General features: G+C 37.2%; 3 protein-coding genes across 5 annotated transcripts; all 3 read right to left on the reverse strand.

The window, feature by feature from the left end:
• Window positions 1–3,409: 3,409 nt before the first annotated feature.
• tars2 (threonyl-tRNA synthetase 2, mitochondrial) lies at window positions 3,410–29,310 on the reverse strand. 2 transcript variants are annotated; one of them, XM_051130635.1, is made up of 18 exons: window positions 29,173–29,310; window positions 24,592–24,779; window positions 24,120–24,234; window positions 23,726–23,847; window positions 23,483–23,591; window positions 22,500–22,564; window positions 22,345–22,423; window positions 19,632–19,778; window positions 16,666–16,764; window positions 15,287–15,453; window positions 12,330–12,492; window positions 9,898–10,035; window positions 7,735–7,812; window positions 5,918–6,018; window positions 4,333–4,434; window positions 4,177–4,249; window positions 3,973–4,087; window positions 3,410–3,746 (listed from the first exon to the last, which is right to left on the reverse strand). In XM_051130635.1, the coding sequence occupies exons 1-18, from the start codon at window positions 29,194–29,196 to the stop codon at window positions 3,604–3,606; spliced, it is 2,028 nt and encodes a 675-aa protein (XP_050986592.1). In that variant the 5' UTR covers window positions 29,197–29,310; the 3' UTR covers window positions 3,410–3,603. The 2 variants fall into 2 exon arrangements, with proteins under 2 accessions (XP_050986592.1, XP_050986591.1); XM_051130634.1 differs by lacking the exon at window positions 29,173–29,310 and adding an exon at window positions 25,952–26,158.
• Window positions 27,436–55,419, reverse strand: rprd2b (regulation of nuclear pre-mRNA domain containing 2b). 2 transcript variants are annotated; one of them, XM_051130627.1, is made up of 10 exons: window positions 55,183–55,419; window positions 35,740–35,869; window positions 35,472–35,665; window positions 35,112–35,164; window positions 34,886–35,012; window positions 34,609–34,784; window positions 34,086–34,371; window positions 33,701–33,997; window positions 31,487–31,660; window positions 27,436–31,386 (listed from the first exon to the last, which is right to left on the reverse strand). In XM_051130627.1, the coding sequence occupies exons 1-10, from the start codon at window positions 55,382–55,384 to the stop codon at window positions 29,429–29,431; spliced, it is 3,597 nt and encodes a 1,198-aa protein (XP_050986584.1). In that variant the 5' UTR covers window positions 55,385–55,419; the 3' UTR covers window positions 27,436–29,428. The 2 variants fall into 2 exon arrangements, with proteins under 2 accessions (XP_050986584.1, XP_050986583.1); XM_051130626.1 differs by having other exon boundaries at window positions 31,487–31,690.
• Window positions 55,420–67,690: 12,271 nt separating this feature from the next.
• On the reverse strand, window positions 67,691–133,851 carry LOC127178014 (A disintegrin and metalloproteinase with thrombospondin motifs 16). The gene is made up of 23 exons (XM_051130625.1): window positions 133,453–133,851; window positions 133,281–133,371; window positions 130,453–130,781; window positions 115,435–115,744; window positions 114,746–114,948; window positions 112,467–112,550; window positions 111,613–111,772; window positions 107,915–108,020; window positions 107,690–107,827; window positions 102,844–102,997; window positions 96,655–96,750; window positions 93,086–93,234; window positions 91,553–91,725; window positions 90,191–90,321; window positions 87,857–87,980; window positions 87,492–87,736; window positions 85,005–85,143; window positions 83,919–84,045; window positions 73,458–73,662; window positions 70,988–71,182; window positions 70,102–70,311; window positions 69,867–70,014; window positions 67,691–68,952 (listed from the first exon to the last, which is right to left on the reverse strand). Exons 1-23 carry the CDS (start codon window positions 133,546–133,548, stop codon window positions 68,837–68,839), a joined length of 3,729 nt encoding a protein of 1,242 aa, XP_050986582.1. The 5' UTR covers window positions 133,549–133,851; the 3' UTR covers window positions 67,691–68,836.
• Between the last annotated feature and the right edge of the window lie 154,507 nt (window positions 133,852–288,358).

Genomic DNA, 288,358 nt, shown 5'->3' on the forward strand with positions numbered 1-288,358 from the left:
ATTACTCCTATGTCAGTCAAACACTCACACCACTCTCTATTGAAGCACATTGTTATTTTCATACTCTGATGATGCTGGTGCTATTTATGCATTAACACACATGGATAATGGAGTTTGGTGACCTTGTAATGGTGACATGGTGAAATAAGATGAATTATTAATAATACACACTATTAATGGAGCTTGATTGAGGGTGGGGCCTTGTTATAGCAACCTTGACAAAACTTGCAACAATCCAGGGGTGCAGTTCCCAGAGGCATGGGCGACATTAGGGGGGGGCAAGATGGTTAGTCATCCCCGTTGTCAGCCACACTGCAATTGGAGCGGTTTGCCATGCCCAGGCCCAGTTATACGGAGGTACTAGACGGTGCTAAATACCCTCAAACGAAAGCAAAAGCAACTGAATATCTGGCAAAATAGCCAGACTCATTGTGTAGTTTAGAGAGCTTCATTGATTATAACAGAACTTGTGAGATCGCGATGAACTGAAATGAGTGTCGCTTTTATACGTGATAATAAAGTGAGCGAGCTTTGCGCACTTTTTTAGGCTATAATCCGTTCAGATTTTACATATATATATATATATATATATATATATATATATATATTTGCAGAACATGGAGGCGCCAGCGCGATCATTTGCATTTTTTTTCAGTGGAAACCATTTTAAATATTCATTTTTGCTGAAAAAAGTAAGAATAATACGTCATTCCTAAATTTAAAGGGTCTACTTTTATTTGTGTGCACTCACAATATCAACAAAACGTTGCAAATGGTGCTTCTAACATAAAGAAAACAAACATGATGCGCTGTCTGTGGTCTCAACAGGAGCGCTTCACAAAAATGAACCGAAACTCAGCGAATACATACCTCACAAACATTATACATATATCTATAGAAAGCGTGAAATTATAACTTAACGAAATGAAGCAAATGTTGAAGAAAAAACAAAAACTATTTCATTATGTAATCTTTAAGGATGCATTTCTCTCTAAAGGCGCATCCAAAGAGGAGATGGCGAGTCCGGATCGGCAACTTCATCCTTCCCACACTGACTCAGAAAACACTAGTTTATTAATGAATAATTTAAAAATCTCCTTACTATTTCCCCCCCGACACATTCATGGCAATAACTTTTGCCGTGCTTTGCGGCAAGTTTTAGCCTATTGCGCGCGCTTGAACGCGGAACTGTTCCGCTCGCTCCTGCTGCTGACAGAGACACTAAACGCCTTCCGAGCCGGTCTCGAAAGTGAAAGCAAAAGTGAGGTCTCATGTTGTTTCCACTAGAGCGGATTTTTTTTCATCGCCATATTTGGTGGATGTCTAAAATATAAAAAACAATAAGAAGGCTAAAACAGGCCCGAAGCCTGTCCCGCGTTTGAACTATGACGTGAAAATTGGCCCGAAGCCCGGGGCGTAAAAAAGTCGGGGCCCGTCGGGCTCGGGCTGCAATGCAGGGCTCCACCGGGACATGTCAACCAGTAGCCTAATTTCATTGCCAGTAACGGACAGTAAAGTTCACGAATGAATAGTATGCGATTTATGACAAAATAGTCCCACAACTGATCGTTCATTTTTCTTAACGTGTTTCACCTTTAGTAACAACGAATCAAAACGGATACATTTCATGTGACCCGGGAAAAAGACACGGAAAATCAGAAAAGCAGCATGCACATCTGGTTAAAAATGAAAAGCTGTGAACTGACAGTTAAAACGGGAAGCTTTGCCAGATTCAAGAGTCAAAAGCTCGTCCACAGTTTTCGTAAACGTTGGCAACCTTTAAGTTATTCTTGACTGCGCTGTAATGACTGCTTTGGTGCGCTGCAGTATGGTAGGGGATTGTTTTGATGCTTATCCGATTTTTTTCTTGCCCCCCATAGTTGCAAGAATAGGCTAGTAAACAACCTAGCATCACAATGGTGGGTTTATTTCCAAAACCATTTAAATCTAATTCTATAAAAATCGTCTAACCATTTATTAGCACAAATAACTTATTTTTTGTGTATTTAAATTAAACTTTGAGATTTGATTTGAGTTCATTTTTTAATGTGAAATTATATATATATATATATACACTGTGTGCAGAATTATTAGGCATGTTGATAATCTTGTAATGCATTAGTATTGCATTCTTCTTATGGGCATTTAATAATTTGGACTTTTCAGTCTGGGTTAAATATCTTTTTTGGCTCATTTTATCTGTAAAGGAAAACATGCCTAATAATTATGCACACCTAAGGATAAGGAGTTTTTCACTTCCAGCCTTCACGGACAATTATATATCACATATAAATGATTAAATACAAAATTGACAGTAGTTATTAAGACTGATGTGGTTTGGAATTGGTAAAATGTGTTTGGAAAAAAAATATGACCAGAATATCAACATGCCTAATAATTCTGCACACAGTGTATATATATATATATATACTCTTTGCAAAAGACCTCACTTTCTGAAATATGAATGCAGCTATATAATTTAAGATTAATTTGTGTTCTGTGAGAAAAAATACTGATATTAAATAAAAAATAATAAAAAAAAAATAAATAAATAAATATTTAAATTAAATAACTGTCATGTTATTGTACTAAAGCCAAAATAAATAAATAAAAATTATTAATGAAAAATAATTATTAACAAAGTCCTTTTTACAATAAACACTGATCCATAGCATTAACCAAAAATAATAATAATAAAAAAATTAATGAAATTTTCCACAGACCCATTTGAAAACCTGCTTTAAACCATATGCATTTATGAATTACTGATCAGGTAAGCATTAATGCTTTTGACAGTTATTAGTATTAGTGAAGCTTTAAAATTATTAGTGTTTCCTAATTACTAAAAACAACCACAACACTTGATATGTTATACTGACAAAGAAACAGACTAATTTTAATTTGAATACAAAAATAAATAAATAAAATTTGAGCAGCTAACATAATGCTTAACCATTTATTAGTTAATGCACAAATAAACAGAATTTTTACCAGGGGTTTTTCACTTTTTTAATGTCAAGGACCCCAAATATGTCCTTACTTTATGAAATATAAATGCATATTTTTTCTATGAAAAAAAAAAAACAGTGTTATATTTAAAAATAAAATAATTGGCATTTATGTTATTATACAAAAGCACAATTAAATTACTAAAATTCTTATTAATTAAAAATAATATTTCAAATTTCTTTCCACACTAAATATTATTTTCTTTTCTTCACTTATTAGCTTTTTAAACTTTTTCTATGAAATTTTCCACAAACCCAATCTCCAGATAATCTCTCATTTTTGCACTTTAATATGTATTTATGAATTATTAAAAATAATGAGAGCATTCCCTAAATAATGAAAATGACCTACACAGCACAGACCTTCAATAATATGTATGTTGACAGAGAAACAGAAAGACTGAATGTTAAAAGTAATTTATTATTATAGTATAAATAACAAAGCAGTTGCAGCACATCAGGATCAAAGTCCACTGGTGAAATGAGTGTTTGTGTCTCTGTATAACTCAACAGGGATCTGATGAATCTGATATCAGCTCATATAAAGTTTGACCAGGGCTCTGGCTCTGTCGTGGTGCGTTCCTTACGCGGACGTTTAAAACTCCTCCTGATTGCTGCGTGTCTGTCTGAGTTCAACGAGCGAGCTCATCACTTCCTCCAAGGATTTCTGTCCGAGCTGCTTCCCTGCTCTCGTCCGCACACTGACAGTGCCACGTTCATGCTCTTTTTCTCCAACCACTGCATTAATATAAGGACAGGGAGGGTTTAGTTTATCTGACCTTTTCCTAACGGGCCCCAGAACGCTCATTCTGTACATGTGTACCAGCAGGGAACAATTAAACCATTAAAACATTTAAAGGTGAAGTTTGTCATTTCTGCCCCACATACAACTGCACAAACAAACTGGGACACAAGTATTTATGTCATTTTTAAAGTAGGAAAACATCTCAGAATGAGTCCTTACCGAATATATAATTGTACTGTGCGAGCTGCGCCGAGCGGATTTTCTTATTTAAGGTGTTTCCACGATCATCATCAATATCAGCCATAAATCCAGCTTCCCTCAGTCTGCAGACCACCTTAAATCACAGCAGAAAGCATCACATACCCATAAACTGCTTACAATGATACAAATTAAGTTTGTGCAGAGTGTTGCGTTTCCTCTGACCTCCTGTCCGTATGTTTCACTGCTGCCCCCTACAGGAACAACCATCACCTGCACTGGCGACAGCCAGAAAGGCCTGAGAAAGACAGAAAATTTTACTTTACTGATTCCAAAAAACATTGAACTCACACACACACACACACACACACACACACACACCATTTCCCTCCAAAGTTTTCAGCCAGGATAGCGATCATCCTCTCCAGGGACCCCAGCACGGCCCGGTGGATCATGATCGGCCTGTACATCTGTCCATCAGCCCTAAAACACACAGACGGCTCAATCACATCACACTGATTTACAGATGATAAAATGAAATGTTAAACAACTCGTTCTCACATATTATAGGCATCATAACCATTAATCATCCAGACAGCATTTGTTATGTTTACTGTATTTTTCCAGACGAAGTGTTGTTTTTTTATCGTCTAAAACATGCTGTGACATGTATTCCAAAACAACTTGTATTATGCAATTAACATCAAGCACACCAACATGCACAAAGTGCACACATCTGTACTGGTGCTGAATGAGAGCTGGACATGAGCCCAAGTTTATTTGTACAGCACATTTCCCACACGCCCATAGTTTCAGTTTTGCTTTAATTTGTTTAAATTTGGCATTTAGAATAAATATTGTTTATAATGAACACCACTATAATTTTTGTTTGTTTTATATGTATATTTTTCATCTTTGTTCCAAACGGGGTTAAAACTGAAATCATAAGAACCTTGCTACTTGAAATAAAATATAAACAAACATTCCTCATTTTTATTAACATGATAACTAAAATAACAAATTAAACAAATTAAAATTAGTACAAATTACATAGACATTTAAACTACACAGACACCATTAAAAGTGTCTAATAAAAATGACAAAAACTAAAACTTTGAAATTAAAATGAAAACAGAAAATACAAAAAATAAATAATTCAAAATATCAAAACTAATTTTATACAAATATTTATTTAGTTTATATTAGACATACTGTATTATTAAATATATTTACTGTATTTACTGTAAATATAATATTCAAATAAAGAAATAAAAAAAAAAAAAAAAAAAAAAAAAAAAAATCACCATTTCCAAAAATTGTTTAGAATGACAGGAACTAAAATACAGTTTTATGCAAATGTTTGGGAACCCCTTGCAGAATCTGTGAAAATGTGAATAATTTTAACAATATAAGAGAGATCATACAAAACGCATGCTATTTCTCATTTAGCACTGTCTACATAAAAGATACACGAAATATGTCTACATACAGTCCACAACACAAAAAAACAAAAAACAAATAAAAAATAACAAAATAAAACTTTTGCATAAAACTCTACATATTTTTTATAATGTTTGAAAAGTTGTCTTTTTTCAAAAGCTATTTTATGTTATTTTTTTAAATGTAATTATAATGTGACTTTTACACTGATGACTGAGATGTTTTTTTTTCTTCTGAACATTGCAATTTTAACAGTGCATCTTATACTCAGGTGCAACTTATTTCTGGCAAAATATAACATGCGGATTAAAAAAAACACAGTATTACTGTAATGTTACAGTAAATAATATCATCTTTAAGAACAATGGGAATTTTTTAGAACCTTTCAAGTAAAATGCCATGATGTATGAATGTAATGAGAACTGTGCCTAATTCATTAAAAATAATTGTTTTACTCAGATTTAGGGTAAAATGTGACCTAAACATGTCAGGCGCATCTATCTGTGACGCTCAGGAGAGATCTTACCCGACATACTGCAGGTTGAATCTGATGGGAAGCTGGAAGTCCAGCTGTATCGTGGCACACTGGTGCTGTCGGCCCAGAGCGTCACGGATCTGGATGTCGATCTGAAGAGATCGTAAAAGAATAAAATGAAACGCCAAATGAACACCAGACATCTCTTTAGTCACCTAACAAATGAAGTGATATTGAGATACAGGCTTTACTGTTCTGCAGAAACTAAACCTAACGGTGCCAAGAACATGAATATATAAGAGCTGCAGTAATATGAAGCCTCTCGGAGAGAGAATGAATCTGATCAGCTGCAATCACAGACAGTCTGTCTAGAAACCTCAAACCTCCAGCCAAGGAGAGGCTGTTCAGAGAGACAGAGAACCCCAAAAACTGTTCTAACTAAAAGTCATAGGTTAACGTAGGTTGTAGGGTTTTTCTTTTTTTAATTAATACTTTTATTCTGCACCGATGCATTCAATCGATCAAAAGTGGCAGTAAAGACATTTCTAATGTCAGAAGATTTTTTATGTCAAATAAATGCTGTTCTTTTGAACGTTCTATTCAAAGAATCCTGAAAAATAAAATGTATCAGTTTCCACAAAACATGTGAAGCAACACAGCTGGTTTTAACACTGATAATAATCAGAAATGTTTGTTGCACAACAAATCAGTATATTACAGGGTTTCTGCAGGTTTTAGGTAAATTTAAGACTTTAAGATCTTTTTAAGACCAACTAAAGAAAATTTAAGGGAAAAAAAAACAATACAGCAATATGTTCTCTAAGCAGTTCGAGTTTTTTCTTTCACTTTCAAATAAGCAGCAATTCTGAATCTAGCAATTGTTTGTTATTAGTTAGTTTGAGTTTTCCCTCTTTTCCTCCGGTAAAAGTGTTGTGCACATTTTACTTTCACTTTCAAATTACCGGTAATTCGGCCTCAAGCAGTTGTTTGTTTTTACATCGTTTGCATTTTCTTCTTTTCTTCACCTTCCTTCGGTTTTAAGTAGCTTGTAAAAATGTAGTGCACATTTTACTTTCACTTTCAAATTAGCGGCATTAACGTAACGTAACAAACTTTTATTAACAAAACGAATAATAATACACCATGTTATATGCCCAATATTAAATAATAACTTATGCAAAGTTTAAACAGGTATACAAAACTTAAAATCAGTAAACACTATGCAACCAAATAAGTAAGAAACGTATAACATTTATTAGCAAAATGAATAAGAATGCTTAGAAGCATGGCATACACTTTGATGTAATATATATACAAAAAAAAAAAAAAAACTATGGAACCAAATAAATATGAAACTTCCACTATCACCTTAGATAAATGGCAGAAATCAACATTTTGTTTTAAAACTCTTCCGCCATAAACTTGTCTTTCTCACCTCTCTCTGTTCTTATCAGTCAGCTCGACTTTTCACGTGATAAATGAAATCTGATCTGTGATGCGACTGTCGTTCGGTACACTGCATTGAGCAGCTGCGTTCAGTTTTAATTGTATTGTCTGTTCTCTAACTGAACTAAATGATTTTTATTACTATCAATGATCAAATAAATACACATTTTTTGAGCAGAAGAGTCTCAAAAGTATTTAAAAACATACTAACCTCAAATCTTAGTGTTTATGGGTAAATAAGAAACGGACTTATCAACATCAAGATTAAATATGACATAAATGCAGAAGGGAAAACGAATATCGTAAGTGTAAGGTTTCACCATTTTGCTGCACTAGTTCATTTTGAGCAGACATGTGGAGTGAGAAATGAATTTTTCATGCAGTGTCTGGGCAGAAAACATATTTCTTTCTGCCAGCCTCACCTTTGGTCCATAAAACGCCCCGTCTCCGGGATTCAACTCCCAGTGCTCCTCAAACTGCTTGAGACTGCTCTCCAACTGCTTCTCAGGGACAAACACAAGAGAGAGAGAGACACGTTACAGAAGAAAACCAGGAATGTGTCAGTGTATGGGTTTGGCCCAGGAAACACTAATAAAAGAATCTGCTGTAAACATCTAATTCAATAATCTCAAAACATGCGGAGCTGAAAGCAGTATTAGTTTGAGTGAGAGAGCGCTAGGAGAGAGATTACAGTTTCCTTGTGTAACCCAAAGATACCAGACAACCCCGCCTGGAAACCACAACCATCCTCATAAAGCAAAGGCCTTGTGCATGTTATATATTTAAGAGATAGTTCACCTAAAAAATTACGGTAGCTATTGTATTTTTTTCCATACTATGGCTACTGTCAGCTGCTTGGTTACTTATATTCCTCAAAATATCTTCTTCTGTGTTCAACAGCTGGAAGAAACTCATACAGGTTTTCATTTTTGGATGAATTATCACTGGGTGAAGAGCTCCTGTAGTGTGCAGTGCACTTTATATATTGCATACTCAGCTCTGACTGGCTGTTCGTTTCCCTCCTCTGATGCTCATGACCTTCTCATTACATTCCATACTGTGACCCTGATCAACATTAATGAATCTCTGACACGTTAGCCGTCTGTTTGGACCTGCCCTACACTTACGCTGTGTGTTTCATATATTGTCTCACAGCATATGTTGGTACTTGTACAGACAGGATCTTAAAATCCCCACACCACTGCTGGAACACAAACAGCCTTGGACACGCTCCGACATGTGTTATTTTTAACTAAAACTAATAAAAACTTTTGAGAAATGGAAATAAAATCTGAATAAAGAAAAAAAATTTTATTAAAAATTAACATAAAAAAAAAAAACTGAAATGCTGCCTTGAGAATGAAATAAAATAAACATTTATGTTGAAGTACTAAAATGATAAAAAAAAAAAAAAAAAAATAAAATAAAATAAAAAAAAAAATAAATAAATATAATATATATATATATATATATATATATATATATATATATAAAATTATAAGCATTAAGTATTAAATATTTAACAAAAATTTGAAATGAAACAAAAACTAAAATCAGGAATCACTAACTAAAATAAGCTTAAGTTACTAAAACTGAAATAAGAATATATTAAAGATAAATACAAATATAAAAACATAATAATAATAAAAAAAAATAAAAATAAAAAAAATAAAAATAAACTACCAAATATAAGAAAAAAGAATTATAAAAAAAAATAATACAAATAACAAACTATAAATAAAGATGATGCAAAACAAACTTAAAAAGCTAAAAATATATACATATACATATTTTTGGCAACTAACTGAAATAAATGTTTAAGTTACTAACACTAAAACTGAAATAAACATTATAAACTGTTGTATAAAAAGTTGTTAAATTGATTAATTTAAATTGATAAATTGATAGATTGATAAACTGGAATATAGATGAACAATTTACACACACACACACAAAACTAAAATGTTGCCTTATCACCTAATTGAAATAAAAATGTTTAAACTGAAATAAAAATTATTAACTGTCAATATTAGATAAAAAAATTTAAATGTTAAAAAAAAAAAAAAAAAGAAAAAAGAAAAAGAGAACTGAAAAAAATGTGTTTTGGTTATTAATAAACCTAAAATGGAATTGAAATGTTGCCTTAGCACCTAATTGTAATAAACATGTTTAAACAGAAATAAAAATGACAAACTGTAAATATTAAATAAAAAGATGTAAATATTAAAATAAAAATAAAAAGTTGCCTATTTGAAATAAAAATGTTTTGGTTGAAGTACTAAAACTACTAAGCCTAAAATGGAAATAAAAATAAATGAAAGCTAAACAAATATATAAAAAAAAAATTAACACACACACACAAAAATGTTGCCTTAGCACCTAATTAAAATAAATATGTTTAAACTGAAATAAAATTAAGCAGATTATTTCATAGTTATTTCATAGAAATGAATTAAACAAAAAAGATAATGTAAAAAAAATGTACAAACTTGAAAAACTTTAAAAAAGAAAAACCTTGATAAATTTTACAGTAGTATATAAATAATCCTAAAATAAAGCTGTCACACTGTGATTGACAGGTGTACCTGCTCGGCAGCATCCCAGAGGGCGGGTTCTCCCAGACAGGGCGTGGGGCGCGTGGAGAGGAGACAGTGAAAGGAGAAACCGAAGACACGATATACGCTCCTCATGAAGTCCAAACACGACGTGATCTCCTCCTCCAGCTAAAGAGACAAAAAAGAGAAGAAGCAGCGGATAAACAAATGAAGGGTGTGTATGAGAGACAGTATAAACACTGACATTATGACAGACAAATCATATATCAGTCCAAACAGTAAACGAGGGAGACGCATTCCTTTACACTGAAGACCAAAACAAGAGCAGCATAATCAGAATGACACAAAAACACTGTTTTATGACAAATAAAGAGCTTTTGTGTAAGAGAAAATGAACACACTTAATTTTTGGAAATACAAATGTAAACTAAAGCTAAACAGGGTCAGAAATTATGTTTCTGTTAATAGCAGTAGAAGACACACGGCTGTCACTCAGCCTTAATTTAGTAGTTTATATAAGTAGAGTTTGGTTCCAAAATGTAATAAACGCCTTTTTTTTTTTTTACAAAGCTGAGTTCCTGCCAAAATCAGTATTGTATCTGGTCGGTACTGAAAAGGCAGTTTTTAAATTTTACACAAAATGCAACATCTGCTGTGTTATTCTTTTCTCCCTATTTTTCCAAACTGTGACAAACGCCAGTCTCCCTTCTCTGCAAAATGTGATACATCCGCTCAGCCAATCACAGCGCAGCATTTCACGCATTGTAAACAGTAAAGGCGGCGCTTTGAATACACCCCGCGTCCTAGTTTTCAACGTTGAGTAATGCATCACAGACATATCTCATGAATCCTTTCATAAACAGAGTGTGTAGAGTGTAAATAAGAGATTGATTGTGCAGTGTAGAGAGTTTTGCTGATTATAATGGAACTTTATAGATGAGTGACAGCTTTTAATGATTTTTAAGGAAGTTTGTAAATGAGATACTGATTTAATACAACAGTTCAATAAACAAGAAGTTAATATTAAATGACCAACATTGTCTGACTATAACACTATTGCCTGATTTCGCTCTATTTCGTCAAAACAGTCACAACTGAGCTACTGCGCATCTCTATTCAAACACAGCTGTTTCCTTTATGAATGAACACGCGTTTTTAAACGGATCTAGTGAGTCAATGAATCAATTTCCCATTTATAAAGAGTCACTTGCTTTATTCCTGAATGAATCAGCCGTCAGAAGGAATCAAATGAATGAATGATTCAGTAATTAAAAGCACCACCTACTGGCAGTTTTAGTTTAATTTTTTAAGTATCTTTTCAGTTATTTAAATGATTTAATATTTCTATATTCAAAATTTGATACTTAAAACATTAATCTCAACATGAATTTATGAATTTGATTGCACACATGCCACCTCTGAGCCTCATTAAACATGAAAATACACCTACAGTTTTGTGTTCTTCTGTGCACCTCTGTAGTACAAATTAATTTTGTTATACTGATTTCATTTGATTGGTAACTTATTCTTATTCTGTTGTTTTAATTTTAATTAAAAATTTAAAAAAACGTCGTCAATTGTTAATAAAGTTAAAAAATGCCATTACAAAGGTAAAAACAAAATTCCCCACTAATTCACTTTAAGGAGTCAAACATCACCTCATAATGGGAAGGCTAATTTTTCAGATTTTTTGATTATTGATTAGAAGGTGCTCCTAAATTTCTTAAGTTAGAAGCATAAGTGCTCCTAAAAAGAAAAGTAAGTGTAGAGACCTGATGGATTTATTGCATTTTGGGGGGGAAATAATCAGTTTTTATAGTAAACCTCTGAAAATTTAAATCTGGATTAAAATTTTTAATGCTATTATAACCTAAATATGCTATGTGAAAGTCTGAAACAGAAAATAGTGGTTTTCATCTTGCCACTTTCTTGGTAAAGAAAACACATTTTTACTCGAATTAATCAAAATGGATTTATAGCATTTTGGAACCAAACTCTTCATATGCTTGATTAGATTGTGTCCGAGTCACAGTGGTAATCTTATTTTCCAAACTGAAGGAATCATCATGTTGAAATTCCTTAAAAAAAAAAAAAAAAAAAAAAAAAAAAAAAAAAAAAAACAGCACTCACACAGGACTTTGTGGTAATTAAGTTTAGCTAACTAGAACAGCTCCAACCGTAAGGAGGCCAATTATTACTGAACATCCGACGCTTAAAGTGCGCTGACACAAGAAACGAGGGACCGATTAGCTCTGTAATCAGAAGACAGATGCTTCCGCTTGGTCTGAAACTACTTGTTCTTTGCTGTGTGGCCAAGCAAAACAAACCTCTCAAATACAATAATTCTCTCCTAAAAAATGTAGATATACTTGGAAACTGTATAGTGGAGAGACAGGTTTTATTCTGACATTTTTTTTTTTTTGTGCTTTTGCAACAATAAATGAAACACTTTGAAGCTGTACCTGTTCAGGTGTGCAAAAGATGTGTGCGTCGTCCTGGCAGAAGCGCCGGACTCTGGTTAAACCCCCCAGCGCCCCCGAGTGTTCATTACGGTGCAACGCACCAAAATCTGCCCAGCGGATGGGAAGCTCTCGCCACGAACGCACCCGCTGCTCGTACATCACACTGCACAGAAGACAAAAGTGCAGGATTCATGACTCAATTCATATTAAAAAAATAGTGCTGTTCAAATGATTATTTGCAATTAATCACATCCAAAATAAAAGTTTTTGTTTATATATGTGTCTACTCTGTATATTTATTATGTACATATAAAGATGCATACATACAGTATATATATATATATATATATATATATATATATATATATATATATATATATATATATACACACACATACATATATACACATATACATACACACACACACATCTATATTTAATCTATAAAAATATATATTTTTTAAATACATACATGCATGTGTATTTATATATACATAATAAACACACACAGTACACACATATTTTATGTACACAAAAACTTTTTTATTATGATGTGATTAATTGCTATTAATTGTTGCTCAGCACTATTAAAAAAATAATCTGACATCTTTCTGATGTGAGAAAATTCATTGAAATTAAATGACATACTTTCTAATAAACACAATTCATATGTTTGGGTTGGTACCACATTTTAAATGTTTTTGAAAGAAGTCTCTGCTGCTTCCAAGTCTGAATTTATTTGGTCATAAATGCAGTAAAAACAGTAATATTGTGAAATATTATTACAATTTCAAATAGCTGTTTTCTACGTGGATAGCTGTTAATCTGTAATTTATTCCTGAGATGTAAAGCTGAATTTTCAGCATCACTACTCCAGTCTTTAGTGTCACATGATCCTTCAGAAAACATTCTAATATGCTGATTTGCTGCTCAAGAAACATTTCTGATTATTATCAATGTTGAAAACAGTTGTGCTGCACAATATTTTTGTGAAAACTGTGATGCATTTTATTATTGATAACTAGAAAGTTCAAAAGAACATCATTTATTTGGAATCTTTTGCAACATTATAAATGTCTTTAGTCACTTTTGATCAACTGAATGCATCCGTGATAAATAAAAGAGTTAATTTAAAAAAAAAGAAAAAAAAAAAAAAAATTCACAAAAATTAGTTCATTAAGCCCTCTTCTAGCAATCCCAATGCTCCAAATAGTAATTAAACATGTAAAAATATCTTTATTTGTACATTTTATGAGAGGAGTATCTTTTTCTCTGCTCACTTCTGGACGACTGCTGCTGCTTCTCATCACAAGTTGTAGGTCTGTTGTTGCAAAGTGCAGCATTCCAGCTTGGTGAATATTCATACTGAATTCTCCATGACATGAGTCCAAACCAGTGAAATATGATATTCAAACCCATGCTGATGAAAACAAAACGATCACGCTGACTGACGCGTGCATAAGACGCGCCTCTCCGGGAGCGTGTGATCAAGTACATTATTGCGAAATGTGTTTTGGCAAGATTCACACAAACATAGTTTGTTATGTCTTACATGAACGCTTAGTTAAAGGAGAAGTCCACTTCCAGAACAAAAATTCACATATAATGTAGTCACCCCCTTGTCATCCAAGATGTTCATGTCTTTCTTTCTTCAGTCGTAAAGAAATTATGTATTTTGAGGAAAACATTTCAGCATTTTTCTCCATATAATGGACTGATATGGTGCCCTGAGTTTGAACTTCCAAAATGCAGTTTAAATGCGGCTTCAAATGATCCCAAATGCAGTTGAAAACGATCCCAGCCGAGGAAGAAGGGTCTTATCTAGCGAAACGATCAGTTATTTTCATTAAAAAATACAATTCAAATACTTTTTAATCTCAAACACTAGTCTTGTCTTTCTCTCCCTGAACTCTGTGTATTCTAACTCAAGACAGTTAGTGTATGTCGAAAAACTCCAATCATATTTTCTCCCTCAACTTCTAAAATCATTTCAAAATCATCCTACGTCACTGCAGAAGTACCGACCCAGTCTTTGCAAAGTGAACATGCAAAGAAGATCAAACACCCTTAACAAAAAAAAATGGGACTTTTTCGACATACACTAACTGTCATGAACCGGAAAAAAACAGAGTTCAGGCAGAGAAAGACAAGGTGAGCATTTGACATTAAAAGTATATAAATTGTATTATTTTTATTAAAATAACCGATTGCTAGGTTATTTTTTTATATATATATATATATATATATATATATATATATATATATATATATATATAAAAAACTAGATAGTTCTTACCTAGTTTCACTAGATAAGACCCTTATTTCTCAGCTGGGATCATTTACAACCGCATTTGGGATGTTGGAAGTTCAAACTCGGGGCACTATATCAGTCCATTATATGGAAAAAATGCTGAAATGTTTTCCTCAAAAAACAATTTCTTTACGATTGAAGAAAGAAAGACATGAACTTCTTGGATGGCAAAGGGGTGACTACATTATCTGTAAATCTTTGTTCTGGAAGTGGACTTCTCCTTTAATGGTTGAGAAAAATCTGATGTGTAACATTATATTAGATCCATGCATTACAGTAGGTTCTAATATAGATCTGTCTCAATGTTAATCAAACATTAAAAGAAAAGATGGAATCACTTGCTGCTCTTGATTAAACTGCTGTTTATTTGCATCTTTGTTCTTGTTTTCAATAACAAAGATAAAATAAAAAATAGTTATATTGTGATTAATAATATAGTAACTACTAATAAGAAAAGACTTGGAAGAAAATATGCAGCGTTGCTTGGTGATTTTGCTTTGGAACCTTCGAAAAATACAAAACAACTTATTTTTGAAAATTTGCCCATTCCGACTAATTTTTCCGGCACGGGTCACATTTGGACGCTTTTCAGAAAATGATGAAAACAGTATGGATAGTTCAGGTGTTGGTGTTCAGTCGTACTGACCAGTGAGCGGGGCAGTTCATGGGTTTGAGAGCGAAGGTGTGCGGCTCACAGGTCACCGTGAACATGTTCTCACTGTAATGCTCCCAGTGACCCGATCGCTCCCACAGAGACGTGCTGTACAGCGTCGGGGTCACGACCTCGCTGAAGCCCCGCCTCCTGTATTCACTCTGACAGGAAGAGGAAGGGGTTACATTAGCATACAAGCGCATTCAAGATGTTGTTTGGAGTAAATGTATATAATAACATGAATTCAAATTTTTGTAACATGTGTGCATATGTAGGCAGAAACTTGAACTTTAAAAGTGAAGAATTCTTACACTGTGAAAGCCTAGAAATAGTCAAAAAAAAATCTTTATGGCTCATATAGTCTGATATTGTAAGAATATGGGAGAAATAACAGCTTAATTTTATTCAGAAACTCAAATTGAGAAAAACTTGCAATTTGGTGCAGATGCTGATATTTGTATGGACAAAAAGCGATCATTTTGATTGCTTGTAATATAAATCAATATCTTTATAACAGTGTAGCAGATACTTAAAGACAATGTTATAAATATCAGTCGCCACTCTGTATCTCCAATATTATGTCTTAGTAAGATGAGACTGAAATGATCCAACATATAATGCAGTGCAATCCAATGATGATTGAGAGATAAACAAATAACGTTCCTCAAAAGATGTGAGATGTTTTGGAGGCTTGGGAAGATCATTCCTCCACTGAGGAACAGTGAAAGTAAAGCTTCTGGGAACAAACGTTCCTCAAAAGATACTGATGATCAGATTTGAGACTCACTGCTTTTTCTACAAAATGATTAATGGAGAATCAAGTAAAGCCAAGCTGATTCAGTCCAGTAAGTGTTTATCTGGAAATATTACTACTGATGTTTACTTGATAAAAATCCATCGTGATTTGACAGCAAAAAGACACGTGAAGCACCAGCTGAAAGAGGACGTTTGTACAATTACACTAAAAGAGCTTTTACTGAATAAAAAACTCCAAACTATCAATCAGACAACAGAAGGCATGGAGTAGATTGTGTCTCACCAAAATGTTGATTGTTGATTATTTTAGAAATTCAGATATCAAATATGATAGCTTTATAGGGTTAAGATTATGTGAAACACAATTTAAGACAAGTATGTCCACATTTTTCAGTGCTGTAGTATATCTTTGGCCTCTGAAATGATCTACACCCTTCCGAGTGTTCAATTCAGCCGCCCTGAAGAGTGTGTAAGACACATTCTCTCAGTAATACAGAGTATGTGTGTGCTTATTCTCTTACATAGCAATGCACCATGACACACTATTGCTGAACGTGTGAAATAAACATTGCGAGAGTGTGAGGGTAAAACCGTGCTGACGTGAAACGAGTTTGTACCTTTATAAAGTCAGTGAGCGTGTTGTATATATGAGCTCCTTTAGGCATGAAGAAACAGCTGCCAGGACTGACATCATGAAAGAAGAAGAGCTCCTGCGCCTAAGACAAGAACAAAATCAGAGCCAGCTGGAAACATCGTACAAATGGACATCGTACAAGTGTTCGGGTTTATGATGCTCTGGGCTCATACTGACACACTTCAGCATGAACGAACAACATGCATGTCACTGTAAAAATGTAAGATGAAAACACACTTGTTTATGAATCAGGACTATTTTGACTCCTTATAGACCAATTTGGAGTAGACGTCACATTTACGTCACTTGCAGCTGCGCAAGCATAGCGGTTGCAGAAAGCCACTGATAACAAGGAGATAAACGGGTAAAATCAAAGGAATAAGAGAGAAAAAAAAAGTGAAAAAAAAAAGCTTGTCTTGCCTTGCTCTCGCTGAACTCTGTATTCTCTGTGTATTCTGACTCAAGACAGTTAGGGTATGTCGAAAAACTCCAATCGTATTTTCTCCCTCAACTTCAAAAATCATTTCAAAATCATCCTGCATCGCTGCAGAAGTACCGAACCAGTCTTTGCAACGTGAACATGCAAAGAAGATCAAACACCCTTAACAAAAAAGGTAAAACAGTGATATAGGACGATTTTGAAGTTGAGGGAGAACATGAGATGGGAGTTTTTCTACATACATATGTCTGGAAGTGCAAGACAAGATGAGCATTTGACATTAAAAAGTATATAAATTTTATTATTTTTATGAAAATAACTGATCGTTTCGCTAGATAAGACCCTCCTTCCTCGGCTGGGATTGTTTACAACCGCATTTGGGATCATTTGAAGCCGCATTTAAACTGCATTTTGGAAGTTCAAAAATCGGGGCACCATATCAGTCCATTATATGGAGAAAAATGCTGAAATGTTTTCCCTCAAAAAACTATTTCTTTATGACTGAAGAAGGATAGACATGAACATCTTGGATGACAAGGGGGTGAGTACATTATCTGTAAATTGTTGTTCTGGAAGTGGACTTCTCCTTTAAGCGAAAAAAGCTGTCCAAACCTGCCTGCCCCTGCGTGAAAAACATCACTGTGGAGGAATTTCGGCTCACTCCACTTTGCAGATTTTTTTAATTCAGCCGCATTGGAGGGTTTTTGAGCATGAATGGACTGTTTAAGGTCATGCCACAGCATCTCAACTGGATATAAGTCTGAACTTCCAAAACCTTAATCTTGTTTTTCTTGATCCATTCAGAGGTGGACTTGCTGGTGTGTTTTAGATCATTGTCCTGCTGCATAACCCAAGTGCGAATGAGGTCAACTGATGGCTGGACATTCTCCTTCTGGATTTCCCGATATAGTGCAGAATTCATGGTTTCATCAATTATGGCAAGTCATCCAGCCCCACCATCATGTTTGTCTGTTGGTATGAAATGCTGTGTTGGTTTTACACCAGATGCACACCTTCCAAAACTTTAACTTTTGTCTCATGAGTCCACAGAATATTTGCCCAGAGGTCTTGGGGATAATCAAGATATGTTTTTGGCTAATGTGAGACGAGTTCATTTTGGTCAGCAGTGGCTTTTGCCTTGGAACTCTCCCATGGATGTTATTTTTGCCCAGTCTCCTTCTTGTTGTTGAATCATGAACACTGACCTTAATTGGGGCAAGTGAGGCCTGCAGTTCTTTAGATGTTGTTCTGGGTTCTTTTATGACCCACTGGAGGAGTCGTTGTTGTGCTCTTGGAGCAATTTTGGTAGGCTGGCCACTCCTGGGAAGGTTCACCACTGTTCCAAGTTGTCTCCATTTTGAGGATAATGGCTCTCACTGTGGTTCCCTGGAGTCCCAAAGCCTTAGAAATGGCTTTGTAACCCTTTCCAGACTGATACATATCAAGTACTTTGTTTCTCATCTGTTCTTGAATTTCTTTAGATCACAGCAGGATGTGTTGCTTTTTGAGATCTTTTAGCATGCTTCACTTTGTCAGACAGGTTCTATTTAAGCAATTTCTTGATTCAACCGGTCTGGCAGTATGTGTAGCTAATGAAGTTTAACTCAGCTTTCTAAAGTAATGTGGTTAATCACAGTTTTTTCATGATTCAACAGAAGGGGGCAATTCATTTTTTACATAGGGCCAGGTAAGTTTGGACAGCTTTTTTCCCTTAATAAATGAAATCATCATTTAAAAACTGCATTTTGTATTTACTTGCATTATCTTTGTGTAATATTACAACTTGTTTGATGATCTGAATCTTTTGAGTGTGACAAATGTGCAAAAAATTAAAACAACAGGAAGGGGGCAAAAACTTTTTCACAGCACTGTACATTTGATTTAAACAATAGGTCTACAGAATATTCACATATGCTGTTAATAGGAGACGTATTGTATTGCCCTACAGTTACAGCATGAAATATTATTAAACCCATTACTATTAACATTTTTACATTACATTTATTTATTTTATCTCACAATTCTGACTTTTTTCCTTGCAAATGCAAGTTTATATCTCTTAATTCAGACTTTATAACTCGATTTAACTCAAGCCAGAAGTGTGGGATATAAACTCCTTTTCTGAACCAAGGGGAAAAGAGAGAATGACGAGTTGTCTTTCCTTATTAAAATTGTAAGATATAATCTCGGAAATGCAAGAATAAAGTCAGAATTTTAAAATATAAAATCAAATTTACCTTTTTTTAATTCTTTTATTCCATGAAAACTGTTATTTTCTGTCACCAGATAGGCTCCGCCCACAAAAAACATCTTCCCCGATCTGTAAGACTATCCCCACTTACGTCAATTTCATTGAATAACAGTGCTTGGGTAACAAGCTCTTGTATTATGCGGAGAATAACAGGTCTACATTCATGCTGTTGTGAGCCTCACACAGTGACGCAGTCACTCAGAGAGGATACTATAGTAGGAGGATGTGTGTGTTCAGCAGCTTGACTAACAGCACTCACCTTTCCGATTCTCCTGTGGTCTCTTTTTTTGGCCTCCTCCTGTTCTCTCTCCCATTCCTCTCGCTCTTTTTCTCCTGGAAACGTGACGCCGATCATCCTGAGGATACCTGACGCCTCTGTTGAACCGGACAGAGTTACAGGAGACACCTGAGAGAGGGAGAGAGTGATACAGTGCAAAATAAGCTTTATGAGTAAGAGCATATAAGACATGAGGAGACTAAAAGCATTTTTAAATCCGATGTGGCCACAATCTGAGCTATCCGGCAGAGAACGAGACCATTGCACGGCTTTTTAAAGGAATTAATACATTTATTCATCCAGGACACATTAAATCCATCAAAAGCGACAGTGAAGACATTTATAATGTTATTTCTGTTTCAAATAAATGCTGTTCTTTTTTGACTGTCTATTCATCTGAAAAATCCTGAAACTGTTTTAATGTTGATAATAGTTTGTTAAGCATTTGTAAAAATGTTTGTTGAGCAGCGAATCAGCACATTAGAATGATTTCTGAAGAAATAATTAAGGCTGGAGTAATGATGCTGAAAATTCAGCTTTGATCACAAAAATCAATTATATTTTATAAAATATTCACAGAGAAAACAGCCGTTTTAGATAAACTTTACCTAAATTAAAAAAACAAACAAAAAAAAAACACAATTACATACGCATGCATAAAAACTTTCAAATTAAAATAAATAAATAAATAGAAAATAAAAAAATAAAAAATAAAAACTAGAAATTACAAGCAATTTATATATATATATATATATATATATATATATATATATATATATATATATATATATATATATGACCTTGGACCACAAAACCAGTCATAAGTATAAATTTATCGAAACTGAGATTTATACATCATCTGAAAGCTGAATAAATAAGCTTTCCACTGATGTGTGGTTTGTTAGATTTGAAAATCTGGAATATGATGTTGGAAAAAATCTAAATATTGAGAAAATCGCCTTTAAAGTTGCCCAAATGAAGTTCATAGCTATGCATATTACTAAACAAAAATTAAGTTTTGATATATTTAGGGTAGGAAATTTACAAAATATGTTCATGGAACATGATCTTTACTTAACATCCTAATGATTTTTGGCATAAAAGTAAAATCGATAAATTTGACGCATCCGATGTATTGCTACAAATATAACTGTGCAACATAAGACTGGTTTTGTCATCCAGGGTCACATATACATACAGATATATATATATAAAATCCATAAAGATATAAAAAGATATAAAATTCAGGGTCCGTACAGATACTGCAAAATGAAATTCCAGGACTTTCATGGATTTTCAAGCACTACTTTTTTGATTTTCAAGGACTTCAATCAGAGATCTCACTTATCAATATATTCTTTCAAATTAAAACCATGGTTAATTTTCTTAAGGGATTTGTATTTGTGTATACTTTTTTTTTTTTCTTAGTTTTGTTTTTAGAACTCTACTGCTTTAAGGGCTTAATGTTTTCTACTGTTTAAGAATAATTAATAAATAAAAAAATTTGTGAAACCACTCCGAAATCCTGATCTGAAACAAAAGATTTATGATATGTGCTCTGAAGTCCCGAACTGAATACAATGACTCATGAACCTGCTCAGAAGTTCCAATCTAAATCAAATGATTCACGATCCAATTGGAGTGCTTTGAAACAGTGAATCACTTCACGATCCAATGGTTTTACTGATTCCGAGTTTCGAAAAACTCACCTATCACAACGCACGTTTTAAAGTCGTTACAAGCAATGTCAAAATTCAAAAATGATTGCCTCTTTTAATTTGATCAGATTTTTTTGCTAGTGACTTGCTTGAAATGAATGATTGAAATCACACGTTTGAATCAATCAGAGCAGTTCCAGCATTAATGTTCCTCTTTTCACATCTTCAGCCATGTTTACACGACATTGTCAGTACTACTACTGGCTTAGCTCACTAGTTTTGTTTTATTATAATTTTTTTTTTGTTTTACTAGTTTTATTAACTGAAAAAAAAAAAAAAAAAAAAAAAAAAAAAAACAAAACATTTTGTTGTTTGAATTGTGTAAAAAGACATTAAAAATTGAGAAAAATGAAACACTTATTTCATAGATACACTGTCTTTCAATAATTCAAGCACCACTTCAGGAATATTGCTATTTTCAAGGGTTTTCAAGTACTTTAAGCACCTTGTACAAACCCTGAAAGTTGTATAGAAAAAGTATATATCAGCTGTACTAAAACAGCACTGGTCGCAACAAAATGTCATTATGTAGAAAGAAGCAGCTTGAAGATTCTTCGCTGTAGTTTACGAACTACTGTGGCATATAAACAAAGGCATGACTTAATCACGTTAACATAAGAATACATCACTATCAAGAGCAGTCTGAACTCTCATTTAAACAAAATCAGAAACGCTGTGAACTGCTTAAAGAAACAGAGGACTACAAAAACAAAATGTTCCATAAATAAAGCTGAGCTTAGTCCCGTGTCATGACCCTAAAGAGAGAACAGTCAGTGGAAAGAGAAGGGAAAGTGTGAAACGGGAAGAGTGAGAGATATTAATGCTATCAACAGGAAGCTGCTAGGGAAACCAATGCAACACAATACAAGCACTGTTACTATGACAGCAGAACAGCAGGATTAAGTGACCTTTGTCACACTATTTAAGCTACAAACACAGTCGAACACACACTAACAGAGGAGAAGACTGAGAGCTACCTGAAGCATCTTGAAGGCTTTCAGGAAGCCTGTGTGCGGCAGAAGAACACCTGAACACACACCCACACTGTCTCCACACCTGACAGAGTGAAACACACACATCAGACACCAAACACACGCCATCTGCTCCAGCAGGACACTGAGAGACTTCAGACCTGTAGATACCGAGTGTGTTTCCCATCATCTGCTCTTCAGCCAGCTGCAGTCTGACAGCATCATCCTACAAACGCACACAAATCACTGTGAAACACTACGCTTTTGAATTAAACGCATATTTTTAAACACCTAGAATGCATCAAATTGATTGAAAAAAATTTACATTTTGTTTTGCAAACAACTACAGTTCCTCAACTGAATGTTTTAGCAACGTGACAGTTTATATTTACACACTAATGCAATTTTGCTTTTTTACATTTTTTTAAAGCAGTTTATGAATACATTCAGCTTTAGTTTCATCTCATGCTTTCAGAAGCACTTAGGTTCTCTGGGTAATAATACAAGGTCTTTGAATTAAATATATATTTTATTCAAAAAAGGCGCATGAAATTGATACAAATTAGCATTTCTATTTCAAATAAATGCTATTTTTAAACTTTGTCCTCATGTACTACATCAACAATATTTTTTTCACTATTTTCAATTAATTCACTGATAAACTGGTCAACAGAACAATCAAGTCTTCCAAAATGTCTTCAAATGAATGATAGCGTATGTACAGAATATAGCAGGGCTGCACAGTTAATCAAAATAAAACCAAAACTACGATACGGTTTAGCGCGATAACACACGAAATGCTGTGACAGTTGTATTGTAAAATAAAATGATAATTGCTATTATTATTATTATTAGTCCTAAAAAGTGTTTTTTTATTTTACAGTGAATTATTACAACAGTAATAATAATTTTGTTATTATGTAATAATTTTTATTCTGTAATAACAACAACAACAACAACAAAAAAAAAAAAAAAAAAAAAATTAAAATTACAATATTTTTGCTAATTGATATTTTCTCAAATTATGCATCTGTAGAATATAGATTTGGTCAATTGTTTTATATGCTTTATCTACATAATTAAGCTCAAGGAAACCATTGGTATAAGAACACTGTAAAGTTCAAAAACAGGACGAAAAGCTGACCTGGAAGAGCTCTTTCAGGTCCTGTACCGTGACCTCAAACTTGATGATGGGAATCTTCCCAGCTGCCATCTGCTTACACCTCTGCTCCACATCCAACAGAGAAAGTGCGCTACAACACATATAGCACTACAGTCATATTTCACTTCTTAGGTTTAGTTTAATGCATTTAAAATAAACAGCACGTACAGTACAGTAGACTACTGGCTTATATCAAGGGCTGTAAAGGGAACAGACAGTGTTTACTTGTTTTGGAGCTGGTAATCACAGTACAGGCCCGTGTCAGAGACTCCCTCGCGACACACGTGAGCGCTAAAGTGATTCTCCATCACACTCGCTAACACACACGCTCCTGTCCGCCACACCACCTGCAGCAGAGATACACACACAACCATTCACATATTCACCGTCAATCACACCAAAACATGCACAGGTCACATTTCATATCAATAAAACAAAAGGCATTGAATAAATAATAACAATTAAACAAACCTACAACACTACCCCAATTCAAAATAAACATCAAATATTAAAATCAATTGTTATTTTATTTTTTTGGTTTTAGGGTGAAATATTACTCAGACATGCTATTAAAAGTTAACCCTTCGAGACAAAACTCTTAAAGACAAAAAACTTGTACCTGTCTGCCCTCTAGCGAATCAAAACCCAGCAGCTGCAGTTCACAGTCCTCCACAAGAGGGTGACGTAGATCCCACAAATCTCCATTTACTCTGCCCACCACTGCACCTTTGACACTGCAAAAACACATAGATACACACATTATGGCATACATAGCAGTTAGTAACAACAGTCTAAATCAAAAGGTGTCAGATTGAATTATCTGCAACATTCTGAGATTAAAAAAAAAAGCTGAAAGACTGTTTTATTTACAATTTCGTAAACAATATATATTTTTCTCATCTGCAGGGCTCTGCGCTTACTTTTCTTTTTAGGAGCACCAGTGCTCCAAACCTAACTGACTCCTTAAAGTGATATACAATATAAAATTGTGCTACACAATGTAAGACCTTCAAGTTAAAACGCTGAGAACAACTGATCTGAAGCACCGTTCATAGCAAGTCAGAAGGCTTGAGTCTGTAGCTCATATTTACCGCTCATTCTTGGCGATCTGTAACGGTGAGGTCACACCAGCTGACCCTTTGATTGTCCTGCCGTCAGCCAATCGGATGGTCAGATCCTGTCCTGATGCTGTGAGATCCTCAGCAGCTCCGGTCACATGCCGTTCACGAAGAGACTCGAAAATCCGTAAGCGCTCGGTCTGACTGGTAGACGGATGCAGCTGCAACACAGAGGAAATGTGTGAGTCTGAGATTCACAGACAGCCCATCAGTCACTGTGCAGAAACGCTTTCACTGAATAACATTATAGAGACGGTTTGAACACTTCAGAAATAAAAATTAGTTAGAAAGGTTGAAGGTAAATTAAGGAAGAAAAAAAAAACAAAAAAAACACTGGAATTCTCTAATCTCTCAGACAAATTTAACAACTGTGTTAAACTGAGCTCCTGCAGGACCTTAAGCACACAGACTGTTACACCTGTAGGGAAAAATAATACAATAAAATGAAAATAATTTGTATGAAAGTAAATCTTCAAGGTCAGAGAATAAATTACTTATCAATTATTTTTAGCGTTATCAGAGAATTAAATTACTTATCAATTATTATTAGCATTATTAGATCAGACTGACCACATAAAGAATCACTACACTTCTAACAAAGTCCAAAAATAATAGCCCACTCATGAAAATGTGAGGCATTTATTTCATTACAAATTACAAACCAGAATTGTGTTTTTAGTGTAAAAAAAAAAAAATAATAATAAAAAAAAAAAATAAACTAAAAACTCATGAATATGAGAATGTTGCAGTATTTGGCACTGAAACTACATGATCTACTGTCATATTTTGTCTTATTTCTTTTTTATTTTCCATAATAACATTTCTTTGAATTAGAGGTTTTTTCTTCTAAAAATCCTACAATTAAAATGAATACTTTATTAAAATATGATGTTCAATATAGTCTTAGATTTTTAATCCCCTCTGTACTACTATTTATACTACAGTACATAGACCTTTTCATAGCTGTAGTAATGAACAAATGTTATAACAATAATAATAATAATAATAATAATAATAATAACAATAATAATAAAAAATACAACCAAAAACAATGCTTACATAAAATAAGAGCACACACATAATACAAGGTTATAATTCACAATGTACAAGTATCTATATCCAAAACTTTCATGATCACTTATATAAACACACATACATGCTAAGCTCGCCCGATTCTCACAGTTACACTAAAACGAGTCAGTTACATCGATAAGTGTAATATAATGACATGTCAGTGCGTCAGAGCATCACTGCAGCGCCGCACGTGTCAGATCCTCCTGCACACTGACATCAGTCACAACACACACAATCCCGCACTGAGAAGCGCGCGCACCTTCCCGTAGCATCTGCTGGCCCGGACCGCTGCCCTCACCGCCGCCCGACAGACGGGCCACCTCGAAAACACAGCTACGACCATTTTACAGTCCAAACTCAAAGCTACGGCTCCATTATTTCTCCTCCAAACAGCAAATGTTGCCCTCTCTCAGCGGGCCGCCATTTTACCGGAACTATTACATCGTCCCAGAGCAAGAAACCCGATTCGCCGACGGAATTCGAAGGAGGGCGGGCTCTGCGTGAGGAACAACCAATGAGAAGCAGAGCCAGACGTGCGTCACGAGCGTCCACTCAGTGCGCAAGATAATACATTCACTGACAGCTAAACGCTCCGGATTCTCCTGCATGTAAACACACCACATTCAGATAAACGGATTTTACGGAGGACTGAAAAATAGACAACAGCGAAGGCTTATGAGCGGGAAAACTACATGCGTTTCGAATCAAAGCAAAAAAAGAGTAGATTTAGAAAAACAAGCTGAAGTTAAACTCCTCTGCTCCATCACTTCTGCCTCTAACTGCCTGACCTGACGCGTCTTGTGCGGGTAAACAAAAAATCTACATGCACTCACATCAGCACCCTGTTATTTCTACAGAACCCTAGAGACGAAATGCAAAATGCCTCAAATATAAACACACCTTTATACGTGTATAATTAAAGTAGTGCGTGCTGTCTCCTGAGGGAATCTTTAAGGACATCGTTCCAGTGTTGATAAAAGCAGTTATACATAAGCAGACTTTGTTACTACAACTTAAGTAGAGCATGAAGTTAAGAAATAAGTTCACCATGAAAATGACTGTAAAATGCAACATTTGAATGTCATTAATCTGCTTGTAAACAGTCAAAGTACATTATAAGTGTGTTCAGACACAGCTCCATCTCAGTTTCAAGTAACTAAATGTGTAAATCTGATTTTTGTGTCTGTTTGCAAATGTAGCTTTCAACTACTTAAGTTAATTGCAAACACAGCATAAACTTGAATGTATAGAAAGTGTTTTATATTTGCATGATTGACTGGTCACTGAAAAGGCTAAGAGTGGGGAAAATGACTGACCCTTCACTGACATAGGATTGCCAAGTTTACAAAACTAAGCCAAATTCAACAAGTGCACAATGTTTTCAGACATGAACAACGCAATCAAGTAATCACTGATCATTAGTGACATTAAATATAGTATACAATACTCTGGCAAGCTTTGCTTGCACATACAATATCAGTGATCATTAGGGATGTCACAAAGTGAGAAATGAGGATCTTCTCTAATTGACACGACATCTAGTCTGATGATGTTTAGCTGGATGTGTGCAGATGTCAGACACATTCCCTTCGAATGAATCGGAGTTTACTATAAAAAAAACACTATATGTTGTTAAAGTCATGGTGTGGAGATCTAGATCAGTCTGTTCTCTGGAAGGACAAGAGTCAGGAATATAAATGCATATTAAACAAAAAAAAAAAAAAGAAGAACTTGATGTTTAAATTTGCTGTTTGTTCAGTTTCTTAATACAGAGCTTACAATCAATCAGCAATATCATTACTGTAGGGCCATAATACTCAAGTCTGCATTTACCTACTGAATAAACTCTATATTTGCAAAGAAAACTGACTAAACTTCTGAGAGACGTCAGTATGGCATCTGCTGTGAGGAATGGCTGAAGGTAGTTGCAGAACAATTAGGCATTTCAATGTTTTGGTTTCTGAGAAAAGTCCTGTCAATTAGTTTAAATAACTAGTCAACCCAGACAGTTATCTGTATCTTTGATATGACTGAATAAAACCAGATTTTACACCAAGATTGAGAAGTAAACCTGTGGTGCAACTTACAGAATGTACAGAAGTTGATTTAACTGAGTGACTCACAGTTTCACATTTCTGTCACAACTTTACACCTCCTGCAGATTCTTTCTGAATTTCATTGTTTGTGCATTGTTTGTGCACATCACAATATATTGTTAAATAAGTGTGTAGATTTTCTGAAATACTCCTTGCAATGAATGCAGATGTTGTCCAAATGAAGACACCAAACCACACTCCTCAAATATTCAACATTTCAGTACGTGAAAAAGATTTCAACTATTTTTTTTCCTTACACAATGCATGAGAACTACAACAAATTTACATGTTATATTCACATTTAAGTTGTCAAACATTTGTTGAATAGCAATGTATCAACGTTGTGAAAAGATGTACCACTTGCGTTCGTTTTAGGAACAATGCATGTGACATCACTTTCTGAAAATGCAAAGCATGGAAGAGTGGCTTGGGTAGAACAAAGACAAGAACTCACATTTCAATCATGTGTACATGATAAAGGATTGAACTCTCATAAATCCTAGAGACGAAGAACTGACTTAAAAGATGAACATTTCAGATGCAATGAAAAACTGAAAATAATTCAACTTATTCTTTCCTCAACTTTCGTTTGGACATAATACTCAGAGCTGTGTACTCAAGCTCTGCATGTTTCTGAAAACATGTTGGACATCATTAAGTTATAAGATTTACAGGAAAGAATAGAATTGCTGTTAAAGACAAAATGACAGAAAATAATCCAGGTACATTTGTTCTTAAAGCATGAGACGACCTGTAAAAAAAGTCTCCTTCCTTTCAATAATATTTCTTGTCACAATGCTTTTTATTAATCAGAATACATGTAAGAACTCTATCAAGGAAAGAAAAAAAAAAAAAAAAAAAAAAAAAAAAAAAAAAAATACGCACAGGAACTCTTGAAAAGCAATTGAAAACTACCGAGTAGTTATGCCTTGAACACTTTTTTAGCTTATATTGTACGCAATGTGAGCCGAAATCTTCACATCTTGGTGAAGGTTGATAGTGTGGCTATATTTTTGCTTTATGAAGCTTAAAGATCACTACAAGCCATTATGGTTGCCCAGCATTACATCTTTGTCAATAATTTAATCACTCAGGAATAAAACAAAGTTGAAATCCCATGGCTTTACGCTCAAAGTGAAAGAGTAACAGGTTAACAGACCAAAAAAACAAAAAAAAACAAACAGTAATCTGTAACCCGTCAAACAGCAGAAACAAGTATTTTACATAGAAAAAAAAGCAAGTGTTATAAGGTGGAGAAGTGAAGGAACGGTTACTGGAAGGAAAGAGATAGTCAGCGTATCTACTTACAAGTCATCCATAGACCACACACACTCATACACTCAACAACCGCTCTCACATTACACCAATTGAACAGGATAACCACCTTTTGCCTTCCTTCATATTCCATGGATGTTTCTGGATCTCCACATTCTCCTCCTCCTAGTTCATCTTTAGGGTATCTGAAAGCTTCTTTCTCTGAGAAGAGTAGTGCTGTAACATGTGGCTGCTCTGGGGCAGGGCGTTTTGGTGCATGTGTATTTACATGCAGTATAACTTTCACGCTGCGATTTGCAGGTGATGCAACTTGCTACACTTCCTATTTCAGCTTGTACAGAGCATTTAACACTCATTCTAAGACACTAATATCGAGGGGGCAGGAACGGCCTTTTGGGCTGGTTGAAAGGCCCACTGCCGAAACCAGCAGCAGGACGCTTTGTCCCAGGTAGAAGGGGGTCATGGTGGGGCGGCAGGGGCAGGGAACCTCTGGGAAACTGTGGGGAACGAAGCGTGTGATGCTGGTTTGGTAATTGGAGGAGGGGCAGAGGGGAGGAAGGGCGGCGGGGTCTCTGATTTGGGGTGTTCAGGGGTAGGCGGTTGGGGGCAGACAAATGAGGATGGGGTTCCCCAGCAGGGGATGGAGGAGTAGGTGTGGTTGGGGTAGAGGGTGATGGTGGTGTGGGACTGGGCCCCTCTCGAAGTCTGCCCAGGAGGGGTGGAGGAACTCCCGGGGTGCCAGGCCGGTGAAGAGGTGGGGTGTGGCGCAAGACAAACTGCTCTTTCACCGTGCCTGGGCGTGGGGGATCTCCTAACAAGGAAGGGAGTTGGGGTTTGCCACCTCTAGGAGGGGCACCACCACCGCTACCCCCATGCCCTGCTCCATCAGGATGGAGGTTGGCAGGTGGATAGGGTAGGACTCTGTCTATAGGGACAAGGACACCTCCAACCATAACGGTGGAGTTTGAGGAAAGGGGGAAGTCTCTGGAAGGAGGTGGGGTTTGAGGGATGGGAGGAAGTGGTGGTGGGACAGGCGGAATGGAAGAGGGGAAAAACGGAGGGGGAGGATGGTGCTGAGGAATGCCATGGGAAGGTCGTGCGGGGTCTTCGTTTGCATAGGGTGGAGGTGGATACTGCAAAGGGGGCGGAAGGTGAGCGGGAAGAGGAGGGGGAGGAGGAAGAGGTAGGGGAAGAGGAGGGACCAATCCCAACTCCTCAGAATTCTCATGGCTGTGGTGTGGAGGTGGGGCTTCCATAAACTCCTCCTCTTCATACCAGGCCCCACCCACTCTAGAACCAGCACTGCTCCCTCTTCTCAGGCCTCTCCCGACCACGCGGATGCTTTCCACCGTCTGGATGCGGTTGCCATAATCAAGGGTTTCAATTGGTGCTCCCTCATTGGTAGATGAAGAAACAAGAGTCTCAATGCGATGATAGTGGTCTTCGTTGTCAGCCGAAGGCTTCCTTTCCTTGTCTTTCGTCCCATCGTCAGATCCTACACTTGGCTTGCGGGAGGATGCACTTTTCTCTCCCTCTGCATCCATCTTTGCCTTCATCTTCGAATCTTGCATGACAGCAGAAGGACGGTTCAAACCCGGTAATTTTTTCTTCAGGCCTTCGTCCTCTTTGGTTTTACTCATGGCCTTGACTGGTTTAGTCACATTTGGGCTAAAGGCAGCAAGTCGTGAGGGTGGCGGTGTGCGGTAATCCCTGTCTTTCCTCTCATTTTCTCCCAGAGCCTCTCGAGGAGTGATCACGGCATCCCACGGGTCACTGTGATAGGCTGTAGGTGAAAGGTTATGACCTCCAGACAGGCCTGCACTCTGGGGGTCACTGAGCACATGGGGAGAGTCCATAATTTCATCTTGGGTGGGCGTGCTACCGCTCTCATCTCGGACAGGGGTGCCATCCAGGTTGTCACCACCGACGAGGAGAGGGCTATTGCTGCCCATGTCATCCAAGCCAAGTCCGAGAGCACTGAAACCAGGATTTCCCTGAAGGAAACTATTGATCTTCGACTCCAGGCTGGGCAGTACCACAGCCTCTTCCTCACTTTCTTTCTCTCGTTCTCGTTCTCGTTCTCTTTCTTTTTCTCTTTCCCTCTCTTTCACCTTCTCCCACTCTCTCCCTTTCTCTCGTTCAGACTCTCGCTTGAAATTGTTGCCTGTGGCCTTTTGGCCCTTCGGAGTTGTTGGGGTTGTTGTGGTGGAGGTTGCTCCCACTGTGGTGACAGCTGAAGATGAAGAAGAGGCCGATGTAGATGGAACAGGGTCTGGAGTTGTGAGAGTACCTGAACGAGCTGAAGAAAGGAGAGAGGACAAACCTGCAAGACAGAGATTTAATAAATACCAATTACTGGTTCCCCCATCTTCCATCGTGACAAACAGATTAGAAATCAGTAGTGTACAAGTAACATTTCCTACCCTGCAGGTTGGGGCTGTGAGTCTGTGTTTTTGTGAGAACATTCAGGATGTTCTCGGGGGAGAAATCCACTTTAGACAAGATGCTAGCCAGAGGATTTGAAGAGGGAATGCTGCCAGGGGTCAAAGGAGGGGCTTTGGAGGAGGATGCATGGCTGGATGGTCCGGTAGGTGTGCCTGGGGAAGGACGGGAAACAGGACTGACACCTGGTTGTTGACAAAGAAAACAAGGTCATGAGCTACAACTGTTCTCAAATTCTTTCAACGGCCTTGGCTTTTAGTATTTGCTTACTAGTACAGTAGGGAGAACTTGGGGAAGGAATGAGAAGGTTGTATTTTACAGGGTTCCCACACCTTGGTTAACTTCAAATTCAAGGACCTTTCAAGGACTTTCCAAGTCCAATACCATCAAATTCAAGGACTTAATGTGGGGACACATTTTCAAGTGAGAGCAAGGTTACATATGTAAGATACATTGTTACAGTTTTCATGTGTTAAACAACTATGCAAAACTATGCATTTATTTATGGCCATAAGACATGTGTCGTATTTCTGTTTTGCATAAAACTAGAGAATATTTGGCTCTGCACCTGACCAAGTGATGGTCCTTTGGATCCTTGGCAAGCCATTTGTGGTAATCTTAATTATTATAATTAAAAAACCCCCAAAGTAGCGCAGTTACCATATCCCATATCAAAACTCAAAATATTTCATTTCCATACCCAAAATGAATATTTTACCGTCACCCTTGTGTAGATTGATCATAAACACAGCTAAAAGGCTTCCAACCAGTGCCATCTCAAACTGTAACATCTTGCAGTTTTATCACAGGTAGAATGCAAAATGTTTTAATACAGGCATTTCAGTCAAATGCAAGTCATGCAATATTTTAAAAAATAATAATTAACCCATGGGAGAAAAATCAACCCTTCGCAACAGTTTAAAATCTACCCAATTCTATGCAAAAAATGCAGATTTGTTCCAGAAAACTTTTTGCGCAAAATAAATAAGCACTTTCAAGGTCCTGTATCTATGCATGTTTATTTTCACAAACTTTCAGGGATTTTAAGGACCCGTGAGAACCCTGATTTCTAACTAGGGATGCACGATATTGGATTTTTTCCAACTCATTTTGACCGATAGCCAATGCAGATACAGATATATTTCCTTTTGTTTGGAAACAACACCAAGTCTCTCCAGTGCGGAAATAGGCAAATTATTTTTAAGAAGAATTATTAGAATTAAATAATAATGAAGTTCTTTTATAATGACTGTACACTGAAACTTTGAAAATAACTATAAATAAACTATACATCAATCACTGCATTTTTTTCTTCAGAAACATGCAGTGGTAACCTTAAAGGTGCACTAAGCAATTTTTGAAAAATGCTTTTGACCACAGTGTCAAACCTAGTCCCAAAACACACTTGGAGTCAATCAGCAGTAAGGGGCGTGTCTTGTAAAGATCAATTTGAGTGTAGAGGACGGATATTAGCAGATACTAACGACTATAGATAGAAAGAAACGGAAGATAAAAAAATAAAAGAAGAAAATATCTGAGGAACAAAACATTAAAAAGAAGGGTTACGATCAGAAAAGAGGTAGTACACGCGAAAATACCGGCGCTTCTTTCCAGCGGTGGAGAGAACTCCAGCGGGAAGGCCTGTAATTGGACACAGAGGTTGCATTGTTTCTTTTTGATAGGTGAGTAATGTTGATTTTGCATTGTTTCACACAATTTATCTGTGGTGGCTTTTGTTTGAATATGCTTGTGTGTCATCTTTGCTTGTTTTTTTGATCATTGTTATGCCAGGGTTGTGTATGTACGTGTATTTTACGTTCATTTTATTAGAAGTAGGCCAACAGCACCCCCTACAGAATTAAAAATCTTTAACAAACAGGCATTAGGACCCAGGGGAGGCTACCGCTGCTGTTTACTCTATCACACACTGAACGAGTAATTCTGTACGTGCATTCTCAGATTAAATGCAGAGATCCAAAATTGCTGATAAGATTTCCTCTTCTCAGCAAGACATATCGGCATAATTTTTTAGATTGGGTTGATGCTGATATTTACATTTAAAGCCATTATTGGCCAATTCTAATATTGGTCTGATAGTATCGTGCATCCCTGTTTTAACATAAAAACAACATATATCTGAATGGTATTTTTACTTCCAGAACCTGTCTGTTGTGCTCTGCAAACGGAAAACTCACCGGTGGTTTTCATTGCATTGGAGAGAGAGCTCAGAATGGAGCTGATCTTGCCCAGATCTACATTGGCCAAGTTCACCTGCAGGGGGGAGGGGCTAACAACAGGGGCAGGTGTTGGTGTGGTCGTAATGGGTGTAGTGTTTGCAGGAGGTGTTTGATTGGTTGATGACCCAGACACCGTCTTTGTGGGAGTTGTCAAAACCTGGGATGGTTTAGAAGCGGTGATCTGGGAGCTTTTAGTTGCTGCATTTGTGTTCTTGGATACAGATGGAAGACTTGACTTCTCTTTCCTTTCGTCAACTACAGGACAAAGAACTATGTCAGTTAAATGTCAAATTTGTGACTGGTCTGAATTTTTAAATTAAATTTCCCCTTTGCTTTTTCTCACCAACGATTCCAGCATTTGCTGTCGTTTCCTCTTCCTCTGACATGTCCATGTCCTCTATGTCTCTGTTGTCCTTCTGTTGCTCCAAACCTCTCCCTCCGTTTCCATCCCCATTACCTGAACCACTCCTGGAACTCATGCCATGGAAGGGCGACTCTGAGCCGGTGGGGGACGGGGCGTCTTCAGAGGGGGAAGGGATGGGAGATTCATCCAGACTGGGCAATGTTGCTTTCAGAGCATCCAGCTTTCGTTTCAGGCTACTGACGCGATTGGCGAAAGCTTTATACGCCTACAGGAAGTGATAATGGGTTTGACAAAAGCACAATATGAGGATACATGATTAATGGTAGATCAAAAGGTCAATATTTGACTATGAAACTAGCATCAGCCATTCACCATGCCCACTTGGTTGATGTACAGAAGTCAAGTACTTTTAAGTAATTAAAAGTTTGTAAAGCAAACATGTTCACAAACCTTGTTAGAAAAAGTTAATAAATCTAACATTAAGACTTCAGAGTCAACTCACATTGGCAACAATTTTGACCTCTTTATATTGCATCTCGTAAAAGATGTCTGCATTTCCCAGTGCCTCCAGCAGTGGGGGTCCTGCTTTTATCTGGCCCTCCAGGAACGTCACAAATTCCTGCAGCTTTGTGCTTCCCTCCTCAAAGTCCTTTGAGAACTTATTACCTCCTGCTTTATCTATGGATGGAAGTAGAGATCGAGTTTGAAAAGCCTTTCTCTAAGCAGTTATATAGCTATATAGTATATGGTTATATAATTTTTGGGAAATATCTGATTACCTTTTAACCTTTTGAGGGCCTCAGTGCTGCAGACGTCCACTCTGAGAGCAGCTAACTGCTTTTCTCTTAAATCGCTCTCGTCCAGAGAGTTCTTGTAAGACATTAACCTCTCTACAAAATCATGCGGCTGACAAAGAGAACAACATTAATTATTAGTCTAATAGTAGTAATAATAATAATAATAGGGTAAAAGTTCAAGTAAACCTAAAAACAGATAATGACTTACTACAAATTCTGCAACAATTTTAGACTTCAGAGCAGTTTTGGGGTTGACTGGAGCTGCAGAAAGGTGAAAAAGAAAACACACGGTCAAGTTATTTTTAGAAATTATTTTTTTAACACTAGGTCCCTTAATGCATTACAATTTATTGGAAAGCTATTTGTTCAGTTATGCATTTGTCATTAATATTTGGCCACATAAGTGCGCCTCTTGAGATCAGGTGAGTGAGGTTTACCTGCACAGCACTTACTAGGCTGGCCTTCGTTACACATGGCAAACAATACAAGAGGGCATACAATACAAGAGCTACAATTTACAAAACTATATTATGAATATGTTAGAATTGAGTCCAGCTTAGAAACTGACCAGCAGAAGGCTGTTGCTCTTTAACTTTCTCCTTCTCCTTTTCCTTTTCTTTCTCCTTCTCCTTCTCTTTCTCCTTCTCCTTCTCCTTCTTGTGCAGACTGGCCTTCAGCTCAGAGATCAGCTCCTCAGGATAAACGTTCCTCTCCTGCCAAATACTGAAGATCCTGTCCACTGACTTACACACTTTAGCATCCCTAGAAACACACAGGGAGTCAGCACAGAATGTCACTACTAACCACACTCGTACACAAACATGTGATTCACTAACTTGACCAGCAGGGCGGCGTCTGGCAGCACGTCAGCAAAAGTGGTTCGGTAAATGATAGCGTTCTTCCTTTTGCAGTTCTGAATGACATCATTAGCGAGGTAGAAAAGATTCAGCCTGTGATTGGCATCCGCTGCACAAACAACAAAAGGAAAACAGAAAAAGATTAGACTGCTAATATGCCATAATACAAAGAGCTTACATACAGAACAAATGAGCACTAATTTCTCACAAGTTCTACTGAGAAACAATCAAACAAGATGACAAGATAAACTTGCTACTTATGCCTCATCAAAACAGATGTATGGGTTTATACAAGTTGATAAGTTATATACAGCCAGACAGAAAGTTAAATACAGCCTTGTAGAAATCTAGTTTGCATCTAGTGCATCAAACAAACCTCTTTCAAAGGTCTGATATCTGACAACAGTTCAACTGGTGCATCCCTGCAAGCCATTTAGCTTTTGATAACTCAGACAAACTATCCAGAGTGCACCACAGGAAGAAACCAGAGATACTGCTAGAAATTTTAGTAGAACAGATCAAATTATTTGATTGGATATTATTCTTATGCAACCTGAAATGAACTGACATGGCAAAGCTTGCCTTTCTTTCTTTATAGAAATATTCAAATTATTTGTCAGATTTAAGTAGCTTCAATTCTTTTTCTCAGTCACTGAAAAGAGAAAAGCCTAATATAAATTGATTACAGCTGATCACAGTGTAAATCAACAGAACTCCTAATCTTTCTACAGTACAATTAGGGATGCACAGGATACCGGTACTGAAAAAATACTGGTATATATTATATTTCATACATCGTAATTATTTTTTAACAGCATACCAGTTTGTGCTGTATCTTTTTTTTTTTTTTTTTTTAATTTACAACTGTACACATCAGGGCTGTAATCACTATAGATGGACAAGTCCCCCCAATAATTAGAAATGCCCATACTGTTGATGCTCTGGGCTTACTGTGCGTTTAAAGGGGACGTCAGATACACATTTTCCACAAGTTGGTATGATTCTTTAAGGTTTTCATGAACTGTCTGTAACATACTTTGGTTGAAATTCTCAATGATCATGTAAAACAACACCCTTTTTACCTTGTCAGTATCAGCTCTGTTCACAGCGACCCATTTTGGTGCATGTCTCTTTAAATGATAATGACACTATGATAATGACCCCACATGACATATGACACAAGACACGTGAATATATCTGTATATGGCTTGAAGGTGGTCTTATTCAGATAGCTAGCTATGTAGGTAGAAACCGGCTGCAAACTGAAACAGCATGCTTAATAACACAGTTTCAGAAGGTCGGAAGGTTGGAAGGTCGTTGGTGCCAGTGCAAAGGCAGTTGGCAACACAAGAACACAGCAGTGATGGAGGCTGTCAGGCAGAAGAAAGAGGCCTTTCGGGAGTGGTTGACTTGTGGGTCTCCTGATTCTACGGACAGGTATCGGCAGGCTAGAAGGACCACAGCAGTGGTCAAGGAAGCAACAATTCAGGAGTGGGAGGAGATTGGGGAAGCCATGGAGAAGGAGTTCTGGATGACCTCAAAGAGGTTCTGCCAAATAATAATATAGCTGAGGCAAGGAAAGCATGGACTTGGATGACTCTAGAAATTCTGGTTCATTTCCCTGTCAGAAGTCACTGAGGTAGTCAAAAAGCTCAGCAGTGGCAAGGTGCCAGGGGTGGATGAGATTTGCCTCAAGATGCTAAAGGCCCTGGATGAAGTCAGGCTGTCTTGGTTGACATGCTTGTTCAATATCGCTTGGGAATATGGGACAGTGCCTGGTGATTTACAGACAGGTGTGGTGGTTCCCATTTTTAAAACAGGAGGCTGTGTTCCAATTATAGAGTAATCACACTCCTTAAAACCTCCTGGGAAAGCCCATACCGGAGTATTGGAGATGAGAATTAGACCAATTGTCAAACCTCAGCTGGAAGAAAAACAATGCGGATTCCGTCCTGGACATGGAACAGTGGACCAGCTTTTTATCCAGGCAAAAATCCTGGAGGGGGACATGGGAGTTTGCTTAACCAGACTACATGCATTTTGTAGAACTGGAGAAGGCATATGACCATGTTCCCGGGGATGGCTTGTGGGTGGGCGCTCTAGAATTACTACTGCATGCTACCAGGGCTTTAGACAATTAGTGTGAAAGCTGCGTTTGCATCCTCGGCAGTAAGTCAAGCTTGTTCCCAGGGATTGCTGGACTCCACCAGGGCTGTCCCTCGTCACCAATCCTGTCTGTGATATTCATGGACAGAATCTTTCCTGATGGCTTCATTAGACTTTGACCTTCAGTGCTTACATGGGCAGTTTGTAACAGTGTATGAAGTGATGGGACCGAGGATCAACACCGCAAAATCTTAGGCCATGGTCATCAGCTTATAAAGGGTGGATTGCCTACTCCAGGTAGGGAGTGAGTTGTTTTCCTAAGTAGAGGAGTTTAAGTACCTTGGGGTCTTGTTCACAAGTGATGGTAGCAGTAATGCAGTCACTGTGACAAGAGCTAAGCATGAGGGCGAAGCTCTCAATTTACCAGTCGATTTATGTTCTAACTCTCACCTATAATCATGACTCTAAGTAATGACCAGAAAAATGAGATTGTGGGTATATGCAGCTAAAATGTATTTTCCCCACAGAGTGTCTGGGCTGACCATGAGAGACAAGGTGCAAAACTTGGACGACCCGGGAGAGACTCGGAGTAGTGCCACTGCTCCTTTGCGTTGAGGAGCGAAAAGGAGCCAGTTGAGTTGGTTCAGGCATCTGGTAAGGATGCCTCCCAGAGGATGCCTCCCAGAGGAAGTCTGCCTTCCAGTGGAGGTGTTCAGGACATTTCCACCTAGGAAGAGACCCCCGGGCAGTCCCAGGACAAACTGGAGAGATTATATCCCTCAGATGGCCTGGGAAAGCCTTGGGATCCCCCAGGATGAGCTGGAGGAAGTGGCCAGGGAAAAGGCTTTATTTGGTGTTCTTACTCAGCCTGCTGCCACAGCGACAAGTGGTGGAAAATGTGTGGATTAACATAGTATATAATGTAATTTAAATGTTGGACATATTCAATGGAAAAATGCTGAATTAGTTTCTCCTGTTAACGGTCCTACACTACAATCGTATGAATCACATTTTCAAACTGAAAGTTGGTAACATTATTTTTTGTTAATTACAAATGTGAAAAGTCTGGAGTGGAGTTATAAAGGTATGTGTGTCTGACATATAACCTATATACTGAAAAAAAAAAAAAAAAAAAAAAAAAATATCAGAAATGCCTGAATGGTTAACTAGATGCAAAATATCAAGCAAATCATCTGCAAACAAATTATGCTAGAGCATTTTTTAAGGATTTTTTTTAGGGTTATGTAAAATTTTACAGTTCAAATAAAAAGTTTGAAACAGTTTTATAAAGTAAAACACTTTTCAGTGGGTATTTTCAACCCCAAACATTTCAGCTTTTTGAGATGTAAAAAAATGGTCCCTGGTCCCCAACTTGAATACAAGTTTGGTACAACATGACAGTGAATAAATAATGACAGAATTAAAATTTTTGGGTAAACTATCCCTTTAATGACTATCGGCAGCATGTTTAGTACTGTCGCTTCTAGAGCTGCACACATCCGTTTTTCTCTCAACTGTTTACTTGCACTTTAGACATAACTAACTGTGTGTGTTTTTGACAGTGTTAGCACAATCAAATAACTAATATAAGTAATCAGGTGCTGTTTGACCGGCCTTTTAGTGTACGCATGCAAGTGTAATGTTACAGACTCAGAACAGCAAGCAAATCAAATATTTAACCAGCAAGGCTATAAAGCACATGCAATTATTGTACTTCTGTGATTGTGAATAAGTGCAGTGTCTCATGAGTGTAACTCTACCACTGAATTAATATTTGATGTGAATGTATGTCACGAGTTTAAGTTGGAGCTGGAGCCGGGAGACTTGGTTGAGATAGATGCGTTTTGTTAGTAAATGTTTCATTATATTACTAGTGTTGCCTGCTTTGTTCACTATTACACTACTGCGTATTGCATCTGACAATGGTGTCGCTTAGTTTTGTAACATGAGTCCACACTTTAGAACGTTTTACCCTTGTCGCCATAACTGAAGGTCTGCATGCACACCACACATGCACATGGATATCACACACACGAGCAAATGTCGGCACATCTTTCAGTTTATTATTTCTATACCACTTGATGTAACTTTGTAAGTTGTCTCTGTACAGTATGTTATTTTCAGCTTTTGGTTTGTGTTCTGTCCTCTTGTTTTGTTGTTACTAGTTTCTGTTTCTTAAACTTGACTTGTTCAGCAACCTTGGATGTGGAAAGGTGCTATATAAATAAAAAATTATTATTATTATTATTATTATTATTATTATTATTAAATACAGCGTGTGTTTTGGCTCATACCCTAAAAGTAGCAATTTCAATAAGCTATAAAAAAATATCTGTTCTCCCTCAACTTCCAAATCATCCTATATTGTTGTTTTACCTTTTTTGTTAAGGGTGTTTGATCTTCTTTGCATGTTTACTTTGCAAACACTGTGTCTGTACTTCTGCAGCGATGAAGGATGACTTTGAAATGATTTTTGAAGTTGAGGTAGAATATACAATTGGAGTTTTTCGACATACCCTGTCTTGAGGCAGAATACACAGAGTTCAAGGAGAGCAAGGCAAGACGAGCGTTTAAGAATAAAAAGTATTTAAACTGTATTTTTTTTAAAACGAAAATAACCGTTCGTTTCGCTAGATAAGACCCTTCTTCCTCAGCTGGGATCATTTACAACCGCATTTGTGATCGTTTGAAGTTGCATTTAAACTGTATTTTGGAAATTCAAACTCGGGGCACCATATCAGTCCATTATATGGAAAAAAATCCTGAAATGTTTTCCTCAAAAACCTATTTCTTTATGACTGAGGAAAGAAAGACATGAACATCTTGGATGACAAGGGGGGTGAGTACATTATATATGATTCTTTGTTTTGGAAGTGGACTTCTCCTTTAAATCCATTTGGGAAAAAAAAAAAAAAAAAAAAAACACTTCAACAGGCTGTACACAGGAGATCCATCTACAACATGATCAATCTGGAACTCTTAAACAAGACAAATTAGGATGGGCTAAGCTGACAGACACATATTTAAAAAGACTGGGAGCTGTATTAAAATCACAAGGTGATTCAATCAAGTATTAGTTGATAGAGGTACATATTTTTGCAACCAGGTTATTCCAAGTATTTTCTTAAAAGTTTATTACATTAATTTGGTTGGTTCCAATAATACATTAAACTACATCTATGCCACATAAAAATAAGTTCATATTCTCACATTGGTCTGAACAAAAATTGCAGATGGGCTGAATGAAAATTCACATTCACTCTCCGACAGCAGATGTTGCTTATGGAAGCAGAAATACAGTGGATACCCTGGTTACCCCCTACGGAAAGCACACCACACTCATAAACATGACTTTTAGGCATTATGCGCAGGTAGGACGAAAAAACGCCAATGACATTCCATTCAGAAATAAATTCACAAACTCCTCTGATATGCACAAATCACATTTCGATATCAATGGCAAAAGCTGAAAGGTGACAAAGTTATGAGAGATCTGAGATCTGTAGAGCTCTATGAAGTCTGTAAACTCATGCTGGCCTTTCGTTCTGACTATCAGCACTCATCGCGTCATGTGCCATGGGAAGCAAACGTGACAAACACATCTATAAAAAAAAAAAATAAATAAATAAATAATTCTAAACTCACATGCCCACAAACTTCACTCACTAATGCAACTTAGTAAAACCCTTGCTATGCAAGTCTTCTACAGCATTTGACATCAACCACCAAATTAAGAAAATGTTATGAAAGAGTCAAAATCTGTGGTAATGGAACAACAGTTCTAAACTTATTTTCCACTATTATTTACAACAGGATCTGCATTTTGCAAGGTTTTCAATAAAAGATTTTTGTTACAAGAGAAAATAAAGTCAACTTTTGTGCATCAAAACCACTACTTTCCAGGTAAAAAAATAATAAAGTATTAAAAAGTACACCAAACTATGCAAAAAAAGTCTCCAGAACAGTTTATAATTATCCCAAAATCAACCATGGCTCCCCCTGGACACGTTATTATGTCCATCAAAAACTTAGGCTGGCTGTCAGTTTGGAATATTACAACTAAAAACATCCACAAAGTTTAGAACACATATGGACCTCAATCCCCTTCCTCAATACTTGCCAGCACAGAAATAACCAAATTATTACCTTACGATCCATCTGTTTTCAAATCCGCATCATTTAAATATTATGACATTGATGTCTGTCAAAAAAAAAAAAAAAAAACACACAGTACACAGTAGTATTTACAAGAAACAGACATCCAGGGACTACACATTTCCTGGGATACTATGTACTATGGGATGTTTGACTAAGTCATCACTTTCCAAGGAGGAGGAGAAAATAGCGGCCTTCAACATGCTGTCTGACCATAACATACCTAATACACAACGGAAGCGAGTATAAATTTGTTCTTCACTCACTGAAATTAAATTGGAATGATCAGGGAACTGACTGAAATACTTTACACTGCATAGTAAAGGTGATAAATGCCATTTTTTTGATGCACAAACTAAGTATCACAGTCAGTGAGAGCATGAGAGCAGTCTGGCACTGGTCACTCTAAAGAGGTTCAGCCCATGTTATTTACTGGGTGTGTGCACTTAAAGCTAAGCAGTTAGAAAAGTCTGACACTTTATGATAAAGTGCAAACAGTTCACTGTGAAGGGTGGAGTCCTCTGATACCACAAAGCCTTTACTCAAAGACACTCCATTGTACATTACCATTTACACTGTGTGTAGTCTGATTCCTGAAAATATCATTTCACTGTCTCCAAAGATGGTGAGTTACTTCCTATTCAAAGAATCAGGCCTTTGTTTTATTTTCTTTTTTTTTGCATTTGTTTTCAAACTTTTTCCTCCCTTTAAGTTGCATGAACTAAAGCTGAAAAATGTCAGAGCACGTAACCAGTAGGGATGCGACAATACAGTTAGTCCACGGTTCAATACGTACCTCAGTTTTTAACCACGGTTTTCAGTTTGGTTCTGATATCTCGCCACTTCAGTGTGGGTTTTTTTTTTGGAATATATTAACAAAATACTCCCGTAAACCTCTGTACACTAGAAAAAGCATGGTTTAGTATATGTGCTTAATTTTTCTTTTGAGAGAGGTATTATTTTTTCAATTTTTACGCAAAATAGGCTGGGTTTCATTCATACTGGTCGCCAGAGGGCGCCCTCGTGCAAAAAACCCACATATGCGTCAAAGTAATAGCTGATGACGTTCTGTTCCAGCTTCTCTAATATGGATAAAGGCATCGCTTGCTGTAACTGATTAAAAACAAGATATAACGTTAAACGTTTTGAATGACGAAATGTAAGGACAATAAACACGTCTGAAATAATATATGGTTTATCTGCGTTCTTCAAGCCATCTCGGGTATTTTCATAAGCCATTGCTAATCGACATACATAGAATATGAGTATAGAATTTATTGTCTGCGTCATTCTGTGATAAGAATTTACATCATATCACACAAGGAAGTTATTTCAAACACTCAAAACAAGTTGTGTTTTTCATAACTTTCGTTTTTATAACTTTTGTTGGACAGCAGGTTTAGAAAGGCTTATCATTGCATTCCATTCATATTCATATTCATATTACGTTACTCCCCCAAAAAAGTAACTAATTGCGTTACTTTGTTAATTTTTTTGGAACATACCTTTTATGTGTTATGTTACTTTTGCTTGGGCTTGGATGGTTTGTTTTTAATTTAAAAAGTTTCTATTTCTGGCAAACACCAAAAGTGAAATGTAAACGTAGAAAATGTAAATTCATGTCTGTACAGTACAGGGCGCAGCATAACAAACCTTTCATCTGTGCTGCCATTCTCGATTGCATGAAGTACAGGACCCAACCATGCCATCATCAGTATGGCTGAAATGGATCATTGAAGGTCAGCAGCAAAGACATTGGTTAACAAACAAATTTAATTATTGCAGGTTTGTTTCATATTCCAAGTTTGCATTTCACTGTTTTTATTGTTTTTGAGGAATACTGAAGCAGTTTTCATTTCAGAATTTCATTCATCCCCACAGAGGACTTCAGATGATGCCAACCCTGAAACCATACAGCACTACCGTATTCTGCTACTAATTTATAGTGTTCTTTGTCTGTTTGATTACGTCATTAATTGATCTTTACCACACATCTCTACCATATGTACATCAAGCTACTACTACATATATTGTAAAAATGTCAAATTGGTGTAAAGCTGCTTTGCAACGATATGTATCGTGAAAAGCGCTATACAAATAAATTTGAATTGAATTGAACTGAATTGAATTTGGGCTGAAAAAAACGACTGTCAACAAAAAAACTGTCAACAAATATTTTTGTTGTTCTGTTTGATCTCAGGTGAGCTAATGTAATAATGTGGTTTGACCAGTGTGGCGCTGTAGCGCAAGACTAATTCAGCCCTCCAGGATGCAATTCAAGAGAAGAAGAGACACGCACAGCGTTTCGCTGAATATGTAAATATATGCTGCGTGCTTTGCTCTCAATAGTGAAATAAACAAAACTGACAGCAGCAGTTAAAAATGCATCTGATTACAGCGATGTGGATGTTTGCACGAGCTCTGCAGTTCAGTACTCCAGTAATGTCCAGTCACATCACGTTTATTTATATAGCATACTTCATGCATACAGATATCCTAAATCAAGCAGCTTTACAGTATGAAACATGGAAAACCAGAGTCTGTCCTGCTTTCACTCAGAATTACAAGTTGATTTTCCGTTATAAAGCAGCTCTCCAGCGTGGAGCTAGCGAAAGATTATATCTTTACCAGTGGGGGAAAAAAAATGAAAGTTATAACTGGGTTGGCAGAGATCAGAGCTTGATCTAGCTCAGGATTGTTTTGATTATCATAATCCTATAAGGTATTTTAAGAGAGATTATGTTGTGAATAATATCATTTATCCAAAAAGTAAAGTGTTTTATCACATGTTTTTGTTTCTTATCCATATGGCTTACAAAAGGATTATATATGATGAATGGGCCTAAACAATAAAAATTTTTACTGTGCAAAGCTAGTATGCAGAGTTTTGGTTCACTTCTGTGCTGCGCAAAAGGAAGAAGGCCGAAAGCGGCATCTTGTTTTTCTTTATTTTATAGAAGCACAAAGGTTAGTTTTTATTGTGAATGTACACAAAAGCCTAGCTTCTATTTTTCATTCCTGTTCTTTTCTAAATACTGTTAAATTGAAAGGATTTTTTGTGAAAACTAAAACAGCCTAGCCTATGTTTATAGCGATTGTTCAACATCTCGCATCGGCATCAGGTCTATTTCTAAATGTAATAATAAAATGCGACTTAACGTTAAATCGTGTATGCCTGTCTTTTTTTTCCTCTTAAAAATGCACTTTTATTTTAACCATTCAGCAAATGCTTTCAAATATTTTAATAAATTACTGAGAAAAAAAAAAAAAAAAAAAAAAAAAGACCCTTTAAACCATTTAACATTGTATTAATCGGTCAAAATTCTTTCTGTCGGTTAACGGTTAACCGGTTAAAATGAGCATCCCTAATTACTTGTAATGCGCTACCTCCGACCAAGACTGCAAAAAGGTGGAAAATTTCAGGTAAATTTCAGAAACTTTTTGGAATTTTTCTGGGATTTTTGGAAAGTTTCCAGAAATTTACCGGAAATTTTCCACCCCTTTGCAACCCTACCCCCGACACTGTGTAACTGACAGTGTGGATGCAATCTTTCCTTATTGCACTATAACACAGCCTACTAAACACAGAATTCACAACTTTCTATCACATTAGTGTTGGTGTTATAATTTCATGCATAACAGCTTGGCTATACATACACATCTACTGTCAAGTGTTTGCAGACATCCCTGCAAGATTTTGGAGCTGTGACAAGCAGCAATTTTAATGAAAACATATGCTCAGAAAAATAACACTGCTTTGAAAATAAATAAATAAATAAACAATAAAACAGTTTAAAAAAAAAAAAAAAAAAAAAAAAAAAAATCAAATAACAGTCAATAAATGGCATTTGTGGACATCATGCTTTATGCTGTGTGAGTGACTGAACGTTGGCAAACTGCAGTGTGGTTAATTCTATATGAGATTAATCATGCATAAACACAACTTGAATCTATACAAATGAACACCACTGCACAAATAAACTCAACTGCTCTAGTAAGAACGCATAACTTGCGCTGTGAATGCACTCTTCCAATTGTGTTCTCATTGTAATAGTATGTATATGGTAGACTGGCACTGCACATCTTGCACTTCACTGCATTTTCATTATTAAAGCCATTCCAGGCATCACTTAACACTTTCACTTTAGTACTCCAGTCTGAATGGCATATATGGTCCCAGTTCCAACCAATCAGATCTTAAGCTACCAGCCAAAATACCACCATAACAATCAAAAAAATAGACAAGTATATATTTTTAAAGTTGCATGAGCATCATTTTCCTGATTAATCAACACAAATCTTGCTAAAGATCTATTTATAATGACATCTCACAGCAGCAGAGTACTTGTGTGATGATGTCAGGGTATCTTTACCAAATTGTTGATGAGGTTGTTAATTACAGAAATTGAGAATTTCATGGAATAGATTTACCCACACTCATGTCATCCATCTTTAAGCATCGAAAAGCTACTCAACATAATGGGGTGCTTAATAACGTCAGAATAACTGATTAAACCCACATTTCCCTACCGAATACATCCATTCACATGTATCCAAATAAACTGAAGAGTCTGCCACAGTTCTCATGGATGTTCTTAATGACATTCAGGCACTTGATTCTAAATGGATCTTGTATATGATCTCGGTTTCTGTCTGTAAATCTCAGCCAGAGACTGGCATGGTACAACACTGCGCCAAACTATAACATAATATCACAACACCAGCAGCTTTCACTCAGAAGACTGACTGTTTCAACAAAAACAGAATTAAGGCCAAAAAAATGCAGCCAGTGTACACTGCATGGAATATGGTATCCCACAGTGCATTACTCTCTAACTGACCTTCTAACAGAGTGCAGAATGCACTGGAAGGAATATTGGCCTTATACAATTTTTCAGCTGTCATAGGCCACATACACACTGTTTCAGGAGTGACAACTGCATCTACAAATACCGGGGTGACCGATATTGGATTTTACCGATACCGATAACTAGGTTGGACCACACTGGCTGATACAGATTAATCGACTGATAGTTTTTAAAATGGATACTGAAAGGAAAATAAATAGTGCTCTAAAATTAAAAAAAAAAAACAGCCTACTGAACCATACTTTGTAAATGAATAAAAATATTAATATTAATTATATATTGATCATTACAGTTAGTTCATTGTTCAATGTTAACAAAAGCAACTAAAACTTTTAAAATATATCAGTAAATGCTGAAATTAACACACTCTAACAAGGAACAATACTTCTATTCTACAGCTTTTATCAATCTTAATGTTACAAATGGACTCATTGTAAAATGTTACCATTACATCAACAATCAAGCTAAAGTTGGCCATCTTTACATATCTACACAAAGGCCACAGTATTAAAATTGCATATATATGGATATTGTGTACTTTCACAATTTAACTGCTTCTATTCTAGAACATTTGTGGTTATCTAATTAAAATATAAAAATATGTTAGTCACACAACAGGCAAAAGTGCAGCGCCGCGTCTAAAAGAACTCGCAGCTCTCCGGTATCACACACACTGGACACGTCGCATTCAATTCAAGCAGCGTTCTACAAGACTTTATTTGATCACCAAACAGGCAAAAGTATACTGCTGTCCTTTCTCCACAATGCAGCATCTAGTCAACAAATTCATCACTTAGTAATGACATGAAAACATGCACTACAGTAGACTGTACACACCGTTTCAACGTCAATCAACTATCGGTGCCGATTAATCGGCAAAACCGATACATCAGTTGACCTCTAGTTTGATGTGTATGAAACAGAACTCACACTGTTGTAATCATAGTGACCAAAGACTTGTCATGTTTGGTGATTTTAACTAAGCCACCATCAACAGAGCAATCATGTTTTGTTTATGTTTGGAAGGCTGCTTCGCAGAGTGAACTCTTGAAGCGCTGCCATGTCCATTCATAAGTAACACTTTAAGCATCTTTGGGCTTAGTGTTTAGGCTTGACTCATAAAGCGATCCATTTTGAGTTAATCAATTAGGAAATTGCAGGTTGCTATATTTTGCCTTTCGATAATAGCAAGACCTGTTAACACCAATGAGTCAAACTGTACCTGGTTCACTGTAATTCCTTGCAGAAGACCTAACCCTAACCCTAACCCTGATAAACATTTAAATATATCATTAACAACTAGTTGTTCTGCTCAGTTCTATACACACTGTGTAGATTTTCTTGAGTTAATTTGACTGTAGAATGTGGTTGTCACTCCCATAATTTTTGTGGCCATAATCTATCATTTAAAATTATAACATGCTTAATAAGTGTTAGTATTGTTCTCTTCCACCTAAATTCCATCTATTGTGTTTAAGCACATCTATATGTGCTTAACACATATATGATTATATGATGACACATTTTTCCATTAGCATCCCTAAAATTCAGATGGTGATATTTTTAATTTTTTTTTTGTCTACAATTTATAGTAGTAAAAGTGCAGTAACCAATCAGTTTTACTACAAATACCACGAGTAATCATGGTTAATTAAAAAACAAAAATTTTAAATACAATTATTTGAACTAAATTATCATGTAAAACTGGCAGCCCTTGTACGCATGTAATTAAATTAAATAAAATTAAAAATTAAATAAAATTAAAAATTAATAAATAAGTTAATATTAAAAAAAAAAAAAAAAAAAAAAGTAATTGGTTAAGCACAAAATAATGCAGTTTTGTTAATTGTAATGGAAATTATTATATGTAGCTAATCTGGTGCCAAAGCTAATATTTTAGCAAACAAGCAATTTGCAAACTCTACTCTTAAACAAAATGCAAAGACAAAAGGCTGTTTAAAATAAAATGCAGAGTACTGTTTGTGCACCACAGGCTTAACAAACAAATGCACCGTTTTAAAAATATAAAAATGGGTTTCAAATAAGCCCACAACATTTCTGAAATAAATAATAAATCTATTACAAATCCCACATAAACCAAAATCAAACACAAAAAAAATGTGTGTGAACACAAACCACTCTTTTTGCAAGCCTTGTTTTTTATTATAAAGTGGTGTATTGTGAAGAAATGTATCAGTTTAATATTGAATACACTTTAATTTTATACAGTATTTAAATATGTTACACACGTAACATGTTTTTAAACACAAAGCAGTAAGAAACTCATAGGGGTTTGGAATGAGATGAGGACGGATAAATGATAGAAATGATGGAATTGACATTTATGGACAGGGTTTGTACAGAGTGACATTTAATTATATTTCCAGCACTTTCAAACAGGACTTTTCAAGAGCAAGAAAGCTATGATTACAAATGTTCTTCTGTAAAAATATATTCATATATACTGGACACTTTATGCAAAGTCCTGCCTATTTAAGACCTCGTCCAATCATCAAATAAACACCCCAGGCTTTCAGGCAGGGCAAAATACAGAGACTGAAAGCTCAGTGTCAATTTGTTTTATATAAAAATGTAAGTTACATAAAACTTTGACCAACTCAAGTTAAAGAATAAAAATGCTTCAAATCAGCAATAAAGTGTAAAACATCTACTAACAGTTTTCACCAGTGCAAACCTCATTGCTTATTACAAAATTGTACTGCTTATGCACTTTTAGGAGTTTTCCTTTCAGATGGAACATTTATAGCAGGAGAGTATTTAAATCATGCAAGGTGATTTACTAAGGTTTGAGATTGTCAGTTTACTAGGATTTACATCATTATTTAACACCCAAAAAAACATGTCTTAACCCATTTTGTGCTTGACATTGCTGTGATTTCTGCTGGGCTAGTATTTATAGTGTGTTCTAAACAGCAGGCTCACGTTGGCGGCAGTTTTCCCATTGTAAGCTTAAGTTGATCGTAGCTCCATTGGTTTCAATGGGTCTATGATGTACTTAAGCTTACAATGTTTTTTGGAAATGCAGCCCAGGTCAGTACGCAGGAATTAAAGCAAAAGGTTTGAAAGAGAGTCAAGACGGCACAGATGGAAGCCGTTCTAATGTTACCTTATCTCACCCCAGCATTACAATATGCAAATATTTACATAACAACATGAGCTGTTTAAAATGAAAAAAACGTATCAACATATAAAGCGCTGCTTTGTTTATATTTTGTATATCTGTATATATCTCGCATATCCTTGTTTTGGTTTCTTCTTTTGAATGACGAACACATTTCACACTCCTCGTAATTAACCTGTGGTTACCAATTAATCCTGGGTATTTATCAGCTGCTGTTTCAAACTGCACATCAATAGTTTGACCTGGGTTAACATTCTTTTTTTGCACATCTGTGACAATGACTGGCCGAACAATTTAATTTCTTCATGCCTGTTTTCTATTATCATTGTACTTTTTACTCCTACAATGAGCGTGTTGTATGAACAGTGTGTTTCTGTGACTGTCAAAAGCATGTGAAGATGAGGCACGCAATTGGCTGTTGGTTGCTAAGCATCAGGCTGTAACATTCTAACACTGTATCAATTCACACTGCACAAGTTTGACAATGCAAAGCCGATTTAAAGGGACAGTTGACCCAAATAAATTACTCACCTCCAGTTTCTTTAATTGGCTGCACATAAAAGATATTCTGAAGTATGTTGGTAATCAAACAGTTGATGGTAACCATCGACTTCCATACCAACTTCCATTCTTTCGATTCTTGGTTACCAACATTCTTCAAAATACCTTATTTTGTGTTCAACAGAAGGAAAAACTATGCAATATGATGATTTTTGATTGTGGACGATAAAAATGTCTCCACGATCTGCTTTTGGAGAAATATTGTAGTATCGTAATACTCTATCAGCTGCAGTTCTGACGCCTCCATCTCAATATACTGTACAACACGACATACTTTCACATCAGTGTTAACTCAGCGGTACAGTCATGGGACACAGCACTTATTCACCATCACAAAAACAGCACATTATTTGTTTTAAAGCTTTGCCGGTTAAACATTTAATATGCGTGCTGTTCCAGTGCGAGTACACCTGAAGTGCGTGCACTGTAAAAATAGCACCTAATTACTGATCTAATTTATGAATCGTGTCTGATTGCACTAATACTGTCAAAACACACAAGGCTTACATATAAAAACAGTTGCTTATGTCTAAAGTGAAAGTACAAAGTGAAATTGAGAGAAAAACAAATGTGTGCAGCTCTTAAAGGGACAGCACACTAATTGTACTAAACATGCTGCCATTTGTCCACTTCCAGAACAACAATTCACAAATAATGTACTCACCCCCTTGCCAAGATGTTCATGTCTTTCTGTTTTCAGGCGTGAAGAAATTATGGTTTTTGAGGAAAACATTTCAGGATTTTTCTCCATATAATGGACTTCACTGGTGCACCGATTTTGAACTTTCAAATGTAGTTTAAATGCAAATTTCAAAAGGCTCTAAACGATCCCAGCCGAGGAAGAAGGGTCTTATCTAGCAAAACGATCTGCCATTTTTTTTTGGAAAATAAAAGTTTGTATACTTTAAGCACAAAAGCTCATGTAGCACAGGCTCTGGGATGCGCGTCCACGTACTACTGAATCATGTCAAAAGGTCACGTGAACGTACGCGGAACTACAGACCCAGTGTTTACAAAGCGAGCGTGCAAAGACTAAGAAAGTTGTAGGAGAAAATAAGATGGAGTTTTTCGACATACTCTACCTTTTAGAGCCGGAGTATACAGACGATGAACTTAGACGTGATTCGTAGTAACATTAGTGATGGGAAGTGTGAGCCGGAAGAATTGAATAGTTCATCTCTCGAGTCTTTGGGTTTTTCGAGGCGTTCATCTTATGGAGCTGTCACGCGATGAACGAACGACTCGAAAAACCCGAAGACTCGAAACAGGTGAACTAATTCCAGCACAGAACTTAATAGGATGTTGCGCATGCGCGACTGAACGAATCACTTCCCGAGACGACTCGTTCTTCCCGAGTCACATTAAAGATTTGTTCAAAATAAACAATTTGTTCAATTTGTGCTTAAAAAGTATACACATTTTTATTTTTCGAAAAAAAAAAAAAATGAATGATCGTTTTCGCTAGATAAGACCCTTCTTCCTCGGCTGGGATCGTTCAGAGCCTTTGAAGCTGCATCTAAACTACATTTTGGAAGTTCAAAATTGGGGCACTAATCAAGTCCATTATATGAAGAAACATCCTTAAATGTTTTCCTCAAAAAACATAATTTCTTTACAACTGAAGAAAGAAAGACATGAACATCTTGGATGACAAGGAGGTGAATTATCTGTAAATTGTTGTTCTGAAAGTGGACTTCTCCTTTAAAGGGATAGTTCACCCAAAAATTATAATTCTGTCATTATTTACTCACTTTCATTTTGTCCCAAACCTGTATTAATTTCAATCTTGTGCTAAACACAAAATAAGATATTTTGAATAGTGTGGGTGACCAAACAGTAGCTGGTCCCCATTGAATTTAATGCTAGAAATGATCAAACAGATAACGTTCAACATAAAAAAGAAACCCATTCAGATTTAAAACAACCTGAGAATGAGCAAATGATGGTATAAAAATAATACACTATGAACGAGACAGATGACAGAATTTTCATTTTTGGGTAAACTATTCTTTTAATGTTAATAAAACAACAAAACACAAAGAGAAAAATCACTCACTACTCTTGACTGAAGAAATGTAATACAGTTGCTTTAATAAGAATCAATGTACAACTGATGTGTATAGCGTATAAGTATATAGTGTTTCACTTTTTATATTAGTTAATTCAGTTTCTGGAATGCTACTGCTAAATACAGCCTCTGTACCTGAAAAATAAAGCACTGTTTTATTTGTATTATGCTTATTTGTAACGTGTATCTTTGTTCTAATTTTTTAACAACAAAGATAAAATAACGACAACAGATTTTTATCTTCGCTCACTTTGGCCTAAATATCTGCCATTTGTTTTTGTCATCTTGAAAGGCTTTGTTTTTGAAAAAGGGAAATTAGTTTGGCTGTACCACTCAGTCAACTTGCAAAATAGTAAAACCAACATGAGTTCACAAAGAATCGTGATAAAATCGTGAAGCTCATACAGGTTTGGAACAATTTATTTGAGATTGTTATTTTTGTTATTGTTATTTAACCGATTTTTCATTTTTTGGTGAAAAACACTGCAAAAGTGCTGCTAGCCTTGAGCAAGGCTTCATAACCCCAGGTAAAAAGTAATTACAAGTGTGAAACATGCCTTCATCTGTGGTTAAAAGCAGGTTTAGAAAAATGAAAAACTGGGGTTAAGAGCCCTACTGATAAACCAAGTCAATAAAGTATTTTTCTGGTCTTCAACATATTTTTAAATTATCATAGATGTGTATACAATTTTGTGATTTTATTAGTCTTTGTGGAATACTGAATCTGTTTTCGTGCAAGTGAGCTAAGAGCTGTCTGGCATCTGTATTTTAGCAGGACATACATAAACATACATTCACAAATCTTATCTTCCGACTGTTTTTATTCAATAAATAGTTTTGAATAAACATTCAATAAATGCAAAGAGATTACAATGTAAAAACTTTTGCTTAAATGAAAGATTAAGTTGCTGTGAAAATGACAGGACCAGTTTCAGTCCAAATATGAGTGTTCTTGTGTGGATTCCAATGTATAGCCAACACATCAACACATCTGTCTGAAGTAAATGATCGGGGTTGAACTGAAGATCATACAGTTTCCACTAAACATGCTGCTTCACAGAACTGCCATTACTGTGCATTTTTGCACAGCCCTATGTTATTGGGGTCACTTCAATCTGCGACAACAACGACGGTAGCGCTTGCTAACTTGCTCGTGTACTCATCTCTGTACCAATCGCAACAGGTTTGGCAAGCTGACCAATCAGAGCAGAGCAGGCTTTTGAAGGGAGGCGTTTACAGACCTTACACTCACAACGGATTCGAACAAACCGTTTCGAAATCATTGACAAATGACTACGTATAAATGTATATTTTGAGAAAATTACAATGTTCTCTGACCTTTGATGCATTTAAACATTTTGTAAGGGACTCCAACACAATATAAGGACACTTTAAAATACCATGAGACCGGCTCTTTTAGGTCATACTTCACTGTCTGGAGATGAACTGACACCAGAATGAAGTCCAGATCTCCAGTCTGACCATCACAGATGACAGTGTGTGACAGCACCGCTCTCTCTTGGCTCAAACGACACATTTATTCAGACGTCAGATCAGCTACATAGCCATCAGAAGTCATGTAATCACATATCAGCATTATTTAATCAAGTCATCAAATAAAATTGATATTGATTTTGCCCATTTTTTGCAGATTTGCTGCGCTAACCAACAGAAAAATGCTTGTTTGGAGCAGACATTTGCCTTTACAAACTTTTGCTAAATTGACCAAAGCATCCTAGAACAGTGATGGCATGTTTACAAAAACAAGTTCAGCTTCCCTTCATGCACACTAGAATCAGACAGAATTAATATGAAGATTAAATCCAAAAGCTATGCTCAGCATCTAATGCACACAGCTCTGGGCCAAAGAATGGATAAACTTACACAACAAAACAATAACATTACTTAAACTGGAGTGCAATGTGCAAACACTGACTGCAGCACTGAGAGATATGGTGATTTATTGCAGACATAACCTCTTGTTATTTAAGAATATACGAATGAAATGTTGCAGTGTTTAGTTGAGTCAATCAAACAGCAGTAACAGGAACCAGCATGAAAAGCTTTGATACAACAAGACCTGACATTCATCACTTTCCCTGAATGACCACTAACACACTCCATACATCCCACTGACATCTCAGTGTCGTGATGATCACTGTATCACTATCTGAGCTCCACGCTGCTGTTTATCTTTGTGAGGCTCGTGCATAAGTTTGCATGATATCTGCTCATGCACACTGCTGGTAAACCTTCTTAAGAGCTGCTGGAGTCCGTCAAACTTTGTAACGTTTTAAATGCGCAGGCCTGCAGAACGATCCTGCACTGAGCTTTAATGTGAAATCAACACGCTGGAGCTCGAGGCGACATCTAACTCAGCGTGCACGCGCCACACACACAAACCCTGACATTTCTCAAACGCTCTGCATTAAACACACAATGCATTGTCATGGGGGCAAGGGGTGTGTTCAGATCCGACGGTTTGTGCGTGTTTGTATTCATTAGCAACGTTAGCAACTCACATTTCTTAAGCCACTTCATCCAGCAGCGCACGATGAGGCCGTGATGTTTCTTGTTCTCGATGCACCACGAGGATAATCCCTGTATGGACTCCATGGTATTGGTGACTCCCTGAAACCGCCGGTCCAGCGATGACTCCAAAGCGGCCGACGAGCCGCGGCCACCGCTGTGACCACTGCTGGCCGCTCCGGGTCCGGCCGCCATCTTCCCTTCACTCCCAGCAGCAGCGCCGCACTGGAGGATTTAACCGCGCTGCACCAGCAGAGGGCGCCGCTGCGCTACTGCAAACCACCGGCAGGAGGCGACGTGTTCGGAATCATACACTGCTACCTCTAGTACGGTACTACCTTGCCATCTATCTGTAGTATATACTGGGGACAGTACGCACTTATCCTGATGGCCCACACCATTTGCACAAAATAGGTAGAATACATAAAGTAGAATGTGCATTTCATGCAAAAGGAATTGTGGATACTTTCAAATGGCCCTTTAAATTTGATACAATCAGACCTGACATTCATCACTTTCCCTGAATAACACACTCCATACATTCATGGGGCAGCTGTGGCCTAATGGTTGGAGAGTCAGGCTTGTAACCGAAAGGTTGCGGGTTTGAGTCCCAGGTCTGGCAGGGATTGAAGGTGGTGGGAATGAATAACCAGCGCTCTCTCCACCCTCAATACCACAACTGAGGTGAGTCCCTTGAGCGAGGCACCGATCCCCCAACTGCTCCCCGGGTGCCGCAGCGATAGCAATGTGGCTGTCCACTGCTCCGGGTGTGTGTTCACGGTGTGTGTGCGTGTTTGTTCACTACTCACTGCTGTGTGTGTGCACTTGGATGGGTTAAATGCAGAGCTCAAATTCCAAGTATGGGTCACCATACTTGGCCACACGTCACGTCCTTTCCTTAAATGGTTTTATTTGAAAACTAATCAGCCTGTCCCATTCAAGTGGGCATGAAGACAAGAAGTCTGTAGAACTTTTGATTAAACAATGGGACAGATAGTGTTGTAAAAATGCAAAGGTTTTGAGGTTTTCAGAGCTTTATTTACCCATTTTGTACATGCAATACTTTGCACTTTAAAATAAACTTGAACATTTCTGTTTGGTAGTCCATGTCAATGACATTTAATTGTGAAGCTTTTAATTTAGTGATATAAAGCAGATGCAGTTGTTTTAGAAAATATGTATCTTTGTACCAATAAAATGTGAAACAATTTCAATTTCGTACTAAGTAGATGTAATATGTGATTGAATTAATTACACTGCAAAGTTTTCATCAACATCTTGCGATTTCAGGGCGTGTGAGCTCCTGAACATTATGGATAGTGGGATACGCTTTGCCTGAAATACTGCTCTGAAAGTGTTATTAGTTTCGTCTAAGTTTAGTCATTTTTCAGATATTACTCACACTTCCTGTCGTGTAGGTATTGAGGCAGACCTTTTGTTTATTTAAAAAATAAAATAGCCTGCTGCCATCTTGTTGGTTGTTCAAATCAAACCTTCACTGTGCCTCTGCAAAGGCATCACTTCTGCTGTTTGGAACACATTTACAGTTTACAGAGTTCAGAACAGAACTGAGTGAGTGTAGTGGCATATTAAAGTTTTGACAGGAATGAAACGGGGCTGTGAGGGACTGAAGTGTCACGTGTATGTACCCGTTTAGCTCCTGTGTTTCTTTATTTGGTTATGTTTCCTGTTCTTGTTTAGTTTGATTCCCTGCACCTGTGTCTGGTTAATTATCCTTATTAGACCCTTGTTTGGTTTCATATTTATAGCCCTGCATTTCCTTTTTCTTTGTCCTGTTTTTGTCGTATGTAGAGGTTGTTTTCTCTTGAATTTTCATTACAACTTTGCTTGTTTGGACATTCTGCCTCCTTTGAGTTTCTTACCCTAACAACCGGTGACATGAGGTACAGTATGTTCAATGGATTATGCTGTTGTTTGATAACAAGTCGTGAAAATGATGTGATTTGAGCCTTTATACAGTGTGTGCCGTTGTTAAGATTGTAAGTCTGTCCCTCACAGCCTTGTTTTCACCCATGACAGGTCAATATGGCATCCAACCTGATTAAGGTCTATACAAAACTAACTGACATTCCAGAAAATAAACTGCAAGTGATTTTCTTCACTCAGATTTGATCTGAATGTCAAATGCTATGGCATGTCACACAAAACATTACACTTGTAATTTAAAAAAAAAGCTATTATTTTTAAGATTGAACTGGATTCAGTATATTCTGTTTGAAATATTTATTGTGAAGTAATTCTTCTGTTTTAGTATATAGGCTAGTAGGAAGTATATAGTAGTAATGGAGTAAATCTAAACAATTTTAAATTACATACTTTTATTAATTGGAGCCATGAATAAGAATTATTATTATTATTACTAAAATATAACTACATTTTTCAAAAACTAAAATTTAAATTTATTTATTTATTTTTGTTTAGTGGAAAACCCTTTTTTATTAAAAAAAAAAAAAAAAACATTATTTAAAAATGTATTAAAAAAAAATAAAAAAAAATTATTTATATATATATATATATATATATATATATATATATACATTGTAATTGTGTATAATATATTAATATATTAATTGTAATGCCATAACAGTTCTCTTCTCAATTCAACACCAAGTTTAATACAATTTTACTGCATGTAAATGCAGAAAAAGCCATTATCTTTCTTTTTTTTTTTTGGTGGAAACATATTCAAACATTTTTTATTTAAAAACTCATACAATCTATGTTCTCCTCAATTTAACACCACGTTTAATATAATTAGTTAAAAAAAAAAAAAAAAGTTTGTATCCATCACATTACATATAACTAATGCATATTTTCCAAGAAAAAGACCCAGGAATAAAAGCATGTTATTATAAATTCAATAATTATTAGAACACTTGTTTCAATTAAAATGTGTATTCAGGCTTCAAAAATGTCATATGTAGCTTTAACATTAAATATATTTTATATATAACAACAAAATCTATCATGTCTTCAGTAATATCCTGGAAAGAGGAAAAAACTTGCCTTTGTCGGTCGGAATGCTAAAAAACCATTGACCAATAATAGATCTTTAAGCTATTAAAGATTAAAAGATTTTAAGAATTAAAATGCTTTCTATGCTGAATGAATGAATGAATGAATGAATGAATACAAATAAATAAATATTTGTAATGGTTTTACTGGTTATATTGGAAATTGTATTGGTTTTAATGTAAACTCTAATGGTTCCTGTGGGTCTCTGTCCCAAAACACACCATAGGAAACCATTTTTACTTGTTTTAAATGGTTACTTACTAGTCGATTGATAGAATTTCTGTGATGGTTCTGTTGTTTTTATTTTATTTTATGTTATTTTATTTATTTGTTTGTTTATTTTTTTCAGCAGGGTCAGATGTTTTAAAATCTGCTGTGGTGTGTGATGACAAACAGTCTTTACTCGTTGTCCGTTCATGTAGACTGGAGACTGACCTGACCTACAGTAAAGTGCGGCTGCGTTTCGTCTGGCAGTCACACGAGGGCAGCAGACGTCTGGTGTTACCAGTAAAATGAACAGTTGCCTGTGCCTGCACACTGAATTTTAAGTGTTAGCTATACTCTTTTTTTTTTTTTTTTTTTTTTTTTTAACACGTATTAACAAATACAGGGCGGTTTTCAATTCTAATTTGCATACAGTAACAATAACATTCTGTAATGGTGTGTTTACATGCCCTTTTGTTATATTGTGGCAAGTTCGATCCAATAAAAGTCGCCGGAATCCACAGGTGGCACTCTCTATTAGTATTCTGAGCATCTGAACATCTCAGTAGTGGACATTACCAACAACAATGATGTTCCATAAATCTTTGAAAAATGTAAAAAAGCTAATCATTTTTTTCATGTAGCCTCATTATTCATGTAAACAGCCTGAAGCAAAGAAATAAATTACCAGCACTGAGTGGTTTTCTCTTTTTGTTGTTAGTCTTTGATTAATATTAATGTCACCTTCACAGAACATGCACACAATGAACAGGTACATCTGTATACAGAGTAAATGAGTGTGTCCCACTTTTTGTGTGTCTGTGTCCTTAATAAAACAAGGTTATTATTTCAAAATATCACCAATTTAATCCCCCTTTTAAACATGAGGCCAGTGCATAACCGTGAGCGAGGATAACCACAAAAAGGCCAGCAGCATCATCAACCTGAATCGCAAAAATCACTAAAAAGGAAAATTCACTGGATGGTGGGAGTCTGAGAGGGTGTGAAGGTCGGTTTGGGTGCACTAACCCTGACCCTAACCACTCACTAACCCTAAAATCAGAGCGAAATGACAGGTTGATAAGAACTTAGTTCAAGCTTCAACCTCAACCCAATCTATTTGATAGAAATGTTGTTCCGAGATCAACAGAGGATATCAATCCCAAAACATTTCCCCTGCATGGACAAATCAGACATGGGAACTAATGTGCCGTCTGAGCCCGGGAGTTAGTTAATGGTTAGGGATGGTCACTATTATATAACAGGAATATTCTTCCAGATCCATATGTTGTTGTTTAGTTCCACGGTAACGTAATGCTCAGTGGAAACACATCCACTACTCTTTGGATTGAACTATTACCAAACATCCTCCGTGTCTGATGACAGATTCAGAAAGGTTGGTGAGATCATCTTCATGAGGACCAAGAACACATGCAGAACCAAATGAGCACATCACAGCTGACCAGCCATAAATCAGCTCTGCCTCATTCTTCCTCCTCATTGTCCACCCTCGAGGCAGCTTGACCTGTCCTTACGTCCAGTACTGTTGTGTGGTTATGTAAGCTCCTTCTTTTCTAGCTCCGGATCTGATTCCCAATGGATGGATACACTGTAAAAAACTATTTGTTGAGTCAACTTAAAATAATTTGTTACCTGGCTGCCTTAAAATTTTAAGTTCAGTTAACTCCAAAACAGTTTATTTAACTTAAAATGTTAAGTTGTGCTAAGTGACAACTTAGATATTTGAGTTGATTCAACTTATAATTTGAAGGCAGCTGGGTTACTTAACCAGCTTTTAAGTTTAACAAACACAAATATCTAAGTTCTTACTTAGTACAACTTAACATTTCAAGTTGACAAAAAATTATTTGAGTTGACTGAACTTAAAATTTTAAGGCAGCAGGGTAACAAAATATTCTAAGCTGACTCAACAAATTGTGTTTTTTGTTTTTTTTAGTGTGGTTCTCTGAGCTCATCTGTTCTGAGTACGTGCATATCAATGTACACAATTTAGGATCTGCTTTTGAAATATGTTTGCCTCCTGGTGCAGCATTAAACAAGACTCTCATTTGTCCTGCTTTTAAAATAATCAGTATGCAATACTTTATAAAATTGCATATAATTAATGAATAAACCAGTTAAATATGTTTATGTTGCTATGAAGAGACTTACATTTCAGACACAATATTGTCAATACCGAGTGTTTTTGCTCTCCAATAAACTCTGTAGTCTTTGGTTAATGAATAATTTAGCATTTTTGACCAAATCAGGTGAGCCAATGATTCAACTGCCCATTTATAAAGACAGTCACTTGCTTTATTGCTGAATTAATCAGCAATAAAGCAATAAATTAATCAACAAATTGGTTGGATGAATAATTCAATGACTCATTAGGACAGTGACTTTCCACCACCTACTGGCAGTTTTAATTTAATATTTTAAGTATAATTTCTTTTTTTTCCCCCAACATTGCATATTTCTATATTTCAAATGTTGTATATTTAAAACATTAATCACATAATGTAATGTATGCCATTGTGAGTGCAGTGTATGTCACACGCACCGAGTCACGTGAGGTCACGAGGTCCCGGAAGTAATCTCCGCGGGTATATAAACAGGAAGTAAGGTTCAGTCAGCACCGGACATTGAGTTCATGGTTTGTCTCTTTGTTGGTCGCCTCAACTTCATCAAATCAACTCACGTGAGTACCGCTCTGCGGACGTTTATATACCTTTCTGTGTGTGAATGAGATCGCGGGTTTCCTGGTGGAAATCTTTACTCCTTCGCTGGAGCGTTCTCAGACTAACTGCGTGGCTAACCTGCTCACTCGTGTGTATCCGCGTTTGAGTTCTCTGTCACGCTACACGGGGACCACTTCTCGATCGACCACTTCTCGTCTTGCCTCCGTGACAGAATGTCCGGTCCCGAGATGGTCCCGGCGGATTTGGGGCAGTTGGTTGAAGTGATCCGGCAGCAGGCTGGGGAGATTATGAATCTGCGGCAGGAGCTGGTGCATTTCCGGGCGGAGATGACCGCGCTGCGCGCCGAGACCGCGGGTCTTCGTGCGGAGTGCGAGGGACTCCGTTCGGATCTCACCGCCCTGCAGGCGGATCATGACGACCTGGCCGCTGCTACGGTTCCTCCCGCTGAACCGGTCCGCCAAAACCCCCCCGTCAGTCATCCCAAACTATCACTTCCGGACAAGTGGGATGGGTCCGGAAGCAAATGTGACGTTTTTCTCACCAACCTTAATTTGATTTTTGAGTTTTAGCCTTCCCGTTACCCCTCGGATCGCAGCAGGATTGCCCTACTCACCTCACTCCTCACCGGGCAGGCAGCCGAGTGGGCTACGGCGGTTCTGAAGGCCGACGGAGATGTGGCTCATTCATATCCTGCTTTTACCTCCGAGCTCAGAACCGTCTTCCAGCATCCTGAGAGCGAGGTGGAGGTTGACTCGCGGCTGTACCACCTCAAGCAAGGGAGTCGCAGCGTCAGCCGTTACACCACCGAATTCCGCACCCTTTCCGTTCAAACCACATGGTCCAACTCCGCTCTCCGCACAGCCTACTATGAAGGACTGTCCACCCGTCTTAAAGACGAACTGGCTGTGCGGGAGCTCCCTGACACCCTGGAGGGCATGATACAGCTGGCCCTCCGGGTGGATCAGCGGATGAGGCATAACACTAAAACTGTCTTCTGTTCATTTTCAGGTTCCACCGGCTACCAAAGGGCTCCTGACTCATCCACCTTCCAGGCTGTCGCTGCGTCTCCGTCACCTCCACCGATCGCCTCAGAGGCCCACTCAATCGGAGCTGGGGAACCCATGCAAATAGGGCGCACCTCCCTGTCAGCGGCTGAGAGGGCCAGACGCTACCGCGAGGGCCTGTGTGCCTATTGCGCCTCCCCGGACCACCATCGAGCTATCTGCCCTCTTCGTCCGGGAAACGGGCAGACCAGGTGAGGAGGGGGAGGTCCCCATCTGGTCCCAAGCCCGCGAAAACCTACCCCGAGCCCGTCTCTTCCCGGCTGCTGCTGCAGGTATCAATCCTCTTGGGCCACCAACGGATCGAGACCACCGCATTCGTTGATTCGGGTGCGGCTGGGAACTTCATCGATCAGGCTTATGCTGCCCAAATGGGGATTGTAACTGAGGCGTTATCCCAGCCCCTGAAAGTCACCGCCATTGACGGTCGCCCCCTAACTCTAAGTCCCATCACTCACCGCACTCAAGAGCTCACCCTCATCATTGACAATCACTCCGAGATCATCAAGTTCTACGTCACCAAGATTCCCTCACCAGCCATCATCCTCGGCCATCCCTGGCTCGTCACTCACGACCCCCTCATCTCCTGGACGTCACGCCGGATCATTCATTGGGGTGCGACCTGTCAGGAGCTCTGTCTCCGGGCCAGGGCTGGGACATGTTCAGGGGGAGTCCGAGGCCCTCGACGTCGACCGCGAAGCTATCCCCGTCCAGTATCGCGACCTGGCCGAGGTTTTTAGCAGGCGTAGCGCGGCTCGGCTGCCTCCTCATCGCCCCTACGACCTCGCCATTGACCTCGTGCCGGGCGCGGTACCGCCCCCGCGGCCACCTGTACTCTTTGTCGGTTAAAGAACAACTCGCCATGGAAGAGTACGTAGCGGAGGGTCTTCGCGCAGGGACCATCCGACCCTCCAGCTCCCCGGCGGCCGCGGGGTTCTTCTTCGTGAAAAAGAAGGACGGGGGTCTCCGACCGTGCGTCGACTACCGGGGGCTCAACCAGATCACGGTCAAGAACCGTCACCCACTCCCTCTCACTAACACCGCCCTGGACGCCCTCTCTGGTGCCCACTTCTTTACGAAGTTGGATCTACGGAGCGCCTACAATCTGGTACGCATCAGGGAGGGCGACGAGTGGAAGACGGCATTCATAACCCCCACCGGTCACTACGAGACCCTCGTCATGCCCTTTGGCCTTTGCAACAGTCCAGCCGCTTTCCAGCACCTCATCAATGACGTTCTCCGGGACATGCTGGGTAGATGGTGCTATGCCTACCTGGACGACATCCTCATCTATTCCAAGACCTTAGATGAGCATATCCAGCATGTCCGAGCAGTCCTGCAGAGGTTGCTGGCCCACCAGTTGTACTGTAAGCTGGAAAAATGTGCTTTCCACCAGCACTCCACCACGTTCCTGGGCTTCATCATCTCTGCTCAGGGTGTGGCCATGGATCCTCAGAAACTGGAGGCTGTGCGTTCGTGGCCCCTACCCACGTCGCTCAAACAGCTACAGCGTTTTTGGGGTTCGCCAATTTCTATCGGCGATTCATCCGGGGCTTCAGCTCAACTGCAGCACCTCTTACTGCTCTCACTAAGCCATCACGCGGAGAATTCCATCTCACCCCCGAGGCCATTCAAGCTTTCAAGACCCTCTGTCACCAGTTCACTACCGCTCCCATTCTCACCCATCCCGACCCCACAAAGGCCTTCGTTGTTGAGGTGGACGCCTCCGATGTGGGCGTAGGAGCCGTTCTCTCGCAACGTGGTCCAGACGAGAAGTTACACCCATGTAGCTTCTTCTCCAGAAAATTTAATTCCACTCAACAGCGCTACGGGGTAGGGGACCGGGAGCTGTTGGCCATCAAGTGGGCTCTGGAGGAATGGCGTCACTGGCTCCAGGGCGGCAGTGAACCATTCACCGTCTGGACCGATCACCAGAACCTCACTCTCATCAGGCAGACCAAGCAACTCAACCCCAGGCAGGCACGGTGGGCCCTTTTCTTCGAACATTTCGACTTTCACCTCTCTTACCGTCCCGGATCCAAAAACACCAAGGCCGATGCTCTCTCCCGTCAGCACCAAAAAGACACCACCACCTCCGATCCCGCGCCTGTCCTGCCGTCACAGATCATTCTGGCTCCTATCCGGTGGGGGTTAGAAGAGAGAGTACGCCAGAGTCACAGCCAAGAGCCTCCGCCACCTGAGACACCCGCTGGACGCCTCTTCGTTCCCAACCACCTGCGCCAGGAGGTGCTCCAGTGGGGACACGACTCCACGTTGGGCGGACATCAGGGAGTTCAGAGAACCATCAACTTCATCAGTCGAGCGTTTTGGTGGAGGACGCTGCGGAGGGACGTACAGGAGTACGTTCTGGCCTGTAACACCTGTGCCCGCTCTAAAAACCCCAACGCGCCCTCCACCGGGAGTTGCAGCCCCTCCCCATCCCCAAACGCCCCTGGACCCACATCTCCCTCGACTTCGTCTCTGGACTTCCCGAGTCCTTAGGAAAGAACACCATCCTCACCATCGTGGATCGTTTCTCCAAGGCTGTGCACCTGGTGGCTCTCTCCGGACTCCCTCTGCCAAGACCACCGCGGAGTTAATCCTTGAACATGTAGTCCGCCTGCATGGGTTCCCCCAGGACATCGTCTCGGACAGAGGGCCCCAGTTCACGGCAAAGTTCTGGCAGGCCTTCTGCCGTCTGGTCGGCACCACCTCCAGCTTATCCTCAGGGTTCCATCCTCAAACTAACGGCCAGACGGAGCGGGCCAACCAACAACTGGAGCGCTTCCTCCGATGCTTTGCTAGTGACCATCAGCGCTCCTGGGCTAGCTACCTCGTCTGGGCCGAACTTTCCAATAACCTCCACACCTCCACCGCCACCGGCCTGAGCCCATTCGAGGTATGCTACGGATTTCAACCTCCCATATTCGAACATCAGGAGCCGGAGGTTGAAGTTCCGTCTGCCCAACAGTTGGTCCGCCGGTGTCGGCGGCTTTGGAACCATGCCCGTGCTGCCATCCAAAAGGCCAACCGACGCTACGTCGTGCAGCACCGCCGCCGACACCCCCCGGGACGATTGTTCCATGTGGGTGACAGGGTTTACCTATCCACCAGAAATATCAACCTGAAGACGGACTCCAGAAAACTCACCCCCCGGTTTATCGGTCCCTTCAAGATCACCCATCGTCTGAACCCTGTCACCTTCCGGCTCCAGCTGCCTGCCTCTCTCCGGATCCATCCCGTATTTCACCAATCCCAACTAAGACCTGTTTTTTTCTCCCCTCTGTCTCCCCAGGCCCCCGCTCCCCCTCCACCCCGGATTGTGGACGGTGGTCCTGCGTACACCGTTCGGAGAATCCTTGACTCGCGACCCCGTGGCCGGGGCACCCAGTACCTCGTAGACTGGGAGGGCTACGGCCCGGAGGAGCGGTCATGGATTCCCGGACGGTTCATTCTGGACCCTGCTCTGATCCAGGACTACCGTCGTCGGGTATCCTCCGCCCCGGGTCCGTCTGGTGCCGGCCCTGGAGGGGGGGGTACTGTCACACGCACCGAGTCACGTGAGGTCACGAGGTCCCGGAAGTAATCTCCGCGGGTATATAAACAGGAAGTAAGGTTCAGTCAGCACCGGACATTGAGTTCATGGTTTGTCTCTTTGTTGGTCGCCTCAACTTCATCAAATCAACTCACGTGAGTACCGCTCTGCGGACGTTTATATTACCTTTCTGTGTGTGAATGAGATCGCGGGTTTCCTGGTGGAAATCTTTACTCCTTCGCTGGAGCGTTCTCAGACTAACTGCGTGGCTAACCTGCTCACTCGTGTGTATCCGCGTTTGAGTTCTCTGTCACGCTACACGGGGACCACTTCTCGATCGACCACTTCTCGTCTTGCCTCCGTGACAGTGTAAATGCATTCATGCCACCTCTGAGCTGCATTAAACACTGTGCAAATGCACCTTAATACCACTTTAGACAGCCCTGAGATCTCTTATTATTCTAATTGCATTCTCTCCAGTGAAATTCAGTCTCAGTGTTGTAGATGTAGATGAGTTTATTTCTTCATCAGATTTGGAGAAATGCATCATCTCATCACTTGCTCACCAATGGATCCTCTGCAGTGAATGGGTGCCGTCAGAACGAGAGGTCAAACAGCTGATAAAAACATCACAATAATCCACAAGCAATCCACGCCACTCCAGTCCATCAGTTAACATCTTGAGAAGACAAAAGCAGAAACAAATCAATCATTAAGACATTTTTAACTTCAAACCATTGCTTCTGGCCCACATATTAGTTTAGAGCTGTTTTGGTTATTATGGATTATGGACTATTTAAGCGGGAAGCAACGGTTTGATATTAAAAAAAGTGTTAATATTGGATTTGTTTCTTACATACACACAGCTTTTGTTTTCTCAAGATGTTAACTGATGGACTGGAGTGGTGTGGATTACTTGTGGATTACTGTGATGTTTTTATCATCTGTTTGGACTCACATTCTGACGGCACCCATTCACTGCAGAGGATCCACTGGTGAGCAACTGATGAGATGATGCATTTCTCCAAATCTGATGAAGAAACAAACCCATCTACATCTGGGATGGACCAAAGATGAGTACATTTTCAGCTAATTTAATTTTTTTAAGTTTTCTTTAAGGGTGTAAACATGGAGACTGTATATGTCACCCTGGACCACAAAACCAGTCTTAAGTGGCACGGGTTTATTTGTAGCAATAGCCAGCAATACATTGTATGGGTCAAAATTATCGATTTTTCTTTTTAAGTAAAGATCATGTTTCATGAAGATATTTTGTACATTCCCTACCGTAAATATATCAAAACCTAATTTTTGATTAGTAATATGCATTGCTAAGAACTTCATTTGAACAACTTTAAAGGCGATTTTCCCAATATTTAGATTTTTTGGCACCCTCAGATTCCAGATTTTCAAATAGTTGTATCTCGACCAAATATTGTTCTATCCTAACAAACAATACATCATGTATTCATTTAAATTTCAGTTCAGTTTCAAAAAATGGACACGTATGACTGGTTTTGTGGTCCATGGTCACATATTTATACTTTCCATCATTACTGCAGACAGAGCTGATGCTGAACTCGTTCAATACGGCATCGCTGCAACAACGAAGGCCATCGTGTATTCATTCAGTGCAAGTATCGGATTGTTTTCATCTGTTTTATTGCTTGCGATAGCAGCGGTTGTTCTTGCTTCATCAGCTCCACATACAGAACTGCTTCATGAATATTCTGACCATTCATCGAAACTTTCAAAAGACTCTAACAAAACATGGTTTAAGCCTTACCGAATGCCTTGAGACATTAATAACGTAAAGTGATGTATGTGTTTTCTGTTAAAGTCTTCACAGAGCTGTGCGTTAGAAGCCGGTGAAAAGCTCACAAGTCATATTAATTCCTGACTGCACTCCAGCGGCCTCGTCTGACTCCATCTGGAAACAATAGCGCATGAAGAACAAGAAAAAGCTCTGACTCAGCGTTAGCGAAGCCGGATCATGAGCAATCTGCATATCTGCTTCCTACGGCCAAGAGAGAAAGACGACACAGCCTGTAATGCGATGGCAATGTGACACGCATCACGTTTAATAAGAACTGCCATTTATAACAAATCCCGGGTCCACTCTTCAGAATAACACTCGCTGTGGATGAGCGATTACATTCATCTACTGCTGCTGTACAACAAATGCAAATACTGTAAATGATGGAAGTCATTTGTGCGACGCGGCTCTCTTCAAAACCCACATGTGCAGAGTCTCTCCGTCGGACCAAAGACAGATTTACAGCTCTTGGCAGTCGTGTGGTTGCTAAAAACGTCCCGCGAAGAGAGCTGACTTTGTTAAACGTGACACTTCTTACAGTTCATTAAACTAGTTTAATTGGCATTTTGTTTTCCTTGAAAATAATGAAACCCAAATACGTCACGGTACTGCTAAAACATACAATAATAACCAATCGTGAAACTATACCCAAAGTTTAACAGGAAAGCTGTATAACACAATAGTACAGCAGAATAGCATTCTGGTATATTGCAGTATTGTTAATAAATAAGAGAATTAATATCAATCATACAAAAGCGCTGATTCATTGTCATGTTAATTTAAAACCCCTGTAACGCAACAGCTTCTCAGCTGCCATTAATATCAACTTATAGCACCAAAAATAAATGTAGCTCTACTACATGACACCATATTCTCCCTGCTGCCACTATGAGACGCGTTAAGCCCGTTTATGTGATTCACATGAGATTATGAGGCACGTTCATGGAAAAACATAACACATGTCCATGCATTTGGCCACATGGATTCAGTCTAGTCTATAACCAGAGGCGGAGCACGTCCCGTCCGCTTGAAGCTCTGTGAAACACAATGAACTGACACACTGAAATGCTGTGACCTCCAGAGGGCTTTGTCGATGATGTCATTTCCTGCAGAGCGTGACACACTGACAGTCTCGCCGGTATCGGCCGTGTCATTCTCCAGACAAACGAGCCGCTCGGAGTCCTTAATAATGTCTTTGTGCTCGGTACGTGTTGAGCGCGGCACTAGAGTGGGCACCGCTCTGCTCCGTCCAGGGCTCAGAAGGTCACGGTCAAACATCTAGAGGAGAAGTTCTCACGGGTTCGTGTGCAGGCAGGACTTGCAGCATTGCTTCCCGTAGAACTTGTGGTTGCAAACGCCGTGCTGCGGCACCAGATAACACCAGCTGAAATGATCCTTACACATCACATCTGCACAGAGAAACACTGATGTTACACAGCAGCATGGGATACGTGTCTTATTGAACCTAATAATGATTCAGATATTTTAAAACACTACTAACATGAACAGAAAAGCCATTACAGCATGGGCCATGTATGTTCTGACTATTTCAATTTCTAAACCACAAACAAAAAAGTCTTAATATCCACAAAACAGGAAAACAAAAAGGAGCTTTGTTTTCTTTACTCATTATTCCTTTACAAGTAGGAAATGAAATTGTCATAATCTCCATCATAAAGGTTTTACTCTTTTGAGAACTATTAAATTCATTATTTAATATAATTGTAAACAAATAAGACACCTATACATGAAAACATGCCAGTTTTATTTTAGTATAATTGTTATTATATTATTTATTAATTATAATTATAATATAATATAATTAATAATAATTATAATAATTATTATTTTATTTGTATATTTTGTCATTTTTATTTTGTCATTTTTATTGTCTTTTTTACAAGAGTCCACCTCAAAAATCTACATCATAACTACATCGTTCTGACCTTTGTCACAAAAAGTCTTTTTCATTGCCTTTTTCCCTATCACGTTTTAGAAATCATCAAAGATTATAAATCATTTGAAAGCTAAAAACCTCAAAATTCATCCTTTGAAAGGCATTTTAAAATCAGACATTGCATTACCATGGAAATGGAACTTCAAAATCATATAACAAAATGTATTTGTTCATGAATTATGCACTGGGGGTGACCGTTAAAGGTTTAGGACTGGTTTTGTTGTCCAGGGTCACATATTTTAAAAAAAGAAGCTATAATAGTGTCTCTATACCAAATGAACTCTTTTCAAAATGTATTGGTTACATAACCCTGTTTACTGCAGCACATTAGTATGTGATGAAATCATATCACAGCTCGGGACAGACCTTTCTTGTCTGGTTGGGGACAGAATGCAGTGTTACAGGCCTGGGACATCACAGGCTTCATCTGCGGGACGCAGCCGGAGGAGGGACGTCCACGAACGAGACACTGCACGGAGCGCACCTGAACGCCTCCTCCACACGACACCGTACACTGCACACCAACACAAAACACAACATCAAGATCCTGCGCTTTCTGCTGAGCTCATCACAGACGGCTGTGGGACGAGAGAAGACCTGCCTGAGACCACGGTGATGAGTACCAGTCTGGTCTGCTGGGAGGAGAGGCCACGGGACAGTCTGAGAGGACGCAGGTTTGCTGGAGCTCCATGGAGGGTTTGGGCACATGCTGACACTTTTTGGCTGACAGCTCTCTGTACTTTCCTGCGACGTCCTTCTCTGCGCATTTCACGACACGCAGCTGGAGCCCCTTACCACACGACACTGAACACTGCAGAGAGAAAGACAGAATATTAAACACATGTCTACGCATTATTAAATGTGCTGAAGGTCATGCGTTCGATTTTCAGAAATGCAGGAACTAATAAATAAGTACTTGACTACTATGTCTGTGGGGAAACACGGTGTTCCGTGTGTAGTTACAGTAAATGGACTAAGCGAAGCCTTGAGGCAATTCATTTGCCTCGATGATTTTTTGTATTCGAGTTACTTGAGGAATCGTTTCAGCCCTACTTACAATAGAGAAGCATAAGCAATCTTTATTAGACCACTAGAGCAGGAAACAACCTAGAGCAGTTTTTTTGCAAATGCATTGTTTTAGTGTTACAGGGTGGTCATGTGCTGATGGAAAATGTGTCTTCTGCTGCTTTGGAAAGTTTAGATGGTTTCAGAACAGAGTTCTTTGTGTCTTGTTAAGAAGGAACAACAAGGTACCGCTTGTTTAAAAATGTAACACATAACTGTTAATGTAAAATATAAGAGGCCTGCGAAAGGAGAAAGCTGTCCTTCAGCAGATGCTTTTATTTAAAGTGACCTGAAGTGAACTTATTACAAGGACAATGCCTTTGGGGTAGCGTGGGGTTACAGCTCCAAATACTTAATTTCACCACACCCCACATCACCCCACTGTACACAATGCAGTGCAAGTGTTCTGCAGAGGGTTTTACCGGTTGCCAGGTGGAGACAAACCACTGGGCCTTGCGCTGTTTGTGGCAGCGTTTGATCATGCAGGTGTCTTGGCTGCTGGGTTTGGGCAGGGCAGCGCAGGAAGCGTCCGGCAGCACGCGGGAGTAAGAGCCGGGGTCACTGCTCACACATGCCACCGCTCTCTTCATCACTCCCTTCCCACATTTACGAGAACACTGGAGAAAAAATTCCATTATGTCAGACATGTCAATGATCTTCAGTGACGTTTTACCTGTAGAATTAGTAGAAGTAGTGCATTTCGTTTCACAGTATTGGTTGTGTGTTTACATTCTGCTGGTTGGTGGTGCTGCATCACACAAAACACACAAAGTCTTCTGCTACAGATGCGATTTTCAAAATGCACACTTCACAACAAACTGCAATTAGCTTATTTTGAGAGCACATTGACCCTTGAGAATGTACTGTAGAATGTAGTTCTGAAAATGTACTAATTTCTTCATGTGCAACACTTTTCAAATGAGGGAAAAATTCCACCTTGAAGTTGAACTGAACATACAAATGAAGCATGAAGAGCATCACCCAGAAATCTACGGTGAATTGAGTTAAATTCTGCCAACGATTACGTTCTTGTTCAAACTAGATTCATTTGGTAAGTTAAAGCAGTATAACTTTAACATCGATACTTCTCACATATTACAAAAAAGCAAACATGAATATATTTGTTTTTTAAAGACAACATTATTTTTCACAAAAAAAAAAGATAATTCTAATATCTGTAATATATTTTAAATAGATATAATCTATTTACATTTACATTTTTATTTTTAAATTGTTTAAATACTTGTACAATTCAAATATTTGTTTGAATGATTTGAATACAATTGTTTGTATGTTTCTTCATTTTATTCAAAGTGTCTGTTAAATGCGTAAATGTAAGGATCCTGAGAGGGTAGTTGAGAAACTGATGCAACAAAATACTTTTTTTTATTGTATTTTGGGTCCGTGCAGCTGCCTTTAACCATGTAATCTGCTAATATCACAATCGTAATAGAAATTTTGTACGCACATTCCACGACACTTAACACTGTCAAAATTTTGCAGGCATGTTCATGACCGTAAATTAGAAATCATTGCATAATTTCATAAAAAACATCCCAGGTTGACCAGTATTTTTGACAACTCAGAAATAACTCATAAAACAAGGGTTTTCCACCTTTGGCTGCTAAAGTTGGTGTAAAAAGTTTACATACAGCTTACAGAATCTGCAAAATGTTCATTATTTTACCAAAATAAGAGGGATCATACAAAATGCTTGTTATTGTTTTATTTAGTGCTGACCTGAATAAGATATTTTAAATAAAAGACGCTTACATATAGTCCACAAGAGAAAATAATAGTTGAATTTATAAAAATAACCCCGTTCAAAAGTTTACATACACTTGAATGATCCACAGCTGTGTTTTTTTGTTTAGTTATAGTTGTTTGTGAGTCCCTTGTTTGTCCTGAACAGTTAAACTGCTGCTGTTCTTCAGAAAAATCCTTCAAGGTCCATCACATTCTTTGGTTTTTCAGCATTTGAACCTGTATTTGAACCTTTTCCAGCAATGACTGTATGGTTTTGAGATCCATATTTTCACACAGAAGACAACTGAGGGACTCATGTGCAACTATTACAGAAGGTTCAAATACTCACTGATGCTCCAGAAGGAAACACGATGCATTAAAAGTCGGGGGATGAAAACTTTTGGAATTTGAAGATCAGGGTAACTTTAACTTATTTAGTCTTCTGGGAAACATGTAAGTATCTTCTGTAGCTGCTAAAGGGCAGTACTTAATGAAAACAAAGGTCTTCACATCTTCATTGTTTAAAAGTTTTCACCCCCACCTCCCCACCTCTCAATGCATTTTTTTCCCTTCTGGAGCATCAGTGAGTGTTTGAACCTTCTGTAATAGTTGCATATGAGTCCCTCAGTTGTCCTCAGTGTGAAAAGATGGATTGTTGGAAAGGGTTCAAATACACAAAAATGCTGAAAAACCAAATAATTTGTGGGACCTAAAGGATTTTTCTGAAGAACAGCGGGCAGTTTAACTGTTCAAGGGACTCATTCAGGTAACAACACAGTATTAAGAATCAAACTTTTGAACAGGGTTATTTTTTATAAATTCAACTACTATTTTCTCTTGTAGACTATATGTAAACCTCTTTTACGCAAATTATCGCATTCAGGTCAGTACTTAAGAAAAAATAACATGCATTTTGTATGATCCTTCTTATTTTGGTAAAATAATTAACATTTTGCAGATTCTGCAAGGTGTATGTAAACATTTGACCTCAACTGTATTTAAAGAAAGATTTTTACTGTTTCAGACATAATATTTTTGTGCACTTTGTATTTTATATGCTGTTGTATGTTGCTATATAGTGTTTTTGTCATTTGCACAGGTAGTTTCCTGTGTAGACATATGTTGATGCATTGACTGAGCACTAACCTGAGACCAGGGTCCGGCGCTCCAGACGGGCGGACAGGCGTGTGTGTTGCAGGCCTGTCTGCGGGATGGGGGTGGTTGTGCGCACTGGTCATCGGTCACTGTGTCTACCTGATCCGGGCCTGTTTTCTGGACACAGCGCACCTGTCTGATCTGTTCTCCTGATCCACAGCTGCGGCTGCACGCGCTCCAGTCCTCCACACGCCAGCTGTGGTGTACACAAACGCACACATCAGCGCCTGACATCCGGAGCTTTAAAGAATCACTAATATTTATCATATGTGCAGAGTTCAACCCCAGCTTTCCCAGAGCATTTCTTTGCATTGAGGTAAAGGCATTGAAATACTAGTGTCCTGCATATTACATAGTGCTCAGTATACTTAAACTATAGAAAGCACAATTGCTGTGCAACACAGAGTGATTGCTTATGTCCTCTTCATATACGTTTCAGTTTTTAAAAATGTACAGTAAATCATTTTAGACAGTTACTATGATTAAAATAGATGATGATGAATTTTGTGATGTTTTGTCTATCATATTTGATACAGTTACTTAAATCATTTTCATTTTTTAATAGGAAGTGTAAATAATTATGAATTGATCATTGTATTTATTTACATTTAATTTAAGTTTTATATTTTAAATTGCAACTTGTACTTCTGCGTCATCAAAATACATTTTGTTCAAATTTGTCTTCTCCGTTATTACATAATAATTTAAAAACATTGTTATTTTACAATTTTCATTTTATTTCACTTTTTAAATTAAGTTTTAGTAATTTTGTATGCTTTTGTTAGGTAATTTGACATTATATACAATATGGCTTTAATTTATTGATTTTGTAATTTTAGTATTTTTTGGTAATGTCACATTTAGTACCAATGTGACATTTCTAATTTTTATTTTCATTTCTAGTTTTCCTCTGATATTTATATTTTATTTCAATGAACAACAACAAAAACAACAACAACAACAACAATATATATATATATATATATATATATATATATTCATTTATTTATTTTTAATTTACAAGGACAACACTGGGCAAAAAGGTTATGTTACAAACTGTAGGATGGAGTTGAGTGCATTGCATTGTGGGTTACAGTATTCTAAACATATATTATTGGAGTATGCTACCCAAGGAATGTAGTTACAGTGTCCTTTCCCACAAGCCTCAGCTCCGGTGTGGGAAGGGTAAACACTGAGACACCTTGATTATCAAGGGCAGATGGTTTGTTGACTTTCAGCAAATCCCAGCAGTCAAAATATCAGCTCAAAAAGGCCATCAACTCACCCTAAAGTCCCCAAACAACCTGAAATGCCCCGTCAGCACATTCAAACATCCTACAGGTTATTTCTCATAGCAAAGCACATCACCGGACTGGAATGAGCAAAAGCTCTGACCAATGCCATCCACTGCTCTAGTGACCAGATCTGCTTTCATCTTAAAACAGCAGTGGAGACGTTTCACACCGACATCCTCTTTAAAATACATCCCATATTTATAGGGTGGAATCAGACATTTGATCTGCTTTAAAGGTACATTTGGCAATGTCTTGCCTGGACGGTAGTAGTATTTAAAAGAGCTTAATAACATATCATAAAGAATATTTGGTCTGTTGCAATAAATCTGTTTGTGTATATTTATTAATTATGAGCTGGATTATGCTACAATTTCACTAGGGTTCAGCTTTCATCATCTGTGATTTGAGCTGTAACACATACGGTACAGTTGGCACTCGTCTGGCCAGTCAGACTAAATAAATATGACTGAAGATGCACATTATATTCTGTTATGGCATTATGTATCTATCTGTTTCATATATATATATATATATATATATATATATATATTTGCTGTATAAACTCAAATGTTAAAAACAAACAAACATGTAAGTAGTATAAGAAGAATAAATACTCTGTGTGGAGGAAGCTGATCACACACACGTCCTCTGTTAACCTTTTACATGGCCGCAGTGATGTCAGGCTCTAAATGTGAATCCACACCTATTTCCATGATGTAATGGCTTCTCCATGATCTTTTCTGGCACTGAGGACTGAAGATCAAATAATGTGGCGCCCTAAAATACTGTGTCTGTGCATGCTGTCTGTATAAAGGAGATGACACACTACGGACTACTTATGTAATAGCAGTGTAAGTGTAAACATGTGAGCAGAGGCGAGTGCAGCAAACATTTATATCATGATATTCTCCACATTTTGGTTGATTATGATAAATCGTAATGATCATAAACCATGACCATAAAGATCTTTTGGACTCTTCAGTCACACTTAAGTGAGTGAATGTCATTCTTTAGATACATTTCAAAACATTCCTTTTTAATTTTATAACACAGTATAAAAACTTTTGGTTGATTATGATAATATTGCCATAAATGTTTTTTGGGCACTTAAATCACACTTCACAAATAATGTGAATGACATTCAATTAAAATAAAATTTCAAGGTTTGTAGGTAAAGTTCAAGTATATTTTTCAAGTACAATTTATGTAGCAAGTATGCTAAAATCAGTGTACTAACACTATACTGAATGTGCACTATCTTAGTACTTCTTAGGACTAAATTTAAGTTTATAAAAGTATACTTTTAAGTGCACTTTAAGTGCAAGAGTAGAAAACTTTGAGTACACAACTAGATTACATCTAAGTTTTTCTTTAGTATTTCAACTATATTGTAGTAAACCAATAGATGTATTGTTAGTTTACTAGATATATACTTCTAGCCAATTTAGTTTGTGAAATTAAAATATACTTTCGGTAAACTACTAGTGTACTAGTATTTATACTACAAGTATATTTTTGCACTTTTCTTAAGTATAGACCAAAATTTACTGTAAAACTGTACGTACTATACTTAGACAACTAAAACTATACTTTTCTGTATACTAGTTAGTATAAGCCAAGTATACTCACTTTAAAAAAAGTTATAAAGTAAGTGTTTGTGCTGCCTTAAAATTTTAATTTAGTCAACATGAAATGTTCAGGTGTGCTATGTGACAACTTGGATATTTAAGTTGAGTAAACCTAACATTTTTAAGGTAGCACACTTAGTTTTTTAGGTGTTTTTTTTTTTTACAGTATATAACTTTAAGTATATCTCCGACACATAAAAAAGAATACCCTCTTATATTTAGCTTTTAAAATATACTTTAATAACACAAATAAACGTCAGTTTTTTTGTAAAGGAAGTGTCACTTATTGGAAAGAAAGACAAAAAATACTCTTACAATAAAAACATTTGATAAAGTAGTTAGTTGGGTTTGTAATGCTAAAACAGCAGGTATAGTGCTGAAGATGAAGACAGTATTGTGTTTGTGATTAGTGGATGATGTTGGTAATTAATGTGATTCTGTGTGAACCTGAGCAGAACTGACTATATAAATTCACTAAATACACCAAAACACCTGATTCTGACACATTTGAGATTGGTTTAATGTTTTTATCTAATGCAGTGTGTCTATGTTTGTGTGTCCTTCACCTCAATAGAGTGACTGTGTGCTGAGTTTGGAAGGCTTTTATCCTTGGCCTCTCATAAACCCACACACAGTTCAAGCCAAACACACAGGACATCAGATAAATGTGATGCAATAAATGCGGTTTACAGAGGCCAGTTAATGAGTCAGAAAAACAGAGAGAGAGAGAGAGAGAGAGAGAGAGAGAGGGAGTTTGAGATGCAGACCCCCAGTAAAACAGCATTTTCACGGTACTGCTCACTGGCTGAGCTCTCGCCTGCAGCACCTGTTACAGTCGTGACATCATGATGCCATCATCAGGACACTGGAATAGACACCAGCACATGTTTGGCTGCTGTTACGGGAGGGAGACACGCAGAATGACTCACTGCTGTGTTCTTGGACACCAAAAAGTGTCTCGCAACCCCTGAACATGATGTATGAGTGTGAACGCAAATGTTTTTAGCTACACAAGCTTGACTTCACACACTGGGGCCTTCCAAAATGCACTCAATGCTGCAGTTTCAGTGTTGCCACAAGGGCCCCCCTTGGGAAAAACAAATGCATTTAAATGTACTGTATGTGCACTTGCAGTGTACTTCAAATCTTAAAAGTATATTTTTAAGTAAAAAAGATAATACGTTTACTTACATCGTTCGAGTCTTATTAATATAAAAATTATAATTATATTTTATTTGGTGTATTACTTGTGCACAAAGCACTTTTATATAAAGCCTAAAATGTTTTAATGCCACTACTGATGATGATTGAATAATATCAGTCTTTAAATGCAAAATATTTCAAGTGTACCTAAAGTACACTTGCAATAGTTCCACTTTAGCACAATCAAATATACCTAATATAACTTTAGTTGGACTTCAGCACTGCTTGCACACAATTAAAATGCATTAAGTACAAATGAGTTGTTCCAGTTTAGCAGACTATAAGTATAACAGCTTAGTACTTAAAGTACAACTGCAGGGTTTTTTATTTTGATTGAGTACATGAATATGTAAATGTGTCTGTAGTATACATAGCATGTAATAAATGTATTCCAAATACATTTTAGTATATGTACATTTCACTAGGGTGTACTTGCAGATAATACTAATGAAACAAAATGCCACTTAAGTGAACGTAAAGAGAAACACTTTCTGTTTCTTAACACACTTAAGCACACTTACGAAAAGTACACTTTGTAATGATGTCAAATAAAGTCATTTTAATTCATTATGTTTTAGCAACCTTTTGTCATGTTACATTTATGTTGATGTGCTAACTAACATACTAAAGCACTTGGTTATAATTTTATTTGTAGAGTGTTATTCTATATTACATTTAAAATGCATCTAAATTGCATCTTCATCATTCATCAGTTTCAGTAGAAATGCCATTAAAATATATTTTAGTTTATCATAAATGGTTGTCAGTACACTCAGCAGTAACACCTTAACTGCATTTCAAAGACAATAGAAGTAATTATGAAAATACATATAAAGATGTACTTAGGTTCTGCTTAAGTGGGTCAAAACAGTCTAAAGTTCAGCTAATTGCATTTCATATAAATTTAAATTGTAAGACATTTTTCATGTACTGTAATTGCAAATAACACGCAGTTCAGTGTCTGAAAACATTATATTAAGTTTGCACTTAAACATGTTTGTGTAAGTGCTCTTTTTAAAAGTATGCTAAAATGTACCTGTTTTTCACAAGTGTCTCTAAAAGCCTAATTTGGGAGATCAGACACTAGGACTGTGATGGTCTTTGCCAAAAACACTATACAACACATACTATACGTACTACAGTCATTATATATGTAGTTATTTATCTGTTTCCTTCTTAACTGTATTAGACATTCATGCTGGTTTTGGCGTCTTCACTTTCTCTCTCTCTCTCTCTCTCTCTCTCAGGGCAGGAAGCCCATGAAGGCTCAATGCTTGGACGGATCACTTTACAGAACCAAGTCAGCATTTTCTCGGAAGACTGACATAAGAGGACACAAGATCTCGGACTGGAAGATCATCTGAGCGCCAGGGAAACTGGTTTTATCAGACTAATCCAGAGATAGAGCAGTCGACTGAACTGGCTCAGGCACACGGGCGTCTATCTTACAAACACCTGACACTGAAGAAATGAGAGAGATGCAAGTCTCTGCCATGATGGGAGGGTGTCGTGTGTGGTTGCCAGGGTGTTGCTATGCAGTTTCATTGGTTTTTAGTGTGGCCTTCAGAGGATTTCTATTGCAGTTTCTAGGCTGTTCGCCAACTGGATATTATCATCCTTCTTTGTCAATGATTTCATGAGAAGCTGATGTAACGGTAATGACAGGCGTGTTTTTGGGATGGGAGCAGCGAGCTCTGTCTGTCTCTAAAGCCATCAACACTTGCTGATATGTTGTTTGATACTTTCGTTGACAGTGGAGTGGCGAGTCCCTCATCACCAGTGCGTTACGGAAAACACAGGCAAGACAGATCCGTTTTCCAGTGCATATGGATCTGTAATGTGTGGGTGCATGGGAATTATTATAATAATAAAAAAAATGTATGTATAAATTTATATAAAACTTTATATATATATTTATATATATAATAGTTTATAATTATGTTATTTTACAGTTTTAAATAATTTTGACTATTAATGTTTACTGCATGAGAATGGAAAATCACACAAGGTTTTACATTTTATATTCTAGGGTTGTCGATCATTAAAATTGCAATTAATCATTATTTATCACACCTAAAATTTAAATTTGCATTCATAAAAATATTTTTTTTTATGCTAAATCTCCAAATGTATTTATAAACGATATAAAGATAGTATAGATATTTGTTTAATGGCTTGTTACGATGGCCTTTATCACTGATATCAATACTGATGCCTCTATTACACTGACATTTTTCATTTCTGGGTATAAAATGAGTAATTATAGCTATTCATCATCACAACATAATTGAAACCAGGTGCAAACTAAAAATTGTCAGCTTGTTAATAATAAAAAAAAATATATACAACTTTTAATTTGTGAGACTATATACAACTTTTAATTGAAGCGAACTTAAAACAATATTCACATGAACTTATTGTAATAAATGTCAAATATAGCTGTGCCCTTTATATAGTGTGTTTGGTGATGTTTGCAAATCATATTTATAGAAATTAGTGTGTTATTTTTCCTACATTCAAGGATGTGTTACCACAACTTAAGTTCAGTATGCATGGCTGAAATTACAAATTTATTAATTTTAATTAATTTCCAAACATTATTTTGATGAGTTCTGTTAAATAACCTTAATATTGTGTGTAATAATTTAAAAAAAGTGTATGTTAATTTTTTTTTTTTAATAAGGTGTAGTAACTTGATCTTAATTAGTCAATTTCTGGTTCCCAGCATGTTTTGCAAAGAACTGGATAAGCAGAATAAATGTTGAAATTAAAAGCTATTTTACATGTTGTTTAGTCACTAATTTCATTAGAAGTTGTCATAACTAAAAATGCTCAATGCAAACTGATATATTTATTTATTGACAGATTGATTTTATTTTATTTTAATTAATAATTACTTGAAAAAAATAATAAATAAATAAATGTATTTATTTTTTTATTTATTGCTAAAACATTAGTTTTTTTAGTGTAGCACTAGTTTTCTTCACACAAATGTTCATAACAAGGTTGCAAAAACGTCATAAAAATGAATAGAAAAAAATATCTTATTGCATTTAGTTTGACTATAAAACATTTTCTGAAGGTTTGAAAACATTTCCTGAAATAGCTTTCACTAACCACTGGTAGAAAAACACCTATTCATGTGCTCACACCCGTGTGTCATGCCGTGATCGGGCAGCGATGTGTCCCGCATTAGCCTGTTTCCTCTGAGCTTTAACGTGTCACTCTTTCCCCGCCTTCAAGCCGGTCCTGTCTGGCTCTCCTCAGTCCCAGCCGACCAAAAACCCTCACGGTAATCCTGCAGAGCGTGCTCTCATCCCTCTAAAGCCCTCGTTTTTCAGCAGCAGGTTAAGCATGAACCTTCATCATGAGAGTGTTTCTCCAGCGTCTCCTGAAGACCCATGAGCTCACTGCGTATTCAATATCCTCCATCATAAATCAGCGCATTAGCCGTATTACTGCACATGCCGAGACAGAGATGGATATTTCTCGTTTGCATTGTCTCAGCTCAAATTATTCTGTCAGAACAGGTTGTTGCATGGAATAAATAATTATGCTTCTGACATCTGAAATCACAAAAACTGCCATCTAATTGTCAAACATTATGAAAAACCATAGAAGCAACAACAACAAACAACAACGAACCTACGAAACGCAGCACGGCCTCCTGTCACGCGTCTCTGGCGATCAACATCACACTCTCTTTTTCTCGGATCTGTCATATCCAATGCTGGTCTATGATTGTCCAGATTTGGTGCTGATCTGGGGTCAGGGTTGTGAGGTCACTCTTGTCACTGTCCCAGGAATGGATGAACGTGATGCCAACGTGTGAGTAATATGGGGTACACCCAAGACGTGCCAGTTGGCCAATGTGACCCTTCACCCCGCAGCTCAAACGTCCACCGCGCCCAAACCGAGCTGCCAGACACCCATCATTGGGCCTATTCATCTCAGCAGTGTTTACTGGGCAATGCCCTTTTTTGTCAGCCATCAAATCAGCTTTAAGTTCATGTAAACATGATGAATGAAGCATGTTCTCAAATGCACTGGAGAAATGACCTGTTTGTTTTAATCACAGTTAGTGTATGTCGAAAAACTCCCATCTCATGTTCTCCCTCAACTTCAAAATCGTCCTATATCGCTGTTTTACCTTTTTTGTTAAGGGTGTTTGATCTTCCTTGCATGTTCACTTTGCAAAAACTGGGTCGGTACTTCTGCAGCGATGTAGGTTGATTTTGAAATGATTTTTAAAGTTGAGGGAGAAAATACGATCAGAGTTTTTCGACATACCCTAACTGTCTTGAGTCAGAACACAGAGTTCAGGGAGAGCAAGACCAGACAAGCGTTTGAGATTAAAAAGTATTTAAATCATATTTTTTAAATGAAAATAACCGATCGTTTCACTAGATAAGACCCTTTTTGGGGTCGCATTTGGGATCGTTTGAAGCTGCATTTAAACTACATTTTGGAAGTTCAAAATCGGGGCACCATATCAGTCCATTATATGGAGAAAAATCCTGAAATGTTTTCCTCAAAAAACATAATTTCTTTACGACCTGAGAAAGAAAGACATGAACATCTTGGATGACAAGGGGGTGATACATTATCTGTCAATTATTGTTTTGGAAGTGGACTTTTGTTGTTATTTTTGATCAATTTAATGCATCATTGATGAATCAAAAGTATTCATTTCTTTCAAAGAACAAGCAAACAAAATCTTACTGATCACAAACTTTTGAATGGTAGTAAACATATATAATTGCTACTTTGTGCACTGTATGCCTTATTTTAAGTATAAATGCAACACAACTAAAATATATTAATATGGTAATTCTGATTATTACTACTGTTGCTAAGAGATGTTTAGGTCTTTAAGTGGATATGGAAAATGATAGAAGCAGCAGCACAGTGTTTTCCCATCAGTATCAACAGCTGTGTGTTTAGTGTGTTAATGATGGCACACAGATGCAGATGCTCAGCAGGATTATAGTGCGTGATCTGCCTCTTACGCTCAAGATATGTGAGAAACTGAGAGAAACGGAGAAACTGAGCAAGAATAAGAGACAGGGGAAAAAAGAGCTGGAGCTCACTGCCAAAGAAAACACAGCTACACTTGGGAAACAATCAGCTGAGTATCAGGCAGGTTTACGGGAGTTTTAGACACTTTAATGCTTCAAGAGCAGCTCTCAGAAACAAAACTCTGTTCAGCTGTAAAGACGCCTTTGCACTGGACCTCAGGGACGCACAAACCCAACTCTGTGATTTTGGCAATCCGAGTTTGAGCGTCATTCTGTGTCTACCATTCCAAGCCATGGGACATTATTGGGAATTACCCTGGACTAGGCTCGAAATGTGAGATAAAAATGTGCTCTGCATGACGCTGCCATGGAGACACGACTGAAACATCTGATGAGTGACACCACAAAACATGAACAGTGAGGTTTAAAACCACACACTGATCTGAGATCTGCTGCAGTGAAATACCCTCAGCCAATCATAATTATACGGTAACCAGCATGAGATTAAAAAACTTTGTAATTTAAATGATTGGTTTATGATTTTAAAGGCATTTGCTGAGCAAAATAAAACAAGCATGTGCAGCATGTTGATTATAAACTGTTAATAAACTGTATATTTAACAATATATTGTTAAATGTATTATATATATTTATTATTATATTTATTATATATATTTATTTTATATGGTTGATGTCCAGTGTGAGCACTGTGTGAAGATTGGAATAGGGTTGCCAGGTTTTCACAACAAAACCCAATCAATTGTTTGTCAAAACTAGCCCAATCACATTCGGGGGATAAAACATACATTTTTTGGTGAGGTTGCCCTGGTACAGTTCACATTCCTGGGGCTAAATATAATGCTTCAACCGCGGACATGAAAAACAACCGCCGGCAACAGTCTTAAAGATGCAGACTTGGCAACACTGGATTGGAAAAGTAATAACGGTAACATTTTATTTTACGGTTTCTTAACTAGTTGCTTATTAGCATGCATATTACTAGAATATAAGCCATTTATTAGTACTAATTAAGCACCTAAACTTAACAGCTACCCTACTAACTATTAATAAGCAGCAAATTAGGAATTTAGTTAAGTACAATAACCCTAAATTTACTAAAACTAAAATTAAAATAAATTATATAAATATATATATATATATATATATATAAAATATATCATTAATAAATAATACATAAGTATATTTCCAGGTAGCATTAAAACAACACTGGCTCCTTTTTCTAGAAATGTCTTCAAATCACAGCTCTGAGTGTGTAAACAGATGAAAGGAGGTCAGTGATGAGGTTACCTTGCGGGACAGGGCTGTGTGTTACAGGACGTCACACCGGTGGGCGGTCGAGATCGCGAGTTACAGTAAGACGTGTTCACCTGAAGCCTCAGATCCTTGTAGCAGACTGATTTACTGACCATCTGACCTGAGAGACAAACACGAATGACATATAAACATCTCAACTTCCCAGATGAACTGACATAAGCTGAAAATCATCATGAACTCAAGAAAAGTTCAAGGTATTTGAGCTGAAGAAGCAGCTTTCCAGAGGTTGCCTGTAGGGCGTTTGACCTCCAGGTTAAAGGACGGAGGTATTGTCCTTTTTAACTGGCCTCACCTCAGGCTCTCCACACACCATCACAGAGCGCTAATGTCAGGTCTGGTGTGAAAGACGAGCAGGGGTACGGCCCATGTCAGCACTACTGATGGGAACAGACCTTACAGACTCACCTGAGGCTCAGCTATAGAGTTACATCTGCACAGACCGCCAGATACGCTTGAGAAACACACAACAATGCTGTTGGGTTGCACTCAGATCATTTAGATTGATACAAAGATATGTAAAAAAAAAAAAAAAAAAAAAAACTTTTGTGAAAAAGAAGTACACTTTCTTTTACAAAGAGCACTGATGTATTATGAATAAATCATTTAGATTGATTTACTGAACTGGATTAAATTATTCGTTGAAAAGGACTGATCCAGAAGAAGGATTTGTTGACAAATCTGATATCACTGCTTCTCATATAAACACTCATGAATGTGCCATATAGAGCTAGGACGGATGTCTAGGTTTTTACTGAATAGTAGTTTAAAATAGTAGCGATGCACATGGGTTTGATTTCCATGGAATTCATGAACCAATCAAATGCAATACGTTGAATGCAATGCAAGATGCTTTGCTGATTCAGATTTAATGAACTTGTGTAAACGTAAAAATGGCATAGGAGATATTTGAGGTGTATTGCAAACTGGACATGACGAGCTTGAGCTGGACCAGATCTGTAACAGACTGATTTGGTTAAAGTGTTAACGTTTTAACATGTGACTGCAGTGTAATGTCTGGCCTACAGACTAGCAGCAGGTTGTGTTCAGACTGATCATTACCTCCTGCGCAGCTGGCTGAGCACTGTGAGCGAACGATGGCCCACGTGTAGTTGTGTTTGGGCTGGTTGCGTCGCTCTGTATGGTCTTTGTTCAGTGTGTATTCCCACTGAATGCCTGGATTCCAGCCCTGCATGAGAACCTGTGCAAGGACAAACACACAAGACATAATGAACACCATCAAACACACAGGAAATCACAAAAACATTCTTCTTTCATTAAAACTGAGGACAACGAGCACACTGACTCTGTTTTACAACTGAACACTGCCCACATGCTGCGTCCCTGAACAATGTCTCCTGCTATCAGAACATTCTGCTTTCAACTCATTCAAATGTGTTACATGCAGGGTGTTTTAATTATAATTCCATTTTGCAGAGTAACACAAACAGGGTAACACTTTACAATACGGGCGCACAAATATGCATTAATTCATGCTTAACTGATGCACAGATAATCACAATTATGTTATGACTTTTCTTGTTGAGGCACAGAACTATTAAAGGACAAGTCCACTTCCAGAACAACAATTTACAGATAATGTACTCACCCCCTTAAAAATTATGTTTTTTAAGGTAAACATTTCAGCATTTTTTCTCCATATAATGGACTGATATGGTGCCCCAAGTTTTGAACTTCCAAAATGAAGTTTAAATGCAGCTTTAAACGATCCCAAATGTGGTTGTAAAAATGGAAGAAGGGTCTTATCTAGCGAAATGATCGGTTATTTTCATAAAAATAATACAATTTACATATTTTTTAATGTCAAATGCTCATCTTGTCTTGCTCTTCCTGACTTCTGTTTTTTTTTTTTTCCAGTTCATGACAGTTAGGGTATGTCGAAAAGCTCCCATCTCATGTTCTCCCTCAACTTCAAAATCGTCCTATATCGCTGTTTTACCTTTTTTGTTAAGGATGTTTGATCTTCTTTGCATGTTCACTTTCCAAAGACTGTGTCAGTACTTCTGCAGTGATGTAGGATGATTTTGAAGTTGAGGGAGAAAATACAGTCAGAGTTTTTCACATACCCTAACTGTCTTGAACCAGAATACACAGAGTTCAGGGAGACCAGGGCAAGACGAGCGTTTCCCTGGTAAAAAAAACAGCTGGTAGGTATGTTTTGATGCTGGAATGCTGGTTAGGTAGGTTTCGATGCTGGTTTAAGCTGGTCCTTTGCTGGTTTTTGCTGGTCATGTTGCTGGTCATGTTGCTGGTCAAGGACCAGCATGAACCAGCAAAGGACCAGCTTAAACCAGCATCAAAACCTACCTAACCAGCATTCCAGCATCAAAACATACCTAACCAGCATATGCTTGTTTTTTTTTCACCAGGGTTGAGATTAAAAAGTATCGAGGCACCATATCAGTCCATTATATGGAGAAAAATTTCTTTACAACCGAAGAAAGAAAGACAATGAACATCTTTGGATGACAAGGGGGTTTGTTGTTCTGGAAGTGGACTTCTCCTTTAACTAATTGTTAAGTAATATGTCATTGTGGTTATATTCTGAATTGGTCATGTGCCTCACCAAGTCATAACATAGTGATATCTTTGCAAATCATTAGCTAATGATTAATTAAAGCACACAACTGGAAGTTGAAATGCATGGCTTCAACCCATTGTGGCAATTAACACATGAATTTACACTATTAGTTAATACAACTGATGATTATCTGTGCATTGGTTAAGCATGAATTAATGCATATTTGTGCACCTGTATTGTAAAGTGATTAATTTTCATATATGAATTTAATCAACTTTAACAATGTCATGTGATGCATATAAATGTGTACACATTTTAATTTTAAAGTCCCCCTGTAGTCAAAATTTTTTATCCCTTAAAACTGATATTTGATCATCAAAATGACATACTTAAATGGTTTTTCTTGTGAAAATTATTTTATCAGGCCTTAAAACAGCTTAAATGTAACTGTACTCCCCTTGCCTCATTTACTATATGCAGATTTATGAATATGCAAATTAGCCCCGCCCCCACGCAGTCGCAACAGCCAGAGCCACCTGATGCACAAATTGAACTGTAGTAAACGTGATATAATGGCTATTTTTACTGCTTAATTAACTGCAGAGGACCCACTGGTGAGGAAGTGATGGAATGACACATTTCTACAAATGTGATGAAGAAACAAACTCATCTACATCTCGGACGGCCTGAGGGTGAGCACATTTGCAGCAAATCTTCGTTTTTTGGTGAACTATTCCTTTAATAAGATTTTTCATAAATGTCATTTACTAGTGGTTTACTAACCGTTTACTAGCACATTTTGAGTTGAACAGGATTCAACTCAAGACTAAATATAAATCTATGTTAAATGCAATAGTGTAAATGAGATGCGCACTTTGCACTATAACAGCAGACTTTGGAAAGCAGCAATGTGACACACATGCCCAGCGCTCTTGTCAGACCCATTACAGAGCAGAGTAAATACAATTAATTGTGTAATGAAAAAAGTTACAGGCAACTACTACTACCTCAACCACCAGCGTCTCATTGGTGGGTCCAGTGGAGGTGAGGCTCTCGGGACGATTGTAGGGTCTCTTGTAGTCGAACACAGCCCCAGCGATGGAGTGTCGTCCGGGCCAGTCCACTGTCCAGCGTCCATTCAGGTAGTACTTCCTCTGCAGATTCCTTAAGGCCAAGTAAGAGCTAGAGGAGTTGAGCTCCATCACACGGATACTGCGCGCTCCAGCCGGTACGGTCACCACACGGTAGTACTCTACACGAGAGACATTGCAGAACATGAAGTTTTTTTTCAGCCCTATTTAGAATGCTGTTCATACAGACAGATGCCTACATAGATTGCACATGTGTTCAGAGAATAAAGACTTGCACGTACGGCTCATTTGATGTTGTTTGGTATACTGTCCTTTGTAAATCTTGCAGGTGGAGTTGTCGCCCTTGCAGACGCCACACAGATCCGGCACAGCACTGGATCCCAGCACCCTGTCACAGCCCACTCTCTGGAAAACACACATCAGGAGCTCTCAGCAAACACAGGAACACAACAGTTTTATGCTGTCAGAACGATAATACCCATGTCCACAAATTGCCATTAATGAGTCAAAATGGTGGAAATAAATGGGTAAATTATAAAGAAAACAACTGACCTGCTCATCTATCAAATTAAACTTAAAACAACGATCTGTGACTGAGCTTTTAGGGTTACGTTAGGGATGAGCATCATTAAACACTGAGAGTTTACCAAGGACTAAAAACCCAAAACCAGATGGGAATTAGCCTCACACCACTGCTACACAAGCTCACGTGTTGTACTAATAAAGAGGTACAAGATGCTCCAAAATGCAAAGATAATGTAGAGAAAGAAACATAAGAGCATAATGATTTCAATATGCATGTCCAAACACACAGATCAAATGCTCTCAGCTGAATAGTATGTTCATGTTCAGTGTATAAAATACTCTTTGTGTAATGTTTTTAGTGCGAGCTACTTATGTCATCGACTCGTGTGTAACGTAAAACATGAAATGACAAATGACTCCGATCATTCATCACTGCTTATTTAAACTAAATCTGCTGAACTACAATTGTTCTGGTCCACTGCACTTTGTCACTATTTCATGCTAACACAATTTCTCTTTTAATTTGATTTGAAATGTTGTCAGTGAAACGCAGCAGCTAAAGTCAAATTTAATGGAACAAAATAGCAGTTGGCTCTTAAGCCACAAACATCCAAACACACAATACAAAACGATGTGTGTTCTGAAGGAAAGTCTTCAGAAAGACGCTTTTTTTTTTTTTTTCAGATCTCGGAACCAAACTGAGATGAAATGCATTTGATCGCTCTGTCTCTCAACAGGGATTTCCACAGCAGAAGAAAACATAAAACCAATCAATGGGAGAATTCACTACAGATGAGTCCTCTTGAAAATCTCTGGCTTTGATGATAATACACACACTGTGTCAGTAGTCCATTACCAGATAAAACAAAACAAAACAACCAACAGAATCATGCTTTTATTAAATGTAGCCATGTATGACAGCTCAACAAACCACTGCAGTGACAATACAACAAGCATAAATAAAGAATATTTTGCATTCAACACATTTTCAGCTGCAAATTACTTACATTAATCAGTTACATGCAAGGAACTAGACTAAGGCAAAGCCAGAGAGTGTCTGCTAGTTTTAAGGGGAAACACATTACAAGTAACACAAGAGTTACATAATCAGATTATTTTTTTCAAGTAACTAGTAAAGTTAACATGCATTTACATAGGTATATATGTAGCAATAGCCAACATGGATCAAAATTATCGATGTTCCTTTTATGCCGCAAATCATTAGGATATTAAGTAAAGATTATGTTCCATGAAGATATTTTGTAAGTTTCCTACCGTAAATATATCAGAACTTAATTTTTGATTAGTAAAATGCATTGCTAAGAACTTCATTTGGATAACTTTAAAGGCAATTTTCTCAATATTTAGATTTTTTTTTTCACCCTCAGATTCCAGATTTTCAAATAGTTGTATTTCAGCCAAATACTGTCCTATCCTAACAAACCATACATCAATGGAAAGCTTATTTATTGATGTATAAATGTAAAAAATGGTTTTGTGGTCCTATTCAGTATTCCTCAAAATGAATGAATGAACAAATTAATGTCTCTGCTGACCATTGATGATCCAATTTAACCATACTAATAAGCAAAAATAACTTTAGATACACATAATATCTATGTTTACATTTTTTTTTTTTTTTTTTGTGATTGAGACAAAAGTGTTTAACTTTCTCTGCTTGCATTTTATTCTTCATGCAATCCAGAATTACCGCACAGCTGAAAGGATCGTTTGAGCTTTGTCCTTCAGCCTTATGCTTACTCATTTTACTTTTGGTGTGAAAGGGCTTTTATATGGCCAAAAATATAACAAAAAAATAAACATAAACAAGCAAGCCCAGGCCAGATGAGAAAAGGTAATGCAAAAGTAACGTAATGCATTACTTTCCATAAAAAGTAAACTAAATAATGCAGTTAGTTATTTTTTTTTCAGGGAGCAACGCAATATTGTAATGCATTACTTTTAAAAGTAACTTTCCCCAACACTGGTATGTACAGTTATAATATCTACAAACACAGAGTCTTAAGACCTCAGGTTATACAGTTTTTGCATGGTGGCAGAGTTAAAATCTTGCGAATATTGTACATTACCTCACAAATTCCGTCAATGCAGACATCGGAGCCGTCCTGTGTGCAGAGGGTCCCATCCTTGACTTTACTGGAGAGGGCGAAGAAGAAGTCATAACCTTCAGCAAAGCAGTAGAGCTTACACACGTCCTGATCTGGAACAACACACACAAGGAATATCAGCCATAGTTCCCTAAACACACACATCCTATAATCTGCGGACAGTAAATTCAAAAGTATTCACCCCCATGGATTAGTTCCTGCACTGTGACATTGTGAAATTAAAGCATAAGATATCTATCTTAATTGATTGGTTTGTAACTTGTGTAAACTCTTCAATCACACTAGGAACATAAACTCTGAAATCATGCAGAAATGTTAACCAGGTACAACTGTGTTGGTTTTAAATCCATCTGTGTTCAATCTTCTGAAAGCACACCAAATTTCACTGACTCAGTGAGTCTCACAACTAATGAAGCCCAAGGTACTTTCAGATCCATCTGCTAAGAGGAAAACAGCTGGAAGTGGTTACAGAAAGACTGACAAAGCTCTGAATCTTCCTAGAAGCACTGCAAACTCTGTCACAACTTAATCCCTTCATCTTAAAATCATAGGGAAAATAGCTGGTCGACAAGACTTTTGAAGAAGCCCCATCCCCATTCATTTTTTTACTTTGGTAATCTTAACCCAAAATCCTAAAATTTGAATTGTGGTTCCGAAACAATAAGAATGTGGAAGGATAATTCGGAAAGTGACCAGGAATGGAAGAGATGGCAGATTCATGCATTGGGATTGGGAACTAAAAGACTTGTTTCCACTAATGCAAACATGGAAGAAGCCAAATACGGAAAGACGCTTCATGAGAACTTGCTCAGTCATCCAAAGATATGCATGAAGTGTGAAGATCCAATGACGAAAGCACATGGTAATTTTGAAATACGTCAGATTTGTGATAGAACCTGATCCAACTTTCTCTGTCTAATTCATCAGATATCAAGACACTTTGTGCTGAAGAATAGAGATTCCACTCATACCTGCATGAAGATGCATGACTGCAGTCATTTCTAAAGGACCGTGTATAAACGAATGACTTCAGGGGGTGAGAAACGTCTTTCGCTTCAGAGACATTAATGTTCTTTTGGTGCGTAAATGTGTTGAATTTATTATGTGGTGGAAGGAAGACACATTTTCCATGTGTTACAATTTGGAGGAGTAACAGAAACAAAATGTGAAAAATTCAAGGGGGTGAATGTTATGTGAAGGCTGAACATACTTCATTTCAGCCTAACTTCATAAATAATGCTTTTATCCAGATTTTTGTCAAATGCACCGCTTCATTTCTTTCAAACATGCCCTCAACTGATAGAAATACTAGTTTAGACCAACCGTCCACGCGTGTGTAGGGTTTCCACTTGTAGTACCATCCGCGGAAGGGCTTGCTGTTGAACTCGGCGCACTGGGCAGCTCTGAAGTCCACGGCGTTTTGAGGACATTCGCCGGTGTTACACAGTTTATAAGAGCGAGACGAGCCCGTGCAAAACTTGCCGCCATACATCGGCCTGAGGGAGAAGAAAAGATGGGAAAAGAAACTGATCATGAGACACGTCCTGATTTACAGCAACAGCAACTTCATTCAATCACTCATGGTTGCCAAGCGGCTGTAATGTTTGTTGTAGTAATGAGATGCATTGCCAGTGAAATTAGGATGTCTTTCTATTTTGACAAGGAATCCATTTTCTTGACGCTTAAAATTAAATTTCTGCACAGGGAAGCGTTTGTATATAAAATGCAGCAGTGCATAAAGCATCATATGATGAACAAGACGAGTGATTATCAGCGCATCAATCAAACCCACTTACAATGCCAGCAATTTTCCATGCAGCAGTTTTTATTATATCCCTGCTTGTGGGAAATGAAAAATCTACAGTATTTCACAGGATCACATGTATCTCACTGTCTCCATTTCTGTTAGCTTTCCTCCTTCGATAGAGAGTTTCATGGCATCTAAGGCTCAGGTGATTGCCTGAAAATGTGTGTTTACATGAGCAACGATGATACAGAATTTAAAATCAGTACTTCTGAAGAGTTTTGTGCTTGCCTTGAGATGCAAAATTTGTGCCTTGCCTTGCCTCGAAGTCTGAAAATATTCAGCAACTGTTTGTTTGTAGCAAAACTCTTCAAATTTTTCTAATTTAACTCTAACTGCATTTATTTGATCAAGAACACAGTAAAAACAGTAATATTGTGGGATATTATTACTGTTTAAAGTAGCTGTTTTAAATATGAATATCTGTTAGACTGTGATCAAAGCTGAATTTATCATCATCATTACTCATTATTCTAATATGATTATTTGCTGCTCACCAAACATTTCTGATTATTAGCAATGTCACTATCAATGCACAGTTGTGCTGCCCAATATTTTTGTGGAAACTGTGATACATTTCATTTTTTTCAGGATTCTTGGATGAATAGAAAGTCCAAAAGATTAGCATGTGTCCTTGATGAATAAATGTGTAAATTAAACATCTACAAAAATGTTACTGAACAAACTTTTGAACAGTTTTCAGTGATTGCAGCAAGATAAAACAACATGAAATAATTTATAAAGATAAATAAAACAAATGAAGGATCTTGCACACTTTTTCATTTCACATGTTACAGGATTGCCAGTTAAAACTAAATTCTTCCAAAAAAGTTAAAACTCATTACTGTGCATCCAAGAACGGATTAATATCGGATCTAATCCTGTCTTGCATATGGAGCAAATTCATTAAAAATATTTCAAGTTTTACTCCTTTGGAAGAAATGATTGCATTTGTTTAAAATGTGCATGATTTGCATGTCAAAAACTTGAACATGTTGTGAACAGGCCTTTCGTGGAGACCTTCTCTTTTGGTTTTTGTTGACTGAATGTACCGGGGACTGCTGCAGTGTCTCTCTCTGTAGGTCACTCCACTCTCACAGGTTCTCGAACAGCTGGACCAGCCAGACCAGGATGACCACTGACCATGAACCGGCTTAGGACCTTCATCGCCCTGCTTTACACACTGCCCCCGACGACACCACTGCAAAAACACACAGAAACACACACATCAGCCTAAGCGATAACAATTAAAGCGACAGATTCTGACATCATTCTCCACCTTCCAAACCTGTCTGAAAACAACAAATAGTGATTTCTTAAAAAATATCCTGTGTTCGAATCCCGACTCGAGAACCGTTCCTTCTCCCACTTCACTTCCTGTCATATCTGATCTGTCCTATACAATAAAGGCAAAATGCCAAAAAATAAATCTTTAAAAAAAAAAAAAAGGACACAGAATGTTTTACGTACCATTTACACATAGGGAGCAGGCAGATGTATATTTCTTTCATACCAACTAACATTTTGAAAATACAAACATTTTCATGAATTCGAAAATTTACGTCAGAATGGCTTTACGAACGATTGACACAAAAATTCGTTTATCTCGTTCTTCATAAATGAGGCCCAATGAACGGAAATCTCCAAAATGACAAAACAAGCATCATAAAAGCATAATAAAAATGGTTAAATAGATGCATGCACAGTATTTAATGTCTGCTGGATTTGCATGATGAGGAACAGATTAAAATGTGGTCATTATTATCTGACAATTAACTATTAGATTGTTCAATTTGTTCACTAATGTCAAGCTATGGTGGAGACTTGGATTTTCAATGAGTAGTGACTTCAGTTTGGGCTTGTTGAATGAAATGAAGATGTTGAATTAGGGCTGCATGATTCACCAAAATAAAACTGTAGATGTGATATGACTTGTGTGATTATCAAATCACAAAGCCTGCAATTTAATTAAATACCGCATGCAGCACTGTGTTCATTTACACGTGAGCAGCTCATGATTCATGTTTTCAGCATCTCAGATCACCTCGGTTCACAGTAAACCGCTTCACATGACCTCCATCTGCATCTGCTCTGAGTTTGAGTCGATTTAACATGCATTTGGAAATGCGATACCCCAAACATCTTCACAAAAATCACAATTACATTTTCCCTATATTGTGCAGACTTGGAATATTGTGCATGAGCCACACATTATGATGCTATTTTGCCATAACAAAGCTGAGCAGATGCAATCATTCACTTTCAATACAAGGACATTTTTTCACAAATTCATCTTCTGTGCTCAACTGAAGTAAGGAAAGGTCTGGAATAACATGAGAGTGTGAAAATGACAGTTTGAATGGCCTAGCTTCACAGATTCATTTTAACTCCCATCAGGCAGCATTCCATCTGATTCAGCTCTTTGTGAGAGGTTAAAGAGTGAATGAGTGATAGTCCCAGTCCAGTCTACACCCTCTTTGTAACTGAATCCGAGTATCTGGCTCATGTGACGGAGCTGATATTTCATGAACGCAGATGGGCAGGATTCCTAGAAGAGACCGTCATCATTAGCGCTGCGTACCGTCACTGGCTCTCACTCGGATTAAACCATCGTGTCTAATATATCACAAAGCAAACACCTCCAAAGCCGCCCCTCGAGGAACACGTGTGAAAGACATCCAGACCACCAGCGCCGGCCTCCGTATCAGCCAGAGACGAGGAGAATGTGTTTGTAAGAGAAGCGCTCTTCCTCCCTGATCGGCAGACCTCAGGACGGGTCTGTTATTACCCTCGTGACCCAAACCTACTTCAGCAACGTGTGTTAGTAAAGAGGCGGCCCAGGAGGTCAGCCGAGGCCCGCATGAGCTCATTAAACCCAATCTGCTGTGAAGGGCCTGAATCAGTGGAAAGGCATCCTACGGGACGACAGGAGAGGGCGGAGAGCAATGACGAATACTGTATCTAACACAACACTGATCTGTCTGTCTGTCCGTTTGTGCAGCGCAAATTCTTTTTTGGTGTATCTGACACCATTTTTTGTTGTTCAACCAGCAAAAAATCCATTGCTCGGTAGCTCACTGCAGTGCCGTACACTTGTAAGGCGAAGGGCTCTTGTACGAATCCTGTGAAACTATGGTTCAACAAAACAGCTCAAACCCGCATATGAGGAAGTTAAAACAGCATGGTTGCATCAGCAAATGTGTTTTTATTTCACTTTTGGATTTGTTAACACTATCAGGTAGGTGTAGGGGTTTGTTATAGATAGAGCATCACTTTTAGCGACACTCGCCAGTCATTTGAGTTCTGAACCGCCACAAATACGTGTCTAAAGCAATGCAATAAAACCTGCCATAGTCAAGTATTGAACATGCATTTTTAGCACCACTCAATGAACATTTCACAAGGACGTATTTCCAATAAGCCTGGGTTGCACTAACTGTATGTTGCTAAAAATCTGATTAAAGTGTTAAATATTGGGATCTGAGATGACAGACACTAAGTAAGTAAACAGAAACATCTCCAGCAGTGTTTGTAACTGCATTTATTTTCATTTTTGCTAATTTTATCAAGAAATACACTTTCCAAAACAAAATTTGCTAAACCACTTTCAAGACTTTCCAAAACATCTGCTTTTCAAGATACACGTGCAAATTTGTCTGATCCTTGATGCAGCAGTTATTTATCTAAATAAACAGAAAATAGTACAAACTTTGCTAAAGTGATTGTTTTTAACAAGTATTATTAAACATTATTAAAAAAACATTATTATAGCTAAAGTATTTGTATCAATGCTGTGTGCCTTTTACCCCGTGTGTGGATGTGCATTTTATAAGATTTAAAAAAAACAACAACAACTATTATAAACGATTATCTTCTTTTATGTTCCATAGTTTATGTTAGGCCGTTGCAGCCTAAATGTTTATGTGCAATTAAGTGTATGTTGAATCAAATAAAATATTTCTTTCTAAAGCTACAATTTTTAATGTCTATTTGATATTTTCTCGTTTAACACAAAAATAGCTTTAAATAATCTTTTCTGGGTATTTTCACAGTCAAAATGATTAGATTCATTAATTTAGATTTTTAGATTAAAAATTTTAATCGACTGACAGCTCTAATAAATATACTTTTGAAAGATTTTTCTAGTACACTTCAAGTGCACAAGGATTTTTCACACTGTTTTCCCTGTCAAACTGAATCTTTTCTAGTATTCAGTACAGTGAATTCACATGTGAATCTCCTCAGCTTCTCTCATGAACGCCACTGTCATGTTCCGGATCGAGTTTTCGTGAATCTCAGCATGAATTGTTCACCCATTCAGTCCGCTGGCATTTACAGCAGCCTCTCTCTGCTCGGCCTCCCTGGAAACACTCATTGAAGACACTAAACATCTGTTAAAAGCCCATCTGAAAGAACAACAAAACCCCTGAAAGGCTTTCTCCCCCGCGGGGTTAATGTCACACGCTGAAGAACCATGAGAGCATGTTAATGATTAAACTTTTTCAGTGACAAGAAACAGAACGTTTGGCTTTTGTGCCACTTGTGCGATGAGTGCGATGCGATTTCTTTTTAAGATGAGATGCTTCTGAAGACATGAATGTGTCCTGTGAGCGTGACTCACCATCTCTGGACCGCAGGCAGAGCCCTCGGCGGCCGGCATGAACTTGGTCTCACATTTTCTTCCGACCCGGTGGCACCACAGGGCTTTACAGATGTCCTGCGTGACACACATCAGACAGACGTGTTGATACGGATGCATTAAAGAAGCTGTTGCTGTGATAAAAGACCAACCAGCAGAGCTCTGCCAAGAACTGTGACAGAAGCCTGAGCGATGGCTATACTGAACAAATTAAGGATTACAACACACTATATAACGGATAGATGTTCTTCATGTGCTGTACGACTTCTGTGCAGTCCAAAAAGCATTTCAACATTTCAACATGACATCCTGTTTAGGCTTTCTGGATATAATAATGACCTGTCCGCTTTGTTTTTGTCAAACACTTTGTGTGTGTGTGTGTATGTAGTTTAGATTACACATTTTGTGCATTTAATTTAGTTATTTTTTTTATAAGTAAGTAAATATTCCAGAATTTCCTCTACTTTTGGCTTTACTGCCATTTTTAACTTCTTTTTAATATAGTTATAAAAAGTGTAAAAAACTGTACAATTCCATAAAATAAAAGTTCTTAACATTAAAAAATGAAGAAATTCAGCAAGCCATAAATATTACTATTGTAATATTACAGCTAGAATGTAATATAATAACAATAATTATTATTATTAGTAGTAGTAGTAGTAGCAGTAGTAGTATTTTAAAGTGAAATATTACTAGTAAAGAGTATTATTTTGTTTCTATTTTGTTATTTTGTTTATTATTTACAGTTTTAATATTTGTATTTAGCAGCAGTATAATAATAATAATACAGTTTAAATGATTATCACAGTTGTGTGATTCTGCTACTAATGGACCTTTTTAGAGAACTTTTTTGTGCAGTTTTAACCAATATTTCATATTTTTAATAAGTTCTGGATTTCTGGATTTTTGGCTTCGCCATTACCACCCTTTTTAACTGTAGGGTAATAAAGCCTTCTGCTCGTTTTCAAACAATGAAAAATCGCGTTTTCAGTTCATTTGCTTTTTGTAATGTTTTTATAACAAAGAATTGCTGTGCTCAAGTGATTGTCCTCAATACTGTTGTCATTACTATTGCATCAAAAATTTAGAGAGAAATAGAGTTTATACTTGCTTATTATCATGGAGATTAGAAGTGACAGGCCAGCAGATCTCCGCCAGACGCTGAACTCTTCGAGCAGAAATGCTTTTAATTTAAAATCCTGATATTAGGGCAGCTTTATTAAAACTGGGGAGTATTAGAGAATATAAACCACTTTTGTTTTATTTTTACAAATTTTAAAATATCCAACTTAGCACATCATACCAAAATCAGCTTGAATGCTGATCATGCAGTCAATGCAGTAAATGCAGTATAGTTTGATTTTTCACGATTAAGACTCATTTTTCGAGATTAAGCAATCAAAACTGTCCTTCACTAAAGAAGGCCTTGTAAAACCTAGATCATAATTCATCAGATATCCTAAAAGTGTTTTACTGTCCTGTAAGGACGGCTCCCATATATCTACATCTTCAATGCAACGCTTCTCTCATTCACTCGCTCTGTGAGAAGAGCGAGGAACGGCTGCACGTTTTATGTGTTCGTATTACTCACATCTGGATTATTGTATCATATTCTGACAATGGGAGCACAGATGGGAGGAAAAGATGGCTGTTTGCCAGAGCGATCCCGGTCCAAATCCCAGCACAAGTTCTGCAGCTGTGTGTTAAAGCGAGACCTCCTCAAATCCGTCCCTGTTGCTCCTGCTGAGCATGAGGAGAGCGATCATAGAGCGCTCATCTCAGCCCATCTCAGTCCGGCTGCCAGAGAATATCAAGACGCTAATTCACAGTGAAAGCAGAGGGACCTCAGCGTGACTGAAGAACATCAACAGAGCCATTTCTGTCCCGTTCAATGACGTCTGGTGCTCTTATGAAATGAGAGCCCCTCCTTGTGCTTTGCTCTTATAGTCTAATATAAATTCATCTTCAGTTTCCACTTGATGTTTACACACATTATGAGTTAATGAAACACTTCACTATCCAACACTGTTATGTTTTTGTACGGCTATATGAATACTATTTATCATCACAAAATTATAAGTTTAAAGCCTCACCAAGGCTGCATTTATTTGATCAAAAATACAGTAAAAATGTTAAATATTATTACGATCTAAAATAGCTGTTTTCTATCTGAATATCTGTTGAAATGTAATTGATTGCTGTGATGCAAATCTGAATTTTCAGCATCATTACTCCAGTCTTCAGTGTCACATGATCCTTCAGAAATCATCTAATATGCTGATTTGCTGCTAAAGAAACATTTCTGATTTTTATTAGTTGTGCTGCCTAATATTTTTGTGGAATTTTTAGCTCTAAAGTAAATCAAATTAATTATACTTCTGAAAAAGATTCATTCTAATACAGTTCAAAATATGTTGACATTCATTCAAGTGAGATTAAAGGGATAGTTTGGTAACCAGTTGACGGTGCCACGCCAATAGGTGTCAGTATAATGTCTGTTGTTTCAGCCAGCACAACATAAAGAAAAATGACAAAATTACATTGTATGCTTACAGTACATACATATAATGAAATCTGCGTGCTAAAAGTAAAATGTGTCTCATTATCATAGCTTGCTTATGCTGTATAATTAACATATATATACATGTCATCATGTTGATTTATGCCAGTCAGTGGCATCAGTGCCCAGTATCACATCTCACATCTCAGTGCAGTACATATAGGTGAGATCAGGACAAAAGGAACGCAGTTACCAGAGCTTCCCACTGGCGTCTCTCCAAAGTATATTTAGCTCTGCGTCTGCTTCACGAGAGCGAGCGGGACTGGAGAGCGATCGGCCGGAGCCACACTCCAGCAGATTTCTCTACGGAGAGCTCCAATTTTAGATGTATAGACTAGACAGTGGAAAAATGATTTTAGCAAATCTCTGTTGAGTTCAGACAGCCTGAATTCTTGCACTTTACAACTGATTTGAGCAATAGAGAAGGCACAGTGATGTTATGAGCAATCAGACGTGAATATAACACCACACATCGGGGCGTTTGAGCATCAGACTCTCTGGACGCAGGTCAAACGTTCACAGAAAACACACATGCACCGCAGAGACAACGGTGGAAGAAGTGTGGAAAGAGTTGCATCCCTGACACTTCCGAACACCTCTTCTACTACTGATTGTATCTCTAAATGTTTATAATTGCCATTCATTGAATTTTAAAACTATTTATGCCTTCATTTTAAGAATATTTGGAAACCCCAGTTTTCTGGGGACTGTGCCACGAAGCCGGATTAGCTGGCTAGCCAGATAAGTTTCAGTTTAGTTTGCATCAATGCTGGGTTTTAGGTACCATGAAAGTGGCTTGGCTTTTAGCTGCGTTCATTGCCATAGTAATTTACACTCTACGGCTAACCTGGTTATATTCTGGTTTAGAGATCTCAAATTGAAATGGGACCAGTCAGATGTGAGCAAAATGACCAGTTTCTCTTGCTCCAAATTAAAGGTCACTAGTACTAAAAAAAAGATTTGGGGTTTATGGTAATTATTTAGAGTTATTTTATATGATGTATATAATTATATGATCTATATTAATCCATTACACACAAGCACATTTAGTTTAACAGTTGTTCTAAATAATTTATTTTAAATTAATTTTAATATATGCAGATGGTATGTAATATAAATAAGCTGTACAATCAATAGATACCGCTTTAAAAATCACTACGTGACCTTACATATGTTCGAGTCTCTATCGCTGCATATTTTCAACTATATACGCTAACTTAACAAGTTTCACTTGTGACTGCACTGATCGAGCAAAATAATTTCTTTTATTTGTCCTCTTTCATGAACAAGTGCTTTTTTCTTCAATCTCTTAACCTTTTGCAAAACCTTTAAACCTTAACCTTTAACCAAGGCTTTTGATTGGCTGTTCGCCAGTGATGTCACACATTCATGTGCCCGCGCTCCACCAACTCCGGATCAAAGCGTGAGTTGACAAAGATAGTTGATGATCAGCATCATGGTACCAACAAAGCCGGATTGGAGTGGTTTGGTTTTGTCAACTCGAAACTAATCCTGCACTGAATTTGTTCATCTACCATCATGGTACAGGCCCCTGATCTTGTGATCAAGGTAATTTTGGTGGCCAACATCATATGCACACATGTAAATAAAAGTGAATGTAAAAAAAATGTAAACCTAGCTTTACTTTATTACTTTATTTAAACAAAATCTAAGTAGAAAGACACTTAATAGCTAATATTTTAAGGCTTTAATGTGTTTTTTTTTTTTTTTTTTTTTTTGTTTCCTGTCTTTTGCTGTACATTTGTGCATCACATTTGTGTATAAACATCTGGCAAACATCTTTATTCACATACAATAACTATAAAAAGTCTACACACAATTGCACATTTTTAATATGTGAATATGAATCATGTGAAGACAAATGCAGTTTGTCCACCTTTAAGGTGCAGTCACATTTCAAAATCATGTCACAAGCAAAAAAAGCTCCATTGTCTCTTCACAATAGCATGCAAGAAGCATCGCTGACACAGAAGTCACTTTCAAACTAAGCAGGTTTTTGTTGCTCAATGCACTTAAAAAAGAGCGGAACTTGAATAGGAAAGTTTTCGTCCTCATGCAACACTCTTGGTTGCGTGGATTTTGCATGCAAAATTTCACAGAGGTAAAACAAAGTTAATGTAAGAAACAAATAGAAACTTCTGTAGATGTTTTACAGCCATTGATTGTACATTCTAAATCATGGCCACTGGAGCTCTCTGAACAGGCATTTTGGCCATGCATGTGTGATTATACAGAAAATGTGGCACATGTGTGTTGTGGTGCGACGTGACAGTTTCTGTTCAGTCTCAGGTAAGGCAGTACTTTCAATCACACTGTCATTCTTGATCCTGCTCTAGCGCTTAACCTGGACTGAATTCTCTTTCCAAATGATGACCTTAAACTCTAATGGATACTTATCGGACTACTTTAACTATAACACAGCTCAGACTGGATCAAAGATATCAGTCTAAAGCTCCTGTTAAAAGACCTGCGAGCTGTATACAGTGGGGTCATTGAGATTATTATTTATATTTATTTATTTTTATTTTTACGTTTTTTGTTTTTTTCTTTTATTGATCAAGGATGCATTAAATTCTTTAAAAATAACAGTGACGATATTTATAATGTTACAAAAGATTTCTATTTGAAATCAATTTTTGTCTTTTGAGCTTTCTATTCCATCCTATTTCAATCACAGTTTTCATAAAAATATTGGGCAGCACAACTGTTTTTTAACATTGCTAATAATCAGAAATGTTTCTTGAGCAGCAAATCAGCATATTAGAATGATTTCTGAAGGATCATGTGACACTGAAGACTGAAAATTCAGCTTGGATCACAGAAATAAATTACATTTTAACAGATATTCAGATAGAAAACAGCTATTTTAAATTGTAATAATATTTCATAATTTTACTGTATTTTTGATCAAATAATTGGTGAGAAGAAGAGACTCAAAACTATTAAAAAAGTCTTACCGACCCCAAACCTTTGGTAGTTTATGTTTGGAGGCAGATATGCATACTACAAGCAGTTTTGTTTTGTTTTTTTAACTAGCTTAACCAGTATAATCATTCTTGGTTGAGGAGAATGTTGTTTTGCACAGTACAGCTATACCATCCAACACTAACTTAGGACTAACCTAGTTAAGCATGCACCAGCAGGGAAACTCATGCTGTCTAATGCTGCCTTCAAGAGCTTTGAGGAAGCTCCAGTTTGTAAGTCTGGAAGTCATAACTAGGTGTGTTTTTCTCATTTTGGTCAAATTGCCTTGTATGTGTTAGGTGATTTCATAAGGCTTCCTCTCTTTTCACTTCCTGACAAAAGCAGAAAGCTCTTTACAACAGGATGAGAGCAAAATGAGCTGTGTAATGCTTTAATTACGTATTTTATCATCCTGGTGTGGTAGTTTTGTAGTGTAAACGTTCGCCTCATTAACAGGCTAAATGAGCAGCAATTCCTGCCAAGCCTAAATAGCTCATCTTCTACAGTACACAAATGATTCAGTCATGTGGTGCCGCTCATGTGCACTCAACTCAAAAGACATGATGAGTTTTCAGGAGGGATTTCATTTATAAAACAATGTGAAATACTGATAATAATGGACTTGCCTTCTTGAAGTCCAGAGTGCAGAGTTTAGCTTTCTCTCCAAACTGCCACTTGCACTGCGTGTCGGCGTCGTACAGCTCTCCGGGCAGTTTCTCCGGGTACTTGTACTCTTGGATGGCGCTGGGCTCGTCAGACAGACAGGTGGCCTGTGCGGTACTGAGACACAAACACTACTGTAAAACAGCTCGAGTCCCGTACAGTAGAGCAGGAACCATGACAACATAACAACTGGCGTTCCCTCGGCTACATTTAGACATCTTTCTTTTCAACACACTCTCTGACTTCATCATTACGTATGTTATCGTTATTATACGGGCCGACAGCGAGGCTCCGTGTGTAAGTGATATCAAGGATCATGAGAAAGCATTTAACGTTGTTTAATAGCGTGTGTTTCACACAATCAGACACACAGTGAAGGCCTGAATGAGCTCTGAGTAGTTTAGCAGGCGCTCCGGGCTGCTCGCCCGCTCCATGACGAGAGTGGGTCAGTATGTGAGTCTGTGTGGGATGTATGTTTGTAATAGGGGTCAGATCGACTAGTGTTGGTCTGAATATGTACAACATGCACATCTCAAAAAAATATACTAATACAGGTGCTCAACCAAAACAATGAAGGAATCTTAACAATAAAATCGGCACATAGCTGCACCCATGCAATACTTGAATTGAGAGGTGCGTGATTTGGGGGGGAAAATCTCATAGTATTCATAGGATTTATTTTTGGCATTTTTGCCTTTACTATGTTAGGACTTTATTATACAGGACAGGAAGCAAAGTGGGAGAGGGATCGGGAAAGGTCTTCGAGCCAGGATTCGAACTCGGAACACCCGTAACGCAACGGCGCTGTATGTTTATTTGATTAGAAAAAGAAAAAAAAAATCAAAGTTTGTTGTGCTTGTTTGTATGGCTACAAACTGTTGTATGCACAACAATCCACTGATAAGTTTGAGTCTTCAACATCCAACTATCCCAGAATCCTTCATTAATTCAGTTCATCCTGTGAAGGGAAACCCTGTTCTTCTGCAGTGCACATAAGTCCTGCTTCCAATTATCTGGAGACGGATCAACGCGGCAGCATCTGGCCTGCAGAGGCAGGAATGTCAGCATCAGATGAATCTGATTCAGTTCCTCATCACCACTCAGTTTTCCCAGTGTCACCTCTTTAAGTTTCCTCGTCAGATTAAGGCGAGCGACAGCTATAAGACAGACCGGCCCGGGCCAGACTCCTTTTCAAGCTCTGTTTTATTAGCGATAAAAGCGGAGGGTTATGGAGAGGAAGGACAGAAGATCTGAGAACAGCTACTTGAAGGTCCTGTGATCTGCAGGCTGTATGTCGACAGGCCCGCGGTGACGTAGGTGAGGCTGCTGATGAAGAATGGGAAACAGATGGGAGGACAGCTGACGGAGACCAAGTCGCTGTATTTATCTGCAGCGTGCTGCTGTTTTTGGGGTGTCTTGGGTGTGGAAAGAGAAACGAGGGATGACAGTCCTGGAAAAGCTGTGGTTTGCAGGCAGACTCTGGTGACACTAAAGCAGCTGTCACACTGCAAGTCTGGGTATGCGTCTTGACTGACTATGCAGTTTGCTTTGATTGGTTGGTTATAAATTCACACCTGTTCGCAACACTTACAACTCCAGGATGCAGAACTAAGTGAGGCGGTGGAATTCAAAACACAAACTCCTTTGGCTAAAGCCCCATTCACACTGCCAGCAACAAAGTGTCATGATCCCATTCATTTTCAATAGAAAGCTGGTAACAGAGAGCTGTTCCCCAGCAGGAGGAGTTGCTTAAGACCAACTCATGAGCAGCTAAGGACCAGCTTCAACCAGCAGCCATGCTTCAAAACATATCTAACCAGCATATGCTGGATTTTTCAACAGGGAAGGATCAGGATGCAGTTGTGTCCAGCCATTTGAGAAAACTGAGAAAAGTTTAGCATTAAGCAAATAAAGGGCCAGTGAGAGTGAAGTCTGAGGAGCTCAGTGAAGAATGTAATAATCAGTGAATCAGAGTGCTGCAGTGATGATGTATTTTCAAAGACCAACCTGGAAGGTAGAATCACTCCACAAAAACCAAATAAGGTTTGCCCTTGACTTTTTGGTAGATTTGGGGTGCATAAAGTCAGATTTGGACTTAGGCTGCAATTACGAACTCGGATGCACTTGGGTGGACTTGACTTGAACCTGACAGACTCTGACATTTTGTAAATAACAACTTAAAATTAACATGACAAGACATTAATAAATGTCTCCCACTCAAACACATTTGGTTAATTACTTGGACAAGGCTTTTCCATTGGCTTTTTGGTAGATTTGGGATACTTGGATTTAGACTCGAACTCCAGTTATGAATGAACTTGGACTTGGATGCATTGCGGTGGACTTGTACTCAAACTTTACATGGACTTTACATTTTGGACCCTTTTTTTTTAACAGAGAATCCATGTCATGTGTAACATAAAATATATAAAAAAATAACATTAAATTGAGTTGACAAGATGTCCCACACACAAACTCAATTAGTTAAGGACTTGGACTCAGTATGAACTCAGAACCAACGCTATCTTTAATTAATGCAGAAAATAAGCTCTGTGACAAAAAAAGTTTATGAACCTTATATGTTTTTTTTCATCATGATAATCTTCACAAATTGACAAAAAGCGTCAAAGTGAAATGTAGACTATATATGAACTACACCATGGTCCCATGACTTCAGTGTCACCACTGTTAAGTTTTGACAGCTCTTTCAGTCGTTATTTAAAAACATTTCACTGTACATTTAAGTTAGAATAGTTTGCAATTGTGCGATTATGAACATTAGCTATGTTTCCATCTAAAGTTGTGAATTTAACTTATCCGCAAAATAGGAATATTACAATTTATTAGTAAATCCATTGTTTCCATCGTAGTTTATTCAAAAGTAACCTTTGTGGATAAAAAATGTATCCAACTCAGTTAAGCACGTTCTTTTATGCATATTTTTTTAAATTTATGTGCATCTTGGCATTTCCATTCAGTGTTTTTTTAATGCAAAGTCATAAGTCAAGGCTAGTGCACTACCGCAACTCATAAAAGGAGCCAAAGAACCGGGGAAAATAAATCTACGCCAGATCTCCTCATACCGACTGCTGTACACCACCATTCAAAAGTATGGGGCTGGTAAGATTATTTGTACTGTTTTTGAAAAAAAAAAAAAGTCTCTTTTGCTCACTGAGGTTGCATTTATTTGATCGAAAAAATACAGTAAAGATTGTGAAATATTATGTTAAAATGTAATGTATTTCTGTGATCAAAGCTGAATTACTCCAGTTATCAGTGTCACAGTTTATTTAAATGTTTCCTTTGTGGATAAAAAATGTATCCAACTCAGCTGAGCTTGTTTTTTATGCCCATTTAAAAAATGTATGCACATCTTCACTCTTAAAAATAAAGGTTCCTTACTGGCATCAATGGTTCTGTGAAGAACCTTGAACATCCATGGAAACTTTCAATTGAAGAAAAGGTTCTTTACTGTCAAAAAAGGTTCTCTAGATTATTAAAATATTCTTCAAAACGGTTCTTTTATGAACTGATCACTGAAAGGTTCTTTGGGAAACCGAAAAATGGTTCTTCTATAGCATTACTGCAAAAACACCCTTATGGAACTTTTATTTTTAAGAGTGTTGGCATTTCCATTCAGTGTTTTTTTGAATGCAAAATCTCCAAATGTGCATAAAATAGATGGGCGTAAATACAGCTAATAAAGTTTACCTGTTCAGTCTGATGACATTTAATGTCCTTGCTCCATTTAGACACTTCATAGCAGCCGGCTTTTAGCAGGACAAGTAAACGCTTTATTAAAAATCATTAGGGGGGTATTACTGATGGATTTTATGCTTTGAAAAAAAAAAATACACGAAAATATCTTGAGCTGGTGGTCTGAATGAGACTGTACTGAACTTTAGCATTTTAAATTTACAGTCATGCATCTGGCAGATGCTTTTATCCATTATGACTTCTGTGGTACACACTGCATTCAAGGTATACATTTTATGCATTCTCTTGGAATCAAACCCATGACCTTAGCGTTACTTCCTTGAACTTAATTTTTAGATTACTGCACCATTGATTCTTGAGACTCACAGTAATCCAACTGCAACCTTGAACCACAACGGTGTGCGCATTTTGCTGTAGTGACCAGTTTTAAAATCCTGCAGATTGCTGCAAGCCCCATTTTCTTCAGTCTCCACATGAAGCGTCGCTGGAAGACGAGCTGTAGGAAACAGATGAAGCAGCTCGAGCATCTGACAAACGCCTGGCAGGGAAACCCTTCTTCCGCTGAGGCCTACAGTTACTGATCTGGGCTACAGTGAAGAGGATGAGCTCATCACGATAACTGAGCGCAAGGCCACTTCGTTTGACACGTCGGTTAATTTAAGGGCAACAGGTCAAACCGATCCACTTTCACGAGCACAGACGTGGCCCTCAGACAGAAACGGAAATATAAAACCCGCTGGAGCTGCTTGCTTTTAGATATCAGAACCAAAACAGCACTACAAATACTACTTTTAAAGATGAGGTTGGTGTCTAGACTCTCGCTGAACTCATGCTGGGCGATTCTGCATGGATGACTAATGGACAGGAGATGCTCAGTAAAGGGCACGGTTGTTAATATCTTTGCACTGTTTTTCTAATGGCGCTTCGGGCTGCCAATGAGTAGAGCATGTGATTCTGGGATAGTCTTTCCAAGTGACTCAAAGTTCATTACAAATATCAGCCACAACACTGTAACGGCTTTGATGCACTGTAGAAAATTCTATTAATATGATATGATGCTGGCACTCCACAAAATGTCAAAATAAAACTCACCTTAGAAATCGGTTCAGATATTGTCGGCTACAGGATGACCAGGAGAATAAACCATTGTGTCCCGCCAAGGTAGGAGACATAATATTTCCAACTGACTTCTTACACACATTGCCTTCTCCATCATGGACCATTCCAAAGCTGTGAAAAACAAGGCTGTCATTGATCCAGTACAGGCAACTGGGTTTAAGAAATCAAACAGAGGTTAAATTTAAATCGAACTCTTACTTGTGGCCAGATTCATGGGCGATGGTAAAGGCCAGACCGAGACCCGTGTCCTCATTGATCGTGCAGCTGCGGTACTTACTGCACATTCCACTGATTGGAGCAAAACCTGAAATCAAAACAATAAATGGATGGATGAATAGATGGATGATGAGGGGTACATAAGGCTAGTGCACTATCACAACTTGTTATGAAGTACAACTCATAAAAGGAGCCAGAGAGCCAGGAAAAATAAATCTACGCCAGATCTCCTCATGTCGACTGTACACCACCATTCAAAAGTATGGGGTTGGTAAGATTTTTATTTTTTTGCTGTTTTTGAAAAAAAAGTCTCTTTTGCTAACTGAGGTTGCATTTATTTGATCAAAATACAATAAACATTGTGAAATATTATTACAATTTAAAGTAGCTGTTTTCTATGTGAATGTTAAAATGTAATTTATTCCTGTGATCAAAGCTGAATTTTCAGCATTATTACTCCAGTCTTCACTGTCACATGATCTTTCAGAAATCATTCTAATATGCTGGTTTGCTGCTCAAGAAATATTTCTGATTGTTATCAATATTGAAAACAGAGAAATTTTGTGGAAACCGTGATACATTTTATTTTTCAGGATTCTTTGATGAATAGAAAGTTCAAAAGCACAGCATTTATTTGAAACAGAAATCTTTTATAGCATTATAAATGTCTTTACTGCCACGTTTGATCAATTTAATGCGTCCTTTTAGAATAAAAAAAAAATTTAATTTCTTTTAAAAATAAAAATTAAATAAAATCTTACTGACCCCAAACTATTGAACAGCAATGCACATATTTCATATTTCCCAGAAGAAAGGGCAGTAACGCAAGTTTTTTTTTCTGTGCGAGACTGCAACTGATGGACTGCTGTAATCAGATCAAGGTTTCGAGTGCTTTTGTTTCACCACTGCTAGTTCAAGAGCTAGAGATCAAATCCAGTTGTTTCGAGTCCACTGCAGGAAATCTAAACAGATATATGAGTTACTTCACCCAGTTTGAATCTGAAACGCATTATATGCTAGGCCATCTACAGCTAGGAGTAGTATATTAACTGTAGAAAGCATAAAAAAAAATAGAAATGCAAACTCACAAAACGCTTTGAACGATCCTATAAGTGTCGCTACACGGGTCTGAGATCTAAGAGCGCCGTATTTTATGACAAATTATGACTTTCTAACTCTTTCATACAAAACCTATGGCGATGAAGTGCAGTGTATGTTGGACCAAAGTCAAACCCCAGAAGGACCAGAGGAGTCTGATTTATTATCCTTTGATTTAATCACTTAACATATGTGCTGTTTTTTGACACATATGCACAAAATGATTAAATACTTGCATGTATTGCACAAATGTGTTGCACCAGAGCATGTTGTGATTTATTTGTGTCTCCCCGCCTTACTGAAAATCTCGACTGGGACAAAAAAAAGTCCTTGTCATTGCTCTTGATATATTGATTCTTGTGTAGTAAAATAAATGAAATAAAATAATTTGTTACTAAAACATGTTGCCATCTCATAAATGAGCTTATAACGCCATAACACAAATAATTAAGACACTGTCATGTGCGGAAATTATTCATGACGGTAATTCACAACATGCAGCGGTTTTCTCAGACTAGCTGTACTGTATGTAAATAGGGTACGGTGTTATTTAAGGTTCAGCTGAGCTCTTTAATCTTCCAGTCCGTGACCTGTGAGGGATGTGAAATCTCCCATAACCCTTGACCTTTTGACCTCTGAGCGTGAGTCTGCGCTCAAGTGTTAATCATTGACACTCCACAAATGTTGTGTTCCCAGCAGCCTTTGAACCACGGCCTTGCATTTGAGGGGCATGGCTAGCTTTGCTAATGGGGTTAGGGGTTAGCGGCGAGAGATTCTTTTATGTGGCACAGGGTGGAGACCGCAGCTTAAGCTCTCACAGGAAACGGGTTATTAGAGGAAAAGCGTCTTACTGTACCTCTAATAATTTAACAGTTTAACAGTAGCTGAGTGGAGCAGTTTAATGATAACTAAGTGCAGTCATCACCATGAAAACAGTATATATTAGGTCATTAATCTTAAATGTCAAACCACACCTATTATTTGTTACTCTTTAATGATTGCAGGATTACATAAAAACTTGGTATCATTAACACAGCCTTTTGTTTTTGTCTCGTACTGTCACATAGTGGCGTTAATGCATACAGTAAGTGAATAAGGTTTTCCATTTCTGATGCCATACACATATACATATACATTTTACATTCATGCATTTGGTGGACGCTTTAAACCAAAGCAACTTACATTGCATTCAAAGTACATGTTTACATTTTTATTTGCCATTTAATCAGTGAGTGTCCAATAATAGGCCGGTTACCAAGATAACGCAAGCAATATTTGTTGGGGCTGGGAATTGCAATTGCCCTCCCAGTTCAATATTGCAATGACATTTAGGGACTGTTTCAATATGTATTGTGTTTTTAAGTGTTTTTTAACCCTTGTGCTGTAATTAAAAATCCTTTACCTAATTTTGTATTCAACGTCAAAAATGGGGAGGGGGGGGTATTTATATTACATATATATATATATATATATATATTTTTTTTTTTTTTTCATTTATTTATTTTTTTTTTACTCTGTGTGTTTTTCTAATGCAATAATATTAACCATCATTTTCAGAAGAAAAACAATTTGTCAAGGTCAAAATGACTGCAATACAACAAAACGATTAAATAAAACAAAACAAAACAAAATAAAATAAAATAAAATTAAATTAAATTAAATTAAATAAAATAAAATTAAATTAAATTAAATTAAATTAAATTAAATTAAATTAAAAGTGTGTTGTGTACTCCAGTATTTTTCAACTAAATAGCTTTTTAAATCTAAATAGTTTTAGAAAGTACAAATAGTTAAAAACAAAGAAACACATTACAAGCAATAAAACAAAAAGTGCTTTCAAAGTGTAACTGCAACTAAAGTTTGCCAGACAAGAACTGAACAAGATCTCTTCTTCTTAACATTAATGCTGTTTGATTATTATTATTGTTTGATTACTATTTGATTATTATTATTATTATTATTAAAGGGTGCATTTTTGCTGACTTTTATTTTTACATTATTAGATTGTTAGATGTTTTGTCCCATTTGTTTACAATCCCTTAAAGGACAATTTTGAAGTTGGAGAAGAAAATGAGATAGCTAACTGTCTTGAACTGGAATACACAGAGTACACGCAGAGCTAGACAAGACGAGCATTTGAGGTTAAAAAGTATATACATTGTAATTTTTTTTCAGAAAACTGATTGTTTTGCTAGAAAAGATCATTTAGAGCCCTTTGAAGCTGCATTTAAACTTCATTTTGGAAGGTCAAACTCACGGGCACCATCGAAGTCCACTATATGGGGCCAAATCCTGAAATCTTTTCCTCAAAAAACATAATTGGACATCTTGGATGACAAGGGGGTGAATAAATTATCTGTACATTTTTGTTCTGGAAGTGAACTGCCTGTGTTTAAAACACATTTCACGTCATGCAAGCTTTTTTTTTTTTTAAACTAGAACGTGTCTCAAGACATGTTTAAAAGTTGTGTCTTCTTTAAACATGACACTGAATCTTAAAATGCACACGAGATGCTGCAAAGAAATATGACTGTCAAAGACATCCATCTAGTGCATGTGAGATGATCAGATGTTGTCCTTACCTAGAGTGTCACACGGTTCATTCTTCCAGGAGCAGATATCCAGACCAGTTAACAGGATGGCATGATCATGTCGGCGACCTTCGCGCCCGGACAATCCTGACTGCCACTGGCAGAAGCTGTTCAGAGTGTGATCTGCATGATGGTTAATCACTAGTCCATCCTGAGGGATTAGAGAGTTAACTAGAGTCAAGAGCAGACAGAAGTCAAAAGAACAAAACAATCACATGCCGCTGGTGACTAGCGCTGGCGGACTAAATCAAACTGCTTATCATGTGCTGAGCTGAGTAATTACCAGCTACCTCTGCTGACCCCACCTCAATAAATGAGTGTATGGGTAATTAGCCCCTCATCACTGATCCTGACTGACTGTGGCTAATTATTCCAATCAAAAGGGGGATAAGGGTAATTTTCTGCATTCCTCAGCCGGTGGCTAACGTGAACTTCATTAACATTAGCACAGGTGTATCGGTAACGGAGCCCTTCAGCCGTTTGCTGGCCCGCTTTCCCACAGACGCATCCCTCGTCTGGCTGGAATCCAAAGGAATGCTGTGTATCCAATTAAACTGTCATCATAAAAACGAGACCTGTTCAGATAGAGCGTCTCAAAGAGAATGAAGGAGACAAGCCTCTCAAGGACAATAAAATCCACCTTTTGAAGCAATGTTTCATTTGGTTTCAAAGACCTGGGTTATCTAAACCTCTCATGGTCCATGACGTCAATCGCCTCAAGAGGGCTTTAACTCTCATTCATTTTATAAATATACACTCAGTGTTGGTGCAACATAATTATTTGAACATGCATTATCAATGCAACTGATCTCCAGTGCAATAAAATCATGGCACCTTAAACTCACCTGGTCTTCATCCAGCAGTATTAGTCCAACAATTACAACATTGATGTCACCTCCAATTGTGCCATCTTTGAAAAGTGTTGAGACCTTTGTGGAGATAAGCAACAGTGCAGAAAAATCAGCATTAGGATGGTGCATTTACATGGAGGCATCTAAACTCAAATGACCTTCTTGAACAAATCAGTCAGAAGTCTCTTTGGAAAAATGAGAAGCGTATGGTTGGGATGTTTCTCTAAAGTTCTTTAAAACCTCGCCTCTCTGGAGGCATACCACATGTACTTAAGGGTATCCCTAATCCCACATTTCAATGGCCTTTGAAACGGAGCTGAACATAACATCCCTGAGACGGTTTAAAGTGCTCAGGTATCATAAATACAAACACTTAGTCACAATACAAGGTCTTTCATTCCTGCCATTTTGTCTTTGTTTTCACTGACACCAACACAAGAGGCAACTAGTTTGGCTTCAGGTGTCAGTATTTCACTAATCCTTTGTAAACCAGGATTTTTAAAACACCTTCAAAAAGTCTAAGTTTGATGGATATGTTCACAACATGTAACACAATCCTGTTTCCACTAGTCTAAAAGAGTGTTTTCATGTGTGCTTACATTTTTCACCAAGCTTACCCCAAACAGACTCTCTTTGACTTTTAGCAATCATTAACTAGTCCATTTGGTCAACCAGATATGCCACAATGAAATGGAAACACATGTTCTAACCTCAGCTTGACATCATTCTCCATGCATTCAGAGCACACTCAAACACAGAATACTGGGAAACGGACGGATGGATGAATGGATGCACAGATGAATGGACAGATAGGGACAAGGATAGATGCATGGGTAGATGAAGGGATGCATGGATGGATGGATGGATGGATGAATCGAGACAGGGATTGATGCATGTATGGATGGATGGATAGCCAGGTGGATGCATCAAGATCTGGATGGACGCATGGATAAATGGATGAATGCATGAATGGGCAGACAGATAGAAATGGACAGATGCATGGATGGATGGAAAATTGGATGAATAATTGGATGGTCACCTGAATGGATGGATGGATGGATAGATAGATGGATGGACTGATGAATGCATGGGTGCAAGGATGGATGGATGCATGCATGAATAACTGGATGGATACATGAATAGATGAATGCATGAATGGACAGATGGATAGACAGAGAGATGGACAGATGGATGGATGGACAGATGGATGCATGCATGAATGAATGGATGCATGGATGGACAAATGATGGATGAATGAATGAACAGACGGACAGGTAGAAAGATGGATAGATGCATGGATGGATGGAAAACTGATGAATTATTGGATAACTGAATGGTTACATAAATGGATGGATGGATGGAAAGATGGATGAATGGATGCATGGGTGGATGGATACATGAATGGACAGATGGACTGAATGGATGTATGCCCAGAGAGAAAGATGAGTGGATAGATAGATACATGCAAGAACAGATAGATGAATGGCCAAATAGATGAATGCATGCATAGGTGGATGGATGCATGAATGGATGGATGGGCAGATGGATGCATGGATGAATGGAAAGATGCACGAATGGACAGATGGACAGATGGATGTACGGACATAGAAAAGATAAAGAGATGAGTGGATGGATGATGGATGGATGGATGGATGCAAGAACAGATAGATGGATGGACAAACAGATGAATGCATGCATGGGTGGGTGGATAATTGGATGGATGCATGAATGAATGGAAAGATGCATGAATGGACAGGTAGATGTATGGACATAGAAAAGAAAAAAAATGTGTGGATGGATGATGGATGGATGGATGCAAGAATAGATGAATGGACAAACAGATGAATGCATGCATGGGTGGATGAATAATTGGATGGATGCATGAATGAATGGAAAGATGCATGAATGGACTGTTGGACAGATATATGTATGGACATAGAAAAGATAAAGAGATGCGTGGATGGATGGATGGATGGATGGATGGATGGATGGATGGATGGACAAACAAATGCTTGCATGGATGGATGGATAACTGGATGGATGCATGAATGGATGGATGGGCCGATGCATGCATTGATTCTGGATGGATGCATGGATGAATGGAAAGATGGACTGATGGATACATGGATGGGTGTATGGAAAGATCCATGGATGAAATAATCAATGGATGCATGCATGGATGAATGTATATAATGAATGGATGGATGGATTCATGGATGGATGGTTGGATGAGTGCATGTATGGATTAATGGACCAATGAATGGATGACTTACCATGTTAAGAACAGTAAGCACATACGTGGTTATATTTTCATGGCCGTGATTGTCCATCATCTTGCGGTCGACCACCACCAGGGTCTCCACATTTAGCCTCTGGTGCGTCTGAGGTTTGAACATAATGGCTCGCTTCCCTCTGGGCATTAACTTATACTCATCCGGAAAAATATAGATATCGTCCTCAGGAGGTTTAGGCATATCTGAAACACAGGACCAACACAATATCAACACAAGGTCACACAGTCAGTGCTGGTTCCCTAAAGAAAATGCATTATTAGTTCAGCAAAAATCTGAATCTGTGTCTGGAAAACTCTGGCCCATACGAGACATTAATGCACGCCATGTGTGTCAAAATGTATTAGCTGTTACCTCACATCCCACATAAGATTTGGTTACTCGGTTCATAAAATATTACTCAGGGTTCAAACGCAGTGTGAGGATGTGGTGTTTGTTTAGAATAGGTGAAGATAATTCATCCCTGACCAAACACAATACAGGTGTGATGATGTCATGAAAACATGTTCAAACTGACCCTTGCACAGCTGTGACCTCTCGACATACGAACATCATCTAAAATACCCCCCTCCCTCCCTAATGAGCGCCTTTAACAGTCCAGCATGTAATAGAAAGCAGCTCAGTGGTAGAGACTCTGAAGGTGCGGTTGGAGAGAGAATGTCCTTACATACATTTCTTCCGTCTTCCACAGAAGTGCTGTCTTTGTCTTGTGCCGTCATGACTGTGTGGCATACGGTGGTACTCCGTTGGATCCGTCTGTGTGCTTCTCCACAGATATGGGATAGCTGAATCTCTTCTGCTGACCGTCTTTGGCTCAGTTGACCTCCTGTTTCTGCCTCTGTTAGTCTGTGCTGGTGTGGATCTCTTGTACAGGATGTGCGGATGGTGGTCAGATGGTGCTGAGAAGTTCTCCAGAAGTGCCTGATGAGGTTGCAGCGGCTTCAGGAAGTAATCTGCATCCTGAGTTCTGATCAAACCTGACTAGAGGGAAAACACACTCGTCAGTGCCTTGCCATCTGATCAAGAAACCTTGCACTCTTCATGGTTTAAACTCACAACATGTGCATGTGCATTTACTCAAAAGAGAGACAGGACTGCAAACTTATCCAGAGAAATTACATCTAGGGCTACACATGTGGTCGAAGGCTGTAATTTAATTAAATAAATATATTGTATGCACTGCACAGTGTTTTTGTCTGAGATATTATGAGCTGCATGCATTTAAATAAATACAGCAGCGCTTCACAGTAAAATCATCAGCGCATACAGTTTTGTGCCAACAAACCATCAGAGTAAAAGCTAGATGTTATAACATTTGAAAATGATGAGATTCACATAGAAATATTAGAAATATATATTTTTATTTTATAGTACAATGGATTTTTGTTTAATTGTAATTGTATTCATTTATATTTGATATTCACAGCAAAAAAAAAAAAAAGTTAATATTTATATTCAAAATAAATTGGTCAAAATAGTGCAATATAAAAACTAAAGTGGCACATTGTTTTTTTTTTTATATATACAATTTGGTTCACTTTGGTTTTTGTAATTTAACAGAATGGTAATAATTCATTTTACAATAAAAATAATTTACCTTAAAAATTTCCTTAATCATTCTAGAATTATTAATTGGTTCAAGTCATCTATTAAAAATGATTATTTTTTTGTTTCATTTTTTCATATTAAAGAAAAACAATATACTGCAATGTCAGTTTCTTCCAATATCATGCAGCCCTAACATCTACTAGTACATAACAATAACAACAACAAAAAAGGTGAAATCTGACTTAAATAAAATAAAAAGACATTTGACCAAGAGAGGAATTAAGCATCACAGACTGACTCCTGATGCACAAATTTAAAGCTGCATGTTTTGCAGCAATTGAATTAATTTCATGAGCTCAAAGCCTATTGTGGCTGCAGTTAACAGTGGGTACCAATGATCAAACAGATGACAGAAATACCAGACCAATTACAACTCGGTATGCAAACAGATGCAAGACAGAAGATCAACTGAAATTCACTGAATGAATCTTAAATTCATGTTTAAATGAAATAAAATATAAACAGCACACCTAAGACTGAAATGATCTGAATGGAGTCCATCCATTAAGCAGTTCAGGCTAAATTACCCGCTGACGTTTAATACTTCGTGTAAGAAGCTAAGAACAGACGCCGAGCCGGATGATTGAGGAACACCAGCGCGGGGTTTTGCGAGCACTGTCATAATGCTAATGTGCTTTGGAACATAAAACAGACACTTTGTTAATGTTCTCAAGACGCCTTCAGATTCTCAAAAGCAAAAGCCATCTGGATTAAAGATGTAGTAGGAGTCTGATTTCCCAAGCGTGATTTCTGTTCAAGCAGCGGTGCAGATCACATTTGAGGTGCAGCACTCGCACATCGAGCCGACTCTGAGCTCAGTTTATGACATAAACGCCCAAATTACACTGTTTTGGAGAGCTGCGCTGTCATTAACACAAACAAGCTTCACGTCCCTCGCAATCTGGAGATCCCAAGGACTCTTCAAGCCCTCATCCAAATGTCACGCCGGGTCAGAGCGAGAACTCATTTGCGCCCCCGCTTCAGCGCGGTCTGATAATTATCCTCAATTGGGCTCCGAGAATAAGCTCCTCTCCAAACAAACAGAAAAGCCCTTCTGAGAACCTGTTTGAACCCAATGTGCGTCTGATTATCATTCGTCACTGCCAACAACACTTAAGTTCATTGCGAAGCAATCATACACACAATAGGCTGTAAAACATATGCTGAACTCTGGGAAGAGAAGACAGAGGCAAAGCGGGTCGCTTTGGAGTTGAGGATTTGTGCATGAAGGTGAATGAGAGACACACTCAGAGCTATCCAGAGGACGCAAGTACAATCAAGGACTGAAGTCTCTAATGTGTGCTTGAGGTCCATTATGTTGGATGTTTATGCGCACACGCCTTTTCACAATCGTCAACATCTCAAACGCTTACATCAGTGTAACTTTGAAGGGTGCATGTCCCGTCTACAAAGGTTTATACTGACCTACTCTGCCGAAAACACTGGTTTATGCTCTTTCTTTTCTCCAGACTCTGATGCCTACACAGTTGTGCAGAGTTCTGGTCTCACTCCACGCTTAAGTAATCAGCGGGCGAAGCCATACAGGTCTCGCCAGACTAAACAACCCCGATCCAAGATCACAGTGTGTGTAGAGGATACACATCTCGTCACGTAATTAACGCCTGTATAGGAGGTAACTGCTGACAGATTTCAACACTTTTCAAACAACGTTCGCGTGATTCTGGAGCCGCCCACGGTGTGCAATGATAATTAGACGTTTTAATTGACACAGCACACGTACTGTACGTTTACACGGAAGTATTGAAGAAAAAGGGGGTTTCCAACTCTCAAACATTTGCAGAACATCTCACGTCAAATAACAAGACAGTGCAAAATAAAAGGACACAACTTCAAAGGGACTTACATTTATAGATTTTAATTTGAGCTGCTTACCGCATCAGATGGCAACAGTATGCTTTACCATTTCATATGTTAATATGTTAAGTTACTATTATGCATATATTTCCGTTCTGCAACAGTTTGATATAATGTATAACCAAACTACAGGTATGTCAAAACACACATACATGCATGTCAGAGTGCAAATGAGAACATTATTTTAGATTAATATATGCTATTTCATGCATAATTAAAATGACACTAATGAATGATAATAAATGACAGTAACGTGTTTTCTCACAGAATATTCAACTTTCACCTGTTTACACTTTGATTGGCTTTGTTTTTTCTATAATATAGCCTTACATTTTGACACAAAAATTGTGTTGATTCACAAAAAATATGACCTAATATTACCTATATCAGCTTTAATGCAATTATCAAAATAATCAAAGCAAACAAATGTCAAATGTTTGTCGAAAGAATTATTCAAAATGTATCATTTAACTAACAGTCTGCAAACGAGTGGCAGAAAATAAAAGCATAACGCCTTCAGAATCGTTCATATGTGTAAAGATGGGCTGTGTATTGAAAAAATAGTCGTAATCTGGCTCAGAGGAAGACTTGAATCATGTCTTTCAGTTTCTCTATTGATAAGCGATAATACAAAACTTCTTCACCACACAAATGGTTGTTGAAAACAAAAATGCTACGAAATGCATCATATTTTGCGAGAAAAAGTGTGATGTGTTCAAGCAAAACAGACACTATTTTAGGAATCAGCACCCAAAAATTAGTTACAAACAACTGTTGGACTTCATTCAGCAAAGCTGATGCAGGGCTGTGTAATTTAGTTACACATGTTCTTTACAAACAAGCTTATAATTTACAGCATGCACTACTTTTTATATACTACAACAAGTACATCTATATACAACACCATTCTGCCACACAATGTAGCACATACAGAAATAAATGCAGACTTGGCTGGTACTATTAGCTAACAAACTGCTGGCAGATAAAGTAATTATGGACAGTTTCTAAAAAGTGCATCTGGTACAACATTAGCCTGAGGTATTTGGGTAATTTGCAATAATGAACTGTTGGATCCTTAAAACCTCAAACAGGTAATTCAGCTCATCTCATCAAAATCTCACTCCAGCCAGGCAGCCCTATGAAAAACAAAACTGTTCTGAATAACATAACTGATCCATTAATACAAAGCTATGAACATGGATGACTAACTGTAAAAAGAAGCTTTAATTTATGATCTAATTTATGATCTTGGATGGGAACTGATGTCACTCCATTCTGATGACAGTATTTTATAGAGCTGAAAAAGGCAGCAATAAAACTGAAGTGGATGCCTAAAAATATCAGAAGAAACAGATTTCAGGCCGAAAAAAGAAGAAAGTCACATGTCAAGCACCACTGGCTGTGGATCAGATCTAAGTTCGTTAGGCTAGTTCATATCATTAGCAGCTGTAAGCAGATTAATCCAGGCGTTTCCACAGCAGTGATTCGAGACTCCATCAGGGGAACAACACCTGGGACTTAATCTCACCCCAAGACCAAAGGTCCTACAGTCAAGCATTTGATCCTTTATTGGACGCTGAGGACTTCAAAGAGCAAAATTACCCAGTTGTTTTGGTGTCAGGGCAGCAATCCTCATGAGATACGCTCGTCTTCTGTCACCAGATCACAGGGTTTAGTCAACAGAAGCGACCTTTGCCTGGGCCGAGGCTTTCGGGGCTAGACGTAGGATGAAGTTCAGGCATGACTGGTCACTCCGCATGACTCCAGCCTGCTGCTCTCATGTTGGGAGTTTTAGCCATTGTCAAGACTAATTCCCAGAGTCGAGTGAATTTATGGCGATTGCGCTTTCATGCTGTTTACACACTTGCTGCACGTCTTCCAGTCAGTCCTCCTATCCATCCAAAGTTTAGTCAATAGAATCCCACAGGATTGCAATTATGGCTTCTAGTTAGTTGAGGAAGACAGTACGGGATCACAGTGACATAATTCAGACAGACAGTGAGCGACCTTGCAGTGACCCCTGTCGTGTTTTCCGTTCGATTAAATCCACATGGTGTCTTTCAGACATTATGCACTGTGCTTAGTGTTCATCCTCTGTGACACCACTTTCAGTTACTGAGCCCGGTTTACCCCAGACTGTCGAAGAACTTTTATTTGCTGATGACCTTCTCGTTGGAGACTCACTGGAAATCACTACATACAAATACTACAACAGAGAACCTGCTGATCCGTGATCAAAGTTTAAGTTTGTGTGACCACATTAAATACAGGCCACAGACATTTGCCATTTGAAAAAGAAAACAAAACTGGCAAGTGACATTTCTTTAAAATGTAATGCCAAATGGACAGTTCAACCAAAAATGAAAATTCTGTCATCACTTACTCACCCTCAGGTTCCATCCCTGTTGAGAAAAACAGCATATCCTGATTAGGTAGGTTCTGAAGTGTGGATGCTGGTTTGAGCTGGTTTAAGATTGTCCTTAGCTGGTTATGTGCTGGTCCTAAGCTGATCCTGAGCAGGAGGGACCAGCTTAGAACCAGCTAATGACCAGTTTAAACCAGCTTATGATCAGCTAAGGACCATCTTGGACCAGGTTAAACCAGCTCAAACAAACATCCATGCTTCAAAACCTACCTAACCGGCATATGCTGTCTTTTTTTCAACAGGGATTCCAAACATGTATGAGTTTCTTTCCTCTGTTGAACACAAAAGAAGATATTTTGAAGAAAGTTGAAAGTTATCTATCCCTTTAATATCCTAATATCTCTGAGACGGTGTAATTTGAGAGCAACCTTCTTCTTCATAAAATTGATCTTGAGAGGAAAAGTCCCCAGTAATCTCCCAATAATTTCTCAAACTCTGCACAGGTTGTCTTCTATACCAGGGGTTTTCAACTTTGGCCTTCGAGGTTCACTTACGTGCAAAGTTTACCTCCAACCTTGATCAAACTCACCTGCCAGTAACTTTCTAGTAATCCTAAAGACCTTGTCTAGCTTGTTCAGGTGTGTTTGATTAGGGCTGCAGCTAAACTCTGCAAAGTGGACCCCTGGGGCCAGAGTTGAGAAGCTATGTTCTATAATAATGCCAGTTTCAGTATACAATATCAAGTGCAACATAATTTGAGCTATTAAGAGCAACATACAAGTGATGAAATTATTTTTGGGACTGTTAGTTTTGCCATTCTGTGTTGGGAGAAAAAATTAATTCTACCGTTCTGAAAAGTGCAAGACATGTCAACAAAGATTTGCCGCACAGAAATGAAATTCACTGTTGTCATAACAATTATGCTGTTCTAGAACTGCTGGGTGATGTAATGGGTAGAATTCTAGCAAAGGTAATTCATTTAAGATAGTTAATTGTTGTAAACCTCCTTCTCAAATTGATCTTGAGAGACAGCAGTAAGATCCCAGTAATCTCACTCTAGAGTTTGAAGAGGTCTCAACAATGTCTCAAAACTCTGCTCAGGTTTTGTCAAGATCTCTCTATCTTCTATACACTTCAGTATATTCTTAAAAATAAAGGTGCTTCACAATGCCATAGAAAAACCTTTTTGTCTAAATGGTTCCATAAAGAACCCTTAACATCTGAAGAACCTTTCTGTTTCACAAAAGGTTCATTGTGGAAAAAGAAGGTTCTTCAGATTATAGAAAGGTAAGAAAGAGATGGTTCTTTAAAGACCATTTGACTGATAATTTCCCAGTCAGCTGTCCTTAATGAGAAATGGAAACAAACCAAATATCACTGAGATTGGACTACGTTTGGGGTATACTCAACAAAGTTGAAATTAATATCTTTTTTTCCCCGAAAACATTAGTAAACTGCGATTTAGGTTAAAAACGAAAACAGAACAGTTAGTCTTAAAATGTTAAATTACATTGCTGCTGTTGGCCTTGTGGGCAGTGCGCTGATATGTAGTGGCATTGTGCTTCAGATGCCCTGGCTGAAGAACCTTTACCAATCCTGTCCCCCTCACTTTCTCTCCTACTTGGCTTCCAGTCCACTCAATGTGTTATGGAAATAAAGGCATAAAACTCCAAAAATTATTAAAAAAAAAAAAAAGTAACATTACAACGCTGCTGATGAGAACTGATCTTTACAAAATTGCGATCTGATCTAGATCGTGATGACAATCCGACGTGTGTTTCAGCTGCAGAACTGAAAACAGATTTCATTGCATAATGAACTGCATTTGTTATGCAGTCTTTGAGAATAGTCAGTTGTACCACTGTATACACCTATTTGCAACATTTGCAATTTTACATTGTTTGTCCAGGTACAAGGTCTTCATTTGGGAAGAATAATAAATAAAGTTGCAAGTGTTCTGTCATTGTCTTAACACGTTGCCAAGTATGGTAACCCATACTCTGAATTTCTGCTCTACATTTATCCCATCCAAGTGCACACATACAGCAGTGAGTAGTGTACACTGCTCACACCCCCCCAAATCAGTGGGCAGCCATTTGCTCCAACGCCAACTGGAGCAACTGGAAACTGGGGTTTGGTGCCTTGTTCAAGGGCACCTCAGTCATGATATTGACGGTGGAAGACAGAGCGCTGTATCCTGCCGGTACTGAGACTTGAACCCACAACCTTCGGTCATCTGATATCAGAAACAGTCAAAAATTTATCAGTGAACAATAGGGTTGAGTATCCAGAACCGGTTCCAAATTTCCAAGAACCGGGTATTCGATAAGACACATGCATTTCGATTCCGCTTAAGGATTCCTGCGTTCACATTTTAGTGTGGTTTTAAAGGGGTCATCGGATGCCCATTTTCCACAAGCTGATATGATTAGTTAGGGTCTTCAGAAGTCTGTAAAATACTTTACTTCTATAGGGTCTATAGAAGTCTATAACATACCTTGGTCAAAATGTTACAATTTTAAAATTTTGGTCATAGTGTAAAAAAACACCCTTTTTAAATGTCAAAATCAGCCCTTTTCACAGCGATCTGTTTTGGTGCCTTTGGTGCCTTTGGTGCCTTTGGTGCCTTGGTGCTAAATGCAAATGAGCTCTACTCACCCCGCCCCCTCTTTTCTGTGGGGTGACGAGCAGTAATGTTTACTTTAGCTGCATTTAACCGTGAAACTTGCTAGCTAGCACATTAAGAAAGGCAATTTGGAAAGATGCATAAAAAACCCTTATACTAATTTCTTTTGTAGGTGAAGCTGGATCACGAATGATTCGCGTGAACATAGACGCATTTATGTAGATCACTGGGCACATTTCCTTCAAAAACTAAAGTAGTCCTCTGCGTCTTCAGCTGCTCAGATGTCAGAAGTAAATGATGACTGCTATGTTCATTATTACATCCAGCACCTTACCTAGGGTGGATGTGTACACACTGCCAACACACATTTATGTTCAAACAACATGTAAAAGTGAGTTTTGCATCCGATGACCCTTTTAATTTTTAAAATCAAATGTTTTAAGCACAGGACGGGAAATAACTTATCTGAAGCGCAAGCACAGTGAACAGCAGTCCCGGTGCCGGTTACCGGCCTGTGTCCGTTCTCAAACCGTTCTGTGCATTTCCACTGCAGAAACGGTCGTTCGGGGCCAGATCTGACTTCTCTTTCGCATTTACTGCCCAACATGCACAAAAATACGTCAGTATATCATCATAAACATGGCTGTTATTTGTTGAAAATGAAAGTGAAACTAAACAGATGAGAAAGAAAATTCTATTTTATTACTCACTGTTTACTTGTCTTTAAGAATTTAATGTTTGAAATTTATATTAGTCTAGTTGTTTTTGCTGCCGTATTTTTTGTTAAAACTATAGGCAGAAGTTCCTCTTAGGCCTAAGTATTCTGTAGGCTGCTGATTTTTGCTCATGCTATTCAGCTGCAACAGAATGCTTTGTAAAAAGACAGAATAAAAATGTTTCACTTAACCTTTTAGTAACTTTTTTATTGGAGTCTAGGAATCGTCAAGAATCGGAATCAATAAAATTCAAACAATACCCAACCCTACTGAACAGCTCTTTAAGTACTTGTTGATAAAAATATACATTCTTTGAGCATACCCTAAACAACCAATTATCTGGATGGTATTTTGGATACACTGCATACTTCTAGTGGAGAAACAAATGAGGTGGTGAGAGGTTAACATTTCCAAAAAAAATAAATAAATAAATAATAATAATAATGATACTAATAATAATTACCCCCCCAATGAGGGCCACCAAATGCATCATACCTTGAGCTATTAAGAGCAACATGCTAATGATGAAGTTCTCTTTGGGACTGTTATTTTTGCCATTCTCTGCTGGGAGAAGAAATTAATTCTACCCTTCTGAAAGATGTAGGATGTGTCAACAAAGATTTACAGCACAGAAATAAAATTCACTGTTGTCATAAGAGCTGGAATTATGCTGTTATAGAACTGCTTGGTGGTGTAATGGATAAACAAATCAAATTTCAGTCAAATTTATATCAGACACAATATAAATATCAAATTTGGTCTAAAGCAACTGCCAAAAGGGAAACGGGAGAATTTTGAAGGAAACCATAAATTTGTTAATTTATCCAGGGAAATCTTTACCATTTCCATTTCTGTCAGGAGGAGACTCGAAAATGTAAATCAATTTACACACATGACACTTAGCATGCAGTTTAGCGTAAGTAAACAGTGCAAATCCGTGTTGTCAAGCGGGAGTGGCGCTGTTGACCGCATTCCTGCACAAGTAACACGTAAGAATCATCCGCCACAAATCTGCGCCTCGCTCTCCCAGGTCCATGACAAGCTTAACTAAAAACAAATGTCTGCGCTGCCTCCTTAAATACCTCTCATGAAATTACACACTGAGAGCTACGAGGTGCAAATAGCAGTCATAAAGTGCCAGGAGACGGGCTGAGACGCTACCTGGGAGAAAAATAACAGCTGCGCTCCCGCACTCAGGGAAATGGGCAGATCCAGGCACGACCCTACAGCAACTCTAATCAAAGGAGCTGAGCGGATATGAGGACACTCTGAGCGATGCACCTGACGCTGTTCCTATTTCCATGAGAGAGAGGCTCGTACTTGCCTTGCTGCTTTTAGAAGCTGAAACCCAACCTCTACTCTCCTCCGAGCTGCTATGAAAGTTTATATGCCAGCTGAAACTATTTGAGAAGGGTGTCAATGATTCGTTTTTTAAATCCTCTTACATCATCGCAGTGACTAACTGTTGCTGTTCTTGTCGTGAAGAAGCTGATTCAGAGTCTTAACTCCTTCCTGGTGACTGCATCGCGTGAACACTGACTGTATATGTCAGGGTTCCTCAAATCTTGCCCTGGAGGGCCAGTGCACTGCAGAGTTTAGCTCCAACCCTGATCAAACTCTCCTACCTGTGATTTTCTAATGATCCTGAAGACATTGATTAGCATGCTCAGGTGTGTTTGATTAGGGTTAGAGCTAAACTCTGCAAGAAAGTGGATCTCGTGGGCCAGATTTGAGGATCGCTGGTATATATTGAGGCTAAACATCTCGAGCTCCTCAGAGACACCACTTCCAGCAGGACTGCATTTATCCCACACATTAACAATGACCTCCCGCCAACAATTAGTCATCCGTGGCGCCTCTTTCTGTTCTGTTTTTACAGGGCAAATCGTGCTACGCTCCATTTCTGCTCATTATAATTAAATATGTTAGTCTTTAATTCTGTCAGTCCATCAAAGCCACATTAAAAGCCTGTAGAGTGAAACACAGAATTGTTTTATGAGGGATAATAATGTATATATTTTGGACAGGAGATCTGAAGAATTGCTGGGGGTTGCGTGGCTTGGTTTTCAAAGCCTAACGATGAATGCTAAATCATAAGCATTATGGGAAATTTTTGATGAAAGACGATGAACCTATGCACCAGGTTCTGCTGCTTGGGATCTGAAATCAAACATGATTTCTTGGGGACTGAGAGTTTGTCCTTGGTTTTCCAATATGACAGGACCTGTACCAACAACAGCAGTTGTGACATGCTACAAAAGCTCTGGACTGTCCATGTTTTAATATCCCACTAAACAACTCTTAGATTTCATATCTTTACGTATTTCATTTATAAATCATTAAAATCAACATGAAACGACATTACCAACCCATTTAAATTCCATAATGTAACTTTACATGAATGTAGGGAAGGATTTTTTCATCAGAAACTAACTGGATTATGAAAAGAGGCCATTCCATGCCGGAATGGAGCTTCTTTTATTTCTTTTTTTAGTGACTCCATTGATTTTCATTCTATTGACAGCTGAAACATTTGTCAAATATCTTCTTTTCTGCAAAATAAAGAAAAGTTGAGTAAATAATTACAGGATCTGGGCTACAAAAGTCAATTTCGATTTTACACTGACTTTTAAAATCTTCCCTTTAATAAGTACTAATATTTTGCTTATTTAAGCTGTGTTATCCGTAGTATTTTGTCAGATGTGTTGGGGGTTGAGTGTCATGATTTACGGCTTTGGTTTATGGCTGACATCACTCACAATTAGCCTGTTATTGCAGACTGGCGACACTTCAGAAAGACTTTCAGCATGGAGTTTCCATGGCACGGCACCCGTCTCAACCCAGACTGCCATTTCCAATGACCCTCCTAATTGGCATCCCATGTGCCACCACTAAAGTCAGCTATTGTACCTTTTTGTACGAAGCCGTCAGCTTGAAATCATTGGGGCCTCAATCGTCCGGCCCTCATGCCTTTAAACTCACATTTGGGACCTTTTATGACAAACTCTGACTGTCATCAAAGCCCTGCCAACCTCCAGTGGTGATCTGCCAAGCCGGTCTGAGCCATTCAGAGTAAATTTATACACAGGCTTTACTAGACACGTAAGGAGAGACTGAGTTAACTAATGACTCTGCACCGCTGCTAATCACATCCAGCTGGGGACAGTGTGATAGTCTACAACATTACATTTCCAACATATATTTCAGCTGGTTATAGACCCAGTACATTTACAATGACAGTAAGATTTGAGCTGCCTCTGTTTAAAGGCTGACGCTCACATAGAGGTGAAAAGTCTTTGGGAAATGAACTGTAACAAGATTAACTCTGAGTAAAAAATCAGATACGGATCCTGAGAGTGAGTAGTTTCATCTTTCACTTTTTGTTAGGATTCTTTCACAGTGATTGTTGTACTTAGATTTAACACCAAATTCATTCACACCATGTGTGATGTAGTACTGTTAACACTGTAAATCTCCATTTGTTGTGACTTGGGCCAGTATTAACCAAGGGATCAAGGTTTGGACAGGGTTTTTTGCCCAGTAATCTCTGCCTGTACATGTTGTGGCTATAGAATTACATTAGCACCAATGCCTCACACAATTTGCACTAAAGATCAAAATTTGGTAAATGGAAATACAAAGGATAGCTTTCTCTGGGTGTTAAAACTTCTTTGGATTTAAAGCATCCAGACAACCAACGCTTGGTGAAAATCAATGAAAAATATTGATGCAGATTTAAAAGCCAACAGTCAGACGTGTCAAATACAGCTGTGTGTTTACGATGAACCACAGCTATACAGAACACTGATTCATCATCAGGTTAATATAATTGAGAAGTTGTGCATCAGGGACCAACATGTCCAACATCGGTTTTACACCAAGTACTACAAAGAAGTATACACCAAAATATCCCCAACTGAGAATATTCAGTTTTGGCTGAAATGGTTTTGGAGGCCCGAAATCATTGACTGAAACAGTTTTGTTTAAAGGAGAAGTCCACTTCCAGAACAACAATTCACAGATAATGTAGTCACCCCCTTGTCATCCAAGATGTTCATGTCTTTCTTTCTTCAGTTGTAAAGAAATTATGTTTTTTGAGGAAAACATTTCAGGATTTTTCTCCATATAATGGACTGATATGGTGCCTCGATTTTGAACCTCCAAAATGTAGTTTCAGTGCGACTTCAAATGATCCCAGATGAGGTTTTAAACGATCCCAGGCGAGGAAGAAGGGTCTTATCTAGCGAAATTATTAGTTATTTTCATTTAAAAAATGCAATTTAAATTCTTTTTAATCTCAAACGCTTGTCTTGTCTTACTCAAGACAGTTAGGGTATGTCAAAAAAGTCCCATCATTTTTTCTCCCTTCATCGCTGCAGAAGTACCGACACAGTCTTTCCAAAGTGAACATGCAAAGAAGATCAAACACCCTTAACAAAAAGGTAAAACAGTGATACAGGATGATTTTGAAGTTGAGGGAGAACATGAGATGGGAGTTTTTTGTATTATTATTATGAAAATAACCGATTGTTTCGCTAGATAAGACCCTTCTTCCTCGGCTGGGATCATTTACAACCGCATTTGTGATCGTTTGAAGCTGCATTTAAACTGCATTTTAGGAGTTCAAACTCAGGGCACCATATCAGTCCATTATATGGAGAAAATATGCAGAAACATAATTTCTTTACGACTGAAGAAAGAAAGACATAAACATCTTGGATGACAAGGGGGTGAATACATTATATGTGAATCTTTGTTCTGGAAGTGGACTTCTTTAATTAGTACTCCTCCAAGACTACAGATTTGACTATAAATATTCACCATAAATGATACTTGAGTAGCAGTATGTAAAACTAGTTTGGCTAAAATATCAAGAGTAGGCTCGTCGCTGAATAACTTTACTACGACTGGTAGTTCATTTACAATCTAAGAACACCATGAACAGCATAAAGAGTTCAGTTACCCAATTATCCACATTTAACTCCTAAAATGTTAGTTTTGGTTTTCAGATAGGAAATGAAAACATTAGTGTCTGTTAAAATTTCAGTGCATTGCTATTATGAAGTGCATTAAAAAACATTCATATATGGAGTCATAATGCATTGCAACTGATTGAAAATGGACCTCATACCAGAAAAAAAAATTCACCTGCCTTAAAGTACAGTATGCACTCTTTTTGTAAGTAAAAAAGACATATGTGTGAGTATGCAGCAGAGGAGTGGGCAAGCTTTGAGACACAATACTTTGTTATAATTGCCCTGTCAATCATCTTGTCATCATCCAAATTTTAATTTAAACATATAATTTAATTTCCTACTGTATTGGAAAGAAATTAAGAGAAAGAGCATGGGTTTAGATTCACAGGTCTTTCATGCCGATTACTCTCCTCATCCGTTTGCATAATGATACATTCAAAAGTTAATGACCAAACGTATGTGAAGTTGTTGCAGCTGAAATATAATGCTTAAAATATTATAACAAATTTCATCATGTTTGATATTGATTATTAATCACTCAGACAACTTTCTCTACCAGTCCATCAGCCTCACGTGTCTGCCGTGTTGTTTGTAGTTTTTAATTGAATCCCCTTTTAATGTGCAATAGGTTGTGTTCAATATTAGTAGTAAACATACTACGATTTGGGACATAGAATGAATAGTATGTGAATTGGGACAAAGCAGATCCTTGAAGAGCTCATTGTAATCATTCAGTGTTGCTGTGGATCTCTTTTTTTCAAAACAAACTGTTTACAAATAAAACATCATGTACTAAAGCTTAAGTGAGTACAGTATGTGTTTGTTTCCACTGAGGACGATTATAGATCGTCCAAATGTCGATTTGACTAATAAAAGGAGACTCTGTTCTCTTGTAAAACCTCCCCTGACCCAAATTTATGTGGGTTATTGAGTCACCGGTTTAAGGGGATTTGAATGCTGGGCTTTTAGACGGGCTCTATTGATGGGACGGGGCACTTTATGTCATTCCAGTCAGGATAAAGTCATGAGAACTGCAGCACAGTCACTTTCCTCCTCCAGCGCCTACTGGGAGCCGAATCTCGTGCGGCCTGGGAGCCAAAACAACAAAAGCACTCTGGAGGGTTGAGGTTTCTCTGCGCACCGAACATTAATCCATGGAGAAAACAAACAGATGGGATGATGAGTACACTAGACTCATGAAAGCCTACACGAATGATTCAACGCATTGATGATGGCACAGCTATTGCTCTACGGTTCATGCCAAAAATGCTTGGGGTTGTGGTCTTTTTCTCTCTAAGGAGAAGATAAATTCTTTCTGGTCTATTTTTATCGCCATCATTATCAACATATCTGAACAGCATAGCGTAAATCATTTGGGGTTAGTGCTGTATACATTTTCCACATTTCAGAGGGAGTACAATAGAGAAGGATAAACTCTTAAGACTTGTTTTGCTATTAAGACTTTCTGACAATGACTCCTACACAATCAGCTCTGTAACAGGATAAGCCATCAATCCACTCACCATCCCTGCACATGTCGACAAGGCCACGGATGAGTTGACCTCTGACTTCAGCACCCCGTGGTAGAAGCAGAGGTTGTCTTGAGGAAAAGGCTGCAGGCTCTTGGTGCCGCTCCTGCCCAGGGTTTGTACGGTAAACCTCGGGGCGATCAGGTCATGTGACGGCTGCAGGTCCAGTTGGAAGTCCTGTCCTAATCCACGCAGCCTAAAGTGAACAGTGCGGTCGTAATCTTGACCTTCTGTGGAGCGTTTCCTGCGGTGATGGTGGGCCACGGCATGGGAAACGTAACGTCCTTGATGGTCCACCTCATATGGAGCCACGATTTCATATTCTACACAGAGAAGGAAGTGAGGTAATTAAAAGTTGGAATTGAATGCATAATTTCTGTTCAGGTATGCAATCGAACAATCTAATATCACTTTGTGTAACAATGTTCATGCCATCGCATTTTATATTAGGTGGCCCTGACATTAAATACCTACACAACTATGGATTTACTACATGTTATTTTGGAAAATTCACAGATTTACTGCTAATGAGTTGAGTTATGGTATAGGAGTAAAGGTAAGGATAGGGTTAGGTTTATAAGGGTTATAATTGCAGGTTTTGGCGTAAGGGTTGAGTTACGGTCAGGGGTAAAGCTAATTGTGTAACTACAAATGTTAATTAAATGCAAGTACTCTAAAAATAAAATGCACCAACATGCATCTACATTAGCACATTTGATAAAGCCACCTAATATAAAGTCTGAGCTTTTTTTTCCCCAGACAACTTTAAAGATTAGTTTACTGAACACTACCCGTTAGTTTACTGAACACTACCACTGTTCAACAAACAGCACTCTCGTAATCTGTGGATGATTTTTCCCCCCTGAATGACAGAAATGCATAAGCGAGGTTAAATGCAAATAACTATAACAAATCATCTCTATTTTTTCAATGTGTTGTATTCATTTTGAAGGATTATACTAATGTAAATCCCATAATGGAATGTGCCAAGTGCATACTAAGTGGGTGATGCTGAAAGATTTAGTCTTGTCAAGTATGTTGGTCATGTTGGTCATCGTTTCTGATGTAAACAAACTAGAAGAATGACATTTGAAAAGCACCTTATGTGTTTTCGAATTGTCATTAACACGCTCCAGACTCACACTATTAGTCAATGTTGGTTAAGATGCTCAAAAAAACAGTCACAGTCTTACAGTTTTGTCATGTAGATCAACCTGCAGATTGTTTATTCTCCATTAATTGGGAAAGCAATATTGAAAAGTCCTTGTATAATATAAAAACTTTTTTGCTGAAGTTGTAAAAAGATTACTTGAGTATGTTTTACGAGAATGTACTTTTTCAGTCTTTCTACTTCAAAATTTTATATTTAAATAAATGTGTGACTTGCCATTTCTTTGTAATTATTTGTGAAATTTACTAGCAATTTCTGAGTGAAAATAGTATCTATACTAAGGTTTGTCATATATAAATGTCTGGCAGTTTCTATTGTCCAAATACAGATCTTAAAGGGAATGAACCGAGAGCATTAAAAAGTCATTTATCATTTAATGATTCATATCAGGATGAAAAAGATCATATCTAGCAAATGCACTGTTGTTACTGCATAAAATAAGTAACCGTATCCATACGAATACAAGCTGACGTGATTTATAGGAAGGTCCGTGGAGATGCTGCTCATGGGGTGGAGGTCAGAAGACGTGTTTTAATGTTGTGTGATTCTGACCTCCGCGTACACTCGCGCTCCTCTCATCCTCGCGGTGGTCTGGTGGCTCAAGTTATAAATGCTTTTACAGACATGAGCAGACAGATTTATGATCTCTGACCGTGGGGTGAGACACACACTGAGGACACACACTCTTAACACTCCGCCGTGATGCAGACACACATGCTCTCACTCTTCCTCATTCTCTTTCACACACACACACACACACACGCACACTATTATATCTGGCTACTCCAGTCTCTAAGCTCATGCCAAACAGTGCAGAGACTCCTCACAGGATAAAGGCAGTAAGTGCACACAGAGACTGTTTGTAAAGCTTGGCTGATTGATGGAGAGCTTCTTCAAGTGTCTGCCTTTGTTCATTGTTCACTAAGTCCCAGTGCATGCCAATCTTTATGCTACACACCCCCTCCTTCTGTGTGTGTGTGTGTGTGTGTGTGTGTGTGTGTGCGCGTACAAAATTGTCCGCAGAAGCAACAAACAAAACCTCCTTTTGGGGACATCTGGGGACACCCTCGGTTGGAACAAATGATTCATATGAAATAAAAATGCTACTATTTATAATTCAGTTTAGGAGATCTGTTAGCCTTTGGATTAATCTGTAACCAGCCCATTGTATTATTATAATTAGCTTTATATAAAAACACAAACTTGCTATTTTTATGGTATATCCTCATTTACAAAGCTAAATGTGTGTGCATGCATGTGTGTCAGGTTTTGCTCATGCTGTAGGCAATAACTGTCACAATAAGAAACCACTGAAGTGCTCTATTATTATTAATGCATTCATTATTGTTATTTTTAAATGGCCTAATCATCTCAACACAACAGTTTTGAGCTTGTATTTTAGGGTGCATTTGTCATAGGGATCAGATTAATTAGGATATCTAGCGCCCCCTGCCGACGGCATCGCATGTAGACTTTGCAACTGTAATAAAGTCATTCTCTTTCAAAAACATTTTTAAGTTTCTTTGTTTTAACTTTGAGAGAAATTCTAAATTAATGATGCAATATAGACAAATTGTTCATATCACCTATCTAATGCAAATACGACTGACAGCTGTCAATCACATCTGACAGGTAACTGTAACGCTCTCACCTGTGTTGTGAGGTAACCGCAGTGTTTCCAGCAGAGCTTTATGCTTTACATGAGGACCAGCATGAAGGGTTGCAGACGCCCAGTGAGATCTCTACATGGACAGACAGTGAATATGCATCATTTGCATTGCAATTCAAAACAATAATGACGAAACAGGCGCGTGTTTGCTCACCTGCGGGCATCCGAATATGAAAAAGAGAATGAACAGCACAGAGCAGATGGATGCGGTATAATTCCTCCTCGTTGGCACAGAGCGCAGGCAAGCCATGTCTCCTAGAGACTCTTATCCAGAATCTGCTGCGAACAGCCACTGCGCGTCTCCAAATGCGCGCCGCGCTCTCACTGAATCAATTCAGATCTATTCATACAGCATCAGTGAAGCGCAGTAAACGCGATCCCGAATCCATGATCTGTATCCTGACAGTGTATTTCCAGATCCGATAGCATGTTGGAGAACTTCTCTCAGCGGATTAGTGGAGTGTGGTTGAGGATAACTGTGCCATTGCTCATGCAGATGTTCTCAGAGTCTCCGCTCAGTGCGCTTTAGTGAATGTCTGGAGCAGCTCGGACGCCGGTGAGCTGCACACGCGCTCCCCAACAGCCAATCACAGCCCACACCTGTGCGTAAGAGCCCCGGGCCCCTGATGAGAGGAGGGTCCAAACATCTACCCTGTGAAAAGTTACTCATCTAAAAGTAACTGCTGCCCTACATTTTTTATTCAAATTAAGGTGGCGTAAAGCCTGTAGCGGTCAGCTGAATACGCAAGTTTTAAACCATTTTGTGTTTAAGTACAGATAAAAACTCATGAAACCCTAAAGAAAAACTTATTGTTAAAACATAATGCTGAAAATATTTTACACTGTACCTATGGTACAGTATACCCTGCTTCTACCCTGGTACAGAGTCTGTAAATCCTGGCCATTAAAAAAAAAAAATAACCAGCATGACACCTGAAATATAAATGTGCAAAAATGCTCTTCTTCATTTCAGATGAACAATGGCTAAGTAATGCATACATGCAGTATTCATTATCTTTATTATCTTTAGAGGGGTTACTGGATGCCCATTTTCCACAAGCTGATATGATTCTTTAGGGTCTTAATGTGAAGTTGATACTTGGTTTGGTTAAAAATTTTCAGTGGTAGTGTAAAAATACCCTTTTTACCTTGTCAAAATAGGCTCTGTTCAGAGCGAGCTATTTTATTGCATGTTCCCTTAAATGCTAATGAGCTCTGCTCTCCCCACTCCTCTCTTCTGTGGGGTGACAAGCCCTTTTTTTACTTTAGCCGCATTTAGCCACTAAACTTGCTAACTAGCACATTATTAAGAAAGGTGATTTGCAAAGATGCATAAAAACCTTTATACTTCTGCTGTAGGTGAAGCTGCATCACAAACGTTCTGCGCGAACATAGATGCATTTATGTAGGTCCCCGGGCACATTTCCTTCTAAAAAAAAAAAAAAAAGTAACGTTACACATTACATTTACATCCAACGTTACAATTACATTCAGCTACAGAACATCTCAATCGCTCAATACCACTGGGTGGATTTTTATCATTATAGGGTGGTTGTCTAAACACACTGCCAACACACATTTATGTTTAAACAACATGTAAAAGTGAGTTTTGCATCTGATGACCCTTTTAAAACTTTTATGTAAGATTATTGTAACGGTCACATATACATATGTATGTCTGAACGCTCATATTTAGCCTATTTTAAAGTAGGAGGGGATTTTGTATTTCTGTAATTTGACTGGGTGAGCTGAAAAAGGGTGTGTTCTTAGAAAAAAAAGTGCAGCTATATTTGGAAGGGTATTCTGCTGTGCTATCCACCTTTTTTTTCCGGTAAGAGCGAGCGGGGGCATTTGTAAATTTTATGGGACTGGCTTCCAGTCTCATCTGTGTCTGTTACGCGTTGTGCTGGACGAATGAGACGTGAAACGAGATACGATTCAAACAAATAACAATTTAATATAAATCTTCGTAGGAACAGGCAGGAACAGGCAGGAACACAACGATACATCCAAACACATCCAAATAACGTTAAGGACCGACAGCAAACTCAAAACACAAGCAGACTTATAAAGGGAGAGACTAATTACAAACACAGGTGTAGGGGATGACGGTAATGAGGGTAAAACCAAAACAGACAGATCGACAGGGGGAGACAAATGGGAGAAACCAAAAGACATAAACAGACATAAATGTGACATTACGCCCCCCTCCGAATAGGCGCGTCTCGCGCCGTACAACATACAAAAAACAAGAGCGTAGGTGGGCGGTTCAGGAGGCCATGGCCAGACAGACAGTTCAAATAAACATAACATAGTCCAGGGGGGTGACGAAGGTGGAAGGAGCCAAGGAGGAAACAGGAGGGACCCGGAGCAGGAGAAGCAGAGGAAGACCCAGACTGCAGCCATGATGACGACCCACGGTGGAGCCGACGGAGGGAGGAGCCATGGTGGAGGAAAGGCTGACGACTCCAGGGGGCCGACCGACGGAGGCGGAGCCGCTGGCGGAGGAGCCCGAGGCGGAGACGGAGAGCCGAAGATCCAGGGCGACACCGAGGATCCGGAGGGCCAAGGCGGAGCCCTAGGCTCTGGCGACCAAGGCGTAGGCGGAGATCCGGAGGTCCGCGGCGGAGCCGGAGCGACAGAGGATGGAGGCTGTGCCGGAGGGAGGGAGGAGTCCTTAGGAGCCGGTGGGACGGAGTGACGAGGCGCAGCCGGAGGAACCGACCAGGGTGGAGCCGAAGAGACGAGGGAGCCCGGTGGAGCTGGTGGACCGATGGGCGATGATGGAGACGAGGGCGCTGAGAACCGTGGTGGAGCCGCAGGGTCGGAGGGCCGAGGCGGAGTTCTGGACTCTGAGGCTGGAGGCGGAGATGAGGTATCCTCCAGCCCTGACGCCGATGGAAGCTGGCAGACCCGCAGTGAGCCCACTGCACAGGTGGAAGACTGAGGGTGAGCAGAGGGGCTGTCAGGGGACAGCGGTGAGCAGACAGACGTTGACGTTGGCAGAAGAGGGAGGGTGGGTGGGGATTCCATACAGGCAGGCATAACGTGGCAGGTAGATATTTCTGTAAAGAAGTCTATTAAATCCCCAGAGTCATTTTCTAGAACTTCCGTAGAAAAATCAATTAAGTCAAGAGTTATCTTCCAGCTCACCCCCAGCAGTGGTGCAGTGGACAGGGCTCTCCATAGCCCTCACTTGCTCCATGTTGCACTCCCCCGTCACGGTAGATGTAGCCGGCTCTCGCACCTGATCGGACGTGTAGGGCTCTGGCTTTGTGGCGATCTTTAGCTCTGTCGCTCGTGGCTCTGGCTCGTCATCCGCGGTGGGCTCGGGCTCAAACTCCGCATGTCGGGGTGCTGGTTGGCTGGGCTCTGGGTCTAGAGTGGGGCTGGTGTCATCCTCCGCGGTTAACAAAGATCTACAGGACACCAGCACCCACTCCATGTAGTCGGTGAAGCTCTCTCGTGGACCATCCCCGGACAGCTGCGCTTTCGTGGCGTTGTTAAGTTCTGCACGGTAGAAAGTGCAAAGGCTGCTGTCTGGGTAGTGTGTGAGTGGTACGAGGTGGACGAAATCTCTAGTGTGGTCCACGAGAGAGCGATTCCCCTGCTCCAGGAGAAGGAGGAGGACGGCGGGGTTGTCCATTACAAAAAACCAAAAACAAACACTGAGAAAAAAAAAACGGAAAAAAAAATAAAGCAGGGAAACGCCGGGGATAAACTGTTTCGGTCGGTCCTTCTGTTACGCATTGTACTGGACGAACAAGACGTGAAACGAGATACGATACAAACAAATAACAATTTAATATAAATCTTCGTAGAAACAGGCAGGAACAGGCAGGAACAGGCAGGAACAGGCAGGAACAGGCAGGAACAGGCAGGAACAGGCAGGAACAGGCAGGAACAGGCAGGAACAGGCAGGAACAGAACGATACATCCAAATAACGTTAAGGACCGACAGCAAACTCAAAACACAAGCAGACTTATAAAGGGAGAGACTAATTACAAACACAGGTGTAGGGGATGACGGTAATGAGGGTAAAACCAAAACAGACAGATCGACAGGGGGAGACAAATGGGAGAAACCAAAAGACATTAACAGACATAAATGTGACAGTGTCCAGCAATTTTTAGCTGTACAAAACAGCTTGTTTTGCTGCTTGATATTGCAAATTAGTGTGTCTTACCATATGTGACCCTGGAACGCAAAACCAGTCATATGTAGCACAAGTATATTTGTAGCAATAGCCAATTTAAAATTTTTAATTTATGCACAAATATCCTAACAAACATATGGAAAGCATATTGATTTCAGAAAGCTTTTCCGCTTTCAGATTATGTATAAATCTCAATTTCAAAAAGTTGACGCTTATGACTGGTTTTGTCGTCCTGGGTCACATATTATTTTTATCTTAATTAAGAACACACTGGTTTGTAGTGCAAACAGTTTTACCGTGTACTGCATGTTGTTCTTCTCATTATTTCTCTATAGCGGCTAATGAACCAGAAGTCCTACCAATAGGCTTACTACTGCAATAAAGAATACGGTCAAAGCCACTGTTAGGCACTATAAGACAAGCCTGCAACCTTTAGCCAACAAAGTGTAATGGGTAATGCTAACACTGTGGTGCAAGGAAAGAGACCAGATGCCCTTTTTTTTAATGAATGTCAAGGGTTTTGCTGAATAAACAGCTTTTGTGAGGAAATAATTTAATGAATCGACAACCTTTTTGCTAATCTTCAACATGTTTTACACCTTGATAAAAGTACCAAAAACCAGCCTGACCAGCCTAGCCAGGCTGGGAGAGCAGCTAAAACCAGCCTAAACTGCTTGGCTGGTCTTAGCTGATTTAAGCTGTGAGTAGCTGGTTTTAGCTGTTTTTTTTAGCAGGGTAGGGAATGTCGTGGCAGATAGGACTCATTTACAATCCAGGTATGTTTGTGTGTAATATATATTATGTTGTATATAATCAGCTGGATTATGCTCTGTGGAAGTTTGTAGACAAGTTGTAGACAATAAGGATTTTATACTGTAGCCATAGATTCTTAGCCACTACTGTGTATAACAGTTATTATATTCCCATGATGCCGAGGTGCTCCGTGCAATGTATACATTTACTGCTAACAGAATACATTTTCTACTAGCATACAGTAAGACCTCCCAGATGCAGACAGCACACTTTACAGCCATTTTATCGCCGTCTTATCTCACTGTCTCACATAAAAAAGAAAAAATACACTTGTTTCTGAAACTGCTCCTCACATTTCAAAAGTGATTTCTCGATGCTGTTCTTGTCCTGTAGAATAATGTCCGCTGCAGGCTGTAAACAATCTGTGTCTTGACCTGAACTTGCTGTGAAATACGGATACTTGCATATACAGTCAATGGCCACATATTGTGTGTATTCTGTATATGGCACTGTATGCATTTTCTGACATAAAGAAAAAAAATGTCTGGGTTGTCATAAACACTATGTAATAAAAAGAAAGTCTATCAAATACACATGGAGCACTGATCACACTAGTGAGGTAATATTTCTCAGATGGGCAATTATGTATATATTACTGATACGTATATGGTAGCAGAAAGCAGAATGTTATTTTATGAGTTAAAAACTCAACTGAAGAAACATTTTTGGCCATGAACCTGTGGATCTTATGGAAGAACATAATATGCCATTTCTTATTATTTCTTATTTATTTAATTTTTTATTGAGTAAGTCCTCAAAACTGTTGTATGTTGTTTGCTGTTTCCCTACAATTTATTTTATATTTATTTCATATGTAAACACTGATTGTTATAGGTAGGCCTGGCTGTTTTATTGTTTGTCATAAGTCTGATCTCCATCTCATCTCCATAAGCCATAAGAAGGAATCATTTAAGGGATAACTGATATCTATGGCATACATGAGCTTGTCGTATTAAGCTTTTAAAGGAATAGTTATTACAGATTAGCAATAGATTCTATATTAGATGAGCAATAGCAATCAGTGGTGTTTCTTGACTTGCAAACATCGCTAGTTAGTAAAATGTCATTTTAACGTGCACAACTTTGCAAGAGTTTTCTGTTTTGCTGCTGCAAGGTTTTTTCCCCCTCTGAGTCAAGCGCACACACACACATTTGCATCCGTGGGGAGTTTAATTCACTGGCCTAACTTAAACTCGCCCTTATACTCAGCCGTGGCACCGGGCCATCTGAACCACTCTGACCTCACTGGTAAATTTCCTCTAGGAATCCAGCAGCCACTATCGGCCGTGTCAACTGACTCCGCTGAGGAGAGGGAGAGACGTATGGAGAGGAAGCTTCAGCCGTTTGCACCTTTTGCTGAATGTGTGCTGCAGGAATTGCTCTAATTATTGCCTTTAATGTTTGTCTGCTCATCAGGGCAGAAAGAGCTCTCTAGCAGAGCGGATACAGCGGAGAACGTGATGTGTCCAGTCTCATGACGCACCGCAGGGATGCCGTTTCTGTGAAAAGGTCCGCACCCTCGTGTTTTGTCCACAGACCGCTAGAATAACAGCCTTTATGTCTCTCTGAGGAGGAGCGCGGCTGATTAAAACACAGATACGGCGTGAAAACTCAATTAATGTCCCTGCAGAAATGCTATTTGTACAGTAGGTTTACATGAGCATTGTGAGTGTTGTATGTTGCATTCAGAATCACATGCACTGAAAGTCACAGATGTGCAGTGAAATCCGATAGAGTCGATCACAGGCGGCCAGAGCAGCTTATCAGCTGAAGCCGTGACATTTGGAGTGCGTCTGGCCCACAGAATAAAGGATAGTGGCCTCATAGCTTGTGGGCCAGGGCCTGGCGTACAGCGCTGAATGAAAGACCCTTTGACAGTCGTCCTACAGTCCTTTTCCACAGGAAAAACCAGTGTGGAGAGCCAGAGCAAACTGACCAGCACATCTCCAGTTAGCCGAGAAAGAGAGTTGGGCTGTCTAGCCTCGTCTCAGACTCCCTCAGGGGTAGAAGCGAACACTGCAGACGAGCTCAGAGAGACCACCCAGACTCGCCAAACACATCCATATTTGACAGTATTGGTATTGCAGTTGCTTAAGGAAAATAAATAAATAAATAAATAAAAGATGCAGTTCACTTAACAAGCATTGAAACAATACCCTAAGTAGTATACAGAGTTTTACAACATAAATCCAAGTTGTGATTAAACAAAAATAGCACCAGATCTTTTCTTTTGTATTGTGGCATACATCCTTGTTTACCAGATAGTTGAAAAAGAAAAATATTGGGTGGGGACTTCTAATAATCAGGTGTTGACTGGATGTTGAGATTTTGTCGTGGGTTGCAAATAGTGGATGCACACAAATGTACGCTTTACAAGGAATAAAATGTTTGGAAAAGTCCTGTATACATCACCAGAGAAGATTTACTGCTGCACTACTGCAAACCTTAGTAAATCACGCTGAATGAATCATTTAAATACTCTCCTTCCATAAATGTGACATCTGAAAGGGAAACTCATACAAATGCATATGCAGTAAGGTCCGATGCAAAAATAACTCTGTCCATGCCTTTTCATTGCTATTTTCACTGCATGTCTTCAGTAAATCCTGACAGTAGTTTTCAGTGTGTAAAAAAGAGTTTGTGCTGTTGCAAGTTGTTAGTAAATCTGGCCGATAGATAGATAGACAGACAGACAGACGAACAAACGTACGAACGAACAAATGAACAAAACAAAATATATGCAAAGATAAATTCAGGGTGGAATTTCATTTCATGTTGACTACAGCAAACTATTGAACTTATATGAAATCAGGTTGACCTGCATAACATTACTCATGTAACAGGTTTCCGAAGGTCTCTGTGATTAAGTTAGCATGAGCATTAAGTTAGCATTGCTGGGGTCACCAACACATATGCCGCCGGTGACCATCGCTGCTTGCCTTATCAGCAGAGGGAACAGCAGAAATGTAAAATATGATAAAATATTAAACTTTTTTTTTTTTTTTTCTAATAGATATTGCAATCAGTGTTAGGTGTAACTAGTTACTAAATAATTAGTTACTGTAATTGAATTACTTTTCCCTTGAAAAAGTAAATTATTTTTTCTGTAATTTAATTACAGTTACTTACGTAATTGAATTGAATACTGTAAGACTATAGAACATTTCTATACAATACAATAGTGAATTTAACATCAAAATGTAAAGTCTAACCTTAAAATGCATGCTTTTTATGTACCCTTCTCACTTTAAATACTTTGGTGAGTCAATAAGAATACTGGTTACACTTCAGTATCCATTTCTCACTATTAACTAGTTGGTTATTAGCATGAATATTACTGGGATATTGGCTGTTTATTACTTAAAAAGCACATATTTAATGTCTTATTCTGCAAGACCTTATTCTAAATCCTTAATCCTTAAACTTAACTACTTTTCCAGATATTAATAAGCAGTAATTAGGAGTATACTGAGGCAAAAGTCATAGTTAATAGTTAGTTAACGAAGAGAATTTGACACTAATCTAATGTGTGACCAGAATAATTTTTGCAGTTATGTATTATTTAATTAAAAGAGTTAAAAGAACTGTTTCATGTCTATCCTTGTATCATTAACTTGTTGAGGTTGATATAGGATTTAGAAAGGAATTAGTAATAAGTAATTAAATGCTTTTTGGAGAGGGTAATTTGTACAGTAATCTAATTACACTGTTGAAAATGTAATTAGAAACTAGTAATGAATTACTTTTTTAGAGTAACTTACCCAACACTGATTGCAATAAATGAACTGTAACCATTAACAAATGTGTAGCATATTGCCATAATTATTCCTCTGGTTTCCAGAGGAATAATTATTCCTCTTATTAATCTCTGGTCTTTGATTTTCTTATACATGATATGTTTATATATTTAACCAGAGTGACATGATATCCATCAGCATGGCAGCAGACAGATTCTTGACCCACTTTCTTTGTATTCACACAGTGAGACTGTAAGTGAGAGTTCAGGATGGACGTGTAACCCTGTTGCTGATATAAGGCAGTGACATGCAGCATGTAATTGAACATATAACCTGACAGTATTGACCTGCCCGACATGGACACGAGATCTTCTGTGAAGGGTAAATGTGAAGCTTGAAGGAGGGAGATGAATCGTTGGTTAGCAAAACCCATAACTCATGCATCCATTCTCCTGTTACGAAGTGCAGCGGCAGCATTACTGTGCCATTGAGGTGGTTGTAAGTCTTTTTGGGTGTGAGATTATAAATGCTCAACAGGTGGAGGCCGCTGGATCTATGTTTGGGGTCAAATCTCTTGTTTCTGTTGTGACATGTCACACTGGACTGATCTCATCCTCTTCATGATATCTGCATCTTACCCTCTCACGCACACGTAGAGGAGAGCAGGGATCATTGTAACGCTCCATAAATGTTGCATTGCTAATTTAATGTTCAGTTCACTCAAAATAACGAACACTAACACTAGAACACTCTAATGCTGATTAGCTGCTTAAGAAATATTTCTATTTATCAATGTTGAAAACAGTTATGCTGCCCAGTATTTTTGTGTAAATCAGGATACCCTGGTGAAAAAACCAGCATATGCTGGTAGGTATGTTCTGAGCTGGTCCTTTGCTGGTCATGTTGCTTGTCAGGGACCAGCATAAACCAGCATCAAAACATACCTACCAGCATATGTTGTTTTTTTCAACAGATAGATAGATAGATAGATAGATAGATAGATAGATAGATAGACAGATAACCTACTGTCCCTATAGCTCTCTTTGCTCATCCGCTTTCCAGCTCTTTCTTTTTCTCAATGTGTTTATTCTGTTATTCCCTGATATGACTATGACTCATTTCCTGGGTTTATCGTACACTATCCCCTCATTTCTGCTGCCTCTGTCTGATGTCCATGCCCCATCATGCCATCCTCTTCCACTTATCAGCACTTACACGTCATATACTGCAGACATGATGCTGATCAGCATTAAATCCACCAACAGACTTTGGCCAGTCTTTTCACTTTGAGTTTGGAGCCAGTTTCCCAGGGGAAGATGAAAAGGGGACATGGAAAATGTAGGATTGGAAATCAAAGACAAAAGTGGGCCAGAGATATAATGCAGGGCATGACTGTCAGCTTCAGCAATGTTCAGCAGGTGCTGCAGATTTCATGGTGGACACGTTTCTGTCGAGAATTTGTCTCAAATGGTCCATCAGAACAGGCGGTTTTTTTTTATGTGTTCAGGTGCTGTACGTGATTAATAACAGCACCATAAACGTTAGAATTGTCTCCTTTTTATGATTCAACCATCTTTAGTGCAACTGTGCTAACTGTAAATAAATGAGAATTCAAAGTTCTATGAAAAGTGACAAAAGTTGAAATATATGCATCTGCAGTTTAATCAAATTGATGGTTTTGTCAGCAGGAATTTGTAGGTTTTTTTGTCTTACTTTTTGTGAAAATATTGCATTTTTTAAATCTATATTTTGTGTAGGTTTCTAATATATGGAAACTTAATTTTTTTTAAATATCTTATTTTTTATGTTTTAATCCACTACATTTTACGTAACATATATTTCCTCGTTATTTAGAACTGAAGAAATGACGCGATTCAAAAGAATCACTTTTTTGAACCGATTATTTTCCATTACCCAGTTGAATCGATTTAGAAATTGCATTGAGCAATTCATTAGCGAATTGTACAGCTACTTCCAGTTAACAACACACTTAGTTGACCATGGATGACTCAAAATGAGACAAGAAGAACCGGGAGTTTGAGTGATGGCGCGAAAAGTAAGTAACTAATAATGAACTTCACTGTTGTTTCTCGGACTAGCCCATATTTGTGTATCACCCTCGATAATAGCTGCAAACAAAGTTAATATAGCGCAAATCAGTTTCTTTTGCCCGCTACATTGTGCTGTTTTAAATGATACAATGTTTCTGTACATGTTTCTGTAAATGAAACATTGTTTCATAGAGTTCTTTTTCAAATGTTTTGATTTCCTACAAAGTAACGTTAGGCTTTTCGTCGCCACACATTTAGGCCTACAAACGCTTCGTTATTACCAGTTATTTAATACTGTAGCAGTCTACGTTTTAACTTGTTTGCACATACATTTTCATCAGTAACTTTAATTGATATTGAACATTTAATCGTTTGATTGTGTGTGAACATTTATGAAATGTTTGTTTATTTGACGATCATTACGTCTGCACCCACAAGCTTTCTTATAAAACAGGTGTTTAGCAACAATCTGAGCAATGGATATGTCATTAAACAACAGTACGATCCATTGAACACACTGTACTTCAGTCTCTCTCAGCCTCATTTAATTCCTGTCCAAAATTATATATGGTGCTAATTATATACGGTGGTAACATTCAGAGCACATTCATTACTATTCCATGTCATAAAACAATTACTCAATGATAAACGAGGAAATTAATTTCAAGAAACTACACATCAGATTGGCTCAGTCCACCCTGAGGTGATGATTACTGAACAGAACAGGCCTGTTGATGTTGACAGGCTGTTGTGGGTTAATGTCAGATGTCGTCTTTTGTTTCCAGGCCGGTTCTTCTCTCTACTATCCTGCTATTGTGGAATCACGGCCGGTCTCACATGCCAGAAGGTGGCAAGCTAAACAAACATGACCTTTTCCCAGTGGCGACCAAAGAGAGGTTCTACTTCCAGGTCAGTTCTCACATCACTGCAGGTCAGTGTCTTGGCAGAAGGCTGTTGAGAGGGAGGTTTTGTTTGTGGATCAAACCATTCATTTACAACGCAACAGTAATAGTGTGAATTTGGCTAGTTGATTGAATTATTTTTTTAAGTGTTTTCAGTGAAATGCTTCACATTGCACATTTATTCTTGGTGATAATAGGCTTTGTTGTGTTTAATATTGTTTTTTTTTTAATTGAATATTGAACATGCATTATAAAAATCTTTACAGAACAACATACTATAATAATGAAATAAAATAAACAGGTTTTAATTTCAGTTAACAGTTAAAATTGTAATCTAGGGGTTTGCAAAAAATGTAAATAAGTATTCATTTTAAGTTAACTTTAATGCTTTAACAAATATAATTGTACACAAGGGTTAAAAACAGTTTTACTTTGCATTATCTGTAATTGTTTTTGTCATTAATACATTTAAGAGATTTAAAACACAAAGAAAAATTAAACCACAAATACCTTAAAACATGGTTTAGATTTACACACTTTGCTTTTGTGCATATGAAATTTACCAAATAAAACCATATTCAGCTTAAAATTAACAGATAAACTTTTTTAAATTCAAAATATATTAAATCATCTCTGCTCGTTAAATCCACGTAACTGTTTCTGCAATGACATCTTACTGTCCTCATCTCCTATTGGTCAAAGCAGTCATTCAGCTTGTTTTCTGTGAAGTTGTTTTGCACAAAACCTACACAAGCCCGACGCAGGAAAGCGAGCACTCTGACGCTACTTGAGAATACTAATGAGCACAGTACTTACTAAATTCCACTCAGAAGCTTTTGTCGGATGAGTGTTGATCTCGTTGATTCATCGTGAAGTGTTAAAGTGTACGTTTCTGAATGGACTATGAATGAATGAAGCACAGATTTTGTGCATTGTCTGCAATTGTTAGAATGTGCGTTGGTTTGTGTACAGTAAGTACAATGCTGACTACGTTGTTTTGCATGTTTATCCAGCGTCTTGTAGTGTCCTGTGGCCTATTGCAGGCTGTCTAAGTGAAAGGCATTTTTGTGTGGGCAGTCCCATGCCACAGACACACTGTGGAAAAGGCTGCGGCAACTAAAACCCCATTATCTGGGATGGCAGAGAATTACTCAGTGGCATTAAAGCTCACTGGAGCTCCAAACAAAGGGCCCCTGCAGATTCAGCAATGCAAGAACGGGGGGGAAAAATGAGACCTTTCACATTGGAAACAACAGTCAGTAACAATCCCACCCAGTGTGGCGCTCACTGATTTGGGAATGATGAATTTCTCATTTGAGATGGAGACTGCAGCTCTGAGACACTGTCCTTAAAAATAGTCAGCCAATCAGAAGCTCATGATGATTTATTTCTCCAGGGAAAAAAACCACCACCAACAACAAAAAAAAACAAAACAAAAAAACCCCAATGAACTAGAAAGTACAGTACATGGTAGTGAAAGTATTCCATAAGATGTAATATTTCATATTTTAAGATATCATTTCAAGCATTTGACCACAACTTCCTTATATAATTTATTCATTTTATTTATTTATTGGAATTAAAACAGGAAATGTCCTGCTTGTCGAATGTTGCATTTTTGTTTTCATTATTTCGCAGTATAAGTGTGTTTACTGTTACTTTTGCATTTTTTATTTTATAAAAGTATTAATTTTTAAAATAAATAAATAAATCAGTCAGTCAAGTATCTTATTGACCCCAAACCTACATATAAATATAACTAATCTTGGGTAAATAAAAGTTTTAAAATTGAAATCAATCTGTTAGTCAATCAAATCGTACGGACCTCAGCAATATTTAAAATATCAAAGCAAGTGGCTTTTATTTGAAAGAAGGATAGCACAAGCATGCTTTTCAAGTGACAAAATACACTTTTCAGGGGTTCTGGGTATGAAGATATGAGGTATTGCCATATTTGACATTCTTAAAGTTCAAAAAATGGTGTGAAAATATCAGATTGTCTCTGTGGGCCGACAGCTCTTCATGTGCAGACTAAATACTCTAGACTTGAGCAAAGAAACACCCTTGCTGACATATCCAGATCAAGCATCATTGTTCTGACTCCTCTGAAGATGATCTGAGCGTTTGCTGTGGGGTCAGAGGTCATCTGTGTGGGTTAGAGACGGGAGCTGCCAGTGCTAATCCACCGCACAGCTCATGAAATCCGGACGGCAGCAGCTGCTCGCACTTCAATTGCGGAGCAGGGATACGTGGAAACAGTTTTTCTCACACTCACACACCCTCCATACGGTGCCATGCTCTGCTCCGTGCCAGCTTCAATCGTCCCCACGCCCAGCTACCCTCAAACAGAACAAAACTATCACTGATTCCCTGATGTCTCCTCCATTAGACTATTCCAAAGAGAAACGCGCACAGCCTGTCCCGCTAGAGACCGATAACTTGAGGGGCAGGGCAAGAAACCCGTGAGAAACTCCGTCATGACATCCTAACACGAGGGCTGCCGCCCAAATATCACCTCAGTTACACGGGAACAGCTTTCGTGGTTTCCACTTGTGGAAATTACCCTCTCAGCCACTGGTTCATATTCTACGTTAAGGAGTTTTCACACTGAACTTAATTCTGCATAAATGTCTTTTAGACCGTGACGCTAATATTAAATATGAAGCAGCACAACTGCTTTCAGCATTGATAATAATCATAAATGTTTGTTGAGCAGCAAATCAGCATATTAGATGATTTCTAAAGAATCATGTGACACTGAAGACTGGAGTAATGATGCTGAAAATTCAGCTTTAAACACAGAAATCAATTACATTGAAACCTATATTCTCAGAAAATACTGTAAATCGTAATATTCAAATATATATAAAAAATTCACAAGTTTTAATTAATTTTCTTTAGGTTTTTACTAAATTTTCTATCAAATAGACACAGCCTTTGTAAACAATTTGTAATTGTTTAGATGTCGCATTTTATTACAAAAAATGTTAATTAATATTTTTTGATTCCTCAAAAAGTGAAAAATCTTATGATCCCAAACTTTTAAATTGTAGTAGTAGCCAGACAACCAATCATAAACTGCCTCTCTGCATGCCTCATTAAATATTCATGAGTGTCACAGGTAGGGTTGCAAAGGGGCAGAACATTTCCGGAAATTTTCCATGGGAACTTCATCTGGGGAATTTTGGAAATATGCCAAGTTGAAAACTTGCCAGGAGCTTATGGGAATTTGCGGGAATTAATTGGAAATTTGGGGAAATTTCTAAAGCTGTACCATATCCAAACAGAAATATAACATTTTGTTTGATAAGCTGACATGCATGCTGTGATGCTTTTTTCAGGATTTATCAGTAAATATAAGCTTAAGAACATTGTTTATTCCAAATAGAAATCTTTTCTAACAATATAAATCTTGACTATTACTTTTTACTAATTTAACACATCCTTGTTGAATAAACGTATTAATTTCTTTCAAATAAAGAGAAAAATACTGACCCCAAACTTTTGAACGGTAGTGTATTTTTAAAAAAGGAATTCCATTTTAAACTCCTTATTCATCAAAGAATCCTGGAAAAAGAATCACAGTAATTAAAAATGATAATAAACCAGCATATTAGAATGATTTCTGAAGAATGATGTGGCACTGAAGACTGGAGTAAAAATGGAGTAATGATCAGCTTTGCATTACAGAAATACATTATAATTTAAAGTGTATTAAAACAGAAAACTGTTTAAAAACATTAAAAATAGTAATGTATCCAAACTTTTGACCAGTACTGTACTTCTGTATGATAACAGAAAACTGGCTAGCAGGAAAAGCATCACAGCTTGAGCTAGCTTGCACATGATACCTGCCATTATAAATTGTCAATGAAAATAGTGTTAACTCGCTTAGATTTTTCATATCTGAGTTAATGGCTAACTAGATACTGTATAAACACTTTTTGGTATTTATTAGTTAAACTAGGTGACTACTAGGGGGATTGTGTGTGCGGGAGGGGTCATCTTTAGACTTTATTTTATTGTCATCTCACCTAAATGTTTGTTTATTCAGTGCATGTGTTTTTACAATGGTATAATTTAGTTGAACAGTATATTGCACACAGCACAAGAAAGTTTTAAACTTTTTTTTTTTTTTGTAATATTCATGTAGGAATGAGCAGTGCATGTGGGGGTGTGGCCTGCACTAAACAGTGTGTTGTGTGCATGTGATTAAGCAATGTGAAGGGTAGAAATTCAACTGAAATTACATTAAATCTGGTTATTTTAGCCAAGATTATGCTGCAGGATTTTTTTCTCAACTACATTTAAGTTTCCAGTTCCTGCAATTTTGCTAATTCCCAGTTTATTTCCATTAATTCCTGTTAATTCCCATGGAAAGTTTCCAGTCTTGAAAATTCACAGAATTTTGCAACCCTAGTCACAGGCTTGTTTGTGTTTAATTTCAGCATCTGAATGCATTAGTTAATTAAAACGTCTAACAGTGCAAGGCAAATTCTGATTTGTTTTCTTTCTATTTTTTTTTGTTTCTGTAGTATCTTTCAGAAGACTGAAGACAGCCAGAGCGGATTTGTATTTTCATAGATGAACAAGCAGTTATTAAAACAGGTAAGGAGTTGTGCTTATCCAATCAATGTTATTATCCTCGCAAATATGAAGATAAACCCAGGATTTATGAATGTACAGTGCCGTGTGAAATCGTGACACCTAACTGTAAAGTGCAGTGTGAAACATGGTATCATACACGGCTCATAGTTAAAGGAGAATTATATTCACATATAATGTAGTCACCCCCTTGTCATCCAAGATGTTCATGTCTTTCTTTTTTCAGTCGTAAAGAAATTATGTTTTTTGAGGAAAACATTTCAGCATTTTTCTCCATATAATGGACTGATATGGTGCCCCAAGTTTGAACTTCCAAAATGAAGTTTAAATGCAGCTTCAAATGATCCCAAATGCGGTTGTAAACGATCCCAACCACGGAAGAAGGGTCTTACCCATCGAAACGAACGGTTATTTTCATGAAAAAAAAAAACAATCTATATACTTTTTAATCTCAAATGCTCGTCTTGTCTTTCCCTCCCTAAACTCTGTGTATTCTGGTTCAAGACAGTTAGGGTATGTCAAAAAACTACAATTGTATTTTCTCCCTCAACTTCAAAATCATCCTACATCCCTGCAGAAGTACCGACACAGTGTTTGCAAAGTAAACATGCAAAGAAGATCAAACACCCTTAACAAAAAATAGGATATAGGATGATTTCGAAGTTGAGGGAGAACATGAGATGGGAGTTTTTCGACATACACTAACTGTCATGAACCGGAAAAAAAAACAGGCAGAGTAAGACGAGACGAGCGTTTGAGATTAAAAAGTATATAAACGATTGTTTTGCTAGATAAGACCCTTCTTCCTCGGCTGGGATTGTTTACAACCGCATTTGGGATCATTTGAAGCCGCATTTAAGTTCAAATCAGTCCATTATATGGAGAAAAAATGCAGAAATGTTTTCCTCAAAAAACATAATTTCTTTACGACTGAAGAAAGAAAGACATGAATATCTTGGATGACAAGGGGGTGAGTACATTATATGTGAATCTTTGTTTTGGAAGTGGACTTCTCCTTTAATGATGCTATGAAGAAAAGTCAAGATTGCTGAAGTTGTTCGTTTAACCAAAGGACTCTGAAGCATGCTGTTTGACTGTAAATAGACGTGATGAGGATGAGATGGGGTATTGTGAAGTGAAACACTTGATGTGCTAAAGTCATGTCAGAAAGATTCTATTTACAAGTTGAACGCACATGAATGTCACCACAACGTCGTAGTTTTGAGTGACATTTTCTTTAAGCTTTAAGAGTTTTTTGTTTTCAGTGAAAATACAAGACAGAATAGATGCAGCATCTGTTGTAGTAGTGCATTTGTTATTAATGAATTAATAAATGATTATTTTCTAAGTTGCATATACAAATTACCACAGCATTTTACAGTTGTGTTAAAATGTATAAAAATTCCATTTGCAACAACTTCATAAATTTAATGAAACAAAAAGCAAACATACACCTGACGCACATTCTTTATTCAAAATTTTGAAGATGTAGAACATGTGTGTCGTTATCTTGCTTTGACCAATGTTATTTGAATGCACCTGATGTCCTAATTATGACTTCCCAAATACAATCTTCCCAGGAGGGCTTGAACACACCAACTGTCCACTTTATGTAGCACAGTTTGTCCTTTATTTATTAAATGATGGATGAGTGTAAAGAATAGATTAGTGGCTGCATTGTGGTATGCATGCATATATCCTGCCTGCCCAGATTGAAACTATATTATGTGTAATAAGTCTAGTATTGGTCGGCTCTAAATCAGAGTGTGTTGTGTGTATTAAATTGCGAGCATGCGTCTCTCACAAGGAAATGTTGTGCCTGACACGCTGGTGTTTTGCTTAGGGAATATGGGCTGAGTTTGTGACAACAGGTAGATGGATAGATTTTAACCCAGAAGTCACTGCAGAACTCATAATAGGTGAAATCGACACCGGAGAAAAACCAGGTCAAGGTGGATCCTCTGCCAGCTGCAATTTCTCATAGAGCTCAGTTTCCACATATTTAGCTGCGCAATAAATGTTCGCTTCACAATGCAAACAAGATTTCCCATACATCACTGCCACTGAGAGTAAGTTGTCCAGTATGAGACTTTAATGCTGAGTGAGCGTTTTCCCTCTCCGAGTCCAGGAAAAATCATTTGAGCCAGGGAAATCCCAGACGTTACCCGTGGCAGGGTCAGTCTCGGGGTCATGCCGTGAAAATCCTCTGGTGCGTGCTTTCCATTTCTCCGTACACCCACTCAACAGCTGATTCTGGGTCTGTTTACACGAAGAGTCTCTCAGGATTCCCAGAAGACCCGGAAAGCCAGCCGGACGGCATCAGCAGAAACGAGACTCTTTGTGGAAAACAGATTCTGCTGGCTGAGGCTCAGCACGGCTTTATATTATACGTCCAGGTCCGCGGAGCTATAATGCGTCACAGTAAAGACAGGGCGCGTTATTTATGCGCAGGAGCACCTGTAAATATTCCAGAGAAGTATATCTACGTAAATGTGGAACATTTGTCATGACGGTGGTGTGAACCCTTGATGTTTTAAGGGATCTGTATGAGGTTGTGTGAGTGTCCGGTGCACTCGCAGGTCGATCTGATAACCTCTCAGATTATCATGGTGATGAATTTCAGCCGAGGACAGGTGTTACACACAGATCAGTGATGGGAGAGTGAAGACGAGCTGTGTTCTCTGCCAGAATCTCATGACTCATTTCCTCAACATGGGCAACAAGAGAAGACTCATAAAATCACACATGGAGACAGTTGATCACAGTATGAAATAGCATAGTAGCTTATGTTGTATAGTAGTAAAAAGCGTAGTTTTTAGCAGTATAGTATTATTCCTCATTGGACTATAATTAGAACTGTAATGGCTTTGTTCTGAGAATCTTGATTTACAATAGTTGGAAACAACCATAAAAAGTGTAACATCATGACGCCCTCTGATGGTGAAAAAGGAGAACTGCTGTGCATGTGAGAGGTATTTGCTGTAGAAATCATTGTATGCTATAGTTCAAATTTATTTATTGGTTTATTTTATGTTTATATATATATATATATATACATAAATTTTTTTTTTAAAGATCTTAATGCATTTATTGATCAAGGACGTGAAATATTTCAACTTTTCTAACTTTTTCTACTTTGATAATAATTAGAAATGTTTCTTGAGCAGAATGATTTCTAAAGGATCATGTGACACTAAAGACTGGAGTAATCTACAGCTGAGGTCAAAAGTTTACATCCCCCTTTCAGCATATGCAAAATGTTATTTTACCAAAATAAAAGGGGTCATACAAAATGCATGTTATTTTTTTATTTAGTACTGACCTGAATAAGATATTTCACATACAAGATGTTTACATATAGTCCACAAGAGAAAATAATAGTTGAATTTATACAAACGACCCCGTTCAGAAGTCTGCACTTGATTCTTAATATTGTGTTGTTACCTGTATGATCCACAGCTGTGTGTGTGTGTTTTTTTTTTTTAAAGTGATAGTTGTTCATGAGTCCCTTGTTTGTCCTTAAGAGTTAAACTGCCTGCTGTTCTTCAGAAAAATCCTTCAGGTCCCACAAATTCTTTGGTTTTTCAGCATTTTTGTGTATTTGAACCCTTTCCAACAATGACTATGATTTTGAGATCCATCTTTTCACACTGAGGACAACTGAGGGACTCATATGCAACTATTACAGAAGGTTCAAATGGTCACTGATGCTCCAGAAGGGAAAACCTTCTGAATTAGTGGGACCTAAAGGATTTTTTTTTTGAAGAACAGCGGGCAGTTTAACTGATCAGGACAAACAAGAGACTCATGCACAACTATCACAAAACAAACAAAACAGCCATTGAATAATTCAGAAAACAACACACAGTTAAGATTCAAGGGAATGTAGACTTTTAAACGAGCTCATTTTTATAAATTCAGTTATTTTTTTCTTCTTGTGGATTATATATAAACATTGTGAAATAGCTAATTTAGGCCAGTACTAAATGAATAACATGCAAGTTTCGTGATATCTCTTATTTTGTTAAAATTCTTAACATATTTGCATAGTCTGCAAGGGGTATGTACACTTCTGAGCACAACTGTATACATGCATGTGTGTGTATTTATATATATGCATAGGACACACACATACACTACCGTTCAAAAGTTTGGGGTCAGTAAGACTTGTAATAGTCTTTAAAGAAGTCTCTTATGCTCATCAAGGCTGCATTTATTTGATTAAAAATATAGAAGAAAAACAGTAATATTGCAAAACGTTTTTACAATATAAAATAATGTTTTTTATTTTAACATACTTTAAAATAGAATTTATTCCTGTGATGAAAAGCTGAATTTTTATCAGCTGTTACTCCAGTCTTAAGTGTCACCTTCAGAAATCATTCTAATATGCGGATTTATTATTAGAATGATCAATGTTGGATAATATCAACAGTTGTGCTGCCAAATATTTTTTGGAACCTGTGATTTTTTTTTTTTTTTTTTTTTTTCAGGATTCTTTCATGAATAACAAGTTTAAAAAGTACAGTGTTTATTCAAAATATAAATATTTTTTTTTTTACTTTTAATAAACTTTTAATTATTAACTTAATACATCCTTGGTGAATAAAAAAAAAAAAGAAACAATAAAAATGTACTGACCCCAAACTTTTGAACGGTAGTGTATATTATGTAACTTAAAAACTTTTATTTTGGACGCAGTTAATTGCGATTAATAGTTTGACAGTACCAAGTTAGCTGTATGCAAAGTGACCCACATTTGGGTACAGTTTACTCCTGGAGCCACATTGAAATTCATATATCTCTGGAAATGAATAGGGCCGTAAAAAAGAGAGACCGAAGTAACAGTTTCTTAAGAACCATATTCTAAAAGGATTTTAAGATACCTTTAATACTTCTTGAGTTACAGGCATGCAAAAAAAAAAAAAAAGAAGTAAAAGAAGTGCTTTTCCAATTTTTGAACTCTCATCATTGGCATATAATGCAACAAAGATTGCTGAAGTAAACAGATTTTACTAATAGGCCTACCAGTCTCTGTGTAAATAAAAAACAAAATGATGCTGCTGACTTTCTAAACATATTTTTACTGCCCTGTATTTTGGCTCCAAACAAACAAAAATTAACATTTTGACTGCCATCTACAACATAGTGGATTACTCAGTAAATATAGATCTATCTATCTATCTATCTATCTATCTATCTATCTGGGGTCAGGTGAATATCTTGGTTTGGTTTATATGAGGTCTGACAGCAGTTTAGAGGCTCACGTCTCTTTGCTATGAAACAGGGCTGAATCAGACGCCCAAGGGCCCGTCACAGCGCTAGAGTTTCACCATCAATCCGTCCTGCGCTGATTGCCAGAGATCAATACAGACAGTGGCACTATGGGAAATATACAGTTACTGCGTCTGACAGTATACAGTGACACAGCTGAAGGAGAAACAGTCCTCTTTTACTCTTGTTGTGTGCTTTAGCTTTAATTTGCCAAAGGGGCGATGCTGGGATCAAACAAAAACGGCCCGTCTGTCAGCGGTCGTAGTGTAAATCACGAGCTCGCAAGTGACAAAATGCACGCGCTCGTCTGATTGTCCTCTAACAAGTCTGTCTCTCGCAATAAGAGAGACGCAGTCGTTAGCGTCGACCCAACAGACAGAGAGAGACCCCAAAAATGGGAAATTAGGAAGGAGAAAAGAAGGAAACCAGCGCCGCACAAAGCGCTTAAGCGCGCTCATTACCGCCGTCCCGATAGCAGCAGGCCATCGTGGGATTTTATAATTTCTGCCGGCATTATGCACCAGCGATCCTTTCATGTTCCGTCAGGGATCGGGGCTTGCAATTCTAATACGAGCGGCGATGAGGAAAATATGCACATACATTTAGCATTTAAAATCTCCACGGGCCGAACAGAAGAGAGACAGGCACATGTCATACGACATATTGTGTGAGGGAAGAGGCAGAGAGCCCCTCCATAAATGATTCAACCGTTTATTTATCAGCAGTTTATGTCTGCCCCGGGCGGCTGCCATGGCAATATTAATGACTTGGCCCCGCCACATTTGAAGTGAAAAGGTCACGGCTGTTAGACTCCCCAGTTAAATCTGAGGCCTACTGTTTATTTAACGCTCTAAAGTGCTTTGAGAGGCTGGGGATGGGAAGGGGAGTTTATCTCGCGCGCTGAGAGAGAGAGAGAGAGAGAGAGAGATGTGACTGTTTTCATGCTGTATTGATGGAGCTCCTAAACAACGCTGTCTTCTGGGCTCAAGCTGCGCCTCGCGTTTGACCCGTCAAGATGCTTTTTCTTACGGTTCTGGTCTACGGAGAAGCGACCAGTATATATATATGACCCCTGACCACAAAACCAGTCATAAGTCGCTGGGGTATATTTATAGCAATAGCCAAAAATACATTGTGTGGGTCGAAATTATTGCTTATTCTTTTATGCCAAAAATCATTAGGAAATTAAGTAACGGTCCATGAAGATATTTTGTACATTTCCTACCGTAAATATGTCAAAACGTAATTTTTGATTAGTAATATGCATTTTCAAGAACTTCATTTAGAGAACTTTAAAGGTGATTTTATCAATATTTAGATTTTTTTTTTGCACCCTCAGATTCCATATATTCAAATAGTTGTATGTCAGCCAAATATTGTCCTATCCATACATTAGTGGAAAGCTTATTTATTTAGCTTTCAGATGTAAAAATCTCAATTTCGAAAAATTAACCCTTATGACTGTTTTTTTGGTCCAGGGTCACATTTATGCATCATCTGAAAACTAAACAAATAAGCTTTCCATTGATGTATGGTTTATTAGGATAAGACAATACCACTGTCTGAGATACAACTATTTGAAAATGTGGGATCTGAGGGTGCAAAAAAAAAATATTGAGAAAAAGTTGTCCAAATGAAGTTCTTAGCAATGCACGTTACTAATCAAAAATTAAGTTTTTATATATTTATGGTAGGAAATTTACAAAGTATCTTCATGGAACATGATCTTTACTTAATTCCCTAATGATTTTTGGCATAAAAGAAAAATCGATAATTTTGACCCATACAATGTATTGTTGGCTGTTGCTACAAATATACCTGTGATACTTACAACTGGTTTTGTGGTCCAGGGTCTCACACACACACACACACACACACACACGTGTATATGTATGTGTGTATATATATATATATATATATATAATGTATGTATATGTATATGTATATGTATATGTGTGTGTGTGTGTGTGTGTGTATATATATATATATATATATATATAGTGCATATGTGTGTGTGTTTATATACATATAAAAAATTGGACATATAAAGTTGGACGTACTTTGGCAATAATGTAGTTTACATTTTGCAACAATATAAAGTATTAAAATGTAAACTATGTGTTAGAAGTTAAATATGACTGACTCAAAACTAACAAACCAAAACAATGCCCATTCTTGTCTTAGGACAACTTTGATTAACTTTTTTGATCCACTTCAAATGTTGACTATTGTAGAAACTGTATGATGTGAATTAGATATGTCAGTGTGTTAGTAATTCGAAGGAGTAGAATCAAGGGCTCAGCCAAATGTGTAAATGTCATCATTTTCAGCACATGCAAATATTCAGCAGCATGAATTGAGCTGATTTGTGTGGCCAGCAGAGGGCAGAGCTGGACTGTGTGAAGCTGCAGTGTTATCTGAGATAATTAAGAGAACATCTCTGTTTGCTCATGCACACAGAACATTCAAGATCCCTTTGTGTGGCCTTATTAATTACTTTACAAACACAACTAGAGCCTTCCCACTCCCTCAGTAATGACTACAGTGAGAACAGTACATTGTTCATGCACAAACACACGCTCCAGTTCATCATACAGCCTAAATAAATAGCTAACAAAGCAAAGAGATGGTTTAAAGCTGCATTAGACAGTGTGTTCATGGGAGCTAATTGTAATGATGCAATCAAACATTAAATGTAGCAACAAATATCTGCAATTATAATGCTGCTTGTCCCTTTGATTCACTGACATGCAGTTGCTATAAACTCTGAACAAAGGATTTGTGTGAACCAGTTTCATTTTGCGTAGATGACGTGCTTTCAGCCGCAGAGGCTCAAATGAAGCGCCCAGAACAGCGCGAACGATCAAAACACCTGAGTTTTCCCGCACAGCGTCACCGACGCTCCGTTCGCTGGCGTTCTAGCGGATTTTTTTCGAGGAAACGTGAATATTTCATATCCCTGGCAGATTTCTCCGTGTTTATTCTTGCTGCACTCTTCATAATTAATTTTGTCAAGCATAATTACATTTTCATGACAGAATTTTTAAGCGAGATGAGAAGGCAGATTATTTCCTTGATAACATTCCAATTAAAATGTTTGTGTCTCTGTTTGTTTACTTAATTAAATATTGACACGAGCAGCCCAAACTGATTAATGCCGAAAGCCCTCGTTCCGTTCGACGCTCCGAGATTCCGTTCAGACAGAAAACAAACATGTCAACAGATCTAAACGCGAGTCACAGACGACAAACGGATGCGTTCCTGTTTGTTCTGCGGCGTCTCGCGCCTCCCGTGTAGTTCTGCGGGAAATAAATATTGTTTAAACTCGTTTTGGGCTCGGCAAAAACAATCTCTCCTGAACAGAGAGATATTGCGGTCCAGGAAGTGTTGTTTGGTTCCTGCAGGCTCTCGGCTAGAGCAAAGCGTCTGTAATATTTCACGGCGCTCGGGGCTGTGCAATCCCGGCCTATTGATAAAGCATCCGTTCCCTCCGCTATGGGCTCAGACAAACTCCAAATAAAACCGAGCCGGCTTCACTACAAAGCATTTAGTGGAGGGTAACCGTATTGTGGGAGGAGAAGCCGATGTCAACATCCCTGTAAATTATTTTGGAGCAGTATGAAACACAGGGTGGAACAGCGGTCGGTCGGTCTGTGGGCGAGAAGCGGAGATCTAATGAGGAGAGATCAGGCCTGGAGGACAAACAGATACAGAGAGAGAGAGAGAGAGAACAGGAGCTTCAGATAGATGAGGCTGGAGAGACTCACAATCAGCACAGTCTCTGAACAAAAACTCTTTGATGAATAATTGTAGTCATTATTCTAAGGTATTGTGTTCAACGAGAAGAAATTTACTCTTGATTACAAAAGCTATCGGACATTTCCTCCTTTATTGGCCAGGAAAACGCATGCAGTCCATTTAACACACGCTGACCTTGTATACCAATAGCAGGCATGTTATGACTATAAGGGGCAAGTTGTCACACTGGAACCTGCCTTTAAGCTGTCCATCAAAGGCAAATCTTATTAAAAATAATAAGTGTCCTAATAACATAATAAGTGTTAAAATCTACTGTACCTTCACCATACAGTACGGTGAAACTTAATAGATAATATATAAGAAAATAAATACATAAATAAAAATGAAATAAAAGTGAAATATCAACAAAACTCTCTCAAAAGTCTCTCTCATTTTTTTTTTTTACACTTAAGACTCATTTTACTTAAGACAACTGTTCTGGATTAACTGGATAAAGGTGAAGGACAATAATATTACATTTTTTTTGGTAGGTAACACTTTCTATGAAGCCCATATTTATGATACATTATAAGGGTATTCGTAAGGCATTATAATGAATGCATAATGCATCATAAATAAAAAAACAAAACAAAACATAATATGTTGTATCATTTCATGAATATTCATGAGAACCATTTTACTGTATTATAATATTTACTTATAATTTATTTCTCATAGTTATAATGTATTGTAAGTCTCGTATCCTGCCATGCTACTTATTAAAGCAGACAAAGACCACTTATAATTAATAATAACAATAATAATATAATAATATATATTTTTTTCAAACAACCATAAGATCAGATATCAGATCATATCAACCTATTTTTATTGTAATATCAGTTTGATCATTTTTATGGTACCGTTTAGAGAGCTGTTGACAAGGAACTCTGCAACTACATGTCACCTATCAGTCATTAGAGTAATAGTAGTATGTCTGCTAAATATATGCTAATACTTTATTGTGATGGTTCCCCGAAAGACATGCTGACTATAAGTAACTTTGCAAGTATGTTTACATTCTACCTACCCTAACCTTAACCTAAGTCTACTAATACTCTAATAAGAGTTTGCTGACATGTAGTTGCATATAGTCAATAGACTAAAGGAACATAATATATAAACACTGCTTTTTTCAGTTGACAGTATTAACTAGCTCACATATAAGCTAGCTCAAAATAAACATTAGCCTAACAGGAAACACTCAAATAACATTCAACACCTAACCACTTACAAGATGTAGTAAGATACTGTGCAGATCTTAAATAAACAATGTCAAGATATGACATAGTCTATTATAAATTAAGCAAATTTAATATGGTGTTCAATGTGTGTTATAAATAATCATACTCTTAGAAGTAATTTATATATGTATATATATATATGAAGAGTTTGGTTCCAACATGCTATAAATCCATTTTGATTAATTTGAGTAAAAATGTGTTTTCTTTACCAAGAAAGTGGCAAGATGAAAACCACTATTTTATGTTTCAAACATTCACATAGCATCTTTAGGTTATAATAACATTATAACATTACATCCAGATTTAGATTTTCAAAGATTTATTATAAAAACTGATTATTTTTTTCCCTAAAATGCAATAAATCCATCAGGGCTCTACGCTTAAAGAAATTTAGGAGCACAGTTAAAATTTCAGGAGCACCTTCTAATCAGTAATCAAAAAATCTGATAAAAAATTAGCCTTCCCATTACGAGGTGATATTTGACTACTTAAAGTGAATTAAAAGGGGAATATAGAACAAAAAAGTGTCTTGTAGGTGTATTTTCATGTTTAATGAGGCTCAGAGGTGGCATGAGTGCAATCAAATATATAAATTCATTTTGAGATTAATGTTTTAAATATAAAAATTTGAATACAGAAATATTAAATCATTTAAATAACTGAAAAGATACTTTAAAAATGAAACTAAAACTGCCAGTAGGTGGTGGCAAGTCACTGATTTAATTACTGAATCATTCATTCATTTGATTAGTTCGAACGGCTGATTCGTTCAGGAATAAAGCAAGTCTTTATGAATGGGAAATTCACTAGATTCATTTAAAATGCATGTTCATTCATAAACGAAACACTGCTGTGTTTGAATGGAGATGTGCAGCAGCTCAGTTGTGACTTGTTTCAAACTATTTTTGATGTCGAAATAGAGCAAAATCAGGCAATAGTGTTATGGTTAGACAATGTAAGTCACTTAATATTAACTTGTTTATTTAACTGTTGTATTAAATCAATATCTCTTTTAAAAAATTCCTTAAAAATCATTAAAAGCTGTCACTCATCTTAGTTCATTGCGTTCTCACAAAGTTTCATTATAATGAACAAAGCTCTCTACACTGCACAATCAATCTCTTATTTACACTCTCTCTACACTCTGTTTATGAAGGAATTGGTGAGATATGTCTGTGATTCATTACTTAACGTTGCAAAAACACATAGAAACCTTTGAAGCTCCTCTCAGCGGAAACACAGATATGCTGATCGGATCAGTCGCAAAGATGCTCCTAAATATTTTTTTCATAGTCGCACGCAGTGTTTTGTGTGTTTGTTGATCACAAAGTACAAAGTAGATGAGGAAAACTAGAATGCGGGGTGTATTCAAAGCGCCGCCTTTACTGTTTACAATGTGTGGAATGGTGCGCTGTGATTGGCTGAGTGGATGTATCGCATTGTGCAGAGAAGTGAGACTGGCGTTTGTCACAGTTTGGAAAAAAAGGGAAAAAACATGGCACAATAACATTTTGCGTAAAAATTAAAAATGGACTTTTCAATACCGACCAGATACAATACTGATTTTGGCAGGAACTTAGTTTTCTTTAAAATGGCGTTTATCACATTTTGGAACCAAACTCTTCATATATATAAATTAAAATGTACATTTTTATTTGTTTTTTTATTTATTTTTTACTTCATTTGTTTGGAGCATAAGAAACATATGGCATTTTTTTTTTAATTAAATTATTTTTAATAATATTTTGTGACGTTTTTATTTTAGAAATAATATTTTTTTTTATTATTATCTTGCCTGACAGAAGTCCTAAGTTTGTAGATTAGACTACACTGGTTGCATTGTTTGTTTTTGCATGCATAGTTGTATTATTTTTGTAGTCTTTGTATTATTTTGCAGCATCTTTTCTGTAGCTTTAGCACTGAATGCTAGAAACACTCAGAGTATTTTATTAAGGTGTTGCGGTTTTTTCAAGAATCATTTACAATTATCAGTGTCGTGACGGTCATCATTTTTAATGCCAGCAGTTCTGAATAAAAACACTGTATTTAAGGGCTCATCCACACGAATCCAGAGCTTTCCCTATCCAGTCTTTTTTCCCTTATTCTAAAAAAAAATCCTGTAAACACAGCGTCATCAGCGTATCTGCGTACACAGAAAACCACTGAAACTGACTCAAAACGATGTAGTATACATGCCAGACCAGTATGTGGCCGCTGTAATTCTGTGACAGAGATACACTAAAAACAGAGAAGAAGACTTGGAGCATGTGCATAAACCTTTCACGCTGTATACAAAGACGAACATGGAATAATGCATTTATTAATGTGTGTCAATGTTAGTTAATAAAAAGATAATTGTTCAGTGTTTGTTCATGTTGTTTTTGTTGTTGCTGTTATGTGACATAGCGGTGTCTGACTAGGGATGAGACATGGCGTGATGACATCATTGTTTCACAAAATATATGGAAATGCAATGGTGTCATTTTCAGATTTATCCACTCTGGGACACGCTTTCAAAAAATATCAGTTTCAGGCTCCTAAAACGCCAGATCTGTCTAGACTAAACACCGGTAAGATACAGATTTTTTTTTTACGTATACAGCTAAATGCGTCTCCGTGTGGACGGGCCCTAAGATACATTTGATCTTTCTTCCTCACTAATTTTGCTCTCAAACTAAATGTGTGCTCCGGCCCCATCTGGACGGGAGGAGCTTCCCTATTTTTATTACCCTGTGATATTTCTCTCACAGTCCAGGTAGCTCATATTTATGTAGATGAATAATTAAGAAGCTATTAAAAGGGCCCATATTCATGCACTGATGGAAGTGACATTAATATTTTAATGTTCCTCTACCTGGCTTTGCATGTTCTCTCCACAGATCATTTAAAGTCCATTTTGGTGGCAGCATCCCCGCATATCAATTTTGGATATAGAGTTGGACGGGAAACCCCGCAAACCCTAATCCCGTCTCTTGTCCGTGTCACAGCGAATATCGGCCGACACGTATTGAACGCCTCCCAATTATTCGATAACCTAACAAATGATTGAAAGAGGCTGCCGCGATCAAAGCACATCACCTGTGTCTTTCTGGCTTGCTTCTGGTGTGTTGTGAAAAAGTTGAGCTCTCAAACGCACCTGTGATCTGATTCGCCTCACCGTGTCGCTCGTTTAGACCGAGCCGTCGTCCGATGTTAATTAGCGGCGATCGTGCACGTGTACGTGCGTGTTTTGAGCCCTGACGTCCCGTCGTGTCGTACGGCTCGGACGCTTGCTGCCAGAACGCGTGACAGTTGTTTCAGAATGGGAGCCCTTGCTGCTGTCAGTTCATTGAACAGTTTATTTTGCCCGGCGCTCTAATGAGGTTTATTTACTCGTCAGCCTCACGAGCGCCTGCCTGACATATTACGGGCCGCGCTCGCAAACACCCCCCGTCACGGCAGTAACACAGACGGCTAGAGAGAGAGGAAGCCTATCAAAGTGTCCCTTATTAAAAGCAGCCGCGGCACATTATTAGGCCTTACAAGGGCAATGTGAGGGTCCAACCTGAAAGCTGTCAGCTCGAGGAACAGTCGCCATCCCTGATTGCTTGTAGTCCCAGCAGGTGAGCTGACCCTCCCAGACCCGTTCAATTACCCCTCCCTCCCTCCGTCCGTCGGCCTCCGCCCCGTCACTATCTCACAAGACGTCCAGAGCAGGGTTATTAGCATTCACCACAACTATTATGACCTGCGCTTATTATTTTGCTATTTCCAAGTGATTTAACCCAGGAAACCGGTTTTGTTGTTCTACTGTAAATGTGTCAACTATAATTCGGTGATGTTAATATTTTTTTTTGACTTAGAAAAAACAAAGCAAAACAAATAGTTAACAATTAATGAAGTTAGTTTTTAGGCTTTTTTTTTCAGTGTAGTTGCCAAGGCAAGATTTCTTACATTTAAGTTAAAGCAGCAAAATCTGGAAATAAAATGTACACTGGTGGTCAAAGTTTTGCAATAATTTTTTTTTTTTTTTAAGTACTGCTTACCAAAGCTGCATTTATTTTTATCAAATACAGAAAAAATTGTGAAATATTTGTGCAATTTAAAATAACCTACAATAAAATATTTTCTATGTGAATATCTGTTAAAATGTAATTGATTGCTGTGATCAAAGCTGAATTTATCATCATCATTACTCCAGTCTTCAGTGTCACATGATTCTTCAGAAATCATTGATCATGCTTGACAACTAATAACTAATTCAAAATAATAATAATAAAACAATAATGGTATATAAACAACACTAAAATAACAAAATAAATGAACATTTGGCAAAAATTCTAATTTTATGTTAGTTCCAGTTAGCAATTTTAGTGCTGCAACTTAAAGTAAAATAAATAAAAACTACAAATAAACTAATAAAAATGATAAAAACAGACATTCAATTACTAATATATACATATATATATAAACTGATTTACAAATGCTTAATTAAAATGAGAGCTAAAAGAGAATTCAAAATAATAATAAACACTATAATAGTATAGAAATAATACAAAAATAACAATTTGGCAAAATTCTAAATTTTAGTCCTAGTTAAAAATTGTAGTGCTTCAATTTAAAGTAAAATAAATAAAAACTAAAACTAAGCTAATAAAAATGTCAAAAGAACATAGAATTACTTTAAAACAAACAAAAAACGAATATAACTGAATTGCTAGAAATGAAATGAAACATAATTAAAATGAAATCTAAAAGCTACTTCAAAATAATAGTAAAAACAATAATGGTACATAAACAATAGTAAAATAACACAATAAATGACCATTTGCCAAAAATTCAAATTTTTAAGTTTCAGATAGCAATTTTAGTGCTTCAACTTCTAGTAAAACCCAACTAATAAAAATAAACATACAATAAACATTACAATAAAAAGAACATACAAAAATACTAAAATGAATAAATAAAATGAAAATGAAAAGGGAAAGTATAAAACTAATTCAAAGCTAATTCAAAATAGTAATAAAAAGTATAATAGTATATAAATAATGCTAAAATGACGCCGCTGGAGAGAAGGTGCGACATTAATAAATGAGCAGAGCGCTGGCGAATGGAGATGAATAAATAAACGGGAAGATATAAGAAGGCGCCTTATTAGTATAGAGCGCTGCGTTAACCTCATTCTGGAGCTAATGCACGTAACCTCAGGCTGCTTGCTTCCTCTGATCGTACCCGAACGTCCCCGCAAAGTGTGCGTTCACCACCCGTGCACCTTTCACCGAGACCCCTTTTTCACTCTAGAGCGTCTCCCTCGATTAATCTTGCAAATCGGGAGTGATTTTCGACAGAGGAGCTCTACAATGTAACTATTTGTGAGCATGCGATATCCTCCTTACACGGAAATGAAATTTCCCAGCTGATGAATTATTTGGCAGGGCCGTATTTACCCGTCCGGTTCGGGCTGCCGCGCGAGACCTGGGCGGCGAGAGCGACGACTTCTACATTTAAATCGCCTTTTACATCCATATTTAAGCGGCTGCTCCGTGGTCTTTATTAGAGCGGCGGGCTGCGGCGTGTAGCTGCTTTCTTAACCGGCTGGCTGAGGGGATGTAAATGTGGAATAATGTAGCAGGACCAAATTTGCATGGTCAAATGTCAAAAAAATGAGCCCTTCCCCTGAGCCTTGTCAAGAGGAATAACATAAGTGGCCTCCTCCACTGCCAGCATGCCATTATCGGTTAGTTCAAGCTGTCATCAGTGACTGGGAAAAAGAAATGGCGGTCATTATCTCAAAAAAAAAAAAAAAAAAAAAAAAAAAAAGAAGAGAGAGTGGAGGGGAATATACGCTCTCTCCCACCCTCCCTCTCGCTTTCTCCTCTCTTAACCTCTCTGACAAGATTTCACTATGCACAGACGTGTTTTGTTGGGCGTCTCATGGCTGTGTGTGTATGTGCGCCGCAGGTCCGCTAATGCTAATAGCTACAGTCAGTGTCAGTCTCACCCGGGGCGTCGCTCATGCACAGGAAGTCGACACGATATTTGGAGTAATCGCTTTATTTCAGGCCTATAATGCCGTTAACGTGCCAGGAGGGCCAATTTACGACACGCGGCACGAATAATTAAATATGCAACTGGTAGGAGCGCAGGAAGCGAGCGCTGATGATGTGGGTCCCGCCAGGGGAAGCAGACACACTCAAGCAATTAGGTAATACGTTTAAAGAGCGGAAAATCTGCGGCTGCGGGGACAATTAGCCAGAACATCAACCGAACACATATTTACCTCTGTAGATAAAACTGAACGGGCTTTTGGCCTCCCCCTCCTGTAGAAACAAGTCTTCAGTCTCTGTTCGATGGTGCTTTCAATGAGCAGGGTACAATTTGTTTTGTACAACTGTTAAATAGATTATAAATTATTGTCTGACAAACTAATGTAACGTGATACATTGAATGTCTTTATTAAAATAGTGATTTTTGACCTGTATTCTTTCAAATAAATTGACTTTCTTGGCTGTATTTTAGACTTAAAATACATTAATTTTGACACAATCTTTGTACAAAAATATAATGATAGAATGTTCATTTTTTATATAATGGATTAGTGCTTGATTTGCTAAATAAATAAATGCGTACATAAATACCTACCTCCTTGGTTATATTTAAGAATTAAAATACAGTAATTTTGACGTAATTTTTTGAATTAATATTCAATGTATTGTTGTAACGCATTTGAATTACCAATAATTAATTAATTCATTCATTCATTCATTTAATAATTAATTTTGACATAATCTGTTGAATTAATCTTTAGTGTATTAATTTAATGTTTGACTAACCCTCATTGATTCAGTATTTTTTAAAGTAAATAAAATAAAATAAAATTACAAATAAATGCATTTGAATGACAATAAAATGCATTTGAATTACAAAACAAATTATGTTTGACTAACCCTCATTGATTCAATAATTCAAAAATTAATTTTGGCGTAATCTGTTGAATTAATATTCAGTTTATTAATTTAATGTTTGACTAACCCTTATTCATTTATTCAATAATTAAAAAAAAAAGTAAATAAAATAAAGAGAAGTAAAAAAAATAAATAAGTAAATAAAAAAATAAATAAAATTTAAAATAAATAAATACAAGCAAAGAAATAAAACAATTAAAAATAAATAAAAATATAAGATATAAGATATAACCAAATGCAAAACAACATTTGGTCTCCATCTGCATTATTTGTGTTATTTGCCAATATTATGTAAAGTGTCCTTAAAAGGCACTATATGTGTTTTGGTCAAGAAGTGGACAGTCAGTGTTATTGCCTCTTTTTTCCCCTGTGCATTTCTTCTTCTTCTTCTTCTTCTTCTTCTTCTTCTGATTATTATTATTTTTTAAATGTATTTAATTTTTTTGGTGGAAAGAAAAGAAACGCCAAAATATATTAAAAGCATTAACATATTCTCAACTACAGATGGATGCTAGATCATGGATATCATGGTGGTTCCTTTGCCCTTGAAACAATCCCTGGCTAATACACACAAAAACAAACATATTGATGCACAAGAATAAGATTTTAACTTGAGCAGTTGGTAACAAACAAAGGCTTTATGGGCCATCGGTGGAGGAAAACAAATCCATGAATTTTTAAGAATGTGGATGTTTGGGAAAGAAAACAAACAATGAAAAGCAAACCAGCTCCACTGGGGAGACAACAAATACCATGAATAATATTCTGTGAATAAACTGAAGCAATCAAGATGGCATGTCTTTTCACCGGCGAAGGAAATGAGTGTCCTTGACAGAAGGATGAAAGCATGAGAGTGTCCGGAGAGATTAGCATGTTAGCATCACCTTCAGAGCATTTCAGAACACCGGAATGTCACAGATTAGGCTTTGACACACTTAGCTATACCTGGACAACAAAACCATAATTATACAAGTGCAACTATTACGATGTCATACATTTTGGTTATATTAACTAAGGGGTTGATTTGTGCATTTACCATCCTGTTTAAATGCTACTGAAGACCGCTTATTATGCAAAAATACATTTATTACTTATTATACAGTATGTACTGTACTTTGACTGAGATGGCAACTCTGTGCGTCTGCTTTAGTGGTGCATTTTTTTAATTATTGCCATTGGCTGGAATGTTTTTTTGGCTGATATATGTTGGCAGCTCCAGGACTTTTATTTTGAAAATATTCACTTGGTGTTCATGCAATTACAGAATCAAGTTTCTGTGTAAATTATAAATCTTTACAGAATTTTGTCAAAATTTTAAATGTATTATTTTTTTAAATGTATTAATGTAAAAAAAAAATATTTATTTCTAATTATTTATCAAATAATATATTAATGCTTTTATTAATCATATGAGCAAAAGCCAGCACAGTTTTACAGTGCAAAGTAGGGTTATTATAATTAACTTAAAACAAACAAAGAAACAAACATTAAAAATGAAAAGAAAGAATTACATTAAAAAATGTGAATAAAATTACTACAATAATAATAATAATAAAAAATATATATATTTTTGTTATGTGAAAATGTTAACTGAAATAAAATGTTTAGAAAACAACGACAACAAAAGCCTATTCTAGCATTTAAATGATTGTAAAATAACACTGTGTAATGTAAATGTTTATGTTGCTGAAAATGAGTAAATCCAGTATATGTGGTGGTTGCTGCTGTACCTGCTTTACCTAATGGACTCTCAGCCGCGCTGCATGGGACCATATTCAGAGTGTCATCTAGACACACCGGCTGCACATTACCTTGACAAAATCAGCCTCTGTAAATTAGCCATGGTCTGCATTATTAAAATAACAAGGAATATTTCATTGGACTTGGCAAAAATATCTCCCTAATTGTCCACTTTATTCAGACTCCATCCAGTCAGCCGCTGCTATTGGCTCTTAGATTTCTCTTGTCCCATTAGAGGGAAGTGGCACCGCAGTCCAAAGCGTCCTCATTTATTTTAATAACCTGCCGAGGAAGACATGAAAATGTTAAAGTTAGACGACTCCGACATGACGGCCAAGTAGCTTGTCAGATCTGCGCCCGAGTCTCTTTTTACAGGCCTCTCTCCGTTCACACGTCTTTTGACTATGAGGATTTGATTGACTAATTATTACAGGACATTGTGTGCCGGCGTTGAGACTGATCTGCTTTTCAGACCTGCATCTGCAGTTTTTTTCACAAGATTAACAATGAACCATCAATTAAACTTTCACTAGAAAAACATCAGTGCTCAATGGATGATAAACCTTTTTACACTACTAAAAAAGATTTTTGCCTTGTTTTTTTTAATATAAATATCTAAACAATCTTAAATCAAAATGCATTTACTTGTGAAGCAAAATTATGTTTTGTTTTCTGAAAAACGCATCACAGTTTTGTTTGTTTTTGCTTAAAACAAAATCCAATATCCACCAATGGGGCAAGAAAAATAATCTTGTTTTGCCTTTAAATTAAGACTTTAAGAAAATTAAGAAGATTAAGAAATTTAAAAAATTAAGAAGATTTTTTCTTACCCCATTGGCAGACATTTTATTTTTAAGCTAAAACTAACAAAATTTTAATACGTTTTTCATGAAACAAGACATAATTTTGCTTCATAAGTAAATGCATCTTGATTTAAGAATGTTTGGATATTTAAAACTATTAAACAATACTAAGAAAATAATTACTTGCAGTGCATCTACAGCATTTTTGGGAATATTCCCAAACATCCTGTGATTCAGATCAATTTTTTCGCTGTATTACCAACTTTGTAGTGAGTTCAGCTAATGAGCAGGAGAAGGAATAAGGTTTATAATTAGCAATATAAATACCTAAACAATATTAAATCAAGATGCATTTACTTGTGAAGCAACATTATGTTTTGTTTTCTGAAAAACACATCGCAATTTTGTTAGTTTTTGCTTAAAACAAGAACAAATACCTACCAATGGGGCAAGAAAAATAATCTTGTTTTAAAGTAAATGTTAAATGTTTAAAGTTAAAGTCAATGCATCTTGATTGTTTAGATATTTAAAAACAATTTTATGAAATACTAAGAAAGAAAATAATTACTTGCAGTGCATCTACCGCATTTTGTGGGAATATTCCCAAACATCCTGTGATTCAGATCAATTTTTCCGCTGTATTACCGACTTTGTAGTGAGTTCAGCTAATGAGCGGGAGAAGGAATAAGGTTTATAATTAGCAGTTCCTAAATCCAGAGATTGTTATTTAAATAGCCTTGAAAAGCCCGATTTCATGGCAGCTTGATAATGCGACAAAGAGACATGTGGGTCTTTTTCAGAATCGGGAATGAGAGAAGATTCCCAAGCAGAGCGGATGCTTGTCGAGAGAAAACAAAGCGCGGCCTCTTGTTTGACGAAGTCTGACTTTCAGCCATCAGACGACCTGTCGACAAACGAAATGTCTAAATAACGTTGAGGGAGTGCTGAGGTGTAATTGTGTCATGGAAGACTTAGAAAACAAAGACACTTATTATCAGTGGAGGAGTCAACAAGGCCTAATCCCGCCTCAGATCTGAGCAAATAAACGTCGGCGCTAATTCACCCGTAACTCCTGCCTCCAGGTTAGCCTGCTTTCTTAACGGTGTCTGTCAGGAACTAATACCATGTAAATGAGACACTTGAAGGCTGGCAGAAGCTTCCCCTAAATCCTCAGCCATTCTTTTAACCGCTGCACTCTCCGAGACCAATATCTATTTTCATCTGGCCTGATAAGATCTCCTAAGGATTTAAAGATGGCTGCTCGTCCGCCGGCCCGGACTTTTCGCTGTGATCTAGGGCTTTAGGGAGTTCTCATTAGGCAGCGGGGCTCGGATCGAAGAACCTAGTTCTGGCTAGTGGATTTTTAATCCTCTGGTGGCCGGTGTTGGGAGCAGGAGTTATTTAGAGACTTTGATTAGCCACAGCGGTGCACTTTGATTAAGAGAACTTCAGACGCTTGAGCAGCGCTGCCATTCGGGGGGAGGAAGGCCGTCGACACAAGGCTGAACAGAGCTGGAGATGGTTGGAGTGGAAGGCTTTGTCCTCGAGCTATTCCCTCTTCTCCGACTGACCTTCCGTGCCTCTGAAAGTCGATGTAAACGGAGGGGGGCCTTTTTGTACACTATCAAAATATCAAACATATTATTAAATGTCAGTTTAGGTTGCTGATACTTAATGTTTGCAAACAACAAGTGAGAAAAAAAACTTCCCTGTTGAGCTCAGAGAAACCCCTGTTCTTGGCTCATTTTGAGTCAGAGTTGTGAATTCAGTGAATTGTTAACTGTAGACTCACTCGGACCAGATCATTTGAATCAGTGAGAGCAGCTGCAATCCAAACAGTCCAATTCCTGAATGAGTCACGTAGTGTGATTTGTGAACTGATCTAACAGGTTCACTGAAAAGAATTAGCTCATTCATGAATCAAATTGTCATGTTAAAAAAAAATCAAGATTCAGAATTAAATTGAACAAATCAGTTGAGTGAATGATTCAGTGATCCATTAATAAAGATGCTCACTAGCTTTGTTCATAATTGAATCAGCTGTTTAAAACAAATCACTTGAATGAAAATTCTATAAAAAATATTAATTATATACAGTACTGTGCAAAAGTTTTAGGCCACTAGTATTTTCACCAGCTAAAAAGTGGTTTAAAGTAAGTTATTTCTATCTTTTGCTGTAGTGTGTCAGTAAAAAATATCGGTTTACATTTCCAAACATTCTGTTTGCCATTAATTGTAATAATCTAGTGAGATTTTTGTTTTCACAAGGAGTTTGATAACAGCCAGTGCTCCACACTGATCTGATCTCATCATCATCCAGTCTTCCTGGAATGACATGAAGACACAGAACAAACTGAAACAGAGTAAATCCAGAAGAACTGTGGCAACGTCTCCGAGATGCTTCAAGAGACCTACCTGAAAAGTTACCTGAAAAATTTTGCGCAAGTGCACCTAGGGCAAAAGCTGCTGTAAACGCAAAGAATGGTCGCACCAAATGTTGATTTCATTTAGTTAATAGAAGGTAATTGATAAAGAAAATCTATTTATGACAGCATCCTCATTTTACAGCATTTTTACACAAGTGCCTAAAGCTTTTAACAGTGCTGCAGCTTTGCAGGTAGGTTTCTTGAAGCATCCTGGAGACTTTGTCACAGTTCTTCTGGATTTAGTCTGTCTGAGTTTGTTCTGTGTCTTCATGTCATTCCAGACAGGCTGGATGATGATGAGATCAGATCTCTGTGCAGAGCACTCGCTGTTGTCAGACTCCTTGTGCAAACAAAAATCTCACTGGATTATTACGGTTAATGGCAAAATGAATGTTTGGAAATGTAAACTGATATTTCCTACTGACACACAACAGGAAAAGACTGACTTTAACTGACTTTAAACCATTTTTTAGCTGATGATAATACTAGTGGCCTAAGACTTTTGCACAGTACTGTATAATTTTATTAGATTGAACCTCCTATAATGTCTTATTAATCTAATTTAATTTAACTAAATTTAAGAAAATAATATAAAACTTGACACATATAGTGTGTGTAATAAGGTTAGAAAAATAATTCTTGTATAAAGGTAAAAATGCCCCATGGAAATCAGTTTAAGGGGGAAAATACCACCCCTTAATGGGAAAATGAATCTTTCTCACTGGTTCCCTATATTTATATGCATATATTTCATTTCATTTCACTACAAAATTAAATACCAGGATAATGTAGAGGTGATCATACTTGAGGCAACTTTTTGAGCAATTTTGCTGGGCAATGTTGTCATAAATGGGCAACCAGGTGAGACATAGGGCCCACGACCAGTCTAAAGTGTACAGATAGAAATTTGTTGCTTATTCTTAATGAGAAACTGGCCTAGCAAAATAGCTCTATAACAAAGCTCAAAACGTTGCTCGTGCAGTGTATCATCACCTTAACAGTATGTAATAATATAAGTGTGCATTAAATATATACATGCATGAAGAAAGAATCAATAAGAAACGGCTAAAATAGATATCAGTAAATTACAAAAGCATTGTATATGTATACATTACATATGCACATACCTATATATTAGCAGACTTTCAAAAGATAGTAGTACCCAAGATTCATGCACTGCAACTGCAGTTTTCATGCTTAAACAGGGTTTAGACAAAGACAACATCTGTCTCACGCCCAATGCCAGTACAGTGGGTTGTGTGGCAGCAGTGGTTCAATAAATTTGATTAAAGCTTTGCTTTTGGAATGAACAAAAAACAAACAAACAAAAAAAAACCCATCACACTTTTATTTGTTTTAATTAAAAGGAAAATGTTGGATTGTCAACATGTGAATGTTCACATGCAGTATGAGTAGATCTAGAGGAACCCACAGTTTACATTCAACAGTTTCTTTGCTGTGAATATTCACGTTCAATTGCATTTGTGACATCTAGTATATTTATGGCCTAAAATATAGCGCTGGCTCGAGATGCTCAGGCTCTAGCCTGGCCCAAGTCCGACCCGAGTCTGTCTTTTTTCCCCACTTCTCCCAAAACAGCTTATACTACTGTTTCTGGTATTAAAATGGTTCAGTTTTGTATGTAATGGCAACGTGATTATATTTCGTTTAGTTTTTTTATTAAGTTAATTTTGAAAAATGTTTGACGCATTTTTGGTGAATGCCTAAAATATAAAATAAGGAGAAGCCTAAAACAGGCCCGAAGCCCGGCCCGCGTCTGAACTATGACGTGAGTATTGGCCCGAAGTCAGTGCCCATTGGGCTCGGGCTGAAATGCAGGGCTCAAAATTTGAGAACAAATATTTATTCATATTTATAAATTGAATAAGTCAATTGTTTGTGTTCAAATGATTGTTTACATACAGACCTGTGAGCAGTGTGAAAACATAACTGTTTTAATGTAGTTTATGGTTTTATAAATAAACTGCTTTATCTTTTACCTGATGGCATCCAGTTGTCTACATAGAATTAGTTCTATAAAACCAGATTGTTCAGAAGACGCTAAAATACTTTGTGGAATCATGTAGGTTGACTTAAGTTTGTACTTTTGTTTTGTTTAATCTTTACAGGACATGAAAGTGAATATCAATCAGTTAAATTGGCTGTTCTTAGCAGGTCTTTCAGTAGATGAAATAGTGTGAATATAATTGTGAGCAATCAAGCATTGAGCTCTGAGCGGAGACTCTGGGATACTGTAAGCATAACGTATGCAATGTGCTGGAAGTCCATGGGGATCACAGTGAGTAGATCGTCTATATCATCAAACTGTGTGTTTAATTACCATCAGCTCCCTTCTTCAAGCTTCAGCATTACCTCATGAAATCCTTATGAAGGCTAATGACACATAATAATGGCTCCAGAGAATTCGTAGTTAACTTAAAGAAAGTCATGTGTATGTGAACTGAGATGTTATGGAGCGCTCGTCTCTAAGGCAGAGATACAGCATATGGTAGGGAAGATGGGACATATATGATACATGTCTAAAAATAAATCAGTGTCCCAAACCAGAGTCATTTTACAACAGTTAGATCTCCACCCCATCAAATAAAGAGTTATTTTCCTCAAACCTTAAATTTGTACACAACATAATCAAAGAGGTTTCTTGCTCAGTGATGTTCCTTAAGAAAAAAAAAATAATAATAAAATAAAATATTTTTTTAGACATAAATGTTGCATATTTATGCATCATATTTATGTAGTGATTCACATCCCTGAATTCTTCACACTTATTTTGAGGCAAATGATCATGATATCAGTTTTGTCTACAGGTATTAAATCAAGTTTAAATAAGTGTCAAATAAGACTTAGATGTTGTTGTAATCATTTTATTTAATTGCAATCCATTTGGTGAATTTGTTGTTAAGGGAATGTCGTGGCAAAATATTTATCTCAGTATTGTAAATAATGTACCTGAAAAACAATTGAGTTCAATAAACAATTCAGTTTATTATTTAATATATAATTTTTTTTAGATTTTGCAACAGTCAGGTTGGAAACCATTGCTGAGATCTAGTGATATGCATTAACCAACATGAACATGAAAAATCGGTTAAGTGAGTGATTCAGTGACCCATTTATAAAGACCTTCACTTGCTTTGTTCCTGATTTAATTAACTGCTTTAAACAAATCAGTTAAATGGATGATTCAACTACAATGTAGTTTATATTTCAAAGTATCATTTAGTCTTTTCATATTTCATCAAGGACCAAGTACGAAGTATTGTATCCATTAGTTTTCTTCTTCTTCTTCATATTCTTCTGCTTCTTCTTCTTCTGCTTCTTCTTCATCCACTCTGGTAGTCTATGGCAGCCCATAGAACCACTTGCGGGGAAAAAAAACAAACAAACGAAAAAAAGAAGTTAGACAACAGTCTCATTATTAACCACAGTAAATTTGGTGTCTTTAACTCAAACTCTGTAGTGCCACCAATAGGCCAAATTTTATTTTATTTTTTTTTTTGTTGTTTAATTATTATTTTTATCTTAGATGGTTTGTCCAATTTTCACCAAAATTGTCTCAGATCATCTTTAGAGTATTCTGTCAATTTTTTTTTTCAAAAGCTTTTTGATACACCAAACCATTTTCCTAAAGCTTGTTAATAATTTTGACAAAGTTTGTGCAAATGCATATGAAGCATGATCTCCACAAAGCTTCAGCAGATTCTGACCAAACTTGATTTATGTGTTATAACAAGCATGACCCGAGGGCACGAGTATTATCGGCACAGCACCACCTACTGGTCAAAAGATATAAAAATAGACATTTCTGCTTGTAACTTCTGACCACTTTGACAAAAAATCATTAAATTGGTCTTGCTAGATTTGAAACAACATACAGAATTGAACAGAATCCATTTTTTCTATGTCGGATTTTTGGAAGTATTTTGAGTTTTGTAGTAAAATGTGTATCAACAAATGTTTTTAGCAGGGCTATCCTTGAGAGCTACCATACTGCAGAGTTCAGCTTCAACCCTAATCCATTACACCTGGACCAGCCAGGGCTACTTAATTATATACAGGCATGTTTAGATATAATATTGGTCTTGGGTGTCCCCAGAATGTATCTGTATTTTTGGGGCATGTCTGAAAAAAGCTGTCTTGGTATATATCACTTTAAATGCAAATTAGCTGCGTATTCCCGCCCTGCCTTCAGAAAAGGGTGTACCATATGAAATCTCTGATTTGCATACCTACTGCAGTAAATAGTCGGTAGAGGCAACATGACTTAGAGTGAGAGAACCGCTTGTTCAGCCGTACTTATGTGATGCGATCTGGGAAAACCCAACACATGGTGAAATTTTAGCTTTTTTAGGTTTTGATACCATATGAAAGCTAGGTTCAAGCCATTTCCAAAAACTGTTATTATGTTGTCCATAGCTTGAACGTAACCAAAGTTATGGCTATCTTAAGTTTGCTGATAGCAATGATTTTCAGGAATGTAATTTTGAGAAAAACGGCTTTAAACTTTCACTTTCAAGTCACAGGTTTAACGAGAGCTGTCTGTCAAGTCAGGGGCGCTATACTGCATCATTACACGTTGTTTGTCATGGGAATAGTCTCCAAACTTTTGATCACCCATTTTATGTTTAGATAGCACGAATAATGCAGCCTACCTCGTAGTAAAATCGAGCGCAGCGCAACTGTTCGCGCACTGTGCATAAAACAGACTGTCATCAGACTCCTCCTCTTTAGTAACTTCATCATCCGATCCTTCATCTCTGGATGTGAAATAGTCCGTTATAACATCGTTTAGGGCAATGGCATCACCAAGATTGAGCAGATTGAGACGAGTAAGTGAGTAAGTAAGTATCGGTTAAGTGAGCAGCTGCAGTACTTTACACGGCGTTGTTCTCTCGTGCTCCACCATCTCATGATACTAATAAATAAATAAATAAATAAATAACTTTGCGTGCCATAGTTTACATACGACTGGTGAAGAATGTGTATTGATACACCTTTATTACATATGTTGTGTGGTTTATTTTGATAGGTTAACTGTTTTTGTGGTATTGAGGGAAAGCACCCCAGCAGCGCCGCCTTAACATAAGAGAAAGACACAGTCATTTCTGCTTGCTGCAACAAATCTCTATTTTTCTGCACTAAACAAGTGAATTTTGCCAAGATATTTTCAGAGATGATAGACAAGATGTTGTAGAATAATAATTTAATGAAAACCTAATTTTGACAAAACATTTACATTCAACATTCACACAATAAGCACAAATAAGCACAACAGGAGTGTTTGAAAGCCACGTGTGTCAGCGGATCCCTTATACATCTGCGTATAGACGGATCCGCTGACAGACGCGGCTTTCAAACGCTCCCGTTGTGCTTGTTTGTGAGCGCTCGGTGAGGAGTGTTATCATTGTAGCCAATCACAGTCATGTCTGTTGAGCGCGTGAACACTATGGCCAATCAGCGATGTTTAAAAATCGGCTCAACAGCACTCAAATGTGAGCGGGAATGGACATTTTTAAAATTTCAGTACCGAATCCGGTTCCGTTTGACAGCCCTACTACAGATGTGTTCCTTTGCACACTCTTCATATCACAGTCTTGCAAAGATGACAGAAAATTTACCAGCGATTGTCGTTTGCGGCAAAACATGAGGGCAGTTGTGTTTTAGGTCAGACATACAGTCGGGAGTGAGTGCGACCTGGAAACGTCAGTGAATGGTGAGATATTTTCCTAAATAATATGATCCTGCCACAAGAATTGTATGAAAACATATCATGTCTGTTCTGTCTGTATCGTCCCAGTGAGCTTTTAAGGGCTGTAAGCCCTTCAGTGTTTTCTGACGTTTCAGTGTGGATGAAAAATGTTTGGAAAATGCTTGAAAACGCTAGTGTGGACAGAGCATTTTAAAATGAAAACGTTTTCAAATATACATATGGAACAATGTAGAAATAGCCTAACCCCCAGTTTCACAGATAAGGCTAAAGCCTAGCCCTAAACTAAAATGTAAGTCTGAACGGTTTCAACTGAAAGAAACTTGCACTGACTGGTCTTAAAGGGGTCATCGGATGCCCATTTTCCACATATTTATATGATTCCTTAGGATTTTATGAAAAGTCTATAACATATTTTGGTTAAAATTTCTCAATGGTAATGTAAAAAAAACCTTTTTACCTTGTCAAAATCAGCTCTGCAAAAATCAGCCCATTCTGTTGCATGTTCCTTTAAATGCAAATGAGCTCTGCTCGCCCCGCCCCTCTCTTCTCTCTGTGGAGTGAGGAGCCATGCTCTGTTTACTTTAGCCACGTTTAGCCACAAAACGTGCTAACTAGCATGTTATTAAGAAAGATTCATAAAAAAAAAAAAAAAAAAAACAAACAAACACCTTATACTCACTTCTGTTGTAAGTGAAGCTGGATCATGAATGATTCGCGCGAGCAAGGTAAGGTAAGATGGCTGTTTCAATCAATCTATCGTGGGAGCGGCCTGTTGGTGTGACAAGAAGCTAAGAATGGCTTGATTTGAAAAAGGGGAAGTTATTTTTACAGATTAATTAAAAACCACTGGGTGGATTTTTGTCATTATAGGGTAGATGAGTACACACACTGCCAACACACTTGTTCAATGTTCAAACAACATGTAATTGTGACCCTGGACCACAAAACCAGTCTTAAGTCGCTGGGGATTATTTGTAGCAATAGCCAAAAATACATTGTATGGGTCAAAATTGTTGATTTTTCTTTTATGGCAAAAATCATCAGGAAATTAAGTAAAGATCATGTTCCATTAAGATATTTTGTAAAATTCCTACTGTAAATGTATGAAAACTTAATTTTTGATTAGTAATATACATTGTTAAAAACATTATTTGAAGATCTTTAACCACCCTCAGATTCCTGATTTTTAAATAGTTGTATCTCAACCAAATATTGTCCTATCCTAACAAACTATACATCAATAAAAAGGCTTTTTTATTCAGCTTTCATATGATGTATAAATCTCAATTTTGAAGAAAATGACCCTTGCGACTGGTTTTGTGATCCAGGGTCACAGTTGTGAACTTTGCATCCGATGACCCCTTTAAAATATATCAGTACCTTTGTTTTGTCTCAAGATGCATATTAGTAATGTTTTTTTTCTAAGGCACATTTATAAAAAATTACTTAAATGTCCTAAATGATGACTTTATCCTGGCTTAGGCTAAGCCCTGTCTATGAAACCGGGCCAAAGTCTGCAGGAAGGAAGCTCTCCAGGAGCAGGGTTGGAGAATCCTGGTATTTACTGAGTAAAGACAGCTCCTCAGCTTTTCATATGACCTCTGTTGTGCTTGCAGCTATATTTATTTTTATGATTGTGATCTGACTGTGATCTGATGACATGCACTGACCAACATAAACAATTCTGCCATCAAAGCCAAAGAGCAGATGAACAGACAACATCTACAGCAAAGAATGATGTCATTTGGTTTTTCCATGTAAGATTTCATAAAGATACACAAAATGCACATAAATGCTTGAATGACACATTTACACGGGAACGGCCGTGAAACGGTTCATTCATTTGTGTGGAGTATCTCTGAATGTCCCAAAGTCACACGAGACTCGAGAACTAGTGCAAACATGAATTAAAGATCTGACGTTCAGAAATCTCACAACTTGTTTAGCTTAAAAAACGCAGATGATGATGATTGAAAGTGCACGGAAATGCCAGATCTTTTCAAACAGCGTCTAAGTTTTGAGTGTATAATCGTCCTGTTTACATCAGGAACACTGGTACCTTTAAACCCAGTTAAAAGCAGCCCGTCAGCATCAATTAATGGCTTCGTGAGCGCGAGCCGATCGGTAATGACACCCGACACGGCAGTAAACAAAAACCCGACAACAGCTTTCAAAGGCCAATGGCGCGAACGCTACTTGGTCCTGTCATCCTTCACATATGCTCTTTAAATCTACGGCCGTCCTCCCTCGGTGCGCCGCGCCTTTGATATCCGAGGGGTTACAAAATCATATCTCGCCTTTGAAAAGCAATTTTACGGGGAGAGGGATTTGTATAAATAGTCCCTCGTTATGCGTGCCACGGGCCAGCGGATTCTGATGCCGAAATTGCGACGGGCTTCTAAATAGCGATGCAAAATTGATGACTACGGGGCCGCTGCACTGGTGTCAGGCAGTCGGAGATGCAACGGCATGAGGACATCAAGGCCGAGGCGCGGCGGTCGGGGATTTTCTCGTCCCTCGTCTGAAGAGAGCGAAGTTCTCGACGAGTTCGCTCTCGCTCTGCTCAAAGGACTTAATAGACGAGAGCTTTAAGAGGCCAGAGAAAGAGGGTCAGACAAGAGCCCGGTGCTTATCTGCTCTTGACCACACCATCTTCTGGCTCTCTCTCGTCTTCTCCTCCTCTCCCCCATCTTGATGGGTAGACTCTTCAGATAAAGCTGTCTAATGAACATGCAGGAACTTTAGCGCGTTAAGCATCGAAACATCGAAGGCGGCTTGAACTTTGACTCTGCTGCATTAGTGCTGCGGCCTTATCAGCGCCGGAGACTGCAGAGATTAGAGACTTCCTAATGAAGTGGAGGGATCGGAAAGGTTTTAGCACTGCCAGAGTGGATTGCTTCCAACATTTTTCACTTGTTATCGCAGGTATCCAGATTGCTGTTGTGAGGGCAGGACTTCTCTTAGTTTCAGGTCAGGAGAAAAAATCCGCACTGGATCAGAGAGTGAGTAGTTTGAGCAGCTGACAGCGTTCAATGACTTTGAGTTTGCTGCCTTTTCATGTTTCGGACAGTTATTTGGGAAGGAGTTAAGGGGCTTCTTGTCTCTTATGTTTGATATAGTGGAGGACAACATAAAGTCGCAAGCCTGATACCTGGTTCTCCACATGAGCAACAAGACTCAATGTGTCCAGCATATGTGCTGATACTGCATCTTAACTTAGTATTGTAGTCTATTATAAATGATGAAGCTGGAAGAAATCTCATTTAAATTGCAAAGAGAAAACTCATTTAAACTCATAAAAAAAAAAAAAAATCTTTTTTGTATTTTCCACACACACTCGCTAGACTGACTGTGCTCATTTAGAGTGCGTTCGTTCACTGCATAATTCAGTCTAATAGAATGCGTTTTCCCAAAATTCAGGATATGGGGGCAGAAAATGTATGTATATGTATATCATTTCATATAGTTAATCAAGATCATGCGAAGAGTGCCTTTTTTTTTTTATACAACAATAAACTAGAGATTAATAAGAGGCTTACGTTGACACCATATTGCCTATTTTTGCTCTATTTGGCCAACAAAAATCATTCCAAACACAGCCACAGCAACGTCTTGCGTCTCTAAACAACATGACCATGTTTCGTTCCTGATTGAATCAACCGTTTAAATGATTTGGTTCAATCGCAATGACTCACTTATTAACAGTGACTTGCTGACACCTACTGGCGGTCGTAATTCCACATTCAAAGTACCTTTTTTCATTTTTTAAAATAGTTTCAAATATCAGCATTTAATGTTTTAGGATTAAAATATTAGAACATTATTCGTGCATTTGTAACTGCAGGTTAAATGCATTCATGTCCTGCATTAAACAGTGGGTAAATACATCTAAATGCCAATTCAGATGCAGTGTTTGTTTCCTCTATATTGAAAAGATTAATTTGGTTGATAATGATTTTATTTGTGTGGTTACAGCCTAAATGTCTTATTATTCTAAGTGACTTTATTTATTAAATATAAGAATTTGATGCAAAAGATAATGCACACATTAAGAAAAAAGAATGGCTTTATTAAGGTAAAAAAAATGCCCACAAAAGGTAAACATCGCTTTAAATATAAATTTCCTCAGCTAGATATTTGATTTGTTGCTTAGTGATTGTTTGCTACACCTAATTCACTGATTATCGTAAAATAAGTTTTTATCTTAGAATTAGGTTCTCTCAATGATAACAAGGACAAGACAAAAATGTGAATCATATTTATATAAGGTTTATTTATTTATTTATTTTTTGGAGGGGGGGTGGTCTGGTTTGGGGGACCCCCCAAGAGCTTTGACACAATTCGAACACTGCCCAAAATGCAACCAAATGACAGTATTATGAAACAGATACTTTTAAAATGCCTGTAAATTGTGATCTTTGTAAGCTGCAACCTAAACCACTGATTCTCAACCTGCGTGTTCTCCAATAAATACAATGTAAAGATGATTTTAGATTTTCAGTGTTATTTTAGTATTATTTATATACTGTTGTAGTATTTATTCATATTTTTAATTTGTTTATATTTTATTATTTTTTATTTTAGGTTAAGTTTTAGTAATCTTTATATTTTTGTCTTTTTTTTTAACAGTATGCCTATTTAGCTTTATTTTTATTTTGGTTTTAGCTTGAATAATTTTAATATTTCAGCTTGTAAATTTCATTTTGGTTACTTGCCAGGGTAAGATTTACATTTTTAATAAAACAATAAGCCCCAAGAAGCTGTAGTTTGCAGTGAATTTATAACACCCCTTAGTAAGGGGCGTTGTTAATCACGATGTGAAGCCCCCTTAACGGTTATAAATTCACTGTAAACCACGGCTTCATGGAGCTTATTGCTTTTATAAAACAGTTATTCCTAATACGTAGTAAGGTTTCACAAAATAAAAAAATTAGAAAATAATGTCTAACAAAAACATTATTCTTTCGCCAAACAACGTAGTTCCTCAGAAACAGTTGTGGTTGCCGAGAAACACACAGATGTTAACAAAGGTGTATGTTTGTAGAGTAATTTACAACAGCTTGTAACGTGGCTCAATCATCAGAATCAAGGACCTTTTTATCCGTTAGGTTCAATTTAATTTAATTTAATTTAATAATTTTATTTTATTTTTACTAATTTATTTTATTACAAGTTTTATTTCAAAGCTCTTACTGAAGATTTTTAGTCATTTTATTTAACAACAACCCTGTTTACATCTTGATTTTATGTGCATTCTGGTGTTTTAACTTAGATTAGAATTAGTATATCAACACTTGATATAGTTTTGATTCAGCTGAAATGTACAATTGTTGTTTTAATGTACAAAGTTAAACAGTGAGTATTTAGACTATTAAACTATTAGTTATATATTTAGTTTTGTTATCTTTAAAGTAGTTTTAGTCTGTAACGCCGTCTCTCATGGATTATTGCTTTATTTTATGGGACAGACTCATAAAGAGAGTCAACTCATAAAAACAATAGAAGTATATGTTTTACAAGAGCAACATGTTCTCAGTAAACCAGCCAAATGTGTCCCCTAACGAGTCTGATGGCTGGTGATGGTCAGAGTCATGAGAGTTAAAGCGTGCTGTCAGCTGTCTGGACATACATTCTGCTGCACAGCTTAATAATTCATTGTTAAGTGATAAATTTCTCTGAAGCATAAGAAATGGCAAGAGCTGTGATAAATATGAAAGCACATTATAATTCATAAGCATGTGTTGGATTAGTGTAAAGCTTCCACTCGAACGTACATTATTAATGCTGTGATCTGCAGCCTTTGGGCCTGAAGGACTGTGACAGGTCCAGATATCACCTGTGCATGATGATCATCACACCATCATGTGCACTCGCAAATTAAATATTCACAAAGATTTTTTTCTCTGACTGGGAACTTTTATGGTTATGTTACTTAGGAGTGTCCAGGTCATGTTGGAGCTGTGCGTTGCTTTAGTGCGTTGAGCTACGATGCTTATGTGAGTGACAAAGTTCGAATCTGGCTTGCAACAATTTTCCAGATTTCAGACAGCTATAATAATAATAGTAATAATAAATGCTTTAATCTGTTTTGAACCTGAAACATTACCATAAATAAGGAACATTAGAACAGTGAAAAGTACCTGCTTTAGTCAGCACATCATTTTATTATCATTCATGTCCACTCAATGTCCATTCATAATATATGTATTGAGTAGTCAGAGGAGAGGAGTTATGATGTAAAATCACACTCTATGTTTCAGATATGGAGGAGTTTTGAGCTCTGCTGTAGAGTTTGACGCTCGGCTCGATTCCAGCCTCAACAGATGCTCCTCGCGACGCTGTTTGAGCTCGTCCTCCGGAGATCTCCGAGTTTAATTTCTGGAGGTATGAGGAGAGGCTCTAATGAGACTCTCTCTGGATCATCATTAGGTTTTTATGAGCTGTAGATGCTGGTTGGAGCAGCGGGTCTCTCGTGAGAGTTTCTGCAGGCAAACCCTCTGAGACGCTCCTGATCTGCAGCCCCAGAGAGAAGCGGCATAAGTGCTGTATGAATTTAGCACGACTGCTAAAAAGACCTGGGGGAATATCGCCGCCGTAGATCCGTTTACGGCACACTTAATGTTAATAGATGGTAATATTTTATTTCTATCTCTCTCTCACAGTTGGCATTTAAGCCGAGTGGAGATTCATATTCACTGTGTACGACTCTGGGGTTTATTTAGAGCCTAGTTTAGTGTTTAGTAATAGAGGACAAGGCAGATTAATCGATTAATAATTATTTGGGTCAATTGGGAATAATGTGATCAGCTGATATCGTTGAGCGATTAACAGAAGTGGTAGTATTCCCCTTATTACGTCTCAGTGTTGTCTATTGAATGCAAATGGGTAACACTTTATTATACAGCATATTATATCATAATTACCAATTACATGTATTTACAATAGTAATAACAGTAAATTATGCATTATTGCATGCAACCAACACTAAACAAAGCCTAACTCCGTACTTATTTGTGTAGTCACACTGTAACAACGGTGTTGAAATAAGTGTTTTTTTCTCACTTTAGTCAAAGTAAATATTAAAATTAATGTTCATGTAATTTCAGAAGTTTTGTGCATCATTTAACATCATTAGCTAAATGCATTATTTGTATTATATATTGATATGTAAAGTTAAACTTTGTTTTCTCGATATTGATAATGCCATTGAAAAAAATTATATGGTTGATCACTAGTATTTAGTAATTTATTCATGTGGTAACCAAAAACACTAAAAATGTGCATTTGGAAAATTGGTTTATTATAGTTAACTAAAACCATTAAACTGAAAAATAACTGAAAACCATTAAAAAATTTAGTGGCTTAAAAATATAAAATAAAATAAACAGCTTTTTATTTAATCTGTGTTGTCATGCGATGTTGTCATTTTAATTGACTTTAACTTAAATAACTAAATGCTAAAAAAAAAAAAAAACTAAAACCGGAATAAAATGAAAAACTATGTAGACATTTAAAAAAAAAATAAGACTTCTAAAACTCACAAAAACACAACAAAATTACAAAAACTTTAACAAAAATGAAAATGGAAAATATAAAAATAAACACGGATTATAAATAATAATAAAAGCTAATAGTATCTCAGTAACAAATACTAAAATAACACTGGTGGCTAGAGATCTTGATATGTTCTCATTTATTGTTTGTTGTTTATGGCAAGTTTTGAATACCAGCATGATCCATTATAAGTTTAGCGAAGAATAAAAACTGCCATCATTTACTCTCCCTGATGGTTATTTTATGTTGAACACAGAAAATATAAAAATAAACATTAATGCAGTTGAATAAATTTTGTGTATAGCACATTTACATTATTAAATTGTATTGTTTACACTTTATATTGGTATATTAACGTCAGCTTTGTTTTTAGGATATTGCTGTATACTTAAAAAAAAAAAAAAAAAAAACGTCCATACTGGATGATTACCAGTGTTTAGTATCACAAACATTTATGCAATGAATTTTTGAAGAATCTTCACATAGCTCCTTTCCTTTATGGTTAGTTCATATGAGGCACTCATACAAGCTTTAAAAAGAACCAAGTATACACTATAAGAAAAAAAAAGCTGTGAAAAATCATTTCAGAAAATATTAGCACAGTACACCTAATTTTATGGATCTTTCTTAGAGTGCAGTCCATGTGCACTGTAATCTTAGTTATATGATGTATTGTCTAATAAATAGACTAAAACTCGACCGCAACCCCTCTGCCACAGAATCTCGTTCCGTATTCTTTAGATTCAAACCTGCATGTTGCGTTTGGTTACGACTCACAAAACGGGCCGACACCTCAACGCACCTTTCTAAATGGCGAGGGGAAGACGGTCTGATCCTCACGCAGCGATATTATATGACTTCATAAGACCTGCAATTTTGCATGCGAGCTCTGAACAAACAGAGCAGCGTTCAGCCTCTCGGAATGCTGGGAAAACTGTGGGGAATCTTCCTGGCATTCCTCCGCCATTGTCGGAGGCTCTCGGCGGAAGGGATAGGCTTTCAAACGCGCTCCCCGCGTACACACCGCCCCATTGTTCCTTTCATCAATTACATTAATTACTATTCAAATCCCCATTGTAGCAGCGATCCGCGCTATCAGCCGCAGCATCGCCGAGGAGGAATCTGACGACGTGTCACTCGCGGCCTCGTTTCTTCAGAAATCTCGGCAGACAATAAAGGAACACGGCGGGCTTCTGTTCCTGAGCTCAGCCTGGCCCGCCGCCAGCCGCACTTAAACCCATTACAGCTATCGCTGAAATTATTTTCCCTCTCTCTTCATGCACCGGCTGAATTTCACAGTTATCAGTGCAAATAGGCGGCGGCTGGAGCGCCGGGACGGGGGATTTGCTGTGCTTGCTGCTCTAAGGCTGTCTCTTAATTAAAGCTTCGCCCTGGGTTAACTAGTTCCACGTGCAACGGCCGCCACAGGCCAGACGGGGGCAGTGCCGCCTTACGAGACCCGCACGCTCGGGATAGAGCGCTCACGTTACAGGGTGGGCCCGGGCGCTTTTTGATGGATTGCAAATGATTGTCCCTGAAAACAATAGCTGCTGGAAGTAGCATGTGATATTGTCATTGGCCCGGCTCGCTTCAGAAACACATCTGCGCTGAAACACAAACCGCCTAAATGAGGGCAGGAGTTAGTCATAACTCAGTTAAGATGTCCTCCTCAATGCATCTGTGCCAGATCTGCTTCATTTATAAAGCTAATGACGGCGGGATCTTCCAGCGGATCTCTGAGGTAACCTGGCGGAGGGAAAGGTGCCTAAGACTGATGGCAGATGGCAGCTCCACCAACGTGTCCATTAGCCAGAGATGCTGGCCTGACGTCAGAGTAATGTGAAGGCTTTACAGCAGCTCCTCCACCTGTATCCGTAATCGAATCACACTGTGACCGATGCCATTATGATTTCATGAGTCCGCTTGAATGTGTCATTTAGGACTATAGAAAGTCTGTTTTCGTTTTAATTGAAATCATCAGAAAGCAATTCTAACTGATTGAATTGTTAAAACAATTCATAATTTGTAATAATAATAGGCTCTTATGTGTTTTATTATCCCCCCCAGATTTCATGCTTTTTTTTCTGGATTCTATTGAAATGGTTTAATTAAACAGTAATCACGCCTAATAAATTGAATTAATTAAACTTAGCAGTATATTAAAATTGTAACAAAAATAGGGCCCTAATAAACTGCCTTTTTTTTTCATAAATTCTGCTTTTTAAATATATTCAGCGTTTAAAGATTTAATACAAATTTATTTTGGGGAAAAAAACAAAACAAAAAAAAACCGTCTGATCAAATGAAAATACAGCTATTCCGTTACATCAAAATATTGTTGTTTTTTTTTGTTGTTGTTGTTGTCAAATTATAGTTTACTGTTACTAAATGAAAACATGAAGGAAAAATCTTTTGATTGCGTGATATTCCGGAAAATAATGCTTTGACGTACATTCTCCTGGGCAGAAGTAAAATATTACAATATGCTATACATGTAATTGTTCAGGTTAAATCTTAAACAATTATTTTGGCAGGTTGAGATAAAGAGGTTTGCTGCACAACTGAGGTTTACTTACAAAATGAAAAAATGTTTGTTTATTCCTTAAAAATATTCAATAAATTGTATTATTATTATTATTATTATTATTAGCGGAGCTTGGCTGGGTAGTAACTGATTACATGTAATCTGGATCATGTAATCAGATTCCAAAAATGAAACACTTGTAATTAAGTTAAAATTAAAGATAATCGTAATCAGACTACAGTTACTTTTTCATTGATTACATGATTACATATTATATTATATATGATATACATATTATACATATATTATTATATTATTGCACAATAGCAATACATTATTCAGCATTTATTGATTCTCTTTAATTTCTCTTTTTTATCTTTTAAATGTCCCTTTTTAAAATAGTATAACACTTGTATACACTCAGAAAGTCCAGTTTTGTGGACATTCACACATAGACTAGTCATTAGTCAGGTGGTGACACAGCATTTGATCAGTGCATTTACAAAAATCATTTCAGGTTTAAGAAGTGTTTCAACATTGCATCAACTACTGATGAACCAATTCATTTTTATTTGAATTATCACTCAGTATGTTATTTAACCATGTATTATTATGTATTATTGGAAGGCTTTTGTCTTTCAAACTCATTAAAATGCACAAATTCTCTTATTTCTTATTTGCAGACATTCTCAAACCCTTTTGTCATCCGGACATCTTTCACCTAATATATTTACTTTAAGGGGGTGATCAATCAGCAATTTTGTAGAAGACAATATCTCCTTTTACATTAAACTTTGAGCGTCGTAACTTTGCAGATGTTGTTTATGCTCAAGCAGCAACATTACACTCTAACTAAAGTTAAAAAAGTGAAATCGGAATCAATGACCTCTTTAAGTAGCCCTTAAAATAAATGTTCGAATGATGAAGTATCGCATTTGCATGTTCACAGTTCTCTGATTCTCTGGTTAATGGTCACGTGACGTGCAGATAAACATAAAATATTTCTTTTTTTTAGTAAGTGAATTATTTTGACTGTTGTTTTAAAATGATTTATTTCAGTTTTACATGTTTGTGATTTAATTACTTATTAGCCTTTTAATAAACTCACAAACCCCCTGCAGTTCCTTTACGAACCCCAGTTTGGGAAACTTGATGTAATATAATGTTTAATGCACTTCATGTTGTTAATTACAATGAAAGGAATATATACTTATACTTTGTATTTTTTGCATCATTTTGGTACAAGATTATTCTGTTTAAATCAATGTGATAAACAAGTTAGGTCAAAAGTAATCTGAAAGTAATCCAAAAGTAATCTGATTATATTACCTAAAATGTGTAATGTAGTGGATTACGTTACTGACTACAATTTTTGTCATGTAATTTGGAATCAGTAATGGATTACAATTTGTGAGTAATCCCAGCTCTGAGTATTAGTATAAGTATTACTTTGAGAAGCACATTGTTCTTTGCAGTAGTAGTATATTATAGTTATGTTGTAATTTATTCAAGTTAAACCAAACTTTTATGTTGGTGTGTTGTAGTGAAGATCTATGAGTATCTTATGTGTATCTGCTGATTGTTTTTCTCAAAAGCAAATGTAAAGTGTCCTCATATAGTGAGACGCAGACGTGCATCACACGTGCTTTGCAGACTGAAACGCAGACAACATGCAGACTTCATATTAAATAGTCTTTTGCGGTTTAATATTCACGGGCACTTGTCCATATATCCATTTGATTCAGTGTACAGCCCAACTTTTGATTTATTAATTTCAAATTTGCCAAATTCTGTGACATATTTTGTGTTATACAGTACATTCCGTTTTAATGATGGGATTCCGCAAAGGCCTCTAGTAATTCTAGCTAAAAACAGTGTGCGCTGTTGTATTGGAACAAGAACAAACGAGTGATGTGAACAGAAATGCAGAATGATCGATGGACGGATTGCGAGTCAGAACCCACGCAGTCATTTCCAGAACCCTCGTGTGATTGGTGACTAATGCACAGACACATAAACTGGTGTCAGAGCATGTGTACACGAGTCCCACCACACCCACAACTCTTGCCAAGTTATCCGGAGCGCACTCGCACTCATCAAGCGCCGCGACAAGCCGAGAGCGGGTACGTGGCGTTTCCCGGCAGTTTCGCGAGCGAACTGACACAACTCCTCTCCTCGCGGTTTCTTCCTCATCCTCTCCTCCGCGCACATCCGTTTTCTGTCTATCTCTCTGCCAAGCTCTTCCTCGGCGGTGGCACACATTCTCAACTAAAGCTTGACAATAGCTATTTCCTGTTTCAGCGCCAGTGCCGAGAGCCGGCGTACTGGCAGCTAGGGAAAGGTCGAAAGAGTTTTCAAGATGGTGTTTTCCTTTGTGCTAAGAGCAGCACTGTGTGTGTGTGTGTTGCTGCGTAAGCCATTCCTGCTGCTCCCCGATGTACAGAAAGGACCGTAATGAGATCAGGCCTGTCATTACTGTTATTGATGTTCGCTCTGACACAGGAAGATATACACAATAATTACGGTGCTGGGAAGTCCCCGTGATCGTGTGTGTGTATGTGTGTGGCAGATTAAGGGCTAAGCTGACAGACACGCATTCTGAAGGGCCTGCGTCTCGACCCGACGCGAGGGCGTGCTGCGGTTGAGTGCGTGTGCGCGCGCTGAGTGATCGTGAGCGAGTATGGAAAGGATCAGTAGATTTCGACATCAGTCAATGTCGGTGGCAGGGCCTTGGACTGGATATGTGAAAGCTCTCTCTCTCTCTCGCTGAGTGTTTCTTTTCGGCGAAGTGTCTGCCGTGACTGTATGGATGTGAGTCACTTAAAGCGAGCGTGCGGCTACGCCGTGTTGTCTTTGCGACGGGCCACTCGCGGGAGATGAGATTTACTGCAAATAAAAGTAAACTTGGTGGCATTTTTAACAAGGCCCTTCAGCTGCGTCACAACAGTCTGTCCACACGCTTTCTTTGAGATTCGCCGACGTGTGTGACTCAGTCTCACGCTGTTGTAGTCTCTCATACAGTCTTTCAAGTCTCAAATCTTGTGTCAGTGTTTTTAGTAATACAGTGCAACAGAAATGAGGCCTAACACCCAGAGTTTAGTATTTTTACACCTCAGGTCCCATCATCTTAAAGTCACTGGGTGTTTTGATTGGGTTTTTGGTTAAATGTCTGAAATGAGCTCAGGATGTTTTCACGCTATATTCTGCTACATAAAATTGATCAGTAATCCACTACTCTTGACCTTTTTTTAAAGGGGTCATATGATGCGATTTCATGTTTTCCTTTGTCTTTGGTGTGTTAACAAGCTGTTCATGCATATATAAGATCTGTAAAGTTGCAAAGATTAACATCTCAAACCCAAAGAGATATTCTTTTTATTAAAGTTAAGACTCAGCCACGCCTTCCTATAACGGCTCATTCAAACACACCCCCACAAATCTAGTGCGGGAAGATTTGCATAACATCGCCCAAATGTGTATGCAACACAAGCTAATTTCAGCCTGACGCAGTTATCATTTTCACGTCCTGTGCCACGTTGTTTAAATAGCAAATGCATTTGTGCCCATTTGTGCATCCGTGGGCGTGCTGGTCTGAAAACAAGGTGTGTTCAGGGTCGTTGTTGGCGCGTTGCTATTTTGAGGCAACTGAAATAGACTGCGCCATTGTCCAACTAAAACTTGGTCTAAAATCAATGGAGCAATATTTTTCTTGTTATTTGAAGAGCGCGTTAGTAATACGCACCTATAGGCAATGCGCAATGCGCATACACTCTGCCTATTACACACACAGGGACACGCAGCAGCACACAAACATGCCAAATAATAAAAATGAAAGTATTACAATGTAAAAGATTTCTTATGCGCGGTGTTTCTTTTTTTTTTTTTGTTTCGCTTTGCTTTCGCAAACGACCACATTCAGCAAGGATGGGAGAAAGGGGGTGCATAGTACCCTTTTAGACCATGCGCCGGGCGCACTGACCATTTTTCCCATTGTGAAACTAGCAAAAGTGGATTCGGACATGCCCTAAGTACACCTGCACCATGCGCTTTAGACCATGCGCTTAGATCGTTAAAATAGTACCCACTGTGCGTTTAGTTGAGAAAGTACTTTGCCTGGCCTTCCAAATGAGTACACAACTAGAAATCAGTGGTTAAGTTATATTTGCAACACTGTTCCACTGTGCACACTATAAAGTGGAGCAGTTCCAACTTTGTAAGGACAGTCTGGCGCTTCTGACTCACAGCCTGTAAGTACACTTTCATATTTAAAGAATTTGCTACTGACTATTCAAACACGAGTTTTGAGCAGTGTAAAGTAGTGCTTGTTGTTTGCCGTTTCTATGATCACAAATGCAGACATTGTGTTATGTTTCCGCGGCGTGAGCTGCGTGACACAACATGTAAAAAGACAGTATGAGTCTTTGTAATCAGTAATTATGTCCTCACTGGAAGCACCAAATGCCTTGTTTATAGTGGGTTTTATTGTTTTTGTCTTGTCGCGCCTGGTCACGGCATCACAACATGGTAAGGTGCGGAACATTTCTGTCACACGCTTGAGATATTTGGCTGATCACAACGTACTGAATAGCTGGCTAATCAGAGCAAATGGCACTTTTCAAAACAATGAGCTTTGTAAAAATCGACACGTTTCAGAAAGGCGGTGCAGAGAAGAGCAACAATAATGTACAGTAAAGTTCTCTTTCATATCTTATTGCGCTTAAACTGTCAAACACACACAAGTTTATGTTAAATACACACTTGAGTTACAAAAATAGGTGGTTATGTCTGTGAAAGTAAACAGCTGGGAAAGAAATGGCCCGTTTATATTAGATCTGTGTGGCAGCAGTGTAATATACAGTAAATAAATCAATAAATCCACTGCTCTCTTGTCTCCTCTGAGGCTGGGACTCTTAATAGTGTTCTGTGCTCATCTGTACAGCCAACCACAGAGCAGTTAGCATGCTTTGCTCAAACTTTTGCCGTGGCATTAGAACTGGTACACCATTGTCGCTTACGAAAACACAATGATAGTGCCGTGGGTGGAAATGTGTGGTAATATTATAATAAGGTCCCTTTGCCATGTCACAGGGCGAGCAAAATCTGAGTGGCTCATTGTTTTGTTATATGCTTGCAGAGAAAGGCTTACCAAAACGAGTTACTGGGTTGTCCTTTTCGCGTTTTCTGGGTTGGTAGATTTGGGGATCTGATTATAGCACTTGGAAAAAATCTGATTTTCATGGTAACCTTTAATGAGAGTTAGTTGACATGTAGTTGCAAAGTTACTTATAGTTAGTAGAATGTTTAAGTGAACTGTTGAAATAAAGTATAACCTTAATCAGTTTATAGAATTTTTCAGTTGTGTGTTCCTTTAGAGTTCTTGAAGACACATTTATCAAAAATACTTATTCTGTAAACTTTCATCAGAACTGTAGAAGCCAAATAAAACTTCTTGATAGCAAAGAAAAAAAAAATTAGATACAAAGAGATGCACATATAAACAGCTGGAATTAAAAATAATGCAACATGCACTCAAAAAAAAAAAAAAAAAAAAAAAAAAGGTGCTTCACGATGCCATAGAAGATGCCATTTTTTGTCTAAATGGTTCCATAAAGAATGGTTCCATTTTGTTTCACAAAAGGTTCTTTGTGGAGAAAAAAGGTTCTTCAGATTATAAAAAGGTAAGAAAGAGATGTTTCTTTAAAAAGTACCTTTGATTGAATGGTTATTTGTGGAACTAAAACTGGTTCTTCTGTGGCATCACGGTGAAGAACCTTTTAAAGCACCTTTATCTTTAAAAGTGTGGATACTTTTCCAAAAATGGTGGAGGGTAAATTCTCCACAATACGACAGAACAGGACAGTGGATCATAAAACATGTTTTTTGTTTTTGTTTTTGTTTTTTTTGTTTTTTAAATAAAGACTTGTCAAAAGAGTTGTCATGTGACCTTTTATTATAGCCAAACTGTAGCTTTTTATTCCTGGCTATTGTATTTAGGCTTCAAAATTCATAAAAGCTGTGTTCATTTGTGAAAACTGATAAATTAGATTAACAAAATGTGTAAGAATTGTAAACTATTGTTGGTCACAGAGTTTGTTTTCTGCAGCACTCTATAGTTTTCTTGTTCTAAGATTCTAAGATTGCACCCATTATGCAGCTTTTATGCAATTTGGGCTCCATAAACGCGAATCAATAGAAAAGGTATCTTTTTTTTCCATAGTAAGTAAATGGTTGAGTATGATAGCTTTGTTTTCCTCTGCACTAATCTTTGCCTTCAGTATTTGATGCACTGGTGATTGTTGTAGATTCCATCATGTTGAGATGCTGCCTTAGAAATCCACTGCTATTGCAAATAGAGTCAATTATTGCACTTTAACGTCCAAAGATCTGTAGTCTTTTAAAAAAACAAGCTTGAGGAAAGAAACAAAACAAAACACACACACACACATCTGAAAGCATGCGGAGCTGTGAAAGTGTTGGAGTAGCTTCAGCTCGCATGGCTTTGCCCCTGACTGCCCTCTGCAGCCGTGTGACAGCGGACATGGCAGCTAGGTGTTGACCTGCTGACCTCCTCGGCTCACCGGAGCGGACAGGAGCGTGTTCAGAGAGAGGGATCGAGGGACGGTGGGGATTTTGGGGTGGGTTTTAGGCTTTACAGTGAATGATGGGGGCGCCGCATGCAAAACTACATCCGGAAGAGTTGTGTGTTTGACCTTGAGCAGAGAGACGGACGCTCTGTGGAAGTCCTGACCTCACATGTCACGAGATGAACTGTCCTCATTGTGCTGTTTCAGAAATGAGACTTACTCTTTGCTTCACAGTTTGTGAAGTCACTGATGCTCAGTAGTGTAATGTTAACATAACAGCAGGACTAATTGTTTCCCATTTTCTCTTTACAACCATCTGCAGCCATTAACAACCATACATTCACTGCAATAACAGAGTTGTGTATCGTTCAGCATCAAATTATTGGAATGATATTCCTGAATTGGATTTCAAATTTGAATTTAGGTAAAATTTAGTGAAATTACATTTAAAAGTGTTATTTAAAAACATCCAGGGCTGAGTTTGGGCACCCCTGGTCTATATACTTTTATAATTTTAGTTATTTTAGTACATTAAGTTACACTAAAATAAAATGGAAAATGTTGGCAACTAGCTGAAATAAAAAAAAAAAAAAAGATTTTTTTGGAAAGAAGTCTCTTCTGCTCATTAGGGCTGCATTTATTTGACAAACAAAAAAAAACAGTAAACACTGTAAACATGTGAACTTCTAAAACAATTTAAAATAGCTGTTTTCTGTGTAAATGCATGTTAAAATGTAATTTATTTCTGTGATCAAAGCTGAATTTTTAGCATCAATACTTCAGTCTTCAGTGTATACAGTTGAGGTCAAAAGTTTACATACACCTTGCAGAATCTGCAACATTTTTATATAATAATTATTTTACCAAAATAGGAGGGATCATACAAAATGCATGTTACTTTTATTTAGTAGTGACCTGAATAAGATATTTCACATAAAGTAAATTTAATAGTTAAATTTATAAAAAATGACCCCATTCAGAAGTTTACATCCCATTGATTCTTAATACCATGTTCTTACCTGAATGATCCACAGCTGTGTTTTTTTGCTTAGTGATAGTTGTTCATGACTCCTGTTCTTCAGAAATATCCTTCAGGTCCCACACATTCTTTGGTTTTTCAGCATTTTTGTGTATTTGAACCCTTTCCAACGATGACCATATGATTTTTGGGATCCATCTTTTTACACTGATGACAACTGAGGGACTCATATGCAACTATTACAGAAGGTTCAAACACCCACTGATGCTCCAGAAGGAAACACAATGCATTAAGAGCTGGGGGGTGAAAACTTTTGAACAGCATGAAGTACATTTTTCTTATCTTGACTAAATATCATATTTTTTCATTTAGTACTGCCCTCCAGAAGCTACAGAAGAAACTTGTTTCCCAGAAGACAAAATAAGTTACATTTACCCTGATCTTCAAATTCAAAAATTGCTCTTAATGCATTGCATTTCTTTCTGGAGCATCAGTGAGTGTTTGAACCTTCTGAAATAGTTGCATATGAAAGTGTTCAAATACACGAAAATGCTGAAAAACCAAAGAATTTGTGGAACCTGAAGGATTTTTCTGAAGAACAGCGCAAACAAGGGACTCATGAACAACTATCACTAATTCAGGTAACAACACAGTATTAAGAATCAAGCATATGTAAACTTTTGAACAGGGTCATTTTTTAAAATTCAACTATTATTTTCTCTCTTGCACTATATGTAAACGTTTTTTTATGTGAAATATTATATTCGGTTTAGTACTAAGTAAAAAATAGCATATATCTCTGATTTTGGTAACATAATTAACATTTTGCAGATTCTGCAAGGTGTATGTAAACTTTTGACCTCAATGGTATATACTGAAGACTGGAGTAATGATGCTGAAAATTCAGCTTTGATCGCAGAAATAAATTACATTTTACAGAAATAAATTGCATTCACACAGAAAATAGCTGTTTTTTTTTTTTCTTAAAGAAGGCTACATATATTTGATCATTATTGTTTTTGAAGTAACAACAACAACAACAACAACAAATTTCTGTGCACGTATAAAAATATGATTTTATGGTTCGGTAATGGTAAACTCTGGCTTACTAATGGGTGTAAAGTCTCAAACCAATGCTAGATCCCATGGCGTGCTCATCTCCCAATCATCTCTACTGTAACTATTAATGGTCGTGGCAAACACCCAAAATATAAAAATTGCAATATTCAATTTTATGCTACAGTTTCTGCCAACCAAAAGAGAGAAATAAAGGTCTTTAGTGTTAATTGTAAAGTGCAGATCCTTATATCTCTGTTTTCAGGGTGTTTTTTATTCTTCCACAGCCATTCACCTGTCCGTTGTCACAGATAGCATGTGCTGCATCCGCCAGCAGCCTCTCATCAGCCTCTCTTCAGACTCGCAGAGAGAATTGAGCAGCTTGTGAGCTGTCAGATGGGCTGCTGCTCAATAGCAGATGCTACTGCATACTGGACAACGAGAGACTGATGTCCACTGTCTCATCAATACACCTCACTTTCACTAACTGTACTTACACGTCTTATAAGGGATGTCAGAATTATATATTACACATACTGCATTTTTTTTAAGAAATTAATATTTTTTTTTCAGCACAGATGCATTATATTGATGAAAAGTGGGAGTAAAAACGTATAATGTTACAGAAGATTTCAAATAAATGCTGATAAAATAAAACGTATCACAATTTCCACAGAAACATTGGGCAGCGCAACTGTTTTCAACATTAATAATAATCAGAAATGGTTGTTGAGCAGCAGATCAACATATCAGAATGATTTCTGAAGGATCATGTGACACTGAAGACTGGAGAAATGATGCTGCAAATTCAGATTTGATCACAGAAATAAATTACGTTTTAAAAGATATTCACACAGAAAACAGCTATTTTCAGTTGTAATAATATTTCACATTTTTAGTTGATCAAATAAATGGAGCTCTGATGAGCAAGAGAGGCTTCTTCGAAAAACATTAAAAAATTACCAGTGTTTGAATGCTAGTATGTGCATACAGTATTTTGACTGTGTAATGTTTAAACGTCATTACTTTTACGATATTTTATGGCTGTAAAAATTGAAAATATACATCGAATCATTCTGTATGCGCATTTCTTGGGCCCTCTGATCCCTTGTTGGGATCTTTGCTTGGAAAGAGATTTCAAAACCTCTTGAAGCATGATTTTTATTAACTAAAAACTCCTTCACCACGACCACAGCATCGATGAGCGGAACATTTTTACTAGACGAATAATATATCTGTCTGCATTATGTTTGTGGATATGGTAATAAAGTCAGTGCATCCGGTCACGGTTTTGCATGAACCCAGATGAGCGTGTCGCCCGTGTCGTCTTTTATTTTTAAGCTGTCAGTCGTGATGCTGCAAACCTCGGCCCCTCAAACGGCCCTAAACTGCCAAAAACCTACAAGCAGCGAGTTAAAAGAGAGCTGCTTCATTTCTCACTTTTACAATAACACATGGAGCTCCCCTGAGCTATAAATGACTGTATGTTATCTGATTTACTCCCGTTCATTCATGACCTGGTTAAATATGTATGTAGGCGCTCGGCGGTTGCGGTACGGTGGCCCGGAGGTGATTTATTATGTTAAAGCAGGCAGACGTTGACCTTCCTTTAATTAACACTGATGGAGATAAAGGTGAGCGCGGAGACGATGAAGATGGATTCGCGCACATAAATCATGGGCCGGCTGTTGAGAACGCTGAAGGTACAGGAATAACCTTGGGGTTCACAGGTTAAATGAGCATTCACAGAGGAGCACCGATCATCACTTATAGCGACAGCAGCCATTGTAATCCAGCGCTCTGTGTTTACCTCCCTTCGTTTATTAATTTAAAGCCTCCATTTGCTTACACTTTGCTTTCTCATAGTTCTTGGCGGGAGGCTTTGTTAATTAAACAATTGCATTGTTTTTGCCTTTCTACTGTCAAGCGGGATGAAGCATATGACCTCCTGTACCTCCCGAAAGACTTTAGCAGATATACAAATTTTATATTATAATTATATAAAATTAAATTATATATTTAAATTAAATAATATATTTATATATATATATATATTTTTTATTTTACAACTTATTGCATATGTATTTTTTTGTATATACATAGAATAGGTTGAAAAATTGTATATATATATATATATAAAAAAAAAAAACTATTGCATGTTTATTATTATTATTATTATTGTTATTATTGTTTTTATTATTATTTTACAGTTTATTACAGATTTATTTTTTGTAAATGCATAGAATAGGTTGAAAATTATGAAGATTTATATTATATTAAAACTATTATTATTATTATTATTATTATTATCATTATTATTATATTATTATTAGGATTTATTTATTTATTTTAGTTTATTGCAAATGTATTTTTGTATATACATAAGAGAGGTTGAAAATTGTAAAAAAGAAAAATAAAACTATTGCGTGTTGTTATTATTATTATATTATTATTTTTAAATTTATATTAGAATTTATTTATGTATTTTACAGTTTATTGCAGATGTATTTCTTGTAAATATATAGAATAGGTTGAAAATGATGAAGATCTATATTATATTAAAACATTATTATTATTTAATTTATGTTAGAATTTATTTTACAGTTTATCGCAGATGTATTTTGTATATACATAGGATAGGTTGAAAATTGTAAGAAAAAAACTATTTCATATTTATTATTTTTATTATTAATATAAGGATTTATTTATTTATTTTACAGTTTATTGCATATTTATTTTTATTTTTTTTTTGGAATTGATTTATTTATTTTACAGTTTATTGCAGGTGTATTTCTTGAAAATGCATAGAATAGGTTGAAAGTTACGAGGAGTTATATTATATTGTTTTTATTTATTTAACAGTTTATTGCACATGTATTTTTTTTGTAAATACATGGAATAGGTTGATATTATAGTAAAAAAAAAAATATATATTTATTTATTTATTTTTACGTTGGATTATTTTACAGACATTCATAGCAGTATGTTTATTCTGTGTTTAGGCCAGAGCCTGAGTCCTGCATCATAAGACATATTAATCTCCAGTAATTTTCCAGTCAGTTTTTTTGCTCTTGCTAAGTATTTAATTGTTATTGCACACAGTCTCATAAACCACCATTTGAAGTGTTTGCATGGAACATTTTAGACACACTTCATTGCCTAATATCGTCCATTTAACACTTTCCTTTAGAACTCAGTGTTTATGGTCTGGCCAGAGGCGAAGGGAAACTCATGATGTTAAACCAGAGTTTAAGATTAACATGGCTGTTAGGTTAATAAATTACACGCAATTTCAAATGAAAGGCGATAGCTTGTGAAGGGCAATGATGGAGTTACAAAAATCATGTGACGCGTAACATATTGAAACGTTCTAATAACGCTCTAATTTGCACTAACTTGACAGAAACGAATTGATGCACGTTGAGTGACTGACGTGCTGGAGTTTACATGTGTCAGTGCATTTAAAGACACTATAAATGATAATAATGACTTCTTTTGGTTCGAATGAATAATTGACACTTTTTATTCATGCACGGGGCTCACAAACAAGAGTGTAGGATATTATTCCGATTCAGTCCGTGTGTTCGCTAATGAGCTCAACATACGGCCCCGCGTGCTTCACCACGACCAGCCGATGTGTCGTTTTGCCTCTCTTGACATTTTCATGGCTTAAAATGATTCATGCATTTTGAGTGTTGTTTTCGCCCCCCCTCTTCCCCCCTCTCTCTATCAGCAATTCATAAATAATGTATTTATTTATCATGAAAATCTGTTTTGGAATTAAAGACTACCACACTTCAAAGACAGGAAACCTTTGATATGTTTGATTCTCTCCGAATATCGGCGTGATTTATTCAATTTATGCAAAACACCTCCGGGATTATAAAGGTGGCATTTGAATACATTTGAGTAAACTAAATGATATAATAAGAACGGCCGCTGTCCGTATCATTAAACCGGGTCTGATCCTCAGTTTTACCGGGATGTTTTGGTCGCACGCGTAAGTGACGTGAGATTTATGCGTATAGTTTGGAACGACTCTCTGGCTCGCCGTCTCCTCTTGATATGCGAGTTCAGAGGTGTCTGGAGGGAATAAGGCTGTTCTTTTAACTTCTCTGTTCAAAACATCCATAAATTAAAGATCGCCGCATGCCACACACATGCAGCAGCTGGGGGTGGGCTGGCAAATCATCATTCATTAGACACTGGGCTCTGACTAAAGGCTGAATATTATAAAAGGTGTGCGGTATATTTCATTTATCAGCGCTTGTAAATGGCTGTGCTAATATTGCTTTGTTACAGCCGTGAGATATTACAGGTTCAAGCGGGCTTCATGAATTTCTATTACAGTCACTTGACTGACATCACGAGCTGAATCAATGCCGTGTCTAGTGAGACATTCTGATATATTTACATGATGTGCAACTAAATCAAAACCAAATGGCTCTCGCGCTTGTAGCTTTTTTCATTTGCAGTCTGTATTGATTGCACATTTCAGTATATTGTGCAGGAGTTTGAGTAAATATTAGACAATAGACCTGTGCATGTGTTTTTTTTTTTTTCATTGCAGCTTTTGAGTGATAGAGTCGTATTAGAGTCAAAAAGATTGTGATGAATCTGAATTTTTGTAGTACAATAATTATTAGTAAGAATGGTTGCGTATTAAAATGGTTTAGCCATATTACAAAAAAACAAATGAAAATGGTTGATTTCTATTATTGTGTTTTATTAGTGTGAGATATTCTTGTATGTATGTATGTCTGCATGTGTAAAATATACAACTTGTTTATATATATATATATATATATATATATATATATATATATATAATTTTTTTTTTTTTTTTCTTTTTCTTTTTTTTACACAGTTAACACTGGACCTGACTTCAGACCTGTACATCATCTTATATTTCATATAGTTCTGTTGAAAAATACCGTAAATGCCCTAAAATTCAAGATATTGGTGCAAAAAATTCCCCTGTATGTGTTTTATCTCATACTTATATCACATTGCACAATATATCACACGGCACCAACAGCAATATGACACAAGTGCTGATCTTGTCCCGATCTATCATGAGCTTAAATGTGATTTTATACACCAGTTCAGTAAATTAGAAGTTGATACTGTGTTATATTTTAAACACTATATTATGTGTTTTTGCTTAATTTTGCAAAGAACGTATTACCTTTAAAACGAAGCAAAATTGTTGCGCTTCTTCGACCAACACAGCGGTTTTTAGTTCCTAAATGAATCCACGTTTTGAACGAATTGTGTGAATCAGTGATTCAAAGACCCATTCATAAAGAGAGCCGTTTACTTCCTTCCTGAATGAATCAGCCGTTTGAACGAATCGAATCGAATGAGTGAATGACTCAAAGACATTTACCGCCACCTGCTGGAAGATTTAGTTTCTTATTTGGAGTATAATTTCATAAAAAATAAATAAATAAATAAATAAAAATAAAAACATTCATGGGATAGATAGTTCACCAAAAATGTAAATTCTGTCATCATCTACTCACCCTCATTCATTTCAAAACTTTCTTCTGTGGAACATAATAGAAGGTATTTTGAAGACTGTTGGTAACAAAGCTGTTTTGGTTACCAGTGACTTTAATTATATGTACAAAACAATACTGAGATGTTTCTCAAATGATGTTCTTTTATATTCCATAGTTTACGTTAGGCTGTTGCAGCCTAAATGTTTATGTGTAATCAATTGTATGTGTAATCAAATACAGGATCTTCTTTCTAAAGCTACAATTTGTAATGTCGAAAACCAAAAATAAAAAGGAAAAGCTTTAAATAATCTCTATATACATTAATATCATCTAGATGAAATGAGATGCACGCTCAGTAACTAAAACCCTGGAGTTTACCACTAATAATGACCTTTTTTTTTTTTTTTCAAATGAATAATTGACACATTTTTATTCAGGCATGGGACACACAAACAAGAGTGTGTAATATTATTCTGATTCAGTCCTTCTGTTCGCTAATGAGCTCAACATACATTTTGCCCACACATACAATAAATAAATAAATAATAGGGCTGTCAAATGATAAAAGTTTAAGTTTGCCTAATGTAAGTGTGTGTACTGTGTGTAATTATGTATGTGTGTAATTCTGTGTGTGTGTGTGTGTCTGCGTGGATAGATAGATAGATTTACAATGGATAGATAGATAGATAGATAGATGTACAATTTAATTACTAATATACTTTTTTATAATACTAATATGTTGATGTAAGGTATTGATATGTACCATTTAGGGGTAAATAAGGTACAAATATGCTTTTGTACCTTAGAATACCACCTCAGTGACAGCTTTGTACCTTTTTTACTGTATATGCATGTGTTTATATGTGGAAAAAAAAAAAAACTATAGTTAAAACAGACTCACCAAACTATTAAAACTGACTCACGGAGACATACATTGTGCTCTTTCTTGTGCACACATTATTTGTCTTCTTCGCTTAAGAAGGAAGTAAAAGAGGCCTTTTTGGCAATCACAGATGCACTAATGAGCTTCAGGCCCACAACCATCACACGACGCACAAGCACCCAGACCAATGTCACGGCACTAATGTAAATGCGTGAGGAGTTTCCCCGTTAAAATGCGGTTGTAATCATTGGCGTGGGCGCATCAGCTGCGAGCGAGCCGAAGCCATTAAAAAGTCCCGCGTTGGAGCCTTTCCTCCTGTAATTCGGCCTCACTTCCTGTGTTTGAGCGCGGGGGTCTGGGGGAGGGAGCGGCGGCGCTGAATGCTTGTCCATCACCCCTCTCAGCAGTTACAGGTGGTCTCATTTTCCCTCCAGCAGATCGCTGCTGCCTTATGACAGCAGGCCAGCAATTTGCATGTTCGACAGACAACAAACGGCCTTGTGCATGTCAAAATAGGTGGCGGTGCGTGACAGTTCCTACACAATGCTGTCTCCTCTTGGCTTGACCCTCCGACCTCTCTGCATGTCTCCCTCGCAATCAGGAGGGAGATGGGGAAGAAATCGTGGCCGCCCCCTTCCTCTGAATAAATCTGATACCAATGCCATTATCTCTCTTCCTCTCAGCACTCCATCAACAGCTTCTTCCCCCAGCCCCGGCGCTGCCTCACTCTACCGCTCCTCTTCTCGGCTTTAAGAGGGGTTTGTTGAGGTCGTGGAGTCTTGGAGGGCACTCAGAAATAGCAGAGCGGGTTATTTACTGTGTGAGATAATGATGTGGAGGGGGTCATTGTCGCGAGATCCCTCCAGTTCTGTTGAGACAAATTGCGGCGTGAGATGTGCCGGCCGACGTGGGCGTCCCTGCGCATTTAGGGCCGGCGTTATCGATATTGGATTATAAATATCCAGCCCCGCTGGCTCTCGCGTATAGAAAAACCTATAGCTGAGGAAAATGTGACGGCCACCGACAGACCGCCACGCTTCTTACAAATAATGTGACGAGAGAATGTGATGGGAACAAAAGCCAACGCGTAATTGGAAAGCCAGATTTTTCAGCTTGCTACCTGGAAATGTGCAACAGGACGACACTTGAAGTCATGCTTCCAGCTCGGAAACTCGTGCAGAAATACGAGATACGGATGTATGATGTCATGCTAGCGCAAAGGCACTCAAATAAATAAAAGAAATGAAAAATCAACGTTCCTACATTATATCATAAAGCCTGTTTCATCATTTTTTGCAGAGGCACAATGTAAAAAAAAAAAAAAAAAAAAAGTTAAATTTACTGTAAAAAAAACTGTCAGCTGTGGTTGCCAGAATACAGTACCTTGTGTATATATATACCCTGCACTTTGTATATTATATGACAATAAAATAATGCACTAAACATGCTTTTTAACTGCATTTTAACAAAAAACACTTGATGTACATAACTGGTGTATATATATATATATATATATATATATATGAATGTGTTACATAAAAAAAACACATCTATTTCATCTATTCATTAGATCTATTTTGACAATAATTTTTACAGTGATATAAAATAAAACCCTAAGCACAGCTGCACTGCAGGACAAGTGTTGCATAATGTCATTTATTCTCCATATTTTTACAACATATTTTTTCAACATTCTTGCAACATATTTTTTCAAAGTTCTACACAAAGCAAATATTTTTGGAGTACATTTTACAAGGCAACACTATTTCAATTTTAAATTTGACGTTTAATTCAATGTGTTACTTGATGTTTCTTTGTAATTACCTGTGAAATTGATTTGCAATTTCTGAGTGAAAACGTTTTTTTTTTATGTGTAGGCTGCAGAAAAGTGGATTATTATACCAACAATCAAATATATCATCTAATTACAGGTTTATAATAATCGTGACATATTTACCGTCTGTGAGAGTCTAGAAATGTTTAATTTAATTTGATATGCCTGTAAATCACAGCAAATAAAGGACAAATAACCCTGTGTGCAGTCATATAATGCTGGATTATTTGTCCTGATTGTGTTCTTCTGTATGATTTGGCCCAAATCTTCAAATGAGTCATGCGACATCGCTGGAAGTTAAACCGAACGCGCTTTATCAGCGTGACTAAATGAGATCTGGCTGTCTAGAAGAGCAAAACAGACAAAAGAGATGATTCACGGGCCTATTCCCTCCTGCCTTATCACACCCTAAAAGAGTGCGTAAATGAACTTCCATTAGCAGATAATGATCCTCAAAGAATGCTGACCTTGATTCCAATAGACAGCTAATTGCCTGTTCACACCTGTAACTGTAGTGTTTCTCATCTTTTTAACTGCGAATTAACTACCGCGCCCCAGAAATTTCCAGTGTCACTGTGCCGAAATTAGGTGTTCGCTAAATTAACTGCCACTTTCCCTCAGCCGTCAGCGATATGAACTTTTGCTCGCTCGCCGCCGCTGATAAGACGCAGATTCAAATGAATATCCGTGTACAGCAAAATCTCGCTGAAAGTGGAACGTGAGATAAAAAAAAGAGCGTGTTATCGCGGCCCAGGTTTAAGCGTATACTTTACATATTTAAGGGGATTCTTACATCATGAGCTGCTGTTTTAAGAGGTGCTGGGAAAAGTCAGCCAACAGTCTGTGGAGGTGAGCTCAATGAGGACACCAATATTCATCAGGAGAATAATCCAGAGCGCTGTTAATCCAGCAGACTATCAGTCCTCGACACGGAGGGATTGTACCACCACAAAAGTCATTAGAGATGTTTCTATGAAACTGTGTTTTATGAGCTGAAACCCGAGTGTTTCTACAATTACAGCTCTTTTGTGTCCCACAGCTTGATTTTTATTAAAAAGGTTTTGACTGTTTTTGACTTCTTTAAGTCAATAAAACAATCTTTATGAGTTAAATCAAGTGGAAATAGCTCTTGAAGATAACAGTTGCCAGTTACCCGTTTTTACAGTGTGGAGAAAAAGCCTTTGCCATTTTAATCCAGAAAGTGATCATAGCACAGTATGCTATAAAGGTGTGTTTGAAAAGAGTCCACAGGGCTGAAAGTGAGCACATCTGATCAAAAATGAGGTTAGTTGTTGCTGTATTAACGATGACAGGTGCCAAGTGATTTTCATCTTTGGATCAGCGTGTAACCGCACTAGTCATCAACACTGACGTGTTATTAGTGTGAACTGTGAGAATGTAAACCTGCCCATCAGCAATTATTGCCAATTAAACTGGCCTTAAAGCAACAATTGACAAACCTGATGCCTCTGTTAATAAAACTTCTTTCATGATTCTACTCATTCTCATGTCACTTTAACCCTGTATGCTTTTATTATCCTGCTGAAGCCAAAAGGTGAAATTTGTTCTGTGTTAAATACAGATTGAAAGCTTAAATAGTTCACCCAGAATTATACATAATTTGGAGAAGTGTGTCGTTCCATCCCTTGCACATCAATGGATCCTCTGCAGTGAATGGGTGCTGTCAGAATGAGAGTCCAAACAGCTGATAAAAACATCACAATAATCCACAAGTAATCCACACCACTCCAGTCTATCAGTTGACATCTTCAGAAGACAAAAGATGCATTTTTGCAAGAAACAAATCCATCATTAAGATGTTTTTAACTAAAATAAGAGTCCATAATCCATAACAACGCTTCCAACAGTGAAGAAGTGGTCTGGTCTGAATCAGGAGAGAAATCTGCACAGATCCAGCACTGTTTACAAACCCAAACATCTTAAAAAAAAATATGTGGCTGGATTTTGGTGTGAGAGACAACAGGAGATGGACTTTTTCACTGGAGGAAGCGTTATTATGGATTTTATAGATTATGGACTATGGTATTTAAGTAAAAAATGTCTTTATGGATTTGTTTCAGCTTTTGTCTTCTCAAGATGTTAACTGATGGACAGGAGTGGTGTGGATTATTGTGATGTTTTTGTCAGCTGTTGGGACTCTCATTCTGACGGCACCCATTCACTGCAGAGGATCCATTGGTGAGCAAGTGATGGAATGACACATTTCTCCAAATCTGACGAAGAAACAAACTCATCTACATCTGGGATGGCCTGAGCATGATGATATTTAGTTGAACAGCTTGAATCTTTTTTCTCGTTCTAGCATTCTTATGTAAACTCTTATTAGAAACTGTCATGACCTCTCTTAACTTCCCGTCACCCACTCGAGCAACATCTTCATAAGATCACTTTCTAATGTCACCCCTGCATATCTTTTGTCGAGCGATAGACGTGCGAGTTTCAGCCAAGCGCGGTAACCTTTCTCCGTACCGAAACAAAGATGTAAATTTGCCTTTTGTTTCCATTGAGGCTGGGCGTCTGACACTTGAGATTACGGCCAGCGTAACCTTAATCCACTCCAGGATGGCTGTACGTTCTCCGATTTAAAGCAGCTCTTTCATATCATGCAAACCTCAAAGCCACATCTGAGACGCCTGTGAATCTTGTTGTCACAACACAGGTGGAATGTAAACCGCACAGCGATTCAACGTGAAACTCCCTCACTCGCTCTCATGCCTGCCAAACAAAGAGAAGAAGCCTTGAAAAGCTTCTACCTTTACCTGCGCGTGTGTGTGCGCGCAGTGGGTTAACAGAGACTTCCTGTGATTTAACGCAGTCTGAGGATGAAACCGGCTGAATGTCTGCACTCAGCAGAGAAACAGCGCTGGGGGCATTTTAAAGTCAAAAACCATTAAATTATCTGGCGTCTGGTGTCCGCCGTACAGTACGCCTTTAAAGAGCTGCAGAGGTGAACTCAAGACATCTCAGCCACATGACGCTTCATTGAGAATTTGATATTTTCACACTGAAGGCGCTGTTAACATCATCTGCACTCAGGAAGTGCTGTGAAAGAGAAGAAAGGAGGTGAAGAGAAAGAGAGAGAACGCACGGTTTAACCCTCGAATGAGGTCAGAAATACTACATCCTGAACATGGAGACGTTTTTACGTCACTTTACCACAAAATCCTGCTAGAGAAAATGCTGCTATTTGCTATTTTTTTTTTCTTTGTGAAGAGTAAGAGTGCTTATTAAAAAAACACTGTACAGATAATGTTAATGAAATTAAAAGCCACCTCAGTGCACTTGAAGAGAGACACTTTTCAGACTGTTTCTCAACACACTTAAGTGCACTTTTTAATAGGTACACTTTGCAATATGTCAAATTAAGAAGTTTGAATCATTGTTTCTTTAGTCTTTTGTCATGCTGTAATGAAGTACACTTATACTAAAGCATATGCACTGGATTTGATTCATTTGGTACATGTATTTGATTATCATTTTACCTGTAGTGTTATTTAACAGTGTTGGGTAACTTACCCCAAAAAAGTAATTCACTACAGATTACTAACTACTACTTTAAAATTACAATTTGAGTACTGATTACTGCATGTAAGAAGTATTAGATTACTAATTACTTTCAAATTACTTTCAAAACCTATCAAACTTAAAATCTAAAAATTGTATTTTTTTTTTAAAACTGTACTTTCAGATAATATAATATTTATGAAATGAAAGGCCACTTAAGTGCACTTAAAGAAAGACATTTACATGACTGTTTCTTAACACACCGATTAACATCCGATTAAAAGGTTTGAATTATTGTTCTTTTGTCATGGTGTAATGAAGTACACTTTTAGCAGTGTTAAAGTTACTTAAAGTAATCCACTAGAGATTATTAATTACTGCTTTAGAATTGGAATATAATTACATTACTGATTACTGCATGTAAAAAAGTAATCAGATTACTGATTACTTTCCAAGTTCCTTTCAAAACCTGCAAAAACACACTACAAAGTGACACTCATAGTTATTTCAGTAAACTGACGTTGACTGAATAATATTACAAAAATACGATAACATTCAATGCGTTTCTAGAACGACAACTGAAAATTCTCAACATAAACCTGCATAACAGTGAAAACTGTAGTATACTGTAAATGTGTCTGTGGTGGTGTTGCAGTGTTTTACTTGAGTGAGGTGTCCTTAATGTTTGTTGAGAATGTCCAGCTTTAATCCAGAAGACTTAAAGTACTGCATGACTTCTGATTCTGCAGAAAAACTTATGTGCCCATCTTCAAACACACACACACAATCATTTTCAGTGGAGTTAGACAGTTTCTACTCCACAGGTTTTATAGTGTGTCCATCAGAGTGCTGAGCTCGACATTCTGCAGTCAGCAGTGACTTAACATTGTTTCTTCTCTCCTCATCTTTAATCCCGCATATCTTGAACCAGGGTAAAGTTACAGCTGCCAAAAGAGCATTTTTACTGTCCAAGACAGCTGAATCACACTTTCATGGCCTGTAAGAATAAAATACCTTCTTTCAATCCAAAGAATTTTTCACTGTGAAAGACCAAGAACGGCAGTGTGTGCGTTACAACTCTTTCTTTGTTTGCATTGTTTCAGCATCTGAATTAATGAATCAAGTGGAGTCACAAATTTAATATGACTGAATCAACCCGATACATTAGGTTACACCAGCAATTTTCCCCCTCCTGTTGGTCATATAATGATTCAAAAATATGTTATTCACAATTTTTTATAATAAGCTAATCACTACATGTTTCTCAAGTAAATATCCTGTTTCGAAAATACCCCAAACTGCATTAAAAAAATAAAAATAAATAAATAATAATAATTGAAATTATGATTTTGTCTAAAGGAATATGAAGCAAACGTGTGATGTAATGTTGCATTCAATCCAGAGTTAGATGTTGAGTATTTATGTTGGCTTGATAAAGAAAAATGTAATAAAGTGTTAAAACATGCTAAAACATGTTACTGGTTCAGTGGTTGCCAAGTCCACAGTTTTCCCACTGAATTGTGCTACTTTCAAACTCTTGCTGTGGGTTGATTTTAGGTATGAGAATTGCATACATTGACTTTTGATATTTGGGATATAGACATTGGGCTACTTTTGTGCCTTTTCTCTGGATACCAACATAATCTTGCAGAAATACTGAGGAAAAGTGGAAACTAACAGGTGCTTTTTCTACACTATTGTTCAGATATGTGGGGTTGTTAATGTTTTTGAAAGAAGTTTCTTCTGCTCATCGGGGCTGCATTTATTTCATAAAAAATACATTAAAAACAGTAATTGTGAAATAATAATACAATTTAAAAGAACTGTTTTCTATGTGAATATCTGTTAAAATGTAATTGATTGCTGTGATCCAAGCTGTATTTTCAGCATCATTACTCCAGTCTTTAGCATCACATGATCCTTCAGAAATCATTCTAATATGCTGTTTTGAAATCTACACATTTATATCAGTAAATTTGTAAATAAATATTTGTGTTTATTACCTTCCCTAATATAAGCTTATGTATTTTGTATATGTTTTGTAATGTATGTTATTGTTAGTGTCAAACTTGTAAAGGCAGAAAGTTGCATGACATATCAGTTTTGAATCACACCAGTCTGTTAATCATCTCTAGTCATCCCATACAAAATGAACAATGTGTGATTAGCGGTTTAATGCTGTATGTCAGTCATGCACCCTTCATGTCTGAATGAATATTTCTTGGCTTCAGAACAAGCTACAAAGTGCAGCAGGTTTAATAGGCAATAGTTTGCACGGCTAGCAGTGTTTTTGTACTGAGAGCGACAGGTTTGTGTCTCACAGGGACAGAGAGAGTAGAGTCGGTTTATGAGAGCCGTCGGCACGCGGAATAATACCACCAGAACCGCTGGTACCGCCGAGTCCCGGCCCACGTCCGCTCCTGCGACCGTCCGGCCCATTCCACCAGCCGCGGGGAACACGCATGAATAATGCACCAGAAAGAGTGAAGATTTGATCCTAAGCTTTCATAACCTCTCTGTAATAATGAGCCTTTATGGAAGAAAAAATACAAAGACATGCAGAAGTGCCATACAAAAAGTTTTCTGACATATTTGCCATCATCCTCATATGATTACGAGTATTATGAGGTCTCACTGGGTCTAAAAAGGTTTACTGGAGACTGACCTGGTTTGATATAGTTGTTTGGGGGTCTAATAGGGTCTGTTTGAGATTTAGTTTTGCTGTCTTCATCTGATGTTTTTTCTGTCTGTCTGACAATTAAACCTTTAAACCTCAAACTTATAGAACAATTTCATACTTTCAGGCCAGACTTTGTCAAGCCAACATTAATGTTTGTCATCTAACTTTATCCAGTCCTACATAATATCACTTATGTTCAGTGCCTGGTTTTATGAAGATAATGTTAAAAGAATAAAATGACAACTCACCCTTCAGCTTTGCAGCTGTTTAGTATCAAGGCAAATGGCAAAAAAATAAATACAATAAATGAGATATAAAATGCTCCATGAGTGTTTGTTTTGAAATATGAATATCAACAGAGAGGATGATTTGCCTAGTTTTATACTTCTTGTGTTCAGTAAACCAGTTTTGGTATTATGTCATGTAAGAGCTTTGCCTTTTTGATGCATAGCTCCCTCTTTTCTGACCTTGAGACAGCTGAAATTAAATGTCATTTTGTTTCACTTATCTTGGTTCTTGGCCAAATTAAGTTGCAATGTGTATTTAAGTTAATAGATTTGAGGACACAAAGTGCAACAGTTCTCTGAGCCAGTTATAATGAAATGTAAACTCTTATATTTGTTTTTATACAGAGGGAAGAAGGTAGATTTCTAGTTTCAACACTGTAAAAAATTTACAGTAAAAAAAATGGCAGCTGTGGTTGCTGGAATTTTACCATAAAAAATACAGTAGCAATGTTTTTGGTTTTACGATTTTAACTTAGATTTTACATTTAAATACCGTAATTTTATTAACTGATGTAATGTTAATGTACCAACCTATTAAAGTACTGAAATCTGTTTTGTACCTTTGTAATACACTGATAATTACCAAAAGCAGGTGGTGATAAGAAAGTCATATGATGAACTAAAACCCATCACAAACAGCTTTTAAATATTAACACATAGAAGGTGCAAAGTGTCATTTACACAAACACTAAACACCATCATGATAGCAATCATGAAACTGACATAATGCAATAAACATTCATTTAACATAAGGTGTAACATACAACCATAATGTACAAAACTAATAAGAAAAACTAAGAAGAAACATCTTTATTTCAACAATAAAAACATCAAATTTGAAATGTAACACAGGGAATTCTGGGAATGTCAATTTACGGTTATTCACCGTAAATTATACGTTTTTTTCACTTCCAAAAACGGTTTGGAAATTTTTTTACCATATATAGTAGGGGAACTTACCATTAACCATTTAACAGTTTTTTTTTTTTTTTGTACTGTAGCATTTTACATTAAATTCACTGTCATTTTTTACAGTAAGTACTGTTTGTTCTTCACACATTCTTTTTTTAAATACAGTAAGTATCAGCTGTATGCAAAGTGACCCACATTTGGTTTTCAACCATTGAAAATGGGTAAAATTATTTTGACATGGAGTCATATTGGGATCCCCATATCTTTGGGACTGAACCATACAGGATCTTAAAAATAAAGATTACAAATGAAAAGTATCAGAGTTACAGGTATGCAAACTAAATATTGTTTATGGCACATTTGTTTTTGACCACTGAAAAATGTGTTCAATGTAATTTATTCATATATGAATGAATCATATCGCGTTTTGACAATTAACATAATGAATGAATGAATGAATGAATAAATAAATAAATAATTCTTGAGTTACAGGCAAACTTTGGAGGAAAAAGAATGCTTTTTCTCAACTGTCACCGTAGGCATTTAAAAAAATGATAAATTATACAAAGTAGTAGATTATCCAGTAAATATACATCTATGGCATTTGATATTTTGGCTTTCTTCTTGATTTCTGTATTACTTTCACTATAAATAAATAAATAAATAAATAAATTTGGTTGCACTGACATGGAATGAACCATTGCAGACAGGAGTTAAAATTTGATCCTAAGCTTTCATTAACTTGTTTTTTTTTTTTTTTTCTTCAGGATAACACAAACACGTGCAGCAGGGCCACACAAAAGCTCCTCTGCTGTACAGTATTTGCTGTCATCCTCTTATTAAGGTCCCCCGTTAGAAAAGACGCACATCAAAAGTAAGCAAAATACATAATTACCGGCATTAATATAATGAGCTCTTCAGATAAGCCGGCCGCCCCTCGGAGGCGAATGGAAATACTGCTGGCAATTAAGCGCGCTGCTTCTTCAGCACGAGCAAATGTACTTACTAGATAATTAGTCGATAATTTCCCAGGTATGTCTGGCAGTGTTTAGGCAGGTACGGGAGGATTTTGCGGGCTGCCCCGTGACAGCCTGGCCTGTTAACGTTAATTACATGAAGACTCAGAGAGCCTTCTTTATTCTCAGTTTAATTAAAAGCGAATTCTCCACGTGACCCTCTCACCCATCCGCCCCCTGGTTCTGTATTGTCGATAAAGCCCTGCAGAGGGTTTAAATCTGTCAGGTGCCTTTGCCTTTCACAGGAATGAAAGGTAAAAGGGTGAGGACTTCAGACCCGAGGCGATTCCTCGCATTGTGGGATTTACCTAACAGCCTCACAAGAGGTTTACATCTTCTTCAGAACACGGGCGAGATAATCACAGATCAAAACAAACCGACCCATCTGCAGTCAGGAGACGGCATGCCGTCAGAAGCCCGGGGTTATGTAAGATTCGGAGCGCACTAACTGGGCCGGGGTCTGAAAACCACCTCTCAGATCTCTGCAGCTTCTCTTGGATCACATGGCAAATGGCTGCATAACATACGGCTGCGCGAACCTCAGCGAGAACGCCGTGCCCACATATTACGAGGTGTTAATTGGCCGAGCCTGTAGCCAAGAGCTTTTGCTAACAAGACGTGCATGAGAACAACATCAGGTCATCGGATCTGATGCGGTTCATGTGACTTACCGCAAAAGGAAGGAGGCAGGTTGTTGTGAACTCATTAGTACAGAGCTTGCAGTTCTGACACTCATACTGTATGTGATATCAATATACATTTTCTAAAATATAAGCACTTTATGGATGTTAGACTTTAGATTCTTGCACATTTATGACTCCTTGAAGGTTAATAGAACAATATTTCAATATCACAAACCTAGCTCAGGGATGGGCTACGCTGATCCTGGAGTGCTGAGGTCCTGCAGAGTTTAGTTCCAACCCTGAAAAAAAACCCTCACCTGCCTGTAGCCCTAGTAATCCTGAAGATCTTGATTAGCTTGTTCAGGTGTGTTTGATTAGAGTTGGAACTAAACTCTGTAGGTCATCGGCACTCCAGGACCGATGTTGCCTATCCCTGACCTAGCTAATGCATTGGCTTTAGTAGTGCAGACTGAATGCATGTTGAATGAAAATGTATTTTAGTTCCAATTTATGTTAAATTGCAGCTTTAAATTGAATTTAAGGTGCTTTTTGACCCACTTAAGTAGGACATTTTTGTATGCCATTTCATAAGTACTTCTATTGCCTTTGAAATATTTAATGTGGTGAAATGCTGAATGTGCTGACAAACATTTACAATAAACTAAAATACACTTGAATCACTTTAATGTAATTTCTGCTGAAACTTTTATTTTAAAAGTTTGTACTTGCACATTTGTAATTAAGTTGCAATTTAGTGCATTAAAAATACATTAACTTTAATTGTTCTAATTGTAACAAAAGTGGTTTAAATATTTCCACACATGCTGGCATAGCCAAATTTACAGTATTTACAAGTTGCCATATCTACACTATATAGAAATGCGTGACAAAATTCAAAAGCCTATTGAATATATGGCTGAATAATTTTTGAACCATGGTTAAAATAATTTTCTGGCTGAAGTACATTTTTCATGTTTTTAGTATTCATTAAAATGAGACAACCCCCCCCAATTTAGATAGCTGAATAATGTTTCACTGACCAGAAGACACTGCATTACAATGTACCCCACTACTAATAAACTATGCTGTTCTATGACATTAGCGATGTAATTTAAAGCATTTACTTATGGATTTTAATGAGGACCACAAGAAACAGGTGAATAAAAACTGACATTCCATGTTTAATGTTCAGAAATTCGTATTTTAAGAAATGTAAAGTGTTTTTCTGAATGTGTTTCTTCATTTGCACACTTTGTTTTGAACTATACTGTATAGTTGTGTGTTGTGATCAGGTCCGTCCCAAGCATGGTTGTGATGTGTTTATTATCAAACTCCAAAATTATATTATTTTTACTTCTTAAAAACGCCATTAGTTTTATTTAAAGCAAGTTAATAATTGAATTTTATTGACAAAATATTTTAGTTTGTCCTGTATATTTGTTTAAATCAGATAACATTTTAGGTTCATCATATGGTCAAGTTGTCATAAGGTAAATAACGAAAAAAGTATACACTGTAATTATGCAACAAAGTGACATATTTGTACTAGACGAGTGTAAAATTAATGTGGATAAAAATTATACTCTGAACCCCACGTGGACACAAATTGAGAAACTCAGAAAGTTTTAGGCTGTGCCCAGTGCTCCCCTATGCTAGTCAACACATCAAAATAAGCAAACTTATTTGAAGCATGACAGAAAGTTTTTAAAAAAAATGATTTAAAATGTTCTTGCAAAGTGTGTTAAGAAACACTAAGTGGCATTTCATCAAATGTGCTGTACAGTATGTCATTTTTTGACCACCATAAAACATTCAGGTATTTAGGAAACATGATAAGTTTACATACTTCTCCAGAAAACAATGCTGCAGCCAGTTATTCTACTTTGAAAATGTGCATTCTGTGTTGGAATGTCTGGTGTGTTTTTGCCACATTAACCAGTAGTATTTTGACACCATGTTTTGCCAGTTGGTGGAAAACACTGCGTATTGAAGCCAGTGACGGCAGCAAACGAACCGGCTAAGAGATCGCAGATTCTACCAGACCTAAAACTCGCCAAACCACATTGACCGCAAACACGGCACACTAAGTGACACAAAGGTCTTGGGACGTGTTTTATGATTCGTACATGTCTAAAGTTGTATTTAATGGTTTTTACACTTTAGATATACTGTCAAAACTCAATGTTTCACTGTCTATCCGAAGACTTATGGATTATGTGTAAATAGCTACAATTACAAATGACATGACCGTGAGCGCTCCGCCTAGATCTGCGCGTGCCGTATTTCACCGAGACCACAGGCTGATGCTGTGGTTTCAGATAAATGAAGGCACTCGTGTGGCTTTTCTCCACGCTCAATTCTATCTCAGCGCAGTCACCTTTGGGCAAGAGGTTCATGTAATTTATGTTGAACTCTGTCCCGACGGCTGTAATGTGCTCTGTGTTTACTGAGCTGATGTGTGGTGAGGTGAGGCCGCCATCAGCCATGTCCAATACTGACGGCCCGCCTGAAGTTTCCCACATGGCAGTTTGGTCATTGCAAGTTATGTTTTTTCTTGAAATGTAATGCGCTCTCAGCCGTAGCATCTCTGCCGGTTGTTTATATGGGACGGTAAAGCGATGCTCGCGGATGCCTGCTTCTCCGGGTTAGTAAGACCTTCGTTTATTTTTAGGCCTTCTGCGTGTCTTGCTGAATGACAGTTTTGGACGTTGAGTGACACAAATTGATATGGAACGACATTCAAATATGTTGGCGAGGCAGTCGGTTTTGTGCATGCTGGTTTAAAGATGCTGGCATAGATTGTCATGCAATATGATTGTTTAGCTGGATAGAAAGCTAGCTTGTTGTGCTTTCACTCAAGGTAAAAAACATGCCGTGTTTGGCATCTGGTTGCCAAGAGACTGTCAAGAACCACAAGCCCAATTTCACTGGGAAATGGGATCATTATTAACAGTCTGTTTACACTCTGACAGTAAAATGCAGACAAAATTATGATTTGGTTTAATGAGTCAACTCCATTTTTACATTTACATTTGTCTAAGAAAATGCTGTTTGCTCATGCAAAACTCACTGATATAATGCCAAGCAAGGTTGGAAAATAGAAAAGAATAGAACAGAATAGAATAGAGTATTGTCCCATTTTTGGTCATTTTGTCTTAAAACAGCTAGCAGTCAACCAACATTCAGCACTATGCTTAGAGCAAAAATGCCACCAAATTCAAGATAAAAAGGATAAAATGCCCCTGCTAACTAAATCTATTATGTCTGTTGTGATTAAAGTGAAGTATGAATATGAAAGAAGCGTTTCGCTTACAGCATCATATTTAGATCTGATCATGTTGCATCAGATTTCCTTTTACACATTTTTACAGTGTTGCACATTATAATTAATCACATACAGGCATTAGACAGTGAAACTGAAACACTGGCCAATATAGTGTTGTAGGTTTCATGGCTATATTTGCACAGCCTTCACTGACTGTACATTCCACCAGTAAGAGCAAAGTGTGAAGGCTGACTGTGTGCACCCAGTGGTTCAAACATTGTACCCTGAAGGTGATGCCATGCATCAGCATGATAATTCACCAATACACACATCAAGACTGGTGACAGAGTGGTTTGATGAACATGAAAGTGAAGGTGAACATCTCCCATAGGCTGCACAGTCACCAGATTGTTTTGTTGCCACTTTGGGAGGAGCGAGTCAGGAAACGTTTTCTTCCACCAGCGTCACATAGTGACCTGGCCGCTGTTCTGCAAGAGGAGGATGGTTCAAAATTGTATTTGTCATTCTCAAGACGAAATGATGCTGTATTGGCTGCAATATGAGGCCCAACACCGTACTAATTGTGGTCTAAACCAGGAGTTTCAGTTTCATTGTCCAACCCCTGTATGTTTCTGTGGAGCTCATGACTGCAGTGGCCAGTCAGAGGTGTTTATATTAGTCACTGGTGAAAACACCAGAGTTTTGTTCACAATGCTCACAAATTGTCTCATCATAAAAAAGAAAGTTCAGATATGATGTAAGTAAGAGATTCATTTCTAAGCGTAAACAGCTTCAGAGATTGTAACGGGAGTTTTTGTGAGAGTGCAGAACTCGAGTCAAAGTCAAGGACCACTTTGGTGTTTTTTGTTTTTTGCTTGCTTTCTTTATATTACATATTAAATTTGGCAGTGACTTTTATCCAAAGCAACTTACATTGCATTGAAAGCACATATTTACATGTTATTCATTTTTGCTTTCCATAAGAATCAAGATTACGACTAGAACCCTGTGGAATCCATTTTATTTTTCCCAAATTCTGTTATTATTTATTTATTTTTTTGCAAATTCCAAATTGGTTTTAGACTCTGTTTTAATGGTTAAATAAATAATAAAAAAAAAAAAAAAAAAAAAGAAAAAATTGAACAAAAAGCATGTCTGATGAATTGAAATCATGAAATGTACACAGTTTAACAGCAATTTATCAAAAGCTTAACAAAAATAAAATATTTAAGGCCATGTAAAATACATTCTATTTATTTATTTTTCTCAAAATCTGTGTAGTTATGTATTTACATTTTTCTGGTAAATGTATTCTGCTAAATAATTTCTCTGGTAAATATTTCTTAAAAATATTTTTTTATTAATTTCATTATTAGTAGTAAAACTATATTTACTAATACTATATTTCTATCACAGTTTCTTCAAGTTAAACCAAACTTTTATTTTGAGGGGTTGCTATGAAGACCTTTACGACAATAATTTTACTCAAATGAAATGGTAAAATGCTAATGAAGTGACTCAGAACAGTTCTAGAGATTGTTTATGTGTTCATAATATATTGAGGCAGCAGAGACACTGCAAGCGTCACACGTCCTTCAGAATGTGTGTGGTAAATAAAACCACCTCATTCACGCAGTGAAATGCTGAACATGCAGGATTCATCTTATCATAGTATTTTTGTGGCTTAATATTCACAGGCACTAATTCATATCGCATTTTGATTTAGGTGTACTGACCTACTTTTGATTTATTCATTCCCAAATTTGGCAAATTCTATTACATTCCACGTTATACGGTAAATTCCATTTTTATGATTGGATTCCGCAATTCTGTCCACGTTTGCTGCTTTGTGGAAATCATAGGGCCCTACATGACACTGGTTTTGCCAGTGCTGCAATGTACTGTTTGAGCTACAGGAAAGCTCTATGATATCTGTGCGTGTTTTGTTTTTATGCTACTAAAATAACCAATGTGTTCCTGTAATGAGTTTTTGTTTTGTAATTCTATAATTGACGTACTTTATGTATGCAATCTGCTCTGAGCAATCTGTGTAAATACTCAGAAATGCTATATCCGATATAGTGTAAAGGTGGCCTTTGTTGAAGATGATTTTTTTTTTAGATTTAAGTTAAGTTTTTTGGCATAAAATATGCATGGAGAGAAACTGGTGTAGAATTCATTTTGAATCCGTTTTTACTCAGAAATTGCTAGTAAATATCACAAAAAAACAAAAAACAAAAAATGGCATTGACTAAAATAGTGTTTTCTTGTAAAACTCACTCCAATAATCTTTGTTTTAATAAATATTTTCCAGCTGTTTTATGAACCAGCAGGTGAAAATCATAAGTCCGACCACAGCTCTCCTCAGCGACACACATGATTTGTCATTCATCCAGAGCACAAAGGATGCAGGAGTCATTATGTGCTGAAGTTACTCTGATATTAAATAAAGGATTTGGGGGTTCAGAACTCAAACCATTAACTCCAAACATGACTAATAGTGATTAATATTAAAGATACACAGTTTTAAACTTTACAAATGTTTCCTGTCGTCCTTTGATAACTTTCAACAGGACAGATGGTTTTGGCAGTAAAAACACAGCTAAGATTTCAAAACACAGGCATCAGAAGCTCACACACACACACACACACACACACACACACAGGCTTCAGACGGCCCGTCCTTGGCACATCTCCTGGTGGACGCGGACAGCGTAACACTTTCCCAGAATGAGTGTCTCACGGTCACGCTCGCAGTCCTTTGGTGTGACGCTGTTAATGACTTTCTAACCCTGAGGATTTTGGTTGTGGAGCCGTCGCAGCACTTAGCAATCCTAAGCAACCCAACGCCAGGGTTCTGCTGCATCGACACGCTCTGGGGCAGCGAGTTCAAAGACGGCGCGCTATAATAGCTCTCACCTACAGCTTCACCACTGAACATACCAGCATATGCATTTCTCTTTGTTGAGGGGGTAACTAACTTAAATGAGCAGTGCTACTAACTTCTAACTGCATTTTTCTGTTTTAAGTTTCTTCTGCTCACTAAGGCTGCAATTATTTGATCACAAAATAAATAATACAGTATTTATAATACAGTAAAAATATAAAAAATTATTACAATTTAAAACAGCTCTTTTCTATGTGAATCTATGTTAAAATGTAGTATATTTCTGTGTTCAAAGCTGAATTTTCAGCATCGTTACTCCAGTCTTCAGTGTCACATGATCCTTCAGAAATCATTCTAATATGCTGATTTGCTGCTCAAGAAACAGTTTTTGTGGAAACGGTGATGCATTTTATTTTCACAGATGAATAGTATGTTTTTGTCAAAATATAAATGTCTTTACTGTCACTTTTGATCAATTTAATGCATCAGTGCTGAATAAAAGTATTAATTTTAATACAGTTTTTATATGTTTACAAAATATTTTACAATATTTAATCAAATGCTGCAGTTCACCCCTATGTTTTGTAGTAGTGATAGAATAGTACTAGGTTTCTGGTTTTATTGATGGTGTTTAACAAATGTGTTGTAATTCCGTTTAATGCCGTGACCCAATTAAGATCTTCATTGTTTTTGTGCCAGGATGTAAAAATGATCTGATGTTGCCTCTCCCCATGCGCAAAATAACTTAAATGTGTTTGTTTGTTTTACTTTTGTTTCAGTGGTGTAGCTTGACTGTACTTGAACTACTTTGAATCACAAGTAGCTTGTAGTTTGTCAAGTTTCAAGTTTGAAGTTTCAAAGCTCTTCCCCGCACGGCTCCCACACACACCTATTCCAAGCTGTACTTCAGAGCCATCAATCACGAAATGTGTAATGGAGCATAAATCAAAGGACAGTAATTACACGATCAGCCCAAGAACATCTGGAGACAAGCTCAACTAGTTTCACCGACAGCAGCCTGAGAATCCAGCAAACAATTGCGAGACTTTCACGGCTGTTTACGTTATTGCGAAGCCACGCTTGGGGGCGTTCGCCATGTCAAAGTTGAGACGAGACTGCCAGAACAAGCGGAAAAGTTGGATGCTCACTTTGTGTGGCGAGAGACTTTGTTTTTCACAGAGACATTTGTGTCACCGCTCGCATTCTTTTTCCGACAGCGCCTTCGCTTGCTCCTTTGCCCTCTCGCCGTATCTTTATGCTGATGGCAGCTCCGCCAAGCCTGCCAATTATGCGGGATGAGCAGGTGGCACCTTGCAGGTGGCAGGCTAATCCTTATAAAGATTTCACTTCATTAAGAAATCCGTTTAATGTAGCCAGTAGATTGATAAATCGTCCAAACCCAAATCCCGCTCGGTGCCAGGTTTCGTGCTCCGACTTGACCCGTGGCAGGAGAAATGTGTCCGTCGTATGTTCGCACGTAAACATGAGCCTGTTTCGTGGTGGACAGATTGTCGCCAGTCGAAGAGTGACTGTGTGGACGATTCAGCATATGCTAAACTGGATGAAATCATTTGCTACCTGTTTCATTTGACTTACAAAAAAGTGCTTTGTTTCTAGCTAGTTTCTGAATTTTAAGTGTCAAAGTTACTTGAAATTCAACTTCTGAATCTTCAGCACGATATAAACAAATAGTCAGGCCTTGACAACTCAGAAACAGCTTTACCTATTCATCATGGAGGCATTCAGTTGATCAAAAGTGACAGTAAAGACATTTGTAATTTTACAAAAAAATATATATATATTTCAAATAAATGCTGTTCTTTTGAATTATCTGTGAATATAAATAAAATGTATCACAGTTTGTACAAAAATATTGGCCAGCACAACTGTTTTCAGCATTGATAATAATCAGAAATGTTTGTTGAGCAGCAAATCAGCATATTCGAATGATTTCTGAAGGATCTTGTGACACTGAAGACTGGAGTAATGATGATGATGAGTTCAGCTTTGATCACAGAAGTAAATTACATTTGAACATATGTTCATATAGAAAACATAATAATATTTCACTATTTTACAGTTTTTACTGTATTTTTGATCAAATAAATGCAGCCTTGGTGAGCAGAAGAGACTTCTTTTAAATCATTTAAATAAAATTGTATCTTACGACCCCAGACTTTCTGCATTGATTAAATAAATGCAAATGTATTATACATTTTATATCTGTAGATACTAATACACGGATATACAGTTACATAAACTTTGATATCAAATTTTGTTTCCATAAAAACTGAACCGTTTCAATAATCAGTCAATAATCAGTTCGATAATGTTTCTTGAGCAGTAAATCAGTATTTTCTGATGAAAACTAAACAGTGCAAGTTTAAGACCACAGTAAAACACCACAATCACACAACAGACCGTATGGCAACCCCTGTTGACACAGACCACCCTAAACCTGCTCTGATGTGGTCTGGAGGTTGTGTATTGCTGAAGGATGTTCACTGTAATTGTGTGCTCTCCTCTGTAATGTGGGACTGCAGAGAAACACAGAGATGAAAAGATGAGGACACAAACCTGCAGCAGTCAGAGCCACGGGGCTCCGCTCTCAGACCCTTCATTAATAATCCTTGTCAAAAAAGTTGATAAATGCGTCTTTAAACGCTTCTCAGATGACTGCCGCATTCAAACTCTGTAATCGATACCCTTAAAACTAGACAAAAATACAGCCGATGTCACTCTGTGTCTCAGATCTCAGACCTGCACCTGCCAAAGACCTTCTCACGGTGGTTCTCTGTTGCTATGCGGTTGCTAGGGTTGCTAGATCATTGCTAGGGTGTTGTTAAAAACTAAATTCGTCTGAAACAAATCTTTTGCAACATTGTAAGGCCACATACACAATGTAAAGTTTCAGAAGTGGATTTAAGTTTATTATTATTTCAAGATATTTTCATTCCCTGTGATTGATTGCTTGTGCCATTTCTGATATGCGGTTAAATACATCTTTAACAATTAGTGGTTCAGTTCAGTTCTGTAAACACTGTGTTGAATTTCTGTAAATGCAGCTGTAACTACTTAAAATTTTCATTGTAGATTGCAGTTGTCACTCCCATAAATTACTGAACTGTGTGTCTACAGAACAGGATTAGCCATAGAACAAAATGAAATGTAAATGAAAAAAAAAAAAAAGTATTTCCTAATATTTTTAAAACATATATATATATATATATATATGGGCACAAAAATCCTAAAATCTCTATGTAAATATATTTTCTACTAATATATATTCTTTTTATACATTTAAAATATATTTTCAAAAATATACAAAAAGTATATCTCCAAAAGTATTTTAAAATATATTTATGTACACATATTTTCTACAAATATATTTAGCCAGTGTTTGCATATTTTTGAAATGTATCTGAAATGTATTTTCTTGCCCCTCAAATACATTTAGAAATACATTTTGTTATATTAAGCTGGAAAAACTAAATATATTTTCTTTATCAAAAATAGACTTCATTGAGCTTTGCAACATACATTTAACATTAAATATATTTTGGCCACGCAATATATTTTGCCATATGGGTAAACGCTAAAAGGTATATTGACAACCAAATTTAGTTGTGCATGTGGCCTAAATGTCTCTACTGTCACTTTTAATCAGTTTCATATGCTAAAAAATGTAATGGTTGAATTGTCTATATGATTCAATACTTTAAGGTTTGGTGTACGACTTCACAGCACAGATTTTGACCACAGTAAGAAATTCCATAAAGAACGGGCAGAGCAAACCCAGCTCATATCGATATTTATTCTGCTGCTTCGTAACAGGATGACATCAGCGTCCCGGTCCAGTCACATGCCAGTTTTCAGCTGCTTCGAGTAACATGAGTGTGTCATAAACTAATGAGCCCTCAGTGCCCTAAAAGGCGTTACGTTGTGCGGCGGCTCTCGCGGAGACGGCTGTCAGCGGCGTAACAGCTCCGAGTTACGGCACGCTATCATGCAATCAAACATTACGCTGTCTTTCCCTCTGCTGCTAGCAAGCTTGTAACTCTTTGGCTTTAGCTGTGGCTGGGAGTGCTGTCAGAATGTGACAGAAGAGATCACCTTCTCCGTCAGGTGAGGAGCTTAATTACTGTCCCCGCACATCAAAACAAATGTCAGTTGAAAGTGCAGCGCTCACAGCCGGGCCCAACAACACCCACTCATTGTTAGGCATCACATGTTGTTTAATGGAGCCTCTTTTTGCAGTTGTCGGCCGTGTCTGGTATGCTGTCGTTATTTGGGGCTACCGTCAGCTGTCTCTAACAGGCCAACACACTCTTTTATATATATATATTTTAGATTTTAATTGTGTGGAGAGGCTCAAACTGTCTCCCAGCACTGTCCTCGGTCATGATATTTGACGTGATTTTTTATTTTTTTTTCCCACTCGATGTTTCAGCTGTTTTAACATGGCATGTACCTAGATTACACATTGGTATTACACCAAGGAATGGGCAAAACCACATATTTTCAAAACAGTCAAATGAATGTAATCAGACCTCTAATGTTATTGCGACATGTCAGTAATCATTTTTAAAAGAATACTCTTCTGCTCACCAAGACGGAATTTATTTGATCAAAAATACAGTAAAAATATGAAATATTTGTTACAATGTAATTGATTGCTGTGATCAAAGCTGAATTTTCAGCATCATTACTCCAGTCTTCAGTGTCACATGATCCTTCAGAAATCATTCTAATATGCTGATTTGCTGTTTAAGAAACATTTCTGATCATTATCAACGTTATAAACCATTGTGGTGCGCGATATTTTTGTGGAAACTGTGATACATTTTATTTTTTAGCACTGAGAGATAAATAAAAAGCATTTATTTAAAATAGAAATCTTGTGGAACATTATAAATGTCTTTACTGTCACTTTTTAACAATTTAATGATTTCAACAGAGGTAGTGAATTCTGGTAAATTAAGCATTCTTTCACCCTAAACCACAAAAGTTGATAAGTGAACTCAATACGCACGTCTATATGTGGCGTTCGATGGATGTATCTGTGGTTTCCTGCTGTGGTTGTGTTTGATAATATGAGCGTTGATCCCCAGGACTGCAGGGGGCAGTATAATCTTAACCCAGCCATCTGTGAGGTGATCACGGCCAGATACACATCATTTAGCACCTCAGCGCTGCTCTTATTCCCTGGGAACTCACTCCCTGACCTTTATATATTTGTTACCGCGAGAAATTGACATTGAGAAGTCGGCGCTCCTCGCTCTGTTGGCCGCCGGTCCGCGCGGCGCGAGTAATAATTAGCAGGTCTTCGGCTGGTGATTTTTAATGTCTGTAATGCTGGAAGTGAAGGCTGGTTGTGTTTGTGTTACGTGACGCCACGCACATTTTTTGGCACCTTCGGTGAGCGCGAGACGCGGACGGCGATATCTACGCAGCTCTTTGCATCTCATTAGCGTCCGGCCGACGTTTGAAAGGATCTGCTGAGATGTGAAGAATATGGCCGCGGGGAAAACATCTCACACAAAGCCAGCCGTCCGGAGGCCCACACAATTATTTCCACTATATTTTAACCGCTTGTGTTTAATTGTGTGAGACCGGGGGGTTTACGAGCCGCTTCTGACCCCTGTTTTCCTCCGTCTCTTGGTGAATGATCTGTGAGATCTGAAGGGATTGTGGGTGAAGGTAAAGCTTGGCCTTACTGTCTCCATTGGAGTCTCAGATGAACTCTGGGCTTTTTGCTGTGATCTTACATCAACTAATCCACTTTCAGTGAACTCAGGTCACAACCAACTGATCAGACACTCAATGTTTCTTCTTATCTTTTTATAGAAATCTTTGTCTCATCTTAAACCTCTATGATACACTTGGTTAAATGAGTGTAAAAATAAATAAAAATAAATAAAAAAATAAAAAAATAAACAAATCAAGGTTCCCACAGGTCTTTGAAATTTTTACAAGTTTTTGAAAATAAGCATACATAGATACAGGTCCTTGAACGTGTTTGAATTTATTTTGTGCAGAAGTTTTCTGTAAAAAATGCCATATTATTCCCTCCGGTCTGCTAATGTGTTATTTTACCAACACTATGTGGCCAATGCATACTAGCTTGCTTGACAGTTGTTAGTTGTTAGCTACGCGCAATTATGCGTTACATTAACTTAACGTTACGTGAGCCTAAGCTCTTTTCAGTAAAATCCATGGAAAAGTTAATATCAGATCATTTTTGAATATCAGATGTCTGTCATATGGCCAAAAAAATGTAACAATGACAACTGTAACAATGTATCTCACAAGGTAACACAGTGTAAACCTTGCTGTCACTTAAAATGTGTCCCCACATTAAGTCCTTGAATTTGAGGGTATCGGAGCTGGAAAAAGGCCTTTAAAGGCCCTTGAATTTGAAGTTGAAGGTGTGGGAACCCTGATAAATAAGTCAATAAATAAAAAAGTTATTTTAAAGCCTTCAGGAGTCTGCGATTGTTATCTTAAAGAGTACTTAACCCTTTTTGTATAAAGTAATGTATTTAATTTGATTCAGTGATGATAAATAATGTTTTTTATTTGAATAAAACCAGTTAATACAAATGAATTCATTTTAAGGTTACCTTTTTTATCAGTGTGGTGTAGGACAATAGAAAATATTATTTCAGTCTTTACTTCAAAATGTCAAATTTTATTCAGTGCATTGCTTTGCTGTTTCTTTGCAATTATTTGTGAAATTTACCATTCCAGAGTGAAAGTCAAAATAAACCTTTTTTTTTTTCAGTTAACTTCACTTTAGTACTTTTATGTGCTTTTGTCATTTTTGTTATTATTTTCTAATATTTCTATATGTCTTTAATTTATTCTTTATTTCAGTTTTAGTAATTCTAGTACTTCTGCCTATTTAAGCAACATTTTTCATTTTTATTTTTTAAAGTTTCATGTAATACGCTTATTTGATGTTATTTCATCTTAAATACAGTATACATACATTATACAGTATAGCTACTCAAGTAAAGCAATAAATACTATATGGCAAATCTCAACTGCCTGATCGTTTATATCACTGCAAAATGCAAATATATTATCACCCAGGTTTAGTCTGCTAAATTTGACTATAAGGCATGAAAATGTTTAGCTATAATAAGCATTAACTTCATTTCTGTGAAGCTGCTTTGAAACAGTGTGTATAGTGAAGAGCTAGATGGTGCAGTCCGATAGGTCTAGCTCAATCTGACCTGGCGACATCATTGTCACATGGCAGCTGATTGGTTCTCTCCTGTATTGGTAGCCAATCAGCTTACTGCTCAATATTCAAATGCCAGACTTTTGTTTGCTGTAGCAGCTTGCAGCACACTTCAGAAACCCTTCACCTTCCCCAGCTCCACCTGTATAGATTTGCTACAGGGTGATTCACGTATGCTATATGGGGGTTATTAAAATGTGTTATATGTGCAGCAGCAGTATTTCTTACATGCTCACAGCAGCATGTTGTGGATGTACTGGCAGTAGCAAGTCTCGGTACTTGCTCTGCAGCAAGAGCAGCAGCGTAACATCTATTCTGCCAAGACCAAATACATTAGCATTGTCATGTACATTACCATGCCAATCTCTCCTTGACTTATGTCAGTTACTGAAGATGATCATTTAGTTTTTGGTTTAGTTAACAATAAAACATTGATTCACTAGACGTTCCACTTTACTGTGTGCAAAATGTCTCATTCGCTAAGCACCCACAGTCCAACTTTACTAGGTGGAAAGTTTGATGGAATTTAATTTGTTGGGTACTTTTCTAGTGTTTGTGGCAGCAGGAATTCATCAAATGACGCAGAATTGCAAATGTAGTCAAGCACAGATTCATGTGTCTGGATCACAGTGATGTTGTACAGTCACAGTAAAGTACTGCAGATTGTGTTAGTGCGCTGCATGTGCGCAAACTAACACTCAAACCAGTAACAATGGGAGCTGCGCTGTTAAAATTGCGTACAGCCCTGTTTTGTAAAGGTGTTTGTTCACTGTTACCTGATTTGCATTGTTCCTGTAGTGAATCCCATGCTAAAATGATGCAAACAACATGTAGAAATTGTACAAATAAACAAGACTCCCAGCGGCCGCCATTCGTTCTCAGTGAATTCCCTGAGTGTGTTTGTGTGTGTGACCTCTGCTTTAGCGGTTTGTCCTCTAAGCTGACAGTGTTCTCCTACAAACCCCTGGCGTTAGCTCCAGGCCTTCAGTCCCAGATGGGCCGGCCCACATCCCCCTTCCTCTGCCGCAGCATTAGCCCAGCAACCCCGCGCCCCGCGCCTGTCACAGCTCACGCCGGGGTCAGGCAGACGCTGATCACGGATAACAGGGAAGTCACTGAACGCACGTTTAAACAGGTGTCGAAATATCACTGGAATCAGACGGGATGTTTGTCTCTCTGTGTCTGTACTGTACATATTTGCAGGATTTTCTTCATAAGATCAAACACCGAAACACCACAACACCTGCAGATGAATGAATGTTTGCCGCAGAAGCTGATTTCATGTGTTATTCACACCTTTTAACCACTCAACACTGATTAACTCACGCTGATTACATTTCACTGAACTACTGAGGCACAAAAGCCATTAGACGTCCTTGTTAGCAGGGCTGGACGAAATTGAGTTTAAGAACCGGCTCTGTTCAATTCATGAGCTGGAATTAAATTGGCCACACAGGATGACAGTAAGAGGAAATGACTGAATTACAATTTAAAGTCATTCGGTGTAATAGAGGAATTACATTAGTGCTACACAACAACAAATAGGCACGAACAGAGAAGTCTGAAACTGTTTAAGGTTTCTTTTAAAGGGACAGTTCACCTAAAAAAGAAATTTTAATGGTAATTTACTCACCCACATGTTGTTCCAGACCTGTAAGACTTTTGTTCTTCTGTAACATGATATATATAAGAAAATATGTATATTTAAAAAATATATTTTAAGAAAAAACAGTTTACAACTGTTTGAAAATCAGAAATCTGAGAGTGCAAAAAAATCACAATATTGAGAAAATCGCCTTAGCAAAGTTCTTAGCAATGCACATTACTAATCAAAAATTAAGTTTTGATATATTTACGGTAGGAAATTTACAAAACATCTTAATGGAACATGATCTTTACTTAATATCCTAATGATTTTTGCATAAAAGAAAAATAGATCATTTTGACCCATAAAAATGTTTGGATATTGCTACAAATATACCTGTGCTACGTATATTTTAATGAATATACTTTTGTTTGTTCTTTCAATCAAAGTCAGGGATAACCAGAAATGCTTACTTGCTACATACATTCATAATATATATATATATAACTTAACCTTTAAATTTAATTTTACATTTCACTTATGCATCTTATTTGCTCACTCAAATTTAAATCAACCTCAGTAACTGACATGAAATGTATAATTATTTAAAAGCTCAACACTGTTAGAACAGAAGAAATCAAGCTACATGAAAACAAGGGGTGTGAAAAGACACTTTTTCGTCTCATGGTGCAGATTAAAAGAAATAGTAATGCAAGAATAATAACAATAAAAGAATAATAATGCAAGATGTAAAAGATGGACACAAACACACACACACACACAAAATGTGTTTGATTCATGACAGATTGCGTAAGTTATCCATCACTTTTATTCACACGGGGTCAGCAAAAGAAAAAGAGCACAGACAGAAGTGTGGGAGCCGAAGATTTATGGAGCGAGGCCATCACCTGTGACTTAGCAGCAGTGGAAATTAGTCACAAATAGCATATTAGAGCAGCTAATCAGACACAGTCCAGCGGCCCGCTGCCTCAACGCCTCCGTAACGGCCAAAGTAGATGAGCGGCCCCGGGCGGCAGACTGACCGATCATCTGACCTCCTCAGAACCAGCGCTGACCCCACACCGGACCCTACAAGACGCCTCAGTTGAGATTGAGAGAGAACTTACTTAGTATAGCTTTATAAAAAGCTAAAGATGAAATGTATGGTTTTATTATCCCAGATTAATGTGCAAAAAAACACAGCTATGAGTAAAAGACAGAACAAGCCTCTATGTAACTTCATAATTAGCCTCATTATCAAATAATTCATATGTTGCACAGCAAGTATAAACAGTTGTAACATAAGATTGGTGTCACATTATAGTGCAAATTCACTTAAACAGTGCAGGCACCACTCTCTTAAATATGGCTGAGTATTGTCAGGTTGGATATGTTTATCCATTGCTTCATATTGCTTCATATCATACTGCTGTGAGTTGCGAGTTAATTGCCGTCGAGGAGTGTGTAAATGCAGCGCTGGAGATCTGCCCTGTCCTCTCGTCTGATTAGGATGACGGCAGTGAATTTAAAATTTCAATCAGACGCTTGTTAATTATTGATGGGCTCCTCTTACCCACGAGAGCGAAGCCGGGGTCTCGCTTTCCTCCGCGGCTGTGCTGGAGGACCGGGAGCGAGTTCAGCCGGGTCAAGAGGTCAGTTCCTCTGATGAGATGTGTCTGCTTCAATGAGCTCCTCTGCGCTTAAAACCCCCACAAATCCGACATCATTTTTCAGGTTTGGACGTCCTATAGAAAGAGATCTAAAAGTTGTATTCCAAATTATGCACGCCCTGTACCTCCAGGCTGTTTTAAAGGCAGTTTAACTGAGAACAGAGCTTTACAGGATCTCCAGTGATGAGAAGAATCTGCAGCTCTGTGAGGCATTAGCGAGAGTGACAGCCCTGATAAACGTGCGAAAGGTACCTTCAGGCCACTGCGCTAACATCCGGCGTGTTCAATATTCCTGGCAATAAAGCAGGATTAGAGATCTTTTATTGTTGAACTCAAGAGTTGAATTGCTTTTTCAATCAGAGTTTATAGACCTGGCAAGATCATTACATTTGTTCAAACAAACCCGACAAAGAAAGCGCCGTCCACGACACACAAAACAACATTAACTATGTGTTTACTATGTGGCCGCACCGTCCTGAAAAATCCATACGAGAGCAAACAGCCCAGCGACATCGTTTCCTCCAGGATATGTCGCAAGGTCGCACTATTCAGTAAAGCGAAGCGAAGTTCCGTTCGTTCGGACAATGATATGCATGTTGACATAGTCATTTCAACCCAGAATATGGTGTTGTAATGTTATTGTCAAGCACAAAGTGGATTAAAACTTGTAGTTGTCTTGTAGTAAAACTGACTACCTTAGTAATTTACTTTGCACGATTTATTTAAATACTGTCCTTTTTTTTGCATAAATAACTATCCACACCTAATTTTTCACTGCATGTCTTCAGTTAGCCCTGACAGTAGGTCTTTTTTGTTAGTAAATGAAGCTCATACATGATTGTCTCAAGTTATGACGCATTGTAGTTTTGAAAGATAAACATGTAAGTAATATGACTGTCTCCCGGCAGTCTCGTCATCTCTCAGCTACTAACATCCACCATCTTGTTTCTTCCTGCTTTCCCTGTATGCCTTTTGAAAAAGGAAAAAACATAGACACGGTTAAGTTAAAGGTGAAAAACGATGGAAATCGAAAGGGTGAAAAAAGAGCGGCGGAGGAGAGGCAGTCCATCTCGCGCAGGTCCAGGTGTCAAAGCTGATCATACTGTAAGAACATTTGGGGAGTCGCTCTACCTCTGCACTTAGCCCTTCTGCCAGACGGTTATTAAGACAGAATAAGCCGGTGACTTTTCAATTCCAACCATAATTTGTTTCTGTATTGCATTTTCCGACAGCAGGGAGTGATGGAATTTTTCCTCACCGTGGTACCGCAGAGGGGATCTCCTGCGATGTCCTGTAATAGGTTATCACAAGCCATATCTTTTGCAAAATAGAAACTCGGACATATGTACATCTGCGGTAGCGTGTCGCAGCCTTAAATATACTTCAGAAATGCATTCGCTGCACTGATTGGTATTCTCCGCCGCTCCTTCCTCACTGCGCCGCGTATCTCTCTGACTTTTTGAATTACGAGGCGAAGTCGGTTTGCCTTGCGCGAGACACTTCTGTACCGTTGTTTCATTGAATAGAAACAGGAATGAGTGTGTGTACGAGGAAGAGAGTGTGTGTGTGGGAGAGAACCATGTAAAGGTTAGATAATATAAAACCGGGGAATGAACATTCTTGTCATATGCACACACACTCACACAAATGCTTCTCAATACCTGTAGATAAATAAGAAGAAAACACAATCAAATCTACTGCTGCTACTAAGACTGAGACAGACCTATTCGTTGGTTGCATCACAAGCTCCCTTAAGGTTCCCACATGGAACTCACACCAGAGTCTGTTTTATTTTAGGGCTTTTTGCCAAAGAGACAAACTTGGACAGACTATGGTAAAGTGAAACTGGGCTCGATTCAGGCTTAGATTCAAGACTGAAAAATCTTCTGAAACACTAAGCACTAGGCCAGTAAGAAATACAAGAGTCATGGCTTGACTGCTTAACATGGAGTTATGTTGGCAAACATATCTTTCCCCATTGATGGATATTTAAAAAAGCTATGTAAACAAAGTTATAAAGACTTATTTGTTTATTTATTTAACACAGAAAATGCACACATCAGTATAAAAATACACAGTGTAAGCATGCTGGAATATAGCAACATTACTAGTGACAATGTACAAATGCAAATATTCTGTACTAAAAATACACCAAACTCAAAGGGGCAAATGCATTATGCAGCATCTGAATATTGACATTTTGACACACATTAGGTAGATTTTTGCCAAAAAAAAAGTGAAAATGGAGAAAGGCACTCAATTCAGACCATTCTCACTACATAAAAATCAAGGTTCAACCTATCTGAAACACTAAGCACTAGGACACGGGTCCAACCCAGGTGTTGGGTTGGGAAAAAAAAGCATAAGAGATCCAAGCAGTCACAGTTTGACTGAGTTTTATGAGCAAAGATATCTTTCCCTATTGGTGGACATTACAAGAAGCCATGTAAACTAAGTTGTGTATATTTTCACATTTCAAACCAGGCTTATTTTTAGACTAGTTGTTTTGTTTTGTTTTTTTTGTTTGTTATTTATTAGCTACAGTGCACATTAAGGAGCATCAGTATAAAAATACAAAATGTAAGCTTGCTGCATTATAGTAAAATTCTCACATTTACAGACTTTAGGCAGGTTAAAAGTCATTCTTTTAAAGGGACACTAGTAGTAAAAATATCCAAAAACCAGTCAAATGGGAAAAATGCATGAATGTTGACTGTTGATAAACATTAATATTGATATTTTGACATACATTAAATAGATGATTAATGTTAAGTGTAAATGAGATGGTCCTAGAACAGAGCCTTGTAGGACACCTACTTTTTCTTCAAAATCAAGACGATTAAGAGTAGTATTCAAGATATCTTCCTGTCGGACCTATACTGTAATGCTGCAGCTGTCCTGATGACATACCAGTCTCTTTCAGTGAGAGAATCGAGCAGCTCTTTACTCATACTCTTTACTTCACAAGCTCCCTCATAGTTCCCATATGGAGCTCATACCCAAGTTTCTTTCTAGGCCTTTTTTTTGTGCTATTATAGAGAAAGGAAAGTAAGATTGTGAATAACACTTGATTCAGACCAGACTCACCTACATAAAAATCAAGGTTCATCCTATCTGAAAGACAAAGCACTAGGCTAAAGGTCCAATCCAGGTGTTAGGTTGGGAAAAAAATCATAAGAGATCCAAGCGGTCACAGTTCGACTGAGACACATGAGCAAAAATATCTTTCTCCATTAAAGGACATTCAAAAAAAAAAAAAAAACCTGTGTTAACAAAGTTGAGTATATTTTCACATTTCAAACCAGGCTTATTTTTAGACTTTTTGTTGTGTTGTTTATTTATTTGTTTGTTTGTTTGTTATCAGCTACAATGCATGTTAAGGAGCTTTAGTATAAAATGTGCTGGATTATAGCAAAATTAGTTCTTAGGCAGGTTAATCTTTTAAAGAGACACTAGTAGTAAAAATATCCAAATACAATAGTCAAATGGAAAATTGCATTATCCAACATGAATATTGACCACTGATAAACATGAATATTGATATTTTGACATGCACTAAACAGATCATCAATGTTAAGTGTAAATAAAGTTGGTCCTAGGACAGAGCCTTGTGGGACACCTAATTTTTTTTCTTCAAAATCAAGATGTATGAGACTATTTTTCAGGATGTATCTTCCTGTCTGAGCTGTATTGTAATGCTGCAGCTGTCCTGATCACACACCAGTCTCTCGCAATGAGAGAATCGAGCAGCTCTTCACTCATACTGGCCAGGTGATTTCTTTCAAACTGTTCACGCTCAAACAAAGGCAGTTCAGAAAACTCCACGAGGCCTTCATCATGCGTAAGGCTTGGAGAATAAGCCGTGTCAGAGGTGTCAGATATTGACCCGGCTGGCTGCGAGCACATTGCCGTGTTACTGTCTATAAATCGTGCTTACGTGCAATATTTCATCAGGCCTGGGCTGACGTGCCTGTCGGGATTGACGTCTCTCCAGTTCATTTGTCCGCTCCATAATCCTTAACATATTTGCTCGGGCCCATCTCCCGCTTGATTGCGTATTGACAACAAATCAAAGCGGAATAATATACGGGAGCGTGTCGGAGGGCCAAGGGCTCGACCAGATAGCCACAGATCTTGCCTAGCAAGTCTACACGTGTTCACTGGAAGAAGCGGCGAGGACGCTATCGATCGCCCCGGGAGACGAGTGACGGACAAAGAGCGATTCTTCTGTAAGCAGGTCGTCACTTATCGCCATCAGAATTGCAAACGGAGGGCCCCGTTTGCACACAACTCGGACTCCTCCGAGCGAGGTTAAGTAATAGACGACAAACGCAATAATCAGCTCAGACCTCGTCTCAGATGCCTTTGCTCCAAAGGTAATGTGTGTGGATCAGAGAAAGTTTGTTTTTTTCCCCTTCAGGGCTATTCAATAAATGAACGCAGGAGCGGGGGCCCGTCTCACCCCGACTGAGTGTCTTTGAAATGGGTTTTGTATTGATTTTTGTAACTACCCTGTTAGATGACGTTATGCCGTAACGTGTGATTTCTAGATGGGGCCAGCCCCGAGCAGGTTATTGAGGTGATAACTGTCATTTGGTGGGACAGAAAAGCAATCATAGCTTTTTCATTACTTACTGTTTTGTCCCCCTCGCTCGCTACCAGTGGGATCACTTGACGTATTATGGCTTCTGTGATTTAACTGCGCTCTTAAATTAAGTGCTGGAATATCAAGCTGTAGCTTTGGAAAAATAAACTCTGTGTCAAGGGATCAGATGCCCCGTAGGTCAAAGCCATGAACTTGTAGTGGCGCGCTCATCAATTTCGAACTTGTACGCTTGTGTTCTTTGAGGGGGTACAGAGGAGTTTGATTATGGTTATAAGGGTCACGGCTGCCGCTCGGCTCGGCCCGTAACATCAGCACAACGCTGTCATTGTGCCTGGCCAAAGGTCGCGCTTTGTTTTTTCTTCCCTCTTTGTTGGAACCTTCACGGGAAGGTTGTCAGCGAGCGCTAACCATATTAGTTTAACTTAAATGCTGAGCATGTCACAATGATTTAGCATTAACACACCGCATGAACAGCGCAGCGTCAATGTCAGGGCAACTTTGCCAGAGGGAAAAGGGAAGTCTCTGTTTCCATTTCAGCTTAACAAATCATATATTTTACATATTCTGCCCGGAATAAAAGCATGTCTGGTAACTAGCAATACTTTGATTCTGTGATACAAGAGTTTTTGCTCTTGTATTTGGGTTCCTGGGTGTACTAGACGTCCAGTGTGCAGATTAATGACAAAACAAAAGTTACTTGCTATTCAAAGAAAAGTCATACAGAGTGCATTTAATGGGTCAGTTTGCCCAGAAATGAACATTTTCCGTAATTCGCTCACCGTTAAGTCATACCAAATTTATCTGACGTTTCTATTTCAAATAAATGCTCTTCTTTTAAACTTTCTATTCATTAGATAATATTTTGCCACAAAAATAGTTTTCAACATTGATAATCATCGGAAATGTTTCTTGAGCAGCAAATCAGCATATTAGAATGATTCCTGAAGGATCATGTGACACTGAAGACCGGAGTAATGATGCTGAAAATTCAAGTTTGATCACAGAAATAAATTACATTTTACAATTTTTAAAAATAAAAACAGCTATTTTACATTCTAATAATATTTTACAATTTTTACTATATTATTAAACAAATAAATTTTGACTCAAATGGGCTACTTTTGTGATGTTTTTATGCTGGTTAAAAACTTATGAGGAAAAAACCCTCAAAAACCGTTTCTGTTTTCCATCAGAGATGAGTTTCTCATATCGTGGCATGTACCTTGCACTTCCCGCCTCGACCTGGAGGGTCACCTTCCCGATTCACGCACGCCTGTCATCGCCGAGCGGCGAGCAAAGACAATCAAGCCGTTAGCGCTACCTTGAACAATATTGTTCTAGTGTTTCATCCCGTAGAAAAAGAGAGATGGCGCCGTTAACTGGTAATGTCATTAACGAGTAGGCATAAGGTTAGTCCCCTCACATCAGCTGTTCAATGTGACCCCCATTATTCTCAATCAAGTCATCCATCGCGACGCCCCGCCGAGGGGCCTTCGCCCCCCGATCCCGCTGAACGCCTTCCAGGAAGCGGCCTCATCCTCCGCAGCAGAGAGGGACGCACGCGCCGCTCCCTCCAAAGGTGTTATGGACTGTTATCAGCAAGACCATTGCATGGATGGCTGCCCTAATTGAGAATAATGAGGGTCACATTGAACATATGGTCGCTGTTGTGTCCCCCTGCCCCGTCTCTCCTCAAAAAAAGAGCTTCAGTCAAAACTTGGCCAGACGGAAAAAAAAAAAAACGCAAAAAGTCTGAGCGACATCACAAAGGACTTTCGCCGTCAACTTTGCGGTGGTTTTTAATGAGTCGATGCCCACTGTTCTGGCGAAGGGCATTGCCGCCGTCGACCTCGGGCTCCTCGGAGAGTTGCGGAAACCGCGGGCTAAGCACCGCTGATAGCAGCTGCGCTCGGATCACACGCGAGATGACCGCTCGCTCTTCATTAAAAAGACTTTGGTCCGTGTCATTGAGAGCGGAAGACGAGTTTCCAGCCAAAGCGCCCCGCGTCAGATGTGCCCGCCGACCGGCACGCGTGTACCGCAGCCATCAGATACGATCTGACCCGGTGTCAGAAGACGTTCGCCGTGCGCTTCGGTGACACGGGGCTAAATCGCGAGGTTACATGCATTATATATGTTGCCCGAGCAGAGTTTACACTTCTCGGAGATGGCTATGCGATCCGCTAGCGTTTCAGAATAAATCTCGGAGCCTGTCTGAATGTGTCATGTCTCTTGTCATCTAATACGTGTTGCGAAAGGCTTTCTCATGCTCGTGTAATCTTCCACCAATCCCTTGATTGTTGTTTCATCGCTGCTTTTTGATAAGAGTTCAGCGCTCGTAGGCAAATGTGTGAGTTTGAGTCATGATAATGATGGCAGGATGATGGCTGTTATTCTCCAAGGAGGATCCCGTTTCTCCGGCCAACGTGATTAACGTTAGAGTCAATTTCGGTCAGTTGATTGAGATTTCAATTAGCACACCTCTGCAGCTCTAAAATGCAATTTTATTAACTTCATCTGTTCACTAGGTTGTCAGATCACTTGGAAAGTTCACCCGTGGCTGAATGAATTCACATCCCACAGCGTTTTCATGCAGTTTTAAGGTTGAACTGTAAAAGTATCAATTGATTTGTCTGCGTCTCGGTTGCATGTGTAACATCTTTAGGAGGCAGGATTTATGACCCGCTGGCTACTGGACCGGTTAAGTTATTACGGTCCATAAGATGTCAACTGATGATCGGATTTCAGATCTGAACAGGTGCAGCGAAGATATTTTAATACCATCAACAGAATCTGCGAATTAGTTCTTAGCAATGATGTTTCATAGTCCTGAAAGTCGTGATCTACACTTGTGGAAATGCTGCGCTTGTCATGGATGATGAATAAGACATTCTTCAGTTACGTCACTTTGTTTGAAAGTGCATCTGTCCTGATTTTACTCTTACAACTTAAAAATTCTGCATATAGTTCAGTGTATTAATTGCTGTTTCTTGGGAACTTTGCTAGGAATTTCTGAGGGAAAACTGTTTTGAAATAGTCCTACACCAAGTATTTCTCAGTGTATATATATTAAAATATTCACAAATATTAGTTTGCTTGCTTTAGCATTATTTCATGCAGAATAGGCCATGCTGCAGTGGGGATTGCAATGCATCACAATAATTTGGAGAAGTTGGGAGTCGGGTAATGCTGTTAATGACACGATGACTTCTACACCTTTCAAAGCCACAGTGAAATTACCTGGAAACTCCAGCATCCAAACGGCGTTCGGCAGCTCACGCTGAAGCTTCTGTCTGAAGTCACAAGTCGCTGACAATGAAATCTGAATATTGCCGCGCTGCAGAGGCCCCTGGGAAATAACTCTCCTCGCTGAACGTCCCTAATTGAATTCTCCATTACTAAACAGAGTTTGCCGTAATGTGAATTCTCTGTAGCTCGGCCTGACAGTCGCTAATGTTCCCACATCATCCAGAGGAGAGTCCTGTTGACTCGCAGTCGCTCTGTTGCTGTCACCCAAACCTGCATGATAATGGACAGTTTCTCACTGAAATAATCAGTTATTGTTCGCAGGTTAATGTAAATGTGGGTTTCTCTATATCCAATTATTTCTAATAATGATGTTTAAAGTTTATTCTACACAAGTTAACTTTACACTTGGTGCAACATTTTCAAACTTTTTCTGGCAATTAAGCAACTACAAAGATATTTAGGTTTTTTTAGATTCATTTTATGCCACAGAAAATTAAAACAATTATTTTTCTTGTAAGCTCATCAAAGCTGATTTTAAGATAAAGATATAAAGCTTTATTCATGTTGCTATTATTTTGTTGTTTTGCTTGGTTTATTAAAATAAGGTAACACTTTACAATAAGGTGCCGTTAGTGTTAGTTAATATATTGAAATTATCAAGTTTTTAAAATTTTTTTTTTTTTATGTTGGTAAAAATAATGCTCATTGTTGGTTCATTACCTAAATAATATGAACAGATGCAACTTTTGACTTTAATAATGGTATACAGGGTTTCTGTGGTTCTTAAAAATGGCTTTAAAAAATCTTAATTCACCCTTCCATAATTAAAGACCTTAAGAGGCAGAAACAGATTTTTTTTTTCTGTTTTCTGTTTAAAAAGCAGAAACTCTTAAATTCATAAAGTCATGGCATTAAATTTTGCATGCACTTAAAAAAACAAACAGACAAATAAATAATAATAATAATGATACTAATAAATTTTTTTTACAAAACTGAGTGAGGTAATGCTTAAAACAGGAACAAATCTCTGTCAATAGAGTGTGAAAACTTAATAAATAAATAAATAAAGTAAATTTGGTCCCACTTTATATTAAGTTGCTGTAACTACTATGTACTTAAATAAAAAATAAGTACATTGTACTTTGCTGCTATTGAGGTGGGATATGGGAAAGGTTAGGGACAGGTTTGGTGGTATGGGTAGGTTTAAGGGTGGGTTAAGGTGTAAGGGATGGGTCAACAGTGTAATTATTTATGTAATTACAGAAATTAACTGCAGATGTAATTACATGCAGGTATTTTTAAAATTTAAGTACAATGTAAATACATGTATGTACACAAAAAGTGCATTGTGTCAAATGATTCATTTCAATATAAGTACTTAGCAGTTAAGGCCACTTAATATAAAGTGGGACGTCAATTTTTCTGAGCCCATTAGCGGATATTTCCTTGGATTACTTATAAACTCACTTTATTTTCATCGATTTCTCAGAAAAGAAGACTTTATATCTTATAATTTTTCTTGAAATAAGTAATTAAGTAAATGTATCTTGATTTAAGAATCTTTAAACATTTGCACTGGAAATCAAGACATAATATACTGGGGAAGAACATCAGTTTTTGCAGTGTGTTCAGAAGTTTTTTTTTTTTTTTTTTTTTTTTTTTTAATAAATGTTACTTTTAATAGAGATCATATAGAAGTTGTATTTTCAAACTTTAAAGTGTTTCTAATGCAACTTACTGTGTTCTCCCTAGATATTTACATTTAGAGATCATAGTGACATAATGTAAACAAATAGAACCTCATTACCAAAATGTTAATGTTTTTAAAATGTTTAATTAAATTTTATTGATTTATTTATTTTGCCATGTCTTATGTGTCTCCTGACCCACACTCCTCAATTCTCAAAAAAAAAAAAAAAAAGCTTAAGAAAATTAAGGTGCTCTTTACAGTGCTTTGGAGGGCGTCAGGGAAAATGGCGCCTGAGAGCGAGAGGGAAAGGGCTTCCCGGAGCGCGTCTGTAACCTCTGCGTGAACCGCTCTCATCCGCTCTCGATCTCCTTCCACACGCGGCAGGAAAACCAACACACGGCGAGTTTAGCCATTTCAGCTGAAGGTGAAAATAAACAAATGTTCACTTACTCCCCCGCTGAATAATGTCAGTTTTCCGTGCAGGACTGACACGGAGCAGGTTAAATACCTGTGTTGTTGTTTCTGGAGAAGGCAAGTGTCTAGTAAAAAGTTCACAGAATGATAAATCTGCAAGCCTCCCCGAACCCCAGCGCGGCCAAACTCGCTAAATCACCGCGCTCCGCCAGCATTCCCTGATTTCTATCGCAGCTAAAATATTGCCGCCGGTTCCTACGCACAGCCACTGCCACTGTTTAGCCTGTCTAGCGAGACTCATTCTGGCTAATAAATAAATATTTTGGTGTCTGCGACTTGCTGGTTATTAAAGTTATAAGGGCTCACTTAGTGCAGAATGAAGATATTTCATCAGAGTACTTAACGTCAACTCAGCCGTTTTGCTGTCTGCACGTTTATCGAGACCTTGAGCGGCAATACGTCTTTCCGAGACACGACGCGCAGATTTCGTGGAAAAACCACAGAATAGGTAGTAATGTATACATCTGGTGTTGAATTGCACTTGGCGGCTCACATTTCAAGTGTTCGCCAAGGAAAACGGAGCAGAAGAACTTGTGAAAACAGAAGGATGTCCAGTACGTTGCTCACGTTAGCTTTATTAGTGTTAGACAAACATGAGGACCAGCTCAAGACGACATGCTTCATGATCCAAAACTAGTCCCCATTTAACGTGTAGTGTTTCGTTTATGAGTTATGCCTGGAATATGTCAGCGCGGGTGAAAGGAAATGCAGAGCGACTCAATGTGTGAATGTGTTTATAGGGCTTTCTTCAGCTACAGACACTTTTATGTCCAGTGGGCTTGTTTTCTATTGAAACGAACTGGTTTTTATGTCTTCAATCTTGGAAGCCTTTTACCACACTATCATCATTTATTATTATTTTTTTTAATACTTAAATTATTATTTCTAAAGCCTTTTATATAGAGATTCTATTATTTTGCCATCTATACATTTGCCATTTTTAATATTGACATTTTTGAAAATACATTATTAAAAAGTAAGTTTTAAAACTATCATGACTGAAATGATAAATGCATTAACTGACATAAACTGTAAGCAAGAACATAAAATAAACATATGCCGTTTCATTAGTTGTTTTCTGAATATTTCTGTATTTATTGATTGATTTATTTATTCATGGCATCATTCCACTTCAAACAATATTTCATCCCTAAAAACGTTTGTTTCTAAAGTTCGTGTAACTTTTTGCCAAGGAAATGTTGATTGTAAACAGATTGTTTGTGCAAAAGTGTGAAAATATTATTTAAACATTAAATTCATGCACACACACATAAATGCTAGTTATAAAATGATCATTAGTAAGACAGAAAAGAAAAAATATTCCAGAATTTCCAGCAAAGAATGAACAATGTTGTTTGGAAAGGAGTAAAGTAAACATAAACTGTTTCAGTGTTTATTGTATGAACCTTGTTTTGAATATTACGACCAATATTTCATTCCTAAAAACGTTTAGAGTAACTATTTACCGTGGAAATATCACTTGTAAAAAATAATATTTGCATGTGTGTCATTTACTATCAAGCTGTAATTGTCAAATTGTGTAAAAAGTGTGTAAATATTATTTAATGGTGTATATTTATGAAACAAAAGATTCTAGTTATGACATTATCATTAGTAAGACAAACGGCTCTGTCATTTTATTCCAAAAGTGAATGTTATTTCTATGAAAGAATGAGTGATGATGATTGGAAATAATGAGTAACATAAACTGTTTTATTATTTATTGGGTGAAAATCATTATGAATATTACAACCAATACTTCATTCCTACAAAAGTTTATGGTAACTATATGTACCATGGAAATATCACTTGTATTTGTATACAAGTGTATGTATCTATGTGTCATTTCCTATCAGTTGTCAACTTGTGCAAAAAACATGCAAATATAATTTCACTGTGTGTATTTATAATGTAAAAAATGATTCCAAAAAATGTTACAAAAAATCATTCAAGTAAAATAAACATAAACTGTTTCAGTATGTATTGTGTAAAAACTATTTGGAATATTTGGACCCACTTTATACAATATTAGGTGTAATTAACAACGGAGTACTTACATTTAAATGAATATTGTCATGCAGTAGACTTCTTGTGTACATACATGATTTTACATTGTACTTGTAATTCAAAAATACCTTTTTGTAACTATATTGGTAATTCATTTCTGAAGTTGCATCTCTAATTACACAGATGACCCTACCTCTACACCTTAACCCTACCCAAACCTGCCCCTAAACTTACTCATATCCCACCTCATCAGCAGCAAAAGTGTTTTGTAATTCAACATGAACCCAACAGGTACGTAAAGCCTAACAATTTATTGTTTTGTTATTAAGTACATAGTATTTACAGACACCTAATATAAAGTGGGAGCTGATGATGATTGGAAATGGAGTGAAACATAAACTTTTTTCAATATTATATTTATAATGTCGTTTTCAGCAAATTTGAACTGTGTTGTAGACGGAGTGTGTCGACGCATGTGTAAGTCCGCTGGCGAGAGGTGTTTAGGTTCAAACCTAAAGCCGAAGCGAACATTCCTGCAGTCTGGGGTTTGCTTGTGTTGGGCTTTTAGCATGCGTTTGCCGAACCCTCTGCGCTATCAAGAGTAATGCGGTAAATTCCTGCCACTGATAAGTAAAGCAGCTTAGGATTATCTTTAGACTCGAGAGTGAAGTTAAGAGCAGCTCTCTCGCTCCGCTTCTCTCCGTCACTGTATTATTTCTTCGCTCGGGCTCGCTCACCATTAGCGTCAGCCGCGGTGATTATCCAAGCAAAGCAATGAGGGCCGGCAGATGGATGAGGTGTCTTCATTCTCTCGCTCCGTAGATCTCGACTGTCGGTCGCGAGCGCGCCGCTCGTCCTCCTATCTTCTGAAGAGGGGCCAAAAATAATGAGCGAGTCCGGCAGGCGCTTCTCTGTTTCTCTGTCATATTACAGCGCGCTTGTTTGTTTATCCGAGCTGGATCTATATTTCAGCTTTTAATTGAATTACCGCGATACGGACTAAAAGCTCCCGCTCTAATAACATGCCAATTACAACAAAGACCTACTTAGAATAAATATGAATATAATGCTGTAATTTATGGCTCCAAACACAAACCGGACCAGGTTCCCTTGACACCATTGATTATTAATTGGAGCCTCGGCCTCGAGGGCCAATTAAACGGGGCCATTTAGGAGCGTCCGGAGGAAGTTAATGGGCATTTGTCAAAGGAATGGCAAACCACTTACCTCCACGGTCTTATATCAACAGGAAATCCAATAGATATTCCCTGACATAATGAATGCCACATATTTGAGCGCTGCCGTGGCTTTATCGAAAACAAGTTATGATTTCCAAAATGGATAGGTCAGCCGCACGGCTGCGTTCGCGTTCGCCTAGTCAATTTCTTTAAGTGACCTTCTCGATGATGTACAGGCCCGCCGTTTGAGTTTCTCGGCCATTTGCATAGAAGTGCGCTTGACATCTCTACTGTAATGAATCCTCACTCTCTCAATTCATTAATGGACCCGAGTCCTGCTCCCGTAACATATGTTCTGTAAATATGCATTGATTTATTTCAACCTCTCATAATGAAGCTTAGAGAAACGCGCAGCGCTTTGATGAATGAGTTGCGGACGGTAAACTATAACTCAGAGAACATGCATAAACTGCAGCTGGCCTTTACCGTAAAAGCGGCCGTTTCTCAGATCTCCTCACTCAGTGTGACACGTTAGCAAACCGAATTCATTCAAACGCGCTTGAAAACAGTCATTATTTGTGCCTGAAATTAGACACTTCGCCAGTAGGTTTCACAGCAGGTTATGATAGTCTTCTGTTAAACATCTTCAGAAGTTCTCTTTCAAAAAACAACGCATTTAAAAAATGCAAAATGTAAAGTAGTTTGTGAAGTTGCAACCCAAACAAATGTCATTAAGGTGAAATATAAAGTGTATTTTTATTGCACCTAAACCGCATTGTAACACTAACCATTTAAACTAACTAAATAAACAGCTCTCATTTAGAAATAGATGCACTTGGGGAACGAAAAAAAAGGAAAAACTCATAATAATATGCTGTCATTTTTATTGCACAAGAATAGCACTAACCATTAAAAGCAAACTATATACATAAACACGTAAAATCAAAAGTTCTACTTAAAAATGACTGTACTTTAAAAATGGTTAAAACTGTAAAAATAATGCAACATACGTAGTAGTAGTAACCGAAAATATGCCACATAATATGGAACATGATAAAGTGTATTTTTATTACACCCAAAACATACTGAAACACTATGTATAGAAAAAATAAGTAAATACATAAATAAACACACGTTCTAATTTAGAAATTAATCCACTTTGAAACACTTAAAAATAATGCAAAATATAAAGTATTTTGAGAAGCTGGAGTTGCAACCCAAACAAATGTTATTAATGTGAAATATACAGTGTATTTTTATTGTACCTAAACCACACTGTAACACCAACCATCTAAACTAACTAAATAAATAAATACCAGTTCTCATTCAGAAATAAATGTGCCTAAAAATAGTTAGTTGGATGGAGTTGCAACTCAAAATATATTGTATTTTACTGCATCTAAATAACACCATCAATTTAAAGCAAACTATATGCATAAATACAATTAAAAGTTCTATTTAAAAATGACTGCACTTTACGTTTGTAAAAATAATGCAAAATACATAGTAGTTTGTGGAGATGCAGTTGCAATAAAAAAAAAAGTGTCATTAATATGGAACGTGATAAAGTGTAATTTTATTGGACCCAAACCATACTTTTACCACTAACTATTTATGAATGAATAAATAAATCGAAAATAACACAATGTGAAACATACAGTGTATTTTTACTGCACCCAGACCACACCATAACCATTTAAAACAAATTATATTACTAAATATATGTATATTTGTATGAAATTGTGGTGGCTTTAAATCATATTCATACACTGCATACAAGCAATGGATTTTCATTCCTGGATTTGAAAGAGTTGGCCCTACTTCACCTATATTCGGTGGCTTAAACTACTATGAACTTACATAAAAAAATAAGGTTTGGAGGTTTAGTTTGGCGGTATGGGTAGGTTTAAGGGTGGGTTAAGGTGTAAGGGTTGGTCCAATAGTGTAACTGTAATTACAGAAATTAATTAACAGATGCAGGTATTCCTTAAAACAGAAGTAGAATGTAAAAACATGTATGTACGCAATTAGTGCGTTCCATCAAACGGTTAAATGTAAGTACAAAGTAGTTAAGGCCGCCTAATATAAAGTGGAACCAAGGGGTTTATCTAGTGTATATATTTATAGGGGTTTGTATATATGAACGTAACATATATTATGAGCACGCACGTGTGTTTGTGTAATTGTTTGTACACGCGAGCGCGGGCCGAGTGACGTGACGTGTCAGCGACGTTCCCCTTGTTATTCTCCAGCAGCTGGTCTAGATCACTTCTACAAGCATGCAGCTCATTTACTTATCAAATGAACAGTTAAGGCTGTGTAAATAAACGCATGCCTGACTGATTCCCAGTCTTGAAAACCTGTTTTCGACAAGTCCAAACCTAATGTCTCCGAGAGATCATCCATTACGGGGCAGACGGTGTGTGTGGCTCCGCCGCAGGCACACAATCATCCAGATCGACACATTTCGTTCTCTTAAGAGCTGCTCGCTTATGGCGTATTTGTTACTCGGTGTACTATTTGTCAGGCGGTGTGCTCTGAAAGCTCTCAGTCTAGCCCCAAAGCAGATGCACAAGTAAATAAAATAGTAAGAAGACGTCCACCCTTAACCAGTGGGAGTGTTTAAACTGTCGAAAGTTAAACGTTTCCTCAGAAAGCGGTGGCAGCGCTTGTCATGTGAGTGAAATAGGATTTGGGTGGTGGAAGAGTGAACTGCTCCTTTGGGTGGACGTCGTAAATTCTAGCTAATCATTTCTCCAGCGCTGTACTTCGTTTGTTTAAGGCCCTGATCGTTCCCCGCACGTTAAAGATAGCAGCAATAAGCGTTTTATTGGCCCTCGTGGATAACGGCCTTCTGCTCTTCAGCCTCTCGACATGAAGAATATGAGCAGAACAAAAATCCATAAAAAGCACATGTAAAAATTAACTACTTAACTTCTATAAATAGCCCATTTCCACTGGTTTCTACACTGAAACAACCGCACTGAACTTAAAACGGGTGATTTATTCTTTATGAGGCAATGTTAACATAAGCAGGAGGAGCCCCGTCTCTGCTCACAGCGTCAGTGCATAACATCCGTCAGAGGGACAATAGTAGCAGCCGTTCTGAGGACGCGAGTGCTCCGGTCCACATGAGCCAAACAGACTTTAAAAGTAGAAGAAAAGGGAAAGTCCACTAAAGAAGAAAAGAGAAGCCCACTTCCAGAACAACAATTTACAGATAATGTAGTCACCCCCTTGTCATCCAAGATGTTCATGTCTTTCTTTCTTCAGTCGTAAAGAAATTGTGTTTTTTTTGAGGGAAACATTTCAGCATTTTTCTCCATATAATGGACTGATATGGTGCCCCGAGTTTGAACTTCCAAAATGCAGTTTAAATGCGGCTTCAAACGATCACAAATGCGGTTGTAAAATCCCAGCCGAGGAAGAAGGGTGTTATCTAGCGAAATGATCAGTTATTTTAATAAAAAAAGAATACAATTTATGTACTTTTTAATCTCAAACGCTCCTCTTGTCTTGCTCTTCCCGACCTCTGTTTTTTCCAGTTCATGACAGTTAGTGTATGTCGAAAAACTCCCATCTCAAAATCGTCCTATATCGCTGTTTGACCTTTTTTGTTAAGGGTGTTTGATCTTCTTTGCATGTTCACTTTGCAAGACTCGGTCAGTACTTCTGCAGCGATGTAGGATGATTTTGAAATGATTTTTGAAGTTGAGGGAGAAAATACATAATAATACTTAAGTAAATATTGTGTATTTGTCATAGACTGTATAAAACATGGACCCAGTGTCCGTGACGTCACCCGAAGGTTTCCGAAGAGCATTGTTGAAGCCCAAAATGGGCAGAGCCGCTCATCGCCATCTTGGCAGCGCGTCATCGAGCGTCACTCCCAGATGATCAAAAATGGACAAAGAGGCGCTACATGGGTGGAGCTGAGGTTCCTGGTTGCTTAAACCACACCCAGCGACGATCCGCCTGTCACACAAGTGACCACGCCCTTAATTATGCAGAACTTTAAGGCTTAATGTAATTTAAACAGATGAGCTATTGGCATAAAGGGCAAAATTACCTATATAGTCTAAAATCACTTCTGGTACCAAATTGTAAACTTTTTTTTTCTGCTGCAAAATAGGGCATTTGAACATGGGGGATTTATGGAATTGATTTTTGGAGCCTGTCTCTAGCGGCCAGTTGATGAATTGCATTTTAAGTCACTTCTGTGTTGGATTCAAGAGAGAGACTGGAAGGTTGCAGCTTGGTATTTGTACATTTTACTGTCACACTGAACAGGATTTCAGTGACTTTTATAGATTCTAAATCACAAATCTCAAATGAGTTCACATCTCTGAGCAATTCATTTCTTGTTCACACCTGGTTTGAATTGCATGTTTATTTACAACAGCATCTATGTGGATCATTTTCCATTTAATTACTGAATAAATCCATGAACTCTTTTCTCTTTCAGACAAAAAAACAAAACAAAAACAAAGAAAACACCAAAACTCAATGTACAGGCCAATATGCACATTTACATGCTCGTTCAAGACTCTTAAAGTTAATCTGTGTAGTGTATATGTTAAAAATGTTTATATTTTTCTGTGAAATACAGTATTTACTTTTTGTATCTAAAAAGCTGAATTGTGATGCACAATAGCATTTAGACAATACTGACAGTCAGTGTCAACAAAAAGTAGGACATAAACTAAATTTTGAATGGAAAATTTCCAGGGTTGATTGCCATGGTGAAAAAACATCTAAACATTTTGTCCATTTTGTTTCTCGTATAACAGTGCAGCTCACTGATTAACTACCATAGTCTGATGCATTATTGGGGAAACTAACCAAATAGTCACAACTGTTTCCCAAAAACATAGTAACATGGTAGCACTGACGTCATTTAAACCATGTTGATTCAAAAACATAGAACTGTCGTTAATGACATTGCTTGCAAGTGGTAGAGTAATGTCTTTGCTTAATTAATCAAGAGCTGTAGCTCCAAGCAAACAAGTTTGCAATGCTGTTTGCAAATGTTCAATTAATTCAATTCATTATTTTACTCTAAATTCTACAGACAATACCCCATAATGACAATGTAAAAGAAGTTTGTTTGAAGTGTTTGCAAATTTCTTAAAAATAAAAAAACGTATTCACAGCCTTTGCTCAATACTTTGTTGAAGCATCTTTGGCACCAATTACAGCCTCAGATCTTTTTGTGTATGATCCTACCAGCTTTGCTCATCATCATTTGGCAATTATCTGCCATTCTTCACCTCTCAAGCTCTGTCAGGTTGGATGGGGGCAGATGCACATTTTCAGGTTTCTCCAGAAATATTTGATTGGGTTCAACCCCAGGCTGTGGCTGGGCCACTCAAGGACATTCACATAGTTGTCTAAGCACTCTTGAAATTTACTAGCAATTTCTGAGGAAAAAACAAAAAAGTTTCTACAACAGTGCCGTTATTCCCTCTCCGGGACGATCGCTCTTTCCATTTCCTCTCTGTGAGTCGTGGGACGTTTCAGAGGCAGAAGCTGCTCTGTGATTCACATGCGCTCTGGTGCACACTTTCGCTTTTTTTGCTTGATTCAGAGGAAGAAGGAAACGAGGCATTAATTCCAATTCATATGAGTTGAGCTTAACCCTGTGCCGCTCTAATGGGTCTGAGGAGATCAAACCGTCCTGAGGGGGATTTGGGACCTCTCACCTCTCCAGAATCCAGCAGCAAAATGAGAAATAAAGCACATGGGCCTGAAGTCTGGCTTCATAAAGGCTCATAAGTGCTCACTCTTCACCAGATTAAAGCCCTTCTGTTCTTTAAAGATGGGGAAAGTAAAGCTGTCAGATATTTTGGAAACTTTCAGCCTGATATATCGGGCACTTTTCTGGTTTTCCATCACTCAGGATCTCTCAGTGATCAGACTAGATGACTAGCTGACACTTTTATACATTAAAGGAATAGCTCTCCCAAAAATGAAAAATAGCTGAAAATATGCTCACCTTCAGGCCATTCAGGATGTAGATGAGTTTGTTTCTTCATCTAGTTTGGAGAAATGTGTCATTCCATCACTCGCTCACCAGTGGATCCTCTGCAGTGAATGGGTGCCGTCAGAATGGAGGAAGTGTTGATTATTGATTAAGTTAAAAGTTAAAAGCATCTTAATGATGGATTTGTTTCAGCTTTTGTCTTCTCAAGATGTTAACTGATGGACTGCTAATTATTGATACTATAGATGCTATTTATTGTCACAGAACCACATTAAAGTGTGCACTTTGCTTTGCATTGAGACAAATGATCAAAGATCATTTCAGAGAATAATGAGAATTCAGTATTGGACAAGAATAGCCCTTCAGGTATTATAGACGTCCTTCATGTGATCAGAGCTTAAAGGAGAAGTCCACTTCCAGAACAACAATTTACAGATAACGTACTCACCCCCTTGTCATCCAAGATGTTCATGTCTTCCTTTCTTCAGTTGTAAAGAAATTGTTTTTTTTGAGGGAAACATTTCAGGATTTTTCTGATCTTTTGAACTTCCAAAATGTAGTTTAAATGCAACTTCAAATGATCCCAAATGCTGAGGAAGAAGGGTCTTATCTAGCGAAACAATCGTAATTTTCATTAAAAAAAAAATACAATTGAAATACTTTTTAACCTCAAACGCTCGTCTTGTCTTTCTCTCCCTGAACTCTGTGTTCTGACTCAAGACAGTTAGGGTATGTCGAAAAAGTCTGATCGTATTTTCTCCCTCAACTTCAACAATCATTTCAAAATCATCCTACATCGCTGCAGAAGTACCGACCCAGTCTCTGCAAAATGAACATGCAAAGAAGATCAAACACCCTTAACAAAAAAGGTAAAACAGCGATATAGGACGAGGGATGAGGAAGAACATGAGCAGTAGCGGTTCTACACGGAGGCCTAGGGAGGCCCGTGCCTCTGTAGACATGTCCCTGGCCACCCCTGTGGCCCCCCCGTGCTGACCAAATAAAACAATTATGAATTTATTAAGATTTTACACATGAGCGCCAAAAGCAGAACTAATGCGACGCATCGTTCTACACGGGTAAATTAGAGCGGCGCACCGAAACACTGTGGCGCTGCTCGGTGAATGAGAGCGCAGCAACAACTAACTACTCTTGGATAGAGGAGCTACGATTCATTTCTCCTGTTGCAAGAGTAGAAGGTAAGCGAAACAATTTCATCTCGTGAGTGACTTGTTGTTCTTGCACATAACCGTGTTACTTTTGTTTTTCACACTGATAATGAAATCAAGTTTGTAAATGGCTGGTTTCGAGATGTTTAAAAGCTTGGTAACACTTTTACATTTGTTACTGTATTTGTTAATCTTTGTTAACGTTAGTTAATAAAAATATACAGCTGTTCATGTTAGTTCCATAATAAATGTTTGTATGATTTTAAAGTAAAATAAAGTTTATACTCTTTAAATATCATTTGTTGTCATTTTTTAATGTGCCCCTCTGGTTAAACACTGGCCCCTTCTTGGCCCCCCTAGTAAAATTTGTCTAGAACCGCCACTGAACATGAGATGGGAGTTTTTCGACATACACTAACTGACATGAACCAGAAAAAACGGGTCGGGAAGAGTAAGACAAGACGAGCGACTTTAAAAAGTATATAAATTGTATTATATTTCTAAAAAATATCTCATCGTTTCGCTAGATAAGACCCTTCTTCCTCGGCTGGGATCGTTTACAACCGCATTTGGGATCATTTGAAGCCGCATTTAAACTACATTTTGGAAGTTCAAACTCTGGGCACCATATCAGTCCATTATATGGAGAAAAATGCTGAAATGTTTCCCTCAAAATACATAATTTCTTTACGACTGAAGAAAGAAAGACATGAACACCTTGGATGGCAAGGGGCTGAGTACATTATCTGTAACTTGTTTTTCTGGAAGGGAACTTCTACTTTAAGAGTAATTCAGATCATTCAGTTCAATTCAATTCAATTCAATTCAGTTTCAAAACAGGTAATTATCATCTTTGTATTCACAAAGACAGCTGGCAAATTAGATGGAAACTAAATTGACTAGTTCATTATACTAAAAATATGCACTCTATAAACATCAAATAAAATCAATATGAGTCTGATTAAGATAAAGCCTTCTAATGAATAATATGATTAATCATAATTGATCAAGTTCTTTAATAATTAGAAATGATTTTTGAATATGCATTTCATCTACTAAAGTGATGAAGGCTTTTGTAAACAATTTACATACTTCATTGATTTTAAAGCCACTAAGTTGATTGAAGAAATGAAGAAATGTTTTCATGAATGTGCTTATGAAGCTCCAAACTACAGAACAAACAGATTCATTTATTCAGTGAAGAGCGAGTGAGTTTCTCCCCCGGTGTTTCAGGATGTTTGTTTTCAACCTGTTCTTATGATGTAGTAGCAACTTTAAAGCATGTGTAAGACATCATTAACACAATCATCTTATTAGGGAAACTCTACATCTGTGTTTTTATCATCTCCACTGGACCGATATGTTTTTTTCTGAATGTTTTTTTCATTCTCTAAAACTCAACACTGACAAACATGAATCAGTCTGTGTTAATGACTGTGTTCCTTTCATCTGTAGCTGACTGATGTATTAAATTAAGTCCCATGTCATTAGCTGGAATTTTAAAGTTAAGGGACAAACATCTACTAATAAGGCAAAAAGAGGCCATCCCGCAACATCACAGGAGTCGTATTTTACACTGCAGGGACGCGCGGCACACGAGGAGCTGTCGTGTTTTTGTTAGCCGAATCTCATTTTGTTCTCACTGTATTGCAGCTGCAGCTCCATGTATCCAAGTGTCATGATGAATTTAGCTGGTAGTTTAGACAGTATGATCAAAATTTAATATCAAAGTTCATTTAATTCTATATTAAAGGAGTAGTCCACTTCCAGAACAAAAATGTACAGATAATGTACTCACACCGTTGTCATCCAAGATGTTCATGTCTTTCATTCTTCAGTCGTAAAAAAATTCAGGATTTCTCTCCATATAGTGGACTTCTGTGGTGCCCGTGAGTTTGAACTTCCAAAATGCAGTTTAAATGCAGCTTCAAATGGCTCTGAGGAATAAGGGTCTTAACTAGTAAAACAATTGGTCATTTTCTTTAAAAAAAAAATGACCTCAAATGCTCATCTCATGTGCATGCGTACTGTGTAATCCGGGTCAACACAATTATTGTATGTTGAAAAACTCCTATCTCGTTTTCTCTTCCAAATTCAAAATCATCCTACCTCGCTGTTTTACCTTTTCTTGTAAAGGGTGTTTGACCTTCTTTGCATGTTCAGTTTGTAAACACTGGATTTTAAAGTTGGAGGAGATGGGAGTTTTTTGACATACCCAAGTTCTATTGACCTGGATTACACAAGCTGTTTCCATCACCTTGTGTGTATGCACATTTTGAGGTACGAGTGATGGAAACGCCACATTTCAAATAAAAATCCCATAATTCCCAAAAAAGTTTTTACGCTTGCTTGTGGTGGTTTTTGACTAAAATAGGGTTAATGCGAATAATGGGAGATGGAAACGCATTTGCTAAATAAATTCCTCCATTCGCATCAAAAAAGTCATGTGACTTTGCGCTATGGGACAGCAAAATCCGTCTAACCAGTAAACCGATCTCGTTCCACAGCATTCAAAAGAAATGATCACACTTATTGTGTTTCATCTGCTTGCTTTGATATTTATTATATATGAAAATTACTATATAAAGTGGCTTCTCCTACTTTTCCTAGTAATATATAGTGTCAGTTTATCAGGAAGTGACGGTTTTGTTTTTGCCACTTTGGATGGAAATGGTGCTTATTTGCAAATGTTTTATGCAATATCACAATTTTGTGCATGAGTTAAATTTGCAACTTTGGATGGAAACCTGGCTACAGAGTTCACGCAGAGCTAGACAAAATGATCATTTGAAGAAAATGTCCGATTGTTTCACTATATAACACCCTTATTCCTCAGCATTTTGGAAGTTTAAACTTGTAGGAGCCATAGAAGTCCACTATATGGAGAGAAATCCTGAAATGTTTTCCTTAAAAACAACTGAAGAAAGAAAGGCATGAAAATCTTAGATGACAACAGTTTGAGTACATTATCTGTAAATTTTTGTTTTGGAAGTGAACTACTCCTTTAAGGGTTATTTTTAAAAACTGTTTATTTTTATATAACCAATGCAGAAAGTACAATGAAAAACAAAAGATGTTGTAAGATGCAAGTATTATTGGAGTAGGTTTTAGGTTATTGTTATAGTTTAATTTCACATTTTATTCAGTGTTACTTTTTTTTTTTTTTTTTTTTTGTGAAATTTACTAGTCATTTCTAAATACTTTCTATGCCTTTTTTAAGTGCTTTATTAATAAAAGTTTGCGGCCAACAAGGTGTTCAGTCATTCTAACATGCTGATTTGCTGCTCAAGAAACATTTCGGAATATTGTTGGTGTTAAAAACAATATTTTTGTGTAAACTGTGATACATTTTATTATTCAGGATTCACAGATGAATAGAAAGCTCAAAAGAACAGCATTTATTTGAAATATAAATCTTGTGTAACATTCTAAAAGTATTTACTGTCACTTTTGATCAATTTAATGTGTCCTCGATGAATAAAAGTATTATTTCTTTCAAAAATCAAACTCTATTGCAAAGAAAATCTCCTGGTTGACACATTTCTGCTGTGCTGCAGTAAACACTAAGATCTGTGACACTTGTCTCTTTTTTGTGCAGCTGCAATACACTGTAAATACACTTTAATTAGTATAAAAAGTTTGATTTTCTCAGCTGTTTGCAAATCTTATTGATCTAGTCTTTTCAGTAGACCTCCTATTCTGATGTGCGAGGTAGACAGCATATAAAAGGTGGTCAGAGGGAATAAATAATGCCGAATGCATGTGTGTGAGCAGAGGAGAGGAGTGGAGCGGTGGTGGACTTCATATCTCTCTTTGTTGTGAGAATCTTCTGCAGTCAAATTAATTAGCGCTCAGCATCCTGTCAGCTCCATATGGCCCTGCAGCGAGGAGCGCGCCGCTCGGCTCGCAGATGCTCCAGCCTGTGCTAATGTGCCTCGGCTCTCTGGCGCGAGCTCCAGTAAAGCACCCTGGCACTTTCCCCAGCATCCCTGTCCAAGTCCTCCCCATTCCTGTGGGCCCACCAGCCGATAGTCCATTTATAAATCATCACCTGCCTCAAACTGCCACCCATCAGACCAAATAAGGAGCCGGCGCTAAGCGGCCAGCTAACGGCGCGGCTCGGGATCGTTCCAGCCCTCCCGAGCCGTCGTGCGAACGCAGCTTCTCTCGAGGCGTTTTCTCCCCGAGTCGCCGGGCAGGAAAGAGCTGTTGGAGTACAAAAGAGGTCGTGGAGGTGATCTCCGGTCAGAGCGAGCAACAAACATGCTTTTATTTAGCTGGTGCTGTGCTCTTTTGCAGTGTTGTATTTGGCAGGGTTGGTGATCTTCATGATGCTGGAATCGCTTGTATGTACACTGTTGTTGTTGCCCACAACCGCATTAGATGCTCATGTCAGTCATAAAAGTTAACAAGCAAAGCCAACCGCAACATTGTTTCGTATCAAGCGAGGCGAAACACAAATCAGTCTTTCTCTTAAATTCAGTGAGCGTATGCTTTACGTTAAGGTCATTAAGTGTGGTCAGATTTTACTGGTGGACCAAGCCAACAATTAATTCAATCAACAGCACTGAGAAAGAAAAACCTTCCTGCAATGGATTACAATGCACTTATTCCTGTATAATACATGCATTTTGTTTACAGATGTGATATGACTAAACTTTAAGAATGTTTAATTGTTTTATTTTGACTTCATGTTTGAACTTGAGTTCAATTACTTTATGGTAACACTTAACAATAAGGTTCAGTTTGTTAACATTGCATTACGTTTAATGAAGTAGCAATAAACATTGCTTTTACAACTTTTTAAAACATTTTTAGGGTAATATTAATTTCTCCACGTCAATGCATTTTTAACATTTCAAGTATAAATTCACATCACTTTTCATACTTAAAGAGAATTTATTATAGAAATAATATACTTTAAAACAACATGTTTAAGTGAGAACTGAATGCACTTTTTTTCAGACACCTAACTGCATGTTATTTACAATTTAATTAAAATGTATTATAGTTTACATTTTTATTAAATGCAGTTGTAGTTGAACTTTAGAGTGTTTTTGACCCACTTAAGTCCTACTCACACTTTATTTTAAGGCTCAAATATCGCTATTAATAAGCCATTAACTATGACTTTTACGACTCAATAAACTCCTGATTTGCTGCTTATTAATACTTAGTAAAGTAGTTGTTAAGTTTAGGTATTGAGTAGGATTAGGGATGTAGAATATGCTCATGCATTGACCATATGAATAAATGCTTTGTATGTACTAATAAACAGCCAATGTGTTATTAATAGGCATGCGAATAAGCAACTATTTAGTAGTAAAAATTGCTCCCTATACTAAACTGTTACCACTTTAGTTCAGTGACATTTTTTATTGAAACGTGTGTATGCATTTAAATATATTTGTAATTACACATTAATAATGATGAAGGCATTTAAAATATGTAAACTTTAAATGTAATACTGAATAACACTACAGTTAAAATTTGAATCAAGTATTTTAAATTAGCTTTAGTATGTTAGTCAACACATCAAAAGAAGTGAAAAAAAGGTCATATTAAAACAAAGGATCATTAAAAAAATGTACTTGAAAGTAAAACTGTGTATGCAGTGTACTTAATTGTGTTAAGAAACAGCCAGGAAATTGTCTCTCAAGTACTTAAAGGAGAAGTCCACTTCCAGAACAAAAAATTACAGATAATGTACTCACCCCTTGTCATCCAAGATGTTCATGAATGTTCATTGAATAACATATTTGAAAGCAATGCTGACTAGACCAATAGTTAACAAATAATACACATTAACTTCAGTAAATTTCTGAACATGTACTTTACCCTAAAAAGAAGGCAAATTAGGAAGTTATTGAGTCATAGTGAATAGTGAATAAGTGAAGAGTTCAAACGCAAAACCAGCTAAATCCATGTGACGTCTTTCTTTAAAAAATGCATTTTTATCAGGCTCATATGTATAGGTTTCTATGTAAGAGTACCGATACTTCTGATTGGGCTGAGGTTGGTATTTTAGCGAGTTTGAAGTAAAAGTATTTGATGGACGTATGTGTCGAGAGCATTCACTTAGTATCATTATCTCATTTTTGACCGAGATGGCTTTTAGCTGGTTTTGCATCTGAACTCTTGAAGTGTTCCCTATTCTGAAGTGTTACCCTGTGTAATTGTTTTTTATGCTTTTGATTATTTTTGAAGCCTAACATTGGAAAAGATCTGCATGAGGGCATGAGGTTCCCTTTTTTACAGTGTGTTCTTTTGAAAATAGAACAGCATACAGGCTTAGAATGACATGGGAATGAGCAAATAAAGACAGAATATTCATTTTTGGGTGAGCTGCCCCTTTAAACGCTAACTCTATCAGAACTTGTGCTTTATTACGGATCACTGCAGGAACTTTGTGATGGGCTTTTGTCTGTGTTGAGGCTGTGATCCTCTCATCTTTCCACAGGGCTCTCCACACCTTCACCTCATGCTAACGCTGTGTGCTTTCAAAACCTAATGCAGTTATGAGCACCAAACCATGTAAGCTCTGTAATGTGGCACGCTCTCCAACAGACCCCGACCTGTCATGGAGGAGCCTTATATGTTCACACTGAGGAAAAATCAGTTCTCCAATATCCAATTGTAAAAATGAAGGCTTTATGAGTGTAGCTTTCAGTGCAGAACAGCTCCTGAGGGCCCATAGCCCAAAGAAAGATCATTATTTTAACAGAATTATTCTGTGATGGAGTATCAGTACATCTTAACACAGACTCCAACACATTCTCTCCTCAAGGCAAAGATGCCGAGATTGAAGCTGGCACACTAATTCATGGGAACCTCCGGCTGCATATCTGGGCTTATGTGAAACGCTCCTCTATTCTAACGTATGCAAGCTTTATATCAAAGCCAATCTTGCTTTCTTGGTCTGAAAGGCTGAAAATGCAGCCTTATCGTCTTCAGTGTTCAGTATTATAGTGTGTGCAAATATTATTGGTTCATTGATCTGCGGAGCGGTCTAATATCATTAGCAATCATTTTAACTGGCCCGTTGTAATGACCGTGCTAGAATTAATTGTGAAGTAAAAGTCTGACGGAAAATTTAAAATGGCATATGCATTTTAGTGACGGATGAGGAGTTTAATAGAAATGATTGCTTCAGAAAATAAGCCGTCAATAGTTGTCTGAGGGAAATCGATTGAATTGATTGGCTGAATTATGTTCCACTTCAAATGCAACCTTTGCATTTAAAACTGTTCCGCTTGAGCCACGAAGAAACGGATAAGAAAATAGAGGGACACTACTCTCATGTGCGCTTACAACTGTTAGCAGTGTCTAACTAGATCTAACTAGTCATTATTTAAACCTCGTCAACTACAGTGAACTGAAACACTGAACGGGTTGTTTAACTTTGACTCTGCTGAAATTGTGCATAATTATTTATTGTTATTACTATGGTAAGGGCCAGAGATTGGAAGTAACAAAGTACAAACACTTTGTTACTGTGCTTAAGTAGATTTTTCTGGTATCAGTACTTTAATTCACTATTTATTTTTTGACTACTTTTGACTTTTACTTCTTACTTTTTCAAACCAGGCTCGTTACTTTAGTTTTAATCAGCATTTGGTGGATCACCATTCGATAACGAATCTTTAAAAAATCATTGATCGTTTAGTCTGTACTGGCAATGCAGTTCGGCTCGCGGTCGCTCCACGTCTCCGCCAAACAGTTTCTATAGAATGAAGTGGAAGCGCCCGGGCGGATCGTAGAGGCAAAACAAGGTCAGTTTCATCTGTAAACATGCTGCTAAGAGTTGCTAGCAGTTTAATGCTTAAGTAAGTAAACAAAGACAAAATTACAGCAGTAGTACTATGAACGAAACTAAACTAAATTACTATCATCACTCAAAATACTCTGTGCTAAAGGACATCATTATCTATTGTAAAGTTACAGTGGCAATTTAGGTGCTTTTTACTTAAGTACATGTCTGAGCCCGTACTTCTTTACTTCAACTTAAGTAAAAAAGTGTAGTCAGTACTTTCACTTTAACGGAGTATTTTTAAACATGAGTATCTGTACTTCTACTTGAGTAAAGGATGTGTGTACTTCTGCCATTTCTGTTAAATGCATGTAATAAGGTCATCGTGAAATAACGTGTTACCAAATATTGTATTCAGTCTATTTATTTTATTTTATCTTATTTTACTGATTGGTTGTAGGCCAGTAAAGGCATTGAAAAAACCATTATTTGTGGGTCATTTTGGCAATGTTTACTCAAAAACTGAGGTGCATAAAAAATTGATAAAAAAAATGTTGAATCTAAGATTTACTAATAATGTAGAATAATGAAAAAAATATTTATTTAATTATTTATTTATGAATGACTGGACTCTTTGGGAAGTGTAACAAAGAGGGGGGGAAATCCCCAAAAAAGGACAAAAATGACAACATTTTTCAAAACTATGAGTCAGTTTTAGTCCAATGCAATAACACTGACAAGCATTTTAAGAAAAAATAAAATCCTCTCCAGTTCAAAATGACCGGAAAACAACATTAGGGTTAAAAATATAATCAGTGGCACTTTTTTTCTTTTTCTGGCACAAAACTATGACATTTTTGAAGTGCCTGAACAAACCTAATTAGTGTGACAACATTTGGAGATAAACAAAATACAACAACAGAATACCTAGAACACACCCTAATTTAACATTCAAAAAAAAAAAAAAAACTATTTTACCAATTGCTTTCACAAATTCACAAATAAAATGTAAAATTTTGAAGCAGAAAGATTGAAATAGTATTTCTTGTAAAACATAATCCAATAATCTTTGTTTTGAAAAATCATTTTCGTAGTGTAGTGATGAACAGCAACATTTCACTAAATATTCTGCTGTAGAAAACACACTAATGCAGCATTTTGCTGCACAGCTTTTTGTTGGGAAAAGTGTCTAGTTACAGTTTTGAAAACAGCTGAGCTTCTATCACAGTATGTTGAATTTAATGAATTTTGAGCTGCTGTAGAATTTGAATATGCACTAAACCACTGTTCAGCGTCATTGTCCTTACACGTGCAAAAGCATAAAGACAGGCACGTGTCTGTGTGTGAGCGCATGTGAGTGTGTGCAGCTCTTCTCTGCGGGCCGCTGGAATCACGCCTCAGCAGAGGGTTTGCCCTCCCGTCCCAGACAGGACCATGTCGCTGCCAATCACCCCCTGCTCTGTCACTGTAGTGAGTGTAAGCAATTGGCCCTCATCCGCCCTGGAGTGGACACGAGCATCAGAGTGATGGAGCCGCCACCCCGCACCGCCTAATAACACCTGACACAGCAATACAGCATGCCGTGATCTCTCACCGCCCGGCAGGGGAGGCAGATAGAGAGAGAGCGAGAGAGAAAGTGCTGGGAAACCCAGGCCCTGCTCTGAACAGAGATTACGTCTGCTTTTGAAGAGTGACAACATGTGGTGCAGCGGCTCAGGAAAAAAAAAAAGGTGGTACAGGGATTGAGATGTCCAGACAGAAGCATCGCACAGTCTGAAACTCATGACCTTTTCTTAACCTCGAGGAGTTTTCATTTCTTCTGCCTCTGCTTCACAATCAGTGCTGTAATATGACAAATAATACAGTTACAGCTTGATGAATTCAAACAGAATCAGAAAAATGTCATTTTTAGAATTATTCATATGCTAATATATTAATAATATTTTGAATTAGTCTGTATTTTATATTTTGAGTTTTCATTTTTAGTTATGTTATGTGCTTGTCATTTTACTAGGTTTTCAAAAAGTCAAAACTACCAATTTCATAAGTGTCAGTGTTATTTTAGTATTATTCATATACTATGAATACTATGAGTCTTTTATATTTAGAATTTTCCTTTTTAGTTGAAATTTTAGTAATTTTGGGTTACGCTTTGTTTTAAGATGTCCTTGTTACAGTGTAATTACAGTATACATGTAAGTACTGAGTAATGTTAATTAACTACATGTACTCACTATAGGGCTAGGGCTAGGGTTTGGCTTAGGGTTAGATGCATGTAATTATGCATAATTTATTGTTATTACAATAATAAGTACGTGTAACGTGTAATAAGGAAACCATAAATAAAGTGCTAATTTTGTTATGCACTTGTCATTTTTATTACATTTTGATTTTTAAAGGTTTATTCAAAACTGTCCATTTCATAATAGTCAGTCTTATTTTAGTATAGTTTATATACTATTATCTTATCATTCATATTTTAAAATAGTCTTTTTATATTTGGAGTTTTCCTTTTTATTTCAAGTTTTAGTAGTTTTATGCGCTTGTAATATTTATTTAGGTTTATGTACTATTATAGTATTATTAGTTTCATTTTCAGTGTCCATTTTAGTTTTAGTTCAAGTTTTAGTAATTTTGTTATGCGTTAGTCTTTTTTAAATGTTTCTATTTAGCTTCAACCTGTTTTTGTTTTGATTTTAGTTATTTAATTGCTTTAACATACTTCAGTTATTTTTGTACATTTACAGTTTTCCATGTAGTATTTATATTTGAGTTTATTTCAGCTTTATTTCAATGATTTAAAATTATGTTTATTTAGTTTGTTTTAGTTAACAATAGCATCACTGATACTTGCAATAAGCTTGACATCAGCAGCTATATGTTTTCCTGGAAATGTTGGAAATGTTGTTTAAAATTTGGAAATTGGAAATTTTTCATTGCTCTGAAAGCAATATCCAAGCAGTATTGTTTCTCTGTGTTGTAGTTGTGTTGGAATTTGCTATTCTCTTGATGTGAACAAGCCTTTGCTCTAGCAACTTCAGGATTAATATAGAATGCATGAGTATTGAATTAAACCCGACTTCGAGCGCAGTGCATCCGATCAGAGTTTGGGCCCAGAACTCGGACTTGACACCAGCGTTGGTTTCGAGAAACATGAGGATGCCTCTTACCTCTAGTATTTCAGAGCTCTTCTCCGAGCAGCGCTTTTGGAAAGCGCTTGGGCGTTTCCGTGCCACATGTGCGGCCCGCGAAGAGGCCGCTGGACATTTGGTGCCAGGTGCACATTAAACGCTCGGCACGTCTGCCCAATCTCTGGCTTTAAGCCGCGGGGAATCGCGTACATGGGAAAGTTCTCATCTCCGCTCTTGCATTTAGCGATACGTAACAATACAGTACATGTAGCTCATTTAACAACGGGCCCCTGCGGTGCAGATCTGTACGCCTTTGCAGTAAATCTGCGCCCTGGGTTCGTGCAGTCAGGCGGTGGCCTCTCGCCAGGCCGAGCGTCCGAACTCAGACGACATCAAACGCTTCGCGTGGAGCTAGAGGAAGCCGGGGACGGTCCACGTGTCGTATCTGGCGGTGCCAGCTGACAGTGATCATCGACCCCGGAGCAGATGTTCCTTGTAATAATCCACGCTTGAGAGAGAGGCATGTATGCCAGGTGGGGAACCCGGGGTGCTCTCGAACTCGCTCGCTCACTCGCCTTCCTCTGAAAACCCTTTTTGGCCCTCTTGTAAAACAAAAGATGCTTTGAGGTATTGGGTTTCATCAAAACAAAGAGCGAGGGAGTGGAAGGGGGGCGGTCAGCGCAGACTTTAGAGGCACAGACGCCCGTTAAACAGCGAGGAACCGAGGGGGAAACGGGACAGTGAGGGTAAGTGACACCTAAGGGTCTGCAGGTCTGGAGAAGACGATCAGAGTAAGGTAAGAGCAAGCTTAGGACGGGTCGCGGCCGTGACAAACTATGAAAAAGAGGCGGAAAGGCGCAGAGACTCGAGTCGCCACGCCGGAGTCCCTTGCGCAAGGGCGCAGCTACTGTTACCGGCTGCTAATGGAGCTCTGCTATTTCGGTGGCATTGATTGACTGCTGGCTTCCTCTGAGCGAGCAACTTCTCAAATCAGCCCGGCCATGAGAAAATGGATCATAAGCGCTAAGAGGAGGCACGCCGGAGCGAGATGAGAGAGGATCTCAGAGTTGGGGTGAGGAGCGACTGGAGAGAGGTGGAGATTTGGAAATCGCTCTGGTGTCAGAGGAGCAGGAGGAGGAGGAGGAGGAGGAGGAGGGCTGGATGTGCGCTTCCCCCTCTGGCCTTTAGGAGGCGCAGTGCTTCCACTCCACAGACGCCTGGAGTCAGGGATCGGCCTGGGCTGTTGTTTCTGTAAACACAGGGACTGCTCTAAAGACTTCCAGAGCCTCCTCAAACTACTTTTTTTTTTTTTAAATACTACTTTATTTGTATTGTTTTGCATGTTATGCATTGGACTGCGATAATTTAAGATTCTTAAAAAAATAACTTTAATCATGTTTTAAAAATCAACTGCATGCCACAATTTAAAATAAAAAGCATTCTAGACACAATATAACTGTTGGAATAATTTTTTTTTTTTTTTTTTTTTTTTTTTTTCAAATTCAAAAGATTTTTCAAATTTAATGATACTATATTTAGTCTGGGAACCAAACCAAAAAAATGCACTTTCAGCGTGTCGTGTTGTAACAAACAACGCTATATTTCTTTCTTCCTTCTTTGAAACAGACTTTTGTTGCGTTTAATCTAATTAGTTTAATCGTGAAAGGAAAACAGCGTATCTTTTCTTCGAGCCATGACTCATTCAATTACAGAATTACTTAAATCGCTAATCTATTCAAATGAATTGCACTATAAATCTTATGTAGTCACCAAAGAAAACATATACAATTTGGCTCCCATTGTTAAGTCGGCTCAAGTCGTTCTCCTTCAAACAAATACACTTTTCAGCAGCGGTATGACTAAGAAATTAGATTAGCCCCTATTCAATCAAGATGCAGGACACACGCATTTCTCAAACAAAAGATAATCGAATGAAAACATGCAGGTATGAATTGCTGATGCCTCGTGATGAATGGATGGTAATGAATGTCAGGGATGAAACGTCAGGGCAAAGAGGAGTGTGTATAATTGTCTGTTAATTTATGTTTATTCAAATCGAAATCTCTGTAGAATTGTATCAAACACGAGTGTGTCAGTCAGCCGTGCCAGTGGCTAAATACTCTAACGCATATTTATCGCAAACAGGATAATAAGCTTAAATATAGAATTAAAAATTACGTTGCAGATTTTTTTTAAAATACGAATACATTTTGAAAAATCATCAATATATATCTGTTCGTTTTAAAATGTATTTAGACTTACATTTTCAATTACATATTCATAATTTACACTTACATATTTAGATTTGCATAGATTTGAATTGCAACTATATGTTGATATTTGATATAATTATTTCTCCTCATGCTCATCAAAAATTTCATAATGTTAAATTTGGTGATTTTTATAAACACATAAAAGGTTGTTCATTTCTAATTCATGTTTAGTTATATAATGTTCAGTATGATGGTTTTGACTTCTTCACAACTCAAATTCAGTGCAAGAAAAGGAGTCAAGCTACTAAATTGCTAAATAAATAAACAAACATTTGTGTTTTCTTGGAAATATAATCCAAACAAAGCACCCCACTTCAGAGAACTGATCAAATTAAGCGTCTCGTTGGGAGGAAAAGTGATATTCGAAATGCCACTAACATTATTTCACTGTGATGCAAAACTGTGAGTATGAAAATGACAGCCGTAGTGCTTTTAATAAACCTGTTAAACCACACACACACGGAAGACTCTCTTAATGTGCCACACTTCAGAAATGGCTAATTTTTCATCTTTCTTTTCTTTAGCAGGCTGTAGGCTTTAATATTTTCCCACAAATGCCATATTCCTATTCGAACAGATTTTTTTTCTTCCTGCTAATATCTTGGTCCCACGAATCCTCGGCGCTGTCAGCGGCACACTGGGGTCGGATGTGCATAATGGACTTTAACTAATGTTGCCTTTGATCAAGCTTAAAGGTGAGAGGAGAGAGGGACTGTGGAACTAATGTCCATCCCTGAGAAACCCCCACCGTCCCTCCACACACACACACACACACACACACTGACACTTCCACAGGCAACGGCCTACAAATAGCTAACCAAGGTGACTCAATCGATCTCCAGCCATGAGAGCTCTCTGAAAAGGGACGGGTGAAAATTTAACCATGCATTTGGAATCAGCCTCAGATGGTCAGCAAACAGACTAGTACAAAGAGTGTGCCTTGCTATCAGACGAACAACATTGTAGAACATTTTCAAACTTATTTCAGCTTTTTTTATTTTATTTAATTATGTGTGTGTGTGCAATTTAAAAAGAAGTGCATGTATTTATTAATATGGAGATATAATAAATTGTATTTTATTTATTTGTTTGCTTGTTTTGTTTTGTCATCCCTTACACAAACACACACACACACACGCATGTATGCGAGAGGAAAGGGCCGCTGACTGTTGAAGTCGCTGAAGCTCAGTTCATTGTCCTAATCTTCAATCTAATCAATAGAATGCAGCTCGGTTTTGTGTAGTTTAGATTAGGTAAGCATTTGATTCCTAAAAAATGTAAATTGATCGTCCGTTGGACATTTTTAAATTGGTGTAATGGGCAGCGTTTAAAACGTGGTTTGTATTGATTGGATTAGGTTTTGAATTGCCTGTGTAAAATGGTTTTACATAGATTAAAGATCCTTAGTTCTTATGTGCTACATGATATTCTGTGTTTTATTTAATAATGTACAGTGCGGTTGGTTTCATAATCAATTTATTTATTATTAAATGGACGTTTTAAAATAAATATGTTTTCAATTTAGCTTTAATGCTTTCAATTCAGCTTATTTTATTTTGAAACAGAATTTATTGAGTGTGTGTGTGTGTGTGTGTGTGTGTGTGTGTGTGTGTGTGTGCGCGCGCCTACTTAACCAGATACAAATTTGTACGTAGAAGTGAAATAAATAAATAAATAAATATTTAGAATATATATATGTATACATTTATACAGTATACATTTTAAATATATTCTTCTGTTATGGTTAGGTAACAAGCTGTATGTAAAAACAGCTTTTGTATCACACAGACACAAACATACATATATTACAGAAATATTTAAATTGGTAAGATATATATATATATATATATATATATATATATGTCTGTAATATATGTAATATATGTGTCTGTATAATTTATATAATTTATATATTTTTATATATTACTAATATATATTTATATATTACTAATTACATTATTAATTATTTAATATGGAAATGATTGCATATCATGAAATCAACATACTAGACAAGAAAAAAAAAGTGATATTATTGTTACATAAATTTAACAAAAAACAAGTGCACTAATCTGACATTTTGAATGTGTGTGTGTGTGTGTGTGTGTATAGGTATTCACTATGTTATATAGTAATACCAGTAATTTTTTAGGTCCTCATGAGGAAACAAGCTTATAAATCACACAGAATTAAGTGTTTTGAAAATCTAAAAATGCCTGTAGATTTGTGTGAGGGGTAGTGTTAGGGTAAAGGGATAGAAAATACAGTAGAAAAACCGTTGTCAATGGAATGAACCCGTAATGATCGGAATACCAGTGTGTGTGTGTGTGTGTGTGTGAATGAATGGAGCTGTTTGGAGACTCTGTGTTGTAGCATCATTTCATGGCAGATGGTTAGAGCCTCTCCTGACGTCAGGCACACCTGAACGACAAGCCCAGGAGTAAGAATAACTCTACACGAACTCGTCATATTGAGACACAGCCCAGAACGACAGCAAAGCGCCATTAAAGGTGAAGTGTGTCATTAGTTGAGTGTGCAGAGCAATTATAAGGTCGATGTCCCAAATAAGTGTGAGTCTGTGACTCATCGCGACCAGCTGACACAGCAGCGCTCACTCCGCCAATGGGGATGGATGGAGGCGGGGCTATCTGACAAGCCGACCAATGGCAGTGGTGGGACTGTGTAGAGGAAACCTGTGAGTATTTTTACAGTTTTGCTTGGTAACACTAATGCAGCAGAAATTACACCACAATTAAAGTGAATGGATTTATCTGGCTTGCATATTTAGACTGAAACGATTTTTCTTCAAGCTGACTTTTGCACATATGCGTAACAGGTATATCTGCAGTTTGTAGAGTGGTAAATGATGTTATAATGCGACGTCCTCTGTTCCTGTTTGTTAATTGCTGTCAGATTATTGGGCGTGACGAGTTATTTGAGAACAAACTGGTGAGGAGTGTTAGCTTCAGCTGGGTCAGAGAGAGTCAACAGCACATCACTTACAGCCTTCAGGGGATCAGATCAGCAGTGCTAATTTTAATCATCAGTAGATTACAGAGATAATGGCTTCCCCTGCTGCTCCACTACTAACACACACACACACACACACACACACTGATCATTGTTCTCTCACACACATTAAAGAGTTTCTATTGAAAATAACAAAGGTTTGAAATACTGTAACAATCATAGTAAAGATTTCTGAAACACTGAGTTTGATTTAAACCAACAACTTGTATTCTCCATATATATATATATATATATTGACATGGAAGGCAAAAAAGACTTCTATTATTTATTTATTTATTTATTTATTTATTTATTCAGAAATGCATTTAAAAATAACTGAAGGGAATAAAGTTTCTGACCCCACTGGCAGATATTTGTTCTTGTTTTAAGGAATTTTAAGGAATATTTACTTATTTATTTACTTAATTACTTAAAGAAAATAAGACTTAATATGTTAGGTCATCTTGCTTCTCAACTAAATGTGTCTTTATTTAAGAGTATTTAGATATTTACTACTGGGAAACAAGACAAAAATACAGAGCAGGAACATTTTTTTAATTATTTTATTTGTTTATAGTTATGTTTAAATTATTTAATGATATTTTTAATTATATTTAATTTATGTTTATGTTTTTTAAAGAAATTTGAAAACGTTTGAAAATCTCCCATTGATCATGTTTGCCGTTCAAAATCTCACTCAGTGATAATGGATCATAATATTTACATAATGAATTCTGATTGGTCTTCTTCCTTGCAAATATTTGCATACTGATTTGTGATTGTTTTTTCTACACTGTAAGAAGAAAGAAAAAAAAACTGAGGTGGTATCCTAAGATACAAAAACTAGAAAAGCACATCTTTGTACCTTATTGATCCCTAATTGGGCATATTACTACATTAAAGATACATATTAATACTTTTTGAAAGTGACACTTATCGTGTATCTTGTATTTATAAGCGTTTTCAGACTAGATGTGTGTTTCTGACAACTGCAGAACCTCCAGCACGAACGCTCTTCTTTTGCTAATAACTATGGTTTCTGTTTGTTTGTCATGTTTATTTTCTGTTTGTTGTCTGTTTGTTCTGTCTCCATGTCTAATAGTTTGTGTGACGCACGTGGAACTAGTTGCCTGTGTCTTTCTGTCTGTCTCTCTCTCCAATCAGAGCGACTTCATGCAGAGAGCTTCCTTGCCAAGCGGCTCAGGTTTAATACCTCTGGCCTGCCCAGTGCTGTTCCAGCTGCTCCCTGGGCGAAAACACACTCACACACACACACACTGGCGTCCTGTGGTTGTTCATGCAGCCTGGCACTGCATCAGTGGCATCTGATCTGACTTCTGATGGTGTTTGGCTGGGCAGGGTGCTGGAGGCGCAGTGTGTGTGTGGGTGTGTGTGTGGGTGTGTGCGTGTGTGTGCGAGGGCACAGGCGAGGGCTGCGCCGCAGGTGGTGGTCTTATCTGTCCACTGCGCGGATCTCGGCGATCCACCTAATGAGTCTGTGAAATTAAAGATGAAAGGAGGGACGGCGGCTCTATTTGTTTAAGCACAGTTATGAATCGTGGGTAATGAGGCAGGTTTGGCAGGACCAGTCCACTAATGTGACCATCATGCCAATTGGCATGGCAATCAGCTGACCTTTGTTTACCAAAACACCTCGCATTTTACAACCTCAAACGATTGTTTCTGTATCCGATCAGGATGATGCGACTGACGGAGATTCATTTCTTCAGTCTGAAAAGCAGATGCTGTAATCACTTGCTTTTTCCACAAGATGCAAAAGGTTAAACGTGCTCTGGCTTATAGTAAGTAAATGAGGACTGAGACTACTGGGTGACAAAATGATATTGTAAATATAAACATTAGTCTTCAGATGACTTGGAATATAGACTGAATGTGTAAAAATGATGTATGATTTACTTCGAAACAATTTGTATTCAGAAATTGCTAGTGAATTTAACAAATTAACAGAATTGGCATGTAACACACTGAATTAAACATGAAATTTTGAAGCAGTAGGACTGAAAATTGTATTATTAGTAACACGTAAGGCTTTATGTATAATGCATTATCATAATGTTGTAATGCTTTATATCTTAACCTAAATAATTGCAACCAAAGTTGAAATGCATTATAATATTTGCGGATTCCTTGTTACATCTGAAATTGGATGTTTACCAGGTTTAAATGCATCATACTTTCTGAAGTATAAATAAATAGGTATTATAATTTATTATTATTAATTTATTAGAACTGTGGCTGCAATTATTAATGCGATTTTACAACGCAGTATAAAGTGCATTACAATAATGAATGCATTAAACATACATTTTTAATGCGTTTTATATAAATGCTTTAAGTAAAGTGTTCTCTCTCTCTCTATATATATGGCAGATTTTTAATAAAAAAGACAGAATAAAAAACTAATATTGCAGAATGTTATTACAATATAAAATAATGGTTTTTTTTTATTATTATTTTAATATACTTTAAAATATAATTTATTCTTGTGATGCAAAGCTGAATTTTCATCAGCGGTTACTCCAGTCTTAAGTGTCACATGATCCTTCAGAAATCATTCTAATATGCAGATTTATTATTAGAATTATCGATGTTGGAAACAGTTGTGCTGCCAAGAATTATTTTGGAACCTGTGATTATTTTTTTCAGGGTTCTTTGAAGTTAAAAAGAACAGCATTTATTTAAAACATAAATCTTTTCTAACCATGTAAATCTATGCTATCACTTTTCATAAACTGAACACATCTGAACACATCCTTGGTGAATAAAAGTATTAATTTCTTTCAAAAAAAAAAAAAGAATAAAAATGTACTGAGCCCAGACTTTTGAACAGTAGTATATATTATAAATAAATGTATAAATAAATGCTGTTCCTTTTAACCTTTTATTGATCAAAGAATCCTAAGTATCACAGGTTCCCAAAAATATCCAAAAACTGTTGTCAGCACCGATAATAAATCAGCATATTAGAATGATTTCTGAAGGATCATGTGACACTTAAGACTGGAGTAACAGCTGATGAAAATTCAGCTTTGCATCACAGGAATAAATTATATTTTAAAGTATATTAAAATAAAACCCATTATTTTATATTGTAATAACATTTTGAAATATTACTGTTTTTTTCTGTATTTGTTCTGTATCAAATAAATGCAGCCTTGATGAGCATAGGAGACTTCTTAAAAAAAACATTAGAGGTCTTACTGGTCCCAAACTTTTGAGCAGCAGTGTATTTATATTGCAGTGCATAGTGTGCATTTTTTAATGATACATTCATGTTGTTTTGTTGATATTTTGTGATTTCACAGGCCTGGTCTTCATTCACTTTCATTGTGTTCAAATGCACATGAAGGATGAGTAAAAGATGGCAGAATTTTTATTTTATTTAGTTAAACTATTATTTTAATAAACGACTGCACGATTGGAGTGAGCAGTAACGCTATTATCTGTACTACAGCTGATCCCTTACATAAGGAGTGAAGATTCTGTCCATTTAGATAAACATTTGTCTGGCGTCCAGGTGAGCGTGTCATAATGCTGTCCGTATGCTGTCTCCTCCGCTTTATGGGATATGAAGGATTTACATGTGGAGGAAGGATTTGGTGTGAGGAGCACCTGAGGACCTTCTGAAGCTCTCAAAGCGAAGGTCTTAGAAAGCTAAGCGCAGGTAAAGCTGAACGCCTGCCAGATAGCAGCATGCTGCTCCACCAATCTGTCTCAACCCCGTCCAGAAAACACCTGCAGTTTCCATCATGAGCACAAACACACACACAAACAGTAGAAGGCAAATACATACAGTGGATTTTGGACACTTAAGACATCGGAAAAAAATGCTTGGGAATTTAAAATGACAAGATTGCACAAGCACATTTTCAAGCAAAACATGTTGGGTTTGAAAGTGTAATTAAAAGTAGCCATCAAATGAGTAAGTAGCCAAAAATGAAGTCAAAAACATTTAATGTGATGACAGCGGTGTGAACGTGAGCAGAACTGACTTCATACGTCGACTAAAAATCATCAAAACACCAGCTGATTCAAACACACTCACGCTGATGTTTTATTGCCAAGGCTATTGACATTCATAAACACAGTCATTTGAGTATCCAAGGTGCATTCAATTAAAACAAAACAATAAAATAACTAATTCAATTCAATTAAAAACAATTAATTCATTAATTTTGTTGTTTTTAGTTATGTTCAATGCCTTGACACATTTCAATATATATCTGTATAAATATAGAAAATAAAAGAAAAGAAACCAGGGTCATCTGTGATGAAGTTAGATTGAATTAATTAATTAATTTATTTATTTATTTATTTATTTATTTATTTGCTTACTTGTACTGCTGAATCAAGAATAATTAGACCATGTGCACTTAGTTAAAACAAAACAATACATAATTAAATTAAATTAATTTAAATTATTAATTAAATAAATTATTTGAATTATACATTAAAATATTTTGTTGTTGTTGTTTTTAGTTATGTTTAATGTTTTGACATATTTCAATATATATCTGTATAAATATATAAAATAAAATAAACCATGGACCATCTGTGATAAAGTTAGATTGAATTTATTTATTTATTTATTTATTTATTTGCTTGCTTGCTTGTACTGCCGGATCATGCATTATTAGACCAGGTGCACTTAGATAAAACAAAAGAATAAAAAAATTAAATTAATTTAAATTATTAATTAAATTAATTATTTGAATTATTAATTAAAATATGTTGTTGTTGTTGTTGTTGTTGTTGTTTTTAGTTATGTTTAATGTTTTGACATATTTCAGTGTATATCTGTATAAATATAGAAGATAAAATAAAATGAACCAGGGACCATCTGTGATAAAGTTAGATTTTATTTATTTATTTATTTGCTTGCTTGCTTGCTTGTACTGCCAAATCATGCATAATTATACCAGGTGCACTTAGTTAAAACTAAATAATAAATAATTAAATTAATTTAAATTATTAATTAAATTAATTATTCAAATTATTAATTCAAATATTTGTTGTTGTTGTTTTTAGTTATGTTTAATGTTTTGACATATTTCAATATATATCTATATAAATACAGAAAATAAGATAAACCAGGGACCATCTGGGATACAGTTAGATTGAGTTTATTTATTTATTCATTCATTTATTTATTTGCTTGCTTGTACTGCCAAATCATGCATAAGTAGACCAGGTGCACTTAGTTAAAACAAATGTTTAATGTTTTGACATATTGCAATATATGTCTGTATACGTACAGAGAATAAATCAAATCAAATAAAACAGGGTCATCTGTGATAAAGTTAGACTGAAAGTAAATACAGACAACTTAAGAATGAATTTCCTCTATTTACATGAACTGATCAGAAGATATCAAAATAATTTCCAGTGTGTAACTACAGCTGAACCTAATTGTTCTGTGCTGAAAAGATAAAAATGTCCTGTTTCATCTGTTCATATGTATTAATGAATGAGCACACAGAGAGAGAGGAGTTAGTGTGAGTGAGTGAGTGAGTGAGTGCTCTCCTCTCACAGTGAGCGTGAGCCTTCATTGTCATGTAAGAGTAATTAACTTGAAAGGCATTCATGGGTAAAAAAAAAAAAAAAAGATGAAAGAGCATTAAACAAGTGACATTTGTTGACACTAAGATGGGATTGGTAATATAATTTGTTACTTTAATGTCATTGCAGGCTGAATTTGATCCATTAAATAGATTCAACATGCAAAATGATTGATGAAACGCAGTAGTAAAGTTGACAACTGTTTTTGCTGCGTGTAATTGACCAAGACCAGAATGTCAAGTCTAGAATTACCTGCTTTAATTACTCCGACTTACTGTATGATATTATCAGCGCTGGAAATCAAAGGCAAAGCCCTTATCACGTTTCATGAAAGTTGGCCGTAATTACAATGGAAATCACAATTTGCCGTCGTCGGGACGAGCGCGGCCGGCCTTATCGGGGGAAAAGTGAAGTAATTGGGCTGGGAAATGCGTGCTGGTGTTTGAGCGAAGAATCGGGCATTTGTCATTGTAGTATATATTTCAAAGAGGGGCTCTGAAAGGCAATCCTCCGCATTCTCTGGCCCGACGGCGGCATTGTTTTCTCGGCATCGGGGTTGGGAGTTAAATGGATTAATTAGCTCTCAGCCTCTCTGCTTTCAGCTCACTGCCTCACTGGGGGCTTTTGAAATGCACATATCCCTCTAATGACATAATCACCTAATTAGGTGATTTTCAAATGCAATCAGGACATAAGTGGGGGGTTAATTTTCCTCTCCATCCATCTCTCTCTCTCTCTGAACTGTCATTCGCATGCCGCTGCTGGAGGAGGACACGCGTTTCTGTCCTAGGGACTGGAAGAGGAACGGATCTGTCTCGAAGAAATCATGCTTTGGGAAGGATTTTATGGGAGATAAAGTGATGGTGAACTGGTGGTTGTAATGCAGGAACAAGGTTCAAACACAGTCGTTGTGTGTTCTCTTATGTCGGATCTGTTAGTGCTCATGCTGTGACGCATCAACTTTTCGTGAAAACTAAACGTCTTTACTATACTATATACTTAAAAAAAAAAAAAAACATGACCACAAAGAATTTGTATAATCCAATGTTTGACTTTTATTATTTTTAATTTCTTTTATTACTCACTATACTAGTAAATATATTTATTGAAAGGTAAAAAAAACAACTTAACAAAACAAAAACAAAAAACAAAACAAAATATAACTAAAAATGACAACAAAAATACTATTTTATTATGTTGAATTGCGTTATATAGTTTTGTGAAAGTTGTCGAACAACTATATGTAACAAAAACAAAAAGTTTTTTTTAAATTGTATTACATTACACTTCCCATATAAATAAATATATATATATATATATGAATAAATATTCTTATAAAAACTGACCGAAAGGACTAAGTATTGCAAAGTACCGTTTCCCTTTTTATTTTATTTTATTTACATATTTTGATTTTACTGTTTGTATAATACCTGAATGTAGCAAAAAAAAAAAAAAAATAAAATAAAAATTACATTACATTGTATATTGCATTACATCAGTAGTTTCTCTACGTATAAATACACTTAAAAAAAAAAAAACAAAAAAACAAAAACAGTTATTTTATTTTGTTGTACTCTATAGCTATAAATAATTAGCAAAACAAAGTGGCCAAATAAGCCAAAATTAAAGCATAGTTTTTTATTTTATTTTATTTTATTTTATTTTATTTTATTTTATTTTATCTTATCTTATCTTATCTTATCTTATCTTATCTTATCTTATCTTATCTTATTTTATTTTATTTTATTTTATTTTATTTTATTTGACTGTAGCAAAAACTAAAAAAAACTTATTTTATTTTGTTGTACTCTATACCTATAAATAATTTACAAAAAGTTTATTTTATTTTATTTTATTTTATTTATTTTATTTTATTTTACTTTATTTTTTATATAATAACAGACTATAGCTAAAAACTAAAACTAAAAAAATGCATGACATTGCATCACGTCGCTCCTTTTTCCACTTATAAATATACTTTTAAAATGTGGCCAAAATGGCTAAATGAATGCAAACTAATATCTTAGTTTTGTTTTATTTAAGTTTATTTTATTTTATTTTATTTTATTTTATTTTACAGTAGCTAAAAACAAAACAAACAAAAAAATTATTATTTTATAAAATTATTATTTTGTTGTACTCTATACCTATAAATATATTTACAAAAAGTGACCAAATAAGCCAAAATTAAAGCATAATTATTTTATTTTATTGTATTTGACAAAAAATTAATACAAACTTGTGATTTTATCACTTGCTATACCTAGAAATAATATATAAATATAAAAATATATTTATTAAAAGATGTCAAGAAATAAATCAAATTAAAACACATTACATGCATTCTTTCTTTCTTTCTTTCTTTCTTTCTTTCTTTCTTTCTTTTTTTTTTTTTTGGCTATACTGTGGGCCAAAAAAGAGTCCGCTGTTTTCCCCCCAGATTTGAGAAAGTTTGATGGACGACAAACTGATGGTCTGCAATAGCGGGCTGAAGAAAGCCTGGCATCCTGCCTGGAGTCCAGTGCGGTCCAGAGGAGGCCAAATGAAGATTTCGCGTCTCTGTGAAGGCAGAGGTGACACGGCCTCTCATTGACTCCTCACACGGCTCCACTGACCACAGACACTCAGTCTGTGTGGAGCTTCTAGTATCTGATGTGAAACAAGAAGGTCTCCTTTTCTTCGTCTCTCCACGGCTTCACCGAGAACAATCGGCGACTCTCCACAGCAACAAGTTGTAAGCGGTGCCTCTTTCTCTGGCTGACCGCAGGAGGAGAGGAAATCAGATAATTAAATGTGAGAAAGCCGGCAGAGAGAAAGGGGACGGGCTTTCTGCACCAGTACCTTCCTGAGGGCACCTGCTCAGGCGTTTCGGAGGCCGGGCCGGTAGTGGACGGCTAACAGCACAGCGTGGCCGCGGACAATGGCGCGGCGCGGCCCCTCAATGCTTGGCCTGGCAAACGCATTCAGTTGTCAGGGACGAACAAGCCAGCCATGTCCACCCTCGGCGGCTCCACGTCCATCAGCGGCCCGAGGGTCAAAAGAGCCGTGTTTCGCTTCCAATGATACGCCTCATGCCTCAGGAGCCCGTATAAAAGCCCCGGGCAGGGGAGGAACCGTCCCGGGGACGGACGACTGTAGGGATGGGAAAAATCACATGTCCTGTGTCTTCAGGGAGGAAGAGAGACGCTCGTTTCACATCATAATATGTCGGCCTGAGTTTGCGGACTGACACGGCGCTCATCTGAAAGCCAAAAACTCTGTGGTGCGCTTCTCAAAAGCATCTATGGTCACAAAGTCCCATCGTTACCAAGAGAGTTCACAGTGGAACGTACGAGCGTAGTTATCTAACGATGACTTTGGGAAACTCACCGCTGAGCGTTTTAAAATTAGAAACTAGAGTTGGGGAAAGTTACTTTTAAAAAGTAATGCATTACAATATTGTGTTACTCCCTAAAAAAGTAACAAATTGAATTACTTAGGTACTTTTTTATGGAAAGTAATGTGTTACTTTACTTTTGTGTTACTTTTTCTCATTTGGTCTGGACCTGTTTTGTTTTTTTGTTTGTTTGTTGTTAATATAAAAAAGTTCTATATTTGGCAAATGCGAAAGCCCTTCACACCAACAGTGAGATGAATGAGCCTCAGGCTGAAGGAAATGTACATTCAACAAGCTCAAACAAACCTTTCATTAAGAATAGAACACCAGAAGAAAGTTTAACACTTATAAGTTTGTATCTTATGAGTATGGTTGAGTTGGATCATCAACGATCAGCAACAAAGACACTGGTTAATAAAGTGGAATTAAACACAAATGATTTTTTTACATTTAATTATTGCAGTTTGCATTTCACAGTTTTTATTCATTTGGAGTAATACTGAATCTGTTTTTGCAAGTGAGATAAGTAAATGCATGTTGACATTTAGTCTAGAACTACAGTTTCATCATGTTCACACAGCGCACACAACACCTCTGCACTTACTCACAATTTCGCTCAACATGGCAACACAAGAGATGTCAGTCAGTACACGAGAAAACAAAGTAACTGGCGTTACTCATTTGAAAAAGTGATTCAGATATTTTCATGTAAATTAAAAAGTAATGTGTTACTTTACTAGTAACTTTTGGACAAAGTAATCCAATTACATAACTTGAGTTACCTGTATTGCGTTAAACCCCAAAACTGATAATCACAGGCTGCCACCAGGGTTATTATAGTTAACTCATAATACAACTGAAGCTTAAATTAAAACCATTAAACTGTTAAAAAATTAAATAAATAGAAATAATAAAAAAATGAACTGAAATAAAATAAAATATATCAAAAGAATAGAAAAATATCTGATTTCAACAATTTGCCAGTGCAGCTTTTCTCATTTTAATTTAATTAAAATTTAGTGCACAAAAATAAGTAAAACTAAAACTGAAATAAAAATGTCTAAAAACTAAATTGACTATTAAAAAAATAAAAATACACAAAAAATACAAGTACAACAATGTTTACTACATTTAAAATGACAATGGAAAAGCTAAAAATGAAAGCTAAAAGCTGAATCAAAATATTAATAAAACCTATTTAAAATTGACCCTATCTACATTATGGATATTATGTGTGGATCTTTAGTGTGGTATTTGTTTACTTTTTATTTTAACAACATTTTACAATAATATCAAAGACCAATCTACATTATTTCTTGCAGAATATTTCATTTAATTTAGCCATTTTTCACATTTTGAAGGCTAAACCAGTTCTCTGAAATGTTTTTTTTTTTTTCATACAGGAATTATTGCTGCACTGAAATGTTCCTTTTAATATTACACATTTTATTATATGATAAATAGTTACAATTTGCAAGGTGACATTGCTACAATAATAGGTACTGAGTAATGTGAAGTAACTAAATGTACTTACACTGATAAAACGATGATTTTGTGGTGAGGTAAATACTACAGAAAAAACAAATGTAATTTCTACATGAAAATTCAAGATTGTAGAAGTTAAATTGTAAATATAAATATTCTAAAATTATGTAAAACCTACTCAACTTTTCTGATACTGGTATTCCCATCATGTTAAAAATGAATGAATAATTCATAAGGTTGATTATTTATTTATTTATTATTATTTTATCTTTATTTATTTATCTGTATTTACACTGCTTTATTGTTGCTTTTGTTAGGTTTAGTACATTTCGATTTTGTTACATCTGGAGTTAATTTTCTACTCAGAATGACACATTCATACTCAAAAACGAACCACAGAATGTTCCCGTCATCGTGTGTTGTGTAACAAGTATTGAAGTCTCTGTTTGGGTAAGTGGCGCGTTACTAATGTAGATATAATGTCTACATGATATCTGTTATATTATTTACTTAGAAGTTTCTGATGTCTCTAACACATACACTGTAAAAGCATAGTGTAATTCTGTGCTGTATTGAGTAAAATCAAAGTTTTGCCAAGTAGGCCTTGACTAAGTAAAAATGACTCAAACTTTTACTGGCCCAGCTAAAGTTATTTATTTTCTTTGTTAAATTTACTTAAGTAGATTTTACTTGACAATAGCAGGTAAATAGTACAGAGCAGCAGCAGTGAAATTTACTTAAAATGTGTTACAAAGGTTTAAGTAAATCTTACGAGTCATTTTTTTTTTCAATGTACCATAGAGTTAAGGGTTAGGGTTTGGTTTAGGGTTAATTGCTTGTAATTATGAATAATTTACTGTTATTGCTATAGTAAGTAGATGTAACATGCAACTATGTGACCTTAAATGAAGTGTTAGCACAGATTTTCTTTACCTCTCAGGGTTATTCACATAAGCTGTGTGTGATTGAGTGTGTGTGTGTGTGTGTGTGTGTGTGTGTGTGTGTGTGATCCCCTGTGAACACTAATGTCTCTGTTTAAGCGCTCTGTCTCTAGTCTATTGACTGCAGATCTGGTGGGCTCATCTTTCTCAGCAGATGTCCACTCTGAGCATCTGTTTGTATTAGAACTGTAATTGCAGTGATAATAAGCCCATTGATTCAGTATCTAAGGAAATAGTCAATCAGGCCGGCCCATTTGTCTTACTTTTCCTGACAGTTCGCCTCCCAGCTAAACACACAGAGGCAGGCGCGAGCGCGCTCGACTGGGCCGGAACGGCGGCTTCTGTCGCGGCAGATTCCGAGCTGCCAGTCCGGAGTGACGGATAGGCAGGAAACAAACACCGGCGACCCATCGGCCCTCGGCGGGGGCCTTTGACAAATAGAGGTGTTGATTTGTTTATACTAGCTGCTCCCCTCCCTGACGACCGTTGCCGTGTCACATGATCCGTCCAGGCAGGGATTCCTCTGTAGTGCTGGAGGCGGCTGATATTCGGCCGTTAATGTAAACGAGCGGCGAGTCTGATGTTGTGTCGGTTTCTGAGTGACCGTATTGATGTTTCAGTGCGACACGTGTGATCTGACCTGATACTGTGAAACTCAAAACTTTTAGTTTTTTTTTTTTTTTACAAAAGGTTGAGGTTCATTGGAGTGCACAACAAATATTATATAGAAAATTATAATACGAAATCTTGATTTAAAGAACTGAGCAACAAATTGCCTTCATTATCTTTGTCACAAATCATCATCTTGACACATTTTATCATGCAACTACAATCCCATCTAAATAAGACGCTGAATAAAGGCTCAGTCATTAGGATCAATGCAGAGGCCATTATGGCATCAGAGCCTGTCAGACTCGTCATTAGAGCAGACGACACAGACAAACACACGTGACATCGGTCACTAATGCAGATATATTGTTCTCAAAGCACACTTACGACTCAACGTGCAACATGACTTGAATAATTCATTCGGTGTGTGTGAGTGAGTGTTTGTATCAGTAGTATGTGATTCAGAGGCTGATGTCTTTGAGTCAGTGAGTGAATTCACTAAACAGCTGCACTAATGCTTGCTTGTAACTGGTCAGATTTCAGGTGGTTGCAAGGGGGCTGTGAGTGGTTGCTAGATGGCTGCTTACTGTTAGTTAAAATTATTGGAAAATGAAAAAAATGAAAATCAGAAATATTGCTTTGGAAATTTATTGGATAAAATAAGTGCAAAAATGGACTAAAGCTAACAAAAAAATAAATAAATAAATAAAATGAAATAAAATAACAAAGCAAAAAAAATAAAAAATAAATAAAAAATAAAATAAAATAAAAAATAAAAATGTTCACTTCAAAAAGCCTTAGGAATTAACTGGATAAAATAAGATTAAGTACTAAAATGACTAAAACCAAACCAAACCAAACCAAACAAAATAAAATGAAATAAAATAAAATACAAATGTCAACTTAAAAAGTTATCTATCTATATAAAACATGCTAAAAGTTTAACTCTTAGTCAGGCTAATGTGGTAGAATAGCACTGGGAAAATACATTACATCTGACTGTATGTCATCATCACTAAGGAAGCACGTGGTGAATTGGTCTTGGTGTCTGCTCTGGAAGACCGTGTGACCCTAAAACTAGGGCAGTTTCTCTACTTTAGCCTGTCTTGATTGACGTGAGATGTTCAGAGGTGATTTAATCTTCTAGTGACCTGTGAACGACTTTAATGCACTTGTTTGCGTGTAGATGAGTGAACTGTAACATCTGCTAATTGCATTCTCAAATGGGCAGATCCATGGAGACATGAACAGCTCATGGGCCTGATGTTCATACAGGACGACCAAAACACTGAGACTGATTCAGGAAGAGGAGGAGTTACAGAACAGTATGGCGTCATGCAGCAGAGTCTGTTTCATCTCCCACCAGACTACAAATAAATGGTTAAAAAGATATCTACTTAAAACTGTCAGAGCGCTTTGTAAACGGCAGCCAGGCCACTGCGCACGACCTCCCGCGCGACCCCGTCTTTCAGGGTCGGTCCTCCGCCGCGGCGCGCGGCTGTGAGGGCCGGTCATGCGCTGAATGGAAATATAGACGACAGGGAGCAGAATATACAAACCGCGGACCCGTATCCCTGACTAGCGCTGACCTTTAGATAATATATTTACAAAGGTGAAAGCTCTTTCCCTCACTTGACCCAGACTGCTCTTCCACTGCAGATCTGTGCGTGAAGACGTGTCTCGAGAAGAGCGCGCAGAGCTTCAGCCGATTCCAGAGCGCCGCACGTCCACAGGACACGTTTGTTTCACAGTGATTGATGACACGGGTTATTATAGGGCTTAAACTGTCATGACTCGGACAAAAATAGTGATTTAAACTGAAAATACAAGATCTGAAATAAACAAAAGAAGTAGTAGTAAATAAAACAAAATAAACAAACAAACTGTTGTGCTTTAAGTTTCTTATTTATTTGTTTGTTTCAGTTTGTTGCTAAGGCAGCATTTCTCATTGTAGTTTTAACTTGATGCACTAAAACTATAAAACTAAAACGCCAATAAAAATGAATACATATACATAGACAAAACCACTACAATGACCAAAAAACACATCAAAATCGATAAAACTTTAAGCAGATTTAAAATGAAAATATAAAATATAAAAATAAAAACATATTCAAAATATTAGTAGTATATCAGTGATTCTAAAATAACGGGGTTATTATAGTTCTATAAAATTTGAAGTGAAACTAAAGTTAAAACTTTTTATTACTTAAAATACAATAAATGCACATTGAAATTTAATATATATAAAATTTACATTAAAATGAAAAGGGAAAATACAAAAATTAAACATATATATAAAATTAAAAACTGATTCAAAAGATTACTTAGAACTAGCTGAAGTAAAATAATTATTTTTTATATTATTTTATTTCAAGAAACAGAAGTATTTATTTATTTATTTTTATTTTTAATTAAATTATCTAACTAAAAATGAGAAATGTTGCCTTGACTAGCATTTTTTTTAATATTATTATTTTTATTTAATTTGTTGTAGTTTTTTTCTTTCGTTTTGAAGTTAAACTAAATTAAAACCATAAACAAAAAAACTTTTTATTACTTGAAATAAAATAAATGTGAACTTAAATTTAATATGTATAAAATTTTAATTATAATGAAAAATGAAAATACATTTTTTTTAAATAAATATAAAATTAAAAACTGATTTAAAATATTACTAAAAACTAGTTAAAAGTAAAATAATTATATTTTATTTTATTTCAGTTATTGCTCATTCATTTTATTTTAAGAAATAACCCTTGTTCAAATTAAACTAAATAAAAATTAGAAATGTTGTCTTGACTAACATTTTAAAATTTTTATTTATTTTATTTTATTTTATTTTAAAGTAACACAAATATGTCCATATAGTATAATTTTTTATTTAATTTGTTTTAGTTTTTTTTTTTTTCAAACAAACAATAAATAAATACTTGAAATAAAATAAATGCAAACTGAAATGTGCTAGATAATATATATATATATATATATATTACTAAAATTATTTCAGTAATTTTATTATCTTAATTGTTTTATTACTAAAACTATAATAATATCATAGTATCTTTGTCAGGTAATCTACATGTGCTAGCATCTGGATTAAATAATATTATTGTCAAACTTTGATTTAACATGCTCGAATCAACTTGACTATATTCAGTGCATGAGATCAGTTGCCTAAGTTTTTTAACAGCACAAAAATGTGTCCATGTAACACTAAACTGAAACTAAAGTCCCAGTGCTGAAACAAGCTAAAACACAACTTTAAAGTAAATTTGAAAATAGCATTCAAATAAAATGAATGTTGGTAAAGCGAAACTATAATAGTCCTGCTGTCACCAGCACAGATTTCAGCAACAATCGCTAAGATTATACGCACAAGGGAGTTCGTGAAACGACAGATACAAATGTACTTTCACACAGTTGTTTTCCAGAGCCAGAGTTTGACCCTGAGTCAGAATGACACGATATGCGTTCTGCTGCGTGTTTGGCACAAAGTGATGCATGAGTTTAACTAGTACAATGCATAATGCTGTCGCTCGTCTGCGGCTCGTGTTACGCGTGTCTCTGCAGACGAGATCGTATTATGTGCGAAGATTAAAATGTAATCAATATGTTTATAAAGTTAAAGCATTGATTGCACCCAGTCGTCGCTCTCAGATTCTCATAAAGCCGAATAACACGGGATGACTAACGGTCCGATAAGACCCGGAGTGATCCGACACCATGTTTGAAACGCACGCTCTCCATATTAACGTGCTGCTGATTTTCCCCACCATCAAGCAAGCATTTTAAATCCATAATTGGCTCCGATATCCCTCCGTAATTAGTGACCTTCCCCGGCAGGAGACTTAAAAAAGCATAAGCTGATACAGTGTGTATGATGAATTATTCCTTTACTCGCTGTTAATAACTGTGAAAGAGTCATAGAGCAGAGCCCCAAAGCACACTTTCAACATTAATGCTTTATTTCTCATTAATATTTATACATGCCTTGAGTAAGACAGGGACAGATATGAGGACATGTGCAAAATAAAGATGTCCCCTAAGAAACTCAAATGTGAGTGAACATGCTTCGTCAAGAATAACACACCAGTCATTTGATCATACGAAGGACACGTTTAAAACTCTTCTTTTTAAAGGAGAAAAAGTGTGTCCCTTTTAAAATGCACTTTCACATCTCAGTTTCAGATGTCAGGCAGTGTAACTGTAGTATCCTTGATATACTATTTATAGTTTTCATTATTCTGATTTCACTTTCATTTTAGTTAAAATTGTAAGTAATATTGTTGTGTGTTTTTGTCATTTTTTCTTTAAATGTGTCCATAGATGTTTTATTAATGTTTAATTTGTTTATTTATGGTTTAGTTAAGTTAAACTTGGCAACCACAAACAACAACAACAAGACAACAAGAAACAAAATAATTAATTATAGTTTTATTGTTATTTTTTAGTTAAAATTAAACTAAATGATAATGAGAAATGTTGCCTTGACAGCTTACTAAAATAAAATGATAAAATATTTAAAAAATAATAAAACAATAAAAATAAATAAAATAAATAAATAAAAATATTTTATTATTTTATTATTAGTATCCAAAATATGTGCATATAGTATTAATTTTGATTTATTTATTTATTTTTTTTTTTAATTTAACTAGCTGAAATAAAATAAGCTTAATTCTTTCATATTTTATTTTATTTCAGTTAATTAGTTTTAGTTTTTTCCTTTTTTTTTCAAATGAAATGTTGCCCTGACAGATAACTGAAATTTCATTTCATTTCATTTCATTTTAGTTAAGGTATTTTATTTATTTTATTTATTTATTTATAATTTAATAATAATAATAATAATAATAACAACAATTATTATTATTATTATTATTGCTGTTGTTGTTGTTGTTTTAGTTACAGTAAACTGTTAAACTGAAAATTTGCTCTGACAATGAGCTGAAATAAAATAACTTTACATTTTTTATATTTTATTTTATTTCAAGTAACAGAAATATCTCCATATAGTTTTTATTAATTATTATTTAATTTGATTTAGTTAAGTTAAAAAAATAAATAAATAAATGAAGAATGCTGCCTTGGCAGCAAGCTGAAATAAAGTAAGTTATTTTATTAATATTTTATTTTCCGTCCATTTTTTCGCTTAATTTTTATTTCATTTTATTTAAGTTAAACTAAAAAAATGAGAAATGTTGCCCTGACAGCTAGCTGAAATAAAAATACATTTACATTTTTTAAACCATATTTCAGTTAACATTTATTTTCTTTCATGTAACAAAAATATGTCCCGATAGTTTTTATTAATTTTTATTTAACTTGATTTAGTTAAGATAAATTTACAAATGAGAAATGCTGCCTTGGCAACAAGCTAAAAAAAATATTTATTTATTTATTTATTTGCTTACTTGCTTACTTTCTTCAAGTAATGAAAATGTTTTAGTTTTAGTTAACGATAATAACCCTTATGCCAGCCCATTCATCCCTGTGCATTGGGGCGGGACTATCTGGGTTTGTTTGACCAATGACAGAATGGGAATGTTTTAATTTCTGTATTTCCATGACACACTTCACCTTCAAGATGGACTTTCCCTGTACAGTGCCTACAGGCAACGACAAACACATCCACACTTGTCCCGTAAGTCTCCTTCGTAACCGTCTGTGACGACTTCCTGTCCTTCGCTCTCATCTGTTTCCTGTTGTGGAAAGCGGCGTTCCTGCCTGCAGATTCCGGGCCGCTCCGGCCGTCTCTCTTAGGAGGTGGCCGGTCTCGGACAGAAGCGCGGAAGAGGACGGCCGCGCGCTTGACAGATGCCCGCGCCTGTGACCATCTGCCCCGAACAGCAGAGGTGCTGAACTGCAGATTTGAGCGCGCTCCGTCCCGCCGCTCCGAGCAGAGCTGAGAAGGAGACCCCTGGACAAAGGTTGCGCCTTCGGTGTAGGGAGGCAGCGTCTGGGCTCTACAGCTTTAATTTATGATGGATGAGATCGGAGGAAAGGTCACGCGCTGATAAATATGAGAGTGTTTGACTGGGGAGGTCATCAATTATGCCCGCGGCTGCTAACGGTCGATCTCGCGGATGAAATGGATCTCCCCGATATAAGAAAGCTATCTCTCAGAAAATTGGGATGTATTAATCACTCCGAATGGAGTTCAGCCTACCCCCGCGTCCTCTTCAAATTGGAGAATGGATGCGATCCATACCGCGAGGGGACTGTTGTTTTGATGCACTGGATTGAACCCAATGGCTCTGAGAGATTCTGGCCCAACAGAATTGGGTTTGATTCCCAGCGAAAGCGTCAACTGATCAAATGCATGCAGGATTTCCAATGCAAAGCACGTCTCTTTGGATGAAAGCATCCAGTACGGGACGAGTCAAGTCATTCAGAGCATCAACCCAAAGTTCAGCCTAAATAAAAATGAATTTCTGCTAACGCTTTATTTCAAAGACCAGTTCTCTTTATTAACTAGTATGCATATTGCTAGCCTACTGGCTGTTTATTAGTTCTTATTAAGCACATATTAATTCCTTAATTTTAGATCATATTTTAGATCCTACAATCTTACCCTATACCTACACTTAGCAGACACCGTACTAACTATTAATAAGCAGCAAATTGGGAGCTTATTAAGGCAATGGTCATAGTTAATAGTTAGTTAACTGAGAGAACTGGACCTTAAAATAAAGTGCGACCGAATGGAGTAACCCAAGATTTTTCGGACCCCATTGGCAGATTTTCTTTTATTTCTTTCTTGTTTTTATAATAAACTCAATTAATTTTGATACAATTTTCAGAAAAGCAGACTCATTTTGATTGTATCTTGATTTAAAAATGTTCACAAATGTATACTGGCAAACAAGACCCAAAAAAAACAAACAAAAAAAAAGAGAGAGATAGAGAGAGAAATGTTGCCTTCTTGTCAACTGAAATAAAATAAGTTTACATTTGTAATTTTATTTTATTTTATTTTATTTTGTATTTGAAGTAACAAAAATATGTCCATATAGTATTCGTTTTTATTTAATTTGTTTTAGTTTTCTTTTTCTTTCTTTCTTTCTTTCTTTCTTTCTTTCTTTCTTTCTTTCTTCCTTTCGTTTTTTCTTTCTTTCTTTCTTTTTTTATTTTTGTAAAACCTAGCTGGAAAAAGTTTATTTCTTTTTTAAATTTAATTTAATTTAAATTTAATTTAATTTAATTTAATTTAATTTAATTTAATTTAATTTAATTTAATTATTTTTCAGTTATTTATTACAGTTATTTTTAATTAAACTAAATGAAAATGAGAAGTGTTACCTTGACAACCAATTTAATTTAATTTTAAAGTTTACTTTATTTCAAGTTGCAAAAATATATAGCATTAATTCTTTAAAAAAAAACACTTTTTGCAGTGTAAGTAAGGTAGCTGTTGTAGTAGTTAAGATAATACATTAAAATAATATGCTAAGACACACCAATTTGCAATTTCAAGCAGCAAAACAAGCTGATGAGACCAGAAGCCTGACCCATAAAATTTACAAATGGTCGCACCCACTCTTACAGGAAGAAAAAGGTGGATAAGTACTAATAAATAGCCAATATGCTAGTAATATGCATGCTAATTAGCAACTATAGTTGATAGTTAATATTAGGGATGTAACCATATCAAAATCTCATGATACAATAATAATAATAATAATAATAATAATAATAATCGCAATATGAAGTCCACTATACAATATTTATGACTTGTACCTGAAATTTAAAGAGGACTCATTGTAAAAAAAAAATTAGTGAACTTGAAATAATAAGTTGTACTAAGTGAAAGCTTAGATATTTGAGGTGATTCAGCTTAAAAACGTAACATTTCAAGTTGACTAAACTTATTTGAGTTGACTGAACTTAAATTTTTAAGGCAGCAGAGTAACAAATTATTTTAAATTGACTCAACAAATTGTTTTTTGTTTTTTTACCCTCTTTTTATTAGTGGTATACTGTCTCAGTCTAAATTACATTAGAGGCCAAACAAATACATTATGTTTGCTTTACACTGCAGCAGGGAAATTACAATACTTCTGTCTTAATTTCCACACTTGAAAGAGATATTTTGAATTTGGACTGCAGTAACGTTATTCATTTAAACCGCTAGCTGTCAGCAATTCATACTGCACTTTTAAGCTTTGATTTTACAGTGTTTACAAAAACAGGCTTACAAAAATGTATCTCACTACAACTCTGGCGAAATGCTGCGAAAATAAAGCATAACTGATGCTAGCTGTGTTCCCAAACGTGTGATAAACTCACAGTACATTACCGGATCATGAGCTGATCATCCAAACGAAGTGTGCACTTCGCCATATTGTGCTTTCGGTTTTAGTTCATTTGACAGATGCTGTGCCAAAGCATAATGGCCCAAAACACAACTTTAAAGAAAAAATCTACACTTTTTGCCCGGAAGACCTGTATCGTTTCATATCGTCATGTGACCACGATAATATTGAGACAGTTTTGCTAACGTGATACCACGATATTGATAATATCGTTACATCCCTAGTTAATAGTGATCCCTAATGTAAAGTGTTTATGTACTGACATGAATTTTGAGTCCACAATGCACACTTCATGCACTCTCATCGCCACATTTGTTGAATTACAAATATTATATATTCTAAATATGTCCAAAGATATTGCACGGCTATGAAAGAATCCGGTCGATCTTTTAAAGTAAACGATGCTTTGCTTTCTTCTGGCGAAAGCTTACAGAAAAGACAAGTCAGAACATTGTTGAGACATCTCACCTTTTTGTCATCTCGGTTCAGATATCAGATGATTTCACAGCAGAGTTTAGAAAGAAAAGCCTTATCCCCAGATGTCTCCGTATCTTCATAGCGCTAAATCTCTCAGAAGTGAATCTTTATGACAGAAAATGGTCACGGAGCAATATTTTACAATCTGACACATGGTTACTGGCCAACAAATAAAAATTCCTCCATCCTCCGCTTGTATTTGGTCACTTTGAAGGCTTCACGGGCACCATTTTACTAAATGTAATACAGGAACATTCCTCCGAAAAGATCACAGCCTGACCTTTGACCGGGCCACCATCCGTTTATCATTCCGGTCTTTTCCCTTTCTTCCCTCTTCCCATCAGCTGCCACCTCGGGCCCATTATTTCCCAGCGCTATTGTTTCAGAAAGACTCGGCCTTAGTGTGGAAGAGATTGTGATGATTACAAGAGAAAGCTGAGGGGGAAAACGGGCCCGAGCGAAGAGGAAGTTCTGCTAGTAATTCTCGCAGCGGCGCGTCGGGCCCGGCCGCAGAAATAATGGTCTTTTTATTCAGCTGACAAGCGGCCGTGATGTCAAGCTCCTCCAATCGATAGGCCTCCATTGTCCGTCGGCGAGCCCCAATAGACAAAAACCCCTCTTGAATTATCTCCTACAGCTCCAAAACAGCTGTTTTTCAGCGTCCGTGAAAAGATAAAGAAATATATTAGGGGGTTGGTGGACCAGTCTTGACCCCAAATGAAAATTTATTGCCCCTAGGCCACCGCTAATTGTAAGATATTCAAAGGCTCGTCTCTTGTGTCGTCTTTCAGCGGTGCGCCTCAAACGTATGGGCAGTTCTGCCTTTATGTTCCCGAGAGCTGGAGCCGCTTCATTCACTACATGCTACTTTATAGCCGAATGTCTTGTAAACAGAGAGGCAAAGGGAAGGAGAACAAAG

The sequence above is a fragment of the Labeo rohita genome, chromosome 16 (genome assembly GCF_022985175.1).
Source record: "Labeo rohita strain BAU-BD-2019 chromosome 16, IGBB_LRoh.1.0, whole genome shotgun sequence".
Lineage (NCBI taxonomy): Eukaryota > Metazoa > Chordata > Actinopteri > Cypriniformes > Cyprinidae > Labeo > Labeo rohita.

Bases quoted from the DNA above. Each gene is read 5' to 3' on its own strand.
- LOC127178014 (XM_051130625.1), bottom strand. From the start codon at position 133,548: ATGGCTTGCCTGCGCTCTGTGCCAACGAGGAGGAATTATACCGCATCC. The intron at 133,372-133,452 runs GTGAGCAAACAC...CTGTCCATGTAG, and splicing joins TCATATTCGGATGCCCGCAG to AGATCTCACTGGGCGTCTGC. The intron at 84,046-85,004 runs GTAATGATCAGT...TTTGTCTCTCAG, and splicing joins CTCAGCCAGCTGCGCAGGAG to GTCAGATGGTCAGTAAATCA.
- tars2 (XM_051130634.1), bottom strand. From the start codon at position 26,035: ATGGTCGTAGCTGTGTTTTCGAGGTGGCCCGTCTGTCGGGCGGCGGTG. The intron at 23,592-23,725 runs GTAAACACTGTC...TATGTGTTGTAG, and splicing joins GATTACCAGCTCCAAAACAA to CGCACTTTCTCTGTTGGATG. The intron at 15,454-16,665 runs GTACAAACTCGT...TCTTCCTGTCAG, and splicing joins CGCTCACTGACTTTATAAAG to AGTGAATACAGGAGGCGGGG.
- rprd2b (XM_051130626.1), bottom strand. From the start codon at position 55,384: ATGGCGGCCGGACCCGGAGCGGCCAGCAGTGGTCACAGCGGTGGCCGC. The intron at 34,785-34,885 runs GTAATCAGATAT...TTCCATCCATAG, and splicing joins GGCCCTCAAAAGGTTAAAAG to ATAAAGCAGGAGGTAATAAG. The intron at 34,372-34,608 runs GTGAGTTGACTC...CACTTCCTGTAG, and splicing joins AGGTCAAAATTGTTGCCAAT to GCGTATAAAGCTTTCGCCAA.